This window comes from Phycodurus eques, chromosome 8 (assembly GCF_024500275.1).
Source record: "Phycodurus eques isolate BA_2022a chromosome 8, UOR_Pequ_1.1, whole genome shotgun sequence".
NCBI classification, from domain to species: domain Eukaryota; kingdom Metazoa; phylum Chordata; class Actinopteri; order Syngnathiformes; family Syngnathidae; genus Phycodurus; species Phycodurus eques.
The window spans coordinates 26,715,716-26,956,301 of NC_084532.1; the positions used below are offsets into that span (position 1 = coordinate 26,715,716).

Genomic DNA, 240,586 nt, shown 5'->3' on the forward strand with positions numbered 1-240,586 from the left:
CAATTGTACTACACGCTAGCGGATTCTTAGCATTCTCGCCTTCATGATAAGGTATGCTAATCAGAAAGGTACCTTCGTAATGTGTTTGAAGCTACAGTTGGCCTAAATTCACATGCAGATTGCTAACTGGGAGAGCATTAGATTATGACTCCCTTGTGTACAACATGCTAGGAAATCATCATTCCCCATCTTTATGCTAAACTAGGCTAATCAGCCACTAGCCATCCACATTTTAGCCATTTGTGACCATTCAAACATTTTCTTTATAGCTTTTACCGATCAAAATCATGCTTACATTCCGCGAACATAGCCTTGTGTTTTAGCGTTAGCGCCTCTTTAGGAACTATTATTCCTCCTATGCAGAAAAACATATGCAACTTTATCTATGTATTTTCAGAAATTCCGCTACTCACATGGCTCATGTCAAACGCATGGACACTTTATCAGAATTTCTATGGGTTAAGGATTTTTTTTTTTTTCCGTGTAAAGAGCAGAGCATCCTCATCGCAATCTTTGCGTCAGGCTAATGCCGTCGGTACGCCACCTCCTCGTGCGACCAACCACATGTGCTTTTATCTGTATTTTGCCCGACTTATCGTCACCAGCCTTGATGCTAAACAAGGCTAATCAGAGGGCAATTTCTTACATAGTGATAGAAGCTATAAGTAGCCTAACTTAGCATGAAATTAGCTTACCGAGAGATAGTTCTAGCTTGATTCCCAAGTGTACGACACGCTTGCAGATTCTTAGCCCCATTATGCTAAGCTAGGCTAACATGCAAATAGCTGCAGAAATTTCAAGTGTACGACACACTTGCAGAATGTAATTTAAAGCAATTTTGAAGCTGCAGTTAATAAAAACATCCACCTGAGCAAGTTCCCAAGTGAACGACACATTTACACATTGTTTCTCGCCGTTTTGCTTAGCAAGGCATATCAGCACCTTACAGTGGACATTTTCGTGATTGTAATAGATGCTATAGTTAGCCTAGCTTAGAGTAAAACAAAAAATGAGAGTTTTAGTTTGGGGAAAAAAAATATAATTTTTGATTCTCAAGTGTACGACACGCTCGCAGATTATCATTTCCCGCTATTATGCTATGCTACTCCAAACATACGACGCTAGCACTAAATGGTTAGCAAATAATAAACGACGTAAAGCCATTTTATTTTTTAAAAAAAATAAATGATGTTATTTTAATGTGTTGTGTTGTTTAGCTTGCTGTCTTTTTGTTTACAAAATGTGCCTTTGCCCCTTTGTGATCTATGTAAACAAACAAGATGGTCGGCTGACACGCAAGCATAATGTTTTTGATTTTTTTTTTTCTTTAATAAAAAAAATTCCAACTGCTTCAACTCTTTTGTTGTTGTTGATCTTTATGCATGTTATTCATTGCCCGCTGTGAGTGAGCATGTTAGCTTTATCCTATTCTTCTATTGGGTTATTCCATGTATCTGTGTTTTAGTAGCTGTTGCCGCGCCAGCTTTACAGGAGATTTCCTGGTCATTTTTGTTTTCATTTTTTTCCCTCATTCCTTGGCTCGGCAGGCTGGAGGCCAAAAAGCACCGAGCTCGTTGTGCATGCGTTCGCGTGCAGCGCTAAAGTCGCCGGCGGCCCTCCGCTCGCTTTAGTGCGCATAAATCTGTTGTTTACAAACAAATTGATGAGTGATGCGCCCCCCGGCCAACATGGCGCACCCCCCTCCCATATAGTCCCCTCCTCTGTATAAATACCCCGCCGTGACTCCACTTTCTCCTGTTCTATACTGTTTTTTTCTTTTTCTTTCTCCTATTGAAATATCTCCTAGTACATTGAATTATTCCTCAAAATTCAGTGGGGAAATTAAGGGGGGTGAAGGGGGCAAAAGGGGGGTTGTAAGGGGTAAAAGGTGGGCCACAAGAGGTTTGAAGGGGGGAAGTGGGGGGCCACAAGGGGGTTAAAGGGTGGGAACAAGGGGGTGATGGTGGGGGCAAAGTGGGTTTAAGGATGTAAGGAAGTGAAATTTGGGTGTGAGAGAGGCGAAAAGAGGGGGCTGCTAGGAAGGCGAAAGGGGAGCCGCAAGCAGGGTGAAAATGGGGTCAAAAAGCACCCAAGAGGTTGAATGTTAGGCTGGAAGGGGTGAAACGATGTCCGCAAGGGGGTTGAATGGCGGGTTGCAAATGGCAGATAGAAAGGGGTTCCAAAGGGGACCACAAGGGGGTGAAAGGCAAGATGGTGACGATGCGGGGTAAGAGGTGTGTTCACTGGTGTAAGGAAGCAAAATGGGGGTGTAAGAGAGGCTATCCATCCATCCATTTTCTGAGCCGCTTCTCCTCACTGGGGTCGCGAGCGTGCTGGAGCCTATCCCAGCTATCATCGGGCAGGAGGCGGGGTACACCCTGAACTGGTTGCCAGCCAATCGGAGGGCACATAGAAACAAACAACCATTCACACTCACATTCACACCTACGGGTAATTTTGAGTCTTCAATTCATGCATGATTTTGGGATGTGGGAGGAAACCGGAGTGCCCGGAGAAAACCCACGCAGGCACAGGGAGAACAGGCAAACTCCACACAGGCAGGGGCCGGGGATTGAACCCCGCTCCTCAGAACTGTGAGGCTGACGCTCTTAACCAGTCGGCCGCCGTAAGAGAGGCTAAGGGGAGTCAATTGGGGGGCTGCAAGGAGGCAAAAGGGCAAGACAACAGCGTCCCAACAAGTAGGCCGCAAGGGGCCAAAAGGGACCCACAAGAGGTTGAAAGGCGGGTCGCAACAGGCAGGCTACTAGGGGGGGCGAAGGGGGGGGATGATGGGCAACGAAAGTGTGTGAAAGCAGGGACGGCAAAGGGACAAAAATTTGTTCGTTTGTAGAATGAGTCATTGTCCAGTGATGCTGTGGAGTGGCAGCAACCTGCTAAGCAGCTAGTCAAGCACAATTAATGTCACACGAACACATTTCGCCCCAAGTCATCCACTTGTTTTGATGTTCACACACACACACACACACACACACAATTACAGAATGGCTCCTTCATATCAGCTCGATATAGCTTTTTCAGCTAGATCACAGTAAGCACTTTAGTTTACCCTCTGTTAGTGAGTGTTTTTTTCAATGAGATCTTAGTTAGCATTCAAGCTTGTCTTCTGTTAGCATGTTAGCCTTTTTTAGTTGAATCTCTGTATATTACCTTTTCATCTGTGAGTATGTTAGTACGGGTACATCTCAATACGTTAGAACAAATGTAGCCGTGTGTGAGCGCTTCATTTGCATGTTAGCTACTCTTCTGTTAGCATGTGTATTTACTGTTGATCACACATTAGCCGCTTTGTAAACTGCTACCATAGCAATTTTATCATCATTAGCGTAAGGATTCTCTTTTAGATCTTATTTGAAATGTTAGTTTTTCGTTTGTGTCCATGGCTAAAAGTTTGTCTAATGTAGCAGCTAAGTGAGTATAGTATGAGTGTAAGCTCTGTGACTAGTTGTCACGGAAACGATCATGCTGCTTCATTGTGAGAATTCGGTGATGTTCTTCGTCCACTGTTTGGCTAATATACAGTGTTACGGTGCTAATTTACTCTGTTAGTTCTATTACTAGACTGCATGTTAGCTGCTGTATTAGCCATTATTTTAGTCAAGTATATGCTCTGTGACTATCAAGGAAACCAACTTGCTGTTTTATTTTTTTTTATTCCATTCATTCCGGTTTGTTCTTTCTTTCCACACGAGAATGAAAAGGTTGAAAAGTGAAAGTGTTTTTTTTTTTCTTAGCCTCAAGGTCGCAAGGTGCCGTCTCAAAAGAGCTCCTTAAATCATGAGAACCGCGTTACCTTTCCGTAGTGCTCCCGCCCGTAAGTCGCTAAAGTCGGAGGACTTATCCCGGATCCTCACGACGCTCCCGCCATGAATATCAAGCAGACGCCGCTCGCTCCGCTAGCGTTGGGGTAGCACTACGAGGCTCACACTCAACAAGAGAGTGCAGCGGGCCAGACAAAGGTCAGCTAGATAGCTAATTCTTACTCCAAAAATACATACTTAGATGTACTTTTTAGCCAATCAGCACACCATTTTAGCCACTGTTAGCTACTGTTTTAGCTGCTCTATTAACCCTTTTATTAGCCACCCACCACTATATTAGCTGGCATTTTAGCAACTCTGTTAACTCTTATATGGTCACACTATTATCTGCTATATTAGCCAGCATTTTGGCCACTCTAAATTAGCTGCTATTTACACCACTCTATTAACTGCAGTTAATTCACTCATTTAGACACTGTGAATTAGCTGCTATGTTAGCCACCATTTTAGCCACTCTGTTAACTCGTATAATTGCCAGTTATTTCACCGCTATAATAGGCAACATTTTAGCGACTAGCAGCTATATTAGCCACTCTGTTAGATGCTTCATTAGCCACCATTCTAGCCCCTGTATTAGCTGTTACGTTAGCCACTTTGTTAATGCCAATATTAGCCACAGTTTATTCTGCTGGGTAAGTCACTATATTAGCAACAAGGTATGTACAGGGATGTGAAAAAGTATTGGCCTCCCTTCTCAAATTCTTATATTTTTTGCATAGTTTCCCCACTTTAATGTTTAAGATCACCAAACAAATGTAATTATCAGACAAATATAACCAAAGTGAAATTAAAATGCTGTTTAACTTCAAAACTGTTCAAAGTTACCTTGCCCTATGTGAAAAATTAATTACTCCCTTGTTAAATCTTTGTGGCTAATCACAATATTTGGTTAATTTCCACTGATTACGACCAAGCCCGATTACCTCCAGACCAGTTCAATTACGAAATCACTTGAACATAATCTTTCCCGACAAAATCAACTTGGAGAAAAGATCTAAAAAACCTGCAACAAAATGACACGATCCAAAGAAATTCCAGAACAGTCGAGAAATAAAGTCATTGACATCAGTCTGGAAAGGGTTACGAAAGCCATTTCTTAAGCTTTCGGATTCTAGTAAACCATAGGGAGAGCCATTATCCTCACATGGAGAAAACATGGAGCAGTGGTGACCCTTCCCAGGAGTGGCCGGCCTACAAAGATTACCCCAAGAGAGCAGCAACGACTCACCCAGAAGGCCACAAACGAACTCAGGACAACTTCTAAAGAACTGCAGGCCTCCCTTGCCTCAGTTGAGGTCAGTGTTCATGACACAACAATAAGGAAGACACTGGGCAGAAATTGCATCCATGGCGGAGTTCCAAGGCCAAACCCACTGCTGACCAAAACGAATATAAAGGCTCATCTTACCTTTGCCCAAAAAAAAAAAAAAAAAAAAAAAATCTTAATACGGAGCCCCTAAAGGGACATGGGGGAAAAAAAAACAACAAAAAAACTTGTTTCTCATTTCTTTTTTTTTCCCCCATGTCCCTTTAGGGGCTCCGTACCTTAATGACTCCCAAGACTTTTGGGAGAATATTATATGGACTGATGAGCTTTTTGGAAGGTGTGTGCCTTGTTACATCTGGTGTAAATGTAGCACAGCCTTTCAGAAAATGAACATCATACCACCAGTCAAACATGGTGGTGATAGTGTGATGGTCTTGGGCCGCTTTATTCCTTCAGGACCTGGGAGGACCGGCTGTAATTGATGGAACCATGAATTCTGCGTTTTTAACATAAAACCTTGAAGAAGAATGTTCAGCCACCTCAAGCTGAGCCCAGACTTGCATGACCTTAAAAAGGCCGTTCATCCTTGAAAACCTTCAATTTTTGCTGAATTTGACCAATTCTGCAAGGAAGAGTGGGCCAAAAAATATCCGCAGAGATGTAAAAGACTTATTGGCAGTTATAGAAAGTGCTTGATTTCAGTTGTTGGTTCTGAGGATCGTTATTAGCCGCTATTTTATTCACTGCTAGCCGCTATACTAGCCACTTTATTAGCTGTGTTATATTCGACCCTCTCGTTAGCCAACATTTTAGCCACTTGACACTATTTTTGCCTCGATATTGGGGCGAGTCTTGGTCGAGTACTTTGCGTGGGCTAATTTTGGAAAGTACCCTTCTCAAATTTGAGCGAAATTACTTTTTAGACCCTGAAAAAGACCATTTGGTGGACAACCCAAAATAGGACTGGCCTTGCCATTATATTTAATCATTAAAATTAATAATATTAACTTCGTATTATTATATCTATTTATTCAATACATTCTAAAAGTCTGGTTTATTGTCAGAAAAGCACAGACCTTTTGTAACAGTATGAATATGAGTATTTCATCTCAGAGGAGAGAAATATTAAAAACATTTGAATAATGTAAATAATAAAAAAATTCAGTCTCTCACCTGACTGACTGACTTAAAAAAAAAAAAAAAAAAAAAAAAAAAAAAAAAAAAAAAAAAAATGCCGTATGTCCAGCTATTGAAAAGCAGACATTTGCAAAGCCATTGAAATTAAGTCATAATCGGCTCATTTCTCAACCGATTTTCACGAGGTTTACTTTTTTGACAATGCCAAATCGTGTGCTATCACCACATAACATAATAATAATATATTTTTTTCTTCTTCAAGTTAATTTGAGGACAAATTCATAGGGTAGCTTAAGGCAAGTTGCCTGTCTAAGTTGCTGTTTTAGCCCTTTTTCTAACCACTCCCGTTAGCAGAGTATTAGCATGAACTTAATTTGCAGAGCGTGTCTGTGATTAATATAATTTTCTCCACGTGACAATAAGTAATGTTGAAAAGTGTTTTGAAAAGTTTCTTGATTTGCATTCAAATTCGCTGTTATCAACTTGTGTTATTGGTAATTGGGCTTGACTCCAACTCCACTATTAGATGTGTTAAATGTAAATATGTGCACACTCAAGTCAATGAGTCCATTAGTGGTGCGTATATATTAATACAAGTCCCAGCATGAATAGCAATTTTCTTCACACGAGGTTTAATTGACTGTTCTCGTCCTTAATGTGGCTCAGTGATTTCATGAGGGCAAAGTCATTCAATTTAGACGTCTTTGTTTCTTGATATTACCAAAAGAGAGAAGTGTTAATTTTTTATTATTATTATTCCCTGTACGGACAATTATTTGATCACGATTGGAGCTACAACTTTTTTTTTTTTTTTTTTTTTTTTTAAAGTGAATCATTTGGACACACAACAAAGACCAGAGTGATGAATTATTCACAGCAAGTGTCCCTCGTCACTCTTTTGCTAACAAACCCGTCCAAGCCGAAAAAACCCCAAAATGCACATGACTTTCGTTAGTTCTTAGCCACATGAAGAAGGAGTCTGTACTTATTAAAAATATCTTAGATGCTTAGAATTTTTAGGTGGAAAAAATAAACATCTTTATATATATATATATATATATATATATTTTTTTTTAATTTATTAAAAATATCTTAGATGCCACAAAATATATATATTTTTAAATGTCAATCTGTTTTTATATGACTTATTTTTTATTATGTTTAAATATAATAACAAATAATCAATATATTAATCCATTTATGGATTTACTTAATTTAAGGTGGCAGAAGCTACCAAGAATTAGTCAGTTCCACTTTTACTCGTACGAACTGTCAAGGTTGGGGAACCTCAGGGTTGATTTGTAGGTTCTAATTGTACCACTGCAGGTTTAGCAATAATACTATTTGTCCATTCACATTTTCAGGTGATAAACAGCCAAGTGTCATTCGATGTATTCCTTTAAAAAAAAAAAAAGTGAAGAAAAACTAATAAACGGTGTTCCCCCTGCTCCTCACATCGTCTCACCCTGGCTGAGGTCTCATCTTATCCACGGCTGATTTATGCGGGCTGTTTTTTTTGTCGGGGATCAAGCGGCTGTGATTAAGGGGATTTGGGAGGGGAGGAAGTGTGTGCGTGTGTGTGTGTTTTGGGGGGGGGGGGATTTGCTGGATTAGCAGTGCAAGGTTTGGGTGTGTGCATGCGTGTGTGTGTGTGTGTAAAAACAGCTGAATGTCACAGGTTGTGTGTACTATCATTGCCGTTAGTCTGTGCACTGGATTAAAGCAACATCAGCTACTGTCACATTGAGAACAAATGTTTTATCATCAACATGCTGCCGAAGTCAGGAAATAGCGATACCGGTTTTATTTGCAAAGACAAATCATACACGTGATAATAATTCAATTTGCACTCATTGTTCAAATATGACTCGAATGGGAAAGAATGTGTAAATGATTACCACATTTAAATGTGTGATTATCATTATTTTAATGTCTATAATTTCTTTCAAGTTTCAATGTGCCATAGAATGATTATGCATTCTTATTATGCAACAGTTCCATATGCTGTGCATATTGGGTGAATTATAAATCATTATTATATCATTATGTATCACTGTCAGTGCTATAGCGGTACTTCACACTAACTCTATTACTGTGGCATAGACGATCTATCCATCCATCTAATAACCGTCGCCTTGGAAACCAAAAAAAAAAAAAAGTCAAATTTGATTCAAGTGTAACCAGTGTATACACTGGCTGGTACTTTAATTGAAAAAGCATATTTTTCTGTCTTTTTTTTTTTTTTTAACTCTAATGACTGTCAATGTGGCGCCCCCGCTGTGTGATGAAAGTCCACTACAGACGTCAGGAAGTGCTCCAGAGCCACGTCAGGGAGCAACATGAGGCAGACGCAAAGTGCTCCGGACTCACTCGAAGCCGGCAGCCAGCGCTTCCGAATTATATGATGACGCCGAATGAATGCGCTGAGGAAGAATGAAATTGACAGGAAGTGTTATGGAGCAATGTAAAGATGTCAGGAAGGGCTGCCTAAGTGCTGTGTGGCGTCGACACAAATTGCTTTGGAGTAGTGTAAAAGCAGACATGAAGTGTGCAAAAGCAACAGGAAATAGATGGGAAAGGTGCAGGGGTGATGTAACGTAGACAGGAAACGCTCAGGAGCAATGTAAAGTAGACAGGAAGTGCATAGAAACGACGGGAACTCGACAGGGAGTGCGCACGAGCAACCTAAAACCTACAAATCCATATTTAAAGCGACAAGACTACGTGAAGACGCTCGAGAGTTTCACGCTAGAGAAACCATAATAACTTTTAAAAATAGTAGAAAACAAACACGCATTAAGAATACAGTCTTACACAACAGTAGTAAGCCCAACATTACCATCCATACAGAAAGAAAAAATAAAAAACAGCTGTAAAATCTAATTATTATCAAATACAGAAACACGCGAGGGATAAAACTTGAAAAAAGAAAAATAAGACTCACGCCTTCAATATTGGCCGTCGCTCGATGACGTCGGTCAGGAAAAGCGGAGTTGAATTGATTTGAAACGGCGCTGTCCTTTCCTACGTTCAAAAGGCAGCACCTTTTGATCTCTCCATGACCCGAGGGTTAGAGTTAGCAGACAGGAAGTCCTCAGGAGCAACATAAAGTAGATCAAGTGCTTAGAAGCAGCGGAAGGTATACAGGAAGTGCTTAGGAACGACATAAAACCTACCAGGCGAGATTTAGAGTCATTTAAAGCAGACAGGAAGCGCGTAGGACCAATGTGAAATGGACAGGAAGTGATGTCACCACTACCTTTTGAGTTCGACTCGTTATCCTTGATTAAAGGCAAAACTCATCTCCTCTTAAAGTTAAATCGTCCCTTTTAAGGTGAACCGCACGCGCGTTCTTTTTAGCATTAGCTTCCTCATCGCTCGCCAGCCGCTCGTCAATGATTCACGACGTACACGCTGGAAGTCGTTTTGCAGATGGCGTCTGCGGTTCGGCTTTTTTTGCGCGGCACGCTCTCACACACATACACACACACACACGCGCGCGTGTAGCGCCAGCGGGAGCTTAAATCGCGGGTTAGCCTCGGATTTACATCTCGGAATGTTGTACCCGAGGCGGGAAAAAGTGTGAGTGATACCCGCTCGCATTTGAAGAAATCATGAAGAATTAAGAGCGTAAAGGACGACTCCGAGCCGGCACGGAAAGAGGCAAAGCAGATGGAAATAGTCACGCGTTGTGGCGTGGGGCTGTCACTTTTTCTCATGTGGAAGCCTTTGACTTGACACGGGAGCATGACAACGCCCGCCTTGTTCCCACAAAACACTGATGGGAAGCAGGCAGGAAGTGTAGCGGAGTCGCGTGGACAAGACAGGAAGTGTTTGGGGGTAACGTAAAGCAAACAAGAAGCGACTACTAGGAGCGACGAGAAACTGGCGGGAAGTACGGAGGAACAGCTTAAACAGACGGGAAATGCTCGAGGGCAACGTGAGGCAGGCAGGAAGTTGTTGGAAGTAACATGCTGTACGCAGGAAGCGGTTAGGAGAAAGTGTTTAGGGGCAGCGTAAATCAGACAGGAAGTGCTTGGGAGCAACGTGAAACCGACAGGAAGTGCTTAGGCGCAACGTCAACTTGACAGAAACAAGCGTAGGCGTAACCTGACGCACACAGGAAGTAGTTAGGGGAGATGTAAAACATACGAGTGGAGTTTTAGAACTACACTAATCCCTCGTTGCTCACAATATGGCGAATTATCCGTGATTTGAATACGCAAAACAAAAAAACAAAAAAATCGAGAATGCATTGAACCCGTAATAGGTGAACCGCGAAATCGCGAGGGAACACTGTACTGAGGCAGACAGGAGGCGGTATAGAAGGAGTCATGACATCACGGGTGTCAATCAAATCAAACGCGATCGAGTGAGTTGTTTGTTTTTGGCTGCGTGTGATCGAGCTTCAACCCCGCTGGCGGCCGTCCCAGAGGAGATCAAGGATGTCGAGTAGATGGACGAATAGGATGACGGCGAGGTGGCATCCCAAGCTCTCGAGCCGCACGCTTTTTATTTTTACCTCGCCGCGTCTTGCCACTTATCTGCTCCAACATTTCAAGAAAACCTCACTCGGGGAAGCGGGACCGGACAACAGAGACCACTGGACGTGGAAATAAACTTCTTGAAAGATCATATGACCACGCAGTTTGATTATTTACCGGGGATATAAAGTCTACACACCCCTGGTCAAATGAACTGATGATTTATCATAAAAAAAAGATCAATCGTTTCAAAACTTATTCGCCATTAATGTGTTCCTACAGCTTAATTGTGGGAAGTAGAAAAAAAAAAGATCATGTGCTTGTACGTGGGCACACCCTCTTACAACTGGGGGTGTGCCTGTGTTCAAATTCAACCAATCACACTGAAACGTATGTTAAATGGGAGTCAGCACTTACATGGCACCATTTAAAGAGTCTCTTAATTAACCCCAAATAAAGTTCAGTTGTTCTAGTTGGCTTTTTCCTGACATTTTTGGAGTCACATGTACCGTGTAAGCAGGCCATCGTCGGCAGACATCTTCCACAACATCAAGCCTTTTTTTCTTTTTTTAAATATTATTTTATTTTCTTGTTTTAAATTTAAAAATTAGATTTTCGGATGACCCCGGCCCATCCGTCCGTTTTGCAAATCAAATGTTTGCCCGCCCCTTGTTTCAGGGCTAAGTGTCAATCAAAGCACAAATATGATGAGAAGGATCCAACTTCTGGTCTGCACGTGCACGAGTAACCTGCAAATTGACTTCCTGTCTTTGACTGCTCACTTCCTTTCAGCCGTTGTAATCAGCCGCTCTTCACAAAAGGTCATTGACGTGCGTTGAGTGGAGTGTTCTGGTCTTATCTGCCTCATTCACAAGAGTTCATTTAGCCAACAATGTTATCACGGCCTCGTCTGTCTGCTCATAATTGGCTTTTTTTACGCTTTTCACACACAAAAAAGACGGGTAAAAAAATAAATGACACTTCCCTGCGGACTTTTCCCTTTTGCTTTTTGGGGGGAGGAGGGCACAGCGCTCCAAAAAGATGCCGATGCGCCGTTATTGTTCTGCTGTTTATTTCTATTTACAGCGCTTAATAAAATGATTCCCAGGCACGACCTATTTAAGCGGAGCCTTTGGCAGTCAGCTACAAAGTTAGTGTGTTTGTGTGTGTGCGCGCGCGTAGGTGGAGGTTCAGAGGCCGCTTGTTTGTCTTCATTCAAGCGATGTTCCGTTGCCATAGACGCTTCCTTTCTCTTCGCCGGCCTCCCCCCCAAAAAATTATAAAAATGTTCATTATGTGTTTTTTAATGACAAAAAATATTGTCCTTCATAAAACATAGTAATAAACTATCCATCCATCCATTTTCTCCCGCTTATTCGAGGTCGGTCACGGGGGCAGTAGCTTTAGCAGGGATGCCCAGACTTCCCTCTCCCCAGCCACTTCACCCAGCTCTTCCGGGGGGAACCCAAGGCGTTCCCAAGCCAGCCGAGAGACGTAGTCTCTCCGGCGTGTCCTGGGTCGTCCCCAGGGTCTCCTCCCGGTGGGACGTACCCGGAACACCCCACCGGTGTTCTGAATCAGATGCCCCAGCCACCTCATCTGGCTCCTCTCGATGTGGAGGAGCAGCGACTCTACTCTGAGATCCTCCCGGATGACCGAGCTTCTCACCCTGTCTCTAAGGGAGAACCCGGACACCCTGCGGAGGAAACTCATTTCGGCCGCTTGTACCCGGGATCTCGTTCTTTCAGTCACGACCCACAGCTCGTGACCATAGGTGAGAGTAGGAACATAGATCGACCGGTAAATTGAGAGCTTCGCCTTTCGGCTCAGGTCCTTCTTCACCACAACGGATCGATACAAAGTCCGCATCACTGCGGACGCCGCACCGATCCGCCTTTCGATCTCCCGTTCCATTCTTCCCTCACTCGTGAACAAGACCCTAAGATACTTGAACTCCTCCGCTTGGGGCAGGAGCTCATCCCCGACCCGGAGAGGGCACGCCACCCTTTTCCGACTGAGGACCACGACCTCCTTTCCAGCACCCTTGAATGGACCTTACCAGGGAGGCTGAGGAGTGTGATCCCCCTGCAGTTGGAACACACCCTGCGGTCTGCCAATCCAGAGGCACTGTCCCCGATGTCCACGCGATGTTGCAGAGGCGTGTCAACCAGGACAGCCCCACAACAACACGAGCCTTTAGGAAGGAATTCCGGGAGAATCTCATCCACCCCCGGGGCCTTGCCACAGAGGAGCTTTTTAACCACCTCGGAGACCTCAAACCCAGAGATAGGAGAGCCCGCCTCAGAGAACCCAGACTCTGCTTCCTCGTGGGAAGGCGTGTCAGTGGCATTGAGGAGGTCTTCGAAGTATTCTCCCCACCGGATCACAACGTCCCGAGTCGAGGTCAGCAGCACCCCATCCCCACTCTACAAAGTGTTGATGGTGCACTGCTTCCCCCTCCTGAGTCGCCGGACGGTGGACCAGAATTTCCTCGAAGCCGTCCGGAAGTCGTTCTCCATGGCCTCACCGAACGCCTCCCACGCCCGGGTTTTTGCCTGAGTGACCACCAAAGGTTGGCCAGCCGGTACCCATCAGCTGCCTCAGGAGTCCGAAGGCGGATAATAAACAAATTGAATGTAAAAATATTCAAAAGTTTTTGCTTCAATTCAATGGACAATGGGCTGCTACCTCTGGTCTCTAGCCACCTGGGGGCAGTATAATACAAACATATGAATATATATTGCGGAGACGGTTTCAGCTCGTCATTAAGCCGCAGTAAAATTAGTCGTTATTTGCAGAGTATAAAAGACTGTATGCCTGTAAGTATTATGTCTGTCTACATGTGTTGTGCCACAGTTTCTATTCAAATAGCCGTCACTAAAAGGGTTGCACTGCGACACCGATGTTATTTGTTAGCCCGTCTATGGCAGATCCCATTATGTGTTAGTATTGAGCTAGAGCACTTTTAGGCAAAGCTGTTGTTTTAAATAAACAACATGTAAATTATCTATTTTATGTTTAGTCTGACAATAACCTTCAGCTGGGAGTAACATCAACAGCTTGAAGCCTCTTTTTTGAAGCCCCTTCTTCTCTGACAAACTGCTGCTTGTTGTGAAGTTGAGTTCACTGCCACCACAGCGCTCGTATCTCAAATTCTTGCTCCCAAGTCAAAGCAAAAAAAACTCGTAAGTCAGGTCACTCATATCGCCAGGCACTAATGTACGATCGGTCATAAATGCGTGCAATGTACGAGTCCTATGTTTAATGAGACCGCTCATGATTCATAATAGAAATTAGCGTAACAACGAGAACTAATCCGCCATAAATCTACGACATGCCGCCTGTCGTGAAGTTATGGTAACGTGATCGTTCCTCGCCGGTTATTCACGATCTCCGCCACCTTGCACAATAGAAATAGACAGAACGACTAGAAATAATACACAGTCAACAAAGTCTACTTGCACAGTCTGCTGTGATCTCTCCTTTTGCACAATAACACTCAGCCCAACTGAGAAAGTGGGTCAGCCGAGCTATTCTTAGTGGCCGCCGAACAACCTGCTTTCTCCCCCCCAAACAAGCTACGCTAACTCTAGCGAATCAACACGCAGGTGAAATTAAATTGTTTTTTTTTTTTTTTTTTAAATATGGATGCTCACTTAACTTTGGGAAGGAAGGAAAGCGTGTGTGTTTTTTGTTTTCTGGACATTTTCCTGCAGGCCTTGACTCATTCCCTCACCAAGCTACCTCAAATTAACTTTCATTCCCCGCAAAAGAGACGAGTTGATGGGGGAACGCTTGGAAGAGACACTGTGGGCGTATCAGAGGCATCGCCATCCTCGCACGCGCGAGCACACACACACACACACACACACACACACACACACACACACGCAAAAAGTTTGTTGAGGCAAGCTAAAAGAAGGAGTAATTACATGATGCGTACATTATGTGGGTACCCTGAGGATTTTTCTTTTTTGACTCTGGGTATTTTTTTTTAGTCAGTGTTTATTTCTATTCTGCAAGGTGGTGGTGGTTCTCATGAGTAAACTAGCCAGAGGAGCGCTCACATTGACCAACATTTCCCGGGCTCAAGCGTAACATTGACCTTTTTTGTTATTCTGGATTATTTCTTGTTGTTTTGTTTTTTTCTATTGTGCAACGTGGTTGGTAAATCAGTTATTAATAACTGTCTAGTGGAACCATTGTATTAGGTGTGCGTGACTGAGCATGCTGTGAATCACTAGAAATATTCCAGTCCATGCATGCACATTGTGTCTCATTAATGATTCAACAATTAATGTGATCGCTCTTTTTCTCAGTTATTCAAGTTAACCTCCACCAATAGAAATAAACAGACCTAGTAGAAATTATTCAGAGTAAAAAAAGTCATCAGGCGCCAACATACACAATACAGTGGTGCCTTGAGATACAGTACAAGTGACCCGACTTACGAGCCGTCGTGCCCAATTTTTTTTTTGTTTATTTGTTTGGCTCGCAAGCAAAAATGTGAGATACAAGCGCCATATATGGTGGCAGTGAACTCAACTTAACTCACGACTCAAGTAGCAGTAGGGCAGATAGTGAACAACTTGAAGAAAACGTGGCTTCAAGCGGTTGATTGCCACTCCCAAGTTTAAGTTTATTTTCAAAATAAAAAAAAATCATAATTACACATTGTTTATTTAAAACAACCACATAGCTTTGCCGTAGGTCCCATTAGCTTAATACTAACAAACAATGCAAAACGCCATAGACAGGTTAACGAATAGCATGTATGTGGCCCGTATATAACAATACTCACAGGCATATATTATTTATCCTCTGTGAAAAACAACTAATATTATTTTATTTAACTGAGCCACTTACAGTAGTTGTGAAAGTCTTCGGTTGTGTCTGCATGGCTGTCTTATACTGCCCCCAGTGGCCAATTTGTAAACACCAGAAAGTGCTGCAACAAATTAATCATGATGCACAAACTGTTTATTTATTTACCTTCTATTTCATGATGTGATTGCTATGTTTTCAGATAGTACAATGTTATCGTGCTATTCTTCCTTAATATTAAATAATTGGAGTGTTTTGAGTCACAAACTTGTGAGCAGAATGAATTAAACTTGTATCTCAAGGCTCCTATTGCCAATTTTGAATGATAATCACCACCTTGTACAATAGAAATCCGCAAAACCACTAGAAATAATCCCCAAAGTCAAAACAAAAAACAAATCCACACACAGGAGGAATTTAGGCATTTTCTTTTTTTTCTTTTAACACGGTTAATTATGACGAGGGAGCAATCATGCTAGATACATCACACACGAGGCTGTGTGCGCTGGCTCGGCAGAGCAGAAAGTGATTTGGAGGCCGAGCAGAAAATACACTGTCTCCCCGCAGGCATTTCATGGCAAATCTGTGAACTGGCACACTCCTCCTCCTCTTCCCCCTCCATGTTGTTGTTGTTTGTTTGTTTGTTTGGATGACTACCTGAACGCTCGCTTCACCCCTGGCCCCTGTGTCCTAAATTACAGCTCGTGTTTGTTTTTTTGTTTTTTTCCCCCCCTTTCTGTAGCCCCAGCTCAACCCCCGACACTCTATTTAAGGTGAATTGCGGCCGAGGCTTTTCCGTCAGGTGCTAGGGAGGATTTCCAGGAATATTCCATTAGTATTTGTCACCTGCAGCGAGTGAGTGAGGCTTCACTGATGTTATAACCTGCTAACTGCAGGTTAAATATGTAGTAGAGAAAAACATGTGTTTTGCTATCATACAAAGTCATATTGACAAGCTACTGATACATCTGGAATCATCAAGACCTTTAATTTGAGGTATGACTGGATATGGGGTGTTGCAAATTGATTTATGACCCCGCTGAGTCAAAAGTGCATGCTTCTCGCTTATTCCGTAAGTATCTTAGTTTATATTGACAGGAAAGTTACAAATATGAAAAGCCGACATCAAGGTCTTTAATTTGAAATATGACTCTGGTTTGTTGCAAATTGATTTATGACCATGTAACTAGTCTTTTTTTTTTTTCATGGGGGGTACATCATCATAAGAGGGCATATTGAAATGCAAATAATGACAAATCTGGAAGGGCCTCACCAAGACCTTTAATTTGAGGTATGACTTCATATGGTTTGTTGCAAATTTATTTATCACAATGTTACTAGTTAAATTTCATAACATGATTTCAGTTTGTGTGTGTGTGGGGGGGTGGGGAGGGGATTGGGATGTTGCATCATCACAACAGGGCATATTGAAATTGATCAAATAATGAAAAATCTGGAAAGGCTCACCAATATCTTTGATTTGAGTTATGACTCCATGTGGTTTGTTAAAAATTGATGTATGACTGTGAGTCGTCAAATTTGATTGATGAGTCAAATTTGTGCTGGGATGTGATGTTTGTTGTTATTATTTCTTCATATCAGGGCATGACAAAATAATAACATATCCTGAAATTCCCCATAAAGACATCTAATTTGAGGTATGACTCCATGTGGGTTGAACAAACTAATGTATGACTTGGTTGTCAAATGTGCATGTTATTGAATTATTATACCATTTTATGATGTCATATTGACAACATAGTTACATATCTGGAAAACCCTCATCAGTATCTTTAATTTGAGGTATTATTCTTGGTACTCTGTTGCAAAATGATTTTATGACCCTGTTGCAAGTCAAATTAGCGTTTTTTTCTTCTTGTAGCTTAATACTTCAGCATATAAGTAGGCTACATATCTAGAAATCGCTCATCTAGACCTTCAGTTTGAGGTATGACTCAGGGTAATTTGTTCTAAATTGATTTATGACCCTGTTGGGAGTCAAATTTGCATGTTTTTCTTTTTTATTACTATTCATGTGAGGTCTATCTGACATTTTTTTTTTTTTTTTTTTTTTTTTAACGTGATCTAATTATTTGATTGCGCATTACCGTGTCGCTGTTGTAAAGTGTGCAAAGTCGTGGCACTATCCCACCTTTCTTGGGTTTTGTGTAAACGTGCACACACGCCAGGGCTTTGATTACGTCTCTGATGTGACACGTTTGCGTAATCAGTCTTTGTGAAAGAGGCTCTTGGTTGCTTTATGGCCTCTTGTGTCGCCGTGGATACGCAGCTGGAAGCACCCACCACACGCACACAATTCGCCATGAAGTGTGATGTTGTTACACTGCAGCCTTGAGCACACAGTGACTTTGGCACGGAAAAGTAGCCTGGAAATTACGGCTTTTGATTTGCGATGCCTAAAAGCCTGAGCAGAGAGGATAAATTAATGTGCTAAGTGGCATAGGTTTATTTATTACCCCCTTTTTTTTTTTTTTCCCCAAAGGGTCTTGATGATGGCTTTCCAAGTCTGTAGCCATGCTGTCAATATGCTCTCATATTATAACTTAGTAATCAAAAAACATGCAGCCCCGGGGGCCAAATTTAACTCGTCCTGGGGGGTCTTAAATCAATTTGAAACGTACCACATGTAGTGATACCTCAAATTAAAGATCTTAATGCGGGCTTTACAGATGTGTAGCTATGTTGATGAAATACCCCATTTGATGATGTAATAACCCAAAAATACACATGCTTCTGATGCCAATCGGGCAGCTTAAATGTGACATTTGACTTGTAACAGGATCATAAATCAATAGCAACACATTGAAAAATCTAAGGTCTTGATGAGAGATTTTCAGATCGGTCAGTATCCCATATGATGATGTAATAGCCAAAAATACCTGATATTTCTATTATTATTATTGTCTTGATGAAGGCTTTCCAGAGATGTAAAATACCCTCACATTACAACACAAACTATAAAATGTTTTGGGTGACAATTGGCGGTGAACTTTAAGGGGAGCATGTATGTCAGATCTGACCCGTAAATAGTTTCATAAATTAATTAGCCACAGACCAGATTAAATGAAACCTCAAATTAGAGGCCTTGGTGAGGGCTTTCCACATATCTTACTGTGTTGTCACTATGCCCTAAGATAACAAAACAAAACTCGCAGCCCCAGGTAAAATTTGCCTTGTGGCAGAGCCATACATTGAATTTGACTAGTCTAGGGGTCACACATTTGCAACACATACTCATACCTCCTATTAAACATATTGATGAAGAATTTCCACATATGGAACTATTTAGTCATTTTGCCTTCATATGATGACCTAATAACAAACAAAAACAAAAAATGCACATCAAATGTCTAATTTGACTACTCACGGAATCATAAATCAACTAGCCACAAACCACATTGGAGTCATATGCAAATCTAAAGGTCTTGATGAGGGATTTCCAGATATGTAACAATTTTGTCAATTAGACCTCATATGCTGATGTACGTGCTCATGTAAATCATGAAGCCCCAGGTCAAATTTGACTTAACAAGGTCATAGATCAAATGTCACTATTCACTGAGTTATAAATCAGTTTGTAATGACCCACGTGGAGTCATACCTCAAATTAAAGGTCTTTATTGGGGCTTTCCAAATATGTTGTTATTTTGTCAAAATGCTCTAACAGGATGATTTAATAGGCAAAAAAAAAAAAAAAAACCACACACACCGCTCCAGTTTAAATTTGCATAATAACAGTGTCATGTATCGATTTGCTCCAAAGTACCAACAAGTCATGTCTCAAATTCAAGGTTCTGGTGAGGCTTTTCAGATATGTAACTATTTGGTCAATATGCCCTCATTTGACATGGCATCCCGCATTACACAAGAAGCATGTTGTAACATCACATGTATTTACTCTCTTCGAAATGTGAGCCCAATTTTAGGTGCAGCGTGTGTTCACCATGACTGGAATAACACTGCCACTTAGTGGTTGCATCATCTCCTCCATGTGGAACAAAGCAGCGGAAACCTTGTAGTTTTTTGTTTTTTTGTTAAACACCGCAGGGAATATAAAGATTGCACGGGCAAAAAAGTGGGGGGCAAAGGCTGGTCTTGAACTGCACGTCGCAGCCCCCGCAACGCCATCTATTACGCAAGTGCTTACTTTTTAAAAAGGCAGCTTTTCCGCCTGGGGGACGGCATCAACATTTAAATAAAGACTTTAGTGCTCTGATTTTTGTTTTGTTTTGTTTTGTTTTATTGTTATTGTCTGTGAAAGGGCCTGAAAACCATGCGGTGAACTTGCTACACTACCAGGTCAGCCATTATGTGGTAACTTCCGCTTCTAAAATGGACGCCACAGACGATAGAACCACGTGATGCCAATCAGCAAAGAGCAGTAAAATTTATAATCCCCCCCAAAAAATCAAAAGTTTTTTGGAGAAATAGGAATTCTAAAGTCAGGCTAAACGTCCCAGTTGAAATGCCGTCCACTTATCTGAGAGACTATTTACATTCCTCTGTAGGTGCTGCTGTTTTGGTTAGCAACAGAACACAAGCATGGACGGACACATTGCGGAGTGACTGCATTTTAGCGTCTACTGCAACGCTAATCATTATCTGTACATACCGTAAAATCAGTTTTAATTCTGGGCAGTTAAATTGCCGCTTGAATTCATCCGAGAGACTACGTGCCTTGGCAGGTGCTGCCGATTTGATTAGCAACAGAACATAAGCATGCGCGCGCACATCATTTTGGAGCGAACACATTTCAGAGTTTAATGGAACGCTAATCGTCATCTGGACATAATGTCAATTAAATCTTTAATATTTGACAACTAGTAGACTTTAATTATCTGTGGCAGTATTTACGTGCCTCAGTAGGTGCTGCTGTTTCGGTTAGCAACAGAGTTAAGCCTTTAAAAAAGTGAAAGATCTCCTTATACATAGTGTGAGTCCTCTGCGGAGTAGCTTTTGTGTTTTTTTTGGTTGATGAATGTTTTGGGGTTTTTTTCCAGCTCAACAAGCTTCCGCGGAGCTAATGAAGCCTCACCGCCGCCCCCACGCAACCCCACCGCCACTCCGTCCCTGCATTATTTCCGCGACCAAAAAAGCTGCCGTGTCTGTCTACGCCTCAGCGAGCCGCTGCGCACCCACGCAGTGGATGGCGAGCGTGGAACTTCTGCGCGGAGGGTCAAAAAGGGTCGACGCAAAACATCTGCTGATCCCTCCCCCGTGTCGTGCCGCTACCTCACCACCGCGCCGCCATGCGGGTAAACAAACATGGCAGAAACCTAATTGAATTATTTCCGTCAGTCAACAAGCATGCGGATCGGCGGCACGGACATGTTTGCTACCACATTGGAGGCAAAAGTCAGCATGCCGCATAGAGACCTCACATCACAGCGCACCATAGGATTAACGCCACACGTGGGTTTTGGGTCTTTTGGGGGACACATATGTTTAATGTCAACAGTGTTTAGAATTATTTTTTTCTTACACTGTTAAGAATGTTTGGAAAGACTGAGGATAACTTTTTTTTACACTTACATGACTGTGATAGTTACTTAGTTTTACAGTTACGAATGCCATTCTTCTTTTCCTTTGGGCTTGACCCTTTAGGGGTCGCCACAGCGCGTCATCCTTTTCCACGTAAGCCTATCTCCTGCATCCTCCTCTCGAACACCAACTGCCCTCCTGTCTTCCCTCAAGACATCCATCAACCTTCTCTTTGGTCTTCCTCTAGCTCTCTTGCCTGGCAGCTCCATCCTCATCATCCTTCTACCAATATACTCACTATTTCTCCTCTGAACGTGTCCAAACCATCGAAGTCTGGTCTCTCTAACTTTGTCTCCAAAACATCGAACCTCGGCTGTCCCTCTGATGAGCTCATTTCTAATTTTATCCAACCTGGTCACTCCGAGAGCGAACCTCAACATCTTCATTTCCGCCACCTCCAGCTCTGCTTCCTGTTGTCTCTTCAGTGCCACTGTCTCTAATCCGTACATCATGGCTGGCCTCACCACTGTTTTATAAACTTTGCCCTTCATCCTAGCAGAGACTCTTCTGTCACATAGCACACCTGACACCTTCCTCCACACGTTCCAACCTGCTTGGACCCGTTTCTTCACTTCCTGACCACACTCCCCATTGCTCTGGACGGTTGACCCCAAGTATTTAAAGTCCTCCACCCTTGCTATCTCTTCTCCCTGTAGCCTCACTCTTCCCCCACCACCCGTCTCATTCATGCACATATATTCTGTCTTACTTCGGCTAATCTTCATTCCTCTGTTTTCCAGTGCATGCCTCCATCTTTCTAACTGTTCCTCCATCTGCTCCCTGCTTTCAATGCAGATCACAATGTCATCTGCAAACATCCCGGTCCACGGGGATTCCAGTCTAACCTCATCTGTCAGCCTATCCATCACCACTGCAAACAGGAAGGGGCTCAGGGCTGATCCCTGATACAGTCCCACCTCCACCTTAAATTCGTCTGCCACACCTACAGCACACCTCACCACTGTTCTGCTGCCCTCGTACATGTCCTGTATTATTTTAACAGTTACGAATTCCATTAGGAGCGCTTATATTACTTTTACGTTCGTGTGTTTCTAATAACATGATCCGCTGTGGTTAAATTTTTATTATTTACATTTAGGCTTAAACGCCCAAGAAATGTATTACTAATAGTGGTTGACTTATTTTTCATCCATCCATCCATTTTCTGAGCCGCTTCTCCTCACTAGGGTCGCAGGCGTGCTGGAGCCTATCCCAGCTGTCATCGGGCAGGAGGCGGGGTACACCCTGAACTGGTTGCCAGCCAATCGCAGGGCACATAGAAACAAACAACCATTCACACTCACATTCACACCTATGGGCAATTTAGAGTCTTCAATTAACGTGCATGTTTTTGGGATGTGGGAGGAAACCGGAGAGCCCGGAGAAAACCCACGCAGGCACGGGGAGAACATGCAAACTCCACACAGGCGGGGCCGGGGATTGAACCCCGCTCCTCAGAACTGTGAGGCTGACGCTCTAACCAGTCGCCCAACCGTGCCGCCTGACTTATTTTTACAATATAAAATTTAAAAATGTTTTACACAACCATTGAGATTTGAATTACCTTATTTTTTTATTTTATTGTTTATATATATATTTTTTTAATTTTTTTATTTTGCGATTTTGATTGTCATTAATGTGTGGCCATTAAGAACCTTATTAACGTAACTAAATAAAGTACAATAAAATAGAAATATGAAAATACAATGACATTAGATTAAATTCAAATAAAATATAGAAAATACAAAATGAAAAATAATTTCTTTTTACACATGACCATTTGTGTGGAATTTTTTTTGTTTTGTTTATACACTTGTATGACCATTAAGATTGTAATTAACAACTGGTCACTTTTTTTTTTTTTTCACTTGCTTGACCGTTCAGAATTTTACTAAACAAATAAATAAATAAATAAACTTATTTTTACAATCATTAAGAATGTTATTAACAGTGGTCAACTTATTATTAAGCTTGTGCGACTGTTAAGAATATTATTAGCAGGTTTTAACTTGTTTTTACACGCACATGACTATGTTCACTTATTTTTACACCCGTGTCAATGTTACCATTAGTAATTCATTTATATTTAAATCTACAAAACATTTAAGAGTGTTCAAATATCACCTGTACTGTTGATAAAAGGTTTTACAATGGTGATAGTTTCTTCAATATCTATTTCCATTATTTCCTATTGGGGGGGAGAAGGCATGCAGGTTGGATCTGACGTTTATTTGTAGCAACAAAAAAAAAAGAAGATAAACCAAGAGTGATGCATGATAATAAGTTACACGCAAGCATTAAGCACACAACAATGGCAAACACACGCTCGCAACCCATTAAAAGGAAGCTCGTGTATTATTCACCAAGTTATTAATTCATGACGGAGCCCATCAGCGATAAACACGTACGGTGTATGTCTAAGACGTAAACGTGAGGAGATAGAGCAACATCACCACATTTTACGGCGTGTTGATTGCTTGGCCTAGATACAACATTATGGATTATTCTTATCCTCGCCTCTCGGGCTGCAGCGATGCATCGTGGGGGCAAAGGCTTTCTTAGTTCACTCGCGTCCGTAAAAAAAATAAAAAAAAGTGCATATTGTGTAGCAGCAGGAATCCACGAGTCACGCTGGGCTCTTTTTTTTTTTTTGAGACTCTGCTATAATCCCAGTGCAGCGGAAGATCTCATGGGGAGAACACAATGCATTCTGGGAGGCAAGACGACTTCACGTTTAGTAGGAAATGATGAAAATCAAAATATCGCATTTTAGCATGTGTAAACTTATTTTTTGTGTTCAATTTTTGACGGATTCGACAGACTTTTTCAAGGACGTTAGCATTTTGAGCTAGCAGCAGGATACTTAAATTTAACAGTGATTCTGAAAGTGTGGTACGTAGGCGCCCTCTAGTGGTAAGTGAAAGCATCACTGCCTAAGTACAGTTCAGTTGTACTTGTAAGTACAATACATTTGCATTTAAGCTTTAAGAACTGTTTGTTTCTCAACATTTATTTAGGTACAGTTGTTATTTAACTTACACGTGCAATACAGTTTAATTGAATTTAGTACAGTTTTGTTCATGTTGTATCTGTGCATAATGTTACAGTGGCTTACAATGATTATTAAATATGCTTTTTAGGAATGAAACCTCTGTCTCAGTTTTGGTAAATGGTTAGACCTACTATGCTTCTATATTTTATTGTTGCTCATTTTGGTGGTACCCGGGGAGCTAATTATTCTTTAAGATTCAACTTGGTGTTATTAAAAAAAATAAAAATAAAATGACAACCACTGCTTTAACAGAAAATACAAGTACATGACTTACCGTGGAGCAGACTAAGGCGTGCTGGTTGATTTTTGAAGGATTCCATGGACTAGCGGCCACATAGCTTTATCCAAAGTCTTAGCATTGAGAGCTAACAACAACATAGCACTATTAAACAGGCAATGGCTACATTGTGTCCCTTAGAGCAAAAAGTAATTTTTGACAGACTACGTGGCCAGCCGCATAGCTTTACCCGGAGCCGTCGCAATAACGAAGCATTATTTAATGGACAATGTGAGTACATTGCTTACCTCGGCGCAAACAAAGGTGTGTCAGTTGATTTTTTTGGATGAATTCGACGGACTATGCAGATGGCCACATAGCTTTATCCCAAAACTTCGCACTATAAGCTAACAATAATATAGCATTATTGCGTCCACTGCAGTAAAAAGAAATTTTTGGGGGGATTTAACTAATTCTGCTGACCCGCCACATAGCTTTATGAAGAACCGTAGCAACAGCATAACATTATCTAACAACTAATAGTTGCCAGTTGATTTTGGCGGATTCCACGGACTATGTGGATGGTCAACGTATCATTGAATTCAATGTAAAGCCACCAGGAAAGCATTGGTTAGCTGTTCTGTGCTGCGCTGTGCTGTGATTGGTCAGTCTGCGTTTCGGAGGTGCGGCAATTCTGTGTGTGGTAAAAGTGAACACAGTAAAACACCTACCAAGCAAAAGACAAGTATAAGTCAAATGTTTTCACGATTTAGAACATAATTTGCATATGTTTTGTGTGTTATTTCTGTCTAGGAAGTGTTTACAGGGAGGAAGGAGTACATTTTTAAGACATCTTCCTGCTACATGTGCAGAAAGATTGTCTTCCAAACAACAGAGGACTTATAGGAATTATTTATGACAGCTTTATTGAACACGGAGACGACTTGACAGCTCTCAGATGCGAACGGTAAACAACGTTGACAGTGTTGATGAAGGATTTTCAACGCATCTTCCTAAAAATATCACTCAATGGCGTTTAAAGACGCCACCGGACAATGAAACCGACGGGCGATTTGTTGCACAATGAGATCTTTACACCCACAAAATCCTGGAAAAATAGCCGCGGCCATTGAGGCGTCAATCAGTGCCGAAGCTAGCGTTTTGCGACGCGAGGCCACCCGCTCGCCCCATCTCGATCGTTCCGGATCTCAAAACGCCTCGTTGGACCTGGGGACCCCATGCAGCTGTCAATGAAACGTTTGCGACGGTTTTGCATTCCGCACAGCTGCTTGGCGACTCCCACTGGCTTTCTTCTTGGCCTTTTTCGCGTCGACGTTGTCGCGGCGTGAATAGGCGTCAATACTTGAAAGCTGACACCGCAAAAACTTATTTTTGCTACAAAGACCTTTGAAATCTCAATTAAATTAGACTTGGAAAGAGTTAAGTGTTTGGGATTTAACATCAAATGTGTTTTTCTAGAATTGGAGGACATTTTCTTCCCCTTCCATCGTGACATTTCCAATAATCCACGCACAAAATACAGAAATATGCACTTGTATATTTACAGTTGTCCTGCGATAAAATTTAACTGTAGCTGTAGTAAAAGTAATTCCTAAATATTATTCAAAGTCCCTGTAAAGTGAAAATAAATGTCGCAGAAAGTTGCCTTGCCACAGAGAAGAGTGTTACCTGCCAAATTTACCAAGTTTATAAAGTGAGGCAGTCCACACTTGTTTGCTCCAAGGTAAGCAATATATGTCAAATAAGCTGTTGTTAGATGTAAATGCAACGTTATGCAACTACCATGAGGCATAGTTACTATCCGTGGTGCTAATGAACAGTTTGCATACAACACTTCAGCAGGGTGCTAACTTCCGGTCGCCAGGCAAACACATAGCGATAACAATGACAGCATCAAGCGTTTCAAAGTATACTTGCTGTCTGCTGATGTTACCGACCGTGCATGCTATATTTATTACCTTTATAACTGTTAGTTATCCAAGTGTCAGTAAAGTGTGCATGTAACGTTATTTATGTACTGTTCTTGGGTCCTTCAGAATTGTTGCGATGGTGAAATTGTCTCTGCGAAAGTTACCTTTTTCCGTCTCCTTTGTAGAAGAGGATCACTGTTAAAACGTGTTCAAACGAAAATCTGAGTCGACTCGCTGATCACAACGGCCAGCAAACAGCAGTGTTGGCTAGAGGAGTTATGTTTTCCTCTTTGCTAAGTCAAAAGTTCAGATGAAATTTCGGACCTCGAGAAGTACCAGCACTGCCCGATTAAATACACCTGTTACACAGCCACACATTATCACACATTTCAAGAATGAGGTTATTTTTCCGTCAGACGGCGTCGCAGTAGCTTTGAAACAAACGGACAGCGCAAACTCATGCTAACCTTTCCACTGAAATCCTTCATCCGTAAAGTCAAATAAAATCCTATTTGTGATGCTTGTTGGCTTCCAAGTTGTTGTAATTTGACATCACTGTATAATAAAGCTAAATACAGCTCATATAAAGTAAATGACTTACCCTTTGAAGTTGTTGCTACACTTTTCGTCTTGGGCATAACTGCTACTTGGTGACATCACAAAAACGCACAACTAGTCGACATTTATGTCTTTTTCTAATGAGTTATTTGTATATTTATTGTTTCCTTGGGTTCATAACTCACTAACCTTCACATTTAAAAAAAAATATTACTCTTAACACAGGGGTAATACATATTTTCATGAATAATTAATCATGAACTTCTTGGACGTTTGGAGAATCTTACGAGCGGGCAAATAGTTTGGGTCACGTGCCGCGGGCCACACCCGGAAGAAGGAAGTTCCCGCTGCACCTGCTACAAACTTCCTCTTCTCGAAAATTTGCCAGCCAGAAAAACAAAACAAACAAAAAAAAAACTTCAGTTTCGATACCGAAGAAGGAAACTTGACTTTCCCTGTGGTTGTTTTATGTCGTCAATGGAGGTGAGTTAATTCGCTTTGGTTGTTATGCGTCGCTTTTAATCGCCATTGTTAACGCTTTTCATGGATTCAAGACTTCCACGGAGAAGGCGGCAGCGGCGGCGGCTCAGGCGGACGAGGCGGCCGGCGGCGAGGCCGAGAAGCCGGCGTCCGCGGACTGCGGAGCTAGCCTCTGTCAGTTCGGAGACCCGTCCGGAGAGCCACCGCTCTCTCTGAATCAGTTTAAAGTCAAGAAGTTCTTCGTTCTCAGGGTAAATTGTGATTTATTGACAATAAACTACATGTTTGTTTTTCCTCTGTGCGTGTATGTGTTAGAAACGCGACGTTATTACTGTAGTCACGTTTGAAATGAACAAACCCCGCTGAATAACGCTTTCCTTCAAACTCTCCTTTTTAAATTACTGCACGTGCAGGTATTGTGTTCTATTGACAAGAAACCGCTCCAAGTTGCTTTAAAAAAACAATGTAAGCACCCAAACTAACTTCATTACCTCCGCCAAGGAAGTTTCATTACACTTTTGCTTGTTAGACTTTTGACTTATTTTGGGGGGTGAATTAAAGGATGAAAGATGGACCCATTGAATAAGCATTTCTCATATCTTCCGAATTTTTTGTAGGAGATGAGTATTGAAAATGTGAAAACTTTCTGATTTTGATACAAATTAATATTTTTTTTTATTTGATTTTTTTTCTGCCAGAGGAAATAATATAAATATAACATTAAAGCAACAAAGCACTCAAGTCGTAACTTTAAAAGGTGAACAGCGACAACGTAGTCAACATTTAACTGTCATGTAGGTGTAAAAAGAAGTTAACCACTGTTGAAACAAAAAGGTGAAAACATTAAAACAGTCTGGGTTTAGTGTAGAATTTATCGGAAAAGTCCTTGTTGAGGCTGATTCGTATTCTTGTACAAGTCTGGCCAAAAGGCAACGAAAAAGCCAAAAAAGACTGAATCCGCCTGTAATTGACGAGGCCCCCCATAAAAATGTTTGTAATTCCCTATACAGGTGCATCTCAATACATTTGAATACTGTAAGAGCGTTAATCGGATTTTAGCATTGCAATTCTAAAACTGCAACTCAATTATACAGATTCATTCACACAAGAAAATAAATTAAAAAGGCCTATTCCAACCTCGTTTCCGTATTAAAATCTTTTTGACGGTTTCTTATGCAACATTTTTTTGGACAATAAAATGTCGGTTTTTGTTAGCTGCAAGCTAAAATCATCAAAATAATAACTCATAAAATAGTTTACAGTAGTGAATCTATATGAAGAGGTTTTGCATTGGACAACAACAATACATGAAGATTTCTAATTCTGATTTATTGAGCTGCACCTGTTGATTAGTCAACATTTTGCTCCGGCCATTTTTCATGTGCTGAACTCGAAGCCTTTCTATCCACACAAAAGGCCTATTTCTCTCAAATATTGTTCAACAAGTCTGTGATAGTGAGCACTTCTCCTTTGCCCAAATAATCCATCCACCTCACAGGTGTGTTATATCAAGATGCTGATTAGACAGTAGAAGATTCAGGCTTAAATCTATTGGCAAATTGTAATGACTTGGTGTTCTTGATGGTTTCCCATCTGTAAAAATAATTTAACCATTGTTAATAGTAAAAGGTAAAATTCTCACCTTTTCCTTCTAAAGGTCCCCTTCCATTAGTTAATTTTTTTTTTAGAATCTTTGATCTCCTATTGTCGAGTTTGCATGATAATTTTGTTTAGAAATGCCCAGAATGTCCTTTTTCAAGCTATTCTAGTTGGTCTTGTCACCCTGGCATTTGAGACCGACGGATTTCTCATTATAATGCGACATATAAACGAGCTTTGCTCTGATTGGATTGCTCATCTTCCCCCATTTAAGTATGGAAAACAGCTTGGCTCTGATTGGTCCAAATCACAGTGTATGCTAGCGTAGAAGCTTGGGGTGGCCAAGCATTCATAGTGACGTCACATCCTTCGATGCAACAGTTAGACTCGTCCCTTGCGAGAGTTTGATCGCGGGGTTATTTATACACATTGAACGCGCGTTCTCTTCATTTGCGCCACTTTGGTATGCTCCTCCCACCTTGGTCCTCTTCAGCGGGTCATTGCCTCACTCGCGTCCAGTGGAGGTGTGCTACAAGCAGCTGTGGGCACTGCGACAAATCACCCCGGATAGTTCCTTTGATTTTATTTTTTGTTTGTCTGTGGGAGGGTTCCATTTCTACTCCCCTTTCCAGCCCCTCTGTCCCGCAAGGGTGGCGGCCGGCGATGATCAGACTCATTTTGACCTATGTTATGGTTAAAACAGTAGGGGAAAAATGATTTCTGATGGAGGAGACCTGTAATAATCCCTTTTGAGGCTGTTGCCATAAAAGCCCAGGAAAAAAGCAAAACGTAGGATCCAGTGGCTCCATGTGTTTATTTAGTTTGACGCTGTGACAGTTGGTTATTTTTTTACGCCCCACCCGCTGCGTTCACACACGCTGGGTGTCATTGGGGACCATTTAGCCACTGTAGTGACACTCGTGTGTGTGTGTGTGTGTGTGTGTGTGTGTGTGTGTCTTTGCTTTTCCCTTGCAGCCCGGCACACTGCACCAAGCCATCAAAGAGATTCAAGTTCTAGTGGATCCACAAGTCGACGGCAACGTTCTCGGCATCTGGCTTCTGGCAGAGTGAGTTCATCACACATGCGCACACACGCGTATACACACACTCGCTCTCTTCCTGTTGACCTAAACCCTCACCCCTGCATTATTTCAATTTAATCCAAGTATTAAGTTGGAAGATAGCGGAGAACATGATGTCAAAAAGCAAATATGAGGCACACAGTGGTTCCGCAAACTAATCACAGTGCTTCGTTTTCCCACATTTTGTTATGTGAAAGCGTAATTCAAAAATTTAATAAAAATAAAAATTTTTGTTCCCAAAATCACACACAAAACACCCCATACAGTGAATCCCCTTTTATCAGTACATCCCAGACCCACCTCCAATTGGTGAACATCTGTGCTATAGAAAACAAAACTTTTTTTCTAAATAGTTTTAATAATAAAACACATTTTAAAGTATCCCTTTAGTCCCTTTTCTCACTTGAATAGTTCTTCAAATAAAAGGCAAAGCTTACTAGCTTCACGCTGTTTGTCACTCACGGTTGAAGTTTACTGTGAAACTGACACACAGACCAAAACAATTAAACACCAGAATCTCTCATCAAACCATATAATTTCATTTAACAAAAGTCCGCTAGCTTAATGCGAACATAATGTGAAACGCCATAGCTGGGCTACAGAACATTAGCATAGATTTTGCAGTAATTATAAACCTTCAAACAAATGTCACTTTAACACATGCGGAGCAGGAGCGCATACAACAATACACAAAGGCATATATTATTTCTGCTCTGTGCGTTAGGGCCTGACCAACTCGCCACAGCCGTGCCCCGCCCGGTGCCTCACAACAGAGACACTTCAGGGAAAGATAACTGTTTATTACATGTGCTAGCTTGCGAGCTAACTGGCTAGCAAGCTAACGAGCCAGCGAGCTCGCCAGTACGCCGTCGGCTTGTCCGATGTCGCCGTCTCACTTAATTTTGTTGTGTGTGCGTCCACGTAACAGCGACAGAACGCAAATGTAACAGTGTAATAGACACGGCGACAGTTAGCTTGTGGATGCGTGTGGCTGTGCGAGCAGCAAAGAGCCACAGAACGGACATGCCACACAGCCTTGCAGCTCAAGGGCTGGCTCTATTTTGCAACCTCATTTTATATACTTGCAGATTTTTAAAAAAAACATTTTAAAATTATTATTATTTTAACCCATTCAAATTTGACATACCTGTTAACAACACTCTTCCCTGTGGTGTGTCAAATTTACAAGGCAGTTTTTGGTCAGTCGAATGGGTTTTTAATTGATTCATTGATCATTAATTTTTACTGTCGATGAAGGAACTATGGTAAAATGCCCTACGTGAACTCCTTGAATACGGCGTAAAAATTACACGCTAAAAATAGTGAGTGCTCTGGCGGACGTTAGCGTTGTTAGCGCTTGTGCTCCGAGCTTTCAGGAAACCTTTGAAAGGCCCAGCGACCGAGCAAACGGGATTGAATTATAAATAATACAGTTTTTCCCCCTTTAGGGTTGTCCTATATTCAGAAGGTTTTTACAGCTGCTGGATTCCTGCAGAGCTTGTAGTTATTCATGTCATCGACGTCTTCGAACCCATGTTAGCGTTTTAGATGGTCCAAGCAACTCTACCATACAGTATTAGCAGTTGACCTTTTATGTGGTCACTCCACAGTGTTGTGTGCGGCTGAGTTAGTTTTATTTGTTGGTCGTCCTATGCTGCCTTCTTCATAATGTGTGCAGACGGCGTCTGTAATTACTTTCGGCATTCCAGTAGGCTGACCTGTGCTCGCTCCACAATGTTGTATGTTTATGTGCCAGGGAGCTGGACGACTTATTTTTGATCCAATCAGTTTCCCTCGCTTCTTGATTTAAAAAAAAAATAAAAATAAAAAAAATAAAAATTAGAATAATTTTTGTGTGGAAACATGCACCTTAAATGATGATTCACATTCCTTTGGACTCTTAAAGTGTGTGCGTGTGCATGAGCTTGTGGGTATGTGTGTGTGTGTCTTATATTTATGTTCCAGATAGCTGTGAGACTGTTTCGTCCAGTCTGCCTTGTTTCTTGTTTCTTATTCCATAATAATAGTCAGTTTTAAAGTTAAAACTTCCCTTTTGCTTGACATCAGTTGTTATACATTCAGGGTGTTACCACTATTACATAGCCTTTCCTAGTCTGCAGTTGCGCCCACTTTTTGCAGACATACCATGAATATTTTTTAACTTCAAAACTGGAAGGCTGACAAAATGAAGGGGCCAAGTGGAGATTCCATAAAGTCACTTTAGCTTTGACCAAACCGGTTGGCGGCTGGAATTTAGTTAGTGTGCGTTCAACAAGTCCTATGAAATGTGTGTGAGACACTTTGATGCTGTGAGCTTTGAAGATGCTGTGAAGTGTGTGCATTTTTTGTTTGGGTAGCTTTTAGATAACTTCAAGGTATCTGTCCTTACAGGATTGTGCTTTAAGGGCAAATGCATTGGGACACAGCCCTAAATCAATCAGAAGTTGGACTAGTGGCCTCAGTTGTTCATTTTAACAAGACATGAAAGGAGAGAGATTTCAATTCAATTTTATTCTCGTAAGATTACTGTTTTTTTTCTGCTAAAATCAACCGTTTCTCTAGAAAAATATCATATTTACATAAGATTGAGACCTTTTTATGAGATAAAGATTTTTTTTTCTCAAAAATATACAACTCTGATCAATGGAGGGAGTCTAAATGGAAAAATGCTATGCCAGAGTTAATGCCGAACACAGTAAATGTTGGAGGAAATGTGGCGCTACGTCAGTGGGCCACTTCCATATTTTTTGGGAGTGCGCAACTCACTCACTGGACTGGAGAAACGAGACGGATATCTGTTACAAATACTACAGGCTGCAAGTACAAAGACTATAACAAGAAAATTGTGAAAGGAGGAACCACAAACTCTTTCAGAATAGACAGATTTAATACACAAGTTTTATTTTATGGACCGACTAACTTTCTCCGTCAGGCATTCTTCAGTAAAATGTGGGAAATATTGGGAAGAATTGACATGTTTTCTTGATGTGAATCCACACTTAGACGTGTGACGAAATGGTTGTACTTTTTCGAACCAGAAAGCCTGTGAAATGTTTTAATTTTATTAGATTTATTTTAGGCTTTACACAATCAGGATTTTTGGGACCGATCAGCGAGTTTAAAAAAAAAAAACGATCACCAATCCGATCACAAGATGGAGGAATGTGTCTATTAAATGACCTGTTCATTTACTGTATATACTTGTGTACGTAATTTCTCAAAAAAATATATTTATAATAAATAATGTATCTTTGTTCCTCTATTTATGCCAGTGATACATAGTGACAGACATGAAATGGCTTAGATGGCAGGACATAGATACAGTAATTAATGTATCCACTTTTTGTGACATTTTTGTTTGTTGGTGTCCATAAAGGTTGGAAAATCACTGCTCTCATCAGATCATGTATTCTAATCAGTCAGGTCAAACCAACATTACAACATGACAGAAATAATGGGTGCTAACTTACTGTAATTAAATTACTTTACTTTTAATTAAATGACTTCCCCCACACCAAAACTTCAGAGCATGATTCGACAGAACGGCGGCATGTTTACGTTCAACCGTTCGTGCTACATAACATTTTATTGTCTGCTTTTGAATTCAAATATGTTGTGCTTGCGGCGATGCGGAGTAAATGTCTTCTGCGGAGCTGATCAATGAGGTCATTGATCGGATAATTATGACATTAAAGCCGATCAGCATAAATATCGGCCGATAACGATCAGCCCGATTAAAATCGGTGTAAAGTCTAATTTATTTACTGCATGGCTTTTTTCAAACGTATTTGTCGGTGTCTGTTTTGGTTTTGTTATAGCTGACTGCTGTTTGAGTTTATATATATATATATATATATATATATATATATATATATATATATATATATATATATGCATTTTCCTTGTAAAATTCCAATGTGTGCCAATGCTTTTGTCCTTTTTGTGTCGCCCTCAAAAGTCAAAGCTTGTCACGCTGACTTTTTTTTTTCCTCTGTAGTGTTTCCCAAGGTGGCCATGTGCCTCGAGCATTTGAAACCCTCCTAATTTAGAACTGTGTTTTTTGTGTTTATTAAAACGCCAGCAAAAAGGAGCAGACACTTATTAATTTTGAAAGGTGAGTTGCTTAATTTCCTTGTCTTTATTTGCTTGGTTAAAAACAGACCGAAAGCCTTAGAAACACTTGGCATGCATACTTTATGATCTTTTTGCCATGGGCGTTTTTGTGAAATTTTTTAGAGCTTTCATAGTACATAATTGAGCAGCCCTCCAATACATGTTTTTTGTATTAACCTGAAGCCACCTCTTGCACAAAACACTAGCGGTAGAGTCTTCTTCCAGCCTTCCACAAAACACAAATCGTCATTTCCCTCCCTTGACGAGGTTCAATTAGAGAGTTTTAAAAGGTAAAAAGAGAAGACAGCAGACAAAACAACATCAGTCATACTGTCAGCGCTTGTAAGTCTCAGCCATTAACGGAAGAACCAGAATGAGGAGAAACAAATAAAATAAAAATTTCCCATTCACCAAATGATTGTTGCCGGTAATTGCTACAATTTGTGCTTGCTTTTCCCTTTGCACTTAATCTAGTAAAAATGAAGTGGAAAAATACGGTTCTCTGTAGCCATCATGCTCGTGCTGTATGTTGCTAAAGAGAAATAAAGCTATGTAATACTAATATTTAGACTTACTTTAACATTTCCCTTCATACACTCTTTGATGCAATTTAATAATAAACCAATATGGATTTGATTTGTAATATGTTCTTAAGGGTTGTCTATGTCAGCTAAAACAGGCGCTCTTCATCTATGGATTTTTTTTTTTTTTACGGTTTTACGTTACACTAAATATTGACTTTTCACTGTGAACATAAAGAGCTCTTTTAAGGCCCGCAGCCACATACCGTGCGACATTGCCGATTTGGCCACAGTTTTTCATGAGTGGCCGACTGTCGGCCACTGGTTTTGTGACGATTTAACAATTTTGGTCGCCGGTAAACTGCGTCACAATAGAGCAGATGTAATGGCCGATCAAAAATGCCATAATGTCTAAAATACACGTTTCCAGGTGCAAAGAGAGATTCAGCCAGCCGCCGCCTTTACCAAGCAATACCAATTTTACAATAATTCTTAACAATATTTATAGTTTCATATCTGCCTGTGAATAAAAATGCAAATGGTGGAGAGACTCTGTCGTGGAAATGTTCAAGTACAGTCAATAAATGGAACCAACAACTTCTGAAATATCCACACTTTTTATTTCTCACTCTTTGAATGATAATATAGCTCCGGCAGCCAGAGTAAATCGCTTCTTCCTTGACAAGCGCGCCATGTTGTTTGTAGTTCAATAAAAAAAAAAACATAATCAGAGTACACGCTGTATGTAGAGCATCAAAATGTTTTCTGTTGTAGCAAATTGGTTTATATGTGCAAGGGTCAATCGCCTGATGTTCGGCAGATTGTTGCCTACTGTGTTTTTTTTTTTTTTTTTTTCGTTTTTTTTCCCGCCATTGTCCAGTTCAGTCGCTTTCGGCTATGTTGCACGGCAGGCCTAAGGACCTGACTTTTTGATGGTTTTTTTTTACATTTTTTTTTAAACCAATAAAAGTATATGACTAAATACAAATATTGTCACTGTATTTTCATTTTTATAACTTTTTAAAAGCAACTTGGATGTTTACACACAGGATTTTTTTTCTAAATCCTTTTGAGAAAAAAAGAGATTCATCTCTTATAATGATAAAATTAAATTGACTTTATTTTGCATGACAAAAGAAATATTTCCACTTTATCCCAAAATACAACTTTCCTGTAAGATTTATGTTGTTGCTGATAAAACTTTTTTCCACTAAAAATAATACTTTTTTTCACAAGATTAAAACATTACCAAAACAGTCAGTTTATTCTCATAAAATTAAAATAATCTTTCAGGAAAAAAAATACCCATTTTGTGTAAAACTTTAAACTTCTTTCTCTAAAGATTCTGGCATTATTCTTGCAATATTTTTCAATATTTATTTGTTTTTATTATTGAAAAAGACAATTCTCTGAAAAATAAACATCCATCCATTTTCTGAGCCACTTCTCCTCACTAGGGTCGCGGGCGTGCTGGAGCCAATCCCAGCTGTCATCGGGCAAAAGGCGGGGTACACCCTGAACTGGGTGCCAGCCAATCGCAGGACACACAGAAACAAACAACCATTTTCACTCACACCTACGGGCAATTTAGAGTCTCCAATTAATGCATGTTTTTGGGATGTGGGAGGAAACCGGAGTGCCCGGAGAAAACCCACGCAGGCACGGGGAGAACATGCAAACTCCACACAGGCGGGGCCGGGGATTGAACCCGGGTCCTCAGAACTGTGAGGCTGACGCTCTAACCAGTCGGCCACCGTGCCGCCGAAAAATAAATAAAACATTATAATTTCATATTTTGACTCTTTCTTGGGAGGGGCAAAAACAACCTTGTTTGATTCCAACGTAATTGCCATCATTGGAAAAAAAAAAAGTACAAACCAGCTGTGACGTGTCGGTTCATTGGCACACAAATTCTGTAATAAAAGTTGCCGTGACCCGGATTCGAACCGGGGTTGCTGCGGCCACAACGCAGAGTACTAACCACTATACGATCACGGCGAGCTACTCAAGTATGCTTTCACATGTGGACATTGTATGAAGATAACCAAAAGCAAACACTGTGTTTGACCAGGGTGGATCACTGGAACAACGAAAAGGAGCGCCTGACTCTCATCACCGACAACTTCCTGCTAGTCTGCAAATACGACTTTGTCATGTTCCAGTGCGAGCAGATCCAGAAGATCCCGCTCAACATGGTGGATCGCATCTGCTACGGAAGCTTCAGCTTCCCGCCCAAATCCGTGCTTCAGTAAGTGAACGCAACAATGGAGATGCACCCACGCGTCCACGGTTCAGTTGAGACCATCTCTGTGCTCATCAGGCTCATTGTTACTAGCTTAGTGCGCCCACTTTCAACACGTCAGCTCTTTGCTGGGTTTTAGGAGCTAATTAAAAATGTAAAAAAAAGAAAAAGTCTCTTTATTCTTTTAAAATTAGGCCATTTTGATGAAAAAATTTAAAATTTCATAAAATGGCTTTCTCTCTCAAACTAATAGTTCACCATCCATTTTGAAGAGCATAATTTGCAGTCAAATGTTGCCATTAGCATTTACCTTAAGTAGTGTATCACCACGCAGGTGACGTGGTTCCCGCTCGGAAGGTATATGTCAAGCTGGTGAAGTGGTATCGGTGTCGTAGTATCAAAGCGTTTTTACAATTACAAGTCCGAGTACAGATGTACAGTATCCTTAGTATGAATGCTTGTTTTCCTCTAAAATGTTTTTCTCAAAAAAAAATCTACTTAATTTTTAAATGACTCTTCTTTTTTTTTAAGAAATACTGTTTTTCCTTGAAAATATGGTTTAAGATTATTATATTAAATATGAAATATAAATATTAGATAAAGACATAATTCTAGAGTAAATCATATTTTATTCCCATCTGGGATTGACTTTTTTCCTTGAAAATTATTAAATACGACTTTATTCTTATAAGATTAAGTTTTGTAAAATCTTAATTTTTGTCTCGACTGATTACAACTTTATTATGGTAAAGTTACAAGTTTGTTCTCGTATTATGATTATTTTTTTTATTTTTTTCTCAGTGTGACCCTAATACTTTGTGAGCCTTCTTTTGGTCTTGCAAGATGCTTTTATATCTCGTCAAGTACAAATGCGGCATGAGGCGCACGGCGTCAACGGGTTAGCGCAGCTCAAACGAGGCGTCGCAAGAGCGTGAAGAGGTTTTTTTTTTTTTTTGTTGTTTTTTTCTGGAACAGTCGGAAGTGCAGAGCTGTCACTTGGAGCTGTCACTTAGCTGATTAGCGGCTAAAACGAACGCGGCCCTTTTGATGTGAACCTTTTTCAAGGCGGCTCGGGGGATAGCCGAGCGACGCCGGCTAATTTGATGAATAAAATGTAATGTGCTGTGAAGAGCTTAGAGAGCGTCGTCTTTATTCCAGGCTTTATCTCACACGCATTCCCTTAAATTATACATAAAAGTGTCGGCGGAAGACGCACGGGACAGTCGAGGGAGAGAGACAGATCCAAGCCAGGGTGACGTACTCGCTCTTCTCTTCTTTCATCCCACAGGAAGTCTCTTCATTTTGGGACGAGGTCACTGTCACCGTCTCTTATTTGGCGGGAAAGTGATCTGCAGGAAAAGTTATTCTTATAAAATTTTGACTTATTTTTTGTCCCCTCAAAATACGACTTTATTATTGTAAAAATAATAATGTCCAAAATAGAACTGTTTTATCTAACTTTTTTTATTATTAAAAAAAAAAACACGTTTATTCTATAATTTTGTGACTTTTCAGTTTTTCACAGAGCCATGGAATATTAGCCAGAGGCTTCCTAGATTACAAAATACACTTGATATATTTGTGTTGTTCATTTTCTTTCTTGAAAAAAAACCCTGTATTTTCATGAAATAAGACTTTTTCTGTTTTTCTCAAAAACAAGTACATTGTTAGTCTCATAAAACTACTAATTTAAAGAAAAAGATTTGCTTCTCAAAAAATTACACAATTTATTTCAGTTATTCAGATTTTCATTTCATATACATGTTGAAGTTAGTATTTGAAATCAGTATCACGCCTGACTCAGGGCTTCATAGTGTCTTCTCAAGACAGAGTTAGGATTTCAAAGTATGGGTCCAGCCTGGGTTAGAGTTGAAATTTCAGTTTCAAATCTGGGTTATGATTTCAAAAAAGGGTTAGGTTTTCAAACTTAGGACTTTAAGATTGGTTAGGGTTTCTAACAATGGTGAGGTTATTTAAATTTCAGTTTCAAGATGTGGTTAGGGTTTGAAGTTCCAGCTTGAAAAGGGAGTTTCACACCTGGGATCCGTTTGCAAAGTTAGGGTTTCAAACCTGGGTTAGGGTCCAAAGAAGGGTTCACGTCAAGGTTAGGGTTTGAAAGTAGGGTCTCAAGACGGTTAGGGTTTCCATCCATCCATCCATTTTCCGTACCGCTCTATGCGGGCGTGCTGGAGCCTATCCCAGCCATCTTCGGGCGAGAGGCGGGGGTGCACCCTGAACTGGTCGCCAGCCAATCGCAACGGTTAGGATTTCAAAGTAGGGATTCAAGCCGGATTTAGGTTTTTAAAGTAGGGCTTCTAGCAAGGGGTAGAGTTTAAAATGAGGGTTTCAAGTCTAGGTTAAGGTTTCAAAAAAAGGGTCTCAAGCCAGGGTTCTGGTTTCAAATAATGGTAAGTTTTTCAAATTGGAGTTTCAAGACAGGGCTAGGGTTTCAAATCTACTACTGACTACTGTGTTCCAAGGCTAGTCATCATCACATCACAGCAAAGACTTCTCAGACTTTGTTTACACTCATTTCCCCCCCCACTCGCCCCCCTCGCATCCTGGACGACTCCAGTGCAAAGTGCTGAGGGGGAGCGTGTATTTTTAGTCATCGTCGTTTTGTATTTATGTGCACATATGCAGGTGGTGCTCAAAGACGTTTTAAATGCCGTCTAGACTCGCTCATTACCCCGCACGTCATTCTGTCTAAAAGCTTAAAGAAGATCCTTATTTTAAACAAGAGCACCAGAGGGAATTAAACTCATATTTCTTACTACTACACTGATTACTTCTGTTCTTGTAATTTAAATGTGAGTGTTGATTGTAATTGTTAAAGGAATCAAAACGTCAAATGTCAGCGCACTGCACTGCCTCTTGGTTTAAGCCCAACAAGGAGTTCTTGCGTTCACTCAGCAGAGTCCTGTAAGAGCTCATCAGAATAATGAGCCTTGTTATAAGCAGTCATATATTAGGGTTTCAAAGTAGGGTTTCAAACCAGAGTTAATGTTGCAAAGTAGGATTTATAATCTGGGTTAGAGTGTTAAATTAGGTTTTAAAGTCTGCGTTACAGTTTCAAATAAGGGTTTGATTTTCAAATGTAAAGTTTCAAGTTAGCGTTTCAAATTAGGGTTTTAAGCATGGGTTAGTGTTTTTAAGACAGAGTCAGGGTTTGACAAACGATTCTCGGGGACAATTTAGTGTTTTCACCCAAACAAATGTCACCATATTTTTGTGAACGCCGTGTGTAGTGTTATTTTATTCAAGTTTTGTTATATACTGTTGTCTTTATACTTGTAGCGCTTTTAGGAATGTTAAAATGTTTCCATCCATTTTGTTCTAACCCTCTCGGGCCAGCAGAGGCCGCTGGTGCTCCACAAAACTTTATTATGTCTTTGTGTAGTTTAGCAAAAAGTGCACCAGTGTGGAAAAAGCCTGCTTGTTACATATACATGAAGGGTGCATCCACCCTTTTTTTTTTACGCTGCAAGATCACGATCCATATTCCTCCTTACTGACACTATACCTGCTTTGACCTCATTTGATAGATGCAATAGTAAATAAAATATGATGACATATTAGAGCAACAGTTCAACTCAACTCCAAAAGCAAGCAACATTAAACATTTACATTCCTAAAACCACAAAGTGCACAGGGCTTTAACTTCTGAATATGCAGGAGAGTATAAATTAATCAAGAGCAATAAATATGCGATGTTCCTGGTGTACCAATCTAAATTCATTCACCTCGAGAGCAGTTTGGGACCCTAACACATAACCTCTAAACCAAGCATCTACCCCATATACTCAATTCTAACCCCTGAATGCCATCCATCCATTTTCTACCACTTATCCGAAGTCGGGTCGCAGGGGCAGTAGCTATAGCAGGGACACCCAGACTTCCCTCTCCACAGCCACTTCATCCAACTCTTCCGGGGGGATCCCGAGGCGCTCCCAGGCCAGCCGAAGGATGTAGTCTCTCCAGCGTGTCCTGGGTCGTCCCTGGGGTCTCCTCCCGGTGGGACGTGCCCGGTACACCTCACCGGGGAGGCATCCGAATCAGATGCCCCAGCCACCTCATCTGGCTCCTCTCAATGTGGAGGAACAACGGCTCTACTCTGAGCCCCTCCCGGATGATCTCTAAGGGAAAGCTGGGACACCCTGCAGAGGAAACTCATTTCGGCCGCTTGTATCCGGGATCTCGTTCTTTAGGTCACGACTCGCAGCTCGTGACCATAGTTGAGGGCAGGAACGTAGATCGACCGGTAAATTGAGAGCTTCGCTTTTCGGTTTAGCTCCTTCTTTACCGCATTGGACCGATACAAAGTCCGCATCACTGCAAACACTGCACCGATCAGCCTGTCGATCTGCCGTTCCATTCTTCCCTCACTCGTGAACAAGACCGCAAGATACTTGAACTCCTCCACTTTGGGCAGGATCTCATCCCCGACCCGGAGAGGGCACGCCACCCTTTTCCGACTGAGGACCACGGTCTCAGATTTGGAGGTGCTGATTCTAATTCCAGCCGCTTCACACTCGGCTGCGAAGCGCTCCAGTGAGAGTTGGAGATCACAGCTTGAAGAAGCCAACAGAACCACATCATCTCCAAAAAGCAGAGATGCAATTCTGAGGCCACCAAACCGGACCCCCTCTACGCCTCGGCTGCGTCTAGAAATTCTGTTCATAACTTTTATGAACAGAATCGGTGACAAAGGGCATCCTTGGTGGAGTCCAACCCTCACCGGAAACGAGTCCGACTTACTGCCGGCAATGCGGACCAAACTCTGACACCGGTCGTACAGGGACCGAACAGCTCGTATCAGGGAGTTCGGTAGGTACCCCAGACTCCAGAAACCCCCCCCCCCCATGACTCCCCGAGGGACACGGTCGAACGCCTTCTCCAAGTCCACAAAACACATGTAGACTGGTTGGGCTAACTCCCATGCTCCCTCGAGTAGCCTGCCCAGGGTGTAGAGCTGGTCCACTGTTCCACGGCCAGGACAAAAAACACACTGCTCCTCCTGAAACTGAGATTCGATTAACCCCTGAATGTAACCCCATTAACAAAACCCTAAGCCTGGCACATTCCTAAACCGAATCCCTACCCCAGAAACCCAGCCCTAATCCCAACACCTAACCTCTTAACTGAGTACCAACCATGGCACCCAAACTCTCAGCCTGACCCCGATCACGCATTGCTGTAATCCTAGCACCTAACCATAACTCTTAAACATTGTCTTAATCCCAACACTTAAACCCTAAACCTCACGCTACATCTAGCATCTAACCCTAAAAACTTAACCCTAGGACCTAGCCCAAATCCTAGCACTTATTGCTTACCCCTAAATAAGGGACCGGCAACTTTTTTCAAACTACTTCTTGGGTACTGATAAATGCAAAGGGCTACCCGTTTGATACACACTTCTGAAATAACAAATTGCTCAAATTACCATTAATTTTACTTGATAATTATTGATATTCATCTACTCTATCAGTCAAAGGTTTGGACACAGTCTCTCATTGGACAGTCTCTCATTCAGTCCTTGGGGGCTATCTGGTGCCCCAGGGGCACCATTGGAGTGACCCCTGCCCTAAACCCCGCATATAACCCCTAAACTGACGCTAACCCTAGCACCTAGCCTTAACACCTAAACTTAACCCTACAACTAACCCCTAAACGTAACCCTTAACCTACTACTCACCCTCAAACCTATGCCTAAATGAAGCATCTATCCCTTAAACTCAACCCTTATCCCAAAACATAGACCTCATACATACCCCTAATTCTCACCCCAACCTTCCTAATCTTGTCACCTAACCCTTAAATTTAACCCCAACTCCTAATCCTAACCCTTACCCCTAATCGCAGGCTAGCTTCTTTGCCTGTGTTGTTTCTGGCCACCGCTCCACACCCTCGGTTGGATGTATGCACCTATGGGTGTTTGACAAAGCTTCAGGCACTGTTGAGCAATCAGCGCACATTTGTTTGTTCGCACCGAGACAATGTGGGACACTTGCCATGACAGCTGGAGCTGCACTCTATTTATCTTGCGTGTTGATTTACGCGTCCAAAGCGCTTGAAAGCCCACAGGAGGATTTTTTATTTTTTTTCCATCACTCGCCCCGAGTTCAGGATACAGTGTTTCTCTAGGTGTATATGCACACTGCGGATTAAGTGGAGCGCTTTAGGAGAGGTCAGTTAAGGGTGGATTTCCTTACTTGCTTCACCTTCCTACCTTCAGGTGTTGGATGAAGGATGACATCATGAGGTCATGGAGTCGAAAGTCAAATAGATGAAGGAGTAAAAAAACACAGCCCCCGAAGACAGGTTAACTTGGCAACATGAAATTTGGTAGCCATATCTGTCACAAGTGGACCCGCAAAAAGTCTCAAGAACCCGAGCCCGAAAAGACACATGAAGCACAGATTTTAGATTCTGTTTGAAACGTTGCAAATGTTTCTTCAAAGGCAAACCTGTGCTCGATATTTTTTCGGATTGCTACCAAATTTGAACCATGCAACATGAAATTCGGTAGGCATGTCTACAAGAAGTCGACCCACAATAAAGTCTCAAGAAGCCATGCCCGAAAAGAAAAAGGAAGTTTGCCTTTTTGGTTTGAAGTGCCCATTTTAGCGTCAAATCAGCCATTTCCAGGGGTCCTTCAAAAGCACACTCATCCAAGAAATTTTGTCCAACTGTTCCCATTAATGACTTGCCATCAGACGTCAAACTGAAGGTGCCGTGTGCCTGCAGAAATGTGTTTTAAAAAAAGAAAAGAAAAAAGAAGATAAATACATATCAGCTCTGTGTTCAGGCTGACTTGAAAGCTATAGTCCATCCAAGATGGCAGGTTGAATGCACCCTGCGCTGGTTGAGCCTTAGACTTGAGATCCCAGACTACTTTCATGTAGTCCATCAGCATTTTATGAATTCACATTTTAGATTCATCCTTCCATTATTTCTAATTTGCACAGAGCGCCAGAGGCCAAGGCTGTCTCTTCAGTCGCAGTGAAAGTCCAAATCCCCGGCACCCTCCCACATAAAGCCAGTGAAGACGTCCTAGGCCTCTGGCTGAAAAAAGCCCTGCCCTGCTTGCTGCCTGTTTGGGCTGGTCTGGCTCACCGTTGATAGCTTACCTGTGGAATTCACAAAGCTCTTTTTTTTTTTTTTTTTTTTTTTTTATAATATACATCCCCATTTACACGAGGGCCATAGCTCAGTGCGCTCACAAAGGCCAATGTGTACCCACCTAACCCCCCATCCTCACTCGTCTCTGAGGAAATATAATCAGTCTTTTGAGGCCGGGCTTTGCCTTTGTGCCACCTTTTTCTTTCCTCCCCCTTGCACAAAATGTTCCTGTGCGGCATTGTCATTGTTAAAAGCTCTTCTGTAAACACAACTGGATAGTTTGCGCGATGACGCGGCCCCTCCCTTGCCCAATGCAACATAGGCTTGCGAGTTAGCGTCACTATTGTTTAGCCTCAGGGGTCTTTTGATTTAATCTTGTGCAAGGTTCTGTGGTAAAATGAGCCCATAACCCGATGACAGATCATTATAGATATCCAGACTCTTGGGAAATCGCCCTCATCCTGGTGTTTTCATCTCTATTTCATGCAACTCTTTACCAGTTTGCACTCCTATAGCTCTAAATGTGATTAGTCCCCAAGGAAGTGATGTGAAACCACAATTTCTATTCTGTTGATGATGATTTTAGGTGCTAGGATTAGTGATAGGGTTAAGGTGCCAGTGTTGGGTTTAGATGTTAGGGTTAGGTGCTAGGGTTAAGGTTCTGTTCTTGAGTTAGGGATAGGTTTAGGGGTTAGGGAATGGGTTTAGGATTGGGTTAGGTCAGGGTGTTAGGGTTAAGTTTTGATTTTAGATGTCAGGCTTAGGGCTAGGTTTAGAGTAGGACTTATGGTTAGTGTTATGGTTAGTTTTTAGGGTTAGGTCTCGGCTTCAGCATTAGGGTATACAGTTCTGTTCTCGGGTTAGAGCTAGTGTTGGGGTGAGGGCTAGATTTTAGGGTGGACTAAATTTAGGGGGTTATAGTTAAATCTAGGGTTTAGATGTTTGATTTAGGGCTAGATTTAGACAGTTAGTTGTTATGGTTTGGTTTAGGCTTCAGTTTTGTGGTTATGTTTAGGGGTTAAGTTTTAGGTTTCGGGTTAATTTATGGGGCTAAATTTAGGTATTATGTATGAGGGTCAAATAGAGCGATTTTAAGTGTTAGTAATATTAACGGTTAGGTGCTAGAGAGTTAGGGCTAAGTTTAGAGGTTAGTTTGTTTCAGGTTTGTGTTTAGGGGTTAGGGCTAGGTTTCGAGATTAAATTCAGAAACGTTTCCCTTGGAGGTTTGCGTGACACAATGACTTATTGGCTGTAAACAGTTTTGTTTTTACATTTTGTTCCGTATTTGAAGGGAAGAGTGGGTGCGCCAACACTGATCTAACCGATTAATAAACTCGTATTTATATGAGTGTTGCATAACTTCTAGTCAACAATGCTAGCTGCAGGCTTTTAGTCATCTTTTGAAGTAAACTTTTTGCAAGCACAACCGTCACGCCATCGTAAATATTGTAGCATTGCTCTTGAGTTTTGAACTTACTGTGAACCTCTAACAACGGTAGCGTATTCCTCCGATATTACGCTGATTAAGCGTCAGGCCTAGATTACATTTGATGGACAAACATCCCGCAGAGTTGTGAGGAACATTTCAAAGACTTTTGACTGCGTGCGTTCATTCATCGAACGCTTCATCTAGCCTAGAAAAGAAGTAGCCCCAGGGCTTTTTCATTAAAACCTTTGGAATTTTACCCTTAAAAATGAGCACGTAGACAGAAGACAGAATATGACGAACACGCTGTTGATTAGCTTTTAGTCTGAGATCATGCTCACATCATGAGCGTGCCCCGGAGGGCGCTGTTGCCATTGAGTACCGACAGATCTGCTTGTCCCCTGTAGGGAAACCGTGAGGACTGATGACTTAAAGAATACAGACTGCACATCAGAGGGCTGCTACAGTATATATTTTGTATGTCTTTTTTTACTCGAACATGAAGAGGATTTGCTTTTCTTGCTACTTAATTTAAATCTATAATCCACAACTATTTTTTTGCTTAAAAAAAAAAATAAAAAAATTTAAGAGTAGATGTCAGAATGCTGATTAAGCTTATCAGCTTCTCACACATCTTGCAATATTTTTCAATATTTATTTTTTTATATTTAGTGACCATCCTATACATTCCCGCACTGGATCACTTGGTGGCGCTCTTAAATGACGTAGCGGAAATGAAGTAATTCCAAATATTCTAATATCATATTTTCGCATGATGTTTAGCACACATATGTTGTCTTTTGTAATCAGCCGAGATGGCGAAGGCTTGCGCGTGTTCTGGGACCGCCTGAGGGAGCCGTCCTTCGTCTCCTGGTGGAACCCCTTTGCCACCGACCTGCCCTACATCACCTTCACAGAGCATCCCGTGAGGAAGCTCAGTGACGCCTTTGCTACCATTTGCAATGTAAGTTTTGATCGACGACAATGTGCTTGTGAAGTACAGCGATAAAGTCCGAACACCGCGCGGCCATAGAGTTTGGAATTTGATTTCAATATTTTGGGAAAACACTCCCATCAAAGGATTACCTTTTGTTTTTAATTTCCTTTTTTTGCAACGTCCCATCCCTCATTTGCCGTTTCTTTGTTGGTTGACTAATTTTTTTGCGCTTATACGATGTTTACGAACGTTAACCAAATAACCATGGCCTTCGAAGAATTTTGCTGCCTAAAGTCCTGTTTAGTACTGTTGTACTGAAAAGTACTGTTTTATTAACACAAGAATGTCCAAAAGTGAGCAAAGCGATTCACTTTTCCTGTTATTAAAATTACCTCTGGTTTACTTTTTTTACATTTTAATATTAACAGCTGTTAACGTCTTTTTCACATGTATGATTACTGACAGACGTTTAAAGCATTAGATGTGTGACATCTTTCCTTTTTACGATGAACAGTGGTTCACGTATTCTACGACTATTAATAATATTACAATTTTACGTAAAACACAACCTGTACAGATTGTAGGATCAGATGCAGGCAGTTTCATTTGTGTTATTTCCCATTAGGAAAAATTCCCGTTCCCTTCTGTAATACGAACGAATCACCAGCCACCTCAGAGGTTTTGCACATTGCAGTCTTCTTTTTATGCTTCAGTAAGAAAGGCGTGTACCAGGCACTCAACTATTCTATTGGGTCATAAAAAAGAAAATAACAGTGTGATGAGATGTTTTTTTATGTGGGCAAAATGATTCATGTCTGATAAAACAAACATTCTGGAATTCTCCATGAGTCATTTAACCAACAAAGGGCATTCAAATACGAATAAAAATACATAACTAAGTCAAATTTTGAATATGTCCACTGTGTAATAAACTTCTTCATAGATATCCACTCCTTTTAATCTTTCAAGACGATTCGCTCTAAAATCGAGGAATATGACAAGAAATTGAAAACCAAAACGGTGATGCATTACAAAGTTACGCGGCGGTTTCATCATGGCCAAGGCGAGGAATTGCGCTACTTCGCATGATGAGGAGAAAAGAATTGAGCAATCACAGCCATTGCACTTCAGCCGTGTCACAACATTTCAGCTCCGGTAGGAGGAGGAGGAGATGATTTGTTCGGCCAAGTCATTGTAGACATTTTCACCATGAAGTCCCATTTACTTGTGTCAACTAACTCTTTTAAAAGGGAGCGAAACCCCATTCTTTGTTTGCAAGACTACATTGTATGTGCCAGCACTCGTCAAAACATGGTACTCTGAGGAATATTGCGTTCGTGGAATAAAAAATGAAATGGAATAATTCATCAATGTACACGCAGCGCCATGTTGGGGGAAGACGTCATCAGCCGCAGACCGAAAGTTACGTCGGCAGTGAATGTGCGTTAAACATTTTTTCTTAGAATAAATTCCCCTTAAATTTTAGTAAATGGCATCAGATGAAGAACATATGCACATTTAAAATATAACAGAAACTTTTGACATCTTGGGTTTAGTTCCCCTTCAATGCTGTCGTAAGATCATCAACTAAAAATGCTAATGTCATGCTAGGAACGCCAGGCCCAATTATTATCTATGGTTAGCCAGCTATGCTAACAAGGCCTGCTACATGCTACAAATAGCTTGGAGGGATTTTTTTGTTTGTGTCCTGTGTTCAAAAGCCCAAGCAAACCTGGATAAATGCAGGCTCGGTCATCCAAAATGCGAATGCTATGCTACTATGGTGAGGCCTACTTTCTATCAACGGTTAGCCTGCTAAGCTAAGATAGCAACTTGCTCCTAGTTGTCACATTTATATAGGCCTATTGCGTTAAGCTTTGTTTTAAAAAATACAGAGCTAGCCAGCTTTACAAGAAGTAGTTGACTTAGCAGCTAAGCGACGTTAGCGTAGCATCTCTGTTTAGAATGATTTCCTCGTCTTCTGTCATATCTGACCCTGCAGCCATTTTGTCTGCAGATGGAGAACTTCCAAGAACAGCTCAAAGAGGCGGCGCAGAAGGCCCACCAGGCCAAGCCGGTCCCCGGGAAGGCCAACGGTGTCCTGCTGCTGAATCAGAGCATTAGCATCAAGGCCTACATGGGCTTCATGTCCTTCCTGGGCAACACCAACAAGCTGGGCTACAGCGTGGCCCGCGGAAACATCGGCTTTTAGGCCTGGCTTTCATGGTACTTTAATTAATGTCCTCAATTTGCTGCCATTTTGTTTGGACAGGTGTAGACTAAGGAATCGAACTAGGATGGTGACCAAAACAACTCGTCAGTTCCAAACAATTTTGGCATGGTTTACTTTAGAATTATTACAAAACAAATGTACTGTGCAGTGAACCCCCACTATTCGCAGAGGATAGGAACCAAGCCCTGCCCTGAATAGCGAAAACCGAAAAAGTATTGTAATTGCCTACAGATGTCTGTAGATGGCAGTGATGCGCTACATGAAGCTCCTCAACTCACTTCAACATAATTCCTCGCAACAAGATGCCACAAGACTGCAGCAAAGCAGTACTTCTATTTTTGGGCAAAGCAATACTTTTTTGGGGGGCTTTGGACTGAGCACGAAAATGGTGAATAGGTGAGTGGGTTTTTTTTTTTGTGAATAACAGGATGGGTTCCCTAAATAAATCTGTGAATATCTTCCATTTCTGAGCCGCTTCTCCTCACTAGGGTCGCGGGCGTGCTGGAGCCTATCCCAGCTGTCATCGGGCAGGAGGCGGGGTACACCCTGAACTGGTTGCCAGCCAATCCTGTGAATATCTTAATTACCAAATTCCAAACTGTGACTATGCAGGGATGTGCTATACAGCAAAACTACTCATCAAAAAAGAATTACAATAATAAAATGTAATGTACTCGCCAAATAATGGTTTAGTTCAGAATGATAATAAAAAATATATAAAGTAGAGGAGACCGTTACCCTTTTAGTTTTTGTTACGTTGCGAGACAAATTGAACCGTTTTAAAGTTGCAATCTAGAAAAAAAACATGTTTTAGAAATAAAAAAAAAAAATTGGGATAAAATTTCTTCTGCTGGTCCTATTTTTATTTTTCATATATTTAAAAAAAAAAAACTGACCCAGAGAAGGCCAACTTTAACGCACCTTAGACACTTTTGTTTTGCTTTCTTTGAGTTTCACATCGACTTTGGGTGACGGCTCTCCCAGCGCTGCTCGCGTCGAGCTTTCTTCCTCTACTGTTGACGCCGCACCGATATGCTAAATTGTCTCTCTGTCGCGCAACGGGACTCCTTGCTTCCTCTCTCGGTGTCTCAGTTAAAAAAGCCGCTCAGCGCCACCGTTCGCAACCTCCTCGGAGATTCACCCGAAGCAGACCGGAGGGTGCCGCTGTCACTTTAGCTTTATTTTTATAAATATACAATTGTTTGTGTATTTTTACACCGAACTTTTGTGTTTTCACTAGGTGATGCTGAGTGTGTGTCTGCTGACAGTCAAGGCAGCTGCTGTCCCCGTTATAGCAAACAATAAGCTTTTCTCCTGATCACAAATATACTTATTGTTTGTTGTGTACCTTTACACGGAACTTGCATGTTTGGCTAGATGAAGAGAGAGATAATGATGCATCCACACGGGAAAGTCCCTAGTTTACCAGTTTTTCCTGTGTGATATTCATTTTCTACGTGCAGTGTACAAGGACTTCTGACTCATGCTGCAGTTACTTTACGTTAATCACAAACATACAGTTGTGTATTTTTACATGGTACTTGTAAGATTTGACTGCGTGACGCTCCGTTTCTATGTGCAGTATACAAGTTCATCTAGTTAACGGGGGCAACTGCTTAACGAGCGGACTTATGATGCCAAACATACAATTGTGTTTTTGTATATTTTTCCACAGCGCCTGTGTGTTTTTACTTGGCGACACACCATTTGTCTTCTGATTTTCACAGCAGCCGCTGTCGTGCTTTTACATTTGAACCATCTCAATATCTTGAGCGTATTGCTTCTTTACATATCATTTGTCTTTTTGTTGAATGACCTCACTGACTTATATTTACACTTAACACTTTTGTTGGTTGTTAAAATTCTAGTTTTAAAGTAACGTCAAAATGTACTACTTAAGAGGTTCGATATGTTGGGGATCAATTCAGGCGTTGTAGTTTACACTGCAAATCAACAGAGGGCATCATAAACAATTGTTGTTTGGCATAATATGACAATACAGACCGGCACTATTGTAACATCACATTTCTACTTTGGTTTTATTTGATTTTGGGGGAAGGACAAAGCCGGTATTTTGTTACAGCAAAGCAAATGTTAATGGTATTCGCAGATCACTATATAGATTAGACATTTGTTCTTGATTTTTGCAACTTGATTTGTTGCTTGACTTTCGCTAACTTATTGAATAATATATTGAATTTATATAAGGTTAAAAAAAAATCCCACTCACCAACAGAATTAATTGATTGTTGCGATTTTTTTACACGGAACCTGGTTTTTACACGTTGATGGTCTGTGTAGCCGCTGTCCCACTGATACTTAACATTGAGTGGTATTCTGATTGCAAACATACAATTGTTTGTTGTGCCTCCACCCCACCCACAAACTGTGTTTGGTTTTACAAGGTGATGTTCTGTTTGTGTCTTCTGACTAACACGGTAGCCTCTGTCCCCTCTGATAATTAACACTGGGGCGCCCTAGTAGTCACAAACATACAATTGTTTCGTGTGCATTTTCACACAAAACGTGTCTTTCTGCAAGGTAACACTGTTTTCTGACTAACATGGTAGTAGTAGGTCCACTTATAATAAATATTGAGCTGTCTCGTGAGCACAAACATACAATTGTGTTGTGTATTTCTTTTTAACTTGGAACTGATTAACACAGTAGCTGCTGTCCCGTTGATACTTAACATTGAGCTGCCTCGTGATCACAAACATACCTTTTTTTTTTTTTGCCTATTTGCCCACACCTTGCATGTTTTGCTTCGTGCTGCTCTGTTCAGTACTTTTATATTTATAGTAAGTGAAGTTATTTTTTGTCCCTTCTGACTAACATGGTAGACGCTGTCTCACAAACTGATTATTTAACATTGAGCCGGCCGCATGATCAGAAACATACAATTGTGTTCTGTATTTTTTGATTTTATTTTTACACGGAACTTGTGTTTTTGCTATGTGGTGCTGTTTGTATATGCACTATACCACTATATTTCTTTCCACTTACACGAAACATTGAGACAACTCTTGATCACAGGCATACAATTGTTTGTTGTGATTGAACTGTTGCCTCATCACAAGCATACAATTGTTTTTTTTACATGTAACGTGTGTTTTTGCTCGGTGATGCTGTTAGTGTCTTCTGACTAACAAGACAGCGAATTTTCTTCCTTAACTGAACATTAAGCCGGCTTTGTGATAACAAACGTATAATTGTTTGTTTTTAAATGGAACTTGTGTTTTTACGAAGTGACACTTTGTGTCTGACTAACACAGTAGCCACTGACGTAACATGGAGGTGCCCTCATGATCACAAACATACAATTGTGTATTCTTTCATGGATCTTGTGCCTTTTTGGACAATGTCTCTTGTTGGGCTATCTTCTTACACTAAACATTGAGCTGCCACGAGATCACAAGCATACAACTGTTTGTTGTGTATTTTCACCCAGACTTTGTGTGTTTCTGATGAGTGACACTCTGTTTTTGTCTTCTGACTAACACGGAATCTGCTGTCCCACTTATACTAACCATCTAGCGTGTTTTTACCGAGTTCCGCGCCCGCAGTACTTCTCTGACTGACAAATTCAATTGAATGTGGACAAAGTCGAGCCTTGGCGTTAAGTCTTACTCCAGGCGCTAACTCGCTCTCTCTCCCTTGGCAGGAAACGAGGTTAAGTATCCTAACGAGTGTGTCGTCCAGCTGTAGCTCCACCAGGCAAAGTTAGCAGGTAGAGTTCAGCACCCTTGGTATCAAGTGTCAGCACCCGAGGGGGCCGCAAGAGGGGCTTTAACTTGTTTCCTCCCCAAGTTAGGTTGTGTCTCATGTGGGATCAAGCTCTTCTCTTCTTCGCTCTGGCCCCGAGCGTAACACCTTGTCCATACGTCTTGTACGCGTCTCCTCTTCAATGTTGTAAAAGATGTTCACCACGCCGACGTTGACTGCATCCATAAAAGCCCTCAAAAAATTGTTAATTCATATGAAAGTGAACGCCCCAAAAGTGGAAAGTTAGCATCAAAGTTCAATTTTAACAGTCTTCAGTCATGGAAACAAAAAATATATTTGAGTATCCTTGTTTCTTCAATTTCTTGTGCATTTTAATGACTGGTACTACTAAAGGCATAGTACCTGATTCCCAGTGATTTTTGGATACTAGCAAAAAACCCATGGCAAATGGCTAGCTATCAGCTCTTAAATTCAACTCTAATATGAGAGTTTGTTTTGTTTTCAAACAAATGTACTTAAGCAGCTCTTCTGTCTGTTTTCTAGCTGTGCTAGCAACTCTTCTGCCGCTGCTGCCGTTTTCCTGCTCGCTAGCAACTCTTCTGCCGCTGCTGCCGTTTTCCTGCTCGCTAGCAACTCTTCTGCCTGTGTGTTTTCGGCTCTGCTTATAACACTTAAACCTTTTGGTAACTTTTCAGACTTGTTTTCCTGCTCCACTACCAACTCTTATGCGTCTGTGTTTTCCTTCCCCCACAGCAAATCTCCTGTCTCTGCGGTCTCTTGCTCCGCTAGCAACGCTTTTCCTGATCCGGCAGCAACTCCTCTACCTATGTATTATATATGTAGGTTGTTTGTATTTGATTTAACTTGTCAGCACTTTTCCTCGATGCAAATGTGACATAACTTGCACTTAAAGCCTTATAGGTTAAATTGTGTGTGTACGCGCATCCATTAGGAGTGAGTGTGGGTGTGTTGTGTGGCCTCAGTTGCTCTTTTTGTCGGAATTACACATCATTATGTGCTTCAGCCCTCAGGCTACGTAATCACAATCATAGCAATCCACGTTCTCCTTCTGATTTATAAGTCGTACAGTACGTCTCAAGTTATGGCCGTCGAGCGTGTAATAAAAACGCATAACTCCAAATGGAACTAATTTTGTTTTTTGTTTATAATTTGATTTACAAGTTACAGGTGAATGTCCTTTATCCTCATTTGTCATTTCCTTGTTAGTTAGCTGAGGATACGCCCTCTTGCCGACCGCTACGTGCCCAAACCTGTCCGTCATATTCTAATCACTTGAGATTGAACTCAGAACCCTACGAGACGTTGCAGTGCATAATCAACAGACCGGAGTAAAACGGTGATAAGAGTTGCTAGCGAAGTTGAAAACCCACAGGCTCAAAAGTTGCTTCAGCGGGCAAGAAAATACAAAGTTGCCAAAGGGGCAGGAAAAAACAGGCAGAAAGGTTGCTCGCAGAATGGAAACAGATTCAGAAGAGTTGCTAGTAACGCAGGAAAACATGCAGGCAGGAGGGTTGTTAGCGCAGTGGAAAAACATGGAGGCACATTACATCTGATATTGCAAAACTAATTGGCTGGCGTATCTAACAAGAACTGGCTGTCCTCGTATGTTCTTTTGCTTTTTACTGGTAACATGTTATTTTGTCAAAAGCACATCAATAGTGACTTTCCCAGCCAATGATTGCATTCCAGTCTGTCAAGGTAATTTGTTACCTGCGGCTACATCATCATCATCGTCACTGTGTGCCTTGCACCTCCTCCCAATTATTTTCCACCGGTACACTCCATCGGGTGGCGGTTTGTGGCGGCGGACTGACAAAAAACAACAAAAACATTTGCTGGCATGCCGAGAGAGTCTGTTGGCGCTTTGTGGCGGGAGCAAAAAAAAAAAAGATCCAAACAGACTAAACGTCATAATAACGTCATGAACACATTTTGTAGCTCATTCACTGCTAGCCGTTTCCCAACAGTTCTCCATATTGCCTGCCGTTTTACAGCATTTTGACTGAATCTTTCATGACCCACAGAATGTGTTCCGCGACTATATAAAAAAACAAACTTTCCAAGAGAAAAAAAATACTCTTCTTTCACCAGATAAAGCTTGTGTCTACCTTTTTCCGTTCTATCGTAATCAGGAAAGGTACGAGTCCAAGGTCGCATCTGGGTTCTGAAACAATTGCTGACTAAGGGCGCCCAAGGCCGGGCGGTCGCGACGTGAAATGCCGCTCGGTGTTTATTGGACGTCCTCGTGTGAGCTTTTGTGTTCGAGGTTAGCGGGAATTCAGGGTGTGTAGCGGCCGTCCTACATAGTCTGGAGGCTCCGCGGATTTGACGCTTCTCCAAGTGGCCGCGTTCACCTAAAACGCCTCCAGACACAACAGTGACAGCTGGGTGTTCGTGTGCTTATGTGTGTGTGTGTGACTGTGACTGTGCATGCATGAGTGTTCGAGTGTGTATGTGTGTGTTTACGTGTGAAGGTGTGCAGATGTGTATGTGAGTGTGCATGAGTTTGTGCCTTTGTGTGGACGTGAAGTGTGCACGTGTATATGTGTGTGCGCGCATGCATATTTGTGTATCTGTAGTTAGGTGTGCTTGTGTGTCTACGCCTGTGTGCTTGCATGTGAGTTTATGTACGTGTTCGCGTTCATGTTTGTGAGAAATAAAGCCGCCGCGTATCACATACTGTGTCCTCGCACACGTCGACTCGTTCACACTTACTGCAGTTGACAACACATGCGACATCGTCGACCGCAATGGTGGCGCCGCTAGCCTGTTAGCAACTGGCGCTAACCACCCGACAGCTGGAACGTGTTTACCAAACAAACAAGCAAAATGGCCTACCGCGAAAAGGGCTTTGCACGTATTTGCGACCGACACAATTCGTCCTATGCGACGAACGCGCCTCCAGCATCCCGGCGTGGGCGTCTGGCCCAGGCCGTTCTGGATCGCCTCTCGCTTTCCCCGTTGCATTCCCCCGTCTCGCATTCCCGACAAATTCCGCGACAAGCGAAACCTTGACCTCTCCCAGAACCCCAGCAACCGCATCACTGATGGCCGGACGGTGGCCATTTATTAATTTTTCTGCATTTCTCTGTTATTTTGCAGTGCGACACATTGCGCAGTTCAGCAATTGTTTTCTTTTTTCTTTTAGAAGATTAAGAGTTCCTCGTGGAGCAAGAAACCACAGAAACAAAAGACTTGCTAGCAGAGCAGGGAAAAAAAAGGAGACAGATGTTTGTAAAGCGAAAAAACTGGCAGGAAAGCTGCCAGTGGAGCAGGAAAACGCTGCCAGAAACGTTGCTAGTAGGGCAGGAAAATGTGAAGGCAGAACAGTTCAGTTATTAGCAAAAGAAGAGTTGCTAGCGTAGCAGTAAAAAAAATACAAAATAAAGTATGAAGAAGAGTTGCTAGCATTGGAGAAACAGGCAGAAAAAGTTCGTAAAGCATGACGACATAGTGTTTAACTGTTAGAAACGTTGCTAGCAGCGCAGTCAAGTATGTAGAAGAGTTGCTAGCGGGGTAGGGAAACAAGACAGAAGAGCAGCCAGACGAGCAGCAAATCACAGGCAAAAGAGTTGCCGTGGAGCAGAAAAACATGGAGGCAGAACAGTTTAACTTTAAAAAAAAAAAAAAAAAGTTGCTCGGTGTGAAACCAGTCTGGAAAGCTGCCAGTGGAGTAGGAAAACAGGCAAAACACGGAGGCAAAACAGTTTAGCTGTTCGACAAAGAAGAGTTGCTAGCATAGCAGTAAAAGAAGAATGTAGAAGAGTCGCTAGCGGCGTAGGAAAACATGAATGCGGAACAGTTCAACTGTTACGACAATGAAGAGTTCCTAGTGGAGCAGAAAAAAATACAAGCAGTAGAGTTGCAAGGGGAGGAGGAAAACACACACATTCTTCTGATATTCATTCAAACTGTACATTCTGACGATGTAATGATGTTATTCACTTTCAGGCCAGCAGGGGGACTCAACAGTCATTCAGTTCCCAATTTGCAATGCTGCACTACATATGGTACAACAGACGGAATTCAACTCCATTTCATCTGGAAATCTTAATTTAATTTTGGCGTAGAAGAAAACACCCATACATCAGGAAATAAAAAGCCATTAAATAAAGTCATTACATTGTTAATACAGCATGGATGGAATAAAATGTCATGACATAAAAGACATTATTTTCAATTCTAAATTAGATTAATTAAAGCATAATTGTAATTCAAAAAATTTTTTTCAAAATACTTGGCCTTATTGTTACTATTTCTTCAAGCACTTGCAGTCAACAACGTCCGTCCATGCAGACTGCAGGATGTCCTGTCCATGCAGCAGGAGGAGATGGACATCTGGTGAAACCCGAGCAACACAGCTGTCACCCGTCTCGCCCTCAAATGTTCCCTCTGCCAACGTACAACATGCCAGCCATGTCCAGAGCGTATTTGTCAACTCGGAGGAGGAGGGGGGGAGAGGGTGCTGCTGCTGGGTAGAGAGAGAGAGAGAGAGAGAGAGAGAGAGCCCACCACCACCATGACCCGGCGGCCATAGGTCAGCATGCTGGGGGGGTTTGAGTGGTTAAAGGGGGGCTCAATCAGGAGCGGGACATCTTAACCCCGCTCGTAAAACTGGCCCTGCGAGGCCATGAAACTCCGAGGTCGTTAACATAAATGACGACATTGAAAAGCATCTTTTATTTATTTCATGGCGACGTCATCACATTTCTTTCTGTTGGTATTTTTTCATTTAAAAAAAAAATTATACTGTATAACAGCATTTCATTCGTTTGCTGAAATTCGCAAATACTAGATTTATCATTTATTTGTGACATTTCTTTTGATCCATTTAATTCTATTTCCCCCCCTAAACTATTAAATATTATTAATTTGTAATCATTTTATGACATTCATTCTGTGACATTTCTCTTTTTTTTCCAGATTATGATTTAATGGCATTTGAAGCCATGACGCTGCAGCACCGCGCGTTGAGAAACGCCACGGAATGCATGGCATCTCAGCGGGCCATTTAACTCTAACCCCCTAACATAGCTATTTATAGCGATGTATGGTTTTCATCCAGTATGAAATAACGCACAACGTCTGTTATGCGATATTATTCGTAAATATTGCGACAAAACTCCCGCTTTTATCCCGAAAGGTGTCCCCCATACGTTCCCATTGCTTAGACGGCAAATGCATTCCCCTGTGTCTTTTTTTCTTTTTCTTCTTCTGATGTGCCACGTGATTTAAAGCAGGCCCTCCACCAGGCCTTTTGGACTCGTGTTACATTCGGATGGCTGCAATCTATTCAGCAGCTTCTTCTCACGTTGTTTTGATAACTGTGACGGCGAGTTGTTTTGAAAAGGCCTCGCTCGATGAAAGATTGCTTTCTTTTCTTTACCCGACGACTCCGCGTGTGCGCGAGGTATTCCTCACACAACTTGGAGTTCAAGTGTGGCATAACTGAGAACAAAAAAAAAACAAAAAAAATCCGCTCAGCTCACGTGTCGGTCTCAGCACGTTGTTTCAACTCGAGGAGGAAGACGTTGCCTTGTACCGATGCATTTATGGTTGTGTGGGCATGTTGCCACCTTGCACGGAAGCCTAAGCCTCTTTTGAATGGTTGGCGTGGTCCTACGTGGAGAGAGGGGGGAAAAAAACAAAGTTTACAAATGCATTCCAGACTTGAAGATTAGCTGGAGGGGAGGTGTTTTCGGGGTTAAGGCTAAAGGGTAGGGCTAAGGTTAAGGGTAAGAATGTTTAGGATTTTGTTTTAGGGGTAAGCTTAAGGGGTAGAGGGAGTTTACAGGGTAAGGTTCAGGGAGAGGAGTAAGTTTAAGTTTGGTTTAGTAGAGACGTTTAGGCATAAGGGATGGAATTAAGTTGGAGGGGTAAGGTTCAGGGGGAGAAGTACAGTTGGTGGGTGAGGTGGAGGGTACAGAAGTAAGTTAAAGAGGTAGGAGTTAGCAGTAAGGGTTTCAACTTGGGCGCTATAACTTAGTGAAGGGCTTAATGTTGGTCTGTCAGCTATAGGTTCAGTTTAGGAGTAAGGGGGTAGAAGTAAAATTAAGGATTAGGGGTAAATTTTACACGGCACAGCATTTGTGCCCGGGGGCATCCTTAAACTTGGACTTTCAGGGATAGAAGTACTGTAAATTTGAGGGGTTAATGGTTAGGCGTAAGGTTTAGGGGTAGAACTACGGTTTGTGAGCTAGGTCAAGGTACAGTTGGAAGTTTAAGGGCTTAATATTTAAGGGGAACATTTAGACTTATGACTAACGTTCAGAGATGGAAGTTTAAGGTGTTGGAGGGGTTGGATTCCGATTTTGGGTAACAATCAGAGATAGTAAATTCAACGGGGTAAGGATTACACTGAGACTTTATAAGTCAAATCATGGGGTTATGGATTAGGATTTCGGTTCAGGTGTAAGGTTTGCAGATAGAAAACAAGTTTGAAGCGTTCAGGGCTATGGGTAAATTTTACGGATAAGTTTCATGGATAGGAGAGACGCTTAGGGATAAAAGTAAGATGGAATTTAGGATTTGAGGTAAAGTTTGGACTTTGGAGTAGGGTTCAGTAATGAAAGTACGCTCAAGGTGTTGAGGGGTAAGGGTTTGATTAAGAGGTACAGTTTAGGGATAGAGAATCATGGTGTAAAGAGAATTCAGGACAAAGTTAATCAGAATCGGAATCATCTTTATTTACCAAGTATGTCCAAAAAACACACAAGGAATTTGTCTCCGGTAGTTGGAGCCGCTCTAGTACGCTAAGTGATCAAGTTAAGGGATAGAAGTCAGTTTAAGGTGTTAAGGGGTAGTATTTTGGTCTGAGGACACAGTTCAGGGATAGAGGTACGATTAAGGTGTTACAGGATAGGAGTTTGGTTGAGAGGTGATGTTCAGTGATAAAAGTTTAAAAGTCAGGATTTTGCCTGTGAACATTCTCTTTCATCAAGGTCATTTCATTTTCAGGGCATTGATTCCAATCACATGTGGACTGTTCTGGTTGTCTTAGAAGATTTTTCACCTCTCGTCTGAGCAGGCTTCATCACTTCATACACATAGGCTACGAAGGACGGCACTAGCCTCAGGCTAGTAATACAAACCAAAACAGTCGAGGTGTGATTGATTCAATGCCCTGAGAAGATTAGGAGTTTGATTTTGGGGGGGGGGGGGGGGGGGGATTAAGATAAGGATGTAAATTGAACAGGTTAAGAGTGAGAGAAAGGAGTGAGGATGGTTGAGGTTCAGGGTTAGTGGAACGCTTAAGGGGTTTAGGGTAAGGGTTTAGCCTCAGGCGTAAGGTTTCCGGATAGAAATATTTTCGGTGTTTCGAGTTAGGCGTTTGGTTTCAGGGAAAACCTTCCTTGATAGAAGAAAGTGAAAAAAATGTTAAGGGTTAGGAGTGAGGATATTTAGGGTTCAGGGTTAGCGTTATGTCTAAGGGGTTAAGGATTAGACTTTAGCCTTCGGCACAAGGTTCACGGATAGAAGTAAATTTAAGGGGTTTCGGGTTAGGAGTTCAGTTTAGGGACCAAGTTAAGGGACAGAAGTAAGTTTAAGGTTTTAAGGGGTTGGAGTTTGGTTTAGAAGTAAGGTTAAGGGATATGGGATAGGAGTAAGTTTAGGGAGTTTGTTTCGGGGACAAAGTTAAAGGACAGTAGTAAGATGAACTGCTTAGGGGTAGGAGTGAAGGTAGTTCAGGTTCAGGGTTAAAAGTAAGTTCGGGTTCGGGTTTAGCATTAGGGGGGCAGGTTCATGCCTAGGAATAAGTTCACAAAGGGATAGAGGTAGAAAAAGATGATTGTCAAGGCTGTTTTTTTTCCTTTGTCTGGCATGTGTTGCAACACTTTCTGGGTGACAGGGAAGCGTCAAGATTGGGCGGAGCCCAAAAGGAGCAATTTCGCCTGTCTGCAGATTCCGCGGAAAAAGTGACTGTTGACACATTCATCACATTTTCCGCCCTTCACACACATTCGCAAAACTAAAAAACAGGTGGCAATCATGAGCTACACTAAGTGTTCATTATGTGCCACCGGATCTTTTTCATTGGTGGCCTCCCGTCTTGAGTGAAAGTTCAGGGGTTTGTCATCGGGTCGCTCCCGAGATCATTTGGGATGACTTGTATGTGACTGCCTGTCAGGAGCGCGCATAGTTGACATGATTGGTGAGTCTGTGCTATGGAGAGCGGGATCCGCTGGGACCCCCGGGGGCTCCACGAACCAGTCCTGCAAGCCTCTTAGTTGACTTGAAGATTTGCAACACACACACGCACACGCACACACACACACACACACACACACACACACACTCACCTCCCTGCCCACTTGTTTAGTAACCACGTCTGGAGTTACAAAAGTAAAAACAACAACACAGCATTTGTACCCGAGGGCATCTTAAATCTTAATTACCCGCCCAATCATGAATCAGTCATGTTAATTAAGTTCAGGTACAAATGCGGCTCCTCCTTATTGGTTGGATGCAACGTGGAAGAAAATGGAAAAGAGTAAGGTTGTTTCCATCTTGAGTATACTTTTGTTTTTCCAACAATTTTTCCACTTACTGTAAATGAGGACACGGTGGGAGTATTGCCTTTGTTTGACTTGAATTGAATTGTATCATAATGTGGAATGTATTTTAAAGTAATTGGTGTTAATCGTATCAAAACTGGGGGGAATCATATTGTAAATGGATGTATTGTATCGTAACAAGAGTAGATTGCATCGTTGTTGGAGAGAATTGTATTGTAATTGTAGTGAACCCTCCTATCTGAATTTTAGTTCATCCTATTGTAATTTGAATTGTAATTGGAGTCAATTGTATTGGATCATCATTGGAGTATATCATATCTGAATTGCAGCGAATCACATTGGTGTTGAAGTCAATTGTATTGTGTTAAAATCATAATGAATCATATACAAATACTAATTACTATTTGTATCGTATCATATTTAGAGTGAATCGTATTGTATGGTTTATTGGCGTGAATTGTACATTAATTGAAGTGAATCAAATTGTATCATAATTAGAGTGAATCAGTTTATCAGAATTTTAGCAGTAGAGTTAGTCCGTAAACTATCATTGCTGGAGTGAATCCTATTGTGATTGGAGTGAATTGTATCGGAATAGAACTGAATCGTACTGACTTGTAATCGGAGTGAATCGTATCGGAATTAGAGTGAATCATATCAGAATCAGAATCATCTTTATTTGCCAAGTATATATTGCATTGCAATTGAAGTGGATCGTATTATAATTGGAGTGGATCGAAACAAAATTGAAGTGAATTGTATCGAAATGGGCGTGCATCGTATTGCGTTGCAATTGGAGTAAATCCTGTTATAAGTGAAATGAATCGTTTTGAAATTCAAGTGACTAGTATTAGAATTGGAGTCAATTGTATTGAAATTGGAATGAATGGTATTGCATTACAATTGGAGTGAATCCTATTCTAACTGGAGTAAATTATATTATACTTGGAGTTAATCGTATCGAAATTGGAGTGAATTGTATTTTATTGTAATTGGAGCGACTCTAATCGTTATTGCTATATTGTCGTATCCTGTGTGAAGCCTCACCATGGGGAGGTACTGTTGATCAATTGTTGGGTGCCGTCTTGGTCTTATGTTGTCAAAACGTGAACGGTATAACGAACAGGACTATTTTAAACACCACTTCTACTTGATGATGCTGAGGGCGCAGCAGCCGTTCCTCGGCATCCTCCATCCGGTCTCGGCTGGCAGCGCACAGCGACACGACTGTACAGCTTTTAGTAAGACGAGAAGAGCGGAAACGGCGGCGGCGGCGGCCCGGCGGCACGGTCCCCCGGCACGTGAACAGATACGCCGGTCCGATCCCCGAAGCTTGTCGCCGACAGATTGACGTGTGACGTTACGCCGCAGGAAGCTGGCTGTACCTGACACGGCTAACATTCCGCGGCGGGATCGGCTTTCGCGTGTGCTCATAGCAATGTCAATTCTCTAAAGCCTGCCAATTAGTGGGCTGACATCACCCGACGGGCATGAAGAGGCCTGGCCAGAGCGCAACTAAACACCCGGGAAATATAAACAAAAGTCAAGGTCATTACAAAATGGTGATTGTAAGTAAACGTAGACTCGCCATTCAGAGAACAGAAGTGTGATTTTACAATTCTTTTTTTAACATTGAGGATTTGTTTTTGCTCTTTTAAATGGTGATTATGAGTAAGCGTTGACATGCACATCTAATTTTGTTGTTCCGCTTTTTGAGTATCACATCATTTGGAACCATAGACTGTTGAATTTGATCGACGCTTACCCAATCATAACTGAAGTGCCTCGCATCATGATTGGAGTCAATCTTGCTGTATTGGAGTTGGACTAAATCGTATTGTATTGAGTCGTATTGTATGGTAATTGGAGTCAATTGTTTGGAAATTGCAGTGAATCGTATCATATCGTAATTGGGGTGAATTTTAGCATAATTGCAGTGAATCACGTAGTAATTGGAGTGAATTGTATTGTAATTGCAGTGATCACGTAATTAGAGTGAATTGCATCATAATTGGATTGAATCACTCCATAATTGGAGTGAAGCGTACTGATTTACATCGTATTATATTTGCATTTGCAGTAACACGTCATCGTAATTGAAAAGAATAGTATCGTATTGTTATTGGAAAGATTGTATGGTATTGTAATTTGAGTGAATTTTTTTCCTAATTGGAGTCAATCGTATTTCATTGTAATTTAAGTGAACCGTATCACATTATTATTGGAGCGAATCGTATGGTATCGTAATTTGAGTGAATCGTACTGCAATTGGAGTGACTCGCGTCATAACTAGATGAATTGCATCACGTCATTATTGGACTGAATCATTTCGAATCATCAGCACATAGCACAGTACAGTACATGAATTAATGTACAGTTTGCCTATCACATTTGGATTTATGGTGTTAATTATTTATGTGCAGTAGACAAATACACTGCAGCTCTAACTCTGCTCAGTCTCCTTGTCTGTCTCCTTGTAAATGTGGATATACAGTTGATATATATATATATTTTTTTTTTCTTTAATGTTGCCATCTGGGCCACCTTTTTTACTTTTTGTTGTATTTCCGTCTTTCCAATGTGCCGTCTTAGTACCCGCGCATCCATCTTCTCACCAGCGACCCTGCGGAATGCTTCTCTTTCTTCCCGAGCGTCCCGCAACATGGACAGCATGTTTTATTTTTAAAGTATGTATCCGGTAACAAAGGACACTTGAACTTCCCCTCGCTTGGATTACACGCGGCCCAGTGTAAGCTCATGCGCGGCGGCTAACGTGTCGGCATCGCGTCGTTGCACCCTCGGCGAGAAATGCTTTTTAATAGGCCCGGGGGTGCGCCAATGGCACCCGTCGCCCCGGGGGCTGTTGCCGGGATACTGCCGGCCGCCGTTGTGCCAAACACCACTCCGCGACTTTTGCGTCATGCGCTATCTTTCTGAGAGTTTCGAGCGCGGAATGATCGGGTTACTGCGCAGAAGTGCTGAAGCAGGTCGCGGTGGCCAGCTGCTCGCTCTGTGTAAAGTATCGTCACCCGTGTCCGAATTCTTGGCCGTTTCCCCCCGCCGCCTAGCGACGTCAGATTAGGGATTAGCGGCCAGGGAGGATTTGAACCGAGTTAGCGTTATCTTCAGTTCTAAATTCCAGCACAACCTGGCAAAAATTTTACACTTGTAGTTTTAAAATGATAGTTTTTTTTAAATATACAGTATATAAATCTGCCTAGATTTGATCTTACAATATGAAGTGAATTGATCTAAATAATAATTTTAAAAAAGTGAAAATAAATGTTTCTTGAATCTGACAAACTGCAGAAAAGCTAAATTTGAATGATTAAAAAAATCAAATCAAATAAAAAAATATATGAGGCTTCAAATGAGGCTGAAAAATGCTCAATTGTCAATGTAATAACACTTCTAGGACCCGGAAAAATGGATGTTACTTCATCTAATATCTTTCTTATGCCTACACATCCGTGCATTTTTTGAGCCGCAAAAATAGAACCACGTAAAAACCTCCGGTTGCTGGAATTGATCTCACTGTGTCCTCGTGGGGGTTTTTCACACCGCAACAACGAGGCGCTCTAAAACGGCCGCGCCAGCTTGAATCCCCGATCCACACGCTAGCAGTTGAGTAGGGCTTCTGTCAGTCTACAGCAAAATTGACCTCACTCTTCCAATACTTTTTAAGTGGTGTAGTCAAAAGTGCGGAGGCGGTCAGAAATCAGTATCCTGTCGGCGGATACGAAGTAAATGTCTTCCACCATGCATTTCTAGTTTGCCTGTTTTGTTTTGTTTTGTTTTGTTTTGTTTTTTTTGAACGGCTAAACTGTCTGTCATATTCCGGGTCATTAAGACCGCGCCAAGTGTTGACTGCTATGGAAAAGGCCGCGGCTTAAAACAGGTTCAGTGACAGATTTTAACGGTTTGACACGTGTTCCTTACATTTGGCAGCGGCTGGAGGAAATCGTGGATCGTGTTTACCCAGAAAAAAAAAAGCTCAGTGTCCTTGGGAAGAGAAAGGATGGGGAAAAAAAACAAATCCAGTTTTACTTGTTTGCGGAGGATCAAGTTTACAGTTTGATGTTTTTGTTTCATTTGCACGACTTGATGCCTTGCTGAACAGTGACCTAGTGGTTAGCACGTATACCTCAAGTAGAAGAATAGAATAGAAAATGAATGGATGGATGGGTGGCATTTAATGCTATTAACATTAGCGCCGTTTTTGTTGAGCCGTAAATGAAAGTACCAGTATATAGTGGTCAACGTGACTTATCTTGAATACCATGTACTGTTCTCGGTCGATGACAAATGGTTCGTCAGAAACATTCACTTACACATACAAAAAACATTGCTATGAAGCAAACGTCTCCTCCTTTGAATTATCGGACTCTGACTCATCATTTCTTTTCCGCCGCAGGCAACGTTCATTTTCCCAAACGCGACGGCAACATAATATCACGTGAATGAGTCGCCGTGTGACAAAAGTAAATAAATGTTCATGACACCGTGGGAAATGGTAATGTGGAAAACAAACAAATGATACTTGTTGTAATTGTCAGGCAGTATGAAAAAGTGTGTCACACATAATTTGAGATTCCAACGTCATTTCAGTTGCCAAAAAATGATTTTTCTTGTCTTTGATTTTAGAGACATTATTATTACAAATGCGGCAATGATTTGTCATTCCTTGTAATTTGAGTGAATCATATCGTAATTGGAATAATTCATATCGTCATTGGAGAGAATCGTATTGTAATATAATCAGAGTGAATCGTATCGCATTAGATTTGGATTCTTAAATTCAGCGAATCGCACCATGGTTTGAGTCAATCGTATCGTAATTGGTGTGAATCGTAACATATCGTAATTGGTGTGAAACGAATCATATCATTATGAGAGTGAACACGTCATAATTGAAGTGAATAATATGATATCGTAATTGGAGGGAATTGAATTGGAGCGAATCTTTCCACATCATAATTGGAACGAATCGCATCTTACTGTATTTGCAGTGAATCGTATCGCGTCACAATTGGAATGAGTCATATCCCTTCGTATTACTATTTCGCATCATAATTTGAGTGAATTTGATCACATTATATCATAATTGGAATGATGAGATTTTAACAGAAATGTGTTGTATTAATAAACAAAATGATGATATTGTTACGAGATGTTGTTGTAGGAATAACATAATGGGATTTTAACAAGATTTTAACAGGATATTGTCATTCAACTAATATAATGCTAAGGTCTTAGTGGGGTTTTGTTATATAAATAATCATGCAGAAATGTTATCAATAAAAGCGATGAGATTTTAGCAGGATTTTGTTGTGTACATAACAGTGCTGAGATTGTAACAAGATTTTAATGGAATTGTGTTGCATCAATGACATATTTTAGATGTTAATGATTCGATTTTTAGATTTTTATGATTTTGTCATATGAATAACGATGCCGGATTTTATGAATAACATGAATAACTGAGATTTGAACCTGCTTTTTGTTGCAGGAATAACAGGACATGCTGAGCGTTCTGGTGGGAGTACATCCACAAACTTTAAGGAGACAAGACCGAAATACTCGCAAAACGAATGCATGGAAATGTCGGTATGCGTACCTCACATATTTTTGTTCCGACCTCATTAGCTGGCCAAATAGTCGCCATTGTTGCGCTTAGCATTGCTTTTAGTGTATTCCCAGCGAGAATATCGCATGGGTGGGTATGGGGGCACAATGCCGGGTTGCCAGGCAGTTTTAGCGTATAGGCCATAAATTATCGGCGCTGCATCGGACACTGGTGCTTTTGACTCATGTGGATTTCCCCTGCATTAGTCACCCAGTGAAATATACACACACACACACACACTCAAGTATGTCCATATAACCCCCCCCCCCCACACACACACACACACACACACACATACCCCACCACCACCACCGCCTCCCCCCAACACACACATACACAGCGTGAGAGTGATGTCCTGCGATGACTGACAGCCGTCGCTTAGCTTCCGTCAGCTGCCGGGCCAACTGCTTTGGAAACACGTGTGAATGGGTTATATCGTGGCGGTGGCGGGACAATGAACAACACGGATTAAGACATTTACGGCCCATTTAAAGTTCGTTTTGTCAGGGTACGGTGGGCTGGGGGCGGGGGGTTGATACGCACCCGCGATGCTCGATGACAGCATGACGTAGCCGCCAAATCATAAACACACGCACATGCATGTCAAATGAAGTAATCGAGGCTCGGTGACGGGTTCCCGCTGTCCGGGCCTTAGTGTAATTAATGATGTAAGGGTGTCGAGTGTCGCCCCTCGTAAAAATATCTCATTTAATGGACCGCCACGCGGGTCGCGTTGTCCTTTCGCTCGCGCGTTAAAAGGCGCATTAACGGGATTTTGTTGTGCAAATAACATCAGGCAGGGATATGGCCAGGATTTTAAGAGGGTTTTGCCATATCGGTAACAATACAGATATTTTAACAGGATTGTGGTTGTGCAAATAATATCATGTTGGGTTTTTAAGAGGAGTTTGTTGTAGAAATGAAATTAGGCTCAGATTTTAACTGGATTTTAGTGTATAAACGACATATTTTGGAGATGTTAACACTATTTTAATGGGATTTTGACATATGAATAACATAATGCTGATATTTTTAGAGGATTTTGCCAAATTAATAACATGTTGCAGTGATTTTAAAAGGGTTTTGTTTCATGAATATAATAATGCTGAGATTTTACTAAGATTTTGTCAAATATTGACATAATGCTGACATTTTTAAGAGCATTTTGATTTATAGATATCAAAATCCTCACATTTGATAAGGATTTTGTTGTATAAATAACAATGCCGACATTTTAATGATATATTAACTGACTTTTTGTTGCATAAATATGATGATAATAATGACTTATTACCAGGATTTCAGTGGGATTTTGCCATATGAATGACAATGCTGACATTTTAACTCGATTTTGTCATATGAAAAACATAATGCTATGTTTGTTATGGGATTTTTTTTTAGCATAGTGCGTAGATTGTTACCAGATTTTTCTTGTTATAGAGATAGCGTAATGCTGAGATTTTAACACTATTGTTGTATAAATAAAATAATGATCAGATTATGGTATTTTGTCCCAGAAATAATGCTGAGATCATAAAGGATTTTTGTTGTATATATAATGTAATATATAAGGCTAAGATTTTAATGGGATTCTGTCATATAAATAAAAAATGATGAGATTGTAATTAGATTTTTTTGTTTAAATCACATCATTCTAAGATTTTAAACATTTTTTACATGATTTTGTTGCATAAATAACATGCTTGAGATTTGAATAGATTTTGTCGTCCGAATAACACAACACATAAGCCTCGATGAAATCTCAATGTTTTCAATCAGATTTATGCTTATTGCATATTTACAGTTTTCTCCACTTTTAACTCTAAATAAAGTGAATTGATATGTCAGGTCTACCCAGTGCTCATTTAAATTTTACATTAAAATTAGCTTAACAAAAATCTTTCAGGCAAATTTAGCCACCTTAAGTAACAACGATTGACTCTTGTCTTGATGCTGCTGGCAAACGAGTCTTCGCCAAAACAAACAAAAAAAAATAAACCAACAGAGCGACAAGTAGATTGCAATATCGATATCTTCTCCAACCCCTTCTAGAAATGAACACAACGACCTTGGGGAAGGTAGTAAAGTTTTTTTGATCGCAGATCAATGTACTACACAGTATGTAGAGGAGTTTAGTAGTAGTAGTCCAAGGCGGAGGAAAAGGAAGCATCCTGGAGGCTGTGGTTCCCTGGATACACTGCATCTATTTATTTGCTTTTGCCCCCACCGTGACCCTGCCCGCCTTTTTATTTTAGCACTCTGATTCACCTGCTGCCCATCTCGGCGGCACCTCTAGGTTTACACTCTCATGCCGAGACGTCGGGAGAGGCCGCTTGCTAATGCGTCGGGAAAAACAACGCTCACTGCTCAAACTCCGAGTACCTGCCCTACGCAATGCGGGTTCAAGAGCTAAGGTGGCGGGTCGTAACCAGGGAGAGGGGGGGTGCGCCATCTCTGTCAGGATGTTGAACATCGGCGATCTAGCTTCTGGGTGTACGGGTTCTGGTGAATAAAAATGTTACGTGTTTTGCTCTTCATCATAATTAAATGGGACTAAACGTATTTGTAAGGGTCAGTTCGGGAGAACCATTTCTGTCGGAATAATGAAAATCGGCAATCTAGCTCTGCGTGTCTAGATTGCGCTTAAAAAAAACTTCACGTTTTGATCATATTAGCATGTTTAGCACGTCTTATTTTTAAGGGTCAGTACGGAAAAAAGGGGGTTTGCGATCTCTGTTGGGATGTTGAAAGTCAGCTTTCATAGATGTTTGCATGATTAAACATGATTACGTAAAATTTGCTTCATAAACTTTTTTTTTAAAGGGTACGTCTGGGAAAGAGGGGGTGCGCTATCTGTCATAATGTTGAAAATAAGAAATCTAGCTATTTATCTTTTTTTATTACTGTGTGTTTGTTGGCAAGATAAGTCAAAAATTAGCCATCTTCATTAGAATGTTGAACATCAACAACCTAGCTTTTTTGGTCACTTTTTTTTGTCGTCTTTCGCATCATTAAAATGCCTTCAAATTGGCTTTGTTGAATGTTTTTGTGGTTTGGGCGCAGGAAAGTGGGTGCGCCATCTCTGTCGGGAAATCAGTGCTTTAGCTAAGCATACCTAGCTTGTGGTAGCTTTGTTTTTGGTCAAGTTTTTTTTCCCCCTCTTTGTTTTGCATAATTAAACATGATGCCTTTAAATGGGCTTTTTTTAAAAAAAAAACATTTTTTAGGGTGTGTGTAGAGGAGAGCAGGTGTGCCATCCCATGTGCGCTTAGCTGGTGGCTATCTTGTAGCTTTGTGGTCACATTTTGTTGTTGTTTGTTTAAGGAGTGTGCCAATTCTGTTGTCATATTGAAGAGGGTGCGCGGCATGGAAAAAGTTCAAGAAATTCATTGGCAAGAACAGTTACCAGGTTAACAGGTAGCCTAGTTGCTTCTTCTTCTTCCTCCTCTTCCTCTTCTTCTTTTATATTTTCCTGTAGTGTGCGGCACATCGCTGCCTCTCACAGGTCAGTCTGGGTACTGCGTTGGATAAGGTTTGATCACCACGCGCTTAAAATACAATGAGAACAAACGACAATCACGACAGTTTTTATTGTGTCATATTTAAATAAACATTATACGCTTAAGGCAGACAAACAACAACGACAAACAGGCACTGACAGGGGTATCGTGTGTGTGTGTGTGTTCGCGCGCGCGCGTGTGTTAGGGCAACAGGGTCAACTTGGTATGACACGTATATCCTAGCAACTGTGTGTTTTGCGAGTAATATGCGGCACACACCAGCGTAGCCACCGATTGGTCGTGGTGCCCAATCAAGCCCCTCCCTCTTATGAAGCCAAAATGCCTAAATTCAAAACACATCTCACAACACTTGCCACTCTGCACTGTACCCTCAGGCACTTTAATGCTGATGATTTCTATTTATAGTGATATTTTTTCTTGAAGCAGTTCTCGCACTTTGGTTGGTCTTGATGCGGTGCTAGTAGAACCTTTTAATACCTTTGTCCATCTGGCATGACAGCATGAATTCGCCCTACGCGGCTGTGCAGTACTACCCCGATTTTCCCTTTCACCGGTAAGTAAGGCGTGTGAGTGATGCTAACACGGCTATCGTAGCGCAGACTAATTGACCGAGGTTTTTCAATGTTAAAGACATTGAAGGTAGTCGGGAATCCCCCCTCCAAAAGCCACCCGGCAACAGTTGCGTCCGCCTGCTCCCTCAGCTGCCGCCGCGTTCGGGATGTATTTTTAAGCGTGCAGCGCGACGGCCGGACAAGCGGAAACGCACGTGTTAGGTGCCATCAAGCGGCTGTCGTGGCCACGCGGACCGATTTTGAACGTTACTCAATGGGACCTGTTAAAATGGGAGTTTAAATGAAACAAATGTTGTACACTAGGAAAATAATAGCAAAATCACGCTTTTACAGGGTTTGTGTATGTCAGTGTTGCCATACTGATGACTTTTTTTTTGTTTTTTTGCCAGTGTTTCAGCAGGAGCTGGTTAGCGTTAGCTGTTAAATTTGTAGCCCAGATTGTTTGTATGTCAGCGTTTAAATTAAATATAAAAAAAATGAACGCACACATTTTTTGAAAAAGTTGTTTAAAAAATTATTTTGATGCCTTTAGATGGACCATGCGAAGCACCTTTTTTTTTCTTTTTTTTTAATCCGTGTTTTAGCCAGATGTAAAATTGTAACACAAATTCAACATATAATGAAAACCAAACTAAAAACAACAACAACAAAAATAAAAATGTGATGCTTTTCGAGGGTTTGTATGTCAGTGTTGCCATGCGGACGACTTATTGCTAGTAGCTCGCACAAGGTTAAATGTTACCTGTTTAAATTATATAAAAAATTGAAGCACACATTTCCCAAAAATTGTTTCGAACAAAATCACAGTTTTGGTGCTTTTAGAGGGTTTGTAAGTGTAGGCGGATAACATTGCCATGCGGAGCACATTTTTGCCAGTGTCTTAGGACGGTGTCAAATTTTAGCTGTTAAATTGTAGCACATAAACAACAAAGTTGCAAAAAAAAATAGTAATAAAGAAAAAAATAAATAAATGTGACTCTTATTCTTTTACTCTTTTGGCATGCATTATTATCTGTTAATATTGTAGGACTAATTAAAAAAGAAGAAAAATTAAAAGCAATAAACCATTGAAGATAGATGTATGAATGTTCTGGCAGGCTGTTCTGTTTATCACTTGTTCGTACCTTCACTAGGAAGTTGTGTGTGCATTTGTCCATTTTTGAGAAAACTCATGTTATGAGTATCATGTTTCACTATTACAGTATGAGGGGGGAAAAAAAGCGTTAGTAGTCAGAGAAAAAAAGAATTTTAAAAAGTCATTCTTCAAGAAAGAAAAGTTAGTACTGTGCTATGGAATAAAAGTAGGCAGGCAGAAAAACTATTTTTTAAAACAAACAAATATTGTTAAGAGAATGAAGACCATTGTATTGTTTTTTTTTTTATTGTATTCTTTTTTTTGTTTGTTTTTTTTTGCTTTGGTTGTGGAGTTGAATAAGATCCAACTATGAAGGTGTCAGATTGTGATTTGTGATTGGATGGGTGAGTCGGGTGGGGGGCGACTTGAAGGAGGAAGATCTTGCCCGTGCGTCTGTGCGGGATGAAGGTTTGAGCCAAACACTTGTTGTTAGTTGTTGGCGACATTAACTGCTCAATTTCCCAATAAAGAGGTAATTGTCTTTGTTTTGTCGTCCAAGCCGACGCTCCAGGATGTCTGAATTCGTTGACGGCTGACATGAAGCGTTTCGGCTGTTTGTCAGCTAACGTTAGAGCATAGACGTCCTAATTTTTGGGTAAAATATTTCCACGCGCTTGAGGCGCTCCTAGTTTCGACGTCCGTGCTGTTAATGCCAAAACACGTGACTGGCAACGAATCAACGTCGAGCTATAATCGTCGTTGCGTAGTGGTAAAGCCGACAAGTCCGTTCAACCCCTAGTGCGTCATGTATGAAAGTGTCTTGTTGGTCATCCGAGTCTGTCTTCGCGTTGTCTTTTGCATTCCAAACCTGAAGAGAGGATTTGACTCTAGACTGTTTCACTTGTGCGGCAGGAGTCAGGGGATAAGTGCGGGAGAAACTAGCGGCTTTCTTTTGTTTGGCCGTCATGTTGTCCTTTTTGAGGGTGGCTTGGGGGGCCCTGACATCTTTGAACAAGTGATTAATAAGGACACTGGAGAAGCAGGGAGAACTCTGTTTGTTTTGATTGCATTTTCATCGCAGACAATGGGCCGGCCCTGTTTTTAGAGTTGACCTCTGAACCGGCCCCCCGTCTGGAGGTCTTTAAGTAGAGGCCGGACAGCCTTCGCCTCGGGCCGGCTGAGGAAACGGGACACCCGCACCCAGACAAACAAAAGACATCCGTCACTTGACTCCCTCTACCTGTTTCAAACACTTCAAAATAACGCTAATTCTCGTCATTAGGGGCAGACTTTGCTCCCGAAATTGGCTTTTGGATTTTTGGAAACTCAGCCCCCGTAACCATTTTTACTCAGCAACATGAAATTTGGTAGGCTCCGGTTTCCTCCCACATCCCAAAAACATGCATTAATTGGAGACTCTAAAATTGCCCGTAGGCGTGACTGTGAGTGCGAATGGTTGTTCGTTTGTATGTGCCCTGCGATTGGCTGGCAACCAGTTCAGGGTGTACCCCGCCTCCTGCCCGATGACAGCTCGGATTGGCTCCAGTACGCCCGCGACCCTCGTGAGGAGAAGCGGCTCAGAAAATGGATGGATGGATGGGTTGTCCATGACTAGCCATAGAACAGGATACTCTAACATCTAAATTTTAATAATTCAGCCCCCGAGGCCAGTTTTACTTAGCAACAAGAAATTTGGTAGGCATGTTTATCATGAGTAGACGCACAAGAAAGTCTCAAGAAGCCATGCCCAAAAAGACACAGAGGGCTGTATTTTCTAGCCTTGCACGAAAATTAAGATGCACAAGTTTTTACACTCAAGTGCAGGTGCGCAGTTTGCAAAAAATAGAGCCCAGAAAAGTCTGCCCTGGTTCGATGGAGCCATTTAGTCAATTTGACCATTTTAGGATCTATTGCCTTAAAAAAACACACACAAAAAAACAAAACAAAACAAAAAAAAACAGACTAATCAAAGTTATTTTGCCCAATTCCTACCATATTTCAAAGAATTAGAATTTGAATTATCATTTCGTGACTGTCAGTGGGCACTGCACGGCAACAAAGTTTGATGACTCGCCATAAAACAGGAAGCTCTTATAACAACGCAATTTTGAAAATTCAGCCCCCTGAAGCCAGTTTGACTTAACGTCAAATTTGGTAGGGATGTCCATCATGAGTAGACTCGGGGGTGGGGATAAAAGTCTCAAGAGGCCATGCCTAAAAAGACAGAGGAAGTCCGCCACGCTGGTTTGAAGCAGACGTTTTCTGGTTTTGGGTCATTTGTAGGGGTCCTTCAAAGACAGACTTGTCCAAAAGATTGTAACCAACTGTACAGAATTTGTGCCATGTGTACTTAATAGTTCATGTATTAGTTAATCATATTTTTAACTGGTCAATCCAAATCCAAAAGAGAGGCGCGGAGATTTTTCTAGATGGCCCTGGGGCAAATTGTATGCGATGGACTTTGACCTGGCAAAGGTCAGCAGGTTCAGCAGGACCCCCAGTCTCCCCATTCCCTCCCCCCTCTGACTCCACCTCACCGTCCTCCATCATTGCTACACTTTGTTTTGTTGCCTGAATGTTTCTTCATAGAATCTTTTTGAAGGGTATTTTTGGGGCATTTCGAATTTGATTGGCACAGAAGTGCTTTTATTTCATTTATATTTCATTCTTATTTTTCTTTTATTCTGATAGTGTAGTGGTTCATTTGTCTCAGTTTCCACTCAGGGCTTTTTGCTGGTAAATCAGCTCCACAGTTGTTTTTATTTATTTTTGTTTTAATTTAATCATATCTTTTTGTTTATTTTCATTTAACTCTATTCCCAAATGTATCATATATTAAATGTGTATTTATTTTGTTGTTGTTTTTATTATTGTTAATTTGTTTTTAACTTTTATCTTTGTATTTATTTTTGTTTTCATTTCATTTTAGTTTTTCGCTTTTAAATCAATTTATTTCCTGTTTTTTATGTACATTGTAACGAACTACTTCATGCTTTATTTATTTATTTTATTTTAGTTTAGTTTTAATTGCATTTATTTTTGACTTTGTTGTATTTTTCCTTTTTGTTACATTCATTTCATTATTTTAAGTTATTGTGTCACGGTATTTTATGATTCATTTTATTCATTAGTAATTGATTTGCATATGTATTTTTTTTTCATTTTTATGCATATTTGTATTCATATTATTTGATCAAAATGTATTTGCAATTGAATCTAATCTTTTATTCAGTATATATATTTTTTTAAATAATTGATTTTTTTTTTTTTTTTTAATAAAACTTTGTATTTAAGAATTCTTTTTTGGGTGTATTGGTCAAATCGAAATCCAAAAGACCCACTCAATTTTTGTATTTTTTTTTACTATGCACACGGCATATTATATTCCGTGTAATCTGCATGTGATTGTTGACACCGTCAGGGGAATTCCAGCGGCCCTCGAAATAGTTTGCGCGCCGCGTTGCCCGTCCATCTGTACTCATAGCGCAAGTCACAGCGGTGGGGGGTGTTGCGGCGGTGGTGCTATTTAGTGCTTGTCGGTGGCGGTGGGGGGGATTCCGCGTGTCTGGGGAGGGATGTGAGCGTGCGCCACTTGAGCGTCGACAATGGCGGCGTGAGCTGTGAAGCAGGTGTCACCTTTCAGCCCGCGATCCCCTTTATGTGCACGGCAAATTTTCACAATGGCCGAGCGGCTGGCTGGGTGGCATCCTGGAAGTGTCCTGACGCGGCGGCGGCTTATTCCCCTTTTATTTTGAAATCCGACGCGTCTGACTGCAGGTGATTTTGCTTGATGGTGCCTTCTGGTGTTCCCGCAGACTCAGGGAGCGGAGGGACGGCCCCTTCCTCGCCGCCTCGTCCCACGGTCCGGCAGCGCCCACCGCCGAGATCTTCAGCCAGGACGTCTTCAACCAGCTCTTTGACATGCTGGACCAGTGAGTGCAACCGACGTCCACTTCTCTCATTACGGCGATATTACGGCCTAAATCCAAATTCCATGCAGTGGACCCTCCAAACACATACCTCGCATATTCGCGGTTCACTATTCACAAATTCACTCTTTTCTGTTGTTTGCGCTCTTTCTCAAATGCCACAAGATGGCCCCAGAGCCCTGTCTAAACCGGAAAGTAGTTCACTAATTGGTGTCAAGGAAGTGTGTTGAAGTCATCCATCTCGACTGAGAGACACGCTTTGTATGTCAAGCAGGAACCAAAATTAGCCTGGGTTGTTAGTGGAAATGACTAAGAGTCTTTACTACATACTGTATGCATGTACACACAATATATATATATATATATATATATATATATATATATGTTTTTTAATCAAATCATCTGTCAAATTTATTTTGAAGGGGAGTGTTGTAAGATGAGTTTGAAATAATGTTTACATGTTTAGGGATCATACTTTGTGGTATGTTTACGGTTTGAATTATTACCATCGTCGATTATCAATATTTTAAGTGTGGCATTTGCGTTAGTAAAAGCTGGGGAATACTGCAGCAGCTACTTTTATTTTAACTTTTTTTACTGCTACTTTTTTACTTGAATTACTAGTGCAGCCAGGTCGCAAACACTTAATTAATTTGCTTTCCTATTTTAATCTAACTTTCCCAAGTTTAATTATTTCAAACATGATATTTTAATCTAAATTTTATACATGAAGAGTATTATGTATAAAGAGTATTGTTTGATTTATTTTGTTTTTCATATTTTATTCTTTATTCATCTTATTTATGTATTATTTTTCTATTACTTTTACTTAATTTTTAAGTAATGTTTTACTTTTCTATAGCTAGTTTTGATTTTATTTCTTTTTGATTTCATTCTTTTTTTTATCATCATTTATTTTATATGTAACTTTCTTTTATTAAGTTTGTTATTCATTTTATTTCAGTTCAGTGATTTTTTTTTATTTGTATTTTTTAAATTGTACTTTTTGGTGGCACTAGTCAGTCAAAATTCAAAAGCAGGGGCGTAGCTATATGGTGCCCTCCTAACCCCCTTTGAAGAAAAATGTTGGCCACCCCACGGAATAATTTCTGGCTGCGCCCCTAGGGGTTCAACAGAAACATGAAAAAGCAGCCAGCACACAAACACTTGTACGACTATTTCAACTTTTACATCTGTAAACCTGGACCTGTTTACAAATAAATTTAGCAATTAAGTGATCGGTTGATCCCGCGTCGTACCGAAAGCTGGTACCCTTTGTCATCTCATTGTCTTCTTCTTCCTCCTCCTCCTCCTCTTCGTCTTCCTCTTCTTCTTCTTTTGTACGTCAGCTCGTCCATACATTCAGTGTTCGGCGAGGGTCCCCCTCACGTCTCGGCGGGGAACACGATCCAGATCAGCATGGACTGCATCACCATGCGCGAGCCCGACGACACGCTAGCTGTGAGTAATATCGCTTTGTTCTCACGGATTGAAAACAAATATAATAACTTAATAATGAGTTTGTGTTTGATGACCTTGCATAAACCCCAAAAAAAAAAATGCATTATTTCCGAAAGGATTAGCATTTGGCTTTCTGAATGAGTCGGAATCGAGCTAGCGTCACCCGTTTTTTGGGGTTTAAAATGGCTTTTTGTTTGAGGCAATTGTTATTTTTTTGGGGTGAAAGGGGCTACAACAACTTTGTCGGAATGTGGAAGTATCACATCAACGTTTGAGGACACTGGTGTTTTCCCCGGTCAGCGACTATATCAAACTTTGCTATTTCCGATGACAAGTTTCGAGTTTGGTGGCCGTGAAATCAAATGAGCTGCAGGTGACTTTCGCTTTAAGCGGTCGGGACTTCCGGTTTGCGGTCGTCAAGTCGTCCGACATTCTCCTCGCAACAATGGAATTTCCCCGGGACGGACTTTGATGCAGAGCAGCTTCACGAGTGGCGTTATCAACAGATGTTGTCTGGGAGGGTTCGCTGATATGATCTCAAGGTGCCCTTTGACCCCTGCCGACTCCCTGAGGGTGGTAGCGGTGGTGCTAGGGGCGGGGCATCATTTATGTTGCTGACGATGTGCTTTGAAAAGTTTCCTTTCCCTTTTCAACAAACGACAGTCGAGATGCTTTTAGCTCACGATGACACACGGCGACTCATCGGACTTCACCGCCATGCTCCGCCCACACAGTGCGACAAAAACGCACGTGTTTCACAATTAAGCGTCAACAATTAGTTCCAATTTGGTTGCAATAAGTTAGTAGTCTTTTGAAGGACCCCTGGACATGGCCAAATTGACTTTTGGGGGATACGTTTATTTATGTATTTATTTTTATTTTTCTCTCATGACACTCAGGAAATACAAAAATGCAACCCTCATTTTGGGAAGCCTGCAGGCTGGGAAACGTCGCAAATATAAATTTGGTTTGTGGAGCTGAGTGATGTTGCTTCCCTCAAGGAGGGGTTGTGCTCTCTTGATGATTGATGGCCCTGACCTGACACCCCCGCCCCAATTCACTCACTCCGCCTTCCACCACCACTTCCAAACTATATTATGTATTATTGGTTGCTCTCATGTGAAAGTAATAAGCTGAATTGAAATGCCTTACTCGACTTCTGCATTACTTTTGACTCGCTTTCATCCTAAAAAAAAAAAAAAAAAAAAGAGAGTAAGATATTTTAAAAAATGTCTTTTTTAACAAGAGATAGAGCACTCTAATACTGAATGTTATAAAAGCATCAAGTAATGACATTATTAAATAGGTAAGTAAAGAATGAAGCTTTTTTTTTTTTTTTTATTTGCTTCAATTCAATGGACATTGTGCTGATCCTTCTGTGTGTGCATCTTGGCCACCTGGGGGCAGTAAAGTACCGACATATATACATGATAGATATACATGAAGCTAGTCAAACCTCTTCAGTAATATTAGTTCTTCGCAGATGATAAAGAATTTATGCTTGTGAGAATTGTTAGATTATCTGTCTCCATGCAGTATGTTGCTTAATGGCAATTTGTATTGTTTGTTAGCATTAAGCTAAACTGACTTGAGGCAAAGCTATGTGGTTGTTTAAAATATGCAACATGCAATTCTCTTTGTTTCGTTTAGTTTGACATTAAAATTCAGCTGGCAGTGACATTAAACAGCTTGAAGCCACCTTTTGGAAGAATATTTCAACATCTGCCAAACTTTGCTGCTTGTTGTGTGGTGAGTTTAAGCGGAGTTCGCTGGCACCATTCAGCGCTCATCTCCCAATTTTTTGCTCGCAGGTCAAAGAAAAAAAAAAAAAAAAAACAAGGGCAGAACGACAGGTCGAGTCACTCGTATCTCAAGGCGCCACTGTCCAAGTAATCCACAAAGTCCAAAAATGAAATGGTGAAAAGTAATGGTGGTGATGATGGTGCGCCCCCCCCCCCCCCTCCCCCTCCCACCACACCGACTTTCCCACCTCCTTGAGGTGTGCCTCCGTCGAGTCATTAAATGTCAACTCAGTGTTTAGTGCCCCGGAGGAGCTTATTTGTATGGTGTTTAATCTGAAATTCCTCTCCCCCCCACCCCCCTCACCTGTACCTGCAGGGCGACAATTTAACACAAGCGCTCCCGTCTCTCATCGATCAGTGTGGGTGTCTCCCCAACCCCCCCTCTCACCTTCCACCCGCGTAAGACTGTAGTGGTTGCGTGCTGGTGGAAGGTAGGGGGATGCAAACAGAGGGTAGAATAACACCCAGGAATGTAGTGGTCGGAGAAACGTTATATCCTGCCTCACAAACAGCTGATTTTACACACTGATAACGCAGGGATCAGCTGCGTGTTGAGTCAGTGGGCTATCGGGGTGAAAAAAGTGGGCGCGGGTGTTGGGTGGCGACGGCGCGGAGTGGTTCCGTCGACAGTCGGGGGCAGGGGGATCCCGTAACGTGTTTGTGTTGGCCCTTCCTGTCTGCTCCACAAGTCCTCGACGGTAAAAGTCGGTCCATAGTTTGCCTTTTGTTTCCTTGAAAAGCGAAGGGCCGAGACGGCAGCACCGACACAGCACGAGTGGGCACAATTTCCAATTTTGCCTCTTATAATTAATGCTAACTTTTCTCTTGCTAGGTATTCACGATAAACGCAACCTTGCACAATAGCAAAAACAAAAAAATGGAACGACTACCAAAGAATCCACAGTGCCTCGGGAGGTGCTGCTGTTTTGCTTAGCAACTGGGCTCAACAAATGGTTTCGGCCTGTTCGTGTGTTAACGATAGCATCGATGAACTGAGAACAGTTAACATTCTTTCTGCAAGTAGGATGTCTTGAGAGCAGGCGTGTGCGTGCGTGCGTGCAAGTGCGTGTGTGTGTGTGTGTGTGTGTGTGTGTGTGTGTGTGAGAGACACCTGATACTAAACTAATCTGGATGACTTAAGCGACAGGTCACTTTAAGGAGGTTTAAAAAAAACACAAAAAAAATCTGTGGGTAAAGCCTCTCTTCGGTCTCATCCTTGTGTTTGGCGTTCACCCGCCAGCCGGTTCGTCTTCGCCTTTGAGCCACAGTCGCTTTTTATAATATGTACTGTATATCGTTATATATTTAAACCGAGCTAACGTACATCCAATCACTGTCCGATGAAAAGCGTGAAAGTAAGTTGTAGATGTATTTATATATATTTTTTAATTTTATTTATTTTTTTTACTTCTGGGTGGGGCGTAGTGGTTTTCAGATTAAAAAAAAAAAAAGTAACACATTTTAAAAAATTCTAAAAATAAAATAAAAAATCTTTGGAGATGCCGGGATTTCATTGGACAGCAATGATGCTGCATTCGAGACCGCCAGAAAGTAGGGTATATCCAATCTGAAAATTACGTATGTGTTACCATTGAAAATTCGTATGGCTAACTTAAAAAATATGTACAATGTTAGTATTACAGTATGTTAATACGATTTTAAAATTTATATAGAAATATACAATTATCCTTGGGCAATACTGATAATAAATTGAATAAATACACATTTTAGAATATGCCATTATCCTTGGCTCTCTCAAAAAGTATTTTAAGTATATTATAATATTGATATTATGATTATGATGATTATTATTCTTATTATTAAAGCATTTTGTCCTTATATTAATATGATAAATACATACAAATGTAAAAAAAAAACATACATTACATTAAATTATGTAAATATTACACTAAATTAAATAGATACAAATAATAATAAATACATTTTATAAAACAAAAAATATCGTTGGTCTCTTGTAAGGTGCAATATTCCTAGAATAAAAGCAAAAATATATATTTTTTTCATTAATATAAGAACATGATCAAGAAATATCTTTGGGTCCTTTGAAATTTGCAATAATTAAATAAATGAAAGACATAGCAAAATAGTGCAAGTAATATAACCGACATTTTCAAAATGTAAATAAAAATTTAATATCCTTGGTCCCTGGAATGGTATGAGAGTAATAAATTAAATAAAAATATACAAATGTTCTTGGTTATTCATATAAGTTAAATAAACACACACACACACACACACACACGCACACAAGCATACACGTATATATGTATATGCAGTGGGTACGGAAAGTTTTTAGACCCCCTTAAATTTTTCTCTCTTTGTTATATTGCAGCCATTTGTTCCAATCATTTAAGTTCATTTTCCTCCTCATTAATGTACACACAGCACCCCATATTCACAGAAAAAAAACATAATCTTTGCTGATTTATTCAAAAAGAAAAACTGAAATATCACACACCCGTGAGTATTCAGACCCTTTGCTGTGACACTCATATTTAACTCGGGCGCTGTCTATTTCTTCTGATCATCCTTGAGATGGTTCTACACCTTCATTGGAGTCCAGCTGTTTTTGATGATACTGATTGGACTTGATTAGGAAAGCCACACCCCTGTATAGATGAGACCTGTTTTTGAAACAGTCACGGCCCAGCCAGAGCCCTGACTTAAACCCAATTGAGCATCTCTGGAAAGACCTGAAAATGGCTGCCCACCTATGTCCACCATCCAACCTGACAGAACTGGAGAGGAGCTGCGAGGAGGAATGGCAGATGATCCCCAAACCCGGGTGTAAAAAACATGTTGCATCATTCCCAAAAAGACTCATAGCTGTATTAGCTCAAAAAGGTGCTTGTACTAAATACTGAGCAAAGGGTCTGAATACTTATGGCTGTGAGATATACGTTTTTCTTGAACAAATCTGCAAAAATTTCAACAATTCCGTTTTTTTTCTGTCAATATGGGGTGCTGTGTGTACGTTAATGTGGGCAAAAAAAGATTGCATGATTTTAGCAAATGGCTGCAATATACAAAAAGAGTGAACATTTTAAGGGGGTCTGAATACTTTCCGTACCCACTGCGTCTGTGTATTTATATATATAGATATATAGATATAGATATATACAACCCCAATTCCAATGAAGTTGGGACGTTGTGTTAAACAAATAAAAACAGAATACAATGATTTGCAAATCCTGCTCAACCTATATTTAATTGAATACACTACAAAGACAAGATATTTAATGTTCAAACTGATAAAATTCATTGTTTTTAGCAAATGATCATTAACTTAGAATTTTATGGCTGCAAGACGTTCCAAAAAAGCTGGGACAGGGTCATGTTTACCACTGTGTTACACCACCTTTTCTTTTAACAACATTCAATAAACGTTTGGGAATTGTTGAAGCTTTGTAGGAGGAATTCTTTCCCATTCTTGCTTGATGTACAGCTTCAGCTGTTCAACAGTCAGGGGTCTCTGTTGTCGTCTTTTACGCTTCGTAATGCGCCACACATTTTCAATGGGAGACAGGTCTGGACTGCAGGTAGGCCAGTCAAGTATCCGCACTCTTTTACTACGAAGCCACACTGTTGTAACACGTGCAGAATGTGGTTTGGCATTGTCTTGCTGAAATAAGCAGGGGCCTCCATGAAAACGATCTCGCTTGGATGGCAGCATATGTTTCTCCAAAACCTGTATGGACCTTTCAGCATTAATGGTGGCTTCACAGATGTGTAAGTTACCCATGCCATTTGCACTAACGCAGCCCATACCATCACAGATGCTGGCTTTTGAACTTTGCGTCCATAACATTTTCCTTAAACTGTTTGACTATTTTCTCACGCACTTGTTCACAAAGAGGTGAACCTCGCCCCATCTTTGCTTGTGAATGACTGAGAAATTCAGGAAAGCTCCTTTTCTACCCAATCATGGCACCCACCTGTTCCCAATTAGCCTGTTCACCTGTGGGATGTTCCAAACAGGTGTTTGATGAGCATTCCTCAACGTTCTCAGTCTTTTTTGCCACCTGTCACAGCTTTTTTGGAACGTGTTGCAGCCATAACATTCTAAGTTAATGAGTATTTGCTAAAAACAATCAAGTTTATCAGTTTGAACATTAAATATCTTGTCTTTGTAGTGTATTCAATTAAATATAGGTTGAGCATGATTTGCAAATCATTGTATTCTGTTTTTATTTATGTTTAACACAACGTCCCAACTTCATTGGAATTGGGGTTGTATGTGTATATATATATATATATATATATATATATATATATGTGTGTGTGTGTGTGTGTGAAAGGTGGAATATTGTTAATATAATACATTTAATAAAAATATAAAAAATTGTGTGGGTGATTACATACTAAATAAAATAAGGAAACAAATATAAAAATATCCCCAGGTCCCTTGAAAAATGTATTAATAATATGAAAAAATAGGATGCATAAAATTTTTACGTAGCAGTGGGATGTTCTACGTAACTTGTTTGGGGAGGCGTGCCCTGTTGCCCTTTGATCAGAATGCATTAAAACGTGTCTCGAAGGACTTGAGCTATGAGCTCTTGCACTCAGTCAGCGTCTCCAATCGGCAGCCACACCCTACGTTACGCGGCCTGAGGTGGGGTGCCCACTGGGGCGGGGGTCAGCGGATCAACACTTTAAAGTGTCTTGCGGCCTCGTGAGGGGGATCATTAGCCCACCTAAACAAACTTCTAATTATGTTAGAACAACACTCAGCGGCATGTGCACAGTGGCCCCAAGCCTCAAACTTAGTTCGGATGAAGCATTTGAACATTACAATAATGTAAGTGGAAATTTTGCTAGTGAGGAAAACAGTGTTGCTCAATTGCCTACACGCAGAGTTTTGTTTTTTGGATTTCAAAAAAAAAATAAAAATAAATCAGTTCATCAAGATACAAATAAGTAACGGTATGAAAATAACAATAAAACAAATATTCAGATTTAGACGTAAAATAAGTACATTTTAAAAGAATACCACAAAATATCGTATCATAATTGAATCCATCACAAACGGAGTGAATAGTATCTCAATTTAAATGAATTGTATTGTGACTGGAATGAATAGGCTTGTAATTGAATTGCATGGTATCGTAATAAAAGTGAATCGTATCAAATCTTAATTGGAGTGAATCCTTTTGAACTTAGAATAAATCAAATAAAATTGCCTTTGGTCTGAATCATATTATAATTGGATTGAATTGTATCATAATTGGAAGGAATTTTTTCCCAATTTGATTTAATCCTATCAGAACTGGAGAAAGTTATATCGTAATTAGCGTGAATTGCATCATGAAGTGAATCGTTTTGCAAGTGGAGTGAATCATATCATAATCTGATAGTATCACATTGTATGATGATCATATCTTTAATTGGAATAATGTTGCTTGGGGAGGGGGGGGGGGGGGGTATTGGTATGCTAACAAAGCTGGCGGCTGCAGTTCTTACCCTGTCTCAAGACCCTCAATTGCCCTTAACGGACTTTCTTTTTCAATTGATCGGGACTCGTTTGGTTTTGTTGGATTCCGTTTTAAGAACATTGTCCTTAAATGTTATCAGTTTGTTTTATTGGTTTATCATTTTGTTAAAATTTTTCGAGTACATTATCTAAAAAGACCCTTTAAATGTTATCAGTTTGTTTTGTTAGCATTTTTAGAAGAATAAACGTCAGCTCAAACGTTAGTGGATTGTTTTAGTCACGTATCACTTTCAGAAGAAGTCGGATAAAAAAGCTGCTAAAACGTTAGCGTCATCTTGTTCTATTGGTTAGTTGTTGCATGTCCTCACCAGGTGTGGCACCCCCCCCCCCCCCTCCCCATCCGCAAATAAGAACACCATTTCCAATAGGCTGCTTTAACATTAGCAGTCTGTTTTACCAGCATATCATTTTGTTAGCGTTCTGCTGCCTAGCAGAAGTCAAGGTACAGCGGTACCTTGACTTACAAGTTACATTTGTTCCATGACCAAGTTTGGAACTCAGTTTACTCCTATCAAATCAAATGCCATTAATCATCAATCAATTGTTTTATAAAGTGGAATTACTGTAGCGCTGTCGTATTCGTGAGTTGGATGGTTGCCTTTAAGCGGCGTGGGTTAGTGGGTGACATCAGGAGATGGAGTCGTGTCGGCCGGTTAGTATTCATGGACTTGAGTTTTGGTTTACTGGAGCTCCTTGAGAGTGTATTCATTTTGCATGTGTCTGTTTGACTGTATGTCCCGTTCCGTAAGTGGCCGAAAGTGTATCGGCGACTGTGGCTCTCCTTTCCCACATGCGAGGACATTACACTACCTTAATTGCTCCATTCTTTTTTTTTTTTTTTTTTTTTCGCTTTAGTCAAGCAGCGGCGTAGCTGAAAGCTCGTTCGTAACTGGGAAGCTCTTAAATTGGGGCGCTCGTAAGTCAAGGCACCACTACCTGTAAAATCTGATGTGAGATGTTAAAATTCCCGGTTTTCTGTCACTCCCATTGGGACAAAAGTACTTGAGGAGATCCTGAAGAAGCCGCTGCCTCTTCTTCCTGGGGTGGGCGTGGACTCAGGTAGCTCACAGGTAGACCTTACACCCCTCCCTCCTTGGATCCCGCCCCCCCCCCCCCCCCACCACCACCACCTTCAAGGTATATAAGAGCCCTCCCATGGATTCCGTAGGAGCTTTTTCTGCTTTGCCTTCTTCTTCTCGCCCGTCAACGTGGCTAACTAAGCATCCCGTCTACCCCCCAATCACCACCACCACCAATTCCGCGTCATTTGCGCCCCGCGTCGAGTAGAGATTTTTCAGGGGGGAATCCTGGAGCCGGTGGAGCAAACAGCAGCCGCCCTGCTCAATCTCAGCGCCAACATGTTGTACCTGGAGACGGGCACTAGTACGCCCTACAGCGAGGTAAGCTTTCATTTTAAGGGGCCTCATATTGGCGGGATCCCTCCAAAAATGGTCCAAATTTTGGATGGATTGGGATTTAAATTGATTGAAGTGATTTATTAAATTGTTTTTGTCGTTGAATTTGGTGAATGAAATTGTAAACGAATCGGAATGTTAGCATCTGTGGAATGTAAACACCTGGATGTGCGGGTAAACTGCTGCGTGTTTAAATTTTAAGCATCAAAAGTCTTTACGACGGTTTTGGTACTTCTGGAGGAGGAATATTTTTGAGATATTTTGGGGAAAATCTTGTGACAACTGTTGATCATGCATGATGCTTTTTGTTTTTGGTACTTCTGGATGAACAATATTTTAGAGAAAAAAGTTCAGGAAAAATCTCAAGACAATTGTTGATAATTTACGACGTTTTTCAAACTTTTCAAAAGGAACAAAAACACACTTTTTTCATTCAATGCATTTTCTGTTATTCTACAATTGGATAATAATGTCTTAACCTTCCATTAATTTCTTTGTCATCATAAAGATTTTTTTTTTTTTTTGCAAATCCAAAATATTGACAAAATCTTCCTTTTTTTTTTTTTTTTTTTTTGCATCTGTCAGACTCAACGCTGCAGCTTTTGTACGTAAGCTGGACTCTTGTGTCATGTCAATGCCATTTTGATTTCTTTGGGCGCCATGAACTACTTTTTACCAAAAAAAAAATCTGGAACAATTTAGAGAAAATCAATTGAAAGTCATTGCTAGAATGTCAAAGTTCACCTTAATGGCTTCTGTCGGACTCTATGTGGCTGCCGTTTGTTTGTTTAACTTCTTCTTTCACTTCTGTGTTTTTTATGAAAAAAATTTTTTGGGGGGGGGGACTATTTTGAAAATCCCTTAAAAGTCATTACTAGGATGTTTATTTTTACATAAGCAGCTTCTGTTGGAGTCAAAGCAGCTGCAGCCTAAGATGAGATGTGTAATTTCTACATCATTTTCTTTTCTTTGGGCAACGTGAACCACACCTTGAAAAACACAACTTTGTTTTTTTTTTCCCGACAAGTTTACCATTCGAGGAATTTTGGGGGGAAGGGTAAATCTGTAAGAGAAAAAAAAAGTATAAATAGTTATTGCTAAGATGTTTATTTTATTTTTGCTAAAACTGGATTCGTATATGTCATTTTGATTTCTTTGGGCAACATGAACCACACTTTGGAAAAACATAACTTTGGGGGAATTTGCCATCCGAGGATCTTAAAAACTGCAGAAAAGTACTTTAAATTGATTGCTGTTATGTTTATCTTTTTTTACATTAGTAGTTTAGCTACTAAGCTTAGTTTAGCTTGTGACTGTTGTATATAAGACGGAATTGAATGCAATTTGTGTTATTTTGATTTATTCGGGAAACATTAACCACATCTTGAAAAACAAATACAAAAGCACAACTTTTTCTGACATTTAATGTTTCTTTTTACATTAGTATCTTCTGTCTGACTCTGCGACTGTATCATTTCAAAATAATCTGGAATCAAAAGTCATTTCTGGCATTTTGATTTCTTTGAGCAACATGAACCACACATTGATAAACAAACAAAAGAACACAACTTTAGTTTTTCCCCCGACATGGTTGATGTTTATTTTCACATACGTAGCTTCTGTTGGACTCGCAATCTGAGCTTGTGTTTGTAATCTGCATTTGTATGTAATTTGATTTCCTTTGTTTTTTTTTTTTAAATGTGTGTGTGAACCTCACCTTGAAAAACACAGACTGTGTCAACATTTAATTGAGGGTTTTTTTGATGTTCTTCGATGTTTTCCGGCGCTTCCCTCTGCGAAAGATTGTAATTTACTTGGTGTGCTCAGGTGAAGCACACCTGGTTGCGCAGTTTTGGTGGTACAAAAGTGAAACTGTGCCAGAGTTGCTGACTGTGGAAAAGCAATCAGTGTTGGTTGGCGCTACAAGTAAAGCGCTGTGATTGATGTCAACACGAGCCGCTGTTGTGATTTTGACAGCCAGTTGAGTTGCTTTGAAAGCGTTTCCTCATCTGTTGTTTTTTTTTTTTTTTTTTTTTTTTAGCACAGTGGGTTGTCCCGCATCAGCCGGTCCTTTGGTCCAAGCGTGAGGCCCAGGTTGCAGGGGTTATGATGACAACAACGTCAAGTGGCATTCTATTGCACTTTTCCTGGAGTCGGAAGTGGGAAATGTCCAACTTGATAGTTTACCGGAAGGTTATCAATGCAACCGGCCAATTGTGGATATTTATTAATTTGTTATAATTAAAATTGTTGCATTTGGTCATTTTAGAATATAATTCAATGTGTTTTTGACGTATTTATTGCATTGTTTTTAAATTTAATTTCAGTGTATTTATAACTCCCCAAAAATAATCCCAGCTGTGCGACACGCTAAAGTTTAATATGTATTATATTAATTTAATGTAATGTGCTTTAATGGTATATTTTTAATGTATTTTTAAAATAATTTTATATTTTTGTTAGATTTAAAGCTTTTTTTTTTTTAATTTAAAAAATATAATAATGCATTCCGCCATTTGAGCAACGAGCCAGATTTTTTTATCGAATTTATTTCGTTGAGATGTATTTTAATAATATGTATCTCACATTGTTTTTATAATATATTATAAAAATATATTTTTTAAAATTTTATCAATAAAATTTAAATTATTGTTATGAAATTGACTTGTTTTTAATTCCCCAAATATGCATACAGGTAAATGAGCAACAAACAAACTTTTAATGTTTAAAGCTATTTTTTTAGTAAAAATAGTTTTATCATAAATATATAGATTTTAATAACATTTATGTGTTACATATGTTTATATGTTATTCTTTAATATTTGATGACTTATATCTAAATCATATATATAAGTGTTTGTAGTGTTTTTATATGCATCCAGGCTAATTGTGGATATTTACAGATTTCATTTCCTTCTTCTTTAATTAATTGACTTCATATAAATACACATTTTAATAAACTCGTTAGCCTAATAGCATAGTAGCCGAAGTCCTATTTGAATGTTTTCACAAAGCAAGAAAAAACACAATTATTAGCAAGCACGTATGTATTTTTTGTTGAGTTGGCAACAGTACATTAAAAATGACTTCCGCAATCATGCTATGCTCCATGTTTTTTGATATTGAGTTATAAATGTTTCGGTCACATTAGCAAGCAGTCTTTGGTCCTGTGGTACTGTGGTGTGTGGCGGCCCTCTCAGATTGCAGGTAGCATATAGCAGGTGTGTGGGGGTCACCGTCTTTCAACCTGTTGTTCAGCAAGGCGGGTGGGGTTGTGGTGATGGTGGTGGCGGTGGAGGGGTGCGCTCTTTAAGTGGTGTCCGGCTCAATCCAACCGCAGAGCCGGGGGCGGCGGGGTGTGGGGGATCATATTGCAAAGCCCCCCGCATCCACACCCCTCATGAGCCCCTTTAAAAGCGGACAATGTGTCCGTCGGGGCCTGATAATTCCTTTAATGGTGTGTTGATGTTGATACAATCACCTGCTCCCAAAGGTGCGGATAGACCGCCACCTCTACCCGCACACAAAAACACCACCCACTCCTACCACCTCCACCCAGACACACCTCCTTTAATGACGCACCCACCGCCCGTGAGCCCTCCACCCACTGTGGTCACTTATGCTAACCCCTCCCTCGGGCCTAGTCTGCTCGGATTCCTGACGGATTCCTTGAGTGTGGAAGTGCGTGAATGATGCCCACCCAAAAGGGTTTAAAATTATGGATTATACATGCCACAAGATGGCGATGTAGCACTTTTTTTCCATTCGATAAAGCTATGACCTGATGAAATGAAACTCCGTCCCCTCAGTTCAACTTAGCTCCTTGGCACCAAGATGCCGCAAAATGGCATAAAAGCAGTATTTGCACATTAGATGCTAGATTATTAGTATTTTTTTTTTTTAATACTCTGCATAACAGTAAACAATTGCATGTGCTGATGCTCCGAGTAATTGTTAACTGTTGGTAGTTGTATGTTTGTGGCGCTAATTCACAGAACTGAAAACAATTGTATATTAGCGGTGCTGCGCTGAGTGAGTGCAAAGAATTTTGCGTGTGTGGCGATGCTCCACGCAACGGTTGACAGTTTTATGTTTGTGGCAATGCTCTTCATAATTGTGAACAAGTTTGCCACGATGCTCCGAGTTATCGTGTGCGATAATGTGCCGAGTAACTGTACCCAATTGTATGTTGGTGGTGCTCCTAGTAACTAAGCAGTCTTGGCGAAGTAAGTTTGACAACTGCCGCTGTGTTGGTCCGAACAGCTTGCTGACTGCATTCTGTTTTCTCTATGCAATTCCTCCTCCCTGGTGGCCTCAAATGTTTCCAAAGGACTTTGAGTGGACTTGACGACCTTTCAGGGAAGAATAAGAGCCAAAAAAAAGAAACGGAAAAAAAAAAAGCTGGTATGCGTGTTAAGGATGATGATATATGTTCCCTGAAGTCCTCGGAATGTTCCGGAGGCGCTTATTAAATGGCCATTATGGTGAAATCACATCAAGGAGATTTCTTCATTGTTTTTCTTTGGGGGGGGGGGGGGGGGGGGTTAATCAAAGGTATTACCCTGACTTCCAGTCAATTAAACATCAAATCCTTGACGAGCCGGGCGGCTGGAATTCTGACGCCTATTCTTCCCGGTGATATTCGATCATTATCGCCTGTCGCTTCGCATCCCCCCCCCCGCCACTATACAACCACCCCCGCTACCCGATGAGGCAGTGATGTCACTCATTCGGGGAATAAACGGAATTGTGTAAGAGTGAGTCCTGACTTTCATGTGTACATTATAAACTAGCAATTCTACACCTTTGGTCATAGTATCCAAAGTCGCCGCCATTTTGACTTTTTTCCTCAAGTTGGCATTTTCCCATCTTTTTCCGTGTCGCTGTTCCTACGGTATATAAACAACACCCTAAAAAGCTCTAAAAATGCCATCGATGCTGTCGTCTGATCTATTATAGAAAACGGATTGAGGAACTCAGGCAATGCAAGAACCCAACAGACCAAAAAGAGACCAGGTGAAGATGGGGCGGTTAAAAATAAATCTATGAATGTATCTTTTAAAATACAAATAAATAACAAACAAAACAAAAAAGATGAAAGCAATATGAACTGAAATGCGGCACGGTGAACAATCTGCCTCACAGTTCTGAGGACCGGGGTTCAAATCCCGGCCTCGCCTGTGTGGAGTTTGCATGTTCTCCCCGTGCCTGGGTGGGTTTTCTCCGGGCACTGGAGCAAGGGGGCCACCGGCTGCAACGTACGAGGTTAAAAGTTCAGTTCTAGCTTGGAGAAAGTCTATCCGTGCTTTAAAAGTAATCAGTAAAATCTTAAAATCATGCTGTGACGCTAAATTTGGTGTTGTCTGTTTGACTCGGTGACAAGCCTTTTTAACTGATACTGGAGAGGAGTGATTTGCAGTAATCTAACCTGGAGAAAATAAAGAGCATGGATCAATGTTTTACAGTCCGGTTTAGTAATTATTGATTCTATTTTTGACTGGGCCATTTGCCTAATCTCCACTTTACCAGATCGTTGCACTCGTTTGGCACTTTCAATTGCTTTCAATTGCTTGATCATTTGCACAATGCCATTACATCAGCATGGCCACGCTAGTGGTACACTTTCATTGCTCAATGACTCGCCATACTTGTGTTTTCTTGATGTCCTGAAAGTATATTTTGTCATAGTGGCTGTTGGTGGTCATACTAGAGTGGCTCCAACTACCGGAGACAAATGTCTTGTGTGTCTTGTAACATATTTGGCCAATGAAGCTGATTCTGATTCTGGACGACTTCATTTATATGGGCTTTGAAGTAAAAAATTACTTGGTTTTTTTTTTTCTTTTCTGTAATTGTACCAAGGTTGGAACTTTCAATATGGGTGGAGTTTTCGCAGTTAAAGAGGAGTATTTCAAATTTCGAGTTGCAGTTGATGTCAGAAAGGCATTCTTTAACAGGAGCTAGGCTTCTAGGGTCCCTTGGTCTCATTGGAAGGTATACAGGTATCTGTGTGTCATCTGCATTTCTGAAAGGAGACTTCATGACACTTAATTATTTGGCCAAGGGTCAGTGTATGACTAGAAAATAGAATCGGGCCTAAAATTGAACCTTGTGGTACACCACAAGGCAAAGGTAGAAATGGATGAGCCAACCTGGCCATTTTCCACCTTTGGAGGGAGGTAGTATCAGAATTTAACACTGCCTCTGCAAGTTTTGTGTCTTTTTTCCCTGACACATTCGACACAGAATTGGGTGGACAAAATCAACACCTGCATGGCTTGGCTTGCACCATTGTGTCCCCAAGGCCCTTTTAAGCGGCGCTGTTTCCGGAGCTTAGCGGGGCCTCGTTGGGTTTTCGACCCGCATCCCGCCCGCACTCGGATGACCCCGGCCGTTGCGGTGGTGGTGGTGTGTGCCTTTCCTCGTGTGTTCATGTGCGCGCGTGTCAAAGCAGAGTTTAATAAGGGTCTGCTAACACCTGGCCAGCCAGGGGGGTGGCGAGTGGGAGGGACAGCTGTGGTCATTCCGGGAGGGGCTGGAAATAAACCTATGACAGATTGATGGCTGTCCCGGAATGTGCTGCTTATAAACGGAACGGAATGGCTGCGTTTGAAGGTGGATATGTTTTGGATCTTTTATCTCCTGGAAAGCGAGGATGTTTTTTTTAAAGCCGAGTTAGCCATTAGCGCTGGAGCGTGTTTAGCACTATTTAGCTTTGATCTTTTACAGTACACGCTGTTCGGGAGTGAGGACCAGACTTTGGGGTAGTGCACGGGTCCGTGACAATCCCTCATTGCTCATTGCTCTGTATTAAATAGAAAATACAGTGAACTTTATCAGATCGAGGTGGATTTGGACTTTTCCTCCTGCATCCCAAATAACTTTGATCCCAAATAACAACCTCTTGTTTTAGTTTTATATCAGCAATCAATATTCAATACAGTGTAATCGCATGCAGTGAAGCCCCGCCTGTTTGCGGTTCGCTAGTCACAAAATCACCTACAGTATTTTTCCTTTTTTTCCCTACAGAACGTATTCACGGCTCTCAGGGTATTTTTGTGCTCTTTATGTAATGCCCTCAGATGCCACAAGATGTTGCCAAAGCTCTGGCTAATAGGAAAGTAGCAATTGCCGTTAAGGAATTATGTTGAAGTCATGCAGCTCAACTGTTGTTAGATTTTTGCATGCCAGGGAGGAGCTAATTTTAACTTGGGTTGTTAGCAGAAGTTACAGCATCTTCATTGCCTGTGTGTGTTTTCGCCGTGCATTTTTTAAAAACCAAATAATCTGTTAGCGGTGTAGGGTAATGTTAGAAAGTCCATTTATTTCAGTGGATTCATTCCAAAAGTGGATTGTGGTGGTATTACACAGCTCATGGGAAAATCATTTTCAGATGGACAGACAATTTTTTGTATTTCAAATGTAATATTCTAATTTCTCGAGATATTGAATTTGGGATTTTAGCTGTTAGCTACAGGCATCAAGAAAAATAAAACAAACATACAAATAAAATCATGAAATATCGCTGTGTGAAGTGAATCTACACAATAAATGAATCTCACGTTTCAGGTTGAACTTCTGAACTGAATTGAGTTTTGCACAATATTTTTATTTTTGAAATGCACCAATAGCTACGCTGGCCAGGGCAATTTCATTTTCCTTGACAATTGTGCATATCATCATCAATTGTGCATATCATCATCATGTCATACTGTATAATTTTTTTTTATTGCAGAAAGTTGGTAGGTGTGCAAGGGTCGGTCGCTGTAATTTGTTTGCAATTGTCCAGTTCCGTCTAGTTCGCTGCTCTGTATTAAATAGACACTATCGTAACATTTATAAGATTGAGGCAGATTTATTGTGGAGCAGGGGGAGGTAAACTATTTATTGTTTCCCACTGCATTGGCATTATCAAGAGACGTGTAATATTTGCCTTTTTTTGCCAGCTTATAACTGTAAAAGTTGGCATTTTGGTGTTCAGTTTAAATGACACCAACATTGGAAAAAAGTCAGGAAAATAGCAGCAGCCTTTACAGCGAAAGACGGCATGTCTCGCCTTTTTAGCTGTCGGTGTGAATTACAAACCGCTAATGCTATTGCTAATGCTAGTTTAACACATTCACTGCCATCGACGGCTTTAGAAGTCAAATATCCATGTTAACTGTATGACTAATGACCCTGAAATTGCGGACCGGAACCTATTTAACCTTTCAGCTACCAGGTTGAGGAAATAGATGGAAATCGCACAGTTGACAAGACCCAAAATATTTGCCGTTGATTTCCCAAGTCACGACGGACATGTTAATGCACCTTCAAAGACACCCTCCTGAAATTAATTTCATTGAGCACGGAAGAAAATAACAGGCACAGTCTACTTTGACAAATGTATTTCTTTAATCAATAAGTCATGATCGTTGACCCTCCCCGGCGTCCGCCGTGTCTCCCCCAGTCTCAGTACACCAACCTGGGCCTGCTGAACAGCATGGAGCAGAACATCCAGAACGGAGGCTCCACATCCACCAGCCCGTACAACACGGATCACGCCCAGAACGGCGTCACGGCGCCGTCGCCCTACGCCCAGCCCAGCTCCACCTTCGACGCCCTGTCGCCCTCGCCCGCCATCCCGTCCAACACCGACTACGCCGGCCCGCACACCTTTGACGTGTCCTTCCAGCAGTCCAGCACGGCCAAGTCCGCAACCTGGACGGTAAGACCACCAATCTACGAATACCCGTCTGCTGTTTTCATTGTGTAGCCTGTTTCACACAGAGAGCCAATTGGCAATCCGATAATTAACTGTGCTTGTCTGAAAAATGCTTTCAACACAACAGGGCGCAAGAAGTGAGGGGCCGGTGCATACAGACTGTGTCGTCGTCTGCTGTTTTCCTTTTTTAGCCTCTTTCACGCAGAAAGTCAATCAGCAATCACATAATTCGATGACGTCGGCACTTGTCTGACAATTGCTTTCCACGTAACAGGGCGTGAGAAGTGGGTGGCAGGTATATACAGACTATTTTCCACCTACCAATCTACCACAGAGACCCAATTAGTAATCAGATAATTAGATGATGTCTGCGCTTTTCTAGCAATTGCTCTCAACACAATGGGACGAAAAGGAAATGGCACCTACGCTATTTGCAGACTGTATAGTCATCTGGCATTTTCACTGTGTAACCTTTTTCACACTGACAGCCAATCAGCAATCAAAAAAATGTGATATCTGCACTTGTCTAGCAAATGGTTTCAATGCAATGGCAAGAGAAGGAAGCGGCTGGTATATACTGACTGTATATTGGTCTGCCGTTTTCAGTGTGTAGCCTCTTTCACACTGAGAGCCAATCATAAATCAGACAATTAGATGATGTCAGCACTCGTCTCACAAATGCTTTCAACGCAACAGAGTGGTAAAAGCGAGCGGCAGTAACTGTATATACAGACGCCGCTCTGTGTTTTCATTGTTTAGCCTCTTTCACATGACAACACTGCATTCCGCAGTCAAATCATTTGATGACATCAGCGTTTGCCAGAAGGTTGCTTTCCACACAACAGGACTTGAGAAGTGACTGTCAGGTGTATATAGTTGCTGCTCTGGATACCTGTCAGCCATTTTCATTGTGTAGCCTCTTTCACATGAGAACACTTTCACACAGCAATCTGATAATTAGATAACAACAGGGTGGGAGAAGAATGTGGCGGGTGCATGTAGACGCTGATTTGTGACGCTGCTTCGGCCGTTTTCATTGTGTAGCCTCTTTCACACACTGGCCGCATACCAACACTTTGACGCGGCAACACCGCATCCCAAAATCAGATAAGTTCGGTAACCTCAGCATATGCGTTGCGGAAAATGCAGTAAATTGTATCTTGGTTCATTGAGCGTTTCACTATTCTCTCCCCATTCCGTTCTATGGGAAAAACTGATTTTAAGGGAACTCGTCGCCATGGAGCAGATGTGGCTGGTAATGACAGAGCGGTCGCCTCACCTCGTCACGTGGCCACACCTGGACGGCCGCTGACCTCTGTCGTCACACCACCGTAAACTTTAACGTGCTGTCAGCCTTTAGAACACCTAAAATTGTTATTACCGCCCCAAAGGTGGTGTTTTTCTTCACTGATGTTTTACCAGAGCCATAACAGAAGCGAGAAATTTACTTCTCCAGCCCTGTTGCGTCAAGAGCAATTGTCAGTATCATGTCAATGTTGCGCTTTTGGGTAAAAAGGCAAAAGGCGGATAATTGCGGCTTTTGATGTTGCATCGTTTACACAACCCTCCATTTTGTGAAGCGTATGCAAATGAGTTGGCAGAAAGCGGTGACTTGTAAACAGCTGGACTGGCGTGGAGGTCACATGACATCCTTATTCAAACCATGACGACGTACAAAATGGCAGTCGAGTATTGTGCAATGTTTCCCAAGAAGCGCTGGGAAAGGGTGAGATTGTGACAACCTCCACATTCCCGCACAGAAATTTGTCTGCGAACGCCACACCTCGCACACCCAAACTGGGACATTATGGCACACTGAGACATGATTGGATCTCAGCAGAAATATTACAAAATCATATATATACCGTTCAAAACAACAATTGAATGTTACAGTACCGTTCATATGTTGCAATAACGGTAGCTTTACTCAAGCTAGGTGCAAGGCATCTATTAGGGGTAAGGCATTTATTTTCTGAGAAATGCATTTTTTATATTTAAAAAGAAAAAGAAAAATCTTACAAAACACATTTAAAAATATATTAAGTTAATAAATTATACAATTATTTTGGTATTGAGAATGTATATAATGTATTTATATGTATATAGTGATTAAAAACAAAACATAAGAAAGTACAAAATAGCAAACAAGACAAAGAAAAAACATCTAAAAGTGCTATTCAATAATAATATTTGAAAAAACAAATTTAAGAAATTATAAAGTCAAAAAATGCAAAATACCATTTTAAAATATTAAACAACTAATTATTTAAAATAAAAATAAAAAATAAAATATATGTTTTTGAAATTATCAACAACATTTAGACCATGTATATTTTTACTGTGGGCATTTATTTTACTAATAGAATTTTACTAATAGAATACTAAATAGTAGTTATTTAAAACGTAACTTTTTAAAAATGTACATAATTCGTTTTTAAATTACACAAAAAAACATAATAGATAATAATATATAGTATGATTCTATATATGCATCACTCCATACATTTTCTGAAAGTGACTATTCAGGAAGTTTATTAGTTTTCGTCTTGATCAGACTTGTCAAAAAAACTAAAAAGCAGGGATATGCACGATTAAAGATGAGATTATTATTTTTGATGGTAACTCATTTTTAGCAAAAACCATAAGCAAACACCAAATCGCAGCATTGAAATCACATAAAAGCTCCGCTAATGTTGGCCTCCTTTTTGTGGCGGGAGGAGATCATCAGCGATTACTTTCTGACGACTCCTCTCATGGAGACACACCTAATCCTCACCCCATCGCTTCACCTCTTCCTGTCTGGGAAGACGAGGGTGACACACAACACCATCCAGTCCACCTTTTCCCCGAAACCCTTCCCCACACTCTTCCTCTTCCCCCGTCGCTGATCTCCGAGCTCTGAATTAATGGCGCCTCGCCAAAGCTTATCCTCGGTCCCCATTGTGCATTGAGAAGATTGCCGGTGTTTGCCCAGTGTTTTGGGGGGGGGGGGGGGGTCGCTGGGATTACAGTAATGGATGGAGGGCCCTACTGCGGATAAGACGTGTCAATACTCCATTTTTGAGTCAATTGCGCCGCAGGAGAAGGAGGAGGAGGAGGAGGATGAAGGGTTTGTGTCAAAGAGAAGAGTGTTGCAGCGTAAGGCGGCAAGACGCAGCTTGTCCCGGGAACATCTGCGGGCCCGTCCCACGCCTCACGAGATGGGGCCGAGACTTGTTTGTGTCAGGGAGCGTGTCGCCACTCGCCCCTGGAAGCTACTGAAGGTGCAGCAGCAGCAGCAGCAGCAGGAGCAGGAGGAGGAAGGGTTTTATTTTTTTATTTGTATTTTTTTTTAATGAGTTGGGCTCGTGTTGTGGAAAAGTTCACACACACACACACACACCTTCGCTGGAGGACGCTAAAGTGGAGAACAGAAAATAAAGATCTGTGGTGCAATTAGGGAGTGGCGGCACATTTGCGCATTGGAAATCGTACGTTCAAGTGTAAGACCACATCGATAGCGATCGTCGGGATTTAAAAGAGAGAAAAGGCAAATCGATGAAGCGCACAAGGATTCAAAAGTGGAAAGGGCTTCGCAACGACGGTCGTATCTTGAAGTCGATTAATCGCCCGTCGCGCGTTGTGGCATTAGCAACACGGACACCTCACGGAAATCAATCAGGCGGTGCCTCAAGTGTGTGGAAATATTTGAATAAAAATGAGATTGGTAGCAGGTTCACTTGCAAAATATGCTAGCCTGCCCTGAAATATAAGAAATGCACAGCCACCTGAAAAGGCGCCCGCTAACGCTAGCTGACGAGCGGCCTTAAATCGTCACGTCAGCCGTTAGCGAATTGACCGAACGCCCTCTTGCAACAGTGAAAATATACTGAAATTGGCCTTGAAATAACTAAGATGTCAGTCACGGTGATCGCGGCGTTGACTCAAAAGGTTTGAAGGCAAACGGATGAATGAAGTGTTCATCTTGCTATCTCGCTATCTCAGAGGCTTTGGCTCGTTAGCTCGCGGAGACACGTCTCAGCGGCCAGAATCAAATGCTCGAGGATGCGAGGCCCGACAAAACGGACTGAAAACGGTGACAGCGATCGTGGTGACGGAAATGACTCAAAAGATTGGAATCGTTGCGTTTTGAGTTTTTAAAATTAAAACAAATGACGGCAAATCAGCAGTTTTTGCACACTTAGAAATCATGGTTTGCATCTTGTCCTTTCTTAGTTTGTCTTCGTGTATGGTTTGCGTCTTTCTTTCTTCATTTGTCTCCTACAGTTAACGCCTTCTTCTTTCCCCATTTCGTCATCTTTTTCTGTGGTTTGCGTCTTCTTTCTCCATTCGCCTCCTTCCGCGGTTCACATCTTCTTTGTGTCTTCTACAGTTTGCATCGTCTTTCTCCATTTGGTTATTTTCTTTGGTTGGAGTCATCATCTTTCCGTGTCTTCTGCGGGGGTTTCATCTTCTTTCTCTGTTTATCTTCTACGATTTGCATCTTCCGACTCTTATTTGTCTCCTTGCGTGGTTCGCATATTCTTCTTTCTCAGATTGTCTTCTTGGTCTGATTGTCTTCTTTTTTTTTGGTCTTCTTTCACCGATTGTCTTTATCTTCTTCTTCCGCCATTCATCTTCTTTTATGGTTTGCCTCTTGTCTGTATTTTTCTACAGTTTGCATCCTCTTTCTCCCTTTTTCTGTCTTTTATGTTTTGCATCGTCTTTCCCCAATTGCCTCTTCTTTCTCTGTCTTTCCTCATCTATGCTTTGCGTCTTCTTCTCTGTCTTCTAAAGTTTGCATCCTCTTTCTCCATTTGGCTGTCTTCTTTGCTCCGTGTCTTCTTTCTTTGGCTTCTTCTAAGGTTTTCATCGTCGTCTTTCTCCGTTTATCTTCTTCTTCGGTGGGCGTCTTTTGTTTCTGTTCATCTCCGTCCGTGGTTGGGATCTTCTTTCTCCATTTTCTGTGGTTTGCGTCCATTTCCGTGCTCACCCTCGTGCACGGTTTGCATCTTATTCTCTGTCAGTTGCTATTTGGCTACAGCTTTTTATGGTTGACATTTTCTCTGGCCTTCTACCATTTGTGTATCCCGACAGCACCCTGAAAGAACCCCAACTGAAAAACTGAAACTAAAACAAAACAAAGCCGCTGTGTAGCTGATTTGATGTCATAGACAAGGACCAGCGTCCGACTGGTGCTAGCTGAAGTGCTTTTCGGGTACGGTCAAATTTTTGTCATTTTCCTTTTTTTTTTTTATTTTACGGCACAGTTTCTCTTCTTGATGACGATTGCTGATAAATTACAGTTTCAGTAAGGCCTTTAATGGGAAAAAAAAAAAAAAAAAAAAGTCCGAAATTTGTCAAACGTGAAAAAGAAGAAACCTTTCTGTGGGCCTAAACCGAAACAGATCAAAACCTTGAACCACATGCTGCTTCACCGAAAACAACTTCCATCACTTTGAGTGATTTTCCCACAAAACTCATTTCCGATGTTTCTCGCTAGTGTTAAATGCAGGTTTGCCATGGAAGAAGGGTTGGAAAAAAAGAATGAGTCCTGCGCGTTATTGACGCTGCAGGCAAGACGCGACACGTCAGGTATGAAGCAGACAAGACCAGAGGCGCCACGTCGTGCTTGTTTTGTCAGGACTTGACTGGGGTGCCTGCGCCCGCAGCGCCTGTCAGCGCCACAGGAACGCCGCAGCTGGCGGGCCTGCCGGGACCTGCAGCTGCACGGGAACTTCGCTCGCTCGCGCGTACCGGGCCCGCCATCCGCAATGACGGGATGAACTCGCGAAATGCGCACCGTACATTTCACGCTTTCATCTTGCGAATAGGAAATCAAATTGCCATCCACGTCAGTTTCAGTCGTTTCCAGGTGAACTCTTTGACCTTATAGTGCAGTAGTATCAAGCGACCGTTGGAGTTCCAAAATAGGGTTTCGAGGCAGCAATAGGGTTTTAAAGTCAGGTTTCAAACCAAGGGTAGGGTTTTAAAGTAAGTGTTAGGGTTTAATGGAAGGTTTACGGTTTCAAAGTAAGGGAGGGTTAGGGTTTCGAAGTCAGGTTTCCAGCCGCTCTAAGGGTTTTAAAGTGGAGGTTCAAAATGGGGTTTTAAGTCAGAGTTATGGTTTCAAAATGGGGTTTCAGGGTAAGAGTTTCCAAGTAGGGTTTCAAGCCAGGGGTAGGGTTTTAAAGTAGCGTTTCAAATTTGGTTTGGGTTTCAAAATAGGATTTATGACACTGAGTAGTTTTATACTTTTGAAAACATGCAAACACATTTTCATTCAAAAGGAATCGTTTATTTATTTTTGTATGCTTTAAAAAAAAAATAAAAAATACTTCAGGATACTGGTCTGGGTGCGACACGGTGGCCGACCGGTTAGAGCGTCAGCCTCACAGTTCTGAGGACCCGGGTTCAATCCCCGGCCCCGCCTGTGTGGAGTTTGCATGTTCTCCCCGTGCCTGCGTGGGTTTTCTCCGGGCACTCCGGTTTCCTCCCGCATCCCAAAAACATGCGTGAATTGGAGACTCTAAATTGCCCGTAGGCGTGAATGTGAGTGCGAACGGTTGTTTGTTTCTGCGTGCCCTGCGATTGGCTGGCAACACCAGTTCAGGGCGGACCCCGCCTCCTGCCCGATGACAGCTGGGATAGGCTCCAGCACGCCCGCGACCCGAGTGAGGAGAAGCGGCTCAGAAAATGGATGGATGGATGGATGGATGGATGGATGGATGGATACTGGCCTGAGTTAAGGTTTGTATTTAGGGGTTTCAAGTGATTGTTTCAAGCAAGGGTTCGGGCTATGTGGAAGGTTTAGGGTTTCAAATTAAGGTTTCAAGTCAGCGTTAGGGTTTCAAAGTGGTCTTTAAAAATAGTATTGCTAGCCAAGGTTTTGGGTTTAAAGTCAGGGTTTCTCGGTTTTGAGACTAGGGTTCAGGTTTCAAAGTCTGGATGTGGGTTAGAGTGTGTGTTGACCTAGTGGGGACCTAAAAAGTGGCACCATTCTTCCTTCCTTCCTACCTGCGATGCTGACTTCCATTCTTCCTTCTTTCCCTCCTTTCAATTATTCTTTCCTCCCTTCTAACTTTCCATTCATCCTTCCTCCATCCCACCCATCCTTCCATCCTTTCTGTCCCACCTTTCATCATTCTTTCCTCCTCGTTACCTTGCGTCCTTCCCTCTTTGGATCCTCCCTCTCTCCTTCCATGCTTCCTTCCATCCATCCTCCCTCCCTGCTTCTTTCACTTTCCATCCTTCTTTCCTCCCTTTGTCCTTCCTTTCTTACATCCTGGTTTCCTTCCCTCCCTTCCTTCTTCCGTCCTTTCCAAGCTTCCACGCTTTCCTTCCTTCAATCCATCCTCCCTACCTCTCATCCTTCTTCCTTACATAATTCTTCCCTGCTTCCTTCCTTGCATCCCTCCTCCTTCCTTCCCACCCTTTCTTCTTCCAGCCTTCGACCCAACTTCCATCCTTCCTTTCATACATCCTTCCTCCTTTCCTCACGTTTTCCTTCCATGCTCATGTCCTTCCTTCCATCCTCCCTCCCTCCCTTCTTTTATAAAAGTTCATTTAAAAAGTGTCTCGACCTTCTTCTGTTTCCTTCATCCCCCTGGATGAAGTTGCTTTTTGCGTGCGCGTGAGTCTCGTCGCGGCCAACGGAAGGCTCGGCCTCGTGACGCGGCTCGGCGCCGCGCTACTCAATCCCATCATTCAACTGGTTATCGTTAGCTGTTAGCGCTGAGCAAACGAGCGCATATTTGAGCTGAAGAGTTTGTAGCCGCAGGGCAGGGATTGGTTGTGTTGTGTTCTCCTCGCGCTTCTCCTGGGAGGGTGCGAGGCTGGGATAGTTTGATATCATCTAAACAAAACTTTTAGCAAGATTAGATCTTTGCTCCTCGGCCCGTGCGTGTGTTTGTGTCTTTTGTTTTTCGCCTGCAGCTACGCAAAAAGCCGCAGCCTGTAATTATTCTAAACACCACACCAGAAGAAGACCATCCATGCCAAACATGTTTAAAAATGGCATATTTAGTCCCTTAACTAATGTGTACTTTAAAAAAAAAAAAAAAAAGTACTTAATGGTTAAAAATCATGCATTTCTTTCAAAGGCGTGGGCGCAACATTGAGTTTTATCCATGAAAACCGGCCCTGAGGATCAAAATGACTCAAAACCACATGTTTGGACAGCACTGATTTAAATAAACATATGTGGTTCGAGACAAATACTTCCATAAATATTGGAAAATGACACGTTTTACAGACAGTGCGAAAGTGACTTTTGATACTACCTCCAATGCCAACTCAGTCCCCTGATTTGGTCATTTTCTTCCAACTTTTCCAGGCTTTTTTCCTCCCCCAAAAAGTTTGAAAAAGGTACAAAATACCAGCTTTTACAGGTAGCACTTCAGATACAAACTCGGAAAACTGTCATGTCGACTCTGTCTCCTGATTCTACGCTGGTGCTGTCGAACAGAACTACTGCACTACAAGGAAGAAGCCAGGAAAAGTGGGGGAAAAGGCACATCATGTGTGAAATTCAGTGCAAAAGAGGCTTCTGTTACCACCTCCAAAGGCGGAAAATTGTCAAGTCAACTATTTTGCCTGTTTTACATGTCGGTGCCATTCATACAGGACTCAAATTGAACTGAGATGGTGTGTAAAATGTCGTCTTTTAAAGGCAGTGTTAAAGGTCTCGCGAGATGCTACCTCTGAGAGGGTCAGAACTGCCAGGTGGACTTCATACCCCCCATTCCGTGTCGGTGCCGTCTAACACAACAAGAACTGCATGCGGCGTGAAAGGCTTGCGATACGACCTAGGAAGGCGGAAAATTGGCGACAATTGGACACCCGTGAGCAGTTTCTTTGTCCCGTCACATTCGGCTCGAATCTGAAGCTTTTCCGCCTCATTTAACAGAGTGACGGCGACGCGCGGGGGGGGGGGGTGTCGGGTTCGAGTGCAGCCATCCGTCTTTGCCACCGACCTCTCGTTTTCGTTACACTTTCAGCCCGATTGGTCATCAGTCGATGGAAGGTAGGGAGGGAGGACAGACAAAGAAATGACGATGTATGTAAGGGCCAAAAGTAGCTATAGTTGTTTGAAGTAACTTATTTAAATAAGGGAGGAAGGCTGGTAGGAAGCAAGGAAGAACAGAAGGAAAGAATAGAAGGGAAGTGTGGAAGAAAGGAAACAGGGATGGTATGAAAGGAAGGAAAGAAGGATGAAAGAACCACTCCACGACCAGTAACCACAAATGAACTCCGTCCATCTTCCTTTATCAGTTTGCTACACCAGCGCCAGTTACGGCGCATTTGTTGTCAATTCCTTCCTAAGCTGCGGGCGGCAAAAGCGTAGCCTGGCTAAGCTAAGATGCCCCACAACCAAAGCCCCCCCCGCCCCCCCCCCCCCCCCCCCCCCCCCCCCCACCGTTCACCCTTAAGAAGATGAAAGTCAGGCCTGGTTTAATTGCGGCTGCAGGGTTTGTTTTTATGGAGCCGCTCGGGAAGTACCACAGGCTTTCCATCAGACATCTTCAAGGATGGCCGAAATGTACGTGTGTGTGTGTGTGTGTGTGTGTGTGTGTGTGTGTGTGTGTGAATTCAAGTGGTTGGTAATCACAGTCCTGGCTTTAACCTCCTTTTCGCCGCAGGGCAAAACAAGGCAGGGTTGGGTCCAGCCAACAGGTGTTGCGCCCGACTGCCGTCCCCTCATTTCAACCTGTTGTTGTTGTTTGGAGGCCTCGCTTGTAAATGATCATCGTACTTTTATATACAAGCCTTTTTGACGCAGAAATCCTGCTTTAAAAAACAAAAAAAACAAAAAAAAAAGGGCTTCTAATACAACCTCTGAAGCTGGAAAATTGCCGGGTTCAGTCCCCCCCCCCCTCAATTCCGTATCAGCGATTTTTATCATGGACAGCAACACAAGAAAGAGCCAAGATGTGAAAGAAGATTCCACAAATACTTCTCAAGACGGAACATTGCAGTTGCCCATTCCAGATCGGTGCCGAGAAATGAGAAAAAGACAGCGAATGCCGACTTACAGGCAGGCACCTTACGTGACCTATGATACTCCCGCCGAGTGCGAAACAAATTCACGATGGACTCCACTCTGCTTCATGTGTTCTCTTGTGTGTTCTCTTTCTTGGTCTCAGTACTCCACAGAACTGAAGAAGCTTTACTGCCAGATCGCCAAGACGTGTCCCATCCAGATCAAAGTTCTTACCACCCCTCCGCAGGGCGCCGTCATCCGCGCCATGCCCGTCTACAAGAAGGCGGAACACGTCACAGAGGTGGTAAAGCGCTGCCCCAACCACGAGCTCAGCCGCGAGTTCAACGACGGTCGGTTGATTGATGGATTGATTTATCGGATTGACTGATGGATTTCTCACCGTGTATTGACCACCATTGTATTCCGCACCAGGTCAGATCGCACCTCCGAGTCACCTGATCCGCGTGGAGGGTAACAGCCACGCCCAGTACGTGGAGGATTCCATCACTGGGAGGCAGAGCGTGCTGGTACCCTACGAGCCGCCTCAGGTGAGAATCGAGAACTCGGTATGATGGGTTTGTGAAAGGGGCTTCTGATACTAAGCTCTGAAAACGGAAAATATCCAGCTCGAGTTTGTCACAGTATTCAGTCCGTGTGCTCGTTACATAGACTTCTGGGAAAAAAGAGGAGGTTCTGAAGAATGTAGTATCTGGGTTACTAGGTTGACTTAGTCCCACCCCCGTTCCGTCTCGGTACTGCTTGAGAAAGGTGAAAAATGCTGTTTGAATAATGATGATGGGAGCTCTTGAGACAACATCCAAAGTTCTGGAAATTTCTGAGTTGACTTTTTACCGGTAGTGTAAAGGGCTACCTCGGAATGGGAAACATTTCGAAGCGGACTTTTTTCCCTCCAGTCCATCTTGGTGTTCTTTATACAGAAACAGAGCACACACAGTGTAAAACGGGCTTCAAAGATGGAATATTTCAGTCAGTTTTGAACCCAGGACCAGGCAGATGTGCTAACCAGGTGTCCACCGTGCCGCCGCAATTTTAACAGACACATAAAAATGGTGGATAAATATTTCATCTTCTATCCGAAGTGAATTGCTACTAATACTACCGCCAAAGGTTGGAAAATGTCATAGTCGGCAAAGAAATAACGACCTCGCTTCCTGTTTCCCTTCAGGTGGGCACGGAGTTCACCACCATCTTGTACAACTTCATGTGCAACTCCAGCTGCGTGGGCGGCATGAACCGGCGTCCCATCCTCATCATCGTCACCCTGGAGACCAGAGAGTACGTGGCGCACTGCAACAAAACTGGGTTTTAAAAAAAACAAATGTTTAAATCGGAAAAAAGGGCCTGAAATAGGGAATAAATTACTTAATTTAAGCAAAATAATCTGCTGATAGAACAGGAAAGTTGGACAAGTAGACATAGTGAGCTTAAGAAACCCTCATGGTGTTCTAAAACTGGAGTATGTGTGATTCTGTTTTTGTGTGTGTGCGTGTATAGCGGTCAGGTTCTGGGCCGCCGCTGTTTCGAGGCTCGCATCTGCGCCTGTCCGGGTCGCGACCGCAAGGCGGACGAGGACAGCATCCGCAAGCAGCACATCACGGACGCCACAAAGAGCAGTGAGGGTACGAAGCGCCGTAAGTAGAGCTTGGGGGGGCTCGGTGACGGGCTCTGCGGCTTTTTACCCCCTCGTCCTGTCCCGCACTAACGCCGCGTACGTGGAAAGCGGGGTGTCAAATCAGCCCGGCAGGTCGTAAAAGTTGCCATCCGGCATTTACAGGCCGCGTGGCAGCGGCTTACGCTATTACCTCTAAAGACGGAGAAGCGCCAGGTGGACTTTGGCAGCAGAAAGGGAGGGAAGTCTTCTTGTTCCCTGCTTAAGCTTCTGCACCCGCGATAAGCAGAAGTATATGGATGGATGGACTTTGTCACCCACATCAGTGAGACTGATTAAGTTTGAAAATGTCCGTTTTTATCTCAATGCCAGCCATTTTCGAAGCAGCGTTCCAGTTGTTTTAGAGCATTTTTGACTGATGTTTGGAGATCCACTGAATACTGTCTGCTGTGACAATACAAGCACCGAAAACCATACGAGACGGTAGACTCTCGTCTTTCACCAGAAAAAAAAAAAAAGTCTGTTTCTCGCTTTTTCTGTTCTTTAGTAATCGGCAGTAGAACAGGTTTGTTTCACCAAAAACACCGGTTTCTGACCAAAACACGTATACATACTCTGTTCGAGTGTGAGCAACTTGTCCGACTTCCAGCCTGTGGACATTTCTCTCAAAGCCGAGTTTCACTGCCTAAAGTTTACCTTCAACTCAAAAGCTGTGCTGATCTCCAATCCAAAGCGATGCAACACCGCCATCTACAGGCATGTGTTGGTCGTTACAGCGGTTTACAAATCTGAGTTTCACAGACAAGCTGGGCGAGACCCTCTTCCACACCATACCCGCTTCAAAATGTACTTGACGAACATTTTCGTCAATGGCAGTAAACTTTGGGATTTAGTTGACGAATAGCAGCAGTGAATAATTTAAGAGGTAGTGCGAAGGGGGCTTCTGATACTATTAATAGCGCATACACGGAATGGGGGTCTGAAGTATGACTAGGTAGTATGACTCACCCCTTTTATACGATTTTTCAGACTTTTAAGTTTAAGACACATCATAAGTAGAGCTTGGGGCCTAGTGACGACAGTCTATCCAACTTTTACCTCCCTTCCGCCTCCCTTTGTTTCCCGCTCTGCCATAGTAGACCTGAAACGTCACCGCTTCTCGCTCTTACCCGCCTTCTCCTCTTCCCTCTTTTGTAGCCTTCCGCCAGGTGTCTCACGGCATCCAGATGTCGGCCATCAAGAAGAGAAGATCCACAGACGAGGAGGTGTTCTGTTTGCCCGTGAGTCTCTCCTCCTCCTCCGTTCCGACCGCTTCGCTCCCCCCTTGCCTCCCCATCACTTGACCGCCTTCTCGTTTCAGATTAAAGGACGCGAAATCTACGAGATTCTGGTGAAGATCAAAGAGTCTCTGGAGCTGATGCAGTTTTTGCCGCAGCACACGATCGAGTCGTACAGGCAGCAACAACAGAATCTCCTGCAGAAACAGTGAGTACGCTTTTTAAGCCTTCTGGGCCACCGTAGTGCTCAGTTCTCAGCAACGCGGACGTGAGCGCATGCGTATGAAACAGGCGATTTTTTTATCTTAGACAGCAGACTCCGCCCGGCCGGCCTTTTTGACCCTGCAGAACCACTGTCGTCGTTGCTGACTTTTACAGGCGCTGCAGTGGAAAAATTAGCAAATAAGAACATTTTTAGATTGAAAAATGAAAAATATACACAGCTGTACACTGACTTTCAAGTGTGGCAACTTACTTAGCCGTCGCTCAGTCGATTTTTTTTGTGTGTGTGTGTGTGTTGCGAGCCAAAATTTCAAGGGCAAGCTTCACATACGTTGCCACTAGATGGCAGCAAACAACGCCAAAAGATGTGCCCGGCATTCCATTATTTGAGATACGACTAAATTAAGTCTACGAGCTCAGTCATGGGACGAATGAAACTCGAAAGTCAAGGTAACATTTTATTCTTCTGAAGAAGAAAAAAACGTTTTTTTTCTGACATTTGTTTTTGGGGGGAGAAAATATATATTTTTATTTTTCCAACCAAAATATTTTTTCCCCCATTCTTCCGAGAGAGAAATAAAATTGACAAAAACACTTCCCGACAAAAAAATCTGTATGTTTGGACAAAATTGATATATCTTTTTGATTTTATTTATTTCAAGACTAAAAATTTATTTTTTCCTCAGAAATTATTTTCCCCCCAAAAAGTAGAATTTTTCAGCAGAAAGAAATGCATTTTTCTATATGTCACAGTCATAGTTCATTGACAAAAGTTGCATTTATCTAACAAAATTGTTCTGAGAAAAGACAAAATGTTCTATTTTTGTGGGACAATTCCTATTTTATTCATTCTGTCGGAACAAATTATAGTCTTAATAAAATAAAGTTGTATTCCCCCCGGCCCCCTCCAGATATATTTTTGATTTTTACAAGAAATAAATGTTACAATTTTTTTTACATGAAACATTCTAGAACAGTGGACAGTATAAATGTGGGCAATATAACATACCAGTTTTCCTTCTTTTTCATTTCCGCCAACTTTATTACTCTCGTTGTTTGCATGTTGCCCTCTCGCGGCCAAGTGCAGCAGTGCACGTTTACTTCCTGGTCTTTGGGACTTTTTGCTTTTGACTTCTACTTTGACATTGTGCTTTTGTGTGTGTGTGTGGTTCCTCGTTGCAGTGTGATCAAAACACGGCTCGGCAGTCAGCTGCTGGATCCCGCCGGGGACGCCAGATGGCGCTGCACCTCCTCCTGAGCCTTCCTCATTCCTCTTCCTCCTCTTTCGCCCTCTTTCCTTCCCCCCAGACTTTTTCTGCCTTTGATGGGACTCTTTTGAACAGTTTGCATGTGTTTTGCGTGGATGTTGCTTTATTGCCAGAGCTGGACTCATTCATGTTATTGTATTGGGGGTGGGCCGCTGGGTCTTCTTATTTTTATTATTATTATTATTTGTTATGACAAAATGCTGGTCATGTTTTGTAAAGTCACTGCAGGACAGTTTGGGGAAACAAGCAAATGTTGTTTTTCTTCTGTTTGAAACAGATTCTCTCTTGTGGCTAATGCTAATAAAATTGCTTTTTTGTTTGGGTTATTATAATGTGTTGTTGTTGCTTTTTTTTTTTTTTTTTAACATTCTGATGCCGACTAGTGTCATTTACAAAATACATGCTGTACACATTGAAACATGAAAAACAGGGTCTCAAGATTTCAATATATGTTTAAAAATATATTTTAAATCAAAAAATAACAACAAAGAAATTATAATAACAAAAGGCTCAAACTATTATTTTAAATTAATTGTGAATGCAAATATATTAGTCACTGATGGTGTAGTGCACTGCTATCAAACTGGTGGGCCCGGGGTCCAGATCTGGCCCGCCACAACATTTTATGTGGCCCGCGAAAGCAAATCAAAATTGGTAATTGTGTTATATTGTAAGAACGTTGAGATATCGCAAGCATTTTTTGTTACCAACCCGCCTTTGAAAATAAATGTACTAGATGAAAAATGTTTTATAGGCTTCCGATTTTAAAAGTAGTTCATTCATCAGTTTGTGGTGTAATCATATGAGGTGGTAATTCCTTTACATGGGTTCAGTTGTAGCGGCCTTCAGAGGGAAGCCATAACTACGATGTGGCCCGTGACCAAATTGAGTTTGACACCCCTGTTGTAGTGGTACACTCGCCTGACTTTGGTGCGGGCAGCGTGGGTTCAGTTCCCACTCAGTGACGGTGCGAATGGTTGTCCGTGTCTATATGTGCCCTGCAACTGACTGGCGACCAGTTCAGGGGTTAGTCCGCCTTTCGCCCGAAGTCAGATGGGATAGGCTCCAGCGCCCTGCGACCCTAACCAGGATAAGTAGTGTTGAAAATGGATGGATGCAAATATATTAAAACACATTTTTTTACCAATTCAAAAACAACCAACATGTCATGAAAGATTAAAAATAAATAATGAAATAAAAATAATACAGTGTATCCCCGCATACTCACGGTTCGGCACCCGTGGATTCGACTATTCACAGATGTTTTTTTTAATTTACTAAAAAAAAAATGTCATTTTGAAATACTTTTTGAAAGGTTAAAAAAAGTAATCAATAGGCAAAGTTTTTCATCTATTAAAAAAGGAACCACCATTTTTACTTCATTGAATTTAACGTGTTTTAATGTATATTTTAAAGTATATTTTTTAAAGTGATAAACAATTATTTCAAAAAGGAAACAACAATATTCATTGAAAAAGACAGCCAAAATGTAAATTATTTTATATTTAAAATAAATGTAAACAAATCTTCAAAAATAAAACTTATTAAAACAAGGCAACAAAAACTTAAAAGGTCAATTTACATTTTTGTATTTATTTAAGCATAAACATACAAAGTAAATAAAACAATTGTAATATTTTCTATTTATTTTGAAAAAGGACAAACAAAATCATTTTTACATGTAAAATTAATTGAAAAGAATAACCAAAAGAAAACCAATCTGTCACAACTCAATATGATTTCCAGGGTGTCTGTGTATCCTCAAATTATGATTTCAAATATTAAACTTGACACTCAAAACGAACTGGATATTTTTGAACGCTGATCTTATGTGAGTGATGACGGCATCCGTGCCCTTTTGCCCCGCAGGACGTCGATGGCGCCTCAACCGGCGTACGGCTCCAACTCTCCTCCTCACAGCAAAGTCAACAAGCTCCCGTCGGTCAGTCAGCTCATCAACCCGCAGCAGCGCAACACGCTCACCCCGTCCGGCATGTCCGCCGGCCTCACCGACAGTAAGCGCCGCTCGCTTCCACTTCCTGTCCCGCGTTCAAACTCTTCCATCTAAGGCTGGGCGATATGGCCTTAAAATAAAGTCAGCCATCCTATTTCCAATTTTAATCTGAATTTTTAAAATTATTTTCAATTTTTCCACTTCAATAAAAAGAAAAGGCAATTTACATTATTCAATTCAGGTTCCCCCCCCCCCCTCCCCTCCCCTCTCTGAGATTTGCTTCCTTTCTCCTGGAACCAAACCTAGATGTATAAATTTTCTTGTCAACTTCCACAAAAAAATAGAAATAAATATTTTCTTTTCTATACAGTGGTGCCTTGAGATACAAGTTGAATTCATTCCGTGACTGTTTTGAGTTGAATTCAACTCAAAACAGTCAAATCATCTTTCCCCATCGAAATAAGTGTTAACTCATTCACTGCCAGCCTTCCCAGTTAACATGTATATTTGATTTCTAAAGCCGTCAATGGCAGTGAATGTGTCAATGCCATTAATCCGCTGTAGCGCCCCAAAAACCAACCCCAAATTTTTTTTATGCATTTTTAATAAGAAAAGGTACTTTACAGTATTTTACGGAAAACAACAACAACAAGAGTATCAACATAATTAAATAGAATGTAAAAAAATTCAGCGTTTTTTGCATCATGATTTTGTGCTTTAATTCAATGTGGGATCACGCGTTTGCCACCAGGGGACAGTAAAACACAACCATGAATATAATACATTTAAGAGTCGATGGTGTAACATGTAGAACCATTGCAATTATGCTGCAGTAATATTGTTTGCTTGTCGGGTTAAAACTACCACACCGTCGATGCTAGTTTTGTTTGCCCGTCTATAGTATTTTACATTGTGTGTTAGCATCAAGCTAGACAAAGTTGTGTGATTTGGATAAATACACAAAGTGTAATACTAGTCTTTATGAATTGTTCACTATCTGTTAAAGTGCTGCTTTGTGTGAAGTTTACTGCCACTATCTATTGCTCCTATCTCCACATGCTTGCTCACAACTCAAGACAATCGGCCAAGCGACGGCTCGTATCTTGAAAAACTTGCGAGTCGGGTCACTCGGAAGTCTAGGTACCACTGTAATGTGAAAATAAAAGTGCTTCTTCTTGGAGGAAATACTCCTTTAAACTCAATCTGCACCATATTTTTCGTAAACAATTTTAAAATGTTTCACAATTTACCATCAATACATTAACACCAAATATTCCCTTTAGGATTAATATGTAATAACAAAATTGACAGTGAACGTAACATGAATAAAAGGCGTTGCTTCCTCAACATTAAATCTGATCCCGAAAATCCTCCAATACGGATGGAGAGCAACTTCTTAGCCTTTTATGTCATTCGTGGGAAATTTATTTCACATGGCTTCCACCATCGAAATGGATCAACATGTGGCTAAATCACTGCTTTTTCACGGTATAAATGGGCATCATGTCTTTGACAAGCGCAGCGCCTTTGACGCCGCCATTGCCTTCCGTTGTGCTCGTCATGCGCAAAATAACGTGAAAATTATTCCGCTAATGTCTGTTTCTCTTATGGAAGTTGTCAAGCTGCCTTCCGTGTTCTGCAGACAGACAAAATTTCTCCCAGTCTGATGCGTGTCCCCGTTTCAAATGTTGAAATATTTTGGTCGCGTTAATGGTTGGGGTTTTTTTTGCCCGTCTTGACGCTGCTAACCCGAACCAATTCTTAATTACCAAAATGTTATACCTTATAGATTAAATTTGTATTCTAGCACAAGCAACATTTCTTAATTGTGGTGATTTTTGAAATCGTCAGTTTGTGCTAGTGTGTTATTTAGGCTAGTATGCTAGCTAATACTATTCGTGAGCCTCATGTGAAGGTGGTTGGTTTGTTTTGAATAATTTAAGTACAGAATAGAGTTATTTATGTAACATGGGTTCATGATTGTGGACATGCTAGATGCCTGGTGTTGACACTTTCGCATCCTCTGCGTTTTAATTGCTTTGCCGTCACCTTGTGGCATCTATATGTAATTACAAACCCATTTTTGCCATTTATGGCAGGGCTCTGTCCCTGTCCTTGATAAACAGCGGGGATTCACTGTATATTCATCGCCCAGCCCTACTTCCTCCCAATTCAAATCGGATGTAACGATAAGAAAGTTAAGCGAGCTTTGGTCTCAAATCTTCCGGCTGACCGACCGCCGCTGATTTTGTCTCTGCAGTGACTCCCATGATGGGCACTCACATCCCCATGAGCGCTGACATGAGTTCACTGAGCCCCACTCACACCCTGCAGCCCCAGCTGCCCCTGGTGCCCTCCTCGCACTGTACGCCCCCTCCTCCGTACCCCATGGACAGCAGCATCTCCAGGTACCCCGCAAAAAATACCATCCAAAATAAATTCAAAGCTTTGATCCCGAGGAAATTAAAACCTAGCTAGCTTTGATGTCACCTAAATACAGGGGAACCTCGACGGTCTTTAGCGTTAACCACTTTGAAGAGGAAAAACAAAAACAACTGTTATAACAAATTAACAAAATACATTTTTGTCAGAAAAGTACTTTCTTGTTAAATTTTGGCTTGAATCCCATGAGTTTACAACCCCCGCCCAAAAAAAGAGGTGGCATTCTTGAAAGATTGGTTTTGAAGAAATTCAAATTTTTCTTGGGGAAAAAATAAATCTGAAAAAAAATACAGCCTCATAATTACTTATTTCACCCCAAAAATACATTGTAAAAAAAATTTTCCCCCTCAAAAACTATTTTACTGCTAAGAAAATGACTTATTTTCCATTTTATTGTTAACATTAACTTTGTGACTTATTTTTAAAAAAATAAAATAAAATACAACTTTTAAATTAATTTTTAAAAATTCTTTGGAGGTCCAATATTTTGGCTAGTTAGGCCTCCGTAGTGACTCTCTAACATTGACGTAGTATAAAAGTGTCAATTTCATTTTTAAAAAACACCTTGGTTTTGTCATACGAGAGTCCAGAAAAAGCCCTTCTGACACCTACTTCTGTTTGACCCAGTTTTGTATCTGCTTTGTCCACATTTGGCTAAGACCGGACGCTTTTGTCTGATTGGTTGACCCACTTGTGAGCGCACATGCGTTTATGTTGACAGCACTTGCTTTGGAGCGAAAAGGGAAGGCGGAGATCTATGTTAGTGACATCGATAAGCTAGAGAAATTCGAACGACCTGATTTCAGGCCTCTCGGCAGAAAAAGTCTGCAATTCAGGAATGTGAAGATGATTTTAATTCATATTTCACATTTACTAAGCCCCTCCTGGAGTTGTCATCTTATCGTGGTGGAGGGGTTTGTGTGTCCCAATGATCCTAGGAGCTACGTTGTCTGGGGCTTTATGCCCCTGGCAGGGTCACCCATGGCAAACAGGTCCTAGGTGAGGGACCAGACAAAGCACAGCTTCAAAAACCCCTATGATGACAAACAATTCAGCAAGGCGTTTTCCCTAGCCTGGACGCGGGTCACCGGGGCCCCCCTCTGGAGCCAGGCCTGTAGGTGGGGCTCAAAGGCGAGCGCCTGGTGGCCGGGCCTGCACCCATGGGGTCCGGCCGGGAATAGCCCGAAAGGCTAACGTGGGTCCCCCTTCCATGGGCTCACAACCGGTGGGAGGTGCCAAAGGGGTCTGGTGCAGTGTGAGCTGGGCGGTGGCCAAAGGCAGGGACCTTGGCGATCCGATCCCTGGCAACAGAAGCTGGCTCTAGGGACCTGGAATGTCACCTCTCTGGCAGGGAAGGAGCCCGAGCTGGTGTGTGAGGCTGAGAAGTTCCAACTAGATATAGTCGGGCTCGCCTCCACACACAGCTTGGGCTCTGGTACCAGTCCTCTTGAGAGGGGTTGGACTCTCTTCCGCGCCCATGGGGAGACGCGCCGACAGGTATGGGTATACTTACTCCCTCGACTCGGCACCTGTATGTTGGGGTTCACCCTGGTGGACGAGAGAGAGTAGCCTCCCTCCGCCTTCGGGTGGGGGGACGGGTCGTGAATGTTGTTTGTGCCTATGCACCAAACAGCAGTTCAGAGTACCCACCCTTTTTGGGGTCATTGGAAGGGGTGCTGGAGAGCGCTCCCGCTGGGGACTCCATCATTCTGCTGGGGGACTTCAATGCTCACGTGGGCAATGAGACCTGGAAGGGCGTGATTGGGAGGAACGGCCCTCCCGATCAGAATCCGAGCAGTGTTCTGTTATTGGACTTCTGTGCTCTTCACGGCTTGTCCATAACGAACACCATGTTCAATCATAAGGGTGTCCACGCGTGCACTTGGCACCAGGACACCCTAGGTCGCATTTCGACGATCGACTTTGTGGTTGTGTCATTGGACTTGCGGCCGCGTGTCTTGGACACTCGGGTGAAGAGAAGGGGCGTAGCTGTCAACTGATCACCACCTGGTGGTGAGTTGGCTCCGATGGTGGGGGAAGATGCCGGTCCGACCTGGCAGGCCCAAACGTATTGTGAGGGTCTGCTGGGAACGTCTGGCAGAATCTCCTGTCAGAAGGAGTTTCAACTGCCACCTCCGGCAGAACTTCACCCACGTCTCGGGGGAGGCGGGGGACATTGAGTCTGAGTGGACCATGTTCCGCGCCTCTATTGCCGAGGCGGCTGACCGGAGCTGTGGCCGTAAGGTGGTTGGTGTCAGTCGTGGCGGCAATCCCCGAACCCGTTGGTGGACACCAACGGTGAGGGATGCCGTCAAGCTGAAGAAGGAGTCCTATCGGGCCTTTTTGGCCTGTGTTACTCCTGAGGAAGTTGATGGGTACCAGCTGGCCAAGCGGAATGCAGCTTTGGTGGTCACTGAAACTTCGATGAGGCCATGGAGAAAAACTTCCCGACGGCTTCGAGGAAATTCAGGTCCACCATCCGGCGTCTCAGTAGGGGAAAGCAGTGCACCACCAACACTGTGTATAGTGGGGATGGTGCGCTGCTGACCTCGACTCGGGATGTTGTGAGTCGGTGGGGAGAATACTTTGAAGACCTTCTCAACTCTACCGACACGCCTTCCTCTGGATGTTGTGGGGCTGTCCTGGTTGAAATGCCTCTGCAACATCGCGTGGGCATCGGGGACAGTGCCTCTGGATTGGCAGACTGGGGTGGTGGTCCCCCTTATTAAGAAGGGGGACCGGAGAGTGTGTTCCAACTACAGGGGGATCACACTCCTCAGCCTCCCTGGTAAGGTCTATTCCGGGGTGCTGGAGAGGAGGGTCCGTCGGGAAGTCGAATCTCAGATTCAGGAGGAGCAGTGTGGTTTTCGTCCTGGCCAGTTCTACACCCTCGGCAGGGTACTCGAGGGAGCATGGGAGTTAGCCCAACCAGTCCACATGTGTTTTGTGGACTTGGAGAAGGCGTTCAACCGTGTCCCTAGGGCAGTCCTGTGGGGGTGTTTCGGGAGTATGGGGTACCGAACCCCCTGATACGGGCTGTTCGGTCCCTGTACAACCGGTGTCAGAGCTTGGTCAGCATTGCCGGCAGTAAGTCGGACTCGTTTCCGGTGACGGTTGGACTCCGCCAAGGCTGCATTTTGTCACCGATTCTGTTCATAACTTTTATGGACACAATTTCTAGGCGCAGCCGAGGCGTAGAGGGGGTCCGGTTTGGTGGCCTCAGAATTGCATTTATTCTTTTGATGTGGTTCTGTTGGCTTCATCAAGCCGTGATCTCCAAATCTCACTGGAGCAGTTTGCAGCAGAGTGTGAAGCGGGTGGGATGAGAATCCGCACCTCCAAATCTGAGACCATGGTCCACAGTCGGAAAAGGGTAGCATGCCCTCTCCAGCTCGGGGATGAGATCCTGCCCCAAGTGGAGGAGTTCAAGTATCTTGTTCACGAGTGAGGGAAGAATGGAACGGGAGATCGACAGGCGGATCGGTGCAGCGTCTGCAGTGATGCGTACTTTGTATCGGTCCGTTGTGGTAAAGAAGGAGCTAAGCCGAAAGGCGAAGCTCTCGATTTACCGGTCTATCTACGTTCCTACCATCACCTATGGTCACGAGCTGTGGGTCGAGATCCCGGATACAAGCGGGCGAAATGAGTTTCCTCCGCAGGGTGTCCGGGCTCTTCCTTAGAGATAGGGTGAGAAGCTCGGTCATCCGGGAGGATCTCAGAGTAGAGTCGCTGCTCCTCCGCATCGAGAGGACCCAGATGAAGTGGCTGGGTCGTCTGATTCGGATGCCTCCCAGACGTCTCCCTGGTGAGGTGTTCCCGGCACGTCCCACCGGGAGGAGACCCCAGGGACGAACCACGACACGCTGGAGAGACTACGTCACTCGGCTGGCCTGGGAACGCCTTGGGTTCCCCCCGGAAGAGCTGGGTGAAGTGGCTGGGGTGAGGGAAGTCTGGGCATCCATGCTAAAGCAACTGCCCCCGCGGCCCGACCTTGGATAAGCGGTAGAAAATAGATGGATGGACATTTACTGAGGCACCATAGAGACAATATTACATCCCATATACTCGAAAAATTTGGTTTGGCAAAATATGTCCCCTTTAACAGTATTCTTATTAGAAGATTTTTTTTTTCCTGGGGAAAGTCAGGGGTGGGGGTTAAGATCCAAAATTGCTCCTAAAATATATTTAAAACATCTTTAACCCCTGCCATTACACCCCCCCCCCCCACCCACCCCCCATAATTCTCGTATTACATTTTTCTTGGAAAACATGATTTTCTCTTTGATCACACAAAATTCCAACTTCCTTTCTCATAAAAATCTGAATCACAATATTACCTTTTTCACTTGCACACAAAACGGCATCTTTGACAACAGGGCAAGTACAGTGGACCACCGGAATCCGCGAGGGCTATGGACCTGGGCCGCCCGCGAATAGCTGTACTGTACTGCAAAAATTAAACACTTGACACCATTATAACTGCCATCATTTTTTTGTTTTTGTTTCTGAATAAGTGGGAAAAATACCACCAATAAGCAGTTTCAGTTTTTATATGACTGCGAATACTTTTATATTGTTTGTTTGTGTTGCATTGTTTGTGTTCAAATACTTGTTGCTTAAAGGGTTGTAACTTGTAACACAGCAACATAGATGCTATGTAGCGCTAGCGTTAGGGTGTCCATGGAGTTTCCCAGATTTGTTGACATTAGCATTTTGCTACCGGACTAAAGGCTCAACTATATGGATTTATAAAATACACATCTAATTGTCTTTTTTTAAGTTTAGTTTGACAGTAAAGTTCCAAATGGATTGGCAACAAACAGTTTTATGAAGATTTTTCACTACTCGTATCTGCCAAACGACTGCCTGTCAGGAAGTGAATTGTTCTCCGCCACCATACAGCGTTCGTATCTTAAATTTGAGCTAGCAAGTCAAAGCAAAAAATCGTCTAGGCAGCCTATATCTCAAAAATTGCGTAAGGCACCACTGTATGTTCACAATAAGCTGACTATCACCCAAAAAGTATTTTTGTAATATTATATTTCTTGAAAAAAAACCTGGCAAAATTTGCTCAACTTTCATTTCAAAAAATGTGACATTAATAAATTAATATTCCACATTCAAAATCTTTTCTAATGTCCGACTTTCCCTGAGAAAAAAAATAAAAAAACAACATACAACTTGTCCATGTAATATTACAACTTTTTCACAATATTGAAAGATAGACTTCCCCTGAAGAAATACCTTTTTCTATAAAAGACATTCTTGTAATCACTTTTTCCTGATAAATGACATTCATATTGAAACAAAATTCTAATACCACAACTTTCTTAAAGGTCCCATAGTTTACCAAACAAACTTTTTCTAGTATATGGGAAGTTATATTGGCTCTATGATGCCTCAGTAAATATGTGAAATATGAATTAAAATCGTCCACGCATTCCTGAGTTCCAGATGTTTTTCTGCCGAGAGGCCAAGAATCAGGTCATTTGAGTTCCTCTAGCTTATCTACGTAACTCGCGAATATCTCCGCCTACCTCTCCGCTCCCGAGCCAGCGCTGTCAACGTAAACACGTGTGTTCTCACAAGTGGGTGTTGTACAAGGAGGCAACCAATCAGAGGAAAGGGGGCGGTTTTAGCCAAATACAGACAAAGAGGATACAAAACTGGGTCAAACAGAAGTAGCTGTCAGAAGGGCCTTTTCTGGACACTTGTGTGACAAAAGCAAGGTGTTTTTTTTTTTTTTTTTTTAATGAAATGGACACTTTTATACTAAGTCCATGTTAGAGAATCACTCTATGGAGCAAAAATATGGGACCTTTAAAAAAATGTAAATTCAAAAATACATTTTGGGGGAAAAAGTTTTCCAAAAAAAAACGTTTGAAAAAAAAGGTCCTTCTAATGACCCTTTTTTCTTGTAGTTTAGTTTTCCTTACTTGTAGAATACGAAGTATTTTTTCAGTTATGGTAATTCTGCTCAAAATTCAACTAATGCGCATTCCACCCCCCACCCCCCTGCAGCTTCCTCATTCGTCTGGGCTGCGCAGGCTGCTTGGATTACTTCACAGCACACGGTCTAAGCAACATCTACCAGATTGAGAACTATAACATGGAGGTGAGCCCTCAGCCGTCAATCACAGCCGAGTGGAGCGCCGCTACGCCTGCGTCCACTAACGCTCCCCTGTGTCATGACCACTAGGACCTGTCGCGGCTCAAGATCCCCATCGAGTACCAGCATGCCATCTGGAAGGGCATCCTGGAGCACCGGCAGGCCATGGACTTCTCCCCCCCGCCCCACATCGTACGCACCACCAGCGGGGCGTCTGCCGTCAGTTCGTCCGAGGCGCGCGGCGAGCGCGTCATCGACGCGGTGCGCTTCACCCTGCGCCAGACCATCTCCTTCCCGCAGCGTGACGACTGGTCCGACTTCTCCTTCGACCTGGATTCGCGCCGCAACAAGCAGCAGCAGCGCATCAAGGAAGAGGGAGAGTAGGACTGGACAAATTACGGAAAAAACAAAAACAAAAAAACGCCCGGAACATTCCCCAATTTTTTGTTTTTTGAGAGACGTGCACTTATTCTTCTTCTGCACGGTTCAGATTTCTTGAGAGCACTTAAGAAATGTTAAAAGTGTTAAAAAAATTGCATTTCCAAGTCCTGATTGTACATTTCAAGTACGCACTCTTATCCCTATATTTAGCATCATTTCAATTTCAAGTGTTACCCACTTTTATGTTGTATTTGGTTGAGGATTATGTGAAATTACTGTATGTACATGTTGTATAGTTTTGTTTTGTTTTTGTCATCAGGAAATAAAAGAACGTTAAAAGTCAGAAATCAAAAGAAAGAAAACATTTTTGTACAATTTTTACTGTAAATAGGTCGAGGCTATTTTGATATAAATCCAAAATAAATATCCACCCTTCTTGACTACTCCAGTGTCTTATTTGAAATATACTTTTTGTCTTAATATAAATTCAAAATAAATATCCATGAATACTCCACTGTGTCTTACTCATTTTTTACAATTATATATGACAAGGCTGAGTAGTCTTACAATATTTTGTTTTAGCTTGACTAATTATTTTTACAACTGTATGGCAGAGCAAATGTACTTTTAGTTGGATTATACTAATTTTTACATATATGACAGGGGTGAGTGGTTTTACATTAACAAACGTATGACATGGACCACTCAGGTGTACACTACTTCATTTTATTTGTAGTTGTACTTAAGTTCCATTATACTTTACAATTATATGACTGGATGAGTAGTTTCACTTTAATTTTATTTTACACATTTCTACAACTGTATAACAGGGTGAATAGTTTTACTTAATTTTACTTTTTTGTGGTTGATGTGAGTAGTTTCACTTTATTTTAGTTTGATTATATTTATTCTTACAATGATATGACACAGTGAGCATTTTACCTATCCATTTGTTTTATATTTTAATTATTTGACAGTGTGCTAAGTTATAGTTTAACTATTACACAGTGGATAATATTCCATTTTCCGCTTCTCCTCCTCACTAGGGTCACAGGCGTGCTTGGAGCCTATGCTAGCTAACTTCGGGCGAGAGGCAGGGTACACCCTGAACCGGTCGCCACCCAATTGCAGGGCACATAGAAACAAACAACCGTTCACACTCACATTTACACTTACGGACAATTTAGAGTCTTCAATTAACCAACCACGCATGTTTTCTTGGAACGTGGGAGGAAACCGTATTACCCGGAAAAAACCCACACAAGCACTGGGAGAACATGCAAACTCCACTCAGACGAGGCCAGATTTGAACCCGGGTCCTCAGAACTGTGAGGCAGATGTGCTAACCAGTTGTTTGCCGTGTCGCCCAGTGGATAACTAAACAAACTAAATCTTGGCACAGTTGTTATGCAGGCAATTAGATGGTGCAAGTGTATCTCACATATAATTAGAGGTCAACACAGCAGAAAGATGTTTATATAAATAAATAAATAATAATTAAAAAAAAAGGAGATGATGCAGTGTTGTTTATTTATCATCACTTAAGTGTGTGTGTGTGTGTGTGTGTGGTGGGTGGGCTGAAAGGGCCCAAAAGCCATCATTCCTCCATTTTTGTCAAAGCTATTTACACAGTTAAAATAGAAAGAGCGGTGCAGGCTTAACAAAATAATAAGTCCGGGATGATACAATACAAATAGGTCTACTCTACCTCGGCCACCTCCACCTCCATGGTCTGAATGGCGTCGGGCGCCTCATCCAGCTTGACGCCCGTCATGGCCTGCTGCGCCAGCACGTAGTTGACCACCTGCATGATGCCCTGGTCGGACAAGGTGGCCAACGAGCCGTCGACCGCCTCCGCCGCCTGCACCGCCTCCACCGTCTCCTCGGTGATCAGCACAGTCTCGATCTCCTCGATGGCGGAGCCGTGGTCCGGCGTCTGCGCCTGGCGCAGCTCGGGCGGCAGGTCGGCCGCCAGGATGCTGACGGCGTGCTCCACCTGCGTGCCCTGGTTGTGGAACTGCAGCGTGTCCTTCTCCAGCATGATCTTGCCCGGCAGGCTGTCGGCGTGGTACTTGGACATGTGCTTGCGCAGGGTGCGCGCGTCGATGTGCGCCTCCTGGCAATTGGGGCACACGTAGGGGCGCTCGCCCGTGTGCGTGCGCACGTGGCGCTTCAGGGAGCGGGCGTCGGCCCATGCCACGCCGCACGTCACGCACTCGAACGGCTTCACGCCTGAAAAAGAGGACAGAGAAGAAAACCCAAATGTTTTGCCTATGCAGACGCCTTTCGTTATCCCTGCGTTTCGTGTCTCTCAAGTGCTGTAAAAGGGTAAGCAGTTTTACTTCATTTTGCTTTTTATTATATTGATTCTTATACTTAAGTAGATCTTTTGTTTGGGTTTCAAATTAGGATTTCAAGGTTGTGTTAGGGTTTGGAAACAGAATTACGGGTTCAAAACCGGAGTTAGGGTTTAATGTTAGGGTTTGAAGGCAAAGTTAGGGATTGAAATTAGTGTTTCATAATGATGTTTTGCTTTGCAATTTTTCACCTTGGTGGTTGTTGATGTGCCTCCTGTACTCTCGGAGCTGCGTGAACTTCCTGCCGCAGTGCTCGCACTCGCGCTCCAGGTTCTGCTTGACGCGACCCTTCTTGCCGTGCGTCGCCTTCTTCACGTGCCTCCGGAACAGGGCCTTCTCGAAGAACTCCTTGCCGCAAACGTTACACCTGAACGGGAGCAAGAGGACGCCATTTCGTGCTGGAAAGTTGGACTTTAACCAGGGGTAGCGCTTCAAGCAAAGGTTAGGGGTTATAAAGTGTGTTGAGAGCAAAGGATAAGTTTTCAAATTAAGGTTTCAATCCATTGCGAGGGTTTTAAATTCAGGTTTCAAGCTTGGGTTAGGGTTGCAAGATTAGTTTATGCTTGAAAATTACAGTTGCAAGCCAGTGTCAGGGTTTAAAGCCTAGGGTAAGGTTTCTAAGTCGGGTTTCAAGCCAATTACGGTTTCAAGAAGGAATGGACAAGTACCAATACCAGACATCGGAATGGGTCAGATACCGACCTTATTTAATGATATCGGGTACTCGCAAAGGCTGGTCATACTTAAGGCAAAAAAATAATATCGATTGAGTCCTCCTCGCGTAGTATTTGGCGCTACAGTGCAGAAGTTGGACGCATCGACGAATCATGTGCGTCGGAAAGAACGAAATCTTTGTTCACAATTATGTCATTGTGTTCATTTACATTGTATGTATCAAAAGTACGAGTGGTATGGGGACTCTGTATGGGTATCGTGAAAACTCAAAAGTGAATACTCGTACTGGTATCGGTCTGAAAAAAGTATCGGGTATCCCTTGAATCAAGCTTTGGTTAGGGTTTGAAGTCAGTGTTAGGATTTCTAGACAGGGTTTCAAACTTTGGCTTAAGGTTCATATTTGGGTTTCAAGTCAGGGTGAAAGGATTTTACAGTTTGTTTTTTTAGCACAGAGGTTAGAGTTTTAAGGTTTCAAACCAAGGTTAAATTAAGATTTAAGGTTTGGGTTTGAAGATTTGGTTGGAATTTGAAATTTGGGGCTCGAACCAGGGCTACGGCTTCAAAGTAGGGTTTCAATTTGAAACCCTAAACTTTCAAGCCCAGAGGACAAGCTTCAAATTCAAGGCTGTTTTAGGGTTACAAGTTACGGTTGAAAAAAAGTTTGAGGTTTCAAATTGGGGAATGATAGGGGTTTCAAATAAAATGTTCAAGCCAGGGTTAAGGTTTAAAGCAAAAGGTTAGAGTTTTAAAGAAGCGCCAAGATTTCAATTCGTGTTTAAAGCAGGGTTTTCAAGCCAGGGTTAAGGTCTCAAATGCGGGTTTTCAAGTCATGATTTGGGTTTCAAATTACAGTTTGAAGCCAGGGGTTTGGTTTCAAGCAAAGGTTAAGATTTCAATTGAGGCTTTCATTCCCGGGTGCATGTGTGCGCGTCTCACTTGAAAGGTTCGGCCACGGTGTGCGACTTGACGTGCGAGTACCAGTCCTTCTTCCAGCTGTAGCACTTGCCGCACACCTGACACTGGAAGGGCTTGAGGCCCATGTGCTTGTTCATGTGCTGCTGCAGGTCTCTGGCCTCGTAGAAGCTCTTGTCGCAGCTGCGGGTCAAGCACACTCGGCGTCTTTATGGCGGAAGGAACGTCCGATAAAAAGACGCGGCGGCGTTACTCACTGGGAACACGCGTACGCGCGCACGTCAGGCTTGGGTTTGTGCTTCTTCAGGTGTTTGCTCAAGGCCGACGCTCGGTGGAACGTCGCCCCGCACGTGTTGCACAGATACTTGGATTCACCTGGAAGACATTTAATACGGCGTCATTGATGAAAATGCTCCGAACACGCCGCACATCAAAGTCCGCCAAAGTCACACGCCGCCGCCGCCGTACAAAAAGCTTTTATCTTCACAAAAGCAAACATCTGTCTTACGTCGTCTTACCCAACTTTGTTTCATAGGTGAGCGATGCAATCAATATGATGATGATCAGACAACACCGGTTCATGTAGGCAAAAAAGAATCCGCGTGCACCGACTTGCCTTCTTTCTACAACGATGCGATACAGCCATCGATTTTCAAAACAAGCCTACTCAAATGTCTAACCTCACTATTTTGACTCATCGACTAAAACAACATCTCGACTTTCGATATAGGCAACAATTAAACCGCAAAACTCGTAGCAGTTTAAGAAGGAAATGTGCGTCGCTGATGTCAGCAAACTCACGCAGATTTCACTGTGAATGTGTGCTGGCCAAAATCTGACTGAAAATCAAAATGCCATCAGAAAACACACCTAACATTACCACAAAGTCTATTTTGGGTGGGGGTCTTTTTTTCTGCAAACATCATTTTAGTTAGGGTTTCAAGCAAAGGCTCAGTTTGCTAAGTATGGGTTTGAGGCAAAGATTACAGTTTCACAGTTTCAAGTCTGTGTTGACGTTTCAATCTTGGGTTAGGGTTTCACGTCTAAATTAAGGTTTCAAATAATCTTGGGTTATGGCTTCAAATTAGGTTTTGGCAGAGGGGTTAGGGCTTTAATCCAAGTTGCACGAGTGTAGCGAACGCTCGGTCGCGTGTTGCTGACCGGTGTGCAGGCTGGTGTGCTCCTCCATGCTGCGCTTGCTCACAAAGGACTTGTGACAGTACTGACAGTGGAACTGCTTGGTGACGTCATGGAGCGCGCGATGCATCTTCAGGCCGTGCTTGTGGGCGAACGTCTTGCCGCAGACCTTGCACGCGTGCGGCCGCACGCCCGTGTGGTGCAGCATGTGGATGCGCAGCGAGTACAGCTTGGGGAGCGTCTTGCCGCAGATGTCGCAGACGAACTCGCGCTTGGTGGGGGGCCACGTCGCCTTGCCGTCCTCGGCGAGGGTCGAAGACGAGGACGCCGATTTGGGGCCGGGCGCCCGCTGGCCGCTGTGCTGCTTGTGGCGGGCCAGGTGGGCGCGCAGAGAGGCGGCGTACTGGAAGTCTTTGCTGCACAGCTGCAACACACAAAACAAGTTGACTTGTAACTTTTTTGTCAGTGAGGATAAGAATGAGAGGAATTAGGGTGTTAGGACAGGGTTAAGGTTTAAAAAAAATCAGGGTTTCAAAACAGGGTGAGGCTTTGAAGTTAGAGTTTCAACACCATGTTAGGGTTTCAAATTAGTGTCTCAAGCCAGTGTGAGGGTTTCATGTTAGATATTCAAAGTTGGATTAGGGTTTTAAATTGGGGTTTCAAGCCAGCGACAGGACTTCAAATTAGAGTTTCAAGCAGAGGATTAGCATTCCAAGTTAGTGTTTCAATGTTGGGTTGGTTAGGGTTTCAAGTCAGGGTTAGTGTTTCCAGTTAGGCTTTCAATCTTAGGATAGGGTTTAAAATTAGAATTTCAACCCCGGGTTAGGGTTTCAAGTTAAGGTTTAGGGTCTCAAAAGAGGGTTTCAACCCAGGGTTAGGGTTTGCAGGTAAAATGTTAATCTTGAAGTTGGCTTTCAAATGAGGGTTTCGCCAGGGTTATAATTTCAAGTTAAGGTTTCAATCTTGGGTTAGGGTTTCAACCCAGGTTTGAACTTTCAAGCCAGGGTTGGGGTTTCAATCTTGGGTTAGTCTTTCAAATGAGGGTTTTAAGGCTGTTTTAAGGTAGGAAGCCAGGGAGTAGGCGTCTGCTTACGCTGCACTTGTATCCGCGACTTTTGTCGTGCTTCATGGCGTGCATGATGAGAGCGTAGCGGCGGTGGAAGGACAAGCCGCACTCTGAGCACGTGTGCTCGCCCTCCGCACCGCCCTCGGCCGGGACCTCGGCGTCCCGCTCAGCCGCCGGCGGTGCGACGGCCTCTGTCGAGCACGTGTCTCCGGCAGGAGCGTCCGGTTCCCGGTCCTCCGCCGACCCGGGTTGTCCTCCCACCGGGTTCTCCTCCGGCTGCTTGGGAGGCCGTCCCCTCTTCCCAGGTCTCGCAACCTATAGAAGGCTTGTGGTAATTGGATCATGTAATAGACACAAGAAACTGCTGCTTACCAAACCGGCAGCACCTACCGAGCTAAGTAAACAGTCTCACAGATGAATTTAAATGTGGGCACACGAGTAATAGATTCTCCCGTGTCTGGCGTTTAAGGTGCGTACCTTTGGCGTGGGGGCGCCACGTGGCGGCACGGCGGCCATCTTCCCCTCGTCGTCGTCGTCGTCCAGACCCATGTGGAGGCGAGCGTAGCCGCCCTCACCAATGGAGCGCTGCCGCAGTCGTCGTTGGTTGGCTTCCTGCTTGTCGTCATCGGCGGACGGTTCCGCCTCTTCCTCCTCGTCCTCCGGTGGCGGCGGCGGGGGTGATTCAAACACCTCCATCGCCACTTCCTTCTTCACCTTGGCCGGGCGCCCCCGTTTCCGTTTCGCGGGAGGTGGGGCGAGTGGTTCGGGCGCTGACTCTGACATATCGGCTGCCACCTGGGTCTGAAGCTCGACCGCAGACACCATATTAACTTCGGCGGGCTTCTCTTGTTCAGGCTCCATCTTTAAGAGAAAAGTCTCTACCTCGTCCGGCTGCTCGATGGCGAGGCAGGCCGAAACCACCGCCAGGGACTCGGTGGCGCCCGCCTGCCCGCTGTGGGTGACCACCGTCATGGTTTCCCCCTCCGCGGCCACGAGGGCCGCCTGGTGCGTGATCAGCGTCAGGGTCTCGGCGCCCTCCACCGCCTCGGCCGTAACCGCCACCGGCTGCTCGGTGCCCGCGGGTGCCATGATAGCAAAAGACTCCCCCGCCACTGCGAGCCCAGCATGGGTGAGCCCCGCGTGAGTGACCACCGCACTACCGTCGCTTTGTATAGTGACCGTGTAGGAGCCCGCCTCGTCGGAGGCGGACTCCGCCACCTGGCCGGCCACCACGGTGTGGCTGTCCCCCTGCTGGTACACCACCAGCCTCTGCTCCTCCACCTGCTTGTGCACAGACTCGCAGATCTGCAGCACCTCTGGCATCAGCAAGTGGCGTGCCAGGTTGGCGATCTCCGCCATGACGTTGAAGTTGAACGTCAGCATGGACGTGTAGGCGAAGTCCAGCAGAGGCAGGAAGCTGTCTTTGGTGAAACCTGGGTGGAGGGTCAAGAGTCACGGCGGTGGATTAAACAGACATGAAAACAGTTTTGTCACAACACAAAAAATATGACTTTGATACAATTCCTGCATTAACTATCGTGATGGATATTTAAAACAATACTAGGCTTCAGGACAGTTTTTGGTTCAGTTTCCAAGGCATGGGGGAAAAAACCCGACCTTATGCGCTACAATTTTTGTATTGCAATTCATGCATGCCTGTCTGCCCCTGTGCAGGTAATATCTAATCACTTTTGTGTTTCCACTCACTCACTGTTTTAACTGTATCCAGGTTGTGAGTGCAACACAACCATTCTCAACAATTTAGAGTTTTTCATGAAACTAACATGCATGTTTTTGGAACGTGGGAGGTAGCGAGGGTACCCGGAAAAACCCCACGGCGAGGTACCACGGTACCTTTCTCGTACCGGTACACCATTCAACCGTACACGAGATGCGAACTCACCGGCGAGGTCGACCACAGCCTCGTGCGTGGACGCGGCGCCCTTCTCGAAGAAGAGCTCGTTGAAGTACTCGCTGCACGCCGCCAGCAGCGCCTTGTGTGCCCGGTACTCCTCGCCCTCGATCAGCAGTGTGATGTCGCAGAACTGATTGTTGAGGCGCTGGTGGTTGAGTTTATCCAGCACCGTCTGACCGTGCTTGGACAGGAACTGGTTTACCTCACCCTTGCTGTTCACCTGGGGGTAAAAAAAAACAAACAAACAAAAACTTAAACATCTCAGTGTGAAAGGGATAACTGAAAAGAACCAAGTCAAAGAACACTATGGACTTAAAAATACTGCTACAAAAAAATTGCGGAATTGTCTCTTCTTTTTTTACGGTGAGGTATTGCAATACTTTTCTAGGGCAAGTATGCAATGGAAGCCTACACAAAACACAGCGAGGGTCCAGATCTCTACCAGGACTGAAAAATCAGCCAAAGTAAAAATGTGTTGCTAGCAGGCTACTTGCGTTTCTAAGAGCGTGACACAAATGTACAGTTTTGATTCGTGGGGTGGACTATGCCATTCACGCCACAATGCAGGGGTGTTAAAAAAGACGCTAACGCAGCAGGCTAACAATACTTACATAGACCAACTCGTGCTTCTCCCCAGTCTTTGCCACCTTGGGTCTGTTCCGACCAGACGGGTCTGTGAAGAAGATACCGTCATCTGCCTCTTCTCCCTCCTCGCCCTCTTCTTCCTCCTCTTCTTCATCGTCGTCCTCTTCTTCTCTGGAGGCCGCCTTGCGTTTCCTCGGCCGCCCGTATGAGCGCCCGCCTCCTCCGGAGCCGTCGTCCGCGCCGCGCCGGCCGGCGCAGGTGGTGCACTCGCGGATGTGGTCCTTCACGTGCTTCAGGATACCTTAAGATGGACAACAAATGAACGTAATCAACAATTCTCTACATTATGATTATTGTGATAGAACACAATCATGCAATAATTGCTGTGCAAAAGAAAACAATAATAATGCTTATTGCCACGAGCGAACAAAACCTCTTTACTTCTTCATCACAAATGCAGACAGGATTTGATGATAAAAGAAAACAATAACAGCCGTCTGCTGTGAATGAAATCCTTAGATTTTACCAAGGACCCCTTATTTGTCCAACAAGGCGCCAGACACAAAATAAATGAAGTTCAGCAACATCTGAGCAATAGATGCACAAAACACAGCAATAATAGGGTATTTAAAAAATTGCCTCTCATGAAGAATTCATCTTTTCCCCCTCACAGGATGTCCTTCAAAAAAAGAATAAAAATGTAAGAATGTTGCTGAATCATCACAGACAAGAGGCCACCTACGTCATACGTCCAAGGTTCTTTTCTAAAATTGGATTCCAGCCTGTGTGTGTGTGTGTGTGTGTGTGTGTGTGGGGGGGGGGGGGGGGTAATTTATGGATTATCACTTTAAATGCCAGGTGCTTGAAAAAGTCAATTATCAAACATTAAAGAAAAAAGATGTGTCAGCGTGGTCTTACGGGCAAAGGCAAGATACAACTTTGGTGAATTTGTGAATAGCAAACTATGACCAGACAGGAATTTCCCAGACAGTAGTAAAGTCAAAATCACAGGTGTCAAATTGGTGGCCCGGGGTCCAGATCCGGCCCACCACGTCATTTTATGTGGCCGTCAAGAGTGTGCATCGACTTTGTGTTTCTTGCTAAAATACCAAAATTGCAAATTGGCTTCACTTTGAAAAATATTGTGATATTGCAAGCATTTTTTGTTACCAACCCCCCTTTTAAAATAAAATGGATTCATACTGTAGTTGAACAAACTGTTTTTACTGGCTTCTGATTTCAAAAGTAATTATCCATTAATTAAATAATAATAATCCACATTGTTGTGTTTAGAACAAAGGCGAACAGAACTGTATTTGGGGAAAAAAATAATTAAAAGTAAATGAAAATGAAGAAATAAGAGACAAACTTTTATTATTTATAAAGTGTAACTAGTACTGTACGTTTGTTTGGACAACCCACGCCACAACAGCTGGTGTTGTATGTTTGCCTTTAAGGGGTGTGGCCTAGTGAAGGACCTCAACAGCGTGGCCTGGCTCAATAAGGATTGGGAAGCGCTGAATTAAAGCATCTACTCAATATTAAAATATGTTGTTTATTCTTTTACATTCATTTTAACTATATTATTACTGTTTATTTTTATACAATACAATGCTGTTGACTGCTATACTTCTCATTAAAACGACTAGACATGTTTTTGGGGGTGTTTTCCGGGAGCTGGAACGGATTAAAGGCATTTCCATTATTTTAGTGGGGTGAGTGGATTCGAGATAAGTAAAAATAATAATAATAATAATAATAATAATTGTCAAATACCGGCGCTGTAATCTGACCACATGATGGCAGCAGAGAAAACGTGTACGTAACAGTGACGGAGAAAAACATTTGATGCGAAATGCTAACCCCTTCCTCGCTCATTTAACCCCACAACAAAGCTTCGTTGTGTGGCTGGGCGAGTCTCATTCCCCCCCACCCCTCTTCTTCGTTACCTCTCCACCAGTACTTCTGCGAGATGCTCTCCCAGGTGAGCTGCTGGTTCAAGTGCTCCCCGCCTTCGGGGACGTGCGTCCGCTCGATCAGTTCCTTCCTGCGCTCGTCCCGCAGCACCACCTCCAGCTCGGTGAACACGTCCTGGCCCTTGAGCCGCCGCTGGTAATACAGGGTGCCGCCGCGGACCACGTAGCAGGCGGCCGCTTTGCGTATCTTCCGCTTGGTGTTGCCCGGCGTGCCCGGGGCGTACGGTTCGAGCTCGTCCGTCAGATAGCGAATGATGGCCAAGTAGCTCTCCTCGCACGACATACTGTTCGGCCTTCTTTCTCGTTTCTACTCGGGGCGTTTTATCGCGAAAAGTCGGCCGCTCTTCGGACGCGAGTTAGGGATGTTCATATATTTTTACACGCAAGTTTGAAGTTGAAATAAAGGCATGGTGAGTATATTCGAGTGTTTTTAGTCAAGGTGGAACGGCAGTTTGTCGAACGTCAGGGTAGACGTGCCCGAACAGATAAAATGGCTGCTGCACAACCGGATGTTGCGTACGCGTTGGCGGAAGTGCGATTCGCCACCAGAGGGCACTGTGGTTACACTTTTCACCAAAGTGGCGCTGTCAATGTTCAGTTATGCAAAATGTAATATAAAATGTAATATTTAATATTATCTAACAACAAAAATACAATTGTACAATAAAAATAGCATATTAAAGTCAAAATTGCAATTATTTGTTTTTACAATGTATGTGTTATATTGAAAAAATGAATGAAAATGAAATTTGTTTTTACATCAAGACTTTATAATGAAAACAACAAAATAATTGTGTAGTAAAAATATGTTATGGAGATGAAACGTACATGAAACGATTTGTTCATTAACTAATATAATTACATTATTTTATAGTTGTCTTTATTGTTACTTAAAATGTGTAATTAAATTATTAAACAATTTTCCCATTGTTTGAACATAAAATATATATAAAAACAAAATATTTAGGTCAATCGCTCCATTGTTTTTAAATGTAGTATTTTATTTTTGTTTCTATTTTTTTTAGTGTATCATTGAATTAATAAACACATTACCTAATTTATTTCATAATCTAATTATATAACGGAAGATGAAATATTTAGATGAAAATACATGTTTCTTTTTATGAATTAATAATAATTTTACCACAATGCTAAGTAATTAAAACAAATGAAAAATAGGACTTACTTTTTAATTGCCTGTGCTTTTTAGTTAAAATAGTGAATATAATTAATGATTAAAAAAAAATTGTTTTTGAATTTATGAATATAATTACCACCCTAGAGCACAGTAAAAATAACTCTTTTATATATATATATATATATATATATATATATATAATATTTTGTTTAAAATGAAAAACAATTAATAAAAGTATTTCTTTTGTTGTGTATTTTTCCTCAAAATTGATAATTTAATTAATAATTTTTCGTGTTGACTTTTGCACGAATTTATTTATACATACATACATACGTACACACACACTCATCTACCGACCGGCTCTGACCAGTCAGAGAGCAACTCCTGTCACTTAATAAGGCAGTGAAAATATCTGGGTATGATGAAAAAAACAGCCGCATTTCCATAAAAGCCTGCAAGTCAATCAGCATTGTTTAGTCCAAAACATGTCAGAGCGCGTGTATTGAGTCAGCGTGTTGACATAGATGACATGTTGCCTGTGAGTACACAGTAAACGCACATGATCAGGGCTCGGGTTTACAAAAACAAATAGAAATAAAGACAAGGTAACCCTCTCAAGGGTGCAGATAAGTCACTTTTCCTCACACTCGACCCTTCAACACAATGGGAAGCACTTCGTTCTCAGCACCAGATTAAAAAAAAAAAAAAAGTCTTGCCTATCTGAGACTACCACAGAACAAAACGTAAGCTATCAAAAGCTACTGATAGTTTATTCATCATGGATTTAATTGAATGAATTGAGTCATCGTGAATTAACTGCTACAATCATTGCAAGCTTCAAATGGTCTTCAGCGTTGACATTAAGCCGTACGTTAGGTCCATTATAGACTAAATTGTCTTTGATGATTACGACAACATTTGTTTGGATAAAGACTAAATTGTCTACGTTCTTTGCAAACGCAGTTACGCAATAATTTGTCTAAAATGTGTACACGAACACGTTTGGTCAAAGATAAATAAAGTTCACTAAATACTTATCCATACCGTGTTCTTAAAAAAATGCTAGAATCAGTCTTTGAATTATAGATTCATTATAGAATACATTGTCTTATGTTTACGCAAGCATGTTTTTTTGTTACTATTTTCACCACCTTCATAATCATTTCCTCTCCGTTGTTCAGCTCTCTCTGTTGATTTTAGCATGTGATGCTCCGAAAAAATTTTACTCTTTGAAAACAAGAAGCGCTTGTCTGTCTCTCACACAGTCTGACATCTTAAATCAGGATTATATAACCACTGATAAAGCCGATATTTACGAGTTACTCTTTGAAAACAAGAAGCGCTTGTCTGTCTCTTACACAGTCTGACATCTTAAGTCAGGATTATATAACCACCGATAAAGCCTATATTTATTTACTATATTTGTGTCTGTCACTTTGTCTTCCTTTAACAAATTAATGAGCAAATAGGATGTACATAATCGATTCATTGGCAAAATAAAACTACTCCAAAGTAACACCAACCCGTGTCAGACAAATCCTTCATTTCCTTGATGGGATTTATGAGGTACATTTACAGTACATCTACATACTGTCTTTGCAAAGGGTAATATTATACTGGCACTATGTGTCAGTGACAGGTGTCCCACAGGACTCCATTTTAGGCCTGCTGCTATTTACTTTATTTAAATGGTGAGGCTTTGTCAAGGTTGAGGCAAGGTCCTCGTGGCTAAGCTAAAATACGAGCGGCGGTTAGGCTGGTGGTGTGCGCCAGGGACGGGAATCCCGGAGTAGTTAACCATCTGTATATCATCTACTCAAAATGTTATGTTCAATATCTGTGCTTGTTTTGTTTGTGTAACTAACTATCCAGCAGTATTTTTTTTTTTTTACCTGAAAATTTTGTAATAAGGGGAGTGTTTTTTGCTTGTGAGTAAATAACTAAATTACAAACTAAATAATAGTAAATTCAATCATCAATCTTGTAAAAAAAAAAAAAAAAAAAAAAAGGAATGTTTACAATGGTATGTTTACATGTCAACCTTGTGAAAATCGGAATGTTTTTCATTTGCATAGTGAATTAACTAACCCAAGGTAGTAGATATTTACACACAAACCTTGTTAAATTAAGCTTGTTTTTTTTTGTGTGTAACAGACTAAAAAGCTATCTAACCAAGTTAGTGTTTACACGACAACCTTTTTTTTTTTTTTTTTTTTTTCACAGGTATGTTAAAATGGAACTACCAGCCAACAAACCGAGTAACTAATGTGATGACGTCAGGTCGTGACTCATGACGACTGTTTGAACTCCAAGTTTTGTGTGAATTTTGAGGCCCTTTTTTCCCCCAGAACATTTTTGGTTGTACTCCAAATGGTTGCACTTTTGGTAGCATTCCTCTATGTTCGTACTCCGTGCTTCCACGTTTGGTTCGACCTGTGCACAGTGCTGTTGCGCGACTGTCCATTTGCATTGCGCGCTGGCCATCCTTGAGCTGCCTCGTCAATCTCGTCCTCTAATGGCTTTCCGCTCCAGTTGCAAGGCACTAACAAATATCTGTCCGATGACCCCGCCTCAGGGCCCAGATAACGACGTCTGACTGTGGAAGGACAGAAGCTGGCCGGGTTATCTTTTTTATTGTGCGAACGGCTATGCGTGCGGCCAAGGCCGTCTGATAAATGGCTGTCGACGGCCCTCCCTGGTGCTGCTTCTTCTGCTTCTGCTGCTGCTGCAGTACTTTTCCATGACACGCTGCTGGTGGCACCAAGAGAGAGAGGGAGAGTGAGAGAGACAGTGCGTGGACGTGAGAAAGAGCCTCTGTGGTGTTGATCTTGTCTCATGTGCTGGGATTGCAGCACACTGCCGGGGTAGCGAGGAGGAAAAGCAAGCAACACGCTTTCACCGTGAGCCGCGCATGTTAAAATGAGTGTTTACGGCACGCAGGCGCGAAGACATCTTCATGTATGCAACGCACACACATACTTATTATGTGTGCGCACATACGTGTCATTATGTGTTGCGTTTGGTAAGGACCGATTCCCACCAAACTTGGTGGTGCAGGCTCAAGAAGATTTAAGGAAATGCTACCGATGATAATGTTGCACTGTGTTTGTCATTGTGAGAACTCAGATTTCGGAATTACACAAATGAAAAACTAACTAACTAACAAACCAACTGACTTAACAAAATGATTACTGGGTCATTTCAATGACAACAATGTCACGGGAATGACAAGAACAATAAAACCAAGTCATTAACTAACGAACTGGAGGACTGACTAATTAAGTATGTTTACATGACAATGTTGTAAAAACAGGAACACTAGCCAATCACAAACTACCTACCAACCTACCTACCGTCTAACTAACTAACTAACTGACAGACCAACTGACTAGCATGTTTACACAGAAACCACCGAATAAAACAATGGGAATTAACGAGAACAACCACGTAATTATTTAGAAGTATGTTTACACAACAGTAAAAAAAAAAAATAATAGAAACAAGAACAACCAACCAACTAACTATAAATAACCAAAAAACTAACGAAATAAAAGATTGATTAATGGCAGGTGTGTTTGCACGACTGCTATAAAAACGGAAACAACAAGAACAGGCAACCACAGAACTAATTAACTAATTGGATGACCAGCCGACTAACTATTTACAGGTATGTTTACTTGACAGTAACTTTAAAAAAAAACAACAACAACCAACCAAAAACGAACCAAGTAGTTATTTGTATGTTTACATAACTTAATAAAAATGGAAATAACACAGCCAATTAACTGAGCCCCCGACTAACAACTTACAGGTATGTTTACACGACCATAACTTAATGCTAACACATAATGGGAATTGCCATAGACAGGCTAATGAATAATAGCATTAGTGTTGGGGTGTTTTACCCTTTAAGCCACGGATATTTAAACAGACAATATAACTATACTCACAGCATATATTCTTTATCCTCTGCGGAAAATGACACTATGACTGGTTTACGGAGGAGCTGATACCTCTCCTTGTACAGAATGGTATGTCTGTATTATACTGCTTCCAGGTGGCCAAGGTGCACACACCATAAGGAGCAGCACCATGTCCATTTGATTCAGGCAAAAAATGTGGCAAAAACGGTTTCATTTCGTTAGTCTATTTAATTCCGTTGTTACTTTCTTTTTACAAAGTACAATAGAGAGTGATATTTGTCTTTTTGAAAAACATTACAAATATATATATATATATTTATTTTTTGGGTGGGGTTGGGAGGCTGGGACAGATTAATGCCGTTTCCATTCATTTCAATAGGGAAAGAAGATTTGAGATTGAGTGTTTCGAGTCACGGAACGAATTAAATACCACCGTACTGCATTTTTTGGTACAGTAGAGGTTTACATTAAATATGTAAATATGTTACATTCATAATATAAAGACTTTAAATTAGATGTAAACATGATACATTTGATGTTTATAGACCTTAAATATGCTGTTAGTATGGTCCATTATATGTGGATAGGGCATTAATTGTGATGTAAATATGATATATTAGAGGTAAGTAGACAATCAATATGTAAATAAGTTATTTTAAATGCGTACAGACTTTAAATAAGGAAAACTATTGCCACGGGATGGTCCCTTTTTTCTCTCCGTGTCATTTTAGGAGGAAAAACACAAGCGAGATGGGAATGTCCGCTGGGAAATCTCAGGAGGGAGCTCCGCGCTGGTGTTTACACACTGCACTCGTGATGTCAAACTTGGGGTGTCGGGTAATAACACGGTGGAGGAGATTTAGGGTTAGGAATAATAATAATAAAAAAAAAAAAAGCGGGGCTGGGGCCACAGTGCATTGTGGGAACGAGGACGGCGTAAGGTGAGCCGGCCGCTCCTCCGGTTCCCAGGCTTCCCGTTTGGGCCACAAAAGCCTCATTGTTGCACGTCTGAGATGTCGCAGGGAAAATGAGACGCTTTATGGCCCCGAAATGGCTCATCCGAAATGACTAAATGAGCAGTTATTCGGTATTCTCGATATCCAGCTTAAGGTCCAGGTGCGAGTTCGCTCCGTAGCTCAATAGTAAGACAATTCAGCACACGAGTAGAAGGACTAGCACGCACTGCCTTACAAGTAATCTTTTTCCACTACTGTATGGCATTTCTGCACACTAGTGGAACAACTTTGGGATTTTGGTGCTACTAGTTGGGTCTAGTAGTGTTACTAGTGCAGCACCGTAGTCTACTAGTCGGTTTAATTGTGTACTAGTAGGTCGAAATTGGCACTAGCAGTGGGAAATATGTTACAAGACTGATTCTACTAGTGCGCTTGAGTCAGTACTAGTGCATTGAATTTTCTTATGACTAAGGACAAAGACAAACTAGTTGGACAATTACATATTACTAGTGTGGCGACACTGTGCACTAGTTGACAACTTGTGCTACTTGTGACATGATGAAATTCTACGACATCACATCTAACGCTTCACTGGTAGTAATAGTTGTAACATGCCTCACTAGTAGCATGTAGTTTTCCTAAGCCCGAGTGAAGTGAACTAGTCGTAAGACACAATCATTGTACTAACTGAATAGTCTTACCAACGAGGTCAAAAAGTGTACTAGTACTTACACGGACCTCAGACTGGATATCAAAGATATGGAATAAATAGCTTTCCTTGGGCCGCTCAGCGGGCGTCAGCGTGTACGGCGGGCCGCGGGAAAAGCGGCGGCGAAGGGGTGAGCGGTGAAGGCAGCCAGCGTGAAAGCGATGCGCTGCCGTTAATCTGAGAGCTCTGACAGTATTGTGTGCACACAAAACAAAAGCTCTTCTCGCACCGTCAAGCATGTGCTCCTGTCTGAAGCCCAAGCGCTGATGTGCTACTCACGCTATTACCCCCATCAGCCACCAAGAACCGAATCGCTCGCTCGCTTCTTGTTGTTCCCGTTGGTATTATCAGTGATGTTAACTTGGAAAATGTTATAATGCCACTAAGTAGGACTAGTAGCACGCAGTTGTCAGCTAGTGCCCTTTTCACTCGTCATCGTCGACATGAGAAGTAGAAAGGTTTCGGCTTTTTTTGGCCTGGGTCATCTGTTGCTTTAACTTATAAAAAAAAATCATCTTGGCATTACTCCCCATGCAATCCATGAAAAAACAAAGGTTTGAATATGAGATGATGATGTTAGAAGGCTGGCACCCTCCCACGTGCAGAGACAAGTCGCACAGCAGGAACATGCTGTAACGTTATGGGTGATCACAATGGAGTGCGTGGGATATATGGGAGGGACAGGAACAGGAACGTGTGCCAGCCGGTGAGCGTTTGTGTGCGTGCGTGGGCGCAGAGAAGGTTAATAAAGGTGCAGTGTGTCCTCATCACATCATTTGCAGTCTAGTGCTAATACAAGAGTCCTCTTCACTCCTCAAGAGTCAATTTGCTGACTTTACGTGTGTCTGTACGGCCAGATTTTCACGACGTCGAGGATGGAGGGAGGGGTACCCCGGTCCCTCAAGTGCCGGGGGAGCGGTGCACCCGTCCTTGAACTGGTTGTCAGCCAATCACGGTGCACGTATACAAAACAACCATTCACACTCACACCTAAGGACAATCTCGTTTTCAATGAACCCAACATGGATACTTCTACACATATTTCTGCTTGATCCAGCCAGATGGATTGCTAACTAACTACCAAACTAAGATGTATATTTTTTGCATAATCCTAAGAGTTGACGAAATGACTCAAACCAGTAACCTCTTCTTCTAGAAAGTGGTTGTTTGCCCTAACCCTGCAATCAACAGACTCACTAACGAACTGACTGACTGAGTCAGAGTAGAAATTGGTTATGTATTATTGCTGAGTCCAGCTAGATAGTTAACCAACAAAAAATTGACAAACTAGGTATGTAATTAGCTAGCTAACTAACCTTACCAAATTACCACTCTCTCACAAAACTGGTTATTTGTTTTGCATAATCTTATTGACTAACAAGTTATCTACTGTAGCTAATTTATGTCAACCAAAACCATTTCCTTGGTACATTGCTCATGTATTTCCGTGTAATCCAGTCTAGCCAACTAGTCGGCTATGTAACTAAAACTCAAACTAACTAGCGAATTACCTGGTTAACTTACAGCAACTAAAACCTGTAAATCCAGAAATTATTTCTATATTTCCTTGAGCAATGCACTGGTTGCTGTTGCTTCTACAAGCCAAGTAATTGTGGCTAACCATCAGGGCTGCCCCGCTGCGGTTGAAAAAAAGAAGCAGCTGTTTTCGTCGTGGCCGGAGGATCCCTAAAATAAACAGGCAGGCCCCGGGGGCAGGGGGGGGTCAAGCAGCATGGTGCTGACCCACTTGGGCTCCTCCAAACAAGACTCCCCTCGGACCCTTACTCACACCATGAGAACTAAATGTTTGCCGGCCAAGGAGCAGAAAGACATAGATTGATGGCTCAAAAGAACAAGAAAAGTTCTCACTGGGCCAAGTGACTTTGGGTCTCTAGGGGGTGGGGGTTTGGTGGGGGACTCAGCAGGCGTGTGGCTCGCCGCGGGTCTGCAGTTCGGTGGCGCAAGGGACAGCCCAGTGCGGCGGTGTTTGGCCCTCAGCCCCGAGACGGCAGCTGCCGTAAACAAACAGTGCTGAGAAGCAGCTGGCCCAGAACCCGGCACTCTCCTCAAGAGGGCCCACTAGGCGCGCTCAGTTCATTGTATCCTCTAAATGACTTTGTAAATTGCACTTCGGAGCTGGACCAGGCCGGTCAAGAAAGCTGTCAGTCCTATCTAGAACAAGTGAGATAAAAGAGAAAGCCAACAAAGTGTCAGCTTGACTTCCTAACTTCTTTTTCGTAGGCTACCCCTGTTCAGACTACAGTCCTACAACTAGAAAAATGCTCAGGTTCAGGACGCCAAATGGGGTTTTAATTGGAATGGGCTTTTTATCGGGTCGCTAATTCCTTCCTTTCTTCCTTGGTCCCTGAATTCCCCTACCTAGGACACACCGAAGGGACTATGTTTCACAGTTGGCCTGGGTATGGCCTTGATGTCTTCCCAGTGGAACTCCAGAAGGGGGCCAGAGACAGAAAAGTCTGGGCCACCCTGCTCAAACAAATGCTACCTACAACTCAGACAAGTTCAGGACCCCAAATGGCTTTTTATTGAGTTGCTAATTTCTTCTCAATCCTTGGACACACTAGAGGGTGTATGTCTTGAAGCTCGTCTGAGAACGCCTTTGTGTCCTCGCGGTGGAACTAGGTGACTCTGGCAAGTTCAAGTTCAGGACCCCAAATGTCCTCTTGAATAACTCACCAAGTTATTTTCTTGGGCTGTTAACTTGTAGACCTAGGATACACCAGAGGGTCCATGTTTTACAGCTGGCATGAGAGTCGCCTCGTGGGTTTTCTCCCAGTGGAACTGGAAGTTATCGGAGTGAGAAGTCAGGGCTACCCTGCTCAGACTGCTACCCCTGTGAGCAAGACAAACTCAGGTTTGGGACGCTAAATTGGGTTTTAATGCGTCCCAGATTCCTTCCTTCATTGCTGTGGCCCTTAACTCCTGTTCCTTGGACAAACTGGGGGTCTATGGTTCCCAGCTGGCATGGGAATGGCCTAAATGTCGGAAGGTCAGAGATTTCCCCGCCACGAGTCCAAACCACCAGTCCAGTCCGTCTGTTGAAGTTATGTGCCAAAGCCTGGGTCATTCGCAGGATATTTGGGATCATCTAAAATGATTGGGTGAGTACCTCGGTCATTCGGGAGGGACTCGAGAGTTGAGCTCTTAGAAGCCGGTCAAAGTGGTTTCGAGGAAGCAATCTCAGATGCCTCCCAATAGGAGGAGCATTTGGGATAGAATCCTTTAAAATCATAACCATTTGATTTGGTCCGATTTAGTTAGATTTTTGGAGTTTTCGCTTGAACGAGAAACACTAAAAGGGGGCAATTTGAGTTTTAAATGCTTGGACTATTTGTATGATTTGGTGGGAGAAAATAAATCCACATAACACGGGATAAAGAAGCCTACACAATTGAATGACAAAAAAGTGACACTTTTAATCTTTCGGTTAAAGAACAATATATGTATAGTCGTCAAACATACGTGAATGGGACTTCCTGTAACTGACCACAACTTAATGACAATTGTTCTTTTAACGTTTTTAGATTTTTATGTGCATGCAAGTAAATGTGGATTATACGGGCCTGTGGTTGGCCCATAAAAAGTAACTGCACGAACCACATGGTTGTCATTATCTAACAGGTAAATATGACGTGTTTCTTGGACGTGTCTATAAATTCTCAAATTCACAGTCGAAGTCGGTCATCCTGCACAGGATGTACTTCCACTGGCGATCCCTGCAGGCAAACAACAACAAGACAACACTGTGAGTTTGGCAAAGACACAACCAAGAAGTTCAGAGGGCCGCTGGAGACAGACCTCAGCACTCCGCTGAAGGTGGTCTGAGCTCCTCGGATGAAGTAGCCGTAGCTGGGAACAACCAGCTCGCCCTCTTCTTGGTGTTGTTCCGGAATGTCATTGGTCTTCCTGTAATGAAAACGACAACACGCTAGTGGAGTATCCATAATTAAGGCGTTCGGTAATTGACCACAGCATGTAGCTAGCCCCATTAGCTTAGTTGGCTAAACTTGCTAGCACCACGGAAAGTTACAAGGCCTTAGTAGCGTAGCGATAATATTTTGGTTAACAAACTAAAGAGATACAACAATATTGCTTACCCCCAATTTGAATGCACTTTTACCCAGGGGAATTAAAGCAAATTAATTGTATCACCGTCATAAAACCTTGAAAAACTGTCTTGGTAGGACTTTAAGTAACTTATAAATAAAGCAGTGAAAACCCAGGAAACGATGCTCCAGGAACCTATTCACCATAGAATTTTTTGAATTTCAACAACCTTCTCCCAAAAAGAATGAAAGCAAATACCATTTATTTTATCATGTTTTCTTTCCAGAAATTAAACGTAATTTAAGCCTGGAGCCTATTTAACCTCAGAATTACAGATTTCTACGTAATTTTCTTTACAAGTATTAAAGCAGATTGAATTTACGGTATCAGCATCATTCATACAGCTTTGAAACTGAGTAATGTTTTAAGGACTATTTCATCATAATTGATACAGTGAATCCTTGTAAATTGAACACAATACACTCTTGGAGCCTAGTTGAGCTGCAATTTTTCAGATTATTTATGTAATTTTACCAATAGGAATAACTGCAACTAAAACGCATCGGCATCATAAAACTTCTACACTCGCTGGGTAATGTTTTAAGTAACATTTTATCATAATTCACATAGTGAACCCTCAGAAATTGATGTTCCAGAAGCCAATTTCGGGATTTGAATATAATTTTCCAAAGAAGAGTTAAAGCAAATAAAATGTATCGCTGTCATAAAACTTAAAAACCCTATTGGGAGTCGTATTTTAGGTAACATTTTATGATAGTTAATACAGTGAACGCTCGGAAATTGAACGCAATTGAATCCTGAAGCATATTTAATCTACCATTTTTTCGATTTTGATGTCATTTTCCCTTGAGAATTATCGCAAATAAACTCTATTGCCGTCAGAAAAATTCTAAACACTAAGGTACTCGACCTCAAGTTTTTCCACAAAAAGCACATACAAATATTCCCCCGAATATCTGCATACATACATGCAGGAGTATGGACATCGGCGTTTATGGTAGCAGCAGTAGAACTGCCATTCCCGGTCCAGGACGCTCTCAAAGTACTTGCTCTGTACGCCCGCCACCAGGCCGTTACGGGTGCACTTAGAAGTCCTGCAAAGACAAAGGTGGGAACAATTCATTGGCCAGACCACACATATGGTATTACCTCCAAATATTGTCATTCATTTGTTTTTTTTTTGTTTTTTTTGGTTTTTTGTTAATGAATTGTTTTAATATAATTTTCATATACAATATTTATTTCATTTTGGTTAAATGATTAGAAAGAAAATGTTCTCCCTCCCTGGTTTTCCTGTCAGTCACATTGTTTACTCTTTGAGTGGTGACACAGAAAAAAAAAAAATCTACAGAAAAATCTGAAGTGAAGGGCCACACACTTACACACTCATGGTGTTCAGAATGCGGACGCTCACCATGCTGAAGTATCGTGAGATGATGGTTTGAAGTACCAGTATTTATTTTTTTCTTTCAGGGGCCTAAATTCCAGATTGTTCTACTTTTGTACTGTTTTTTATTTATTTATTTTTCAGTGTAACACATGTAGGGAACGTTGAGGTCCAAGGGGCTGGTGGGGGCGGGGGGGGGGGGTGGTTTGGGCATGCTTAGACATTTGTCATGGCAACACGTTCTACTAAACGTTCCCCCACCCCACCCCCACAGCGTTAATTCGAACAGCAGACTTGGATTATGTTAGTGTTCAGTAAATGTGCCGCTTAATGGAGTGTTTGCCTTTGAATCAAATCAACTGGGAGGCAGTAAATCGGAAGTTCAACTTTACGACACAAGAAAAAACTTCTGTGGCCCTGAAAAGCGGTTTCGCTCGAGGTTCATTCACGGATTGTTGCGCAACTGCTGACATTTCACATAAGTTAAAAGATGATTTTTTTTAAATCTTTTTGTTGTAACTGTAACTTCCATCACCATAAACCTGTCATTCCCAATAGTGCAAAGTACGAATAATTTTTATACTGTACTTAAGTAATTTCTCAGGTATCTGTACTGTACTTGAGTGTTTATTTTTCTGATGACTTTTTAGTTTTACCCTCTACATTTGAAAACAGATATCTGTACTTTCTACTCCTTACTTTGTCAAAAGGTTTTTTCAACCTCTGCGGATGATGACATGACGTACAAAATCGACGGAAATAGAAGAGAGGTAAAGTCAACCCTGGTTGAGATCTTCAAAAAAAAAAAAAAAAAACTGTGTGCGGTGGGATTTTTCGAATGTAAAATATGTGCCTTGGTTCAGTAAATGTTTTCACACTCTACGATGTGGCATGTGGCTAATAAAATAAAAAAATAAAAAATGCAGCCTCCGGAGGGCCGTCAAAACGAGCTTCATACTTTCCCACAAATAAAAGACGTGTAACTTTACAGGAGTGAAGTTGCAAACCTGCGAGAAAAAAAGTCAACATCTAACTTCAGAAGAATAAAGTTATATCAGCGACAGCAAAAACCTGTAACTTAAGTGATAGCGATGACAGAAAAATTCTTTTAATTTTACGAGGAAAAAGTTCCTTTGTGAGAAGTCGCAATTTTACGAGAAAACAGAGAGGAAAAATATGTAAAACATTTCATATTATGTAATTATTTAATAAGAATAACAAGAATAATGTAAGAACAACCCAAAAATAAGATCAAAATTGAACATTGCAGCAATTAAGATGGTGAACATTTTAAGACAATAAAATTGTAAGAACAAAGAGAATTTCTTTTTTTCTGTACATAACCAGAGTGAAGGCTTGCATGTGCTAAGGAGACCGGGAGAAGCTCATCCTTGCAAGTCTACTTGACTCATCCAGTCAAGTAGACTTGACTATTGTAATGGTCTTCTGACTGGACCCCCCAAAAAAGAGCATTAAACAGCTGCAGCTCATTCAGAATGCCGCAGCTCGGGTTCTGACCAGAACAAAGAGGTCAGTGCATATTACTCTAAATCTTTACACTAAGTCTTTACACTGGCTCCCAGTCAGCTTTAGAATAGATTTTAAAGTTCTGCTACTGGTCTATAAATCACTAAATGGTTTAGGTCCTGACTACATGAAAGCAATGCGAATGGAATATCAACCCAGTAGGGCTCTGGGATCGACAGACTCAGGTCAAATAGTGGCACACAGAGTCCAGAGCAAACATGGTGAAGCAGCATTTAGCTATTATGCTGCACACCAATGGAATAAGTTGCCAACAGAAGTGACATCATCCCCAAGTGTGCATGTTTTTAATTCCAGTTTAAAAACGTTCTTTTTTTCTCATGCTTTTTTCCACTTTTAAATGATATTTCTTGCACTGTACGCTGTTTGAATTGTACTTGTATTTTTTTCTTTATTTTAAATGTTTATAAGCTGCTTATTTCTTTGTTTTTAACTGCTTTTAATCATGTAAAGCACATTGAGTTACCTTGTGTACGAACTGCGCTATATAAATAAATTTGCTTTGCTTTGCTTTGAACAAGAAAAGTCACAATTTTGCATTAACAGTCAGAAAAACAACACAGAAATAACAGACCACCGTGAATATCACCTACCACTCCAAGCCTGCACGGTTGATGTCGTCCCACCAGCAGTCGGTGGGGGGTCCCAGCCCCTCAGGCGTGGGCTGGCACTCGAAGGACCAGAGGCGGTCGGAACCGTCGGCGGCGCTGAAGTAGCTCCTGATGGCCACCAGGGCCTCGCCGTGGGGGCACTGGAAGCTGAAACCTTGGCGAAAGCCGTTCACCCAGCCCATGTCCCGGTGGTCGTGCGACGGCGACTGGCCCCGCACCGAGACCACCAGGGACCAGGCCAGCGTCACCAGAACTGGATTCATGTCGAGGGCTGAGGACTTGTGTTGCTCTCGCTGGCAAAGGCCTGCTTATAAACCTCCAGATGTTTGGCATCCGGTAAGTGAGCCGATGGGAGCGACGATCCAAAAGTCATCGGACTTCGTTGACCCTTTTAAGGTGGACTCAGAGAAAAGATTGCAGGAATTCCTCTCAGCTTGTTAGAGTGCACCTTAAAAGACGGGAAGAGTGCACCTTAAAAGACGGGATTTTTCATTTATTACACCCAATTCAAATACTGACGTCATCTTTGTTAGCCTCTAGCGTGCACTCACTCACGTGTTAGCAATCGCAGCCATGTGTTCCACTTCAATATAAACACCAAGAAAGTGTTTTTGGGAAGGAGCACACGTGAAAGGAATGATCCAGGACAACTGGACCTTACAACCATTTAACATGACATTTCAATGTAGCACTGATTAGCACAGTTAAGAGGACCTGGGTTCAAATCCGGGCTCCGGCCACACTCCTGTGTGGAGTTTGTACGTTCTCCCTGTGCCTGCGTGTAAGTTATTTTGGTTGGTTGCTAGGTAGGTTGATAGGGATCTAGGTAAATAGTCTTATAGGTAGTTAAGTAGCTTGGTCGGTAGGTATGTAGGTTGTGAAGTTAGTAGGTTGGTAGATTGAAATTATTTTATGATTTTTTTAAATTGAAGAATTAAGGGACAATAATACACTTTAATTTTCTAGGCAAATGAAGGCAAAGTATTTCATTTTCAAAACCTTTCAGCCATGTTTTTGTTGCTTTGTTTTTGTAATTTTGTTAGAATAATAAAAATAAAAAACAGTCCAAACCTTATGTTTTGTTTGTTTATATTAATACACATATACCTACTTTTGGCGCAACTAACAAATAAACATTGTGATATACACTATGCCTGCTTCAAAAGCTTATCAAACATGAAATACAGCACACTTGAACGTTACGTACCACCATGCCTTGGAGAGCCATTAGTGGACTGTAACCCTACAGGGCCTCACTCTTCATTAAGCTAATTGCCTAAAAAGGGCATTCACTGGAATCCTCCATTTTACACACACACAAACCACTAAGTGCCCTGTCACTGAGCATCGGTGTGGTCTGTTTTCCGTGGAAGAAAAAAAAAGGTGAATTAGCAAAGGATTTTATTCACGAGGTGTCGCATTGCCAATCATTCTCCCCCCACGTTGCTTGTACTCACGCTTATATAATCGACACATAACATTAGGCCGAGTCTGTTTTACGACATGTTTTAAGTCTTATTAAGTGGAGGATATTTAAAGCGATGCGCTATTTTAGTATTAGGACTTTCATTGAAAAGACCCCCAAAATAGTCGTGGTTTTGTGAGAAGAAATCATGTCCTGTTTTTGAATAAAGGAAATAAAGTGTTGGTTTTTTTTCCCCCCTTTATCGATTAATTGAAAAATCACGATCACAATAATCATTAGTTTTAGCCCTACTTGTGACTGTCAGCCAATGACACATTGTTTCCAAGCGTCCTCCGGTCTCCGCGGCAACCTGCCGAGCATCTCTTGTCACCCTGATTAGTGAGGGGAAGGCATCCATTTGTTCTTTGAGGGTCTCGCTATTCCATACCCCCACCCTCCCTGTGATTATCTTCAAAGCATCCCAAAATAAAACGCTGGTTCATGTTCCAAAATAAGAGTCCTGAACGGGAGCACAATCGGCGCATATTTATAGACGCCGCCGTCTATTTTAGGGCCGTCTATTGGGAGCGGGGCTTGTTGAATGTACGACTTCATTCACCTACAGTGGGGCCTTGACTTGTGTAAGAACACAATAAAACATAACAAAAGGGAATCTGAATCAATGAGAAGCGGTTAGCACATCTGCTCCACAGTTCTGAGATTGGGGGTTCGAATCTGGGCTCCTGAGAGTTTGTACTAATCCATGTCAATGACTCCACAAAACCAATGCATATCAGTAAACCTCATATGCTATATACAGTATTACAATTACCAAGAATAAAAAAAAAATCGAATGTTCAATTACAGACAAAGAATCCAAAGGGATACAAATAATGATGACAAATGTTGTAAAACAGAGTTTAAAGGGACCCAGAGGCCAAGTCACGGTTTGACTCACTCCACTTACAGCACGATTCCTCCATCCATTTTCGGTACTGCTTATACGAGTCACTTCAATTATTTTACAATTCTCTGTAGGTATGATGCAACATGATTCACTCTAGTGAATACGATTCTCTCCGATTATGATTCACTGCAGTTTTGATACAATAGAAGTGATTCATGGTTCACTCTTGTTAATACGATTCTCTCCAATTATGATTCACTGCAGTTTTGATACAATAGAATTGATTCATGACGTGATTCAATTCACTCTATTTATGATATAATAACATTTGCTGCAGTTACAATACGATTCACTCATTACAATACAATATGATTCAATACAATTTCCATACAAAACCATTCACTCTAGTTACAAGATGATATAATTATGGACGGACAGAAAGACAAACTGATTTCAGACGGTCCTTGAAGGCAACCTGGCTTTGCAAATGTAGCTATGAAATGTATTTTATTCATAACCCTCCATTTTGGCTTGTACTATCCATTGTTGTCGCAAATTAAATTGTCTAGACGTTGTTAGGTGTAATGTTTAGCTACTGTAATTCTTTATAAGACTTTAAACTGCGACAATTACAGTGATAAGCGTGATAAGCGTGACTTGTTTTGACAATAAAACACAGCCATAAACGTAATTACATTTTAGGGCCCCGCAGCCCCGGTGCATTGTGGGAAACATCCTGTTTAACCTTTATACGGTAAATTGTTCATTTTCCATGCACATATACCAGTAGTATAAGCTGGGCAAAGAATATCCCCCGTATAATTGTCAATATCAAATGATGTACGACAGATCTTTTCCAAATGTATTAAAAGCCTGTGACATTAATACACGGATGACTAATCTTTCAACCATGTTTCAGAGGAAAAGGGAAAGTATATTTTGTCAGGTTCTAATAGCGATCCTGGCTGCCAGCTCCATAATGAAATATGGCAACTGTTTACATGACATGGATCTGGTTTGCATCGGAACTACGCAAAGGACATTTTCCACAAAGAAGGAGCACACCATACAGCACAGGTGTCAAACTGGTGGCCCAGGGGCCAGATCCGGCCCGCCACTCATTTTATGTGGCCCACGAAAGCAAATCAAAATTGCTCATTGTGTTCTGGTGTAATACCATTGAGATATTTGCAAGCATTATTTTGTTACCAATCCCACTTTGAAAAAAAATGTAATAGTCAAAAAACATGTTTTTATAGGCTTCTGATTTCAAAACTGGTTATTCATCAATGTGTTGTGAATACTGTATGTAATTACAGTATATGAGGTAATCTTTCATTTATACGGGTTCACAGTTGTAGCAGCCCTCCGAGGGAAGTCATAACTACGATGTGGCCCGTGACAAAAATGAGTTTGACACGCCTGCCATACAGGATCACGATGGCTGCCGTACCTCATTAGTCATTTTTTCCTATCAGTGGCCATAAAGTACTCCAAGGGCTAAATTTATGAATTAAATAGAATGCAACACTCAAACAAATGCTTATTATTATCCCTACACGAGTGTTTGTAGAACGATGGACCGCTTGTGTGAGGAATGTTATGATTTCAGAATGTCCATGAAGGCAACACTAATGATGCCGACTATATTTGTTGCCTTTTGTTTACATTCCCATCTCCATATTATTTAGTCTTGCAGTGTTTGTTTCATTCCCAACGTATTTACTATTTATTCATCCACGTACACTTTTGCAACATGCAACGCTGCTGACTATGCTTTTGTTCACATTCACATCTCCATACAGTTTATAGTACATCTGCATATCATACGTGCCGTTTATTTATTCATGTCCAGTTGCCAATCTTCAATTCATGCGCAGCTTTCATTGACACACTCAAAGGCTGACATTCGCTGATATAATTATGAATGCCGACATAGTTGAACGCTAAAAACTAAGACAATCTGCGGTATGCGGTGTCAAAAGGTCCCCCAGCGTGGTTCTATTCCCCCCCCAACAGACCTTTGATGCTTAATTGGGCTTCACTGATTAAATTAAGAGCCTGACCAAAAGGCCAACACAATAACCTCGACAAATCACGGTGTGCCAGGCAGCCATTGGGGTGGAAAAAATAAATAATAATGTCAGTGGTTGCTTGGAAGGAATGATGCGCGTCTCATAAAAGACAAAAAGGCCACACTGGAAAAAAGAAGCGTCACTCTGACTACTTCGGGCGTGTTTATTTGCCCGCAGTTTGCATGCTGTTAGTTAGCTCGTTAGCATTGGTGTCGGGTTTAGTGCCAACAATGTGGCAAACGCAAACAAGGACTCTAAATGATGGTACGCAGCACAACAAGTCAGGAAAATGTTTAGTATTATTTTTGAAATGTAAAAATAAATAACCAGTTTAATAAGTTAACCATACATGCAGGTAAATATTAATGTGTACACTATGCACACGTATTTAGGGGAAAATGTGCTAGTTAGATATTTAATTGTTTAGCAGTTGTGTGAGGAAAGCTAGTTAGATATTTAATTGTTTAGCAGTTGTGTGAGGAACGCTATGATTTTGGACTGTCCCTGAAGGCAACGTCTGTCGATGGATGGTCATTTGGTGATTGCTCAGTCGTGCAGGGACATGTCTGATTTCAGACAGTTCCTGAAGACAACCCCTGACTTAGATTGTTATTCAGCCAGTGGAACAATCGTGCGAGGAAAACGCTTTATCCTGTAGCTAGAGAGACATATCTTCGTGGAAGGCTTTCCACGAGGTTATGTACTAGTGTGTTTATAGTAATTTGTATTTTTTTTTCTTCCAGGAGCGCGGTACTGAGGTCACATATTGGTCGGGAAGGTCTGACTCTTTGTCTCTGCTCTAATTCATCGCAAAGTTGGCACTATTGGGTTGAGATCAGGACTCGGTGCCGGCAATTCAAGTTTAGCCACACCTAACTCTCTCATCCACGTCTTTATAAAATTGACTTTGTGCAATGGTACACAGACAAGTTAGAACATGAAGGGTCCACCCCTGAACTGTTCCCACAAATTTGGGAGCCATGGAATTGTCCTAAGTTTTGGCCCCTTAGTTCCAGTGGAAGGAACTCCACATGCTTCATCAAGATTCAGACTGTGTCGTGAAAGAGGTGACTAATAAGCAAGGGCGCACACTGTGCAAGGTCAGAGCAGAAGCTACAGTTGACACTTTGAACGTAGCACAGCCTTCTTTGACGAATAGCTTCGACTTGCCTCAGGTGTCCTCAGTGTTTACCAAGAGGCTGGCTACGTAAATTGACTTAACAGGTTTTACAACTAAAATGCCCGTAGCAGTAATTGCGTAGAGATGATTTGCGTGACTTCCACCTACCTAAGCAATCTCCTGGAAAAAAGAAAAGAAAAACTGCTGTACTGTGCATGACAGAATTTGCCATACAGGTTTAGTGGTTTACCTTAAGTTTTATTTTGAACTACGTAACTCAATTACGTGTCAGTCGGTTAACTTCAAAAAGTGAGTACCGGGAGTTTTACTTTACAATGGTGCCTTGTGATCAGAGTTTAATTTGTTCTGTGACCACGCTTGTATCTCAAATCATATTTCCCCATTGTAATGAATGGGAATGCCACTAATCCGTTGCACCCTGCCCCCCAACCCGCCCCGAAAAAACTATTTTTTTTGCAATGGGTTTTTTAATAAGGGAAATAGCACTCTTAGAAATTGCTCTTTACAAAAAACATATAATCATAACTAAATATAATGTAAATAATTAAACAGTTTGTGCATAATGGTTAATTCATTGTGGCTCCTTCTGGTATGTGTGACATGGTCACCAGGGGGCGGCATTATAGTTATTAAGATACAAACCAAGATTTTCAAAACTACTTAAAGTGACTCAGTAAGCCACCATTATTATTATTATTAGTTTTTGTTTTTTCGCAGAGGATAAAGAAGATATGCCTGTGAGTATTGCTATATTGCCTGTCTACATGCATTGTTGCACCGCCTTTATTTAAAGCCAGCCTTAAAGAAGAAGTTACAGGACTGCGAGAGCCAGAAATTATGCTCGTTTGTAGATGACCAAATACTTACTTTCCACCGTAATTTGCTAATAAATGATCTAAAAGTCAAACAATGTGATTTTCTGGATTTTGTTTTTCTCATTTTGATTTTTGGTGAGGTATACCTATCATGAAAATGACAGGCCTCTCATCTTTTTAAGTGGAAAATTTGAAGTTTGTGAAGGAGTCGGTCTGTTGTCCATATTTGGACCCTCCCCCCAACTCCCGGGGTTGCCTGCATAGACACGCTATTGTTGACGGGTTCGAGTCGGGCGGGCTCTCCGCATACCAGATTCTGTCCACAGGCCATCTCTGAATCCTGCACCTTCTGGTAATCTTGGCTAAGCCTTGATCTGTGCAAACACGGCGGGCCTGCTCTGCTATCGCCGCATAAGAACCAATAGCGTCGCCGGCGGAGTGCATTATATTGTTTACTTTTTGGACGGAGTGAAAACAGATGCTGCTTGCTACTCGGGTTCGGGTATTTTAACCATCTTTACTGTACTAAAGAAGTGTGAAAATAAGTTAACCGCTGTGTACTGTAATACAGTGATGCCTTGTGAGATACGAGTGATGAGCAAATATTTAGGATACGAGCGCTGTATGACCTCAACTCCCTTCACAACAAGCAGCAGTTTTGGCAGATAGAGAACAATTCTTCTACTTCTTTTTCTTCCAAAAAAAATAAAGGCTTCAAGCTGTTTAATACCACTTCCTGATGTTTTACACAACGAGAACACAACAGCAGCAACACGTGCAAAAAGACAATATAACAATACTCACAGGCGCATATTCTTTATCCTCTGCAAAGAACGACTAATATTACTGAAGCCTTCTTCGTTTGTGTCTGCATGACAGAATCATACTGCACCCAGATGGCCAAGTCACGCACACCAGAATGGGCCGCAATGAATTAATCACGATGCATGAACTCCTTAACTCTTTACATTCTATTTAATTATATGCATTTTCTATTTATTTCAATCGGGAAAGATGATTTGAGGTCCAAGTGCTTTGAATTACAACCTTGGTCAAGGAACAAATGAAACTCATATATAGTCTTGCTTCTCCAACACATTTTAAAGCAGAGGGTGTCCAAACTATCATCTATTTGTGCAGCTCCATGTAAACTAGCAGTTCAGCGTCTGTTCTGGTTCAACAAACCAATCGACAAAGTAAACCATAAGGTTTACTACACTAACACTACCAGGTTTACTAACACTAACACCTACACTAACATGTGTACAACACATCACAACACGTTAAGCAACGTGGTTTATCCAAGGCATCATTGACAGATCTGTGATGTCGGACGTTTTTTTTTTTTTTACATGCAGTTTTACAGTTAAAGTTTTGTAGAAACACCACAGAAGCAGAATGAGTTGAATTAGACCCGTCAACTTTCCAACTTTGGGGGCAATATCAGAAGCCCCTTTTGTAACTACCTGTAAGAGCCGGCATTATTTTGCTTTTTCCCTGTTGTTGTTCTGTATCTACAGTACTGATGACACATTTGTCCACCATAGGAGGTCGTACGAGAAACCACCTTTGAGCCGTTTCTAAAAGCAGCCATTATTCCACCATCTTTTCATGTTGCTGCCATTGCAGCCATTCCTCCGCCTTTTTTTCCTCATATCACGGTTGTGTATAAAAATGTCACAAGCATGAAATGGGACAAATTGGCTACTTTAGGAAAAGCAAAGGCAGATCAATACCACTCTGGCCCGTCAATTTTGCTAGGTCTCTGTGTGAAACAGCCAAAATATTTCACATTTCTCTCCGAAATAAAACCTGTGGTGCAAAATGTAACTATGCACCATCATCATTATACCAATGCAGATACAGTCTACATGGCAGCTACATGTCGGAGCAGCTAAGGCAGTAAAGCTAATCATGCTATAAATCAGACCCCCACTTTGCTCCCGCCGTCTCTGTGCTCAATATAAATCTGATTTGAAGAGCTTGGAGTGTGAGTTGCAATTGTTCGGTAGCCAAATCCTGGCTCAATAATACACATACACATATGAGGTGGAAACTTACTGCCTCGCAGGCACAAAGGCTGTGTGTGAACGGAATTTGTCGCGAGCCAGAGGTTTAACTGTTAAAATGAAAAAGACTATGCTAATTCCACCATAAAGACTCACTCAGAGAGGTCAAACAAAAGTGAAAATAAATTCCCAGACACACACCTTTATTCAGATCTGTAACAACAAAGCAAAATTTTTTTGGGCCTATGCCACATCCCGCCACAAAGTTTGTGGAACTAGGTTAAATAGTTTTCATGTAATCTGGCACACAATGAGGTAAACACAAATCTGGAGAATAAGAAAAACAGAGCGGAAAAACAACCACAGGAAAATGAACGAGCCATTTACAAACATTTTATGCTGTTGTTAAGTAAAAGTTTTAAAAAATCGATACAATGATGCTTAATGAGCATTACAAGGTGAGCATCTAGTTTTCCGCGACGGAACAACGAGGCACTCTAAATTAGCCACACCGGTGCAAGGCCACCTGTCCACACGCTGGCGGTCAAGTCTGGCTTAAAATAAATTGAAAAAATACATAATTTTTTTAAATTCCCCCCTCCTCGCTCTACCGTCTTTCTCTGCGTGACCTGCGCGCTCTCACAGCTGACAATGAGGCGCTCTATAGCGGCTTTGTCAGCCCGACGCTCAGGTCAACATGCTGACTGTCAAGTTTGAAAAAAAAAAAAAAAAAAAAAAAAAACCTTGTTGCTCTTCTGTCTTTCTGCATGACCAGCGTACACTAACGACTGACAACGAGACCACTTCAGGTTCAACTACACGTCAATTGCAGGTAATTCATAATACAGCTGCAAATAATTATTTACCGGTACATCAAAAAATATATAAATAAAAAAAATAATATATTTATTCCAGTTTACTGAGATGGCATACCTAAATGTATTGTACAACAGAAGCCTGCAGATGACTATAGATTGCCTGTGTGGTGACCCTCAAGAGGGAGACATTCTCCAAGGGAGGGGCAGAATATGAAAGGGTCAAAAGGTTGTTGGCTCCAAAGGGTGTGGTTGGCTGATGTCAAAACAGTGTGTAGAGAGTAAAGTGACATGACTGGTCTTTTCGTCATGCCCCCCCCCCCCCCCCACACACACACAATTAATTATAATAAAATAAATATATTATAATTTATTGAAATGTACCTGTATGTAATATTCCTATTATTTTTTTCCCATAACTTGATCATGATTCAGTTACTGGGTTGGGTCGTACCATGTCAAAAATATTGTTCATTGTTTTCCAAAGGAAAAGCAGATGTCTGGAAATGTCTGATTTTGATTAAACACAAAGATAATCAGTCTGCTTTTCATTGAGGAGGCATTTGCACGTTTTCAGAAAATATCTTTGTCTATAATGTTTTTAGAAACAAACCTCTGAATTCACTTTACAAGGTTTTAGGATATTGGACTTTCTGAAGAGACAGAGAATCACTGCAAGGCACAGGTGTCAAACTTAAGGCCCTGGGGTCAGAATCAGCCCGCCACATAATTTTATGTGGCCTGTGAAAGCAAATCATGTGCATCAGGTTCCATTATTCTTGCTAAAATATGTACCAAAATTTCAAATTGTCATGTTAAAATACAAGCACTTTTTTTTTACAGTAACCTAACAAACCATTATCCTTGACTTCTGATTTTAAAAATAGTTATCCATCAATTTGTTGTGTACATGTAGTAATATAATGAGGCAATTAAAACACACTCACTGCCATTGACGGCTTTAGAAGTCAAATATCCATGGTAACTAGGAAGGCTGGCAGTGAATGAGTTAAACATATGGTTTCACAGCCATAACGGCCCCCTGAGCGTACCCGTAACTACAATGTGGCCCGCGAAAAAAAAAGAGTTTGACACCCTTACAGTACGGGGTTAGTGAGCCACCATTTTATCTTCATGTACCCCAACAGACTTCCACTACTGTTGCAGTCATATAGAGTCACTCCATTTGTCGTCAAACTGGCACCCACGTTTTTCAATCAAGGTGGTGACGTCAACAACCGCCACTACGTTCGAAGGGGAGGGGGCTGGGGCCTGGGGGTCACGGTTGCTATGGCACCTGGCCCATTTTGTCTGCCGCTCTTGGCAACTGTGCGACATCTCCCCCCATCACACCCCTCCCATTTGCAGCCCCTCCCTCCCTTGGGCCCCGCCCTTTAGTGTGATGTCATAAAGCAATGCGACATTCAGATTGGCTCATTCGTTCGGCCTTTCTTACCACCCTCCTCCCACTTGCTGTGGAAGTTTGCGGGCGGAGTCGCACGCTGTGGAAGAGAGAAAGAGAAAGAGAGAAGGCAAAAAAAAAAGAAAAGAAGAGAGAGAGAGAGAGTGAGGGGAGTGCGCTTCAAGCAACGGTGCGGGCTTACAAAGTGTCCTTTTCGTGTTTCCGGTGAGGGGCAGCAGTTAGTCTCCTCCGCAAAACATTCTCAAGTGGTCGTGGGTTGCTCCCCCCCCCCCCAAAAAAAAAGAAATAAGAAGAAACAAAGTTGGAGCTTACAGGCGTGCTCGTGGCGGGACTTCTATAACATGTCGGGGAATAAGGACACCGACGGCGGCTGGAGGGGCTTTCTGTGGAATTCCGAGAGGAAGGAGTTTCTGGGGAGAACCGGCAGCAGTTGGTGTAAGTCTTCCATTTTTGTTTTTTTTTCTCCCCCGGGTGACTGTTGAATGTCACGCTGAGCGGCTTTTCTCGCCACCTTCCTCGCCTTTTTTTTTTTTTCTGGCGACAAGAAGGCGGCTTGGTTGGTGAGGCAGGCGGGCAGCACCTGTTCGAGTTCTCCGCCGTTGACAAGGCTGCGTCGTGACTTGTCGGAGGGGTTCTCCCCCCCGCCGCCGCCGCCTCCTTCCACTACTTGGAAGTTGCGTCGTCATTTTGATTTTGGGACATCGACTACGACGAGAAAAAGATAACAAAACGTCGGAGCCAACTTTAAAGCAAAAAATAAAAATAAATAAATGTACCATTAAATTAAACGACCAGAATCGACAATTTGAGCTCAAATCCATTCATTTTAACGGCCGATAGTTACTGCAAATGGATGACAGTTATTAACGGAGGGATGACGAGTGATTCAGGCGTAGTCGGTGGTGTTTGTGGTGAGGGGTTTCATTTTTTGAAAAAAAATAAATAAAAAGGTCACCCCTGAAGGACACCCTGTGGGGGGGGGGGGGGCAAGACTTTTCACTCGAGCCGGTGGTGAAAGTTGTATTCCGTTGGCTCGCCCACAATCACTTCTCCAGCAACGACAAACTAGTCCAGTGATTTGGTGGTTTAATTTAAGTGTCTACTTAAAAAAAAATGAAAAAAATGTTAATGAATGAAAAAACAACAACACTTTTTCCACCCTGAATAGCTAACATTCCAGTTAGTGTTTGCCTCATCAAGCTTTTGACGTGGTTGACGAATAACACGTGATGTGGAGCCCCACCTCCCACCCACCACGAATTGCATGTTAATCACATCTTGAGTGCGTCGATTCCGGTACGGTCGAACTGATCACGACTCACATGTCTCACCCCCCCCCCCCCCCCACCACCACCACCCACCTCCGCTGTCGAACACATATGCTTCTATTTTCCAAAAAGAGGAAACTTGACTTGTCGTTTATTCATCTGCAAAAAAATGAACTCAAGTTCCCTTCCACCGTACACGACCAGCTTATAAATAACACCACCATGTGCGGCTGTCACCGAAAGGCGTCACTTTGTCGCCAAAATGTTCACAAGCAACAGGTTTGTCCTTGAACGCAACACGGACAGTGCTCAACCGAACCAGTGGGGCTATACGAATTAACACCAAAATCCAGTTGGACGTGGTTGCATTGTGACGATGTAAAAGATTGAAGCGAACTTCAAAGCTCCAAAGGGGCTACAGTGTCCATGAACGCACCACAGAGAAGGCAATGCTATGAAAAGGAGGGTGGGGGGGGGCACCAGCACCAGTGTGAATGTGGCAATGGTTTGTTCACCACAAGCTCCTGCTGCAGTGTTGGGGGATGGGGCTCTTTCCATTGACTTGTCCCAGGTTGTTGTGCCCGTTCTTGTACTGCTAGGTAAACACTGATCCTTCCCAGCCACATGTAGAGTGCGTGTGTACGCTTCTCCTGGGGTGTTGCACGTGTAAAAATCGGAAGTTTTCGGTTTGCGATTTTGATAAGTTCCATGTCGTAACGATGAAAGTGATTTCAAAGACCTCCCCACCACCGAAGAAAACGAAGCGCTACCGACCCTATTATTTCCACACAAATTTATCAAAGGCATATTTTTAAACTCAGGAGAATATTTGTCTTGATAACGTGAGTTGTGGGAGTGTCTGCGGCAGTCCCAGCAAGGAGTCTTATCAGACTCATTATCTTGAACTGCACACTGTGCAACAGCCACCGTGTGCCATTGATAATTTGCATGGGCACGTGCTCCATTTTAGAAAAGATGCGTCTTGCGGTGTTTTGAATGGGATGCTCGCACTGGCCTCGAGACAGATTTTTCAAAGGTTTGCGTTTGTGCTCTCCAAAAAACTACACATTCTTATTTGACAACGGTCCAATGCAAATGAACCTGGGATACACTCAGGAGTAGGTCATACAAGACAGTTTACGAAAAAATGAAAACGTCACTGTGTTTACAAAACCAACAGCATTTTGGAGCCTAAAATCACAAATATCAGTAAAATGAGTCTTTGAAATTGGTAGCGTGACTCGTGTGTAAAAATGGAGGTCATGTAACAAGAGTCTAAAGAAGAATGGCCGGTGCTGTGCCCGGACACATTGCTATTGTAATCTTTGTGTTTATAATACAATGAAAGTGTACGCTTACTACACCACCAGTGTGTCATACACGGGTCACATTACTCCCATATGTCAACTTGATAAAATCGTATACACGTGGGTGTATGCTATTTTTAAAAAATAATAAAAACCGAGGACAGTAGACTTGGTGGTATAAATCCACGCCGTACTGGCTTTGCAGCACTCCCAATATGTTAACGCTGGTCGGCGTCTTGTTTCGTACAACCTCTCAAAAATGCTAAGAAACAACAATTTTGCTAGGTTTTTGTTGCAAAAGCCAGGGTATCAACCGAGATCCTTAACTCAGCCCTGCGATTGGCTGGCGACCAGTTCAGGGTGTACCCCGCCTCTCACACGAAGATAGCTGGGATAGGTTTCAGCACGCCCTCGCTTAGGATAAGCGGTACGGAAGATGGATGGATGGATCCTTAACTCAAATAGAATACCATTTAGTTAATACCTTTTTAATAACGTGAGTTTTTTAATCGAATCTAAACTTCTTACATAGATTGAGTTAATACAACTACACTAGAGCTGCAGCTATTGAATATTTTTTAGAATCACTTATTCAACCGATTATCCCATTGATTAATGAGTTGATTTCGCGTCATTCAACAACAAAATATGCATTGAGGTGCTGGTATAATTGTTTTCCACTTGGGGTTGCTATACGTTCCACACAATGAATATCTTTGAGTGTGTGTGGCTATAAAAGGTGGGACCTGGTCTGGTGAGTTATGTGGGAGTAGAATGATCATGAAGGTGTCGGTTGTTGTGAGCTCAGGTTAGTGGCTGGTTGTTAACTGGCTCACCGTTAAACAGTCTGCATGTTAAATGGCAAATGTCTGTCGTGGCCGTGGCAGCTCGAGTGTGAATTTGCTTAGTACATGTTTCTTTTGTCACCAATTTCTCAATAAACCAATTGGAAGTGCACTAGCAGCTATGTCTATTCTTAACCACTTGCATTTCAATATTTCCTAACTAGCGGTTAGCCTATGTTAAACCAGCTAACATCAATATCTTGTGTTGGCGATCGTAAATGTGGTGTTGTGGTAGGTGAGAGCTGCTTTGCAGTAGGCACATTGCAGATTGCATTTTGTTACCTTGTTTTTCTATCCATCCATCCATTGTCTGTACCGCTTATCCTCACAAGGATCGCGGGCGTGCTGGAGCCTATCCCAGCTATCTTTGGGCGAGAGGCGGGCTACTCCCTGAACTGCTCGCCAGCCAATTGCAGGGCACATATAAACAAACAACCATTCGCGCAGACATTCACACTCAAGGGCCACCGTTCCGCCTACCTTGTTTTTAAGTATTAAATAATCACAAACCTTGGAAATTGTCTTTTACGCACGCGTTCCTTCTGGCTCGCTGCCATCACGGCAACTTATTTCTACACTGAGCGGTGGATGCAACTGCAGTAACACTATTTGATGGAAAACGTGGAGAAATCAATGCGAAGGGAGATATTTTGCTTTAACTTTTTTATGTTTGAGTTATTCAATTGTTTCAGCCCTAAACTACAGACCAATGGCCAATACAACCCCTGACTGTCAATCGCCGGACTGCAAACGCAAATTTCAAGCGCTACTTTTGGCTCTGACCTCGCGGACATGAACAAAGGACTTGTCGTTGCTATTCGGAGCACACCTCAGTTGCACCTGTGGCTGTGAGGAAAACTCTCATTTGCCTTACAAATGACCAGGCACTCACTCGTATAAACGTGCATACAAACAGGTGCTGAGATTCTTGCTATGGCTAATAACAAAAAGAAAGGCCTACAGTTGATCTGATAGGAAGTGTTGTGAAAACAAGAAAGTATACATTGGCTGTAGTTTCCAGCGGTGCATGTGGGCACAACTTAAAATGGATGCTGCTCTCAGAAGGCAAAACACTGGTCAAAGTCGCTTCCGAATCGTCGCACCAACACGCTACCATTACTTGAAACTTCTCAGTCAACATTAGGCCCACTGGGGTGGGTCGGATGTGGCCGAGTAGAGGAGGGGGCACTCGGGGGCTGACGTGGCTTCGGGGCTGTCGGTTGAAGCTACTCTCAGTCCGTCAGACTGGTTCCCCGGGGTCTCACTTTGTAACTGGCAACAGAGACACACCTCGGGAATGCTGCCATGACAACGGGCAACCTAAGCGAGGATAGATCAGCGTGTCAAAAACACGTGTCAATGCTCTTGTTTGGCGTTGAACGTGATGGATGCCGTTTCCGATAGCCAGTGAGTTATTGAACAAGGTCGCAAGAAAAGAAATGAACTTCGGGCACAATTAGGAAGTCGGATTTCAATTATTTCCCTTGTGGATAAATAAAGTGTCTATCTGTCTTTACTTATCTGTTCGACCCTGAGAACCTGTTTGCTGTTTATTTTAGACAAACCACACCTTCAACCACCCGAGCAGGACAACTGGTTAATACATTCAATATTTAAATGAGTTTGTAGTGAACCTCAACCTGAGTACAACACATCATTAAAATTGGATGATGGATTCCAGAGAAACTGAGTTTTTGTGTTTCGTTAAAAAAAAGCCTTTTGGGGAACATTTTTAGAAAATCTGGTCAAAAAACACCTTCAAATTAAGAGTAAAAACGTATAACAATTATTTCTCCGCATATGTCTGCATCGCTTTTGTTTTGTCGGCTACTCAGGGAAACCCATCTTCGATTGACTGACAAGTTTCAGTTAATATCCAGCAATAAGCTTGTAAGGGCCGAAATTCCAAGTGGTTTCCCAAGTAGATGCGTCAAAATTACCGTGACTCTTTAAATGGCGTCACTGGCCCTAAAAACTTGACTTAAGTAGCGCAAATGGAACAATATTGGTGAGAAGAGCAGTGTGGGCACTAGAATAGGTCACTTTCTTCAGTAATCAATTGTTTTATTGTGAATTAATTTGTTAGAGAGGATTTTAGTGGTGTTTGACTAAGTGCTTATTCCCATATTTTTTTTTAGAAAATTCCATAAAGATGGCGGCCACTTGTCACATTGCTAGTTTGAGTTGATTTTTTTATAAAGCCCAGCCACGTCGCTGCATTCGACCAAGCTGTTTAGCTCCTCCCTAGTTAGCGCCCTCGCTCATTGGCTAGCTAATGTAATAAACAGTTAACTTTCCCTCAAATGTCTCTGTTGTATGTACCTGCGTGCGACACATGGAACAAGGCTGTGACATATTGGGTGAAGCTGGTGCCAATGCCGGTGCACGAGCCCTCTAGCGGCTAATCCGTACTAGCCCAGCCACTAGTAGCAAGCCACTTCGCACCGGAGCAGTCTAACTCACTCTTGGCTCGCTGCTTCGTTGTGCGCCAGGTCACCACAACCAAGAATCTATAGAGTCTGGAAAAAACTACCATGTCCATTTTAGTTATCGAACGATAAGTCAATATAGTAATTATCAAGACAGGCTTAATTGAGACTCCCAAAAAGGTGATTCAGTCGTTTTCCCTAATTTATGGCGAATCCTTGAAATGATCATCAAAATTGAACGCTATGTTCTGCACACATTAGATTGTGCATGCAAAACAATGTTGCCCATCTGTTTAGGATACCTGCTTCCAATTGGGGCTCCAATTGTCTTGTACCAGTTTGGCTAGAATGGCCGCTTCAAACCAAAATCGCTTGCTGCTCCTGTTCAAATTTGGGTATGGATCGTTGAGATTTTTTTTAGGTTCGGATTGAGATTTCCGCTGAATTTTGTGTCGAATGGTGAAAGTGGCGCTTGGTTGAGTTTAATTTTGGGGGTGGGGGGTCGGGGGGTTTGTGACCCCTACAATAAATGCATTTTAACCATGATACACAAACTAGACATGTTGAGAGACCCCCAGGAAGGCTGCTCATACTCATCCCTTTTTCAAATTGAATCACAGAATCCAAACAATCCTTTACACATCACCCATCTTTCTAGGATACCTGCTTCCAAAAAGGGATTCTGGAATGACTGGTGATTTATCCTGTACAGTACTCCCCTAAATGCCCCCCATCCCTCGTCACCAGAGAATAGTGGAAGAGGCGTCGCTCTCACAATGGTTCCCTCACAAAGCTTCCGCCATGAGACGAGAAAGGGATCCTTTGTGGTTGTAGTTCATCATGAGGCTGACTATTGCATGCAATGACTGGACGCCCCCTTCGACCATGCTCCTCTCGTGTTCACATTGTGTCTTTGAATTAAACGGTTGTTCCTTTGGGGACTGTTCTTTACATAGTCGCCAAACTTTCTCGTTAGGCCACACCTCCATACTGTGTTTTGAAGACAAGCAAAGACTCATAAAACAATCCAAGACAAGAACAATGGCTGTCCCCCAAAAATTGGGATTATAAACAGTGTTTTGTGTGTTTACTGGGTATCATTGGCCGCCAAACGTGCGTCATCTTCAAGCCATACCTCCCCACTTTGTTTTGAAGACGATCAAGACGCAAACCGATTGCTGCAATTTAATAATAACGGCAGTGCTGACAACCTTGGATTATGTTTAGAGCGTCATGTTTTTACCACCGTCTCTACTGGTCGTCAAACACCTGCTTCAACGTTTTTTAACCCCTTTCCATAGTTGTCAACCTCGTTTATAGAACACCTCGGAACTTAGACAATCAAGACAATAACAATCACCGTTAAATTTTTCTTGTAAACTAAATGCAAAAAAACTAAAACATTAGATTTTTAACAAGACTTCAAACACATTCTTTTAAGACGCCTTCCTTATTCACTTTGGTGCAAAGACAAACAAAGATGATTAAGACATTAACAGATTGCCCTAACTTTGTTTCCACTGTGTTTCAATAAACCAGGTCATGATATTGTGGTATTCTGAACGTAACAATCATCGTGTTCTTTAAAGGCTGCCAAAAGCTTACTTCCGCCAAACACCACTCCCACTTTGTTTTGAGGGCAAGAACCAACCAAGACAAATAGCATTCGCAGTTGCTTTGTTTTAATAAGCCAAGTGCCCTGCCAACAATGTTGGATTATGAACATAATATTGTAGAAGGTCATGTTTTTAACAAGCATCTCCATTGGTCAGCACACAGCTCCTCGCTTTTTAATGAAGACGATCAGTAACCGGTCGTTACTTAGTTTTAACAACACAAGTGGTGAATACGGTTGATTATGAACGTAATGTTTTAGAACATTGTTTTTCCCATTGGTCACCAAACGTGTATTTGCCCTTTCGATCACACCACCCCTATTCACTTCGTGCCTTAGAGGAGCAAAGAGAACAACTGTTCACGGCGAGAACGAAGGACGTAAATTGTGTGTTAACCCGACTGGTTAGGATGTCTGCCTCACAGTTCTGAGGGCCCGGGTCCAAATCCGGCCTCGCCTGCGTGGAGTTTGCATGTTCTCCCTGTGCCTGGTTTTCTTCGGGTTTCCTCCCACATCGCAAAAACATGCGTGGTAGGTTAATTGAAAACTCTAAATTGGCCGTAAGTGTGAATGTGAGTGCGATTGGTTGTGTGTTTATATGTGCCCAGCGATTGGCTGGCGACCAGTTTAGGGTGAACCCCGCCTCTCACCCATAGATAGCTGGGATAGGCTCCAGCACGCCCGCAACCCTGAATGAATGAATGAATGATGAATCACATCCATATAGTTATCTAAACTTGTGATCTTTGACGCGGAAAACACTTTTTGCAGTCAGATTTGCGCTGTAACAACCACGAGGAACATTTTCATCTTCGTCAAAACAATAACGATGTTGATGTTAATGAAAACTCACCTGATAAGAATCTGAAAAGTATTCCTGCAGACGTTATTGCCTCCGATAAGAGAGGTCTTCTGTCTGCGTTCTTTTCATCATTGTGGTTCTCCACTCACTTTCACTATTTGCAGTCAGATTTGTGCTGACACAACCATGTGTTCTTCAGCAATGCATCTTCATTCAATCGACAACAAACAGAGCTTCAAAAAGTAGGAACAGTTAGTAGTACTTAGAATGCACGAACCGATACATAAGTAGCCATGTGGCTCCATTGAAACTGATACCTGATTGGCCGACTGTCTTATCCCCACACCCACAACTATGAGTACAGTATAGTTCATACAAATAAGAGGGCGTTGCTCATGGAATTACATGCTACTGTTTGGCTGATGCCGTTGTGCGGGCCAATGTCATGCTGACTTCAAATTGATCCCGCAGACGGCGGACGAAATTGCTGCGCGGGTCGGTGGTGGGCCGCGACCCGGGAGCTTGACATGTGTGGCGTAACCCCTTCTTGTGCCTGTCAGCCATTAGATCGTTCAGTAGCTACAAAATTGCATTTCTGAGTCGACGATATATCGCAATAAAGTTTCTTGCATTTTAGAAATGTTTACACAAGCAGAAAGGTTCTTCCCGCCGCATCATATTTTGCCTGCGCTATGCTGGTACTGCTTTGCACCTGCCTTTTTGATGTTCTATTTAAAGTGGCACTAAGCAGGCCTAAAAATGGCATGTAAATTTGACACTCGGCAGAAAAGAGTCATGTTACCAAGCCTGTCAAATTTGAATGAAACAAGGCATTAAGTTTATAAAATCCGGTCTCAAAACTTGAATAATAAAGACCACCTCTCAGCTCTCAGACGCTCTGGGCGTGTCGAAAAGATGCGCCAAAAGTAATCAAACATACTGAGGGGGTGATGGCTTATACGATGTAAAATCACATTATGAGGCTCAACTTCAAAATTTAATGGTTATTGTGGACTATAATCATAAAAATAAGCACACAAGTCAACATATCCTCGTTGTTGGTGACATAATGTCACAGCCCAACACAGCACCTGATGACAGCGGGACGATAGGAGGAAGCCCAGGTAGACAGTCGGCACTGCTCGATTCACTAGTATCAAGTTACCCACGAAGCCAGGTTGTCCCTGGTGAAAGTTTACAAAACTATCCGTCGTAAAATGCGCACTGCAGAGTCAGCTGGCGTAGATGTTCAGCTTGCTATCTGCGTGTAGTTTTCAAAAAGTCAATCCGTCGCTTTGTTATTTCCTAATTTTTTGGGAACTTAAAAAAACGTCAGTGAGCTGGTCTGTAAATTGAGGCATCCAGCGAAGACACATTTTTGGTGTGTAGCCATCGTTAGTTTGCTAACTGCAAGCTGAAGTGGTAAATGGGCCTTGTTATGGACACTAAGCACAACTAACTCACAACTGAGCAGCCAATCAAAATGATGTCACTTTGTTCCTACATAGTGGGGGAGGGAAATCGCAGTAGAAAGTATCTGACATCACAGGGCTGTGTTCTAGCCCCGCCCACAAAATCAGGAAAATTTAAACGATAAAAAAGATGCTTAAAACCTATTCACTGGTAGCCTTACCAGTTAACACGGATATTTGACTTCTAAAGCCGTCAATGGCAGTGAATGTGTTAAGATATATCTCAACAATTCATCACTATGTTATGTCTTTGCATGTTTTCAGCACTTAAAACATATTTAATGTATTTAGAAACAAAACATGAATATCTGCTTAGAGTCCCTTTAAAGATGCAAAGTCAGCCATCGCAATTTGTCTCAGGTTTGATGAATCATGTTACGTGTGCTAAATTAACCAGTTTGTATGTTGTACTCCTCCCAGAATGTGTAAAATGAACTACGTGGTATTTTTTTGTGTTTGGCACACACAATGCTAGGTGCCCCCGGTTAGTCGTTTCCAAAACTATATGCATGAGGAATCAATTTCACCCGTTTTTTCACACGCAAAACTTTTGTCAAGCAGGCCCTTTTGTCTTGAAGACGATCAAGACACTAGCAGAAAACTTTTATTTTGTCTTAATGAACCAATTGTTGACAAATGCAAGCTTCCCATGTTAGAACCGACCACAGTTACTTTTTGTTTTAATACAGCAAATTCCTAAATTTATGAGTAATGTTTTAGATTCAAGTTTTTAGTATCTCCATTGGTGACCAAAAACATCTCTTGTACTCATTCCTTATAAACAACTGAAATTATGATTGATTGAATTTATCGCACTGAATGGTTTTAAAGTTGTATTTCAAAACTCAATTTAACAAACTATGCTGTGTACTTTGTGATGACAGCCTTGTAACTCCTACGGTTCTTGAGAGAACACAATTAAGCAAAAGCCAAGACTGTCAAATATAATTAGATGTGTGCCTAATAGGCTAGTGGAGAATGAAAGAGATTCATAATTGGAATCATACATGAAAATGATCAAAATTACATTCATATGTAGCTATTCACAATTTGTGCGTGTTCAAATAAAGTGCTTACCTTCAGAATAATTCTTTGAAAAAAGTAACAAAATACAGATACTTCATGTATTGATCATATGGGTAGAAGCAAAATCATGCATTGTAAAAATGCATTATACATGGGTAGAAGGGTTTTCCAGAATTTTGAGGTCAACTTTAGGGGTGCGTATTATACACGGGTGCACATTATACACATGAGAAATTACGGTAATTTGAAAAATATGTAAATTCAGACAAATTATTCTGCAAGTGTATTTCTATAGATTTTACTTATAATTATCATAATTTATTTTGGTTTTCCAAACTGTCAAAATCAAAACAAGAACTAATGACCTTGTTTTGAAACACCAAATTTGGATGAAGAATGTTATTGATAGTTAAGTTCTCCTTTGGTCACTAAACATTTCACAATTTGTTTTGAATTTGGGGGTTTCGATGGGGCTTTCGATTAGGGGATGTCGTCAATCTTTGCCAGCTGTGGGCCTGTGAAGCCCTTTGAGATTATACAAATAAACTTGACTTCGAAGATCAACAAAGACAATCAAGACAAGATTGCCATTGCTTTGTTTCTAAAGCTTGATGTAATGTTTCTGGGCGTTGTGTTTTTCACCACCATTTTGTGGTCATACAGTCACAAAATGTGAGACATGTTTAATGTGTGACATGACAAACAAACAAATTGACCTCGATGTTCTGCCTTCTTTTGTCCACAGTCAAAATCCTTTTGTTCTACGTCATCTTCTACGGCTGCTTGGCGGCCTTCTTCGCCGGGACCATTCAGGTGATGATGCTCACCTTGAGCAACTACAAGCCCACCTACCAGGACCGGGTGGCCCCCCCAGGTATGAACAACTCAAAATGTTTGCGAGGGACTCTCGTGCCTTGACGCAGCGACTCTCCGATCTTAGATAGCTTCAGCCATTTTGTCCTTCGCTCTCGTGGAAACCTGTCGATGCCGGCTCCCCCTCAGGCGACAGGCAGTGCTGCGGCTCACATATACGCACCGGGGGAGGCACGGTGAGGCTTGTTGTTGTTGCACCGCGGCGCGAGGCCTCTCTAAGCTTGTTGATTAGCGGGACAAAATGCTCTCTGTAATGCGTAAGCTTTCATTTAGAAACAGCAGCAGCAGCACATGTTTGGGCGGTATTTTTAGAGGCCATTGTGAAGCTCCTCGCGGTTTTAGTTTCCCGCTCGTCAAGCCTGGCGTGACTCTCGAACTGCCGACTTTACTTTCCAGCAGTGTGACTGTTATAGGAAGCAGAAGGGAGGTTTTTTTCTTTTTTCACGCTGCCGCTAAAAAGTTTCCACTGTGAAGGAAGGCGTCACGGGTGAAAGGGGCGGGCGGGGGTGGGGGGTGGGGGGGGGGGAGTCGGGGACGACGCTAACAAGCCACACAAGTGTGTAAAATCTGCACAGCTCTACTACGCGTGTTTCTGTTTGATAACAACGATGGCAGGAAATGAAAGTACCGGCGGAGAACACGTAAAAGACACATTAGGCTTTTTTTTGGTTTTTTTGGTCACAATTTAAAACAGTTCCCAGGTGTCTCACTAAAATATTTGTGACATGCGTGGCTCAAAATAGCCCAGGATCAAGAATTATGGCACACTTTTCATCTTCTCAAAACAGCCCCCTCTACATCCCAGTATTGAGGGGGGCGAGTCTGTTATGTGGGTGCCGACTTGTCCTTCAGCAAACCCCAAGTGTGGTTCTCAGAAGTTTGGCCATTTAGTATTTTCCCAGCTTTTTTACCGGCTCGGATGCAGGATGGTGCGGTTAAAGTTGACCTGGGAATTTAGCAGTATCGGCGGCAGAACACTGGCGGTTGTGACCACAGTGCGAAGTTTAATACCGAGACTCAGTGTGTTGTTGCGTGTTGCTCTCCAAATGTGTCATTTATGTTAATGGAGCGAACTCGCATCGGCTGGCTAAACATGAAACCCAAGGGTCACTGTTCCCGCCCGCCTAATTGTGCAAATATGTTAATGGTGCAACCCGCATCATCTGTGCGACCGTGACACTTAATTGTGTCGTCATGTAATGACCCTTTTGCCTCCGACGCGCCATTTTACTGGGAATAAAGCTAATCTGTGCATCCAACAAAAGTGCAGCTCTGCTTCGCTTTTGGCTTTGACACAGTAGTCTATCCGTCGCTTGAAAATTGCGGCTCTTGGCCCAATTTAGCTGCCAAGACATGGTCGGAGAAACTCAATGTGGGGTGTGGGATTATGTGAATTGAAAATTAACGCGGTTGTGTAATTTCACACGTTATGGCTCTCCAGAGCACCAGTTATTCGTATACAGCCGATTAAAAATTCAATATTCCGTAATATATCCCCTTTAATGCTCTTTTTTTTCCTTTTGCAGGTCTGTCACATATGCCACGCTCTTTTAAGTCCGAGATATCATTCAACATCAGCAACCCGACGTCGTATGAGTTGTACGTGGCGAGCATTAACAAGTTCCTCATGCTCTACGATGACGACCGCCAAACCGACCTGATAAAATACGAAAACTGCGGAGGCAAGTTTCAAGCAGTCAACTCACACACAAAAAAAGCACAGTATCGATACACCAACATGCGAAATACACTCCTAGTAGTCACAAAACCATCACCACCAATTGTTGTTACGCATTTAATAAACTGTTCTCAATTTTTTTTTGTTAATATAATGTTTTTTTTAATATCATGTAACTGTGGGATCAAGATTTTGTCGTTGGCAAAACATGGGCATAATATCGCAAGAAACTGCAATTCCCGCCCCAAGTTACGACACTGTGAAGAATGGAAGCTGTTTCTCGTTACTTTGTTTTAATTAAGCTTAAGTATTCGCGCGTAGTCGTTCTATCGTGATGTTATTGTTAGCAGAATATCGCAATGAAATTGCATCGCAAGTAACTCCGCGATTCTCAGCACCAGTCACAATGCAGTCAAGAATGGAGCAGATCATTGTAACTTTGTTTTAATCAACCAAAATAGCATCAGAAAATGGGGAGTGATATTGTCATAAGCAAAATGATCACACAATCACGTAGCGAGTTTCTCTGCGATTCCCATACCGAGCCATAATTTATTAGCGATTACGATGATAGAGTAATGATTATGTTGTGCGCTTGAACTCTTGAATTCTGACTGTAGAACCTCGAGCAAAAATATTGTATCACAGTTACAGCTCTAAAATGTACTTCTGTATTTTGACATTTTGGTGTAAATACCTTTTTTTCCATCGCACACAATGTGTTTTACTTTTAAACAACATAGAGAATATTTGTTCCATTAGTAAACAAAAACAAACTAAATGAAATGGAAATGAGCTATAACATTAAAAGTATTTATTTCTCAGAAGATGAGTAGCTAATTTTCTGCTCTAATGCGCTTTGCAAAGTAACGTCAGAGCGGAAACGAGCCGGTGTTAGTTAGTCTCGCTAGTTAGCTAGTTATCTGCCTCGCTAGCAAGTCTATAGTATTTCTTTCACCAATTATAGACATTATAGATATTTTTAAAAAACTGCGGTACACTTTGAAACCGGTTAAGCATCCCTAGTCCCTTGCACACGAATGTATTAAACACAGCGGTTATGTTACGTTACGGAACGAAAGCTTTATTAATGCGTTAGCCTGTCGCCACGCAGATGAACCCGAGCCGTACCGCGAGCGCGGCAGCCTGGAGAGCGACCTGGGCCAGCGCAAGGCCTGCAGCTTCAGAAGGTCCTGGCTGCAAACCTGCTCAGGCAAACTCGACGGCACCTACGGCTTCCGGGACGGAGCCCCGTGCATCATCGTCAAACTCAACAGGATCGTCAACTTCAGGCCCAGGGTGGGTGAGAAAAGAAAAACGCTATTCTTTTCCCCAGGAAAAGGTTGCGCCATTTTTGCACCGACACATATGGAAAGTGGAAACTATTGTATGGAAACTTCTTGCCACTCTTCTTTTTTCTAAAACAGTGGTTCTCAAAACCTTTTACACCAAGTGCCACACAAAAAAACAAAACAAAAAAAACCCACAACTCTTCAATCACCACCAACATGGCCAACATTTAAATGCAGTAGCTTAGTCAAAAACAAGACTTTGAACATTAGTAGCGTAAACTACTGTAACATTATTCCCGTTATGCCGTCAACCATTTTGTTTGTATCAGCGAGTACGGAACACCACCTCGCTGTCTGCCATTTTGTTTTGTACGATTCCAGGCTCCCGCCAGCGATGACGTGTTGCCTGCGGATCTTGTGAGCCGAGTAAAGCCCAACTCCCTGCCCATTTTCTGTAAGAACAAGGTGAGTCGAACGCTTACAGTCCAGCCCGCTTACCGCGCGGGCTCCAGACTCACCCCGTCTAGTGGAAAATCTGCACTACAGATAGACCAAAAAATAAAAAAATAGCGCTTCAAAAAATAATGGGCTATCCAAGTACCATCATATTGGACCAACATTCAAATACAGTAGGCGTTTAATAAAAGTGTTTGATAAAAAGGAGGCGCAGGCTTTATTCCTAAATAGCATAATTTGTATTATTGTGAGTTACTGTAACATTATGAACAGTTTGACGATTGACACTGCGCTTAAATTTGGGGGGGGGGGGGGGGAACATTATATGCAGTTTGAACATTTAATTCAGGGAGTCTTTTGCATACCACTAGAGGGAGCCCGCGTACCACTAGTGGTACTCGTACCACACTTTGAGAATCACTCTTAAATTGTTAAAATAGTTGTACCCCTCCCATGCGCTTTAAACATTTAAACATACTTTGTAAAGTATTCCTTAGCGCCTGTAAGCAGACTATTGTACAACATGACTTTTAGGAAACCAAAACAGTTCTCCAAATTTGTCACTCAAAGTTGAAATTTCCTGTAAAACTGACACAAGACAATTAACTCATGTATATTCCAAAGGAAAATATCAACCAAAATCCTATAATTTAGACTTAATAAAAGCCTGCTAGCTTAATGGTAACATATAATGCAAAACATCATAGATGAGCTAATGAAAATTAGCGTAGCTGTTAAGGTAATTATTAACCTACAAAAAACCGCGACTTGACAAACACACACAGCAGCAACACAAACAAACAGAGCATAAAACAATACCCGTGCATATATTCTTTAATAATTACACGGCATCTGCATCTGGTAGAGCTCAGTGCACTGTAAAAACTCAAAAGTTTATTAAGATAGCAAAATCTTATTCCTCGTCAAAACTATATATTCTGATTTCACTCAAAATAACTCTTCACCTGATTTGTTTTTTGACAAGTTTCTCTTGTTTCAAGCTAATTTTGACTTGAAATAAGTAGACAAATATTCTCGGCAAGATTTTCAGTGTTTCCACCGCGCTGCCTGGCGTGCTGCGGCACAACGCGGACGTAAACCGAAGACGCGCAAGCCGAAATGAGGACTTCCGAATCACCTCCGCTCTCTTGTGTTTGTCAGCGCGACGAGGACGCGGACAAGCTCGGCGAGATCAAGTACTTCGGCTTCGAGGGAAGCTTCCCGCTGCAGTACTACCCGTACTACGGCCGGCTGCTGCACCCCAACTACCTTCAGCCCCTGGTGGCCATCCAGTTCTTCAACGTAACGCTGGGCCAGGAGGTGCGCATCGAGTGCAAGGTTTATGGTGCCAACATCAAGTACAGCGTGAAGGATCGCTATATGGGACGATTTGAGGTCAAGTTCAACATCAACTCGTGACCTCCTCCGTAGGTCGGTCAGTCGGCGCGCAGTCGTCACGCCCCGCCCCCTTTTTGTCTTTTCTTTTGACAAGCAACTCTCCCAAAAACACAGAGCCAATTGAGATGATAAAAGAAAAATAAGGAAAAAAAAAAAAAAAACAACACTATAGTCATTCGTCTTTGAGCATTCGCACAATGCAGTGGTTCTCAACTCTTGCCATCCGAGTCCGGTGTTTCCCAAAACTTTATTGAGCCGAGGCACATATCGTTAGCCTAATAGCATGATTAACCAAGTCATATTTGAAAGTTTTCGGAAGACAAGACTTTGGCATTTATGCTATTAGGCTAACGATATTTTACAAAAAAAAAAAAAAAAAAAAACATCTCTTGGCGCACAACGTAAAAACAATGTCACAAAAAGTTGGAAAAGCATTTTTTTGTTCTGCGTGTCACTATATGTTGCTGGCATAGATAGTTTGACCTGGGATATATGTTAAATAGTAAATTTTTCTGGAAAATATCAGATCGTCATAAGTTTTTCTTCTTGATAGTCATGACTTTATTTCTTCAAATGATTTTATCGTCTACAACCTTTTCTTGAAAATGTATTCTCATAAGATTATGACGGTTTTCTCTATCTGTGGTCTTTTTTCCCCCTTAAAAATAATAGTTTATTCTCATGTTGGTACTTTAGTAAACCCAGGACCCCCTGAATTAAAAAAAGATAATTATCAGAATAAAGTTGTATTTCTTTAAGGGAAAAGGCATAATTGCACGTTGAATTAAAATGAAAATATGACACTATACTGAGGATTACGACTTTTTTTCTGTAAGATATATATATATTTTTTTTTTCTTAAAAAAATTGACTTTTTTGTTAAAATGGGTTTGATTCTCTTTTTTTTCCCCCTTGAAAATATGAGGCTTCCCTTTTTTCCAGAAAATATGATATTCTCTAAATTCTTTTTTCTCAAATCTTGACTTTTCTTAAAAAAAAATACAATTTTTTTTCTCAAAAATCGGCTTTAACATTTTTCACTTTATGACGAGTCTTATTTTTTTTCCCTCAAATCTGGACTTTTTTTTCTTGAAAATATGAGACTTCATTCTCATACTTTAGTTTCCCTCAAAGCCAAACCTTTAAAAAAAATAAATAAATAAATAAATCACTTTTTTTTCTAAAGAAAAATAAATTTTTGTGACTGTTGTCATAGAATAAAATCTTTTTCCCCCCTCAAATCTGGACATATGACTAAAGTAGGAAGAAATATTGACCTTTTTTGCCCCTCGAAAATATGAGACTTGATTCTCATAAGGACTTTCCCGCAGAATTTTGTTTAAAAAAAAAAAAAAAAAAAAGTACATGCATACAAAAATACATCTTTATTCTGGTAAGATTGCTTCTTTTGTCCTCCAGTGCCATATGTCGGTTACCGTCGTAAACTGTCATTTTTACCTTGTGTCCGCTGCCTTCCCCACTTTGAGGTGCTGCCACACCATTTGAGAATCACGACCTTATTCCACTTCCTAAAAATGTGTGCGCTTCATTCCCACTCGGGCTTCTCTTGTGTCTGTCCAGGGTTTTAGGACGTGGCGTAGCAATAGCAAAGCAAATCAAATCATATTTATTCTGCTGTACATGATGACGACGACGATGAATACTAACTCCTCCTGGAGCCATAGAGACGCGTCCATACTATGAAAAAAATGTTTAAAAAAATCGGCAACTCCACTACTATTACTACTACTTACTACTACTGACGTGTTTGTGTCGTAAAATCTCGTCTCGTCCGCTTCTGTGCGCGTGTGCGTTTGTGTGTGTGTGCGTGCGACTAATTGAAATACTAGCGCGGTACTGGACAACATCAAGAAAGGATCCATCATTTGTACGCTTTTCATTCCCCCCTTCTGTCGTTTAGTTTTTTTTTTTTTTTTTTTTTGTTTTAGTTTCTAGCAGAGTTCCTATACTGTTGAATGTTTTAGCCATGTTCATGGTGGAAGAATTTTATATTTATGCAGTTGTACATTTTATTTCTCTCTCTCTGTTTCTCTCAAAAGTGTCATGTTTTGAATCCGATACCAAAGTAGTCGCTGGTTGAAAACATAAAAATAATATAAGTATCAATGCAGTATCCCGTTACATGTTGACAAAAAAAGAATAAAAAATGAAATAAGAAAAATAATCAAAACACTTTGTCAGAAGTCTTCTGGTCACTTTATTTAATCTGGCTGAAACAATAAACAACAAACATCAAAAAGTCATGTGACATTTGTGTGTGTTTATTTTTTGTTTTTTTTTGTCTTCAGCTGTCCAAGATCTGGGAAGTAGTTTGAGGAAGAATCCATTGAGTAGTGATATGTAGCTCAAAACTGCAAAATATTATCTCTGATACCAGATCGTTGTGCGCTAAAATTGAATCACAAATCGATACTTTTAATACTTCAGTCATTTGAGCGGTGAAGTACATCAGCTGGAATTATCGGATCGGAAAGGAATTCTCTCGCGGCTGCTCGACTCCCATGTTCCTCCGCGAAACCGATAGCTTGCGGTTTAAGCCGTGCTTCGTAAGCCATTTTCGGGGGTCCTTAGCCAAATCCGACATTGTTTTGCACAACGCAATGCGGGTCGGCGGGCTGTAGACGTGGGAACTAGGAACCGAAATTAAAAAATGTGAACGATTCCGGGAGAACTGAAATGTTAGTCCCGCTTCCAATCGATTCTCCATGCCCAAACCCCTACTCCCAACTTTTCCAGGAAGGAGCTGTCGCTAGCTCTACATGCACACACATTACATAACTTTACTGCTTTACATTCTTTTATTATATCTGGAGTGGATTAATGGCATTTCAATTCAGGAAAACTGATTTGATAACAACAGAAAGGTAACAATACAGTTTCCCATTACATGTTAACAGAAACTTAATAATCCAAGCGCTTGTCCGTATTAAATCTGGTTCAAACAGGGAGAAAAAAAAACAACAACAAAGTCTCAATGTTTCTTTTGAAAATTTGATTTATTATTATTTATTCGCTCATCCGTCCAAGATCTTGAAGAAGTACTGCACCTGAGGATCACAAAATGTCCGCCCGGTCAGGATCAAGGGCAAATGGTTAACAGGGAGGCATTATGTTACCCCCTTCACCCTCCCCCCCCTCCAATCGTGCCCCTGTCCTCCGCCACTAAACAAAAGCTTTTGTTTCAAATCCCACTGTCGTTTTTTGTTCCCGTCACACTGAGAGAGATCTGAGGCGGGACCGGGGCCCACGCTGCGGTCATGAGACCGAAGGGAGGGGGGCCGAGGGTTTAACATAGCCCCTCACGCTGCCTGTAAAGGCAAACTTTTTCAAGATTGTCATGTATTAATTTAACCAGCAGGAATGGGGGCTGTGAACTTGTAAATCCATTCCAAAGCCAGAGTTTGTTTCATGCTGCCACAACACAGAAGTTCTTTGACTTTTTATCTTGAAGAAAAGAATAATAATCTAATCTGTCCTTTTTTTTTTGGCTCAAAATATTTGACTTGACTTTTTCTCGAAAGAATGAGACAATTCTCATAAAATTCCAACTTGTTTTCCCCTCAAACATTTTATTTTGGGTAAAATATATAACTTTTCCCTAAATATACACATTTCTTTCTCCAATATTTGATGACCTGAAAAATCCTGAAAGTATGACCCTTAATTCTCATGAGATTACAACTTTTTTTCCTCAAATCTTTTACATTTTCCACAAATTTGAAATTTGGTAAAAGTATATCCGTCCATCCATTTTTTTTTTCTGCTGATCTGTAGTTTTCCCCCCCTCATTAAAATTTACCCTTAAAATGTTGACTTTTTACCCCCCCCCCCAAAAATAGACTTTATTGTCATATTTTTCTGGAGAATTATGACTTTTCTCTCAAAAATGTGAGTTTCGGTAATAAATGACATGAATTTTTAACACTAAAAAATATTCTTGACAACATTTGACTGAATTTTTTTGTCTCTCAAAAAAGGAGAATTTTGGTAAAATATGACTGTTTCTCTCCAATATACACATTTTCTTGGAAATATTTGACTTCTTGAAAAATACGAAACTTCTCATAACATCACGACTTTGTCGAAAACCTTTGGGGCGAGCTCCGCTCGTGCCTCGTGTCTCGGTTTTGACGCTTCCGCTCTGCAAAGCTACCCGGCGCGGTAAGTAAACAATCACCTCCAGGATGGCGTCCTCTGCGAGGTCTGTGCAGTGGACGGCGTTCTTGACTTTGTCGCTGCCGTAGATGGCTCGCAGCGTGGACGGACGGAGGTGGCGAGCGATGTCCTGCGAAAGGGGAAAACAAAAAGTTCAGGAAGTAGGACGCCAGCCGCATCCTGAGGGAAGAAACGAGTTTTTATGACACTCGCTGGACACTTGATTGGGGACACCTGGAAAATCAGTTACACAAACACACACACACACAATGGATGGCTCCAAAAGTGAGCACTAGTGTCTTTGTGTTGGACCCAAAATGGCAGCGCAGGCAGCATCCTGAGCGCCAGTGTCTTTCCTTCAAGGTCACCGTAACTCGCCTCCAGGAAATGAAACACACAAAAGACGATTGTTAACTGTATAGGGAGGAAGCTGGCAAAGGGAGTCGGCTGTGCAAATGGCAGGAAGTCGCCACAGGAGTTCAATTCCCAACATCCTTCATTGTCCTTTAAAACAAACCTATGCGCCTTTGATGAGTGTCATTTTCATGGATGAATTATTTCACTCTTACACACTGTCCAGGTCAAATTTGACATTTGATAGCAATACAAATACCCTTAATGTCATTATTTCACTGTGAAATGTAATGACTTTTCCTAAAGTCAACTACAAATAAAGAATGTTTTGTTTGTAGAATGTGCACAAAGAAATCGGATTGCCAGTTGGTTCGGTACCCTAACAGTTAAATGAAAAAAAAAATAAAACAAATTATAATTTGTAACGCTGCAAACATTTCTGGCAATAAACCAAGAATTTTTTTTAATAACAGTTGAAACAGCGATATTTTCGCTTGCGGTTTCAGAATCGGATAATACCGGTCCATGTCTAGTTTCAACCTTATTAACTCTTAAGACCGAATACGCGTGACCGACAACAAGCAAGAGCCGGGACGCTTTCAACAGTTGCAGTAGCGCTGCTGTCAGTGTCATCCGAGGATGCGGTAGAGTGGCACGACGAATTCTGCTTTGCGTAACGAAGGAGTGAGTATTAAAACTGTCCAAATGGTAAAGTGTATTCGTTGCTGATTGATGTTATCAAATTACAGTTAAAAACGTTAAGATGATGTGAGATAATAATCTTTAAAAAGGATTTCAAGATATGAGAATTGGATCAAATTCACATTTTAGTAGATCATCAATATTAGTATGCAAACGCTTTGCAGCGGACGGGTGTGGAGGGCGTGGCCTCACGACTGTGTTTGCCCCCAAATGACCAAATGCATCCCCCCGCCTTTGCTCCAGGACAAAATTCTTTCTCCGATCAAATAAAGAGGACCTCGAAACAGATGTTTGTTTTCGCTATTAATCAAACTTGTGTTACGTGTGCGTGTGTGTGTGTGTAGTTAAGGGGCTGCAGGTGCGTGAGGTGAAAGCTAATGGTTGCAACGTTAGGCGCTGTTGCCATGGCGATGAGAGGCTACAAGCTCGTCAGCAGGAATGTGACTCGGCACCATTTTTTGCTTAAAAAAAAAAAAAAAAAAAAAAGGTTTTTCTTCTTTATCTTAGCATTCGGCTAAGCTTAAATTCAGAAATTATAAATCAAAAGAATTTTTTTTTTTTTAATTTGTGTTTATTTCCCGTTTCTTTACTGCTCGCCTACGCGTTTCTTACCACATGCCACGTTAAGGTCAGTTATTGATGATTAATATAAAAACAAAAAAGAATCCACATTTTTTTAAAAATACAAATGTCATTTTTCAAAGTCAATTATGTCCTAAAAATACCATTCAATATTTCATATTAATTTCCCAATTATAATGATATTACTGATTAATATTCTAATATAAATCATTAAAAATAAATGGAAAATAATTGGTAAATAAATCTAAATCAAACACAAAATAAATCTAATATTCATGACTCATTCTTATTGTTATTTTACATGCTTCTTCCTTCGCTCTTAAAACGCAATGCTGGAAATGGATAAACTATTTCCCTGACTAAGTAGTAAATAATCTTTAATATTACTAACTACAAAAATGGAAAGAAATAAACCGTAGTAGCTTGATACATCAAAATGAAATAAATATAATGAACTAGTGAAAAATAATAAGATAAATGCAATATTTTTTTAGGGATTACATGATTATTATTTTTTTTTTTTTCTTTTTCTTCTTCCCATAGTTAACATGCAGAGCAGAGCGCAGCAAATGGAGGTTAATTGATCGGTTAATGGTTTCCAGGCAGGTCACAGGAGCGCACGGCCTGCTGCTCTCCGCTTGCCAAAATAATCAGGCCGGCTCGATTGCGGGCCGCAACCACGTATTGTCTTTCAAATGAGCTACTGGGGGACGGGTGGGGGGGCGCCGCGCTAACCAATCGGAACGAGCCTCCGACCGCGGTGCGGAGGTCGCGGTGTTGTGGCTCGTGGTCAGAATGGACTATTGACGAATGGATCCGAAACACATGACTGCACAACTGTCAGTGCTCATAATAAAAGACAGCCCTTCAACAATAGCTGTGACAGACACACACACGGACACACACACACACAATTAGATGCGCACAATTAGAATAATGATTAATTCAATAAACAATAATAACGATAGCGTTGGGGTTAACGTAAAATAAAAGTATAAATAAATAAAGAGAAATAAAAGGGGAGTAGCCAAAACTAAAATAAATAAATAAATAAGTGAAATTAAAATAAACGATTGGCAATAAAAGCAACAGGAAAGGAATCAAATTAAAATTTTAAGCACAAAATAAAAACAAAAATAAATGGAATAGGAAATAAATACAAATAGAAATAAATGCTAAATATGTGGTAAAAATCAAAGAACAAATAATTTAATAATAGATGAAAATTAATCATAAAGTAAAAATACACAACAAAAACAAAATAAGAAATCAAAGAAATAATATATGACATGAAAATAAACAAGGGACAAATGAATGAAATAGGACATCAAAATGCAAACATAAAACAAACAATAGATAACTAAATGCAATAGCAAATAAATGAAACAAACAAAAAAATACAACAGCAAAAACATGTAAAAATAAAAACTGGAAAATAAATCACATAAACAGGGACACTGAAACATAAAATGGAAAATAAAACCCGAATCAAAAATAAAATGAACACAGTGCAACAGATTCACAGCCACGTACGCACAAATTCCATTGAAACATCATGTTGGCTTTGTCAGGAGCACAAATATACACCATCCGAATTTCATGATCGCTCGGTCGTGATTACACACTCACTCGGTCACATCATCGTAGGAATGCGTCACCGGCACGCGTTAGGGAGAAGCCGCCGGCAACGCTGCCATTTGGAATCGTGTGCTTCCTCTATTTACTCAACTGCAGATGGTTAAAGCAACAGATGGCACGCCAGAGTTTCTCGGGGGTTTGTGAGAAAATGTCGCGAAACGACCGACTCACCGGATCGGCGGGCCCGCAGAAGTCGCGGAAGGTCTTGGCTACGTCGGCGCCGTGGAGCTCCAGAACCATGCTGGGTCCCAAAGACAGCTCCGTCACCATGTCCTGTGCGGAAGGGGATCAAGGTTGCTAATTGGGTCGCAATACGCGCGCTAATGTCAACATTCGCTCACCGTGTATTCCGTCACGACGCCTTTGTAGACTTCGTAGAACTCCTCGGCGTTGGCTCGGTCCACGTTGAACTGTGGACAAGTAGCAGCAGCAGCGGAAGAAGTAGCGGTGGTAGTAGAAGAAGAAGTCAGAATTCGAGTTATTTTTCTATCAGTAGTTGTTGTGGTAGAAGTCGTAGAAAAATAACAAGTACAAGTAGTAGAGGACGATTATTAGTATTCGTAGTAGAGGAAGAACTTGTCGTGGTAGTAGAAGAATTACTACTACTTGGACAGGTAGTAAGAGTAACAGAAGAACTAGTAGTAATCGTAGTAGTAGAAAAAGAACCAGTAGTAGTCTTAGAAGTCACAGTAGAATAAGAAAAGCTAGTGCAGAGAAGAACTAGTAGTAGATGGAGTAGTAATAGTAGAAGAAGAACTAGTGGTGGTAGAGGTAGTCATAACAGTAGTAGAACTACAACTACTAGTGGTAGTAAAAAAAAAAAAAAAAAAAAGAGCTAGTAGGAGTAGTTGAAGTACTATTAGTTGTAGAAGAACCAGTAGTAGTAGCAACAGTTAAAGAACTAGTAGTAGTAGTAGAAGAAGAACTAGAAGTAGTAGTAGTATAAGTGGTTGAAGAACGTATAGTAGTATTTAGAGAATTACTAGTAGTAGATTAAGTAGAAGAAGAACTAGTGGTAGTAGAAGAACTACTAGTAGCAGTAGTAAAATAACTACTAGTAGTAGTAGTAGTAGTAGTAGTAGAAGAAGAATTCTTAGCAGTCATAGTAGCAGAAAAAGAAGCAGCCATAATGGCGGTAGTAGTAGTCGTCTGGAACTGTGTTGAAATGAAGTTTAGATCCAGATCCAAGTCGGACCTCCGAGGCGTCGACGCTGGTGACGCTTGCGTCCCAATACTTCTGCCACAGTCGGCGCTCGCGTGCGTGTTTACCATTTGCAGCGCCGAGATGTGAAACCCGCCCGCGGCGATGGAGTTGATGATCTTCCCGGCCAGGCCTGCCGACAAATCGACATCTTTTCAGGCCGCGTGACCCTGAACGCACCACCGCGCTTCTTACCGGTTCTCTCGGCTTTTCCGTTTCGACACCGAGATGCTCTCGTGGCAGATTGGAAAACGGGACGTATGACGGGTAAGACGGCGAAGGTCACAAGGGACCGTGATAAGACGTTTGCCATTCGGGCTCAATTTGGCTCGTGTGCCCCTCTCCCTCTAAGGAAAATAAAAATAAATAAAAAAAACAGCTGCTCTTGTTGCTAGGCGACCCGCTACTACTTGTGGGTGCCTGGCAACAGGAGCTTCTTCTATTCCAGTCATGTCTGCACGGGGCGTTTGCGAGCGCGTGACCGCCGTGACGCCGCGGACCCGTCCGGATTGCCGCGGCGTTTCTGACAAGATGGACGCCGGGCTTGTCCGTCACGAACGGCGCCTTTCCGCAACATTCCGCTGTTACTATTACGCTGTGTTCGTCTTGCTCGTAACCACCGGAGATTTCGTCAGGTACACTTGCGCACTCTAATCAGGTACAAGAGCCGCCGATCAAAAATGCGTTCCTCGCGAGTCAGCGAACCGAGACAACAAAATCATCTGACTTTGCCGCGTTTCTAACGCCAGCGCGACCGCGTGGCAACATTTTGCTTTCAAGCCAGATGAACGCAGGCACCCCGCTAACACCAACGAGCTGCGACGTCACATTCGTAGAAAGTCGCAACAAAGACAACACGACCTAAAACCTCAACGTGGCAAAATGCGTTTTAAACACAAACATCCCACTCGATTTCGTCAGACGGGAACAAAAAACACGGCGGGACATCTCCTGTTTCCCGTCAGCTTGCAATTATGGAGTTTAAAACAAAACAACGTTTTCTTAACCAACTGGAAACTTGACTGGCAGTATATCGCCTGTTACGGTATTAACGACTGTTCATACCGCTGTGCCAAATATTTTTAATATTTGCTTCAGTGCAATGTTTTGAACCGAGCCAGAGTCTCCTTTATTTCCATCTTTTCATCTCAAGATATTTAATTTATTCCTCTACATTGTAATATCAACGTTCATTCTCAGTATTTGAATTCAAGTGAATTGTTCTGAAAAAGGGATGCACTTGCATTATCCTCCTCTAATAACATTGCATCAGTGGCAGAAAAGACATCAACGATACTATTGTTTGCCGTGATAGTTTTGGGGAAAATAATATACTGAGAGAGCGCAAGACCAATGGATAACACAAAAATATCGCACAAACAGCGTAAAAAAAAAATAAGAGTGTAATGTAAGTGTAATAAAAATCTACAATATAGCGGGACCGCGAAGCAAGAACCGCGAGGATTACTGTATCTGTATTCCGTTACGATGAGTTGCAGGGACTCATTGTTTCCATGACGTTGCGCAATCGTCTCCGGCAGCCAAACGAACGTGACGGTCCGAGGCTTCGGTTCGTCGAAACCAAACATCTCGACGCGTCCCGACAGGAGACGTAAACTCCTTCGACAACCGTCATCACCCTGGCGTGGCTCCGGGAAGGTGTGGCGGGAGGAACGCGCATGCCGTCGCGATCCCGACGGGTCTTCAAAGGTACACATGTATTTATTAAGAGGGGAGTGAACGCAAGCAGTCATTCATGCTGTCACTTCGGATTGCACGGATTTTCGAATCTCAAATTGAAAAGATTTCATAAGTCACCGATCCCCGCAAAAGGATTTAGAGGAGTGCTCTGCGGGTCACAACAATAAAGCCTAACCGTTTGTACAATGCAATTCCCCGCAAATAAGAGACAGAGCCCTGGCCGAGTAATTGAGGCCCACCAAGATTTTTTTTCGATTTTTTTATTTACAATTCCCTACATCACACGCGTCAAACTCATGGCCCGGGGGCCAGATCTGGCCCGCCACATCCTTTTATCTGGCCCGCGAAAGCAAATGATTCGAACGTCGACTTCATGTTTCTTGCGAAAACATCAAAATTGTAAATCGTAAACACTAAAATATCATTTCAAACTCATCGGAGAACATTACCCTGCAAAATAAATGTCTCGCAGATGATTTGATTTCGACAAGAAAAATCACCGGCGGGGCGCGTGTACATGCGCATGCAGCGATGACGCGACGTAACTTCCTCGAATCGGAGGTAAGGGAGGAAGTCAAATACTGGATGGCTAAGTCACAATAAAGTCTCACGAAGTTCCTGTGGCAAAAATCAAGAAAGTCAAGTCAATTCCTCACTAAATATCAAATCATAAACTACTGCTCAGTCACAACATATGCATGTTGACTATACGCTGTGTTCCTGTGTGACCAGCTATCAGTTAGCTAAACCGCAAGGTTAACGTAGCTAACCAGTCTTTGTAGGTTTTACAGCGACGGATGACATGAGACGGTCGTAGCTATCGTTTCTCTCATCTTTGCGTTGTCTTGCCATTCGACTTTTCAAAAACATGATCCTCAAATGCAAATGTAATCATCAATGTTGTCAAATCGAGTCTTGCTCCTGTCAAGTCACAGAGGCCGAGTCCCCTCACTCAACAACCTAGGCTTAACTTAGCTCCGCCCGACATACAAAGGGTTTCTCCCATACTTCCTTGAAACCCATTCGTGTACTACTTTCCAATTTAGAGAGGTCTGGGGCGGCATTGTAGGGCCTTTCAGAAAGAGCACAAAGCCCGCAAATAACCGGGAATAGTTTCCACAGAAAGGTCCACGCTCGCCATTACCTTGGGAGACAGCGTGAGGTTTGATGATGCAACACGTGCACTGCGAATAGAGGGCCGTGTTGACGGGGCCGTGGCAGATTGTGGTCGGGAAGAAGAACTCCAGCTCCTGTGCCGCGAGAACACAACGCACGTTAGAATACGCTTGCCACCACGCCAACGCTATAGCGAAGGCAGGCGAGACGGGGCGTAAAGACGAGTGGGAACAGAAACATTTATGAGGGATGACAAAGACTTGACAGAATGTGAGGACGACAGAGGGCACTGAGGCTTGTGAGGGCAATAAGACGAAGGATGGACGACGTGGAAACTTGTCAGGACGACATTAAAACTTGAGAAGAAATTCAAGACTTGGATAGAACATTAAAACCATCGAGATGAGGGAGGACATTAACACATTCACCGCCGTTGACGGCTTTAGATGTCAAATATCCATGTTAACTGGGAGGGCTGGCAGTGAATGAGTTAAGACTTGGCAGGCCATGAAGGTGAATGTGCACATTGATACGAGAGGACAATAAGATGAGTGAGGACCTTAAGGCTGGATTTACACTGCATGACACAATTACAATTTTTCGGGCACAATAGTAGTAGTAAAAAAAAAAATAATAATAATAATACTAATAATAAAAAAAAAAAAAAAGGTTGGTTGCACCCAGCACATGACTATGCATGTTTTATGTATGTGTATATATGTATATTATTATTATTCTATATTCTAACATAGTAAGACTGTGTTAAGGAAGCATTCAAACATGCACTCACGAAAGTGGGACCACATGAAATTTTTACTCGCACACACATGCGACCATTTCGATCGCAGTCTCGAGCCCTGGACTACAAGTAGAAGAGGAAGCCCTAGCAGTAGTAGTGGTAGTAAGACTAAACGAATCTGTGGTAGTACTAGCAGCGGAAGTGGTAGGAGTAGTATAAGAAGAAATGGCAGCACTAGTAGTGCTACTAGTAGTTTAACTACTAGTAGTACTATCAGAGGCAGTCTTAACTACTTCCACTATTAGTAGTAGAAGTAACGCTAGTAGTACAAAAAAATAAATACCAGTAGTAGTAGTATAAGGACAAGAAGTAATAGTAGTAGCAGCAGCAGTATCAAAAGGGATAGTAGTAGTAGGAAAATAACTATTAGTAGTAGTACTACTTCTAGCAGTAGTAAAACTGGTAGTAGGAATCGTAGTAGAAGAAGAAGAAATAGCAGTAGTAGTAACTACTACTCGTAGCAGGAGAAGAAGCAGTAGCAGTTATACTAAAAGGAAAGGAACAAAAAAAACAATAGCAGTAATAGCGGTAGTAGAAGTAGTAGTAGTCATTATACTAGTAATAGTTGAAGTAGCAGTAGCAAAGGAAACAGAATACTGGTAGTAGTAGTAAAATAACAACCAGTAGTTGTTCTACCACTAATTCTAGTAGTAGAACAACTGATACCAGCACACTACTACTATCAGTAGTATAACAGACTGCTACTACTTCTTCCACTAGAACTACTAATACTCTCATTAGTTCTACTGCAACTAATATCATGTAGTGCTATTTCTTCTTTTATCTCTGCTGCGACAAAGACTGCTACTGCAAGCGAAGACTGAAGGGATGTAAACAACAGAGACGGAATGAAAAGTACACAAGACATCAAACCTACGAGGACATTCGGACTACGGGAGATATTTGAGATTAGCGATAAGGACAATATAAGGACAGAAAGACGGGGAGGGTCATCGCGAACGTGAACCGGATCACCCTAGCTGCGGCGCTCAGCGAGTCGGAGCCGTGCGCCAGGTCGCTTCCCAGCTGCCCCCCGGCGCTCTGCGGCGCCTCCTTGTGCGCCGCCGCCGCGTCCGAATGCCCCAGGAGGTTCCTCCAGACGGACACGGCCTCGTCGCCCACCAGCTCCAAGGCCACCACGGGACCAGAGCACACCTGCTGCACCAAGGAACTGACAAGAACAGTCAAAAAAAATAATAATTAAATAAATAAATAAATATCTCTGCTGTGTGTAGGTATATCATTCTTTCCAATATCTATTTATATTTAATACAGAGAGCAGTGACTTCAATTGCAGTTCAATGTACATCGTACAACATACACTTTGGAGTAATTTTCTTAGTATGTTTGACTTCCTCTTCCTTTCTGGTCTCTTTTCAACTCTACTCTGCCCAGCAACAACTGCCTGCTTTATAGGCCGACTGGGAAGTTGCGACTCAGTCCTATCTATTCTGCCTAGCAACAACCGTATGATCTGCTTTCATTGACCAATTGTAATTTAGCCTTATATTATCCCACCGAGCAACTGCCTCCCTGCTCTATTTTTATAGGCCGACTGGGAAGTAGTGACTCAGTCCTATCTATTCTGCCTAGCAACAACTGCAGGATCTGCTTTCTTTCATTGACCAATTGTAATTCAGCCTTATATTATTCCGCTGAGCAACTGCATTCTCTCTTTTCACCGGAACTATTAGGCAGTTGTGAATCAGCCTAGCAACCGCTGTCTGCTCTCTTTTCATTGGTCTACTGGGCAGTTGCCCTATTTTAATCTCCCTAACAATAAATGCCCGCTCTCTTCAGTGGCCTATTGCATTGTAGTGATTGATCCCTATCTACTCTACTACCTAACCTGCCCAGCAACAACATTCTGCTTATTTTTATTGGCCCATTAGGAATCTGAGCAATGCGATTGCTCTACGTTGCCGCCTGTGCCGGCAGGTTAAGATTTGACGTCCGTTGTGAGGCGCTATCATGACACGCGTCACCTGCTGTCAACATTTCCACTCACTTGAAGAAGGGCTTCGACTGATGCTCCACATAAAAGTCTGCCGCTTGGCTCCTGTAAACGAAACGCACTGTAATTCTCGTATAAAATGAACAACATGGTGTGTTGCCGCGATTGAACTCTACTCTCGTTTGTTGTTTACGTGGGGAAACCAATGAGAGGAGTTGAGCAACCGAAATGAATAAAACAAACTGAGCCTTTGCGGGGAATGTGAACTACATCGGCAATGGCTACTGAAAAAGTGTGTTCGTGGCTCATTAACTGGTGCTAACTGATTCCTAATCATTCAATATGCTTCTTTTATGTGTGTCGGGGGCAGTCCATATGTGCGTGGAAGATCACTGGCAGCAAACAGGCTCACATATCAGTTTCGAAGCAACCAGACCATGTTCATTATTTGCTATAAAAACATGACATAAACCTAAAGCACAACCGCTCACGCTTTATAGACGCCTGACAAGACACGAAAAGACGAGGGAACACTCCCAGTGAATGCTTCCCGGCTCATTTCCAAGATTGTTAATGACTGTGCTTTTTAGCTACATGGTCGTTAAAAAGAAAAAAAAAAAAACACACGAGTGGTACTCGTCGCACACTTTGAGACTCACTGATTTCAAGAGCGAATTACCATGTCAAGTGCGTCATCTTGGCGTTGGTGACCATCAGGTTGGCCTGGTTGGCCATTTCCAGGACATCGCCGACCTTGTTCACGCCGTCCGGCTTGAGCAGCGCGAGGGTTCTGGATGACATCGCAGCATTTGATTGCATTCGTTATGAGCATCGGGGCTCTCGTGTGACTTCTTAAAAGATTGACAAATGTGCGCTAAACGTGAAACCGGATGAGATTTGCTTCGAAAAATCACTCATGTCATTATTTGACCTCGTCTCGCGTGATTATTCTGATCTGACGCCGCATTCGCATCCGGCCTTCTTCTTAAGAAGCTTCTAAAAATAATCTCCAGGCAGCTTTGGTAGATGAGGTGAGGCCGTTACCGTTCTTTTTTGCTGCCCAGCTTGGCGGCCGTGTATTTGTCGCCGTAGTCAACGATGTTGAGCTGCCGCGAGAAGACGTTGACTCGGCCGCCCACAAACAGATCGCCCGGGCGCAGGTCGCCGTATTTGGTCCGCCGCAGGAAGATGCGCTGGTTCTTTACGTCAAACTGCCACGAAAACGCCAAAAGGTCCATCAACGTGGATTAACGGAGATAATGGGCTTTGTTTTGTTTGTTTTGCTAATGAGGCATCAAAAGCTGTCTTAAAGCAGCACTTCTCATCACGACAACAAAAAAATGATGACAATCAATCGCAGCATATTCTCAAATAGCGGCCCGAGGTGTTTATTTACTTTGAATTTATAATGATGTAATGCTTTGCCGATACGTATGGAGGTTTTTTTCTGTGCCAATTATAACGATATACATAAAGTGAATGAAATGTAAATGATTCAAATGTGAAATCAATTGTTAAATTCAAAGTCCCTATTAATCACAATGTTAAATTCAATGTGAAATAATTGTCTCAAACCTGTGTATTCGTCTTTTCATTTCACAAACAGTTGGTTCATTTCGTGACCGTTTAATAAATTCAAGTATGCATTTATTTCATGACTTCTACTTATTAATGAACTCATAATTAATGCAATGACATATATTTCAGGACCGTTTTTATTATATATTTATTTATTATGCTTTTATTTCCTCTATTTAATGCCCTTCTGTATTTGACCTTTATATTCATTTATGCATTTATTTAATCATGATTTATTTATTTCAAGGCAATTTATTTGTATTTCATGACGTGTTGTTTATTTTGTTATTGAATGTGTTCACTTTTTTACGACTGATTTGTTTTATGACTGATTTATTTATAACTACATTTATATTTTTTATAACCTTTCTTTTCAATTGAGTATTATTTTATTTCACAATTGTTTTATTTTGTATCCAATGTATTTATTTTGTTACGTGGCCTTTTTTCAAAACATTTTTTTCAAATTATTATTTTTTTTTTTACTAATAACACATTTTCTTTATTTAATGACCAACTCATTTATTTCAAGACAAATTTTTTTCATGACCACTTGTTTTTTTAAATGTGTTTATTAATTGATTTTACTCACTGTTATATTGCTTCACGAATAATGTTTAGCTCTAATAACTTTTTAACAACATTTTATACATTAAATAAAGCCTTTACTTAACCATTGATGCATTCATTTACTGTCCAATTTTTTTCCTTATTATTATTTTGTCTAATGCCCTGTTGGTAATCGTTTTTATTTAATAACCAATTAATTGATTCAATTGTACCATCTCCACAGAGCTGTCATGGGGGTAGTAAAAGAGTTGGTAGCGCCGCAGGAGAGCCGCCGTCGGGTCGTACCAATCGGCCAGGAAGGCAAAGCGGTCCTTCTCCTCCTTGAAAACAAAACACATTAATATTAGCTACACCAGCACGGTTTAATTCAGATTCAGAAAACTATTTATAACCATGGGGCAATTAAGGAAGCAGAGAGCGGTACAGTTACTTATTCGAAGTTCACAACATAAGTACGGGAAAAATATACAGGACGTACTGTGATATTGCTTGATTGCTTTTTATTTGGTGCAGTTTAATCGTTCAATAAGCAATAGTTAGATGAAAATCGATTTTGCAATCAACTCCAACGCAAAATCAATATTGATCCGATAGCTGCAGCCCAAGTACTTACAATACACGCTTTGCAACCCTTAAACATACCAGGCACTACTTTCGCTAATTAGCAATTGCATTACGTTTCTTAGGCAGTGATACATAGATACGCTCGATAGAATTGTCTTTAGTGAGACAAAAACAATTTTCCACCCCGCTGGACAGTAATAAAAATAAAATAAATCTATTCTATTCTATTCTGAACTCCTTATCTTTAGTTGGGCACTTACTGTACCACACTGGAAGCCTCTACTGAAATGTTCTGTCATTCGCTGTCAAGCTATTATTATAATGCAGGGCTGAAACGACTAATCAAATAACTTTACAAAAAAATTAATAAAATTAAAAATAAAAATAAAAAAAAAAAGGGTTGACCCAAAAGCTCTGCCTCAAAGCTTCACAGCGCTATTTTTTCCACACTAACTAATGTTACTATGAATGCATCTTTGTTCATCTATCTGTGCCAACGACGTATTGTGACAGGCAGCGCAATTAAATGCTTTTCCACTCGATGGCAGAAGGTGCAAGTACTCTACCTGTCGCCATTCATACGGGAGAAACATTTCACACAGAGCAAAAAACAATTACTAAATAGAGACGAAGTGGTCTTAATTTCAGTATATCTACCTTTTGTGACATTTTTGTTTGTAACCGCTGAGGTTTTTTTTTCTTTTTTGTAAAATGTGCCGAGTCTCAATAAAGGTTGAAAAACGCTTGTTGAAACGTAACACCAAAGCGCAAAGGTAGCGTTATAGCGCTCCCTATTGGCGAAACTGACACGTTACAGATTTATCTACCATCTTTGACACACAAAAAGGTCATGAATTTATGAAATTATTGATATTTTGTACATGTGTAGCTAATGATGCTGCGGTTTTTATTGTAGCAACAATCCCCATAGCAACGGAAAATGAACACAAATGCACACATTAACGACTCAAATGTACTTGCTAATGTGCTAGACCGACATCTAACGAACATTTATAACGACGATTTTTTTATTTACTCGTTACTCATATTACGTGAAAATATACGATTAATCGTTTATTCACTTTATCTGTAGTCCTCACCGCGCTCGTGGATACGAACGCGAAGCACAATTGACGACTTTCGACGACTTCTCTTTTTATTAACCGAAGGCGAATGTAAAGCTAACAGCGTGTCCGCGTTGTCTTTTATATATAAAATAAAAATTGTCCTCAACTTACCATTTTCTACGCGTTAACAGTTACCATTTCCCAAATGCTGAGCTCGGCAAGCATTACCAAGTTAGCCCCGGCTGTGCTCGTGGTGCGTTGACGTTCCAGTTTACAGTCCGAGTTGTCACCAAATTCCTTGATATTTTCAATGCGTGAACTTCACAAAGTTCCTGAATGCATTTTATAATCTTTTTTTAATTGAAACTATATTTTGCATTTTTAAAAACCATGTTATTTTTTGAAACCACTTGACACGTTTATGTCTTTATTACTCGTGGGCTGACACGTAGATGAAAGCTGAAGTTCAAATCAACATGGATTTTTGAATGCGGCATTGGTTCCTATAGTAACTGAACTACAAGTAGAGATGCGTTCAATGAACATATAACTGTGTTTATTCAATATTTAAACAATGAATAGCTCATTTAAGAATTGTAACACAATGGGTTGATAAATAAATTAATTTGAAATAATTAAACATAAAATCTTATAGATAAATCAGTGAATGAGTTTTATTGTCAGGTTTGTAGAGTAGGAACGGTGAGAGGGGTAAGAATAAGAATTACCTTCTTTTTGCAACTCAAAGCAAAACGACTGAACCAGTGTTTAAGCACTCCAGTGTAAATGAATGTCTTAAATGACATTTAACGGAGATATTGTGGTCGTGAGGAAGTCGTAACGATCTTGGTTTTTAAAGATTCGAGTGACTCTAAAGGCAACACTTGAACCTGCTGTCGAACCCGGAAGCACAACATTGACGCAAAGCGGCGTGGTGGTAAATAGTTACGTTTATTGAAAAAAAAGTGGATAAATGCCACTTTATTGACTTTAGTCCACTTTCTTGTTGCTTTATTATGAGTTTACGCGCTCGACTGAGAAATGTCATGGACGATGAGGAAGCTCTGCTCTTGGACGGCGGATTAGCAACCGAATTGGAGGCTCAAGGTGCACATTTACAGGTAAAATAGACCAAAATACTGTAGTAGTAAAATTTCACGTTATTTATGACTGCATTCTACAACTAATCAATAAATATTTGCTAAACAAAACTATTTTCCATGTTTTTAAAAAAATTATATGTATTTTAAAATAACCCCATTTTATATAATTTCCTGATTTAAAAATCTGGATTTTCACATAACAAAATTATAATTATGTTGGTATATTGATTTAGATGACGATTTATAAATAATAATAATAAGAAGAAGAATCACCTTTGTCATGAACATGCATGGATGCACACGAAATTTGTTCTCTGCATTTTAGCCATCACAGTGAACACACACACTTGTTAGTGGAACACGCTGGAGCAGGGGGCAGCTGAAGCAGTTCGGGGTATCAGTGTCTTGCTCAAGGACACCACAGCCGTGAGTCCGAGTTATGTTGGCGGATGGTCCGGTCGGGGTCTTGAACGTAGGTGCCCCACAGTGGTAGGCGATGATCTTAATCGTTGGGCCATGGCTGTATAATATTCTAAGTGCTCATTGTGACAATAAACATTAAAACTGGACTTTTGCCATTATGCCAAATGATAATAATATCAATATTAATATATTAATTCAGTTGATTTTGTTTATTATACCTTACCATCACCATTGACCAGCATGCGAGTTTTTCGAGTTACGAGCAGTCGGTTGGTCGATTATTTTTTTATTTTTTATTTTTGGCTCTGTGTTGTGAGCAAAAATGTGACTTTCAAATGAGCTTCAGCCACTCTGCCACTAGATGGCGGCGGCGAACACCACAGTGATTTGAGTTGTGCAAATTCAACTTGTAAGTCATGGTACCACTTTCTTACTATATATGCGCAGGGAGATCCACTGTGGAGCGCCAGGCTGTTGCACACCAACCCCCAAGCTATCACAGCTGCTCATCAGAGGTACTGTGTGTCCAAGCGCTAAATAAAAACGCGTTACTGTCAGTTTAACTGCTGGTTCTAATTATGTGACACGTCGTCAGCTTCCTTCTGAGTGGTGCTGACGTCATCACCAGCGCCACCTACCAGGCCACCATCCAAGGCTTCATCCAACACTTGGGCGTCGGTTCGGACGCCAGCAGGGAATTGCTGGCGTCCGGGTTTCGTCTGGCCCAAGAATCTGCGACGACGTTTGGTTCTCATCAGCCGGCGGCCCGTCCTGTGGTGGTGGCGGCGTCCGTGGGGCCCTACGGAGCCTTTCTGCATGACGGCTCAGAGTACAGTGGCGGGTATGCTGACAAAATGAACATAGAGGTGAGATGCCAAGCAAAGAAAACCAAAAACAAGCTGCGGTGTCCCTCAAGGCTCCATTGTAGGGCCTATATTATTTTCGGTTTAAAGTCTAATTACACCCATGCGTAAATGGAAAATCACACAGATTTGACTAGTAACAACAAACCCTCTTGATTCATACCTCAAAACAAATGTCTTTATGAGGGGTTTACCAAATAACTAACTTTCTTGTCAATGTGGGTCATAAATCTACAATTACAAAGTACAATTAAATGCTATTGAATAAAAGTACCTTAGTAATTTAGCCAACCTTGGCTTTTAGTTTCACTGGATTTCTGTGTTAGAGGCACAGACAGATCAGTCCTTTAAACCTCAGCTCTACGTTCCAAGGAGTTGAAAGCTTGGCATCGGCCTCAGCTGGAGTGTTTGGCAGCGTCAGGAGCGGACGTCTTCGCCTTGGAGACCATCCCGAGCGTCAAGGAGGCAGAAGCATTGGCAGAGCTGCTCCGGGAATTCCCAAACTGCGACGCCTGGATCTCCTTCTCTTGTAAGGTAACGCCAGATCAATCATCATGACACGTCCAAGTGAATTAACCTACTTTCCTGCCACCGTGTCAGGACGGGATGCGTTTGTCGGACGGCACGCCGTTCCAAGACGCCGTCCGTGCGGCGGGCAGGTCCTCGCAGGTCCTGGCAGTGGGCATCAACTGTTGTCCTCCAGAGCGGGTGGAGCCTCTGCTGAAGTCGGTCGTGGCCCTGAGGAGCCCTGATAGGAGATGGGTGGTGTACCCCAACAGCGGAGAGGAGTGGGACACCCGACGGGGGTGAGTCAAGAGACCTTTTCTTCAATCCAGCGTCATTTGTACAGGAGTCACTTTTAATTATTAATAGTTATAAAGTTTACTTATTTTGCAATAACCCCAAAACATCATATCTAAAAATCTAACCGCAAATATTGTCGAAATGTACATCTTTTTTTTTCCAAGCTTGCTTCATAGTTTCAGGTAGCTTTGTTTTATTTTTATGTTTTAGAATTTGAATCAAGTCTTTCGGTTTGTACATTTTGTTTAAGATGGCAAACATCAGGGAAAACGTCAGCGACGATACCAGCTCTAAGTGACACGTGGATCAAGCAAGGGGCGGCTTTAATCGGTAAGATTACACATTTCTGAATTTGATCGTAAATCTTTACATCGGAACAAATTACATGAGGTCGTACCGTAGATTGATTTATTTCATCAATATGCCCTCATATGAATATGTAATAACAACAAACTCCAGCCTCCGGCCAATTTGACTTGTAGCAGGGCCCGTGAATCAATTTGCGACAAACCAAACCGAGTCATATCTGAAATTACATTTTTGACAAGGGACAGGGTTATTAAGATCCAGTTTGACTGGTAGAAGGGTCATAAATCGTTTGGCAACAATGTAGTAACTAAGAGACCTCAAATTAAAGGTCTTTATGAGGGTTTTTGAAATATGCGAGGACCAATTCATTTCTCATAGGAAGTCAGACACTGGATAACGAGAACATTGTACAAGGATTTCAGTTTATTTAAACGCTAAATGCACCATCAAATCACTACGTAAGAAAACTGTTTTTTTTTTAAATTTGCACCACAGCACCATCTGCTGGTTGAGAATTGACAATGCAAGACTTTGAAACACTTCTCTCGTCAGGGGGTTGCTGCCGCGTTCGTCCAGATCAAATCGGCGAGCTGAGGCGGCACTTACAAGGACGTCGCCCGACGGCGGAAGCGTGACACTAAAAATGAAGCTTTCATCAAAATCATTTTTTTTTTATCATGGAAATAAATGAGAACTGAACATGGATGTAAATATTGTAAAATTTAATACCTCTTTTGAGCTACAAAAACAAAAGATGAAAAAAGGTAACATGAAAGCCGTGTTTTGTACAATAAACATCACAATGCATCAGCATGGAACAGCAGTAAGTGTAATAATGTGTATGTAATGTGTATACCATTAATGTATTGATGAGCTTTATGAAGTTCCGAAATGTGTATTAATCCGCCAGAGGAAACAGTCCCCACGCTATTTCGTCGTCCCGCGATCAGTTCGTTCACTCTCACGTTGTTTGGTAACGTTGTGTTCAGTCGGAGTCGTCCTCGTCGATGTCACTGTCGGGCGAGCTCTTCTGTCGGTTGTCTGCAGTGTTGGACAGGTGCCTCCAGGGGGCGTCCTTCTGGCTGCCCGTGCTGTGCGAACGTTCCAGCTGGGCGAGGCGCTTGGTCTCCTGCGCCTCACAGCCGGCGTGACGCAGGTTCTCCAGGTTGAGGGCCCAGGGGCCCAGCTTTTGCCAGTTGACCCGCTGAAAGGCCATGATGCAGTGCAGGTTGCCACCCACCTGAGAACCCACGACGTAATGGTTCACCAAATTTGACGAGCAATAGGGTCATAAATCTATTTGCAACAAACCATGTGGAGACATGTATCAAATTAATGGTCTCATCGTGAGCTTCTCTGATTTGTCACTCTTCGGTCAATATATACCCGAATATGATGATTTAATTACAAAAAGAAAAAAAAACAAAAAAAGCCGCTGCGTATCGAATTCAATGTACCGGGGCCATAAATCAATTTGTAACAAAGTAGTAGGAGTCATACCTCGATTTAAAGGTCTTGATGAGGGGTTTCCAGACATGTTAATGTGTTCTCATTAAACCTTCATATGACGTCATAACAAAAATATGCATCACTGTTTCAAAGTTTTGACAGATAACGGAGGGTCATAAATCAATTTAGTAGTGAGAGTCATAGCTCAAATTAAAGGTCTTGAGAAGTGCACTACAGATATGTGATGATCTTGTCAATATGCCGTTGTACGATGATGTAATGACCCCACCCCCCCAAAAAAAAAAAAAAAAAAAAGCAGCGCCATGTCAAATTTGACTTGTTGAAGGGTCATAAATCCATTTGCAACAAAGTACTAATAATCGTACCTCAAATTAAACGTCTTGGTCAGGGCTTTCCAGATATGTAACCATGTCGTGACTCTATCCTCACATGGTGACTAAAGAATCATTTGACGAGTAACTGGGAAATGTGTACTTTTTTAGTGGTGCGCCTCTGGATGCCCTTCTCTATGTGGCGGATGTCCAGGTATTCCGGATTCTGCGTGTTGAGGTCGGCGACGATGTCCGTCCACCTGTGCGAGAGCAACCGACTCAGAGGAGAGCTGAACGGAAGCGGGGAGGACCACAAAGCTTACTTTTTACAGTGGATGGCTGCGTGCTTCCTGCTGGGTTCTCCGATCAGGATCCAGTGTTCCATCTCGCTGGCGGGCAGAGGACCCCTGGAAAGTACATCATGAGGGCCGTAACTTTGCTTTTCGCTGGATTGGTCAAACAGTCATGTGACAGAAAGTCTCTTGACAAACCAAACGAAAGAAATCATGCAAGCAATTATGGAGGTAAAAATAAAAGTCGCGAGCAAAATGTAGCAAAGTCAAAGTAGCATTCCTTCTTAACAAAAATACTCCTACAAGCTCAATTTTGCCAAAAAAGTGGCTCGAGTAAATGTAGCGCGTTACTTAATTACCTGTACGCCTTGGCCGCTTTGAGGGGCGTGGCCTCGAAACCGAGGGGGCAGCAGTAGTGGTTCTGGCAGTGGTAGACGTAGGCCATGGACTCGTCCCTCAGGCCCAGCGTCAGCTTGCCCAAGGCTCCCTCCGCCGTCTCTCCCGCCGTCTTGTGTTTCCCGTGCGGCTTGTACAGGATGTACGAGCAGCCTCGCACGCGGAAGTGGTCGTTGATTTGCCGGAACCATCTCGGGAGAGGGCGAGGAAGACCACGACTAGCGCCAGAACGAGACGCAACAGGACTAACTGGAACTAGTGACCTCCTAGCTGTAGCTAGATTTCTTTGTCGGCAGAGAATACAAAGGCTCACGTACAGTACTACTACTTTATGTAGGTATTAATATCATAGTACAAACTGGCATATATTCTTTATCCTCTGCAAAGAATGAGTAATATTATAGAGGAGTAACTTGTGATGCCTATATGTATCTGTATGTCTGCCAAGGATCACACACCAGAGGGAGCAGCACAATGTCTATTGAATTGGAGTACAAAATGTGTCCAAAACTCTAATTCTTTGCATTCTATTTAATTATGTCATTACTGTATAAAGTACAATGTTATAAAGTACTGTTTTTCTTATTCAAAAAACAAAATTGTTGGGTTTTTTTTAGCGGGGAGGTTGAAACAGATTAAAGGCATTTCAATGGGGAAAGATGATTTGAAATACAAGTATTCTGCGTGACGAACGTGGTCACGGAGAGAGCTAAACTCGTATCTCAAGGCACCGCTGTATTGTTTTGGCGCCATCCGGTGGCATATTGGTGCCAACCACTGATGTTGAACTGAGGGGAGGAGCTTGATTGAGTCAAGTTCACTTTAACTTTTTCCTCGAGCAGCCTTATTTTGTTTCTTATTTTTAAAAATGTCTTACCGCATGAGGGTGGCGTTGCCCGTGAAGGGCCCGAACTTGATGTCGTCAAAGGGTGGCCGGTAGCCCAGGATGTGCAGCGTCTCCTCCTGGGAGACGGGCGGCAGACTGGCGAGAAAACGCAAACGTCAACAATGTGTGCGCGACGGCGCCAAGACGGCGGCGACGGCGTTCACCTTCCTGCGCCCAGGGTGCTGTACAGGAAGTTCCAGCAGGACACCAGCGACGAGATCCCGCACGACGTCTTGTACTGCGGCCGGCTGATGCAGTACCTGGCGACAAACCGCAATTATCACTTCTGTTGAAAATGCGGAATTTGACTTGAGATTTTGCAACGTGATTCAAATTGAACTATAAGGCATTTGAGAATGGCAATAAAGAAAATATTGTGTCGTGGGAAACATTGTAGAAACAAGGCAATTATGTGATAGTTTTCGAAATAGACAATCATGCAATCCAGTGTTTTTCGAAGTGGTGTACGTGTACCTTTGGCACTGCCAAAGTACAGCGCAATTGTACTTAACTTTTACGTTTAATATACTTATTTGAATCAGTTCCAGCCTAAGAAAAATAGCCATCTATAATATTGTACTTTATAAAAAGTTGCACAGTGTAATGACAATTAACTAGAATGTAAAAGAACCGTTTTTGTCATATTTATTGCTTGAATTCAACGGACACTGTGCTGCTCCTTCTTGTGTGCTCACATTCACCACCTGGGGGCAGTATAATACATACGAACAGCCATAACCTCTCAGTAAGAAGTAGTAATGTTACCTTCGTTTGTGTTCAAAGAGCCATTGCTTAAAGGGTTATAACACTGCGACGTTGATGCTAGCTCCGTTAGCCCATCTACGGCGTACTGCATTGTTAGTTACCATTAAGTTAGCAGACTTTCATCAGTAAAAGTCATGTGGTGTTTGGTTGTATATGTGTGTAATTCTCTTTGATTTACGTTTAGTTTCCTGGAAATCGCCAACTGGGAGTGTGCAATAAACAGCTGGCAGCGTCTTTTTGGAAAAATTGTTCGCTGTCTGCCAAACTACCGCTCGTTATGAAATGAGGTGAGTTGGGTTACTCGTAAGTCAAGGTACCACTGCATGTGCTGTACAAGAAATACTTCATATCACCGTATATCCACGAAGAAGAAGAGTTACCATCGCCGGAGGTCGAGAACTTTCCTCTGTTGGATGTCCTCCAGCGAAGGGCGAGGCGGGACGTCCTGAAGGTTCCTGCTGGCTCGGTCCGGCTTCATCTTCTTGCTGCCGCACTTCTTCACGCAGCCTTGAGGGGGAACAAAAAATGATTCGCCCATTAGCTCAGATTCTTAATAAAAATTTCCATAGGCAACAATGGAAAGAGCACATTTTCTGTTCCAAACTGTCAGGATTGTAAAACCTTTATTAAGTGTAGACTGCCACCAAACAAATTGCCTTTACACTGAACAGGCAATTTGATTGGTAAAACGGAACAGGCGGGCCCTGTCAGTTGTAAATGAGATAAAATAAAAATAAAAAATTGTTTGAATAATAACAATAAAAAGTCATCCTCAGTTTTATATTGTATTATTTATTAATTACTCTAACATGATAAAACTTTATAAAAGCAAAAAATACTTTCGTGTTTTATGTGAATCAATTCAATCAATAAAATAATGATAATGTCTTATTAAAATTAATGCAATTATAATGATTATTTTTTAGATTTCATAACATTTTGTATTTCTTAATTATCAAGAAACAAATTATGAAATTCTATAAATATGAATGCAAAAGCTGTATTTAAAAAAAATATTCTTTAATGAAAAAAATATTTTTTTCAGGAAAACGTTTCGTGAAAAAGTTATAATTTCATCAAAATATATTTATAATCTTTCAAGAAAGTCAACATTTTCGTGAAAAAGTTATAATTTCATCAAAATATATTTATGTTTCAAGAAAAAAACTAAATCAGAATCTTTCATGAAAAAAACATTTCAGGGGAAAATGTGTCGTTTTTCAAGAAAAAGTCGTAATGTAATGAGAATGAATACTTAATAGGAATTTTTTTTTTTTCCCGAAGAAAGTTTGATTTTCATGGGCAAAAACAATCAAGAAAAAAGTTGCAATGTGAGAATAAAGTCAGATTTTTCAGGAAAAAGTCAAAATTTTCAATAGAAAAGTTTTAATTCCATCCAAATAAATGAGTTAAGTCGAAATATTTTGCGAAGTTTCTTACATAAGAGTCATCTTTTTTCGAGGAACCAAAAAAGCTGTCATAATCTTCAAGAATCTTCATAATCTTAATGTGTAGCTTTTCAAGTGAGAAAAAAAAAAAAAGTTTCATTTTACTCAAGAAAACAATTGTACTCTATCAAGAAAAAAGTCCTAATTTCATGCAAATTTTGTATTTTTTGGGGGGGGGGGGGGGGTCCTACTTTTGAGGGAAAATTTCAACAACAAAAAAATTCAAAACATTGAGGGAAAAATTCAAAAATGTTCAAGAAAAATCAATTGTAATTGAATTAGAAAAAAAAGTTATAATTTTTCAAAAAAGCAAAAATTCAAATGATTTATGGAACAAATCAGATTCTTAAGAAGAATAACTTCCATATTTTTCCAGAAATCTTCGGGCAGGGTAGCAGCAGGGGTTCCGGCAATTTTTTCTGTAATCTTACCTGTCCTAATTTTGCGAGTGAGCACCGCCTTGAAATCGGTGGTGTCGATCTCCCACGCCAGGGTGGTCTTGCCGTCCCCGCCGACCGTCAGGTCGTCCATATCGCAGTCGCCGTCGGAAACCACGCAGGCTCCCGCCGACTGACCGGGCCGGAAGTCTCGGGCGGATTTGTCGCCGTCGTCCTGCTTTCTCACCGCCCGGTTGAGCAGCGCGAAATCGGAGCACACGGTGTAGAACTTCTCCCGGGAGTGCGTGACCGGGAAGGCGCGGGGCAGCTGGAGCTCGCCGCTGGACGCTCGCCGGGTTACGGCGGCGGAGGCGTCGTGGGCCAGGGAACCGATGAGACGGCGGTCCTCTCCCGCCCTCCCGACGGTCTGCCTTTGCATATTTGACGCTTCCGGCGAACCAACTGGACCTTCTGACGTGTTTAGCATGGACGAATCACTTAACCTGAGAAAATGTCAAAAGACAGAAACGGTTGCTGATTGACACAAAGATTATTCTTATTCATGCTTTCGCTATACTGTCCTGAGCGGCCATGACCGATGCATGCAGCGCCTTCAGCTGACACGCCCACAGTCCCGCCCTTATTTTCCATGATTTCAAAGCCTAATTTTACATACGTGGTGATTAGATTTTTTTTTAATTCATTTACATTTAGCAGGCTTTTTAAAAACACATCTGTGTGGTGTATCAAACTTACAGTACAATTTTTTGTCTTCTTTGGTGGGTGTTTAATCCTAATACGATCCTGTACTGCAGGAGTGATTCTCAAAATGTGGTACTACTGTGACGCAAAAGAATTACTGCCCAGGAACAGTTCAGTTGTATTTAACTTTGAAGTTCAAAACACTGGCACTTAATCTTAAACAAGTTTGTGTTCTTAAAAGAACTGTTTGTTTTTAAACACTTAGGGAACATTTCTATTCAACTTTTAGATGAAACACATTTTAATGTCATCAACATTTAAAGTACTAGGTTTTTTCTTCTTCTTCTTCTTGTATGTATAAGCGTAGTGCTAATAGAAGCAACATACTGGACTTTACTATATAAGCTTTCTCCCAAACCACATTCATATGAAAAATAATTGCATCGTTTAATAAATAAATAGATCAATAAATCAGAAAAAAAAACATATTTTACCTGAAGTGCCGGAGATGGCTCCAGGCTGAATGTTCCGTTATTTTCGTTATAAAACGGACTCGTGTGAGGTTATTATTATTATTATTATTCAGTGTAAAAATGTTAAATGAGAGCGGTAGTGATAACACATTAGCAACATTAGCTTGCTTGGACATCAATTAACGCTAGAAACGGACGCTTCCGGATTAGCTGGACCAGACTGAACCATTCTTAAGTATAGGGGTCACTTAAACGTCTCACTACCCAAATAAGGAATGTAATACAAATTTACTCAAGTGGATACTAAATATGACGGTTTATTAATTGGTATTAAGTTGTTTGCATTAAAGTATATTGAGCGACATTTTATTCACAACCATTTAAAATCTACGCCGTTTTCTCCCCCTCCTGGAATGATTCCGCCCCTTGGAGCCAATCAAACGAGAGAATTCTGCGTCTCGCATCTGAAGCGATTCAAAGTTCCCTCTTTCGCTCCGGAAAAATCAAAGTTCATTTTCTCCGCTTGGAAAATTGGCGCTTCTGTTTCACACCGACTGCGAAAGGATAGAAAAGATGTCCGAGAAGCTGCTCGTTATCGACACGGACTGCGGCATCGACGACGCCCAGGCCATCCTGGTGGCCCTGGCGGCGCCGAACGTCCGCGTCGTGGCTGTCACCTGCGTGTTCGGGAACTCCTCTGTGGACAACGTGTGCCAGAATGTGTTCAAAGTGCTTGCAGTGGGGGAGCGAGGACAAGTTGGTTGCATATATGGAAATACTATACTAACGCTGTCATTTTGGATTTTTGTTTTTTTTCCCGGGGGGGGGGGGGGTGGATTAAAAAAAAAAAAAAAGGATAAAAATCCACATTTTTTGGGGGGAAAATTTGAATTTCTTTGCAAGAAAGTCAGTTTTTCTTTTTCTTTTCTATGGGGAAATTGGGGGAAAAAAAATATTTTGGGAAAAAATTCATTTAGAAAAGAAAATATATTCCTTGAAGAAAGGAAGACCAAAAAAACACAAAGATGCATACTTTTTTTTTTTTTCAATAAATCAAATGTTTTTTATTATTTCTTTAAGTTAAATTTTTCCCCAAGAAAACAAAAATGTTCCAACAAAATTGTAACCAGTCGTGTTGTGAGAAAAAGGATTATTTATGAGAAAACTTTTTTTTTAACAAAAAGGCTTATTTTAAAAGGTCTATTTTTGTGTTATTTCAGTCATTTTAAGAGATTAAAAACACACAACAAAAAAAACACACTTCTTTGTGAGAAACAGGTGGGGAAAGTCCTATTTCTGTGAGGAAAACGTTATTAGAGATTTGAAAAAATAATTCAGATATTTTTTTTTTTTTTTTTTTAGAAAAAGTCAAAATTCTAGCAGGGTGGCAAAAAATTTTTTTTTTTTTTTTTTTTTTACAATAAATAAAGCAAATGTTTTAATTCAAGCCGAAATAGGTCTTTAAGGCTTAATTTTATGAAAATGAAGTTACATTTTATTTAAGAACAAAAATCATATTTTTAGGCAAACGACTTTTTATTTATGTATCTATTTTTATAGGAATGATGTCTTTGAACACCTTACAAGCTCTACGTGCGGTGAATTTCCCCTTGGCAGATCCCGGTGTTCCGAGGTTCCGCAGGGCCTCTTCTCGGGACCACCACGGACATCCTCTGCGACCACTTTGGCTCGGACGGCCTCGGCGACGTTTTGGAGGAACGGTATCCCCAGTGGGAGGAGAAAATCCAGGCGGAACACGCAGTGACCGCCATGGTGCGCCTGGTGGCGGAGAACCCAAAGCAGGTAAGCACGCACGCCCCTCCCAACCTTGGCGGTCCGTTAGTGGCATTAAAAGTGTGGCTTGATGGGCATAGGTGACACTGGTGGCCCTGGGGCCCCTCACCAACCTGGCGCTGGCCGTCAAGATGGACCCAAGCTTCCCTGGAAACCTCAAAGAACTTTACATCATGGGTGGCAACATGGAAGGTAACCAAACACTCAAAGGAGTTTATTTTTGTATTTTTTTTTGACTAACCGAAAAAAAATGGACAAGAAGTTTTTGCGGGAAGTGAGGCTGGTTTCATAGGTGCAGCAGCTGTATTGGAAATGGGACGTTGGCCCAGTGTTACACCGACAAATGAAGAAAAACGCTGAGAGCAATAATGGACTCCAGATTCGTCAAAATTGGAACTAAATATTGATATGATACACCTTCTTTCTTTCATTTATTCAACTTAAGACAGCAATGGAGTTAACCCATTCTAGTTCTAAGTGGCTCAGTTTATGTATAAAATTAATATACGTACGAGTACAATAAAGTAGATTATGTAAAAAAGTAATTTTACTGACAAAGGTGAATTTTTCTTTCAGGGAAATAGTGACATTTAATATCCATACATGATTTGTGTGTGTAATCTTCTTGTCTTCATGCTTAAGGTTGTTTTTGTGCATCCGTTTTGTGTGTCTGTGTTGCCTTTGAGTGTTGCATTTTTTGCACGTTTTGTTTGTGTATTTTGTTTCTGTGTGAATTTTTGCTGTTTGTGTTGTATGGGTGTTCTGTGTAAGTGTATATGTGCATTTTGTGTGTTTTTCTTTTTTCATGCGCGCGTGTGCTTCCAGGGGCAGGAAACTTGACACCATGCTCAGAGTTCAACTTCGCTATGGATCCGGAGGCCGCTTACGTAGTTCTGGAGGAGTTTTTGTGCCCGACTTATTTGGCGACGTGGGAATACGCCTGCAGAAACGCGCTGTCGTGGGTAAGATGTCAGCACACGATAAACCCTACTAAATAAATTCCCTTATTTGTTGACTCTGAAGCGCCTTTTCGCCATTTATGCACTTTTTAAAAACAGCACTCATCTGTGTTTGTGGGGGCAGAGGGAGTTCTATTTTCCATGATTAAAGAGTCTTTTAATCTCAACAGTATCTTTAACCACACAACGATCAAAAGGTAACTATAACTTCATTATGCAGCTGGAATGGATTAAATCTAATTTCCATTAGTTTCAATGGGAAACATTACCTTGATTTGCGAATGTTCAGTTTGAGAACGGGGTCACAGAACAATTTAAATTCATCATCCGAGGTTCCACTGTATTCCAAAGAATATCAGTTCCCTCAAGCGTTGCTGTCCTTTTCACTCCTGTGTAGGAATTCTTCGAGGAGCTGACAAGCCAGGACACGGTGGCGTCCCGTTTCATGAAGACCATCACATCTCGCTGCTGGGCCTACTCCCGGGAGGCCCTAAGCAAGAAGCGCGACGTTCACTTCGGGCCGGGCTTCGTCTCGTTCGACTCGTACGCGGTGGCGGCGTGCGTGGATGCCGGGGTGGTGGCCGAGAGCGTGCGCTGTCCGGTGCGCGTGGAGCTGCAGGGTGCCATGTGCCGCGGCATGATGGCACTGGACCGCGTGGGCAGCCTGAACAAGCAGCACAGCGTGACGGTGTTCACCAAATGCCACAAGGACAGGTTGGCACGGCTGCTGGTCGAGTCGCTAAGGCATTAGGAACCCGGGTGCTGGAAAATAAACACCCAGTCATTTATTCTAAGAAAATGCATTTTTCGAGAACAAATGAGTATCTTTTCAATAACAAAAATAAAGGAATTTGTTTTCCTTCTCAGAAGGTAAAAAAGGCTTCTCATTTTTTAAAGTCATGAAAATGTAATCTAATAGTTGGTAGTAGCAAAAATCATATTTAAGACAATAAAGCTATAGATGGGAGGTGTGTATTTGAGAGAGGCGTTTATATTTATCTCAAGTGGTCAATATTTGAGAAAATACAGTAAATACATATTCAGCATTTGTGCTCAAGAAGATTGAAAGCAAATAATAAAGAGATATCAATGTGAATTAGAAAATACTGAGACCCAGGAAGAGCTGTGCTGAAATCTTTTATTGTAATTTGCTGACAAATGGAGGCCCGGTACAATACTGACCTCAAACTTAAGTACTTTTTGGACTTTTAAAACGGGGAGCCTTTTCATTAGATGCAAAGCACAGCCAAGGTTGCTGTCCCATCAAAGGCTGCTGTGCAACTGGCTGAATGTCCAATGAACCAATCGTTGCAATAAAACTATGAAAAACGTTTTTACTTTTTAATACTGAACTGAGATTCTGCGTGGCGAACCAAACTTCCAGCCTAACCAGCCGTAACGTCTCATTTTGGAGGGCGAGCACCTCTGTTAAAACAAATAAAAGTGTTGGCCCCCGTGAATAAAAAGCATCGGGGAAAAACTAACAAAGAGGATGGCGAGTGATCGAAATTCTTCACGTCACGCTTGAGAAAAATATCGGATCGCCGCCTCAAAGTGCCACGGGTGCCGTTTTAAATGGCGTCCTCTGAGGAACTGGGCCAGGGCTCCGAGCTCCGCCGGCTGAGCGTGGGCCGCCACATGCTCCACGGGTTGTATGTGCGGCTCATGTCGGGCGAGGGGGCGGGGGCGGAGACCAGGCGGTCCGTCAGCGTGGACGAATTGGCGGCGGGGGAGTAGGGGCGCAGCGATGACTCTGTGCTCGCCGACCAAATGGAGTTGCCGAAAGTGGCGATGGTGGACCACGGGTTGTGGCTGCTCCCCAGGAGTGACTGCGACACAACATGCGAAAACAGGGACATTTCGTTTATTTTCTTTTTTTAAACGCTTGACTTACTGCAATGCGGCAGTGGACAGGAAGCATCTTACTGAGGTGGGCGCAGTGGGCGAGTTGGAGCTGCTGGGCCAGGAGTGCAGGGTGTCCGCGCTGGGGATGTCCCAGATGGACGACGGCACCGTGGTGAAGTTGGGCCAGCTCGACTGAGGCTCCGACGGCTTCGGGAGGCTCATTCCGCTGAACACTAATCAACAAGGGTTTCAGGAAAAGACCTTTAAACTAGGGCTGCAACTAATGATTATTTTATTAATCGATTCTTTTTTTTTTTTTTATTATTTATTGAATAAATTGCATTAAAAAAAGATTCATTTCACCCCCTTATACAAAATATGAATTGATTATAATTCAGTTACTGTTTGGGCCGTACACCAAAAAAAAAAAAAAAAAAAAAAAAAAAAGATAATGTTAGTCATTCTTTTCCCAAGTAAAAGCAGATGTTTGCAAATGTCTTTTGAATAAATAAACATGATAATCTTGTTTTCATGGAGGACCACAGAAATCAGAATATTTATTGTTGAGGCTGAAAATTTAAAGGATTTTGATAAATTTTAAGTTAAACAATGATTCAAAATAGATTTTGATAATCGATGAGTTGTCGATTAATCCGTTTAATTCTCGCAACTCTACTTTAACAGTGGACAGTGTCTGACCGGCTTGTTAAAAAAAATCCACATCCACACATGAAAACAGATTAGTCACAGCATTATTTTTTTAAATAGAGTTCCCCAAATGACAAGTTCATCAAGCTACGCATCACTTGCTCGATTCTTTTGCTTTGAGTTGCAGTATTGTGCAAGGCAGCAAATAATTGACGCCCCCGTTTCTAAGGGCCTATAGAAGCCACAAAATGGCCACAAGGCACTTTGTCGAATTGAAACTCCTCAACTCAAAAACACACTTCCTGACACCAAGATGCCACCAAATTTTTAAAATCAGAAATTCGTTATGAGAATAAAATTGTAACCTTACGAGACTACCTTTGGGGTTATTGGAGAATTGGGGGGGGGGGGGGTCCCTTTAGTCAAGAGATGTCATAATCCTACATGAAACATAGTATTACAAGAAAAATATTTGAAGGAGAATACAGTTAGTCAAGAGTTTTTTTCTATTGTTTTTTTTTATAAACATAAAATAGTAATCATTCAATCGTACATTTTACGATTGAATGAAAAAAAAGTTAATCTTCCGACAATTTTTTCCCCCCAATAAAAATAGCTGTAATCTTATACATTTATTTTGCAATAAAAGTCTGATTCTTTTGAGGATAAAATTGTATTTATAAACAACAAGATTGTGAATCTTACAGGATTAAATCTGTATTCTTACCACTTATTCTAGAAAAATAAATCAACCAGAGAAAATTGTAACCTTCCAAGAATAAGGTTGTAATTAGGAAGAAAAAAACAAAAGTTTTTTTCCCAATAAAACAAACTATGCGTTTTCGGACCACATACATGAAGCTGTGGGCTGTCAACCCGTGCGAGGCTTACCTCCTGTCAGGTTGAAAGAGTTGTTGGGTCCAAAAGCGGAGAAGGAGTTGGCCGAGTGGAAGCCTGGCCTGCCGACTGTGTCGACGGGACTCCAAAACCCTGAGCTGCAACGCAAACAAAGACACGTTGGGATTTCTGTATGACGGGATGCTTATTATTGTCTTCAGTACCCATCTGAGCTGTCACTCTCCACTGACGTCTTGTGTGCCAGACTCCTTGATTGGCCCTCGACCCTGCCCAGTCCAGAACCACCTGGTGGTGACAAATACCTTGAGACAAACATATCCTTACAAAGTACACCACGGGTGCCCACGGGGCGGACATTTGTGGGCCGCAACGCAAAAAAAATAAAAAATAAATAAAAAAAAAAGTGTGGGGGAGGTTGGCAGTCGACGTGAAACTGAAAGTCAGGTTTTTGCTCCTCTCCCGATACAGCTATAGCCCATGTAGTCTTTGCTGTTACAATTTGCCTACGTTATAATATTATACAACTTATTATTGTGAAGTCTCATGTGAAGGTTTTTTGTTTGTTTGTGTGGGGTAATGTAACTACTAATTAGTTCTTTGTGACATGGATTCATGATTGTGTTTATTCTAGTTGCATGGTGTTGATGCTTTATGATCCTCTTCGTTTAAAGTGATTTGCTACCATTTTGTGGCCTTTTTAGGAGGGTCGTCAATTCTTCAAAGATTTTCGTTTGTTGTCACAGGGTGAGGTCCCTGTCCCTTATGTAAATTTGTTTTAGCATTTTTACTAAATAAAAGTTAAAGAACATCAGTGGCCCTTGGATCTTTGTATTTTTCTGTATGTGGCACCTTTGGAGGAAAATGCTTAGATCCTGCAGTACAGCGAATCACCCGCTCTCACCTGGACTCTTGTCGTAACCAGCAGCCACAGCGGCAAAGGTGGGGTTTCCGTTTTTGCCGGGGAGCGGCGTGGAGCAGCACGCTTTGCTTCCGGGAGCTTTATTGTGGTTCGGGTCGCTGGGACAAAACCAGAGTTTAAATGACAGAGCACAGAGAGATGTGCTGTCATGTGTGTGCGCGCGGTGCTCACCTGTTGCTGTTGAGGACGCTGCTGTAGCTGCCGCGGGAGAGCAGGTTGGGGGAGGTGGGCGGTGGGGAGCAAGCCCCTGCCGTGGCCGATCGCTTCAGGAAGGGGTCTGCGTTTAACGTCTGGAGGGAGAGCTGCTGGAGACTGTCTGCTTCTAAGCATTAAACGTGACAAAGCACCACAGTTTTACATCCATTTAAACAGTTCCCAGAATAGCCCTTGTAAGATCAGCCTGTTTTGGGGGGGCTGTCCTGTCTTACACAAATGAGCAACTTCACCTCGACCCCCGTTACAACGCAAGAGTGGATCCTGAGATAAATATAGCTGCAGAGAGACAAGTAGGTGGATAGTTTGGCCATAAGCCTTTTAGCATATGCCTTTAAGCATGTTTATTAAACAGTTATAGGGTAAGATTATTACTTCGACAATTGACAATCTTTATTTTAAATTTCTAAGAAAAAGTGCAGGGACCTCCCAGGCTCAGCACCAAGTCTTATAAAGTAAAAGAAAAAAACTTAAATAATTATTATAATTTCTCGTGTATAATGCGCATCCCCATTCATGTTTTGATCATATGGGTAGAAGCTAAATCATGCATCGTAAAAAGTGCATTATACATAGGTAGAAGGGTTTTCCAGAATTTTGAGGTCAACTTTGGGGGTGCGTATTATACATGGGTGCACATTATACACGAGAAATTACGGTAGTTCGCTGACGTTTACCCACTTTTAACTTGATCTACTATTAGCCGTCGGGAAGAAAAAAAAAAAAAAAAAAAGGCATATTGTCGATACACATCAAAATGCAAAATACTGGTGCCAATAATCATCAACCATCATCAGGTGTTGGCTGAAATTCCAGAGGGGCACTTACGGACGCTGTTTTTGCAAATGGGGATGTCCCACTCAGGGGTGGCGAACTCCTTCTCGCCCTCCGAGCTGCTGCTGTGACTGAGCTCCTGCACGGAGCTGCTGGACAGCAGTTTGGCCACCAGAGTGGAACGACCCTCTTCTAGCTTCCCTTCGACTGGGGGGGGGGGAAATGAGGCTAACGTGTCAAAGATAACAAACAACATATGACGAAGTCATGCACCAGGGTTGGGGGTAGGGAACTCACATCTGGGTTTCTGCAGCGGTTTCGTCTTGGGGATGCTGGCGAGGGGTTGGAGCAATTTAGGCGCGAGGCTCTTGCGCTGTTTGTTCTCTAGCGGCGTCACATACGGCAATTCTAGGGAACTAACAATACAAACCATAATCATGGACCTTTTCAGGTTTGTAAACAAAAGGTGCCAGGGGTACATTTGGGTGGCAAAAAAAGTGAGTGGTTACCAGTGACCTAAAGTAAAAACAATAAAAACAAAAACAAAGAAAGGAAAAAACATTTGGGTGTGCGCTGCCAGATATAGCCCACAAGGTTTACAGTAATTTCTCATGTATAATGCACATTTTGCCCCCCAAAAATTCAAGAGCGTATTACACATTGGTATAAGGAAAAGGAAAACATTCTTTCATATTGTATAAACGTATACTAGTACCTAGGGGCTGTGAAAAAGGTGTACAGGAAGTCCTCGATTTACAAATGAGTTCCGTTCCTACGCTGGCGACGGAACACGAATTTCCACGTAAGTCGGATTTCACCGTTAAAGTCGAAATTTACGGCAAAATACTTCTGTTACGGGTATTGGCCCACGTGATTGTGACAGCAAGCTCAGTGTGTGTGGGCGTGTGCGTCGATCTGTGAGTGAGACGGGACTGTGAAGGAGGCAGCAGAAACACTATGGTGCTGGGACAAAACGGCAGACGAGGCACGGGCGTCGTAAAGTTGAAACGTTGTAGGTCGAGTGCGTCGTAACTCGAGGACTTCCTGTACTTTCATTCCAAATTGATGTGTAATGTTACAAATGTATATTACTGTAAAATGTTGCTGCTTGCCCGAGAACCAAAAAGTCTGGACCATTAATCAGAGCAACAGAAAAGTGAATTATCCAGCTCCTCCATGATTATGTTAAATGTCTTAATTTCCACTGCATCTTTTTTTTTTTTTCTTAATCAACTTACCTGTTGAAATTACAGCTGGCGCTCCGTCTCCCTTCCACGCAACTGACCTCATGTAACATCTTTTTGACTCACACTTGACACATTCAAACTACGGCGGTAGAAGGCTAAAATCTTTCCAGCCATTTCCCCTGTTTTCTCAGACCAGTCTGCCTTGGTTAAATGACATGGTAGGGTTTGTTTACTAATGGGGCCATCTGAGTTTATGCCACCGAGAAGTACGTGTGACGCCACAGCAAAAATGTCTCCAAGGATCACAGCAATAAAACATGACGCCGGCTATTCTGATAAGCAGACAGACCTGGGTTTTTCAACTTGGACCTCCTTCTTAGCAGCTCCTTGTTTCTTGGGTTTTTGTTTAATGAGGAAATTTGTTTCCTCTTTTTCTCCTTTTGCCGGGATTCCTGTCCTTCCTTTCTTTTTCACTGGTTCCTGGCGGGAAAGGTGTTAAAATGACAAGTATTTTAAACGTTTTAATCATGCTTTTACCACAGTAGCACACCAACGCTAACAATGTTATTAAATTAGCCTGACTGATAAGGCTATCAGGTTTCGGCAATACCTCTTTGATGCTGGTCTCCACATCCGGATTAGACGTCTCCGTGGTGGTGGAGGAGCTGTCGTCGTTGTCGACCAAATTATCTTTTAGCTCGTCGCCCAGCGTCTTGACCATGGATTTCTTTACCTTCTCTTCCTTCTTCTTCTGTGCTTTTGTTTTGCCTCGCAGCTTCCCTTTGGATTCTAACACTGGGGGAAAAAAAAGCGTCCTTTCGGGCAGTGACTCTCAACTGGGGTCGTCTACATATGGGGAGTGGCGTACCAACATAATAATAAACCAATTACTCCATCTTTTTTTCAAGAACAAGAGGCATAATTTTCGAGAATATTGTCATATTGTTTTAGAGAATAGCACAGTCTTTTCTAGAAAAAAAAGTTTTTTTATAATGTATTTTTATCAAAATCATAATAGATGAGGAATCCTTGGAAAAAAAAGATTTTTCCCAGCTAAGCACATCTATTGTAAAGATTTTACTTTTTCCTTGAAAAACAACAACTTTATTCTCATAACATTAACTTTTTTTCCAAAAAGCAAAAAAAATAAAAAAATAAAAACAAAATCATAATTTGTTGTACAGCAGGGTGGCCAGCAGAGTGGAACGACCCTCTTGCAGCTTCCCTTCGACTGAGGGGGGAAAAATTAGGCTAACGTGTCAAGGATAACAAACATTAACATTACGAGATTTTTCGCCAAAATATATGACTATTCAACTCCTGTGGCGTTTAGGGGTACACGTTAGTTATTTAATTGGTGTTAGGATTATGAGCTCCTTGGAAAAATGTCTCCCATGTATGGGCTCAGAGGACCCCAAGAGTTAGGGATTTGTGTTTGATTAAAAATATTTTTAAAAAAGCACCTTTGCTGTGAAGTGACTGAGAGCTCTGGTCCTGTAGTGTTTCTCCAAGTGAGTCTGGACAGTGGCGGTCTGTGTCCATGACGTGGACCAGGTGGGCGTATTCCGTGTCGTCGGCGCCCCCTCTTTGCGGCGGTGACGGCGATACGGCTAAACTTTGACCGTGGAGGTCTGCTTTGGTGCCGCGAGCTTTGCGATTGGTCAGCTGGCAGTCGGTGGGCAGGGTAGCGCCTTCCTGGCCTGAGGCGCCGGTTCCTCCTCTGGACAGATGGGCTGAGGCGGCGCCTTGCATAGATGTAGACGGGCGGCTGAGGCTGATCCTGGAGCGCTTGTCCTGGACGTCAGAGTCGGACAGGGTTCGGCTGTTGCCGTGTCGCCCTCCGCGTGCCGCTCCATTGCTGGAGGATGTGTACAAGCCCCTGGAGGTCTGGGATGAGTCACTGGAATGTGAAAGTGGTCACACAGAGATAATTTCACCTCTTTTTAACCACCCACTGTTAGGAGTGCTAAAAACTGTGGAGTCTTTGTCAGCGGTGGACAAAGTATGTGCCCACGGGTCAAAAACATACTGCTCCATTCTTTAATGCCGAGCTCAGACTACACGAATGGAGCCACATTTGGACCGGACAACAACTTCTATTTTTTATTTTACCTCATTTCCCAAGGATCTGGCCTATCTGTGCTCTGCGTTCATGTATCCTAGATAAGGGTGTATATAGACATGTGCTGCGGTCAAGCTAGCTAGCTAAAGCCGTTAGTATCAACGAGGCCCGTTTTGCGCGCGTTCGTTCACTCACGTTGAATCACTGTGTAGTTGCACAATATCCCTGAGATTAAATGGCCTCCCGGTCTCCAAGGTGCAGTTGGGCTCAATGGACTGACGCCTCTTGAAGGACTCCCAGATGCTGTGCGCCTCCAGGTAGGCTGTGCCGATCACCAAGAGCAACATAGAACTGCAGAACAAATATATAGTGTTGGTGTTGTGGGGGGATTTCGACAGTGGCATAATCAGCCTTTACCCATTTTGTATCAGCATCCATGCCTCACCTCATGATGACGGACACGATGAAGCAGACCTGCATCTCCCATGGGGGCCGGGGCAGGGTCTCGGCGCACACCGCCAGCATGTGGTAGGGCAGCGAGGCGTTCATCACGAAGACGAACTCGGAACCGCCGTATGTCACCAGCTTGAGCTCACGGATCACTCGAGAAGTGGTGAAGTCTGGCGTAAACCTGCGAGGAGGAGGAGGAAGAAGAGATAATTTTAGGAAGGATATTTTGCGACATCACAGTCCTGAGTCACTCACAGAATGGAGAGGTCTTTTGACGCATTGGGTTGGAGTAAAAACTCTTGACAGTTGAGAACCTTGAATCCGAATCCTTCGCACGCTTGTCCGTTGATCTCCGCCGAGCGGACGGTAATAGGGAGCAGGCCAGTGTTCTCTATGCGGAACGTCTTCTTTAGCGCGAGGGTGAGCTCCTTGATTCTTTTCTCTGAAATCAAATAGAGTTCAATTAACAGAGATTAAAGATGTTGGTTCAGTCATGGGCATCAAGGTAAGATGGACTAGTGGTTAGCACATCTGCCTCAGTTGACAGGTTCTGGGTTCGTGCCATTAGTAACCTCAAAACTAGACTTTACACCGATTTTAATCAGCCTTATCGATGAACAAAGATACATTATTGTAAATATATATTTTTTGAGCAATTAAGTACACAAGTATATACAGTAAATGAACAGGTCATTTCAATAGACATTCCTCCATCTTGTGATCGAATCGGGGATCGGTTATCGTTCTTCTAAACTCGCTGATCGGCCCCAAAAATCCTGATCGTGTAAAGCCTACTCAAAACATATGTTGACAGAGGATCCCCTGTATTGCACTTTATGTATACTCAAACAGTTTAGGATGTTGGGCTTTGGGGTGAAATACCAGGATGGAACCAAAATGTACCCACGTTTAAGGTGAACTTAAATTGAACTTTTTTAAACTTTCGAATGCCCAACTGTTCTATGTTTCGGTACGTTTTGCAAAACTTTCTGTTCTAACAAGGAGTTAAACAGCAAGTACTCATTTGAGCCATTAAAATTTCCAAAGACATCCACTTCTATGCCTTTGTCACTCTCTCTCTCTATAAATGATTGATTTTATTTTAGTGTTTTAAATTAGCAATTGAACATGATGTTTTTCCCTGCAACCTTATGCAACAGCTCATGGGTTTGGTGCGGGTACTCACTGTCTGTGCATTCTCTCAGCAGCGCTTCAGTTATCTTGAACCTCAGCGAGCTGTCGTAGCCTGGAGGCTTACCAGCAACTTTTAGGCTCTCGGTGGCGCCGCGGCCGTGCAAGACGATGGTGTCTATCACGGTCAGATTGTTCCTGAACAGCCCGAGTGGAGACTTTAGAGACACACACTCAGGTCAAGAGAATTAAGTTTGCAAAGTTGAGACCTTTACCGGACTATTAGCAGCGATGAGACGCTGTGGTTGCGGACCGGGGTGAAGCTCACGTTAAACGACTTTACCTCCCTCGGCATCAGGACCAGGTTGTACACAAAGGGCCGGCTTGATCCCTCCACAAAGCCAATGCCGCTCTTTACCGCAGTCGTCTGGCGAGCAGACAAAAATGTCCGTTGAGAGACAAACAGGGTCGCCGTGTGGGCTGACGCGGGATCTTCATGTCCCCTCACCTGGTTTATGTTCACCTGGAACTCCAGGGTGTTTGTGTCAATGTTGATGTTGGACAGATTTTCTGGTTGCCACCTGGCAAACAGAGAGAGGAGGTCTGAGAAAATCACACTGATAAGTTACGATAAACGAGGGTTTGTGTTTTTTAACACAAAAAAAAAAAAAAAACGTGGACAAATGTCAGCTTTTACAGGCAGTGTGAAAGGGTCCAAGGCACGGTGGTTATGATTCGACCGGTGAGCTGCTTAAACAGCACATATAAACATACTGAGAAGACTCGATAGGTTTTGCTTGACTTCCCACCTGTCTGTTAACTTTCCGTAAAACACTGAGGGGTTGGGCAAGAGACCCAGCGGGAGAACCTGGACGTAGACGGGAACGTCAGCGGGATTCTGCAGCGTTACCTCTCTTTCCTAAAGATGCATGTTGAGTGAGACCGAGAGGAAAAGAGAGACTTAACACATTCCTGCTGGCGTTTGCGGGCACACAAGAGGCGCATTGTAAGGGCACTTACAGAGGAGCTATTTGTGTTGGTCAGTGGGAACGTGATGCGCTGCGTGGAGTTGACCAGAGAGGGCCAGGTCAGCTCGGCTGTAATTTTAGCCTGCACGTTCTTCTGGAGATCTGTATTGACTTCGAACATGGCTTCCACCCTTCAGCATGGGAGAGAAATTTAAAAAAGAAAAAAAAAAAAGAAAGAAAAAAAAAAAAGAAAAAAGAAAAAAAAATAGCATGTGGTATTCTGTAAATACTTCTGCCCATCTGTGGAGCTGCTATAAAAAAAGCACAAATTGCTTACATGTGGCCCGAGCGCTCTTTCAACTCCTTCCATCGCCTGAGAAGTTTCTGGTGGAGATCCACATCAGCGTCCCAAATGTCCTCCTGTAGCGCCAACCCGTGAGGCTTTGACTCAGCTGTAAATTGAGAGTTTGACGGGTTTAAAAAAAATTAAATAAATTCTGGTGTAACCACTCGGGGGAGACGATAACACTTACATTTAAGGACAAAAGGCAACCCCACATAGCAGTGATCTCCACACTGCAAGCTGGCGTCAAAATAAATATTCGCAATCTGTGGAGAGGGACGGGAGACGTTAGATGGGACAAAAATATTTCAAAGCTGCAAGAAGTGATGAACAGGCCCTTGCACCCCATAAATGATCCAATTGTGATGCTGTACTATGCCCACATTAGATGGGATAGGTAAAAAAGCTTGGATACTTGCTTCCTCATTGGGGTTTACTTGAGCCCAGAGTATGTGAAAGTACAAGCCCTACAATTTGTTCATGGCGAATCCTCATAAAACTTTAACGTCTTGCTCAGTCCACATTCATACAGCCCCAATTCCAATGAAGTTGGGACCTTGTGTTAAATGTTAATAAAAACAAAATACAATTATTTGCAAATCATGTTCAACCTATATTTATTGAATACACTACAAAGACAAGATATTTAATGTTCAAACTAATAAACTTTATTGTTTTTAACAAAATCATTAACTTAGAAATTTATGGCTGCAACACGTTCTAAAAAAGCTGGGATAGGTGGCAAAAAAGACTGAGAAAGTTGAGGACTGCTCATCAAACACCTGTTTGGAACATCGCAAAGGTGAACAGGCGGGTGGCATGATTGGGTATAAAACGAGCTTCCCTGAATTGCTCAGGTCATTCACACGCAAAGATGGGACGAGGTTCAGCTCTTTGTGAACAAGTGCGTGAGAAAATAGTCGAATAGATTAAGGACAATGTTCCTCAACGTAGTATTGCAAGGAATTTAGGCATTTCATCATCTACGATCCATATCGTCATCAAAAGGTTCAGAGAATCTGGAGAAATCACTGCATGTAAGCGGCGAGGCCGAAAACCAACATTGAATGCTTGTGACCTTCGATCCCTCATCAGCATCCTGCATCAAAAACTGACGTCAATTTGTAAAGGATATCTCATCTCAGGAACACTTCAGAAAACCAATGTCAGTAAATACAGTGCAGTGCTACATCTGTGAGTGCAACTTCAAACTCTACTATGCAAAGCAAAAGCCATTTATCAACAACACCCAGAAACGCCGCCGGCTTCTCTGGGCCAGAGCTCATCTAAGATGGACTGATGCAAAGTGGAAATGTGTTCTGTGGTCCGACGAGTCCACATTTCAAATTGTTTTTGGAAATTGTGGACGTCGTGTCCTCCGGGCCAAAGAGGAAAAGAACCATCCGGACTGTTATGGACACAAAGTTCAAAAGCCAGCATCTGTGATGGTATGGGGCTGTGTTAGTGCCAATGGCATGGGTAACTTACACATCTGTGAAAGCACCATTAATGCTGAAAGGTGCATAAAGGTTTTGGAGAAACATATGCTGCCATTCAAGCAATGTCTTTTTCATGGACGCTCCTGCTTCTTTCAGCAAGACAATGCCAAACCACATTATGCACGCGTTACAACAGCGTGGCTTCCGGTCCAGACCTGTCTCCCATTGAAAATGTGTGGCGCATTATGAAGCGTAAAATACGACAACGGAGACCCCGGAATGCTGAACAGCTGAAGCTGTACATCAAACAAGAATGGGAAAGAATTCCACCTACAAAGCTTCAACAATTAGTGTCCTCAGTTCCCAAACATTTATTGAATGAAAAGGTGATGTAACACAGTGGTAAACATGACCCTGTCCCAGCTTTTTTGGTACGCGTTGGAACAAAGTTAATGATTATCTGCTAAAAACAAAGTTTTATCAATTTGAACATTAAATATCTTGTCTTTGTAGTGTATTCAATTAAATATAGGTCAAACATGATTTTCAAATCATTGGATTCTGATTTTATTTATGTTTAACACAACGTCCCTACTTCATTGGAATTGGGGTTGTATTACACATTAAGCCCTGTAATGTGCCCCAAAATGGCAGCTTCTAGCCAAAACAGTTGACTTCCTGTTCAATTTCGAGCATCAGCCTTTGACTTTTTCATGCGTCCAGTTATGATAGACATATTCAATGAATGTAATACATGTCAATCATTGAAACTGATGTTGGGGCAAAAATAAAAATAAAATAAAAAAATAAAAAAAGTTTAAAAATCAACTTTTGATCCCCAAAACAGCAACACAAGGGGCGACTTCCTGTTCAATTCCTGGCATGGGTCCTACTTTTTCATGCGTCCTATTATGATACAAAGGTAAACCCTATTCCTTGACCTTCAGTGAAACTGGCGCTGAGGGCTAATTGTTAAAGATGTGAGCCCTGAAATTCGGCCCAAATAAGATGCTTCAAACCAAAATGGCCACCTTCCTATTTAATTTCAGGCTTCCCTGCGTTTTCTTTAGGAGTCCTGTTAAGATAGACATGTACACACAATTTCGTGTTGATCGATGAAACTGCTGTCAGGGGCCAATGGTTTTTCTAACGCACCAATGCGTTTTTGGTCGTGTTGAGGTCACCAAAAAGGAGATTTATTTGTTGGTAGAGTAATGAAAATGAACAGTGATTCCAGGAGCTGGGCCTACCTTGGATTTCCGTCTCGGCTCTAGCTCGTCTTTGTTGTTACGCAGGCGCTTGTAGTAAAAGCGGATGTCTTCGGTCAGCGAGCGGATCTGCTCCAGCCTCACTTTCTGCGTGAATGAGCTCCGGACGCTGAAAATTTGGTGTACAAGTTTCCCCTACAGCAGGACAAAAAAAAAAATCAGGTTTCCCAGGCTACACTACACAAGAAAATAGCCGAATGCACTTTAAACGCACGGCTTGAGCATTTTGGTTTTCTTTAGCTTCTATGGCTATTAAGAGTGAAAAAACTCATGGCGTTGGCTGTTAACATTCTCTAACATTCTGACTTCATCAGTAGAGATGTTTTTTGTTATTTCCTTTTTAAACAATACCACAATTTCTCATGTATAATAGGCCACTAAATCCCAAAACTTTTTTTTTTTTTTTTTTTGACTGGGAGACAATGCACCCCCACCCCGATGATCATAAGCGTCCAATCGGGACACTCCCAAAGAAATACTGTTAGCATTGTGATGGTTTTGTTTTGGAAATCCCTATTTTAGATGTTAATATAATAGCTGATGATGAAACAGTAAGATTCACTGTGAACTGGGCTGATTAGATTAGATTAAAACTAACCAACGGGTGCTAGTGTGAAAGCGGTCTTACTTACTGGGAATGATGGAGGCAGGACCAAGTGATTGGGGGAGCTGGTTAGCGTGCCCACTGCGATGAGCGCTTTCACCGGGATGGTTAATATCTGAGGGTACGAACGCGAGTTAAGAGTGAATGGGCGAGTTAAACCGGGGCAGGGTACAAACGGGGAAACGGCCACTGACCTCGTAGTCTGTGGTGATGTGTATGGCCCCGTCGTACGTGCCCTCCAACGCCTTGGCCACCAGTGTTACGCGGAAGGCGGCGTAAAAGCCAGACCCTATTATCACCTTGAGACAAAAATTGTTTAATGTTCACAGGGAAATTTGTGTAAAGGTTAAACAAAATATACCAAAAGGTTAGTGACAATTAGCTGTCATCAGATTAAACACACTCAAGGCTGTCAAGTGAGTCCCAAAGCAATAAGGTGGCGCTATAACCACGGACCAACATTTTAGCTAATCTGAAGCTTGAAAATAAGACCTTTCTGGGGAAAAAAGCACAAAAGCAAAAGTGGCAAATCAAGGAAAAGGGGACTTATATGAGCAATTTAAAAAATATATTTGGGGAATCTTTTAATCAAGAATATTCATTCATTCATTTTCCTCCGCTTATCCGAGGTTGGGTCGCGAGAGCAGCAGCCTCAGCAGGGAAGCCCAGACTTCCCTCTCAGCCACTTCCTCCAGCTCTTCCGAGGGGATCCTGAGGCGTTCCCAGGCCAGCCGAGAGACAGTCTCTCCAGCGTGTCCTGGGTTGTCCCCAGGGTCTCCTCCCGGTGGGACGTGCCCGGAACACCTCACCTTGGAGGCGTCTGGGAGGCATCCGAATCAGATGCCCCAGCCACCTCCCCTCGATGCGGAGGAGCAGCGGCTACTCTGAGATGACCGAGCTTCTCACTCTAAGGGAGAGCCCGGAAACCCTGCGGAGGAAACTCATTTCGGCCGCTTGTATCCGGGATCTTGTTCTTTCGGTCACGACCCACAGCTCGTGACCATAGGTGAGGGTAGGAAGGTAGATAGACCGGTAAATCGAGAGCTTCGCCTTTCGGCTTAGCTCCTTCTTTACCACAACGGACCGATACAAAGTCCGCATCACTGCAGACGCTGCACCGATCCGCCTGTCGATCGCCCGTTCCATTCTTCCCTCACTCGTGAACAAGATCCCAAGATACTTGAACTCCACCATTTGGGGCAGGATCTCATCCCCGACCTGGAGAGGGAATGCCACCCTTTTCCGACTGAGGACCATGGTCTCAGATTTGGAGGTGCTGATTCTCATCCCAGCAGCTTCACACTATGCTGCGAACCGCTCCAGTGAGAGTTGGAGATCACGGCTTAATGAATCCAATAGAAGCACATCAGAGGTTCAAGGTACACCTTGAACTGGTCGCCAGCCAATCGCAGGGCACATAGAAACAAACAACCATTCACACTCACATTCACACCTACGGGCAATTTAGAGTCTGTGAAGCAGATGTGCTAACCAGTCGTCCACTGTTCCGCCGCTGCTAAGATTTGTAGCAGAAAATTGCTGCAGACTAAAAAAATAAATTCACATTACTGTAAACACTCCAGCCCCATTTAATGTGTTGTGCCGCGCATTTGTTGTATACTGAAGAGCGAGACATGCGGATTTGCAATAATTTCCAGTGTCTTCATTACTAGTTATGATACTAAAACAAATATTCAAAACTTGAGGGCTGCTGTTTGTGTTGGTTGAAAGTTTAAAATTACCTAAATATCTGTGCTCATCTTTAGCCTGTCTATGGCATTTTGCATTAGGCTAACAGACTTTTGTTGTTCAAGTCTTTGTTTTATGTTTCAGTTTTACAGTAAACTTCAACTGGGAGAGACAAACAGCTTGAAGGAAGCACATTTTGACTCTTATTTGCAGAGTTGTTCCCTATATGGCAAACTGCACAGAGCCACTTAAAAATATTGGTACTAAAAAGACTTAGGAACGTACGATTTTTTTTAACGTGAGGTATCGTGGTACATTATTATTATATGTTTTTTAGTAACGCTACACTGTGGAACTGTGGACTCTGGCAGCAGTGGTGCCCTTACCGTTTTATGATCGGACGCCGACACATTCTGCAGTTCTCGCAGGCGATTGGACGCCGTGGTCACGTTCCCCCTCTCGGCCTTAAGCAGCTCCATGGAAAGGCTGTCACCCGTCACCTGCCAGGACCTTATCTCCAGCTGAGGGAGTTCAAAAGCACTTTTTTAGTTGAATACGTGACTGTTTAGCATTGAGCAACTCGCAACTGTAGGTGTGAATACATCCGACACAAAGGTACGTAGATGTTGTAACATGATTGTTGAATCGGTCACGCGCTGAAGAGTTAAATGCAACAGCTTTCACCTCTATGGGGTTACTGTTCACCACCACGAATACGATGCTACTTGTGTCTGTGGCGCTGTGGATGCCAAAGTCTAGCATGTTGTTCTTCAGGCTGGGTGGCAGCACGTGGGGCTGATGGAGAGCAAAAAACAAACGTCACCCTCATTTGATCAGTTCAGTGAATTAGGAGTCAGTAACATTGGACTGTGTATGGGCTCCTTTTCCACTTAACAACTTGGCTCCAGTTTCAGAACAGTAATCCCCAAATATAGAATATAATTCAATAAAAATATGATTGTAAAATAAACATTTAGTACAATATTTGTCCAAGGATGGGTAAATGGCAAATGAGAGGTAATGCGCGTTGGAATAAGGGGCATTAATGACGTGTACCTCCAGGAAGCCCGTGTACGCCCTGATAGGCAGGTGAAACTTTGACGCGTTGGTAATGAGCAGGATGTTGCTGTCGATGTGGATGGAAGGCCGCACCGGCTGGAACAGGAGTGAGAAAACGTAGCGCGACTTGTGCGCGGGAACCAGGACAGGCGCGCTGAAGTTTTGCACCTATAAGCGACAGGGAGATTTTCCTTGATAGAACATTTAAATGACACAAAGTTAAAAAAAAAAAAAACACACAAAAAAGAAAAACAAAAACCCTAACCCTCTATATGCAGTGGGTCGAATTGACCCATTCTAAATTTAAGTATTAAGCGTAGTGGTTTACTAAGCATAAACTAAGTATTTTGATTGAAACAGTGAAGAGTTAATAGCGAGACAATTCTCCCATCAAGGCTTGGTAATTTTCTGGCTCCGGCATAAGGTCTTGGCTCCTCACGGCATGAGACGCGTCGCTTCTGGCTCACAGTGGCTTACCACTGGCTCACCGCCTGCTCATCTCGCCATATCGAAGCATATTCGACTTGCTGCTCATTCTACGACATCGTATGTGCTTTGAAACGGCTTGCTGCTGAAATCAAATAATTTAATATTTTCTCCTTTTCGTGCTGGACTTCGTACACACTGTTAGCCCGTATGGTTATACAATTGTTTTCTCTATATGATTTAATGTTAAAATTGATGTTTTTATTTTTACCTTAGTGTACTGATTGTGTATGAAGTCTCTCCCTTTAACCCTAACCCAATGAACAGTTTAAGATCAAGTTCATTCGGAAATGCAATTTTTAAAGAATGGCAAGATGATAATTTTCTCAGCATTGCATTTGGGGTCATTGTTCATTTGTTTATTAGAGACGGTGAAGGTGAGGTAGCTATTATGTCCCCTTCGTTTATACCGCAACACTTCCTCAATATGCCGGGAGCCACCAATAAATATTTCAGGTCCTGCAAAATTTAACGATCTAAATTTCATGGGTATTGAGCACCCACTGGCCGAAACATATATTGGTGCCCCTCTGTGACAATTTTGAATTATGAAATTGTATTAATGGTCACATTTAGATGGCTTTCCAGAAAAATCATATTCAGTGATTTAGAGATATCGACATAGCATATCATGGATATTATAGCAGCAATAGTGGAGAGGAAAATTGAAAAAGTCATCAAATTTAATGGGGCATACAGATGGGGTGGACTTTGGCACCCAAGTCAAGGGGCATCCAATCATAGAACTAAAACTTTTCAAAATAACTAGTAATAAACCCCATAAGAACACCATTGGTGTAGAATGGTGGTATATGTAGCCAAGCGGGTTTGTCGAACCAGTAGTAAGTAGTATGGTTCGACTAGTAGTATGGTACTACTACCAGTAGTAGTATGGTTCCAGTATGTTTGGCTGACATGCTGTCACGGGTTTCTTTATAGATCTTTGATTCTGAGACTTGCTGCTCACATTGGAAACACATCCAACCTACAGAGAACCCGCCATCATTGATTTTGGACCCGTCAGTCTTTATTATAATCACATTTTAAGTTTACCCTGAATAAATGATTGCTTAAAAATAAAATCTGATTTTGATGATACATTTTTTGCATTTGCTTGTTGTGATTTAAAAAAAAAAAATATATATATATATATATATATATATATATATATATATATATATATAAATGTTTTTCGCAATGAAACACGATTTTCAGTTGGTATAGCTGCAGCCATGCGGACTTGTGCTGATGGTAAAATATATCCAGCTGGGATCCACTTGATCCTTATCAAATTCATACTACAGAAAGTCTTCTACTCCCCCCAAAAAGTTACAAACATTTACCTGACCTTTTTCAAGACAGTTAACAAAGCTCTCATATAAAGATGTATTTTTGTCATAATAAACACTGCTATTAATCAAAAACACATTATTACAAAAAACATGAATATTTGTTCCCATTCACATTGATTCACCACACTAAACAAAAAGAAAAATGTTTCCTAGCAGTCAATTTGATTCGCTTTGCATATCAATGATTTTTGGACTCACTTCTGTGAGTCAAAATGATTCAATTAGAGTGTTCCTCACCCAGCTATAAAAGGTGCTCCGCCTGTGTCAGTTGTATCTACAATCATGATTGAAGGAGTCCAGAGACAAATTTTTAGAGGGAGAGACCATGGCAGAGTGGGCAGAAGAAGCATAAAAATGTCCAGAGGGGAACCAATACCACAAAAAAAAAAAAAAAATATATATATATATATATATATATATATATATATATTGAGAGAGAGAGAGAGAGAGAGAGAGAGAGAGAGAGAGAGAGAGAGAGAGAGAGAGAGAGAGACTTCAATCACAATCAATACACGAAGAGAAAAATAAAAACATCAATTTTAACATTTAAACAGAGAGAAAACAATTGTATAACCATATGGGCTAACGAAGTCCTGCACAAAAAGGAGAAAATATTTTATTCTTTGATTACAGCAGGTATTTTGGATGATTGCTTTTATACATATACTGTATATAGACAACTATCAAAAACAACAAGCCGTTTCAAAGCACATACGATGTCGTGGAATGAGCAGCAAGTCGAATATGCCTCGATACGCCGAGATGAGCAGCCGGTGAGCCACAATTGACGTCATTATGCCACGAGGAGCCGAGACGTTCTGATGTTTTATTTGACTGCCGCATGTATTAAGATGTGGATGGCACTTACATGTATTAATATACAGTACTGTATATTCACCATTATCAAAAATGTTGTGGAATGAGCAGCAAGTCGATTATGCCTCGATATGCTGAGATGAGCAGGCTGTGAGCCAGCGGTGAGCTACCGTGAGTCGGAAGTGACCTGTCTCATGCAGCGAGGAGCTTGACCTTATGCCGGAGCCACAAAATGCGCCAGCTCTCTCTAATTTTGGATGACCCGTAAAATAAATTGTTAACCCTTCTGTTATGTTGCAGGTCACATTGACCCATTACAAGATTTTAAACAAAAAATAAGAAAACAAACAGTTAGTGCACTTAGAGATTTATTTTTCATCTGACACTTTCACATGAGTCAAATTGACGCCTAAAGTTACAAGAAAATTTAAACTTCCTGATATGTTGCAGGTCAAATTGACGTAAAGAAAAATGTTCTTTGAAGAAATAATGCGATAGACTACATATAGAGACAGTTTCCTGTTTCTGACACTTGGATAATCCAACCTGGCCCGGGTCAAATTGACCTAGGAACATTATTGTCATTCCCGAAAACCAAGAATAAGAAGTTTGTTGAGACTCACATTGAACATGGTTTTGGCTTCTTCAGGCAGCGACACGTTGTGTATCCGAATGGCAAAGCCAAAGACATTTGTGAGGAATATAGGCCGGTCCACCGGGTCCACTGGGCTGTCACGAATGTGGAACAACGTCGCTGTGTGGTCAAAGCCCAGGTAGCTGCACAGAGGAAATGAACTGACTTTTAGGCTCCCACAGCAAATAAAATGTTTTCTTTTCACAGGCAAGTATGACTTACCCTTCTAAAACCTCTGCCTGGTAGGGGATTTCGAGCTTGGAGTAGCTCTTTTCTTTTGCTTTTACTGTGATTTTACCAAAGAACTGATATGACCTCCTGGCCTTGGAGGCTGCAGTGAGCGATGAGTAAAAGAGGAAGTTGTGCAAGTCAGCAAATAGTTACAATACAAAATAAAAATTAAATATCCAAAAAGAGGTAGCAGAATGGCTAACACGGCAAAATAAAACATGAAATGACTCGTTTTAAAATCTTTAAAAGTTCGAGAAACTGTTGAGTCTGGCTCATGTGGAAATGACTTTTTTATTATTATTAATTTTAATTGCATCATTCATTGTACAGTTTTCACAATTTCAAACAGTTCCCTGGTGTCTTAAGACGTTTGTGACATTATTTCTGTCGTATTACTACCCAAATGATCAAAAATGACATCACACTTTCGAGCCTTGCTGAAATTAGTCGATTTTGAGGGGGGTGGGTCCTGTCTCATGCAAATCATCCACTGCTCACCCCGCCACATCTACTGCAGGGGGCAATGTCACATAGACACATTGCCAAACAATCTCAACTCTTTGACCCATGCCTAAAATTAAATAGAAAGTTGACCATTTTGGTTTGAATCAGCCAACTGTCACTCAGAAACAGTCCTTGAAAAATCAAGGGAAAAACTTTTTCCATGTTTGGATGATGGAATGAACAGTGCATCTTGATATTTTCAAAGCTTGGGATATTTTTTTATAACCTAACCCTAATTTAAACTTCTCCACAACTTTATTCCTGATCTTTCTGTTAAATTCATCTGGTGAGTTTCTTGGTCTTCTTGTTGCGGTTATTCACTAGTGTTCTCTAACCAAAGCTTCACAGAATAGGTGTATTTTTACATAGTAAATTACACAAAGGTGGAGTCTACAAATTAGGTAACCTCTGAGCACAATTGATTGCACTGGATTGTATTTATAGGTATCAGAGTACAGACGGCTGAATACAAATGCACACCACACTTCAGATATATACTCACTTTGAGAAAAAAACTACAAAATAAATACTTTGTGTTGGTCTATCAAATTAAACTCAACAAAATACATTCCAGAGTTATGAGTACTTTTTCAAGGCGCTCTATATGGAGAAGCCTTACCGTCAAAGCTAATAGTAGCTACTTTGGTGTATCTGCTCTCTCCTGCTCTGAGCGTGATGGCTTTAAACTCTATCGTGATGGCCTCATTGGACGGCGTTGTACGGACACTCTGTACAAGAGGAAAATATGACACTGTGAAGCAACATTACGCGTACGTGCATTTTAAAAGATGAAAAAAGGTGACCTACTGTGACGGGAACATCTTTTGTTCCCGAATTCAAGAGGTACAGAGCCATCAGTTTTGGCCGATCTGAAAGGAAAAAAAAAAGAGGTGGCATGAGTGAAGGGGGAAAAAACAAGTGTGGGGCTCACATTCAGAATGTGTACCTTGGGAGCGCAGTGTGCCAAAGTCGAGCATCTCTGTGGAGGAGTAAATACCAGGGGCTGCACACAAGGTCGAAGAATTGTGAGTCATGGCAGCTCTCAAGATAGGTGGGGGTGTAAAGAAAAGGTTTTACAACACACCTGACGTTACCTCCACCTCCACCGGCAGAATGATAAACTTATCTTCGTTGGGCGCATTGGTTTTGATTCGGATGAAAGCCGTGTGGTTGTCCACGTCTCTAGATGAGAAACTGGCTCTCATCACGCCCTTGGTTTCGAAGGGCGGGATCTCCTTCATGAGAAAAGCACAGCGCCTCAAGTTGTAAAACATCATTTACACAAAAAGCGCACACTCACCGGGGTGTCATATTTTACTTTAAAATCAGCAACATTTTAAGAAAAGCATTTTCAAGTGACATGGCCTCACCAGCACACTATGGATTCTGGATTTCTTTTTCACTCAAGACTACGAGCGACACTGTTTTAATAAACCAAGTATTGACAACCATGGACAACTGACAATATTTTTGAAGGTGACTGACAAAAAAATAAATAAAATCTGCAATTTGTAAAAACTCAAGGTGGCTACAATAGCCGTTAAAAATATGTTGACTTCCGCATCTAAATGCTTTACGAATACTTTGCCTTTGTGCAAATGTCATAACTTTTTAGCCATCGCTACAAGTAGGAAAATATTAACATTTCTAGTACAAAATGTGCAAAATCTGACAGATCACTCACCCATAATTTCCTGGTGCCTCCCTGCTGCCCTGTGGGAAGCTCTAAATGTAGATCCCCTCCACTGGAATACATCTCAACCACCTTCAGACAACCATACACAAATGAGAAGCCATTTTAATGAGACTAGTATAATAACTACTGTAATTTCTCGTGTATAATGCGCTCCCATGTATAATACGCACCACAAAGTTGACCTAAAAATTCTGGAAAACCCTTCTACCTATGGATAATGCATGATTTTGCTTCTACCCATATGATCAAAATGAAGTATTATCTGTATGTTTTTGTTAGTTTTTTTCAAATAATTATTCTGAGGTTAAGCACTTTATTTTAACACGTAATCCTTTTTTTTTTTTTTTTTATTTACTTGCTCTTTTTTGAAATTCACAGCCCTACTTTTATTTAGTAAATTAGAAAACACACAGTGGTGCTCATGTTTGATTACCCCGGCAGAATTTGTATGATGGGTACAATTCTTGAAAACATGAAGGACCAGGCGAAACACTTAATTTTATTTTTATGTGATTCAAATTAAACGGTCAAGCATTTCAGAAAAGTTTGATCATTCAACAAAACATAACCATAAAGAAATTAATGATGGTTGTTGTTGTTCAGTCATCAGTCGTATTTAAAAAAAACAATATTTCACAAAGTCTGCCAGGGTATGTAAACTTATGAGCACAACTGTACATATATACAGTCATACGTACCCGTCATAGGGGAATGAAAGTGTAGGCTGGACCTTTTTTATAACCACTAGGTGGGGCTGGCATTTTGGAATGAAAGTGCCCAGCCTTTTCATAACCACTAGATAGCAGCATAGAGTTATAAAATGTGAAAGTCTTCCCCCCATTTGCTCCTATACCCATGTATAATGCGCAATATTGATTTTCGACAATCTTTTGGGGGGTGGGGAAATGTGCATTATGCACGAGAAAATACAGTAATCAGTTTGCTGGCAGTGCTAGGTTACCTGCAGCGGTTCACTGTAGGGGTTATGGATGCTTATTAGCGGCGAGAAGCTGCTGTTTACTGGGACTCGAGCCCCAACGAAGGGACGGAGCCTGTACGGGTTTGGGATACCCACCCCAAAAACCTTGAGAGACGGGTGGGGGAAAAAGACAAATCAGCAAATTCAAGACAATTTAAAGACGTGTGTAGTCTTGTGCGCTTGTTACCTGGTATGTAAATACTCCGTGATGTGTCGTGTTAATAAATAAAGTGTTTTCTACATTCCCGACGACTCTCGCGAGGAACACGACATCAAATGACGTGTTTCCTCCAGGAGGGATTATCTGTAGAGGACACAGAAAGAACATGCTGGTAGTCTTGCGGCGGATAGAGTAACTACACCGCGGTACCTCGAGCTTTGTGTATGTTCGGGGAGTGCTCAATACGCGTAATAAATTATTTTTTTTTACGATAGTTGATAACTTGCTGGAAATGACGTGCATGTATTACATAACATATAAACAATGCAAATATGAATTTTAACTGACCCCATAACATTCTTGTCCTCAGAAGGGAGTTCACCGCTTAACTGGAACACGTATGAGGGAGCACAAAACCCCTATTCTGGCTGCCTGTGCAGAGTTCATTTTAAGAGTCTGCTTTTTGTTTTTACATCTCAAAATAGTCTCACCTGGCCTTATCTCTCCAAGTTGCTTCATCCCTACACTGCTGCCCAGTGCCTCGGGTCAGCTAACTTGCTGCTTCTCGAGGTACTGAAGTCTAAGCGTAAGCTCAGTGGGGATAGGACCTATTCTGTCGCAGGTCCCAAACTATGGGATGACCACCCGGTGCACATTAGACAAGCCCCTTTGTTGCCCATTTTTTTAAAACCTGCCCTAAAATAATTTTTTATTCCTTGCCTTTAAAATCAGCATGAGACTTAAGACTTGAGCCTTTATTTTAGTCTTATGTTCGATGTTATTTACACTTTTATCGACACGGTTTCAGCTGCGGTTGTTTACAAAGTGCTCTGTAAATAAAACAGAGTTACATTTAGAAAAAAAACATACAAGCTAGATGTGTAAAAAGTGAGAGGTTGCAAGGCCAATTAAATGATAAATAAAAGGATAGGTGTTAACTTTACACACCTGTTCCAGCTTTGCAGAAATACTCTTACACACAGGATCTGTCATGCCTCGAGCTCTGATTATACCTCCAAAGGTTAAATATCTAAAATCGGTTGCTCTCCCACATTCATAGGGCGGTGCCCACTACATTGTTTGAAGCAACATAATTAAATAAATAATATTTATTATAACAGGCATCCCGCAAATCAGATGCGATGTGGCGAAACAACAAAGACAAAAGTAACGTATGCACTCACCCTGTTCTGGAAAAAAGAAGCGTGAAAATGCGCCGTCGTCGCTGATATTGATATCAAACTAATTTCTTCTGAACTAGGATTATGTAAATAAACTTTCTCCATTTTTGGCATCCCCACAGGCCTGTCAATGGAAGAAACACACAAAGTTTGTTGATAATGAGCAAATAAGACATGCATGGTCTTTCACAATAAAACTGCAAATTGTTCCAAATTTTAATGTTTTTCCCCAAACATTAGAATAGAACAAAATTAAATAACAAAACACAAAAATATAAAAAAATGAAAAAATGTTTAACAAGAGATACGCGCTATGTGTGAGTTATTATCCGAAACAAATCTTAAAAAATAAGGAGAAAAACATCTAAATAAAACACATTTGAAAATAAATACTAAAATAAATAAATCAATCAATCAATCAATTTAAAACACAATAAACCAAAAACCTTGGATATACATCCAATGTCAGACATTGACAATATAGTGGTCCAAACAGCAATATAATAATTTCCCAGCAAGTAATTTTTCTCATCAGATACACTGTTTTGCTCCAACATTATAATAGTGGACAGTTGAGAAACAGGTTTGGCATGTAGTTCATTAATGGTGAGTAATTATTTATTTGCTGTACAGCCCATTTTAATGACTGAACATTTTAACACTGCATTTGGGGAAAGTCACATGTTGGAGTTGTTCTCTAACAAGGTCGACGTAAACTTTTAAACCTTTTTTGTGGAGTTCAACTTGTGTTAAAAGTTGGATTTAGTGACCGCACAAAACCAAGGGCCACCGTGATTTGGTAAGAGTGATAAGGGAGCTTTCTCAAGGTCACAGCTGATAAGTGCCATGTTTGCTGCCGTTGTCGTAGGCCAGGGTGAAGCTAGCTTGTGACAGCTGGGAACACCCCACCTTGGCGAGCATTTTCCGTACCGCTTATCCTATCATCATCATTACCACTTATCCTATCATCATCATTATTAAAGATTTTACTAATGTAGTTGTATTGCTTCACATTACAACAAAGGGGAAAACAGCAACTTAGTATATACATTTAATACCTTACCTACTTTATATCATGTTGAACTTTATGTAGCCCTTGAACTCCAACGCATGCATGTGTGTACGTATATATGCCGATGGCCACTACACTACATTGGCGTGTACCTGCCGTCAAAAGCAGAACGTGTGCCAATAAGTCAGGCTAAGGTGAAACCAGTCAAACTGCACAGTCAAGTGGTGAACATTCCACAGGTTTTTGACAATAATTACTGAGTTGGGCAATAGTGACAAGTATGTGAACGTGATCAAGAGTCAGAAACTCACTGTTTGCTAAAGTCCAACATTGGAGGTTCGAAGCGTATGGATCTGCAGTTCCCACGGTGCGGGGCTGTGCTGCAGGGGACAGAGATGTGACAGGAGCAGGAAAAGGTGAGGAACATCAGTATGCATGTCAGTGTTCATTTCCAACCTATCTAAACACAAGCGCAAGATTCGGGAACAGCCAAATGAGAACACTCCCTAACAAAGCCTATCGTTTGTTTGTGAGGTTCACGCGGGCGCATCACGCAATCACAAACCACACGACTCACCTCCAGGCCCATCAGCGGATGAAGCTCACTTGTTATCGAGAATACAGGCACAATAACTCGTCAAGCCTGTTCGCCGACAGGTGATTCTTAACAAATAGAACAGGTTCTCTCCGTGCAATAGGCGGAAAACAATGTAATGGGAGCCAATATTAAATCAATTGAAATGAATCGGCGACCTGTGGCGCGCACCTCATCACCAAAGCCAAATAAGCTTTTTTTTTTTTTTTTTTATTCATTAAGCTTTCGTCTACACCCTCATACCAGGCTCGCCCAAACAACAGGTGGCTCTATAACCCCTCAACCTACCATCATTTTGGAGTCAAAAAGACCTGATGTTCCACAGTCAGAAACTGTTTGGTGGCAACTGTGTAGTTTAGCACTGCAGTAACATGGTAAGCTAACATTAGCATTTGTGTTTATTTTTTGGCATTTCGAGCCACACAATGTCTGAGGTCTCCCTATTGTAAGAACTCGCCGCACTTGGAACTTGAACTGGTACTAGAAAAACAACCTGCTTTTTTGCCAATGGAAACGAGCCCCGATGGTGCTGCAGAAAACCACACCCCATTGAACGTGGAACGAGACAAGCTAATAAACAGCAACCACGGAGAACGATGTATGGTATAAGGACACCAATTTTATCCCAGAGACTGAAGGCACTAAGAAACTGGAGCCCTGCAGTAAAGTGGAGATTGTGGGGTATAATAATAATGCAGCAACAAGACGTTTGTCGTATTTGTCATTCTATGGTATGAGCTCGTTTTCCAGTGCATGTGCCGCCAAAGTTTTGTGGTCGACGTGCCTTTGAAGTATCTTGGAAGCTAGTGAGACCATTAAGAATTTTCTGAGAAGTGGTTTTGATTTTTGCAACGGATGTCAGCAAAGTTTCCGGTCGACAAGTTTGGCGGCCCCGCCTCTGAAGTCTGGAAGCCAAGTTTCGCAGATGCACCTCTGAGGATTCCCAGTAGACTGTACCAGGATATTTGATATCTTTTGCCTAATCCTAGCTAAACAAACTGTCAACTCAAAAGTAGTCGCAATTAATGGCCTAGCAAGGAAAATCAGTCAAACAACTCAGAATCAAGTTTATTTGCCAAGTATGTCCAAAAAAAAAACAACTCTACTATTATGTGGCCTATTTTATATGAATATTGCCATTCAATTCAAATGTGGCATTTTGGACTCATTCACTGCCAGCCCTCCCAGTTAACATGGATATTTGAATTCTAAAGCAGTCAATGGCAGTGAATGTGTTAACAATGCCATAATGACAAGATAACCTAGCAAAGCGTCTTTCTTGTATTTCCACCTACAGTTCCGATCCACCCAAAGGCCATTCCATAATTCACCACTCTACTACAAGTACAGCGGTATCACACTGCTGTCAGACAAGCATGCAGAGATCAGTTTCATTCATCTACTAGATGCAGACAATGGCCACGGCCAGATGGATTTCCATCTGTTGTGGCGTGCACGGACATGCTCGTGAGATCCGCAGTGTGTGAAGACTGGACCGAGAAGCAGGGTGTGAGATCTGAGGCAAGTCCTCACTTCCCTCATTCTGGTTTTGAAGACTCAAAACATGTCTTGGTTGTGAATGACATCGAGCAGTGTTGAGCTCGGGGCTTCGGAGCTAATGTGCTGAATGCCAGCGAGTAACTGGAGAAGCCGGGGGTCTGAAAGGTGTGGGACCACTATGATCTGATGTCGGGCTAACGGGGTTAGTAGGATGCCAGGAGCAGAGGCTTCTGCCCAAGCCAAAGTGTTTACCCTCCCTTTCCTGTTGCGTTTTTTTTTTTTTTTTTTTTTTTAAATCCTATTGTGTAGGAACTCTGAACCAGGATTTCATGACTGTCACGGAATGATAGCCAATCAGGAAGCCAGCTGACTGAAACCTTTGATAAACCGGACCGTGATATAATGGATATTGGGTAAAATGGACATGGTGGCCACATTGAATGTGGAGAGGGAGGGGGAGGGGGAGAGGGAGGGAGAGAGAGAGAGAGAGAGAGAGAGAGAGAGAGAGAGAGAGAGAGAGAGAGAGAGAAGCTGCCTGAGTTTGGAACATGCTATTTTTGGTATAGTAACTGTTTTTTGTCAAGCCTTTCACCTTCGCCAACATATTTGGAACTAGAAAACCACACTAATTTCTCGCGGCTTACAAAAGTGACTCGCCTATAATGAGTACTGTACATCAACAATGTCACCATGACCAAGCACACCAGAGTGATAAATTTGGATAACATGGAACTTTCAAACATTTATTTATTTTTTTACATTTATTTACAATAACTTTCCTCTGTACTGGGCGTTTTAAGCCACGAAAAGAAATATAAAACAATTTTGCACTCTACAGTAATATGGGTGCATATGGCCTAAAAAAAAAAAGTTTTTTAAAAAAGGGGGAAAAAAAAGAAAAATTTGTCAATGTAACGGACACTCTGCTATATCGGACAACCTTCCACCCTTATTAGTCCGTTCTATTGAGGTTCCACTGTATGAGCAACAAGCTCAAAATGAGCTTTCAGGGTCTTACAGAAAAGCCTTTTTGAGTTGTGGCCCCATGAGCTAAGGTGTATCAGAAACGGTACTGGCCCCATAAACTCATGATATCAAATAAAGGCTATGTTTATGTTCTTGTAGGCAACAAAATGGCCACCACAACCCAGTGCAAAGCGGTCACCAAACCCTATAGGAAATAGCGGAAAGACAGAACTGAGGTGTGAAGTTTAACTGTCGCTGTCCGTTGTGCCGCTAATCTCACTGTGGGAAGTCGCATTGTCCACAGTGGAATGTTCGGCGCTGTAGGATTCTGTGAGAAAAGCACATATAGAATAGGTGCCTGCTCAACTGCTCTTTTGTTTGTTTCTCGGTGTGAAAGGGCCTAATGTGTCCTCCAAATTCTACAATAGAAGTGACAAAGTTGGCAAGAATAGAGTGACCAAGCTAACAAAATTTCCGAGCTTTGGAGGTACTATCAGGTAGGACGCCAACTAAGTGAAAGGAAACATCGAAAAGGCGGGACGGAGGGGTGAATTTTAATGCAACTGTTGCTGTCCTGCGCACCTTTCACTATCTCACTGTAGGAAGCTACATCATTGACACAGCAATGTCTCGCTTTGTTGGGTTCCATGTGAAGGCACAAGTGGAAAAAATGGGAGCGCTGATGTTATATTTTCTCCATGCAAAAGGGGTTAATGTGTTGTCAAAGTCTTACCACCATAGAATTGACAAGAGTTGGCACAAACAGTTAACAGAAATAAAACTAATACAGTAGTCCCTTAATAGACGAAACTCCACAAAATTTATCCCATTATTGTAATCTATATAAATGCTTAATACATAATACTAATTCAAAATATGCATGTGCGGTGCAGAGATTATTTTTGTCCACTCTGGGACGTCATTCTCACATTCTATACTGTCGTATCTGTGACTTTGAATGTGTGTGTAGTTTTCAAAGACGGGGCCTGGCCTGTTGACTGATGTCAAGAGTTGGCAAATGAGTGCGAAGACTTGGCCATGTTGGCTCAGGACAGCACTGGCTGTTAAGTGGCTAACTGATAGCCAGTCTGCCGGTTGAATTACTCAGCATAGAATAGAATCACCTTTTATTGTCATGAACATGCATGCATGCACACCAAATTTGTTCTCTGCATTTAACCCATCACAGTGAACATATACGCTATTAACCATTTGATTTAAAATCTGCGGTACAGTGAAACCGTATTCATACATTAATTCGGTTGACAAAATATAAAATTAACCAAAAATATAGACCGATATAACTTAGACAGGGAACGTCTTGAGTAGTAAAGAACACTGCTCAGCTGTTTTGTTTTGTTGCATTTCTGTGTCAAAGTTGCAAATGTGTCCTTAAGGTCGGTAGAAACGACATGGAGAAGCGTTGAAGTTGGGCGAGAAAAGGATTTTATACATCACACTAGATGCTGGCTTTGACACTAATGCGCATCTAATTATGTGATTGTGACAAGCCGCGTGAGGCTTCTGTGGAAAATGCACTTTTCTACTGAAGCTTAACTTTTTTTTTTGCTAAATCTGTGGGCCTAATGATTTCTATGATAATAGAAACAACACATTGCCATCCATGCAAGTTCGCAGCTTGCCTAGCTTTGCCTAGTTTTACACGCGTGTACCCCACTTAGTGATAAAATAAAGGAAAAGGCCATAATCTTGGAATTGTACCTTTATCCCTATCTGCTTATTCCAATTCTCTCCATGAGCTAGTAATTGCATACTGTTTCGCATAAACAGCCATGGACAACACCCCCCCAACAGAGCTTTCAAGGCCAAAACAGCACAGGGAAAGAGAAAAAATAAAATAAAATCTGTCCTTGATATTTATATAATGATATTTTGTCCAAATATGTTGCAGGTTTTTCCGATGCAAATATGCAACATCCATCCATTTTCTGAGCCGCTTCTCCTCAGTAGGGTCGCGGGCGTGCTGGAGCCAATCCCAGCTATCATCGGGCAGGAGGCGGGGTACACCCTGAACTGGTTGCCAGCCAATCGCAGAAATATGCAACATCCTTTACTACAGGTAAAAACTATTGAGGAATTTTCACGTGTCTGCAGCCAATGTTGACAACTCTCTTCCTGCCTCAGGGCACACCCGCAGAGCATGAGGAAATGATTAACAATCTCACTGTGAGGGAGTCTCTTCTGCTTCTAGGAGACTACAAAACAAAAATGAAAATACCTTTTCCCTCTCCCACAGTGAGGGGGAGCGGTCACGAGATAACCCTTTAATGGATTGGAACGTGCCGTGCAAACAGTCAAGGCTTCTCGCTCGCAGCAGAGACAAAACACACAGTGAGCGTTGAGATGGACGCTCAGATACAAAAATCTGAAAATGTGGCAATTTCTTCAGCTGGAACTGTATTTAAATGAGCCGATGAGACGCAAACAGCTCAAACCTGGCTGGAAAATCACAACTTCAAAATGAGAGAGGCGGGGGACACCCTGAACTGGTCACCAAACAATCGGAGGGCACAAATAGACAATCATTTACACTCACATTCACACCTCTCTTTTTGGAATGTGGGAGAAAACCGGAGTACCGGGAGAAAACCCACATTAAGTGACAGGGAGAACATGCAAACTCCACACACACACACACACACACACACACACACGACCTCTAAACTGTGAGGCGGATGAGCTAACAAGTCGGGCACCGTGTCGCCGTTGTAAATTCTATTTGTGTTTATTCTGATTCTTTGGCGTATCGCTGAAGTTTGCAAATTAGGTTCAACTCTTAAAAAATATCCTTTGGTGAATTCTTCTCCAATTCCAACAGGAACATCCTTGGAAAAGGTAGTACAAGAATACAGCGAAACCAATAAACGACCCCGTGCAGAGAAAAATATAACCCCAATGGCGGGGGTAATAAAATACAGGAGGGCGTACAATGCAACAGTTATTAGGTCATTGCCATGGTTAGGTCCTGTGCTAAATACTTGCTCACCAGTAGTAGAGCACAGTAAGTGTCCACAACATTAGGTACTGAACATGACAGGTGGAACATTTACACACCTTTGTTGATATAGACCAAAATTGATGTCGGACTCAGCCTGCGAAAAGAAAAACAAGTGGGTGCAGTCAGTTTAATGTAATCAATGAAATGACACTTGTATAGTACATTATTTTGTGTTCGTCATTGTATGGAACAAACACGGACTGTGAATTCACCCTCCATTCAAAGAGTTATGTTACTTGTGGACAAACCCGCCACGTGGATCTCAAATTGAAGGTGTAGCCTAGTGGTTAACACGCCTGCCTCAGTCAGGATCTGGGTTCGACTGTCTTATTTACTGTATTAAATGGCCATTACTTACCGATATAACACCTCCATCACCAAAATGTAGCACTTCTAATATTGTGTCACACTGAACGAACGCTGTGAAAGACAAAAAAAATAAAAATAAATAAAAACAGCACATCAGCATTGCAGATGAAAAGGACAACTCATATCTTGTAAGAGTTCCAAACACTGAGACAAGATCATGTACTGTTATTTAGCTTTGGTGCGGAGCAGAAAGCAGTTGGGACCCTCGCTGGATTCACACAGCCAAATTGTTCCACAGCCCCAAATATTTAAAAAGGTGCTTTCTGCTGGCTGCTCCCACCCAAACATTATCCCTATTCTACTTCAAAGGAAAGGTTGCAAGCAAAAGTGAAAGCTTGACCATACGAGCGGGTGGTTCCCCACAAATGCCACTTCATTGGTTTTAATCTATTTCAGTTTTCCGTGCTGGTGTGGTTTATTTATTCGGTCCGGTGAGAACGACGACGACGCATTACTATCTCTGGCTGCAAATGCTCGATTATAGAGAGTCTGACACTGCTGAAAAGTGAACGAATCAGGGTTCCCCCTAAAACAGGCTGAGATGAACTGGTGTACAAACCATTTGAGGCTTTTATGTTTGGCATAATTTTCCAATTTTTTTCCCCTATGTATTTTTAGCTTAATATTTTTAGATTTTCTTCATACCATGCTGCTTTGGTTTTCATTAGCTTGTGTAGATTAGAATGTTCTTACTCCACCGACACCTAGAGGACATAAGCCAACGACTGTCCCGCAAAAGCACTTCAAGCGTTTGACTTCACAGGAGTTGGAATTCAAAAGCAACTTTGTACATGCTGGTATTTTCAGATCAGGGCTCCGCGTAATTACTTTGACAGACAGCACCAACGTTTGACTCTGACGTCGTTCCTCAGTGAAGCGCAGATAAACGGGGAGACCGCTAGGGATTTGAGAGGCTTTTCGCTCGCATCACCCGACACCGCCGAAATCGGATCACGCGTCGCCGTTTGCGTCCAACAAAAGCACAACGCGGTTATTACCATCGGAGGCAAACGGATACATTAAATCAAGTCGCGAAAGCGAGAGCGCGAACCATCAATTTAAGCGGCTTAGCGAAGCCGAAAATAATCCGCCTGTGCAAACATATCACAGCTCCATTAGCTTATGAGAAACAGATATCTCTTGCGCTGCAGTGAATGTGTTTCAGCATGTTTTGGCTAACGCAAGGCTAGAATCAGATGTTTGCTTGCTCATTGTCAGTTTGTTACTGCACAAGACAAAAAGGATCAGTACATTACAATACAAGCTAGTTGAGTCACACTAATTGAGCCATAAAGGTTACATACCGGTAGTTGGCCGTTAAGTTTATTACGCCATTTTGATAGTAAATCTGATTATGTTCGAAGTCTAATGACATATGAAGCATGATTCATAATAAAAAAAATTCTCAGGAAAAATGCTTGCGGGAGTTTGAGATAAAACCAGGCTAACTTTTGCAAACTTGAATCACAAGTCAAAACAGTGGAACCTCTGAAGCGGAGTCACACTTAATTAGTGTGATGCGGAATCCAACCAGAAACCTAAGTAAAAGATAAGAACGTGTAAAGTCACACAAAACTTGAGTTTGTGACATTAGTGTGGCTATTTTTGTCTACATTCACACAAAACTTAGATTTTGGGACATTAAAAAGAGTACATTTTATTAACCTCAACAGCCATCAAACACATTGGAATTTAGCATTTCCACTAGGCTCTACACCATCAGGATTTTTGGGGCCAATCAGAGTTTAAAAAAGCGATAACCGATCTGATCACAAGATGGAGCAATCTGTCTATTTAAATGAATTGCTCATTTACAAAATTTTCTTGTGTACTGTAAATTGAGTATCTTTCTTCACTAAGTATTCTCTAGTCAGGTCATGTATTCTAATCAGTCAGGTCAAACCAACATTACAACATGCCAGTTCATAACGGGTCCTAACTTACTGCAATTAATTAAATGACTTCACACACATACCAAAACTTTAGAGCATGATTTGACAGAAAGCCGGCATGTTTACATACAACTTTACATACAACGATCAAGCCGATCAGATCGGTATAAAGTCTAATTTCCACTGTTTGAAGACAATATATGTTGCCAATGTTGCTTGTGGTGGATGTTTTGCTAGTTCTGCAGATTACAATGACAAACTGTTTGTCAAGACAAAAGAAAGTTTTACAGGCATCCTGAAACAGATTGTCTTTGACCTTAGCGATTTCTACAAATACGGAAGATTAGAGGTTTGTTAAGACTTGAGATTATCAGTTTTTACGATGATGATCACATCGATTTGTGGACGTTGTCTTTGTTGTGATTTATAAAGGAACTGTTTTGACATTTAACAGAGCAGAAGGACGACTGATGCAAAGTGAAGCCATATGGCAATCAAACAGTGGCGGCCGTTATCGCTTTGGAAAATTCCAAATGTTGACTGGCAAAAAGAAAACTTTGACGAGGAACAAAAACAGACATTTTATCTGAGACTGCTTCTAAAACCTAAAACAACAGAGCTTAACCAGCGTCCCGAAACAAATTATGTTAGACTTAGTGGTTTGTTTGAATGTGTCAAGAAAAAAATACATTGCATGTTTGTCAACTTTTGTCTCGGTTGTATGACGATGACATTGTTTCTAAAGCCGAACAAATCGGAAGGCGACTGGCTTCCAGAAAATCCTGTTCGACTTGAGCGCTTTGTTCAATTTTCAAATCAACACTTTGCAAATGTTTATTGGAAGATGACTTATTGTTTCCGAAGCAAAGTAAACGGGCGGTTGACCAGTGCCACGAAACGGATTGACTTCAGTGGTTTCTTTGGACGTGTAAAACAAAATACATTGATTTGTCGACGTTTTGGGATTTTTGTCCTTTTAATGACAAATTATTTCAAAAGCCGAAGTGTCTCCCAGTAACGGATTGTGTTTGACTTTAGCAGTTTCCTTAAACTTGTATAACACACTTTGCAAATGTTGATTTGTGAATTTGACATTTCTGCAGTTTTACAATGACACATTTTTGTTTATTGTCAAAGCCAAACAAATCAAAAGTATCTGGTTTCTATTGATCATGACAAGCCGCAATTTGTTGTCATCTTGGGATTTAGGAAAGCAACCGTCGTTGACATTGAACCGTGTACTAATTTACAGCGAAACCATAAACGCACACTTTCAGACAACAGCAGCCACATAAAGGCTGGAAAAATCCGAGATCCAAATGTAGTGAAACAGACGCTTTCTTTGACTGTGCACGTGCACTTATCTAGTCTTGCTGAAAACCTTTTTTTAAATTTTTTTTTAATAAAAATAAAACACAACGTCACTTCTCAGTCCTCCTGTGTTTAGTTTGCTCTTAAACAAACGTTCCATGAAAGCCGCAAGGGGTCGTTCGCCCCCCCCGTGGACCACCATGACCTGACACCCGAGCCGGGCGTAGAAAATGACAGCACGGCTGTCTTCTTGTCATTTACGCCCACCAAAGTACGCCGATCCGGGCCACGTTGACAAAACTTTAACCCGTGCCACCTGACTTCCCCTGGAGGTAGCTCCCCGACGCTAACCAGCCCGAGCTTTGCTGACAACGCAACCTCGCAAACTTCACCACGGGTCACAGCAAGGCGACTTAACGAACGTCATTACAGTCACCAGAAAAGTGAAAAAGTTAGTTTTGATATGACGTCTACAAACAAAATGAAACGGCTCCAAGTCATATGGTCAAAACGCACACGGAAGTTACGCTAGCACACTCGAGCGTCGCTACCATTCTCCTCCTCGCCGATACAGACCTTCTTTATTCGCCCTCGCCGTGTGGCTAAAAGCAATAAATAATATCCTCAAGAGTCCGAGACACGGCAGAGTTCTCCTGCGCGAAAAATGGCGAGAACAAGTCCGCCGGGCTCGCTCCTCCTGGCCCGCAGCCATCCCCCCCCCCCCCAACCGGTAGCCGAGAACAGCTCTTCTCCTCCGCGCTTCTCGTTCACTACAGGTGGGACAACCGCGCGAGAGTGAGGTCCAGCCAGGGGTAAGTTCCTCGGACTCGGTCAACCATTGCCGTCGTCGTCGCGGCGGTACGAGCTGCTGCCTCGAAAGTGGACGTACATTAGCCTCTCCTCTGTGACTACAGGGCTTTCTTCTTCTACTGCACCGATGACGTCTCAAAGACGTTGACGGTGACATAAACAGCTCGGTGCTGCCCCCTGTAGGCCTGGAGAGAGGGCCATCAAGGGGCGTGCGTGTGCAAAAGTTGAGTCAGGTACAACATGGACAGGCACGGCGTTCTCGTTTCTATGGCAACTGCATTCATGTGCTGGACAGGACTCGAACAACGACTCGACCGTAAGACGGTTTGCCTAAAAGTAATTCTAATTACTATAATGCTTATGTATTTCATATTGGCAACATAAATTAAATAATCATGAATATTTGTTTATTTTGAGCTCGTGTGCACATTGGAGTGGTAGTGATACAAA

The 240,586-nt window shown here is 41.9% G+C and overlaps 10 protein-coding genes and 1 non-coding gene across 22 annotated transcripts; 5 read left to right on the top strand and 6 right to left on the bottom strand.

The window, feature by feature from the left end:
- Positions 1-27,210: 27,210 nt before the first annotated feature.
- On the top strand, positions 27,211-54,211 carry tprg1 (tumor protein p63 regulated 1). 5 transcript variants are annotated; one of them, XR_009769012.1, is made up of 8 exons: positions 27,211-27,354; positions 27,426-27,602; positions 29,926-30,017; positions 36,738-36,914; positions 46,270-46,423; positions 48,414-48,622; positions 52,294-52,359; positions 52,444-53,999. XR_009769012.1 is itself a non-coding variant. In XM_061683231.1 (7 exons), the coding sequence occupies exons 1-6, from the start codon at positions 27,340-27,342 to the stop codon at positions 48,606-48,608; spliced, it is 810 nt and encodes a 269-aa protein (XP_061539215.1). In that variant the 5' UTR covers positions 27,211-27,339; the 3' UTR covers positions 48,609-48,622; positions 52,294-54,211. The 5 variants fall into 5 exon arrangements, 3 of the variants coding, with proteins under 3 accessions (XP_061539215.1, XP_061539214.1, XP_061539213.1); XR_009769013.1 differs by having other exon boundaries at positions 53,109-53,660; XM_061683231.1 differs by having other exon boundaries at positions 52,294-54,211.
- trnah-gug (transfer RNA histidin (anticodon GUG)) lies at positions 36,593-36,664 on the bottom strand. Its single transcript has one exon. It is a non-coding gene; the product is annotated as a tRNA-His (tRNA).
- Positions 54,212-75,518: 21,307 nt separating the features above from the next.
- Positions 75,519-120,268, top strand: tp63 (tumor protein p63). 3 transcript variants are annotated; one of them, XM_061683228.1, is made up of 12 exons: positions 75,519-75,618; positions 76,965-77,076; positions 94,258-94,515; positions 104,637-104,823; positions 104,906-105,021; positions 105,660-105,769; positions 105,989-106,125; positions 107,301-107,383; positions 107,464-107,588; positions 110,740-110,885; positions 119,288-119,381; positions 119,466-119,555. In XM_061683228.1, the coding sequence occupies exons 1-11, from the start codon at positions 75,608-75,610 to the stop codon at positions 119,344-119,346; spliced, it is 1,344 nt and encodes a 447-aa protein (XP_061539212.1). In that variant the 5' UTR covers positions 75,519-75,607; the 3' UTR covers positions 119,347-119,381; positions 119,466-119,555. The 3 variants fall into 3 exon arrangements, with proteins under 3 accessions (XP_061539212.1, XP_061539210.1, XP_061539211.1); XM_061683226.1 differs by lacking the exons at positions 75,519-75,618; positions 76,965-77,076 and adding exons at positions 85,579-85,793; positions 113,085-113,232 and having other exon boundaries at positions 119,466-120,268; XM_061683227.1 differs by lacking the exons at positions 75,519-75,618; positions 76,965-77,076 and adding exons at positions 85,579-85,793; positions 113,085-113,232 and having other exon boundaries at positions 105,989-106,113; positions 119,466-120,268.
- Positions 120,269-121,216: 948 nt separating this feature from the next.
- Positions 121,217-131,002, bottom strand: zbtb11 (zinc finger and BTB domain containing 11). The gene is made up of 10 exons (XM_061683225.1): positions 130,353-131,002; positions 128,430-128,704; positions 127,807-128,038; positions 126,381-127,336; positions 125,931-126,218; positions 124,862-125,261; positions 123,958-124,075; positions 123,725-123,883; positions 122,305-122,480; positions 121,217-121,988 (listed from the first exon to the last, which is right to left on the bottom strand). The coding sequence occupies exons 1-10, from the start codon at positions 130,660-130,662 to the stop codon at positions 121,456-121,458; spliced, it is 3,447 nt and encodes a 1,148-aa protein (XP_061539209.1). The 5' UTR covers positions 130,663-131,002; the 3' UTR covers positions 121,217-121,455.
- A 9,515-nt stretch (positions 131,003-140,517) lies between these two features.
- dpt (dermatopontin) lies at positions 140,518-145,165 on the bottom strand. The gene is made up of 4 exons (XM_061684123.1): positions 144,720-145,165; positions 142,163-142,288; positions 140,925-141,032; positions 140,518-140,842 (listed from the first exon to the last, which is right to left on the bottom strand). The coding sequence occupies exons 1-4, from the start codon at positions 144,998-145,000 to the stop codon at positions 140,776-140,778; spliced, it is 582 nt and encodes a 193-aa protein (XP_061540107.1). The 5' UTR covers positions 145,001-145,165; the 3' UTR covers positions 140,518-140,775.
- Positions 145,166-155,436: 10,271 nt separating this feature from the next.
- Positions 155,437-171,972, top strand: atp1b1a (ATPase Na+/K+ transporting subunit beta 1a). The gene is made up of 6 exons (XM_061682834.1): positions 155,437-155,762; positions 166,837-166,965; positions 168,491-168,646; positions 169,757-169,941; positions 170,316-170,399; positions 171,552-171,972. The coding sequence occupies exons 1-6, from the start codon at positions 155,669-155,671 to the stop codon at positions 171,807-171,809; spliced, it is 906 nt and encodes a 301-aa protein (XP_061538818.1). The 5' UTR covers positions 155,437-155,668; the 3' UTR covers positions 171,810-171,972.
- Positions 171,973-173,133: 1,161 nt separating this feature from the next.
- On the bottom strand, positions 173,134-190,219 carry nme7 (NME/NM23 family member 7). 4 transcript variants are annotated; one of them, XM_061682831.1, is made up of 12 exons: positions 189,962-190,219; positions 188,372-188,479; positions 187,056-187,222; positions 186,691-186,801; positions 186,066-186,116; positions 185,033-185,228; positions 183,287-183,392; positions 180,510-180,574; positions 179,582-179,650; positions 179,412-179,513; positions 175,987-176,094; positions 174,772-174,856 (listed from the first exon to the last, which is right to left on the bottom strand). In XM_061682831.1, the coding sequence occupies exons 1-12, from the start codon at positions 189,962-189,964 to the stop codon at positions 174,824-174,826; spliced, it is 1,119 nt and encodes a 372-aa protein (XP_061538815.1). In that variant the 5' UTR covers positions 189,965-190,219; the 3' UTR covers positions 174,772-174,823. The 4 variants fall into 4 exon arrangements, with proteins under 4 accessions (XP_061538816.1, XP_061538815.1, XP_061538813.1 ...); XM_061682832.1 differs by lacking the exon at positions 180,510-180,574 and having other exon boundaries at positions 173,134-174,856; XM_061682829.1 differs by having other exon boundaries at positions 174,803-176,094.
- Positions 190,220-190,693: 474 nt separating this feature from the next.
- Positions 190,694-194,109, top strand: zgc:172121 (uncharacterized protein LOC337599 homolog). Its single transcript, XM_061684860.1, has 7 exons — positions 190,694-190,911; positions 191,764-191,831; positions 191,912-192,182; positions 192,552-192,713; positions 192,780-192,985; positions 193,234-193,313; positions 193,845-194,109. Exons 1-7 carry the CDS (start codon positions 190,807-190,809, stop codon positions 193,925-193,927), a joined length of 975 nt encoding a protein of 324 aa, XP_061540844.1. The 5' UTR covers positions 190,694-190,806; the 3' UTR covers positions 193,928-194,109.
- On the bottom strand, positions 193,720-200,607 carry LOC133406850 (basic immunoglobulin-like variable motif-containing protein). 3 transcript variants are annotated; one of them, XM_061684859.1, is made up of 9 exons: positions 200,435-200,607; positions 199,293-199,741; positions 197,794-197,920; positions 196,813-196,908; positions 196,640-196,744; positions 195,726-195,953; positions 195,397-195,480; positions 195,237-195,333; positions 193,720-194,532 (listed from the first exon to the last, which is right to left on the bottom strand). In XM_061684859.1, the coding sequence occupies exons 1-9, from the start codon at positions 200,587-200,589 to the stop codon at positions 194,278-194,280; spliced, it is 1,596 nt and encodes a 531-aa protein (XP_061540843.1). In that variant the 5' UTR covers positions 200,590-200,607; the 3' UTR covers positions 193,720-194,277. The 3 variants fall into 3 exon arrangements, with proteins under 3 accessions (XP_061540843.1, XP_061540842.1, XP_061540841.1); XM_061684858.1 differs by having other exon boundaries at positions 195,726-195,980; XM_061684857.1 differs by having other exon boundaries at positions 195,726-196,046.
- A 246-nt stretch (positions 200,608-200,853) lies between these two features.
- Positions 200,854-204,038, top strand: si:ch211-201h21.5 (uncharacterized protein LOC555526 homolog). The gene is made up of 5 exons (XM_061684861.1): positions 200,854-201,169; positions 202,031-202,216; positions 202,288-202,399; positions 203,033-203,169; positions 203,564-204,038. The coding sequence occupies exons 1-5, from the start codon at positions 200,987-200,989 to the stop codon at positions 203,915-203,917; spliced, it is 972 nt and encodes a 323-aa protein (XP_061540845.1). The 5' UTR covers positions 200,854-200,986; the 3' UTR covers positions 203,918-204,038.
- Positions 204,039-204,290: 252 nt separating this feature from the next.
- tmem131 (transmembrane protein 131) lies at positions 204,291-240,260 on the bottom strand. Its single transcript, XM_061684855.1, has 41 exons — positions 239,903-240,260; positions 236,113-236,174; positions 235,811-235,848; positions 229,986-230,054; positions 228,666-228,786; positions 227,509-227,625; positions 227,304-227,426; positions 226,331-226,411; positions 225,731-225,881; positions 225,593-225,649; positions 225,454-225,515; positions 225,266-225,374; positions 224,134-224,242; positions 223,901-224,054; positions 220,621-220,791; positions 220,249-220,359; positions 219,951-220,085; positions 218,070-218,174; positions 217,904-217,990; positions 217,254-217,406; positions 214,755-214,830; positions 214,559-214,673; positions 214,274-214,412; positions 214,063-214,172; positions 213,762-213,834; positions 213,529-213,680; positions 213,309-213,451; positions 212,378-212,564; positions 212,118-212,303; positions 211,868-212,023; positions 211,074-211,510; positions 210,221-210,405; positions 209,960-210,090; positions 208,721-208,839; positions 208,478-208,630; positions 207,608-207,758; positions 207,419-207,534; positions 206,721-206,802; positions 206,551-206,654; positions 205,093-205,244; positions 204,291-204,995 (listed from the first exon to the last, which is right to left on the bottom strand). Exons 1-41 carry the CDS (start codon positions 240,036-240,038, stop codon positions 204,738-204,740), a joined length of 5,376 nt encoding a protein of 1,791 aa, XP_061540839.1. The 5' UTR covers positions 240,039-240,260; the 3' UTR covers positions 204,291-204,737.
- Between the last annotated feature and the right edge of the window lie 326 nt (positions 240,261-240,586).

What these genes read in the sequence shown, in the direction of transcription:
- tprg1 (XM_061683231.1), top strand. An exon ending in GGCATCTGGCTTCTGGCAGA is followed by an intron (nt 30,018 to 36,737) that starts GTGAGTTCATCA and finishes GTGTTTGACCAG; the next exon opens with GGTGGATCACTGGAACAACG. An exon ending in CCGCCCAAATCCGTGCTTCA is followed by an intron (nt 36,915 to 46,269) that starts GTAAGTGAACGC and finishes TTTTGTAATCAG; the next exon opens with CCGAGATGGCGAAGGCTTGC.
- tp63 (XM_061683226.1), top strand. Translation starts at nt 85,752, where the DNA reads ATGTTGTACCTGGAGACGGGCACTAGTACGCCCTACAGCGAG. An exon ending in CTAGTACGCCCTACAGCGAG is followed by an intron (nt 85,794 to 94,257) that starts GTAAGCTTTCAT and finishes TGTCTCCCCCAG; the next exon opens with TCTCAGTACACCAACCTGGG. An exon ending in CCAAGTCCGCAACCTGGACG is followed by an intron (nt 94,516 to 104,636) that starts GTAAGACCACCA and finishes TCTTGGTCTCAG; the next exon opens with TACTCCACAGAACTGAAGAA.
- zbtb11 (XM_061683225.1), bottom strand. Translation starts at nt 130,662, where the DNA reads ATGTCGTGCGAGGAGAGCTACTTGGCCATCATTCGCTATCTGACGGAC. An exon ending in GCACACCAGCCTGCACACCG is followed by an intron (nt 124,076 to 124,861) that starts GTCAGCAACACG and finishes AATGTCTTCCAG; the next exon opens with GTGAATCCAAGTATCTGTGC. An exon ending in CGCGCGTACGCGTGTTCCCA is followed by an intron (nt 123,884 to 123,957) that starts GTGAGTAACGCC and finishes CTTGACCCGCAG; the next exon opens with CTGCGACAAGAGCTTCTACG.
- dpt (XM_061684123.1), bottom strand. Translation starts at nt 145,000, where the DNA reads ATGAATCCAGTTCTGGTGACGCTGGCCTGGTCCCTGGTGGTCTCGGTG. An exon ending in CGATGTCCATACTCCTGCAT is followed by an intron (nt 141,033 to 142,162) that starts GTATGTATGCAG and finishes TTTTCATTACAG; the next exon opens with GAAGACCAATGACATTCCGG. An exon ending in ACCTTCAGCGGAGTGCTGAG is followed by an intron (nt 140,843 to 140,924) that starts GTCTGTCTCCAG and finishes GTTTGCCTGCAG; the next exon opens with GGATCGCCAGTGGAAGTACA.
- atp1b1a (XM_061682834.1), top strand. Translation starts at nt 155,669, where the DNA reads ATGTCGGGGAATAAGGACACCGACGGCGGCTGGAGGGGCTTTCTGTGG. An exon ending in AAAATACGAAAACTGCGGAG is followed by an intron (nt 168,647 to 169,756) that starts GCAAGTTTCAAG and finishes GTCGCCACGCAG; the next exon opens with ATGAACCCGAGCCGTACCGC. An exon ending in TCGTCAACTTCAGGCCCAGG is followed by an intron (nt 169,942 to 170,315) that starts GTGGGTGAGAAA and finishes GTACGATTCCAG; the next exon opens with GCTCCCGCCAGCGATGACGT.
- nme7 (XM_061682829.1), bottom strand. An exon ending in ACCTCACGCTGTCTCCCAAG is followed by an intron (nt 180,575 to 183,286) that starts GTAATGGCGAGC and finishes ATTTGTCGGCAG; the next exon opens with GCCTGGCCGGGAAGATCATC. An exon ending in TCTGCGGGCCCGCCGATCCG is followed by an intron (nt 176,095 to 179,411) that starts GTGAGTCGGTCG and finishes CCCCTTTCGCAG; the next exon opens with GACATCGCTCGCCACCTCCG.
- zgc:172121 (XM_061684860.1), top strand. Translation starts at nt 190,807, where the DNA reads ATGAGTTTACGCGCTCGACTGAGAAATGTCATGGACGATGAGGAAGCT. An exon ending in CTCAAGGTGCACATTTACAG is followed by an intron (nt 190,912 to 191,763) that starts GTAAAATAGACC and finishes ATATATGCGCAG; the next exon opens with GGAGATCCACTGTGGAGCGC. An exon ending in GGATCTCCTTCTCTTGTAAG is followed by an intron (nt 192,714 to 192,779) that starts GTAACGCCAGAT and finishes CCACCGTGTCAG; the next exon opens with GACGGGATGCGTTTGTCGGA.
- LOC133406850 (XM_061684857.1), bottom strand. Translation starts at nt 200,589, where the DNA reads ATGTCCAAGCAAGCTAATGTTGCTAATGTGTTATCACTACCGCTCTCA. An exon ending in GCAGCCATCCACTGTAAAAA is followed by an intron (nt 195,334 to 195,396) that starts GTAAGCTTTGTG and finishes GCTCTCGCACAG; the next exon opens with GTGGACGGACATCGTCGCCG. An exon ending in AGAGGCGCACCACTAAAAAA is followed by an intron (nt 194,533 to 195,236) that starts GTACACATTTCC and finishes GTGGGTTCTCAG; the next exon opens with GTGGGTGGCAACCTGCACTG.
- si:ch211-201h21.5 (XM_061684861.1), top strand. Translation starts at nt 200,987, where the DNA reads ATGTCCGAGAAGCTGCTCGTTATCGACACGGACTGCGGCATCGACGAC. An exon ending in CAGTGGGGGAGCGAGGACAA is followed by an intron (nt 201,170 to 202,030) that starts GTTGGTTGCATA and finishes TCCCCTTGGCAG; the next exon opens with ATCCCGGTGTTCCGAGGTTC. An exon ending in CATGGGTGGCAACATGGAAG is followed by an intron (nt 202,400 to 203,032) that starts GTAACCAAACAC and finishes GTGTGCTTCCAG; the next exon opens with GGGCAGGAAACTTGACACCA.
- tmem131 (XM_061684855.1), bottom strand. Translation starts at nt 240,038, where the DNA reads ATGGCTGCGGGCCAGGAGGAGCGAGCCCGGCGGACTTGTTCTCGCCAT. An exon ending in CTTCTTTTTTCCAGAACAGG is followed by an intron (nt 227,626 to 228,665) that starts GTGAGTGCATAC and finishes TGTCCTCTACAG; the next exon opens with ATAATCCCTCCTGGAGGAAA. An exon ending in GGAGGTGGAGGTAACGTCAG is followed by an intron (nt 225,650 to 225,730) that starts GTGTGTTGTAAA and finishes CCTTGTGTGCAG; the next exon opens with CCCCTGGTATTTACTCCTCC.